We start from the raw sequence: 288,358 nt of genomic DNA on the forward strand, positions 1-288,358 counted from the left end.
AACAACAACTACAGAGTCCACCGAATAAATGAAACGCTGTCAGATGGCAATCTCAATAAGACCACCATCAGAGGAGCACGAAAACAAATTCGCATTTTTGACATTCTGTGGCTGTTTCTCTTGTATGATAAGTCGACTGATGATGAGATACAAAAGTCAAATCGATCTCCGGGCCTCATTCAGAAATTCAGCAATTACTGAGACTACTTGGGGTCTACAAAATACCCAGAGAGTGCTGTCAGTCTTACGTCTGCCTGTGCTACCTCGAAAAATATGAGTTAGGTGTGGGTGCTCTGGAAAACGGTTAGAACAAAAAACTGGACGAGACTTATGTTATGGCGTTTCATACCCTATTTCACCCCCCTTAGTAGCGGATTTTCGGACAATCTCTTCTTAAACCACGGCTACAGTATGAGATCCACACCGTCTCCAAATTCCCCAAATTACAAGTTTCTATCCTTAAAGGTTTGGGCTGGGCTGTGATGAGTCAGTGAATCAGTCTGACCCTATTTCACCTCCTTAGAGCGTGAACTTCCAAAAACAGTGAAACATGTATTTTTTCAACTGTAACCGAGAAGCCAACGCAAATTTTCAAAGATTTTGCTTGAAAATGATTTGGCAATGAAATACTTTCATAAAAAGTTTCACTTCCTATTTCACCCTCTTAGGGGTTGAATTTCCAAAAACAGTGACTTGCGTGTGTTTTAGACAGAGAAACCAAATTCAATATTTCCATAAAAACATTCGTCCCCCGTTTGACCCACATAGGGGTTAGATCCAAAGGAATACGTATTTTTTATTTCTAACTGATAAGGCAGAGTTAAATTTTCATAGATTTAGGTTTCATAATAAAATAGTTTTACGAAAAATATGATCCTCTACTTCAGCCCCTTAGGGGTTCAGTTTCCAAAAAGCACAGAAACACGTATTTTTGTTTGTAGCTGAGAAGTCAAATAACAATCTTCATAGATTTAGCTTTAGAAATACTTTAGTAGTTCTTTAATAACGATATATTAAAGAAAAAGCTTTCACCCGCTATTTCACCCCCATAGAATTAAATTTCTAAAAGTTCTGACAGACGTATTTCTTTATTTCTGACTCAGAAGCCAAACACCAATTTTCGTAGGTCTCGCTTCTAAATTGCCTTAATTGCGACATTTTCCAAAATAAACCTTCATCCCCTGTTTCACCCTCGTACGCTTGGAATTTCGAAAAATCCCTTCTTAAGCGACGCCTACAGTGTAAGATCCACACCCCCAGATTTCATGTTTCTAGCCTTAGCGGTTTGGACAGATAGTCAGTCGGTCAGGGCATTGCCTTTTATGTATTGAGATGACACAGAGGAGGTCCGCATCCTTGATGGACGAGGCTGTAGGAGTGGGACTGCCTGAAGAGCAGATACGGAATGGAAGGCGCAGTTGCACGGTCCCTGCGGAGCGCTTTCGTCGCCATGGCAACCGTCGCCCGCGAGGCTAGGTGGCGTACATCGCACCGCGGCGGACTGCGTGGAATTGCGAGCAATCAACGGCAGGTGTTCCGTAACAGCTGTGGCGTAACTCCGCCTCAGCGTTCCCAAACGCGAACCGCTGCACCACCAACCAGCCCGCCTGTTGCAAACCGGCACAGTGTGAGCGGAGGTGCGGGTAGTTGGCCGCTGCATTCATCTTTACGGCTGCTTCGCAGACTCCCTTCCACCAGCAATAGAAAGATGTCGACCACTGCCCACTGCGACACTGAATGCCGCCTGGTGGCTTTAGGGCACGTGTCGCAGCAGGGAAAGTACACTCCTCTGAAAACTTAACGAATTAGCTACTCGGTGGAAATGAATCAAAGTGCAGGAGCATGTCGCACAGAAAGTTGGACGTCCATGGCCTGAGCGTGACTATAACGCTAAACGGGGGTGGCCACGCAACATGAGGCAGTTGAAGGAACTGGAAAAACTATGTGTGCCAGTCAACGAGCAGTTACGGTGACTATGGTAGTGCTTCTTCGCCATAAAACAGTCCGGACAACATATGGATTACTTCAAAGAGGGAAACATGGAAGATCATTGGGAAGCTCGAGGAAGGAAGAAATGTGACGACTGTACCCGAGGAGATTGGTACCGCTAATGGCATTGTTTTGCGTTCAGGGGGACCTCTCCGAGAGAAAGACACTGCTGGCCGAAGGAGAGGAGGTCAACATCAGCTGCAGATGACCGCTGCATTGTGCAACAGGCATGAAGTGACCTACGTCAAAAAGCGTGTGCGATCGCATCCACATTTAACAGGACTGCAAGGCACGCAATCTCACACTGCAGAGCGGCACGGCGATTTCATGCGGGTTGTCTCTTTGCCCGATGACCAGTTTGTCGTGTTCCATTGACGCCCGCACCCCGGCGGCAGGTTTTCGATGGTGCCAACAGCATACGGGCTGGACTAACGAGGAGTGGGGTATAGTGCACCCAGGCACATTGTCGAAAACGGTTGTTTCGGTAATCTACACTACTGGCCATTAAAATTGCTACACCACGAAGATGACGTGCTACAGACGCGACATTTAACCGACAGGAAGAAGATGCTGTGATATGCAAATGATTAGCTTTTCAGAGCATTCACACAAAGTTGGCGAAGGTGGCGACACCTACAAAGTGCTGACATGAGGAAAGTTTCCAACCGATTTCTCATACACAAACAGCAGTTGACCGGCGTTGCCTGGTGAAACGTTGTTGTGATGCCTCGTGTGAGGAGGAGAAATGCGTACAATCACGTTTCCGACTTTGATAAAGGTCGGATTGTAGCCCATCGCGATTGAGGTTTATCGTATCGCGACATTGCTGCTCGCGTTGATCGAGATCGAATGACTGTTAGCAGAATATGGAATCAGTGGGTTCAGGAGCGTAATACGGAACGTCGTGCTGGATCCCAACGGCCTCGTATCACTAGCAGTCGAGATGACAGGCATCTTATCCGCATGGCTGTAACGGATCGTGCAGCCACGTCTCGATCCCCGAGTCAACAGATGGGGACGTCTGCAAGACAACAACCATCTACACGAACAGTTCGACGACGTTTGCAGTAGCATGGACTATCAGCTCGGAGACCATGGCTGTGGTTACCCTTGACGCTGAATCACAGACAAGGAGAGACTGCGATGGTGTACTCAACGACGAACCTGGGTGCACGAATGGCAAAACGTCATTTTTTCGGATAATTCACGTTTTGATTACATGACGGTCGCATCCGTGTTTGGCGACATCGCGGTGAACCCACATAGGAAGCGTGTATTCGTCATTGCCATACTGGAATATCACCCGGCGTGATGGTATAGGGTGCCATTGGTTACACGTCTCGATCACCTCTTGTTCGCATTCACGGCACTTTGAACAGTGGAAGTTACATTTCAGATGTGTTACGACCCGTGGCTCTACCCTTCATTCGATCCCTGCGAAACCCTACATTTCAGCAGGATAATGCACGACCGCATTTGCGGGTCCTGTACGGGCCTTTCTGGATACAGAAAATGTTCGACTGCTGCCCTGGCCAGCACATTCCCCAGATCTCTCACCAATTGAAAACGTATGGTCAGTGGTGGTCGAGCAACTGGCTCGTCACAATACGCCAGTCACGACTCCTGATGAACTGTGGTATCGTGTTGAAGCTGCTTGGGCAGCTGTACCTGTACACGCCATCCAAGCTCTATTTGACTCAATGCCCAGGCGTATCAAGGCCGTTATTACGGCCAGAGGTGGTTGTTCTGGGTACTGATTTCTCAGGATCTGTGCGCCCAAATTGCGTGAAAATGTAATCACATGTCAGTTCTAGTACAATATATTTGTCCAATTTGTATATCATCTGCATTTCTCCTTGGTGTAGCAGTTTTAATGGCCAGTAGTGTACATGTTATGGCTATATTGAGCCTAGTGGGTGACTGACAAATTTTTACTACTGTTATGAATTTTTAAATCTATGGAATAGTCACCCACACTATCAGCTCATTTTTTATAATTTTATTATTTTAAGTAATTAAATGATGGGTAAAATTAAAGAAAAGTAAAGCAAATTTAATCTTTGATATTTATTTGAAAATACATCATTGTTCAATAAAACGTATAACACATGCTAATTCTGCCTCAAAGGTTGTGCCTTATTTACTGTTGCGAATTAATTAAGAAAAGTGTTACTCAGAGGCGGTTTAATTAGCATAAAACGTGATTTTCAAAGAATAGGGAACAAAGAATAGGAAACAGGATGGGATACCGCATTCAAACACGCACACAAAGAAGTTCAAGGGTACACAAAAAAAAAGAAACAATCATGACCAACCCATTCCACTTCTGGCGTAGTCGTGTTCCCAATGGGTAATCACAGACTGATATTGGAAGTTAAGACAAAGATCACATGTTTCGATATATCGACGATCTTACCAAAATCTTTCTAGAAATTGTGAAATTGGAAAACTGCTCGCGACAGCGATTAAGTTTCAATACGTGAAATATTATGCAAAAGAGTAGCTGGGGGCTAGTTTTGTTAATACAGCACATGTTCCACGTGCACAAGTACATTTACAGAAAATACGTTCAAATGCTCAAATGTGTGTGAATTCTTAAGGGACCAAACTGTTGTGGTCATCAGTCCCTAGACTTACACACTACTTAAACTAACTTTAACATATGCTAAGAGCAACACACACACCCATGCCCGAGGGAGGACTCGAACCTCCGGCGGGAGGGGCCGCGCAGTCCGTGACAAGGCGCCTCAAACCACGCGGCCACTCCGCGTGGCAGAAAATGTGCAATTCTACAATGATTTTAATGACGAAATCAAATCCAAACATATTAGTTACAAAAGAAACTTCCGAACTGCGTTAATAACGGCTTAGTATTGACCAGATGACTCAAACAATGTTACGAGCACGTGATACTGCTATTACAAAGCACACACCACGTGGGTTGAACAGAAAGGGAAATTATTAATTTCAAGAATTTCAACGAGAGAAAACACTTATACGCACATTCACACTAAAGAGCGATGATTTTAATCAGAATTGCGCCTCATGACAACGTGCTTCCACTTTCCTTTATTGGAGTGGAAACAAAGCAACTATCGCAATACACTCCGAAACCAGCACTGAAATCCCAGTGCATCCCGATTTAAAATAATGTATAAAACATTTTCGATGTAGATCTGTAAGAAAAGTAATTAATATTTCAGTTAGGCTGAAAACTTAAGAAATTCATTGTCCTTCGGACTGAACAATCACGCGATAACTCGGAGATGTTACCATTTAAGAAACTGGCCGCAGACTGACTAGCTTGGAACCCCGTCCGACGGTGTCCCACAGATACAACAGGAAGTGGCCAGAGAGTAGCTTCCTTTACCAACTTGGCAAGGGACGGACAGAACCACACCAAGGAGTCAAACTTCTTTGCCTTAGAAATCATATCTACCTACTCAGTCGTTGATCCTACTGTTCTCTAGCAGACAGAACTTCTCTGCTACTACCGAGCATGCAACTACAAATACTCACACTTATTCATCCTTTCAAACCAGAAGGGATGACAATATCTTAAGAACATCAAATACACTACGTAAAGTAGGCGGATATGGGTTTCATAGGAAACTGTATGACAAGAATTACATATAAAATTGTGTTTGAAAATGTTGTATGACAAGTTGTTCCTGTTTATATGTCAATATAACATTTTCCAGTGCTCAGTCTCCTCCCAGATAAACTCAGAAATTCCAGAGTAAATTGAGAGGTGCAAATGTATGACCTAAACAACAATAAATCGAGGAAAATAGCATGAAAGGAACCTAACAGAGACCTTCCATGGTGTGAGGAGGCAAAATGTTGGATGGGTTAAAGCTTGGTAGAAATTTGCACTGCCTGTACAGGGGGATCTGATACCACCTTAACCGCTTCAGCTATCCAAACACACTTCCTGTCCAAACCGAATTTCGGCCGTCAAAGATTTTTTTCCGCGCGGATGCACTGCGTGCAGTGAGTATGGTGGCCAGGGGGCGCTGGGTCAGTAGTACGCGATAACTCGGGAGTTTGGGTTCGACGGAAGTGTGCTCGGATAGCCGAAGCTGTTAAACTGTCTGCTCGCTTAAAGCCAGCCTCCGGTCCGGCACATACGTTCACTTGTCGCCATAGAATTCATTTCACTACCCGACTGCAGCCGCTGTCAGAATTTCTGTTTTATTTCATCAAGTATGATTTGCCTGTAACCACTACAGACAAAAATAAGTTTTTAAAAAAAATTGAAAAATCTCAGGCCCAACGCTGGCGCTGTAACACTTCTGTTGGCTGCGTCCGCCTGCATCATTCGTTACCTCTCCGCTCAGCACTCCTCTGAGTTTCGTTGACTATAGGTTGAAAAGCGTCAAAAAAGCTTTTCATGTTTGTAATTAAAGGAGATAATTGTTTTTAAAATCAGTCATTAGTTTATTGCAATTTATGAAGTGTGATGGGGGTGAATTATTGTGTCATTTAGCATCGGTAAAGACTTATGATTCTTCTCTTTGCAAATTTGGTACACTTTGTGCGTGAAAGGAATTCTTCTGATGCGTTCCTAGCTGGGAAGCCCGGCGACCAGGTGGACACAGGTAGTGCCCATAGGGGAGCGGCGGTCGCGCGCCCATGTCGGCACGCTTCACAGAGGGCAGGGCCCCAGAGGATTAGCGACAGGCGAAGATGCTGCATACATCAACACGCTGCCGAGGGAAGCCGTGGACATTCGCACGTGTGCCCGACTCAGCGGAAACTACAAACTTAGAGCGAAAAACAGCTTTGTCACGATTCTAGGTAACGCGGACAGAGCGGCGAGTTGAATAGCAACAGCACGACTAGGGTGTCCAAGAATCTCAACTGACCCGGGGAATTTTGGCCGTTTCCCGCGAGCAGAACACCTGGGAACGTAGCGGCAATATTCAAAGGGAGAAGTCTTGGTTTATTTGTATACTCTGTCTCACCCAGAGTGTCGCTACCTCTTCCTCGCAGAATGCGACGGCAAGGAGGGAGGAAATTTTGAAAGAGACCTTTTCATTGGCAAGAATCTAATGTTCGCTTTGAAAAATAGTACGAGCTACGTAATTTGCGGCAGGGAGGAGACAAGACGCTGGAGAGGAGCGGTTCTCTCTCTCTCTCCAGGTGCGAGGAGCGCACTAGTATTGGGCATTCCGAATATTGCTTCTGAAGAGGCAGGAGTTCACTCTTGACTGCTTCCGATAAGTCGCAACGATTCTCTTATCGCTTGTCATGAGACAGTGCAGTTTGCATTCGTCGCAAACAGCGTAGAGTCTAAAGTTTGTTAGATCCAAGTAGGCGAGCTTCACTCACAGCGCGCGTTATCAAGAGCTTAACTCAGGATCATTTTGATTTACTACATGTCCGATGACGATAGTACTGTCAGACCAGTTTTGAGCTTTGTTTAATGCAGTTTCACGTAGGTTTGCACTTGCAGATGGACGCATACCGTCGTCCAGTAATGATAACATGATAACTTCCAGTAGCAGGTTTCGGTCACTGCTAGCTGCGCATTCTTCTTTCGCTTTCTTCCATTTCTTTGCAATGTGTTAGATGCTCATAAAGACGCAAGGCACAGTATTCACCATTTGCCGGTTAAGAAAGTCATATGTTCAGTTTTTTTTATTCCTTCCTCATTTATTACACCAGGTCAACCCGTCTCGTGTAATTTATTTATGTTAAATTAGAAAGAAGTCATACAATGCTCATGTTAAAAGACAAATACCAGGGCAGGCACCTTATATAATTCACTTGTTGTGAGCTCTTGGTGCCAATTCAATTCTGTTTGATGTCTTTTTTTTTATATACCTTCTACAGTAAGGGACCGGTTAGTAGGACATGTTCTGAGGCATCAAGGGATCACAAAATTAGCATTGGAGGGCAGCGTGGAGGGTAAAAACCGTAGAGGGAGACCAAGAGATGAATACACTATGCAGATTCAGAAGGATGTGGGTTACAGTAAGTACTGGGAGATGAAGAAGCTTGCACAGGATAGAGTAGCATGGAGAGCTGCATCAAACTAGTCTCAGGACTGAAGACCACAACAACAACAACTTTCTACAGTATCTGGCAACCCAAATTTTTTTTATTTTTGTTTATCATTATTTGAATAATTTGTGAGTGATTGTTTAATGAATTTGGTAAAATTTCAATAATTATTGCATATGCAGTTTAATGCAGTTTCACTGAATGTTGTTGTCGTTGTGGTCTTCAGTCCTGAGACTGGTTTGATGCAGCTCTCCATGCTATTCTATCCTGTGCAAGCTTCTTCATCTCCCAGTACCTACTGCAGCCTAAATCCTTCTGAATCTGCTTGGTGTACTCATCTCTTGGTCTCCCTCTACGATTTTTACCCTCCCCGCTGCCCTCCAGTACTAAATTGGTGATCCCTTGATGCCTCAGAACATGTCCTACCAATCGATCCCTTCTTCTAGTCAAGTTGTGCCACAAACTCCTCCCCAATTCTATTCAATATCTCCTCATTAGTTATGTGATCTACCCATCTAACCTTCAGCATTCTTCTGTAACACCACATTTCGAAAGCTTCTATTCTCTTCTTGTCTAAACTATTTATCGTCCATGTTTGACTTCCATACATGGCTACACTCCATACAAATGCTTTCAGAAACGACTTTCTGACACTTAAATCAATACTCGATGTTAACAAATTTCTCTTCTTCAGAAACGCTTTCCTTGCTATTGCCCGTCTACATTTTGTATCCTCTCTACTTCGACCATCGTCAGTTATTTTGCTCCCCAAATAGCAAAACTCCTTTACTACTTTAAGTGTCTCATTTCCTAATCTAATTCCCGCAGCATCACCCGACTTAATTCGACTACATTCCATTATCCTCGTTTTGGTTTTGTTGATGTTCATCTTATATCCTCCTTTCATGACACTGTCCATTCCGTTCAACTGCTCTTCCAAGTCCTTTGCTGTCTCTGACAGAATTACAATGTCATCGGCGAACCTCAAAGTTTTTATTTCTTCTCCATGGTTTTTAATACCTGCTCCGAACTTTTCTTTTGTTTCCTTTACTGCTTGCTGAATATACAGATTGAATAGCATCGGGGAGAGGCTACAACCCTGTCTCAATCCCTTCCGAACCACTGCTTCCCTTTCATGCCCCTCGACTCTTATAACTGCCATCTGGTTTCTGTACAAATTGTAAATAGCCTTTCGCTCCCTGTATTTTACCCCTGCCACCTTCAGAATTTGAAGGAGAGTATTCCAGTCAACATTGTCAAAAGATTTCTCTAAGTCTATAAATGCTAGAAATGTAGGTTTGCCTTTCCTTAATCTTTCTTCTAAGATAAGTCGTAGGGTCAGTATTCCCTCATGTATTCCAACATTTCTACGGAATCCAAACTGATCTTCCCCGAGGTCGGCTTCTATCAGTTTTTCCATTCGTCTGTAAATAATTCGCGTTAGTATTTTGCAGCTGTGACTTATTAAATTGATAGTTCGGTAATTTTCACATCTGTCAACACCTGCTTTCTTTGGGATTGGAATTATTATATTCTTCTTGAAGTCTGAGGCAAATTCGCCTGTCCCATACATCTTGCTCACCAGATGGTAGAGTTTTGTCAGGACTGGCTCTCCCAAGGCCGCCAGTAGTTCTAATGGAATGTTGTCTTCTCCCGGGGCCTTGTTTCGACTTAGGTCTTTCAGTGCTCTGTGAAATTGTTCACGCAGTATCATATCTCCCATTTCATCTTCATCTACCTCCTCTTCCATTTCCATAATATTGTCCTCAAGAATATCGCCGCTGTATAGACCCTCTATATACTCCTTCCACCTTTCTGCTTTCCCTTCTTTGCTTAGAACTGGGTTTCCATCTGAGCTCTTGATATTCATGTAAGTGGTTCTCTTTTCTCCAAAGGTCTCTTTAATTTTCACTGAATAAACCACTTATATCATGAACAGCCCTCCTTGCATTTCATTTATAGAGTTTAAATAAAAATTCACTCCTCTTTCTCCCTCCCACACGAGGTATCTTGCAAGATGTCTGTTCTGAACAGTAGTGGCTACTTCAGTAATTAAAACTTCCGGGCTAAGAGGCCGTGGTCCAATGGAAAACTACTTCTCCCTGACGTTTCGTTGCCAGCTGCGGGCAACATCATCGTAGACTCACCTCAGATGATGCTGCCCGCAGCTGGCAACGAAACGTCAGGGAGAAGTATTTATACTATTGGACCACGGCCTCTTAGCCCGGAAGTTTTAATTACTGAAGACGCCGGCCGTGAAAGCCTACACGCTATGATTAGTAGTGGCTACTGTGCGCAGACGTGGGCCGCAGCCGCCGGTGCCAGGTTAGGCCTGTGTTCAGCGGGTGGAGACGTACCGCCTCGGCAGACAGAGCCGGCGGGCTGTCTCTCGCCGGAGTTCCCCTCCGCGCCGACTGGAGACAGCCGACGTGTGCGCCGGCACAGACGCAGCGGCGGCCGAGACGCGACGCGTGTAGCGCCGCTCGCCGGAGTGCCGCCTGTAAATATTTAACATGTGCGGCCATGAATAATTCAGCGGCGCGTAATCACGGCCTTCCTTGATGCACGGCGTCAACACGGCGCGGCCGCCGCCCCCCGCCCTGCCCACTGTTTGGTCTGGCCGGCACCCGGGACCTGCGAACGGGAGGGCGCGCGATTGGCACAGTGGCGTAGGGTGCAGGCTAGAGGGCGCTGTGCGACGCCTCGCGAAAATCATGTTCATCAGGACGATTACACAGAACGTGTGGTGTTTCTGTGTGACGGTGGGATGGCTTGGAAACACAGTCAGCTCAATGTTACTTATAATCCGTCTTCATTGCAAAATGTTTATTCATATGACCGGTTTCGGTTCCTTTAGAACCATCTTCAGACCCGATATTTCGGTTACAGGAGTAACCCGTCCACATACAGCAATCTTCACATGCTGCGTCACAAACAGTGGTTTTACAGTGTTACTTATAATCCGTCTTCATTGCAAAATGTTTATTCATATGACCGGTTTCGGTTCCTTTAGAACCATCTTCAGACCTGATTTTTCGGTTACAGGAGTAACCCGTCCAATCACAGCAACCTTCACATGCTGCGTCACAATCAGTGGTTTTACAATGTTAATTATAATCCGTCTTGACTGCAAAATGTTTATTCATATGACCGGTTTCGGTTCCTCTAGAACCATCTTCAGACCTGATATTTCGGATACAGAAGTAACCCGTCCACCCACAGCAACCTTCACATGCTGCATCACAATCAGTGGTTTTACAATGTTACTTACAATCCGTCTTGATTGCAAAATGTTTATTCATACGACCGGTTTCAGTTCCTCTAGAACCATCTTCAGACCTTTTATTTCGGTTACAGGAGTAACCCGTCCACACACAGCAATCTTCACATGCTCCGTCACAAACACTGGTTTTACAATGTTACTTATAATCAGTCTTGATTGCAAAATGTTTATTCATACGACCGGTTTCGATTCCTCTAGAACCATCTTCAGATCTGATATTTCGGTTACAGGAGTAGCCCGTCCACACACAGCAACCTTCACATGCTGCGTCACCCAAAGAGTTTATGTGACGCAGCATGTGAAGGTTGCTGTGTGTAGACGGGGTACTCCTGTAACCGTAGTATCAGACCTGAAGATGGTTCTAGAGGAAACGAAACCGGTCCTATGAATAAACATTTTGCAATCAAGACGGATTATAAGTAACATTGTAAAATCACTGATTGTGGTGATCCCTTCAGATATTATGTCTGTTTTTACAAACACTGAGCTCACTCATCGTGTTCTGAACGTAGCAGGGTAGTGCAGTAGTGTTGCTTAAGAGTGTGGGACCCTGACCAAGTTGCAGTAACAAAAGTGAGAGGGAAGTAGACCAACAATAATGGAAGCTCAAGAACGAAGTGTTCGGGCTGAAAAGGGAGAAAGACAGAGACAGTAGAGATAGAATACTGCCCGAGGCAATGAAAGTCTTAGGTCCAAATCCAACAGGCAGATCCGTTGAGGTAACAAAGTTACGACAAAAAAATTAGCTCTCAACATATACGTAACACCATTCTTGTACCTTTACCTGAAAAGTGCAACGTAAAAAAATGCAAAGAACATAGGACAGTTTTATCAGTCATTTTGTCCGGCCCGATAGCTGAGTGGTGAGCGTCACAGTTTGCCATCCTACGGGCCCGGGTTCGATTCCCGACTGGGTCGGCGATTTTCTCCGCTCAGAGACTGCGTGTTGTGTTGTCTTCATCATCATTTCATCCCCATCCAACGCGCAGGTCGCCCAATGTGGCGTCGAATGTAGGAAGACCTGCGCCAAGGCGGCCGGAATTGGCCCGCAATGGGCCTCCCAGCCAATGACGCCAAATGGTCATTTCCGTCAGTCATGCTACAAGTGCGGTAACGAGAGTCATCTTAGAGGGAACTATAAAGAAAATTGTGGAAAATTACTGTTAGTTTCAGTAAAGGTAAAGGAACAAGAGATGCTATAACATGTCTGAGAACGACTGCAAAAAAAAAAAAAAAAAAAAAAAAAAAGTAAACCCGGAGAAGTAAGTGTACATTTATATTGAAAATAAAGCAGTCAGTGTTGCAAAGTTATTTTAATTTCAAAATAACGCGTTTCGTCATGTTAGGCATCATGAAATTATCAAAAGGAAAAAGGAGGCTAGTTAAATTTATCCTACAAACATTGTAAGGCATGGCTCTAAGCTGCTCTAATAATTTAATTAAAACCGTAAACAACGCTCACGTAAAATTTCCAAATGATGTTCGTTGCGCCAGCTACCGAAGCTCTATGTCAATCATATGCACATAAAACCGTCTGGATGAAAATCCGGTCGTCAGAACAACGAAAACGAACTGGGGGAACCTAGTTGGAAAAATTTTGGAAATCGATAGTCACGACAGAAACGAGGTCTGACAAACTGACAAACGAGTGGAGTGGAATACTGCAAGGAAAATTAGGAAATGTGTGGTAAGGTCTTTTGGGACCAAACTACTGAGGTCAGCGGTCCCGAAGCTTACGCACTACTTAATCTAACTTAAACTAGCTTACTCTAAGGACAACACACACACCCATGCCCGAGGGAGGACTCGAACCTCCGACGAGGGGAGCCGCGCGGACCGTAACAAGGCGCCTGAGACCGCGCGGTACTGAAAGGAGATGTATATTTTTTTTATTAACTGGAAGAAGGCATTCGATAGAGTTTACTCCCGAGAATTTCTAAAGATGTTGGTATATACTGGAAAGATACGTTAATGAAGGACATGCGCGCGAAGAAAAAGTGATAGAGTAGGGATTGAGGAGAATGAATGTTGACCATTGTGATGCCTATAAGGTAAGGATGCTCATTGTCATCGAAGCTGTTCAACATACGAGGTGAAACACTGATAGGTCAGACCATAGAAGATGCAAGAGTCATTATAATTGAAGGACAAAAGGATAAAGGCTCTGTACGCACGGACAATCAAGGAGGACTGGCGCAACCAGAAGTGCCGCTGTAGCAGATGTTGAAGAGTATTGTAAGCAGGGGTGAGGAGTTGGGCTCGAAGATAAATATAGGTAAGACAAAAATGAAGAGAATAAAGAAGAAGAAGGAAGCAACAGCTAACATATTCTTAGAAGAGAAAAGACAGAGCAAGTAAAATCCGTTCTGCACTTAGGAACTTTAATGACGTGTATGGAAGGTGTACAGAAGAAGTAAGGAGGACGACATCTACGAGAAAGAGAACATTTGAAAAGGTGAAGCAGTTATTAGCAGCCAGGAGGTATGGATTCCACTAATGTCTGAAGTAGTACTGGAGGGAATTGATAACATGAATCCTGCAGGGCTGTCATAAATCCGTAAGATACGAGGGCTGGAGATCTCTTCTGAACAGCACCTTGCAAGACATCCCAGAAATGCTAAGTAATTTTCATGTCTGGAGAGTTTAATGGCCAGCGGAAGTGTTAAAACTCAGAAGAGTGCTCCTGGAGCCACTCTGTATCAATTCTGGACGAACGGGTTGTTGCATTGTCTTGCTGGAACTGCCCAAGTCCATCGGAATGCACAGTGGACACGAATGAATGCAGGTGATCAGACATGATGCTTATGTACGTGTCACGTGTCGTATCTAGGTGTATGGGGGGCTCCATATCACTCCGACTTCACACGACCCACGCCATTACAGAACCTTCACTAACTTGAACAGTCCCCTGCTCACCTGCTGACGTGCAGGATCCATGGGTCCTTGAGGTTGTCTCCATACGCGTACACATCCATGGGCTCTATACAATTTGAGGCAACATGTTTCCAGTCATCAACAGTCCAATGTCGGTGTTGACGGGCGTAAAGGTACGTGTCGTGCAGTCATCAAGGATACACGAGTGTGTCGTCGTCTCCGAAAGCCCATATCGATGATGTTTTGTTGAATGCTTCGCTCGCTGACACTTGTTGATGGCCCAGCATCGAAATCTGCAGCAATTTGCGGAAGGGTTGCCCTTCTGTCACGCTGAACGATTCTCTTCAATCGTCGTTGGTCCCGTTCTTGCAAGTTTTTTTTCCGGCAGCAGCGATGTCGCAGATTAGATGTTTTACCGGATCCCTGATACTCAAGGTACACTCGTGAAATGGTCGTATGGGAAAATTCCCACTTCATCGCTACCTCGGAGATGCTGCGTCCCGTCTCTAGTGCTCCGACTGCAACACCACGTCCATACTCTCTTAAATCTTGATAACCTGCCACTGTAGCAGCAGTAACAACTGAGCCAGACACTTGTTTATATAGATACCGTCGACCGCAGCGACTTATTCTGCCCGTTTACATATTTCTGTACTTGAATACGCATGCCTATTCCACTTTCTTTGGCGCTTCAGTGTATGTTTATCTGATCAAATGCTTCTAAATACCTCTGCGCAAAGGGGATTTGACTGTTGCATGACACGATAGCTAGATCCGTCAGTACAAAAGGAGGCAGGGAGTCTGGTGTTACCAGTGGAGAAACAGTGACAGCGGAATGGTTCCGTCAGGAGGCTTCAATGACTTCTGACGCAGATTAGTCACTGGATGTCACCAGAGTACGAAATCCATCGCAGACATTTCAACCCTTCTAAAGCTGCACTATTCGACTGTGGTGATGGAATTGCGATGTAGAAAAGCAAGGGAACGATCACAACTAAACCAAGGCTAGGTAGGTCTTATGTAGTTCCGGACACGGATATAGAGCGTTGCGGGGGTGGTTGTAAAAAATTTCATGAAATCAGCAGAAGGGATCACTCGTGATTTTCAGAGTGCTGCAAACAGTCCAATTAACATAATGATTGTGTAGAAGTAGTTAGTTACAAAGAACAGAATGCAATATTCGAGCAGCTCCTCATAAGCCAAACATTTTTGTAGTCTGTGCTAAGCGATGTTTGAGTTGGTCTAAAGTGGAAAAAAGTTGGAAAGTTGAGGCAAGCTCCTATGGGACCAAACTGGTGTGACCTTCAGTCCCTAGGCTTACTCACTTCTTAATCTAATTTAAACTAACTTGCGATAAGGACAACACACACACACAAGGGAGGACTCGAACCTCCGGCGGAGGCAGCCGCCCGAAACCTGGCAAGGCGCCTCAGTCAGCGCGGCTACCCCGCGCGCCCTCCAATGGAAAGTCTTAGGTCTGGCGAGTGCCTGGAGAATATTGCCAATAGTGAAGCTCAGAGGAGGTGTATGAAAGCGTTTTTCATGGCTGGCCTGTTGATCCCCACATTCCGCTTAAGAAAACGCTAAATAAGAAATGATATGAACACATTTTACATCATTGTGTGAGGCATGCAGTAGAGGAACAGTTTGGGTACGACGATTGTCTGAATGAGCGTGATAATGCACCCTGTCGAAAAGCAACATCTGTGAGGCATCTGTTTGTAGACAGTGACATTCTAGATTATACGCTCCTGGAAACTGAAATAAGAACACCGTGAATTCATTGTCCCAGGAAGGGGAAACTTTATTGACACATTCCTGGGGTCAGATACATCACATGATCACACTGACAGAACCACAGGCACATAGACACAGGCAACAGAGCATGCACAATGTCGGCACTAGTACAGTGTATATCCACCTTTCGCAGCAATGCAGGCTGCTATTCTCCCATGGAGACGATCGTAGAGATGCTGGATGTAGTCCTGTGGAACGGCTTGCCATGCCATTTCCACCTGGCGCCTCAGTTGGACCAGCGTTCGTGCTGGGCGTGCAGACCGCGTGAGACGACGCTTCATCCAGTCCCAAACATGCTCAATGGGGGACAGATCCGGAGATCTTGCTGGCCAGGGTAGTTGACTTACACCTTCTAGAGCACGTTGGGTGGCACGGGATACATGCGGACGTGCATTGTCCTGTTGGAACAGCAAGTTCCCTTGCCGGTCTAGGAATGGTAGAACGATGGGTTCGATGACGGTTTGGATGTACCGTGCACTATTCAGTGTCCCCTCGACGATCACCAGTGGTGTACGGCCAGTGTAGGAGATCGCTCCCCACACCATGATGCCGGGTGTTCGCCCTGTGTACCTCGGTCGTATGCAGTCCTGATTGTGGCGCTCACCTGCACGGCGCCAAACACGCATACGACCATCATTGGCACCAAGGCAGAAGCGACTCTCATCGCTGAAGACGACACGTCTCCATTCGTCCCTCCATTCACGCCTGTCGCGACACCACTGGAGGCGGGCTGCACGATGTTGGGGCGTGAGCGGAAGACGGCCTAACGGTGTGCGGGACCGAAGCCCAGCTTCATGGAGACGGTTGCGAATGGTCCTCGCCGATACCCCAGGAGCAACAGTGTCCCTAATTTGCTGGGAAGTGGCGGTGCGGTCCCCTACGGCACTGCGTAGGATCCTACGGTCTTGGCGTGCATCTGTGCGTCGCTGCGGTCCGGTCCCAGGTCGACGGGTACGTGCACCTTCCGCCGACCACTGGCGACAACATCGATGTACTGTGGAGACCTCACGCCCCACGTGTTGAGCAATTCGGCGGTACGTCCACCCGGCCTCCCGCATGCCCACTATACGCCCTCGCTCAAAGTCCGTCAACTGCACATACGGTTCACGTCCACGCTGTCGCGGCATGCTACCAGTGTTAAAGACTGCGATGGAGCTCCGTATGCCACGGCAAACTGGCTGACACTGACGGCGGCGGTGCACAAATGCTGCGCAGCTAGCGCCATTCGACGGCCAACACCGCGGTTCCTGGTGTGTCCGCTGTGCCGTGCGTGTGATCATTGCTTGTACAGCCCTCTCGCAGTGTCCGGAGCAAGTATGGTGGGTCTGACACACCGGTGTGAATGTGTTCTTTTTTCCATTTCCAGGAGTGTAATATCGCAGATTAGCGCAGTAGATTTAAGGTGAACAGATTTTATTAGAAAATGTCCAGAATCCCCACCAGTTTACCTCTACAATTATTTGCTAAATGTTTTCCAATTGCTGCCTTCCTCTACAAATTTTACCATCTACAGCACCCTCTGATACCATGGAACTTATTTCGTGAAGTCTTAACAGATATCCTATTATCCTGTCCCTTCTTCTTGTGAGTGTTTTCCATACATTCCTTTCCTCGTCGATTCTCCGGAAACCCCCCTCATTCCTTACATTGCCACACCACATAATTTTCAACATTCTTTTGTAGCACCACACGTCAAATGCTTCGATGCCCTTGTGTTCAGCTTCTCCCACAGTCTACGTTTCACTACCATAGAATGCTGTCCTCCAACTCTATATTCTCAGAAATTTCTTCCTCAAATTAAGACCTTTGTTTGACACAGGTAGACCCCTGTTGGCCAATAATGCCTTTTTTGCCAGTGCTAGTCTGCTTTTTATATCCTCCTTGCTCCGTCCGTCGTTGGTTATTTGGATGCCTAGGTAGCAGTATACCTTAACTTCATCTACTTCGTGACTACCAATTCTAATCTCAAGTTTCTCGCTGTTCTCATTTCTGCTACTTCTCATTAATTTCGTCTCTGCTCTCAAACCAAATTCTATGCTCTTTAGTCTATTTATTCCATACAGAAAATCCTGTTAATCAGGGGAATCTCAACATTGACACCCTTCCACTTTGAATTTTAATCCCACTCTTGAATCTTTCTTTTATTTCCGTTATTGCATCTTCGATGCATAGATTGAACGGTAGGGGCGAAATATTACATCTGTCGTACACCTTTTTTAATCCATGCACTTCGTTCTTGGTTTCCCTCTCTGTTTGTTCCCTCTTGCTTCTTGTACGTATATTACCCGTCTTTTCCTGTAGCTTACCCCTACTTTTCTAAGCATTTCGAACATCTTGCGCCATTTTACACTGTCGAACGCTTTTTCCAGGTCGACAGATCCTACGAAAATTGGTCGTCATGCAACACATCCTCAACTTTCTTTTCCATTCTTCTGGATATTCTGCAACTTCGATGCATGAGCTGCTAAAATGATTGATAATTCTTGCATTTGTTGGAATTGTATGGATGATGTTATTCCGAAAGTAAGATGGTATATCGCCAAATTCACACATTCTACACACCAACGTGAATAGTCATTTTGCTGCCCAGTTATTTTACAAGTTCTGATGGAATGTTATCTATCCCTTCTGCGGTATTTGCTTTTAAGTCTTACAACGCTGATTCTAATACTGAATCACGTATCCCTTGCCTACCGACTCCTGTTTCTTCTTCTATCACGCCACCGGACACGTCCTTTCTTTCATAGTCACCTTCAATGACTTTTTCCACCTATGCGCTCTCTCCTCTGCATTTAACAGTGGAATTCTCATTGAACTCTTAATGTTACCTTCCTTGCTTTTAGATTCACCGAATGCTGTTTTGACATTCCTATATTCTGAGTCAGTCCTTCCGACCATCATTTCTTTTTCGATTTTTTCACAGTTTTCATGCAACCATTTCTTCTTTGCTTCCCTGTACTTTCTATTTATTACATTCCTTAAGTGACCTGTATCTATGTATTCCTGAATTTCCCTGAACGTTTTTGTAATTCTTTTTTTCATCGGTCAACTGAAGTATTTCTTCTGTTACCCATGGTTTTTTCCCAGTTATCTTCCTCGTACCTACGGTTTTTTCTCCAACTTGTGTGCCTGACATTTTTAGAGATGTCTATTCCTCTTCAACTGAACTGCCTACTGAGCTATTCTGTCCCCCTTGGCAGTCCCCTCCCGGAGATCCGTATGGGAGACTAATCCGGAATCTTTTGCCAAGGAAATTATCATGAGACTTCTTCAAATACAGGCCACATGTCCTTTGGATACACATTATGTGTCTTTAATGCAGTAGTTTCCATCGCCTTCTGCATCCTCATGGCGTTGATTATCACAGTTTTCAACCCGAAGGGCAAGAGAGTGCCCTGAAGCTCTGAGCGCTGCTCCGTCCTCTTTGACAAGGCCATTGGTTGAAGAAGGGGTGACGTCTGATGCCGGAAGTCTTTGGACGCCAGTGCTGATGATTTTTATTCAAAACATAAGCGGTGGCCGGGTTTGAACCCGGGACCAAAGACGTTTAGATTACTAACCAAAGACGCTACACCTAGAGCACTATAACGTGTATGGGTACTTTTCATAAGATAAGATGATCAAGGAACACATTCCCGGTCGTATTAAGAAGAGCAAAGTCATTATATAACAACTTTCCACACAAATTGGCTAAAAAGTGGTGGCGTTTTTAATGCGTGAAATTACTGGTATTTTGGAAAACGGTTTCAACAATATTTTCTTTTGCAAGTATTAACGCTAAGTACATAGAAAGAAGGATCCTTTATTGTATGATTATATGATAGCGGAACAAACACTGGTAGCAGTCACTTCTGTAAAATATCTGGGAGTATGCGTGCGGAACGATTTGAAGTGGAATTATCATATAAAATTAATTATTGGTAAGGCGGGTACGAGGTTGAGATTCATTGGGAGAATCCTTAGAAAATGTAGTCCATCAACAAAGGAGGTGGCTTACAAAACACTCGTCCGACCTATACTTGAGTATTGCTCATCAGTGTGGGATCCGTACCAGATCGGGTTGACGGAGGAGATAGAGAAGATCCAAAGAAGAGTGGCGCGTTTCGTAACAGGGTTATTTGGTAAGCGTGATAGCGTTACGGGGATGTTTAGCAAACTCAAGTGTCAGACTCTGCAAGAGAGGCGCTCTGCATCGCGGTGTAGCTTGCTGTCCAGGTTTCGAGAGGGTGCGTTTCTGGATGAGGCTGGCGTTCTCCCGGGTGACCTCTTTTACATAAATATAGTCTTAAGCTGTACACAATGTTACTCTCGTTCGTGTAAGTTTTTGTCAGTAAATGTCATAACGTGTGTAAAGGTCAAGAAGGCGTTACCCTTTGGGAAGCGAAACCGGTTATCAGTAAATTATATTGCGAACTGCGGTTGAGCACTTACTCTTTCACATGTTTTTCTGTCGTTAGTGCTACAGTGCGATTGCAGAGCAGAAGTTGATGCCATTTTTACTGACTTTTGAAAACTCATTAGTGAAGTTCCAAATGGCCAGCTTGTAAATAAAATCTGTCAGAATGAAATATCTGACGAGATATGAAAGTGGGGTGATGATATCTTTAGGTGACTTTGTCAGTCAGGAGGTCTATATAGAAACGTTGTATGAATAAAACTTTTGCTCGAAATCCACTTAAATGTACAGGCAATGAGCGACTGATAAAAATACTGGAATTTGACTCTCTTTGTAACCAAATACTATTGTCTGTGTTTAAATTGATTAAAAAGTTGTTTGATTACTCTGTCGCCGATTACTCTCTGGAATTGGTCACAATCGACTGTTGTTGAAGTGCACACTTGAGATGGTTTGACTGCATAAATCCAGTCATAATTGTCAACCACACGGGTGAAGCCGCTCAGCTTGTGTAATGATCGTTTCAATTAATAATTGTCTACCAATGCTGTACAATCGCAAGAAAGTGATGAAATGTTCAATTGACTCTTTTATTAGAACAACCAGGCGTATACTCTCTGCTTCAAGAGCGCTTGTGTCGCAGTCATATGTCATTCGACGCTTTCTTTGAGTTGTCAAGGCTGTACTCCTGGTTGGTTAGGAAGGAATTGAAGTTTGTGATGTCTGAACATGGGTGTAATCCCGAAACGCGTAACATCTTCTAATAAAAGAGTCAATTGAACACCTCATGACTTTGTTGCGATTGTACAACATTGGTTGCCAATTATTAACATAAAAATGATCGCAGGCCTCAGACGGGATTTTATGTCCTGTATATCACGATCGCTTGTCCTATTAAAGATCTTATACCAATACGCTCGTATAACATGAGTCGTGCGTAACAGTAACGTACTATTATAATTTTGAGATTGGCTGCTTTGTGTTTCTTTCTCTGTGGTAGGCTCAGCTGGTAACTACACTTCCGCCAAATGAGACAGTTAACATACAGCATGATAAGAGAGGGTATCTAATTTCAGTATACATGTTCAGTTACTTCTGTACCTGTATAGGACTCTTTGTACGGTACTACTTGAGAAAGGTATTGCCCCGGTATTTATTTATTTCAATCTTCTATTAAGGCATCTTCTTGCTTCACCCGGCTGGACTGATCTCAGATCCCGAAACACAGTGACGAAATTATTAGCTCTCTGCAGTGCTCATTCTAGCGACGTGGTTGGCATACCGAACATCACAAATAAAGAAAAAATTACCCTTCACAATTTCAAAAGTATTCCAAGCCAACTAAATACAATAAATAAATATCAAATCATTTTTCGAATATCTTTACGTTACCACTTTTTACGACTGCCCCTGTCCCTAGTGGCAGTAGGGAATCTTCCCCCAGCACTATTTTTATACAAACAATAAGTAATGTACCTAACAAATTCGACTGAAATTGCTCCAAATGCTCGCGAGTTATACTTCAATGCCAACCCCTTTTCATCCCCTCCCCTGTGGCACGCAAGAGATTCTTAGCTTCGAAGTGCTTCTTTACAGATAGTAACCAGTAAACCTCAGATTCTTTAAAGAATGGAACTCCCATGTATAAAACAACTTCAAAAGTAAGTAAATGAGCAAATGTAAAAGGTTTGGAAATATGTTTAAAGCTTGTTAAAAGTCGCTAAGTTCTTTCATTATAAATCACTTGATGAGTGTATCTGGGGACTTTTGGCTCTGTTTTAAGGAAAGCTAGTTTTTCACGCAGCTTAATTTTTCAGTGTTTATGACGTCATATCACCCGAGCTATGTGTCGTACAGTGACGTAATTTTGCAGGTAAGCTCAGTGGTACATGTGAATACTGTCTGCGAAATGTGTTGAGAATATAGTAGTAAAGAAATAATAAATTGGAAGATCATGGCTGACGCGGCAGATTTTCACCCCTCCCACTAAGTATGACGTCACATATCCCGAACTACATGTCGTACAGTGACATAATTTTGCAAGTATATTCAATGCTAGATGTGGACACTGTCTCCAAATTGTGTTGTGAATAGAGTTAGTAGTAAAGAAATACTAAATTATAACGCTACTCCTGATGCGGTACTCTTACTGCACGAACAGCAAACATATAACAAGCGATAAACTTTTTTCGTTCAATCGTTTTTTGGGGATAATCAGCGAGAAAATGTCTTATAAGGATTTGAAGTTATGTGTAAAGTTTTTTCGTTCCAAGTGGTTAAGTACTCTCATTCTCAAATACTTCTTTTTCACTCACCCCCATCCCTTTGAGAAGTAGGTGGTACTCAGAACCCATAGTGGTTCTTTCCAGACAGCAAGTGATATTTGTATCTACACTCCTGGAAATGGAAAAAAGAACACTTTGAAACCGGTGTGTCAGACCCACCATACTTGCTCCGGACACTGCGAGAGGGCTGTACAAGCAATGATCACACGCACGGCACAGCGGACACACCAGGAACTGCGGTGTTGGCCGTCGAATGGCGCTAGCTGCGCAGCATTTGTGCACCGCCGCCGTCAGTGTCAGCCAGTTTGCCGTGGCATACGGAGCTCCATCGCAGTCTTTAACACTGGTAGCATGCCGAGACAGCGTGGACGTCAACCGTATGTGCAGTTGACGGACTTTGAGCGAGGGCGTATAGTGGGCATGCGGGAGGCCGGGTGGACGTACCGCCGAATTGCTCAACACGTGGGGCGTGAGGTCTCCACAGTACATCGATGTTGTCGCCAGTGGTCGGCGGAAGGTGCACGTGCCCGTCGACCTGGGACCGGACCGCAGCGACGCACGGATGCACGCCAAGACCGTAGGATCCTACGCAGTGCCGTAGGTTACCGCACCGCCACTTCCCAGCAAATTAGGGACACTGTTGCTCCTGGGGTATCGGCGAGGACCATTCGCAACCGTCTCCATGAAGCTGGGCTATGGTCCCGCACACCGTTAGGCCGTCTTCCGCTCACGCCCCAACATCGTGCAGCCCGCCTCCAGTGGTGTCGCGACAGGCGTGAATGGAGGGACGAATGGAGACGTGTCGTCTTCAGCGATGAGAGTCGCTTCTGCCTTGGTGCCAATGATGGTCGTATGCGTGTTTGGCGCCGTGCAGGTGAGCGCCACAATCAGGACTGCATACGACCGAGGCACACAGGGCCAACACCCGGCATCATGGTGTGGGGAGCGATCTCCTACACTGGCCGTACACCACTGGTGATCGTCGAGGGGACACTGAATAGTGCACGGTACATCCAAACCGACATCGAACCCATCGTTCTACCATTCCTAGACCGGCAAGGGAACTTGCTGTTCCAACAGGACAATGCACGTCCGCATGTATCCCGTGCCACCCAACGTGCTCTAGAAGGTGTAAGTCAACTACCCTGGCCAGCAAGATCTCCGGATCTGTCCCCCATTGAGCATGTTTGGGACTGGATGAAGCGTCGTCTCACGCGGTCTGCACGTCCAGCACGAACGCTGGTCCAACTGAGGCGCCAGGTGGAAATGGCATGGCAAGCCGTTCCACAGGACTACATCCAGCATCTCTACGATCGTCTCCATGGGAGAATAGCAGCCTGCATTGCTGCGAAAGGTGGATATACACTGTACTAGTGCCGACATTGTGCATGCTCTGTTGCCTGTGTCTATGTGCCTGTGGTTCTGTAAGTGTGATCATGTGATGTATCTGACCCCAGGAATGTGTCAATAAAGTTTCCCCTTCCTGGGACAATGAATTCACGGTGTTCTTATTTCAATTTCCAGGAGTGTAGTTTGGCTGAAACCGACCAAGCTGTTTAGAAGATGTTAACATACGTTTTTGTGATGTATAGAAATAATGTGTTCCATTCTTCATGTAAAAAGAGCTGTCCTAGGAATCTACAGAAAGTACTGAGCAAGAATACAGCAATTTATTGCATATTCTGCGAGTTCCGGTCACTGACCTACGTTCTTTTTTGTCTTGTGGTAGATAAGCAGCTGTCGGGCCTAGAGGGGCGATAACTCATCTCTGGCAGGTAGACACCTGTAAGAAAAAGCGACTCTGGGACAGAAGGTGGCGGGAGCGCTAATAATGCCCGACGGGGAACAGCACACTAGGGAGGTGGGGGAGGGAGGGGGGTGACGTAGCACGGCGAGTCGCTCCTCGGGGCCCATCACTCTTCCAGTACTCTCGCTGGAGACCCAGGCACAGTGCGGCCTTGGATTGTCCTCTGAATCTGCAGAAGGCGGCCGCGGTGCAGTCAGTCCTGCGCTTGCGAGAAGATCCTTAGCCCTGAGCATCGCCAGCGTTGCTGTAGCAGCGAAACTGTCTGGTACGTAGGTGGTACTGGCAACATTAATTACACAGAGCTGTCCGACTGTAAATGATGAATTATTCTACCCTTGTGACAGCATTCTTTATGTAAAAAATCTTACAGCTTTACTGTATAATTAAATGATGATGGCGTCCTCTTGGGTAAAGTATTCCGGAGATATAATAGTCTCCCATTCGGATCTCCGGGCGGGGACTACTCAAGAGGACGTCGTTATCAGGAGAAAGAAAACTGGCGTTCTACGGATCGGAGCGTGGAATGTCAGATCCTTTAATCGGGCAGGTAGGTTAGAAAATTTAAAAACGGAGATGGATAGGTTTAAGTTAGATGTAGTGGGAATTAGTGAAGTTCGGTGGCAGCCTCTCCCCGATGCTTTTCAATCTGTATAGTGAGCAAGCATTAAAGGGAACAAAATAAAAGTTCGGAATAGGAATTAAAATCCATGGAGAAGAAATAAAAACTTTGAGGTTCGCCGATGACATTGTAATTCTGCCAGAGACAGCAAACGACTTGGAAGAGCAGTTGAACGGAATGGACAGTGTCTTGAAAGGAGGGTACAAGATGAACATCAACGAAAGCAAAACAAGAATAACGGAATGTAGCCGAATTAAGTCAGGTGATGCTGAGGGAATTAGATTAGGAAATAAGACACTTAAAGTGGTAAAGGAGTTTTGCTATTTGGGGAGCAAAATAACTGACGATGGTCGAAGTAGAGACGGTATAAAATGGCAAGGAAAGCGTTCCTGTAGAAGAGAAATTTGTTAACATCGAGTATTGATTTAAGTGTCAGGAAGTCGTTTCTCAAAGTATTTGTATGGAGTGTAGTCATGTACGGAAGTGAAACATGGACGATAAATAGTTTAGACAAGAAGGGAATAGAAGCTTTTGAAATTTGGTGGTACAGAAGAATGTTGAAGATTAGATGGGTAGATCACATAACTAATGAGGAGGTATTGAATAGAATTGGGGAGGTGTTTGTGGCACAACTTGACTAGAAGAAGGGATCGGTTGGTAGGACATGTTCTGAGGCGTCAAGGGATCACCAATTTAATACTGGAGGCCAGCGTGGAAGGTAAAAATCGTAGAGGGAGACCACGAGATGAATACACTAAGCAGATTCAGAAGGATGTAGGCTGCAGCAGGTACTGGGAGATGAAGAAGCTTGCACAGGATAGAGTAGCATGGCGAGCTGCATCAAACCAGTCTCAGGACTGAAGACCACAACAACAACATGTGACAGCTATCCTTCCGTTAACTGTGTAGTCATTACATATTGTGTTATGAACAAGGCGTCTGGCCACAGATAGCTGGTGCTACCGTACGAAGCGAGCGTTGGCTACTTGTTTTCAATAATCAGGGAAACGTTACAGCAGAATTTGCCACAGAGTATATGTTATCCTAAAACAGGGATTTCACGTATATTATCAGAAAATGAACACGTGATACTGTGGGTTTTCAATAAGTAATGCAAAAGTGTTCTCTCCTCGGTCAATTTCGGTTGGAAAAATGCGGAGTTTGTTGTAGGACATCGTGGAATATCCCCGCTTCAGCCCCTATAGTTTCATGAACTTACGATATGTAGTAACTTGTAGTAAGTTACTACCTGCTTTCCGCATGGAACACGCCTATCTCACCACTGACTACTAGACACACACGGTTACTGTCAACTAGTATGGGCCTGAAGATGATGTTGTAACAACATCGAAACTAGTTGCCAATAAAACCAACACCTTATTACAGCTGGAGGAATTTCGTCATTTTTTAACATATATAATACTAGCTGACGTCCCAATTCGTCCGTTTCAATTATGGATATACGAAGAACTTCTGTGTAGGTTGGAAGTTAGGCACAGAATAGGAACCTCTGAGACGATTTCGTGAGACGTGCGCAAATAGCTCAGTCGGTAAGCGCATTTCCCCGCGCAAGGCACAATGTTACGGTATCCAAGCACGGTTCAGCAGGCAGGTTTAATCTGTTAGGAACTCTGAATAAGCACGTCATACGCCGAGTGGTTGAAGGTGATGATGCTGACTTGTGTGGTGCACGCACCGTAATGCCGCTTTCGTGCCGCTGGGTGAGTCGCCGCCTGCGGGGTGTAGCCTGCTCTGTGAGAGCTTCAGCGGTGGGGCAGCCGGCGCCCCGCGTCGGGCATATTAAATTTCCCGGCCAGCGAGGGCGGCGCGATAACAGGGAGACGGACCACACGGCGCGGCGCCGCCAGTGTGTGGAGCGCTCCCCATCCGGCCTGCACAGATACGCCGGCCGGAGCACGTACTCAGAAAAGGGCCGCCACACCACCACCCGCAAGTCCGGACACGCTGCAGAAGCGCAGGGCGCTACCGTGCTGCACAGCCGTCTCACGAGAAACCCGTGTGCTCATGTTTCACTGCACAGTCCCGCTAGGCCAAATCATACCAGCTCCTATCGGAGTACAAAAAGTGCGAATACGTTCCGGTGCAATTGAAAGACTCTACTTTGCCTCTGCACCTTTAAAAATGTTCCCATCATATTCACACTTTTCTTTACCTGCAACCCACCTAAAACTCTCACTAGTTCCCCTAACTGTAACTCGCTCACACCTACTAGTCCCACCCACTCCCACTTGCCCTTTCTCACTCGCTCAATCAGCCCAACTCACTGTCACTACCTCTTTGCGTCTCTCTGTAATTGTCTGCTGTGTCGTAGCCACAGTTCCCTTCGTGCCGTCCACCTACTACAGTATCCTCTCACTGTCGCTGTCTGCCTCTCGTTCCCTCTCACTGCTAATATCTCATTCCTTCCCTGCTACTGATGCTCTCTCTTCTTTGTTGTCAGTGTGAAATACTCTGTCTCTCATCACCACTGGCTGGATTTTTGAAAACGTGGATGTGGCTCTGGTAGATAAATTTCTAGATCATATACTGTTAAAATTTGAGCAATCTGCTGCAGTTATTTATAGTTCCGATTTCGCCTCATACCAGATTTTATGTAACTGGGGTAACTTTAAACCTCTGTATATTGGAAACGGATAAGGATATCAAGAAAATTTTCAAAGTTCTAAGTGGAATCTCAGGAGTATATGAGAGGTGGCACGCCTTTACGATGCACACAGTGACTTTCCCCCTCTCATATTTATATCTTACTCTGAGTAATTCGATTTGGGGAAGACTGGTGGAGTATTGTCATTACAACGCTAGCATTGGGAATTCAGAAGGTATGAATACTTTCCTCTCTAATTGCATGTGGTGAAAAGTTGCTATTGCCTCACATGCGGACTTCAAACGCAGCCTCTCTCGTGACCCGGGCGGCCCGGCGACAGGCGGGTTCTGCTGATCTTAACAGGGTTATGCCGACGGGTGTGAGGGAGTCGAGTGGATGCTCTCCAGACGCCGACATCGTCATAAGAGGGGGGAGGGGGGGGGGGGCGACACGCCCACAGGAGCCTGAAGGAGTGGCAGGGGTTAGAGATTCCGTTAGTTCGTACAAACGTAGTGAAAACGCGTTCTGACGGGCTACCAGTGAGGCGTGGGAATGACTTGTGTTCCCAGGCAGTCTTGTCGGGCAAATTCTGGCGTTTTCTGCAAAGCCATAACTGTGATTGGCTGGCTCATGGGATAGCTCCGTGACGTAGCAAAATCGGTGCAGAAATTGGCGCCAAGTATCTCCATTGGTGGAATAGTAGTGCTTCGGCAATAGAGTGGAATTTTCCACCGGTTTTCGAGTTGCTGATTGGCATATATTGTAAAAATTTCAGCCATTTGCTGTGCATATGCGTCTCGGCATCCTCGGCTGGTTTTCGGTCTGCTTTTGGTGGCGAAAGTATGCTGAAAAAACATTTTCTTGGAGTTTTCCGAGGAACCACCCACGAACTAATGGCGCCTCCACGTATTATCAAGCCCAGCGTAGACCACATCAACTGCAAAAAGAACCAATGGATTAGCTCTATTTGTCAAAGTAGGAGGAAGTGTGTAATATTCATACTTTGGCCCTATACTGTAGTACAGTGACACTAAAACGATCCCTCTGTTGGGTATACAACTGGTCCCTAGCCTGAGGGTTATCCAGAACACTTGACCCTACCTTTGTATCGCCTTTACAACCCAATGTATAAGCACCGGAAATCCTGTATTTATTCGCGGTGTTTTGAATTAGGCAAGTTTGCAGTAGCATGCATACTGATAGTCACGTTTCTCCTAGAGCATCTACGACGTCTAGTCAAAAAGTAGGGCTTCTTTTCTAAAAACAAAAAAGAAACTTTTTACTAACAAATCAACAATGTGCGATAACAACATTTCTGTGCATAATCCCTTCAACCTCTGTGCACTTCGACTGTGCACGTCTAGAGGTACACCTCTGAGGAGCCGTCAGGGCAGACTTTGTCGTGGCAAAGTAGACCCATAGTAATTGAAACGTAGGAAAGCGAAGATGTGGCACTGAAAGGGCTCGACGAAAAAAATTTATGACAAATGAACAATTTATTTTGTTTTTAAAAGCCAGTACTGCACCGAGAGATAAAAAAATGCACAAATTTAATGTCATGAGGCTTAACAATAAAAACGAGGAATTAGAGAATTATAACAGCGTGTTTTAAAATGTAGTCAGGAACCGACCTCTGTCAGAAAGACTCGACGCACCCTCTGCCTATCAGACTAGACCAGTCACCGCAGTAAAATGGCCGTATTTAGTAGTAAATACCATTAAAACATGGCAGTAAACAAAGGTATAGAATTAAAATATATGCAAATGACAACTTCAGCTTACATATAAAACAATTAAAACTACCAAATTTTCAGAAAATATTTACAAAAATTTAATAACATGAAATAAAAGAGCCTTTTACTTTAATAACATACAACAGGCAATAATCAATACCGATATTAGACCATTGTTAACGTAAGAGTAAGTCAACCCAGTCGGACAGGTTCGCAGTTTTAAAATTATACTATAAACACAACTAGAAATAAAAGCACTTTTTTCATTTCATTTATTGGATATTTAGAGACTTGTTGTCTAAAACATGTCATACATTTTACAGTTTTTCATGTGATAACATCAATTGTTCCTTATCTGAAGCAAATATTGTACTCGGTGCTAAAAATAGAAGTAACAGTGGCAAGTTACAAAGAAAAATGAACTTATGTAACGAAAATGGAGGTGTTAAATAATACTGTCCGTAATTTTTTGAAACCTAAGGATGTTTAAATACGACAGGAAAGATTAGAGATGAGTTGTAGATTCGCTCCAGCATAGGAGGGATATCTCAGAAAGACACGCACTCACCACTGTTTCTTGTTGTTAGTAAGCTGTGTGCCAATAACTACTATGCAAGTTTTACATGACTTTAGGTACAACAAACTGCCACGGCTTACGTACTATACTGAACTGCTCCAACACTGCAGAACACCATGACCTTGGCAACTCGAACAAATTTAGCTGAGGTTCATCTTATATCAGAACACGAGTCACTGCCTGGGAAACACCAAAACGCTGCAGCCCAGGGCTTCTCACTAAATTAGTCGTCCATGGTGGACTAAGGCGGTCAAGTGGCTGAGGTCGCCAACAGCTAGTTGCTCAGGTGCAGCCGGCCTCTCTCTGACGTCAGCTCGACGCTTCGACCTACAGCTCGTCTCCTCAAATGAAGTTGAGCGAGTGCGCCTGCTCCAGTGGGCCAGTGTGAACAGCCTCGGGCACCGCAGAGACTCGGCGGGCGCCATCTCCACTGTACAATCAACTTCTGTAATAATTTAAAATTTCGAAAAATAACCCGCCACCAGTAATTAATCTTAAGAAAGAAAAACTTCCGTTGCTACATAAATTAAAGAAGTTATGTTGTAAAGTAGGAAATAAAGATGCTTTCTGAAACAACATTTTCGGAAAGTGCTGTGCGCAGTGTACTGTCGGAGTATTTTTAGCATACCTAATTAAAACATCTAAACGTTCATCATTATTCTAATTACTTGTTCTACCTACTTTTCTTTTATGTTTTGTATTGCCTTTCACGTTTTAAATTCATGTTTTTCTTGCCTTTTTAGTTTACCATTTTACATGTGTGTGTTTTGATAATTGAAAATAGTAAGTATTATTATGACACCAAATCATTACAATAATGATTATTTGTAGAGAAATGCTTAAAACATAGCGTTCTTTTTACTCCATGCACAGCAAACGAATGAAATTTCTTCACATTGTGTACAAGAAAGAAAACGCAGTGTAAAATAAATTTCATCAGGATTTCAAATTTTGGCGAATGATGCTCCAAATATTCTGATTTGCACCAGGCATATTATAGTGGTACATTCGAAAACCTTGGCGGAGAGAAATGATTATGTACTGGTGCTTGTCGCTTGATTATATTGTCAGATCTAAGGCGCTGCAGTCATGGACTGTGCGGCTGGTCCCGGCGGAGGTTCGAGTCCTCCCTCGGGCATGGGCGTGTGTGTTTGTCCTTAGGATAATTTAGGTTAAGCAGTGTGTAAGCTTAGGGACCGATGACCTTAGCAGTCAAGTCCCATAAAATTTCACACACAGAAAAAAGATTACATTGCCAACAGTTCAACAGAACTAGATCTGAAAAGCTTCTTACAAAGTTCTTCCAACATCGAAAGCTGTAAATGTCCATAGGCGCTGTACTTGTCCCGTCGAACCTTTTGGGGTCACTCAGAACTGATTTTGCACACTGACCACCCACGTTTTCATTGTTTTAAAAGAGGCTAGTGGAGAGATTGGACCGAGAATTCGCGAATCTCTCTTTGTAGCCCCAAATGTTCTTGTGACAGCATCGCAGTCTGGTAAATTAACCTCTGACCACGTCAGAAGTTATTTGACAAAAGTTTTCTTTGCCAGTCCAGAAGAAATTACATATTACTGTCGGATTTTTGGGGTGGTTAATGTAAAAAAACCGTTTTGAGTATCGTAATTAGTGACAAGACTTCGTTCATCTGGCTATGTCGAAAGGCTCGACCGAACAGGGACAGCCATTGGACGTATGTGGCATTCGATGTAGGAAAAACTTTGGAGAAGATATGCAGATCTAGTTCTGCTGAATGATTACGATATCTTTGTCCACTTGAGAAACAATATAATCAATCTGCAGTCACAAGTTCATAATCTGTCTTCTTCGCCAGGGCTTACCAATGTACTGAGATATGCCTAATACCAATCAGGATATTTAGCGGATCGCCCGCCACAATTTGTAAGTCCTGCACAATTTTGTTTTGTATTGTGTTTTCTGTCCTGTGTATTATATGAAGACATTTCATTCATTCGATGTGCATGGTATAAAAAGTCCCGTTTTAAGCATTTCTTTACAGATGATCTTTCTGATAACGATTTTTTATCATAATAATGAGTTACTTATTATTTTCAGTTGACGAAATATCCATGTGTGAAATGGAAAATTAAAAAAGGAACAAAAAACATGAATTTAAAAAGGGTAAAATAGCAACTTAAAACATAAAACAAAATAAGCAGAAGAAAGAATTGTAATAGTAGTGTAAGTTTAGATATTTTACTTAGGTATGTTGAAAATACTCTGACAGCACATTGTACACAGTTAATTTTGCAAAACTGGTGGTTTAGAAACCAGCTTCATTAGACATGGGTGGATGACATGTGAAAGCTTCTTTAATTTATGCTATAATAAAAGTTTTCATTACTAAAACTTAATTAATTATGGTCGAGTATACAGCAAAATTTAACATTATTACAAAAGCTGACTATACAGTTTTCAGGAACGTTAATTATTTTGAACGTCTGTATGAAGCTCGTTTTTTGTATATCATGGTTTCGAAGATATTCCCTCTCGATCTAGTAGTGGTGTGTTTTACCCCTTAAAAGTGAAATTGGGCAAAAACGAAAAAATACATACTGCATTATTTTGACTCCTGTAACTATCCGCCCAGTTTTATCAATTTCGTTTATTTACAACTGGGAATCTTCTCTTGTCATTTGCAGATTTTTATACGCATATTGCTAGTTAAGGTGAAGATTGTGACTCGTCGATTTGTAAACATATTCAGCTGTCGAAATAAATAGGAAGCAGTTCAAAAAATTTACCTGATGGGAAGGCACAGCTAGTCCGGCAGTGACACTTTTTTATATATGCAGCATTTCGGCTACATAAACAATTGCTAAGCTCTTTTGGTGAGACACATTTAACAATCGACAAGCGAATCTTCAACTATTGATTGCGCCGAACAAGAAGTACATAGAATGAGCCCCCCCCCCGTATCCTCGGTAATAACTGGAGAGCATTTCGTCAGCCAGTAAATGTCCAAACACAATCTGCTAATGATGTTGTTAAAGCCTGCGTTATTCGTCATAGTTATGTTAGAGGTAGAGATGAATATATGGTTGAGGATACAACGTCAGTTATACGGCTGGAAGAGAGTCAAGGAGAGAACACTACAAGAATTGAAACTTCCTGGCAGATTAAAGCTGGGTGCCAGACCGAGACTCGAACTCGGGACCTTTGCCTTCCGCGGGCAAGTGCTCTACCACTGCAGAGTGAAAATCTCATTCTGTAAACATCACCCAGGCTGTGGCTAAGTCATGTCTCCGTCATATCCTTTCTTTCAGGAGTGCTAGTTCTGCAAGGTTCGCAGGAGAGCTTCTGTAAAGTTTGGAAGGTAGGAGACGAGGTATTGGCAGAAGTAAAGCTGTGAGGACGGGGCGTGAGTCGTGCTTGGGTAGCTCAGTTGGTAGAGCACTTGCCCGCGAAAGGCAAAGGTCCCGAGTTCGAATCTCGGCCTGGCACACAGTTTTAATCTGCCAGGAAGTTTCATATCAGCGCACACTCCGCTGCAGAGTGAAAATCTCATTCTGACTACAAGAGTTGATCTCAGAGCAAATAATGTGGGAAACATTCTGCGTAAATATTTTGTGTAGAGTGTAGGAAGCGTTTCCTGGCAGATATCGAAGATGTGACGGAATTGCGAACTGCATGACGACGACAACAGATAACTGTCAAATGAACCGATTTCATTTGAACATAGTACTTTTAATACAGAACATTTGATCTTCTATTATTAAAGCAACAGAAGTAAATTGCAACCAATAGTAAAAATGTGACTTTGTTACTTAATTTCCAACAACTTTTATGTCTCTACAAATAAAACATTTGTTAATAATATCCCACCATGGTTGTCACGATAATGAAAATAAAAAATAAATAAATAATTGAATCAGGTTACGTCTGCTATCTAAAAGTACTGTGCAGCTACAGAATTTTACCATTACCAGCTCTAGAATCTGTGAACCGCGTTTCTTCTACTGCAATATGGGAAAAAAAGGGTCTTTCTTGAATTAAAGTAAAATTTCGTTATTCATGTTTGCAACAGAAAAACCAGTTCCCAACTGTGTACACTCACGAAGGCTCAATTCGCACGGAACAAAACTATTACTGGAAATAGAAAACCGCTTTGTGTGCAAACGTGCATTTGGTCACGTACGCCGCGGCGGTGACGAAAAAAGCAGCTTTCGGCGCCAGTGGCAGCCGGCAGTCGCACAGCTACTGCCGACGCCAAATTTACCGCTGGTCTCATTTTCGCTTAAAGTGGAAGCCCTAATTTAATTCCGTGCAGTACTATTGGAATGGCGACGGTAAAATCCGCCATGTGTACAACCGGCCCTACTTTTAACACTATGTGGCAACGTCGCTCGTCATACCTGTTCAAGCGTCGATCGTCATTGGCTGGCTTCGTGCTGTCCCTTGGCAAAAGAAATGCCGCTACTGAGCTGAAGGTGCGAAGGACCCATATTGCAGACTACACAACGCACAGACGAGGGAAGTTGCATGCTCTGGCGCAGTGGTCCCGAACATGGGGGTAACTGTTCTCTGAGGGTTAAAATGAAATTTTCTAACGGCTTAAAGCAAATGGGTTCAATTGTGTTTCAGTCACGAAACTAAATTAAGATCACTATTCTGTAAGACTGTAATACAGAGAACATAAATTACGATAATTACATACTTCTCATTTCAAATACTACAATTAATGTGTAAGACAATGTGGTGGAGGTTGCAACATCTTAGGAAACGAATGACTGAAAGTCTCCGTGACATAGACCACCCGCTACACACACACACACACACACACACACACACATACACACACACACACACACACAATTCGTACCACGTACCTATGTCAGTAAAACTGGGACATATACGCTATGTGATCAAAAGTACTCGGACACCCCCAAAAACATACGTTTTTAATATTAGGTCCATTGTGCTGCCACCTAATGCCAGATTCTCCATATCAGCGACCTCAGTAGTCATTAGACATCGTGAGAGAGCAGAGTGGGGCGCTCCGCGGAACTCATGGACTTCGAATGTGGTCTGGTGATTGGGTGTCACTTGTGTCATACGTCTGTACGCGAGATTTCCACACCCCTAAACATCCCTAGGTCCACTGTTTCCGATGTGACAGTGAAGAGGAAACATGAAGGGACACGTACAGCACAAAAGCGTACAGACCGACCTCGTCTGTTGACTGGTAGAGGCTGCCGACTGTTGAAGAGGGGTCGAAATGTGTGATAGGCAGACATCTATCCAGACCCTCACACAGGAATTCCAAACTGCATCAGGATCCACTGCAAGTACTATGACAGTCAGGTGGGAGGTGAGAAAACTTGGAATTCGTGGTCGAGAGGTTGCTCAAGCCACACATCACGCCGGTAAATGCCAAACGACGCCTCGCTTGGTGTAAGGACCGTAAACATTGGACGATTTAACAGTGGAAAAACGTTGTGTGGAATCGCGGTACACAATGTGACGATCCTATGGCGCGGTGTGGCTATGGCGAATGCCGGGTGAACGTCATCTGCCAGCGAGTGTAATGCCGACAGTAAAATTCGGAGGCTGTGGTGTTATGGTGTGGTCGTGTTTTTCATGGAGGGTGCTTGCCCCCCTTGTTATTTTGCGTGACACTATCAGAGCACAGGCCTACACTGATGTTGTAAGGTCCGCAGCTCGTGGTCGTGCGGTTGCGTTCTCGCTTCCCGCGCCCGGGTTCCCGGGGTCGATTCCCGGCGGGGTCAGGGATTTTCTCTGCCTCGTGATGACTGGGTGTTGTGTGACGTCCTTAGGTTAGTTAGGTTTAAGTAGTTCTAAGTTCTAGGGGACTGATGACCATAGATGTTAAGTCCCATAGTGCTCAGAGCCATTTGAACCATTTGATGTTGTAAGCCCCTTCTTGCTTCCCACTGTTGAAGAGAAATTCGGGGATGGCGATTGCATCTATGAACACGATCGAGCACCTGTTAATAATGCACAGCCTGTGGAGGAGCGGTTACACAACAATAACATCGCTGTAATGGACTGGCCTGCATAGAACCCTGACGTGAATCCTATAGAACACCTTTGGGATGTTTTGGAACGCCGCTTTCGTGCCAGGCCTTACCGAACGACGTCGATACTTCTCCTCAGTGCAGCAATGCGTGAAGAATGGGCTGCCATTCCCCAAGTAATGTTCTAGCACCTGATTTAGCGAATGTCTGCGAGAGTGGAAGCTGTCATCAAAGCTAAGGGAGGGCCAAAACCATACTGAATTCCTGCATTACCGATGGAGGGCGCCACGAACTTGTAAGACTTTCGAGCCAGGTCTCCGGATACTTTTAATGACATAGTGTATGTCATACATGCTTAAATATCTCATGAAAATGCTTTCCCCGAGTTGTAGTTAGCTTCCACAAGACACCATAAATTGCTACATTATTCCCTTCACAACAATAAACGAACTATTTCACAAGGCAACACTAACTATCTTATGGATACTATACTGCTGGAGCACTTACACAATATTATTGTCATAATTATTAGTGTCAATGGTCAGACACAAAGAACCGACAGCCTGATGTCCTCCAATTTCTGTCAGATTAGAAATAAGGATTCCCACAATCAACTTATTTACCAACAGTAAGTATAGGGCACACATTTTAACCTTTGCTGAATTTAAATGCGTGCATGGTGTAGGCGAAGCATGTGTCCCTAGGGAGAGGAGTGGAGGGAAGGCAGCACGTTTAACAACATGTGTATATTCTCAATGTGGGTTGTTGAGCATCTTTCCTGAGGAAGAGTTGTACGTAGCACTCGCGATGCACTGAGAATTGTTTCACTATTCTGTAGAAAAAGTTCTTTAGATATAAGTAGTATGAATTGTCTAACAGACTCATTAATTCGTGGTTTAATAATACACTTACAAAAATTAAATGCCGTCTACCTTTTATTTATATCTTCAGATACCTTTTCATTCTGAAGCTTAGTTAGGTGCTAATGTTGATGACGTTTGGGGGGGACGGGGAGGGGGAGGTATATCTAATATCCTATTTCGTTCAGAGACAGTGGCACAGGCTGGTGCCCACTGCTCTGTCGGCTCATCGTAGTCAGGTCACCGTAGCACATGTTGCAACGTGACGAAGTCAAGATACGATATGGGAAAAACTCGTAATGATAGGAGCCGATACACGGCTAAGTAATTTTTTTCTGTCTTACTTTCTTCTAACCTATTTTGTTACGTAATGGAAATGTGTTACGAGTGTGTATCGTAAAATATTATAAAATTCTTAAATTATTATTTTTTTCCTTGATATGTAACTGCAAGGGCATGGATTGTTGAAAAGTGCTTTTCATCTACGTCTACATACATAATGCTCCCTAATCCGCAGGCCACCACTTGGTGCGTGGCAGTGAGTGGGTTTCACTTGTACTAGTCATTTTCCAACCTGTTCCACTCACAAACAGGGCTAGGGAAAACCCACTATCTATTCGCCTCCGTACGGGCCCTAATTTCGCTTATGTTTGTGGTCCTTACGTGAAATGTACGTGGTCGGCAGTAGGATCGTTCTGTTGTCAGCTTCAGACACCAGTTCTCTAAAGTTTCTCAATAGCATTCCTCGAAAGGAATGTCGCCTCCCCTCTGAGTTCCCGAAACATCTTCGTAATACCTGCATGTCGATCTAACCAACCGGTTACAAATCTAGCTGCCCGCCTCTGAACTGCTTCGATGTATTCCTTTAATTCGATATACAATATTAGAGATCCCCAATACTCGAGCAGTACTCGAGATGCGTGGCACTAGTGTTCTGTATGTGGTCTCTTTTAAAGATGAACCACACTATCTCAGCAAACCGAAGTAGACCATTCGCTTTCTCCACTACAGTCCTTACACGATCGTTCCATTTCATACCGTTTTGCATCGTTACGCCTAGATGTTTGAATAGACGATGCAGTTGCGTTCTATCAACATTGTGACGGAACACGTAAAGTGCAACAGAGAGAAGCAGCGGACTCACAGAAAATTAATCACGGTAGTGGTATTTTCGATTTTACGCAGATCAGCGAGTGGTCGGGGAATTCTTATAAAGGAGCGTCTCTGGTCTGTTTTCGGAGAAAAAAGGGCTTTGGAAATACAAATGTCCTTTAGAAAAAACTGAAAACATTACGTGAACTGTAACATGACTGGTACTGTGATGTAAAAGAGCGAAAGTGGTAGCCTAAATTTATTTTACTTACGTACATGCGAAAATTTTAAAAAGCTATTTCTAACCAGTAATGAATCTTAAATTACGTGCACTAATTTTTGTCTTCATTCAGGTCTATCTAGTAATTAATATATCAAGTAAACTAAAATAAATTTTACATATCTTTTCATTACGTCCGGAAACTTTGAAACAATTTTCACACCAATGCGCTATGGATCCGATGAATCTTCGTTAAGTATGGTCTAAGAACAGTCGCATGAAATACTACTTCCCCTCCACACACTACAGGTGGGTTGTGAATAAAGTGCGATCACCTCGCATCCTCTTGATCGAAAATTTTAAGCAGATTCTAGTGCAACCGTAATTTCATTCATCACATTGGCAATAGGGACAGTGTTGATGTGGTTTTAACTGCGAGAGAACGGAGCTCAGAGAAACTCAGAAGAGAGTTGCGTAGTTACTGTAACACTGGTTTCCTCAGTTCTGATGAATGGTCAACACTACGTAACGGATAGAGCTGTTACAAATTTATCATGATTTCGGCAGAGACATGACAGAGCATATGAAAATGTTTTTCTCCTTTTATTTTTTTATTCCGAATGCGAGTCCAGTGTGCTAACCACTGCGCCACCTCGCTCGGTATATAAATGTGTTAGTGTAACTTTGGTGGTTTCGACTACCAAAACTGAACAGTCGAGTGATAGCTTCGATGACGATAGAGCGGGTCGTGGTCGTGAGGGAACGACTGGTTGGGTAACTTCCGTGTATGAGAACACTGATAAAATCTTTAAATGAAAAAGTGGACAGCATCAGACTGAACTGCAGAAACACTGTGATTACCATTGAGTAAGCTGTAACCGGTGTGTTGTGCTTCTACTTCTGCTTATTGTTTTCTCTTTAAAACAAAATGCTGTTTCTGGCATAAGGCAGGGAGATGGATTGTCCCCACTGCTGTTCCGTTGTGTGCTACAAATGTACTGTCATTAAACCAGAATACCTTTATGCATCATAATGTTTTTCGTTTAATACAGTCAAACAATCAGGTAAAAGAGAAAAAAAACGAAAGGAAAATAATCAGGACAATTTTGGCACCAAAATACGAGTATCGCAAATGGAAATTAAGAAATAACAAGGAAGTTTATGAAAAAATAGCGCAAATGTCAGAGACGGCGAGGAAGAGAAGAGTTGCATTCCATGAACACCTAAAAAGACTAGATGAAAACATGATAGCAAAAAGAATTTTTAACTTCTTTGACAGAAATCACAAAACATCAGTGACATGGATAAAAGAAGTTAAAGCAGACCTGAGGGAAATGGAAATACTGGAAGAAGAAATACGAGGAAGAGAAAGGTTCAGAGCAAGCGTAAAAGGTTTCAAGGACTTCCAGGAGAAAACAAATACAGGTGAAATATGGACAGAAGAAAGCAGAACAAGCATTATAACGTTCTTGGACAACCAAAATCCTCAATAAAAATCAGCATGTATTCCACAAACAGAGATCCTGCGATACCCCGCTCGCTCTGTGCCTCCGTAGACAATGACGCTCAGGTTAATGCCGTGTTCCTTGACTTCAGGAAGGCATTTGACACCGCCTTGCTCCACCGTTTAGTGAAAAAAATACGAGCTTATAAAGTATCGGAACAGATATGCAACTTGATTCAAGACTTCCTTGCAGACGGAACTCAACACGTCGCTCTTAAGGGAAAAAGCTGGCAGATACAGAGGCAATTTCCGGACGACCCCAAGGAAGTGTGATAGGACGGTTAGTGTTTTCAGTGTATACGAATGATCCAATAGAAAGCATCGGGTGCTCTCTAAGGCTGTTCGCAGATGATGCGCTTATCTACAACAAAGTAGCAACGCCAGAAGATATTAACGACTTGCTGAATTATCTCCAGAGAATTGATGAATGGCGCAGGGTTCGGCAGTTGACCCTGAACGTAAAACAAACGTAACATACTGTGTGTACATAGGAAACGAAATACACTACTGTACATCTACACTATCGATGACAAACCGCTGGAAACAGTTTTGTGCCGTAAAATTTATCCAGAGCGATCTTAATCGGAATGGCAACATAAAACAAATAAGTGGGAAAAGCAGATGCTAGACTCAGATTCATAGGAATAATCTTAAGGAAATGTAAGTCATCCAAGAAGGAAGTGGCTTATAAGGCACTTGTTCGACTGATTCTTGAGTATTTTTGATCTATCTGGGATCCCTACCAGATAGGACTGATAGAAGATATAGAGAAGATCCAGCGAAGAGCGGCACGTTTCGTCACGGGATCGTTTGGTCGGCGTTACGGAGATGCTTAACAAACTACATTTGTAGACGTTACAAGAGAGGCGTTGTGTATCACGGAGAGATTTACTATTGAAATTTTGAGAGAGCGCTTTCCGCGAAGAGTCGGACAACATATTACTTCCCTCACGTAAGTATCGCGTAATGACCACGAGGAGAAAATTCGAGAAATTAGAGCCAATACAAAGGCTTACCGACAATCATTCTTCCCACGCGCTTTTCGATAGTGGAACAGGGTTTAGTGGTACAAAAAGTACCCTCCGCCACACACCATTTGGTGGCTTGCAGAGTATGATGTAGATGTGGATAGGGAAAGAACGAAAAATTACTGGAAGGAAAGAAAGGAGAAAAAAATAACATGTAAGTTCTATTATGTGGTTCTCAGTAGCTAAATCAATTTAAACCAAAATGTTGTTCCAGTTGCTGTGCTGTCTCAGATGGACAATATTGTCACGAAATGTAACAGCAGTACTAACAGGAAAATATGCTGTTTGCTGCACATCTATCTCTCTCCTTCTCTCTACAATATTTCTGTTAATTTGTAATAGTAAAATAGTAGTCACTCACGCGCCCAATCAATAAATTAATTTGCCATTTCCCGCACATTCTGATTTCGCACGTAATAAATGATTCAAATTCAGAAGTGGGCAGATTTGCTAACAGCACTCATTCAGCGTGTATTCGAACCTATCATAAATGTGCGTTGTCCTGACTGGTCAACAGCCGGAGCCCCCGAGGTACTCGAATTTCATAGCTGTTTAGCTACGATATTACGCTAACTGCGCGGGTTGCGCACGTCAGTGTATTTCGAGTGACTGAGTGCGTTTCTGGGTGCACACATATTATATGCTTGTGGTAATTATATTTAGTTCAGAGAACGATGCTTATTTAATTATCTTAATCCTGCTTTTAGCACGCTTGAGTAAAGGTACAGGGTGAGTATACAGTGCAGCATCATTTATTTTGAATTAGACAGTAAATATAATTTCATTCTTTTTATATCAAAATCCCACACGTGGAATTAATCATGTGAGGTCATTCAGAGTAAAATAACGAGATTAGGACACTTCTTGGCTACACCGTCACTCACACTATTTAATTTAGGTAGACTGTCCTTTTGTTTTATATCTTGCAAAGTTTCCTCATTCTCTCCTGGATGAAGCTTTGCGGTAACGTGCACAGTCACTATAGTGCCGCTTCCACTTATTTTAAATTGAACAATGCCTGCTGAGGTTAACAAACTAAAATTAGGATAAATGAGAAAGACAGTGGTGTTTTCTTCAGTATTATAGTGCAAGTAGTTTACGAGATATCGTATATTGAAAAGTTTCCAGGTCGACACTTGTTTGCGCCATTCAACTGCGTAATTACTAAGTATGATGTTATGTTTATATACAGTGTGCTGGTGTGTCCCTTGAGTGCACTGCGTCTTGCTAGTCTGTATGTGACCCAAGCAGTGGGTTGTGACTGGATGATGGGATTTACCCGTGCAGAAAAACCCTACACGCTCATGGGGTATGCACTGGCGGATACAGAAAAACCTCAGGGATGGCGCACTAAAGATATCTTGAGCTACATTTACTTTTACCGTAATAAAAAGCAATCAAGTAACAAATTCCTACTGTGAAAGCGACAGGCCAATATGTACCTTACGAAGGGCGATTTTCCAATGATGACGTCATCCGGCAATTTATGTGTGTGGAACTTTTATTGTCGATTCTGTTGCTTTCTAGTGCATTCGATAGAGGGGCTATATACACTCCTGGAAATTGAAATAAGAACACCGTGAATTCATTGTCCCAGGAAGGGGAAACTTTGTTGACACATTCCTGGGGTCAGATACATCACATGATCACACTGACAGAACCACAGGCACATAGACACAGGCAACAGAGCATGCACAATGTCGGCACTAGTACAGTGTGTATCCACCTTTCGCAGCAATGCAGGCTGCTATTCTCCCATGGAGACGATCGTAGAGATGCTGGACGTAGTCCTGTGGAACGGCTTGCCATGCCATTTCCACCTGGCGCCTCAGTTGGACCAGCGTTCGTGCTGGACGTGGTCCGTGCCCATTCCCAATGACCTGCTGGAGCGTTGCTGCTCCGTTTTCCGTCCGCTGCGGTTCTAGGTGTTCCCTCTGCGGTCCGCGCCCACCAAACCCGCTCCTGGGGGTTTCATCTACGGTCTGGGGTACCAGGCGTTCCCCCTGCGGTCCGCGCCCGCTCACCACGACCTGTTGGAGCGTTGCCGCTCCGTTTTTTGTCTGCTGCGGCTCTGGATGTTCCCTCTGCGGTCCGCGCCCACCAGTCCCACTTCTGGGTGTTCCATCTTCGGTCTGGTGTTCCTGGCAGTCCGTCAGGGGCTCGTTTACCATCTCCATGTCTCTGGTTCTTCTGTTTGTGTAGTGTGGCAGCTGGCCCCGTTGCTCCTTTAACAATTCCAGAGCCGGATCCCAGGCTCTGCTTAGCTGGTACCATGTGTCACGATTCATAAGATCGTCAGCCATTTTAATCTCAATCGATTCTCTTATAACACTGTCCCAAAATCTGGGTGTTTGTGCTAGAATCTTGGTATCCTCATACTTCATGGCATGATCTAGTTCTAGACAGTGTTTGGCAATGGCTGACTTAGTCACCTGTCTTAATCTAGTGTGCCTCTGATGTTCTTTGCACCTGATCTCCACAGTTCTTGTCGTCTGGCCAATGTAGGACATGCCACATTGACAAGGTATATTGTAAATCCCTGGTTTTCGTAACCCCAGGTCGTCTTTGACACTCCCCAGCAGTCCCCCGATCTTGTTGGATGGACAGAAAACACACTTGATATTGTGTTTACGCAGGATCCTACTGATTCTGGCAGAAATAGAGCCAGCATAGGGCAGATATGCCACCTTCCTTGCTTCATCTTGGTCTTCTTCAGGAACCTGTGGTATAGTGGCTGGTCGGAGTGCCCTCTCAATTTGTCTGTCCATGTATCCATTCTTGGAGAAAACTGTTTTGAGACGTTCTATCTCTATGGGTAGATTCTCTTGGTCTGATAGGGCACGTGCTCTGTGGACCAAAGTCTTCAGAACCCCATTCTTCTGTGCAGGGTGGTGACAACTGCTGACCTGCAGATATAAATCAGTGTGTGTACGTTTTCGGTACACACTGTGGCCAATTGATCCATCTGCTTTCCTGTGGACTAGTACATCCAGAAATGACAGCTGGCCATTCTTCTCCAGTTCCATGGTGAACTTGATATTAGGGTGGCATGAGTTAAGATGTTCAAGAAACTCATTGAGCCTGTCCATCCCATGTGGCCAGATCACGAAGGTGTCATCTACATACCTAAAGAAGCATGTGGGTTTAAATGGGCGCGGACCACAGAGGAAGCGCCTGCAGCCGTTGGTGGAGGGGGAAGGCCATAGGCATAAATACTGGACCAGGTCCACTCGAGGAGCAGTCTCAGGTCGCACCTGATGAAGGTCTCGAGCTACGTGACCGAAATATCGTGCAAGTACGACGCTGATATCCGGCAGAACACCCGACAACCCAAGATGTCATTAACAAACGTTTCTAACACGAGAGCCGACGAAGCAGGACTTGTAGCTGTAAGCTGCTTTCCCGATATTCGTTTGTGAATATCACAAATAGTTCCAGGCAATTGAAACTCGTCAATGATGCGTTTAATTATTAGGCAGGTCTGCGGTTGTCTTTCCTACTCTCGCCGCCACTGACGTTGCCCTTCGGGCATTATCAAACCTGAAAAACCACTTCACAATATATTTTCATTGCTCGAATGTCAAGCGTTCTCCAGCCATCTTGTTTTCTCAATACCGACATGAAAGTACTAACATCTGTTGGGCCAAAGACCATACCACAACACACTCTTAACTCAAAACGAACGACAGTATCGATATCTCGATAGAGCCTGAGAAAGAGTGTATACATTTTTCTGGCGGATTCTGTATGTACGGCACAAATTCCAGGACATGTTCCTCACACGTAGACGGAGAAATTATATATTATATAGACTTGGGTCTGGAAACGCTTTGTTTCCATTTTACAACTCGTTTTCTCCAACTCATCAATCGTGGGAAACACTCACGAGAAGAATGCACCAGAATACCATATGTAACTCTTTCTCTCTAGAGATGTTCAAATGCCTTTCGTGGGCTTTGAGACACGTGCCAACCCGCCTTCGTAGTCAATCTGGGATCCGCTGATGTATCCCAGGAGGCAATAACAGATTCGGTGACAGACGGATAGGTGGAGGTGGACCACTTGCCTGGCCTCCTCGCCGTCCGGACCTAAACCCACAGGACTTAAATTTGTGGGGGTATTTGGAGACTCCTGTGTATGGAACACAAGATGTTCAGTCTTCGTGTCCGCATTATGGAAGACTGCGAAATCATACGCGATGTTGTTGTTGTTGTGGTCTTCAGTCCTGAGACTGGTTTGATGCAGCTCTCCATGCTACTCTATCCTGTGCAAGCTTCTTCATCTCCCAGTACCTACTGCAACCTACATCCTTCTGAATATGCTAAGTGTATTCATCTCTTGGTCTCCCTCTACTGTTTTTACCCTCCACGCTGCCCTCCAATGCTAAATTTGTGATCCCTTGATGCATCAAAACATGTTCTACCAACCGATCCCTTCTTCTAGTCAAGTTGTGCCACAAACTTCTCTTCTCCCCAATCCTATTCAACACCTCCTCATTAGTTATGTGATCTACCCATCTAATCTTCAGCATTCTTCTGTAGCACCACATTTCAAAAGCTTCTATTCTTTTCTTGTCCAAACTAGTTATCGTCCATGTTTCACTTCCATACATGGCTACACTCCATACAAATACTTTCAGAAACGACTTCCTGACACTTAAGTCTATACTCGACGTTAACAAATTTCTCTTCTTCAGAAACGATTTCCTTGCCATTGCCAGTCTACATTTTATATCCTCTCTACTTCGACCATCATCAGTTATTTTACTCCCTAAATAGCAAAACTCCTTTACTACTTTAAGTGTCTCATTTCCTAATCTAATTCCCTCAGCATCACCCGATTTAATTTGACTACATTCCATTATCCTCGTTTTGCTTTTGTTGATGTTCATTTTATATCCTCCTTTCAAGACACTGCCCATTCCGTTCAACTGCTCTTCCAAGTCCTTTGCTGTCTCTGACAGAATTACAATGTCATCGGCGAACCTCAAAGTTTTTGCTGCTTCTCCATGAGTTTTAATACCTACTCCGAATTTTTCTTTTGCTTCCTTTACTGCTTGCTCAATATACAGATTGAATAACATCGGGAAGAGGCGATACTACAGGGATATATCAGCGCGTACGAGATTCATTGCGACGTCGGCGGGTTGATGCATGTATCAATAGCCACGTAGGGGCACATTCAGCATCTTGTGTGAGGAAGAGTTGCATGAGGTACGCTGGTGCGTTTTGTTCGTGTGTGTTTCCCATGACTAATAATTTAGAGAAAACGAGTCGTAACATGGAAACAAAACATTTCCAGACCCATGTTCATATAACACAATTTCTTCGTTTACGTGTGACGAAGGTATTCTGCAACTTGTGCCGTACGTTTTATTGTTGCTCCCTGTACTCATTGTGACTCCACATGCACTAGACACAACTGCACGTCTCACCAGTTCAAAAAGTGGATTAACAACACACAGAACATTCAACAATTTGAAAATGTGAGAGAGGTCCTTCTTTGGGATGTTACTCTACTCTCGCGTCGCATTGGCAGAACTGTCTGCGTTTTGCATTTAAACCAAGTCGCGGCAGACGTTCGTTCATACGTTGTCGTCTTTGTTCGGGCGTCAAAGTGTGCGGGACAAACTTTGCGCAAGCTTTCCTCTCCTTCAAATCGCTCTGCAGAATGTCTTGAAACGCTTGATTTACACACGTTGCTCCAGTGCGATTTGTGACACAACAATGTTGACACATCATGGCCGCATGTTTACTGCTGAACACCGGCTGCTCAGAGTTGACTGGCCGAATGCAAATTTTTTCTTGCTGGCACCGTAGTTATTCCGCTGACATCGTTTATACGCCAGGAATAAAATCAGTGTCAGATCATTTTGGACAGATTTAATTTTTGTTGAATTGTTCGTTTTAGATACAATGTAAATGCTATACATGTTCAAGAACTAACAAATAAGGAGGAATCATATTCACAACGAGTAGGGAGGTTAGGCTAATAGGCAAAAATCGACACACTGAAGTCTTCAGTATGATATTACACTAAACTGAAATTTTCTACGTAATCACAAATTGCGTCGTTATTTTCTATTATTTTCTTCAGTGATAAACTGATACTAAGATATTTATAGTTCAAGGCTGTAACAAAGTTAAAGTGGTTAACTTACCACAGCAACGGAAATTAAGCAGATTCGGAGGAAGGCACGGTACCTGCAAGCAGAATGACAGCGTATTTTAATGTAAGAAAACCAATAACACAATATTTGTTTCAATATTTTAATTGAACGTTGCACGAGAGGTTTTCAACGAATAATGCAACACATATTTTTCTGGAAGCAGACTGGTTTTATTCAGTATTCCTGTACACCTTATTACCCCAAACTCTTTTAGCCAATGTAATCTCTATTCTATGCGACGGCCTTACGCCACTGCACAGAGAAGGCCTGTATGCCCGCATGGTTACCACTCTATTAGTCTGCGTCGGTCACGTCTTGATGCATCAATAACTTCTCCATCATACACATACTGCGTCTTCCGAAGTGCACCCCTCATGGGATCAAACAGACAGAAGTCGGAGCCCGCCGCTGTGGCCGAGCGGTTCTAGGCGCTTCAGTCCGGAACCGCGCTGCTACTACGTTCGCAGATTCGAATCCTGCCTCGGGCATGGATGTGTGTGATGTCCTTAGGTTTTAGTACAGGGTGGCGCGCGAAATGTGTTACCAATTAATTGTTTCTTTCACAATTTACGACGCACATTAGATATCCCGCTGGGATCTCTAAGCAGTACCAGCAAAGCTTGTAAAAACAAATGATTTACGAAAAGACGTGTAATTCACGATGCTGCCGCTAGGGGACTAGTAACCAGCAATGGCTGACAATGGAAGACTCACGACACAGCAACGATCGGCAGTTGTGTTACTTTTTCATAAAACGAAAAGCCTTGTTGTGACTCAGAGGCGTTTTCGACAACAGTTTAACACACGATGGGTCCCTTCCAAGAAGACCATCCACTGGTTGTACGATAAATTTGTACAGGAAGGAACAGTATTGGAAGCGAAGCGACCTCGGCCTAAGCCTGTTTCTTCGCCGGGGAATATTGAAGCGGTACGAGTTGCTGTACAGAGAAGTCCCGGGAAATCGTGTAGAAAGGCAGCAGTGCAACTGGGAATATCCACACGCTCCGTTCAACGCATTCTTAAAACTGACCCCCATATTTACCCATACAAGATGACCTGTGCACAGAAGCTCACTGAAGAACACAAGCAGCAGAGACTACTGTTTGCTCAGTGGGCGGAGGATAGGGGAGGAAACTCTCAACAACGTTTGGTTTTCAGACGAGGCGCATTTTCATTTAGGCGGTGTGGTTAAAAAAAAAAATTTACGCTTTTGGGCCACTGAAAACCCACAAGTGCTACATGAACGACAACACAATGCTCCGAGGATTACAGCGTGGGCGGCAATTTCCAGTCACGGTCTTATTGGACCCTTTTTCTTTGAAGAAACTGTGAACAGCGAGCGTTATTTGAGCATGCTTCTCAATAGCTTCATTCCACAGCCTCTTGCTACTGCCTTGCCTTTCAACACAACACGCGGTGGTTCATGCAAGATGGAGCAAGGCCACATACTGCAAACACTGTGCTGGAGTTTTTACACGAGCATTTCGACATGCGGATCATTTCACTCAGGTTTCCAGGTTGCTTCAATGACGGACAAAATTGGCCCCTCAATAGTCCAGACCTCAATCCATGTGACTTTTTTTCTTTGGGGGTACCTAAAGTAAAACATTTTCCTGAAACGTCCACGTGATTTAATGGAGCTCATAAGACTTATTTTTCAAGCTTGCAGTGAAATTACGGAAGACATGTGCCATAGGGTAATCACTAACGTCAGTGTTCGTTTGAAGGAAGTTAGAAACGAAATGGTGGACATATTGCGCATGTGCTGATTTAGAACAAATCTCCATGGACGGCTCTTCATTGTAGTATATGTTCCTTTCAGATTGTATTGACAATAAAGTTTATATTCAAAAACAAAATGGTAACACATTTCGTGCGCTCTGTAGTTCTACGTCCAGGGGACTGATGACCTCAGATGTTAAGTCCCATAGTGCTCAGAGCCATTTGAACCATTTGAACAGAAGTCGGAAGGCGCGGGATCCGGGCTGTACGACTGGCGAGGAAGACCAGTCCTGTGGAGCTTTGCGAAATCCTCTCGGGTGTACAAACTGGTGTGAGGCCTCGCGTTGTCATACAGAAGGAAAAGTTCGTTTGCATTTTTGTGGCGATGGACACATTTCAGGAGCAATGTGCGGAAGATTGGACAGGTTTGCGCGACATTTTTGCGATGATGACAGACGCCTCGCCCAACGACTCACCGTGCTTTTGTTCAGTGCCAGGTCTCAGTAGACATTCTGCAAACGCCTGTGAATATCTGCGATGCTCTGCTGTCCCGCCAGAAGAACCTCAGTGACGGCTCTCTGTGTGGAACGCACATCCGCTACTGACGCCATTTTGAAGGCTCAGTACGCTATAGCGCCCGGAACTTATAGGAACTTCATGAAACTAAAGAGGCTGAAGCAGGAATGCCATATCATGTCTCACAACATATTCCATATTTGTTCAATCGAAACTGACCGAGAAAAAAAATGTGTTGCACTACTTACTGAAATCCTCTCTTAAAAAACAAGCTGCAGCAATACTTGCTTAGAAAAATATTAAATGTATTAAGTCTTTATATCCTGCCGAAGAATATTAAAATATTTCTTTCTTCGTTTATTAGTGTTGAGAAGAATTATAACTAGCGTTGATTCTAGCTGTTACGCAGAGTTATTTCTGACGCTCGCCTTACCCCTATTCCCTTTGGCCCATGTTTTACTTCCGTATACCACTATGATGCAGATGTTCACTTTCAAGAACCTCTTCCTCATTTCCCTATCAACATCTCATACAAGGAGAGCTATTTTCTCTGAGAAAACTTTTTCCGCCCATGCCAGTCGAGTTGAAAAATATTTCTTGCTTTGGCCATCCAGTGTAATCTTGCTTGATAGACAGGCTTCCTCTATCCTATCATCCCAAATTTCAAATTAAGCAAGTTCTTATTGAGCTTTCTAATAATTTGCATCAATGTCTTTGCTTTGTCTACTCTTGAGTTATATTATACGCCAAGATAGCTGTTCGTGTCTTTGAATAGGTGTTCTAAGCGCTACGTCGTTCTTCTTTGAAGATTCATTCCTCAACGGAAATTTTCTTTCACTTTGAAAGGTGTTTGTTGTGATAAAATGCTGTGAACTGCACCAATAATCAGGGACAGTTAAAATCTGAACCTTTTGTAAGTGGGCTGCTTCTGCGTTGGCAGCGCTGTGTAGCGCTTTGCATTGGATCTCTGACTGCGCTTTCTTTGTAATAGACTCTGTGGCTCGTTGGACTCGTTGTTGGAAGTTAATCGCCAGTAGTGTCGGGCAGTTGGAAGTTAGTCGCCAGCAGTGATGGAAGTACTGTTGGGCAGTTGGAGGTAGACAGCCAGCAGTGATGGATGTTAGATGTGAGTAGTTAGCACTGATGGGGGTAGAGGTCTGAAGTGTTAGCGTAGGCTAAAGATCTCGAAGTATCCGACTTGGAGCTTGAAAATTATTCATGATTATGTATCTTAGTACTGGATGTCAATGACGATTTATATTCGTGTTTGAACTGGATGTCACGTTGTTAAGCTTTGCAATAAAATCTTTCCTTAGCTAACCATATGCCTATTACTAGTTAGTGGCTTTAGTAGTTAGAATCTTTTATTGAGCTGGCAGTATTGACGCTCACTGTATTGCAGTAGTTCGCATAATGAAGATTTTTGTGAGGTAAGTGCTTAATGAAATGTATGGGTATTGGTTAAAAACAATCTTGGTTGTAATTTTAGTTTCTTTTCAAATTTTTCAACGACGCGTTTCGCCTTATTTAGGCATCTTCAGGTTATCTAAATAAGGCGAAACGCGTCGTTGAAAAATAAAAGAAACTGAAATTGCAACCAAGACTGTTATTAACCAATACTGTTAAGCACTGGTTTGCTGTTGTGCCACATATGGACGGGAAGAATTTCGAAATGTATAGGTTATTGTCAGGATTGTTTCTTATTCAGGGCCATTCTTTTGTATTAATTATTTAAAGTCAGGTTGCAATTTTTTGAGCTGTCAGACTGCGTTGCGCTAGAATATTGTGGGTCAGTGTCGACATGATAAGAAAAAGTAAAGAGAAAGCATGCTCAGTACGTTCAGTTTTACTCAGCTGTTTCAGAATCAAATAATGCAGACGCCTCATCTTCTCAGTAATTCAACAATTTAAGTACAGATTCACACATTTAAACAAAGAAGTTTCACTTTATGTTATACAATAATTCTAAAGCCTCAGAAAACAATTTGTAAACCTGCCCCATAATGTTCAATATAAAGAGACTCTCTCTCTCTCCCCCCCCCCCCCCCTCTCTCTCTCTCTCTCTCTCTCTCTCTCTCTCTCACACACACACACACACAGAAACGAACTCTTTCATGTACCAGCACATCTGAAAAATGGGTTTCCATAGCTACTAATTCAGTACTAAGCAGTGAATAATGATTCGTTAAGAAATGATTAAGAACGGAGATTTCCGCATTTTTACAATCATTAGCTTTAAGTTCAAAGGAACAAGTAAGCCGTCAGAACCAACATTAAATTTGTAAATATCATTGCTGTGTAATACAACAGTACATTTAGCAAGTAGCGATTATCGAATTAACATTCGTCGACTTAACTTGTCGGCGTCTGTGACTTGATAGCATGCAGAGAGAAATTACAAGTAACCAACGATGTGGTTGCCTATTCATTAGAATATTCATCGTCCGTAATAAATCTTTCACAAATTTGGAGAGGATGATAACTGTGAATTTATCGGACGACGACAAGTTGGTGGCCACGAAATGTGGCACAAGTACCAATGTATGACTTGGTTTGGTTCGAAATAATTCAGAAAGCACTTGGTTAACAAGTATGTACATTGGCGCCAAACGAAATGAATTAATTTACAAATCCATATGCGTCTTCAAAGCAGCAGACATAAAATTCAATTTTATATTGAGTAATCGGAATACTATGTTCTTTGTGCACGATTTTAAACAAAGTAATTATTCTTTCACAATTTAGAAAAGGATGGTAACGGTGAATTTATCGCACGACGAATTAAAAAGATAACCTTCGTCATTATATTCAGCTTTCATTTAAACAAGTTTGAGCAATCTACAACCTTCCAGTTCACTGGCTCGATAAATGCTGTACATGCCTAAACGTAGAGTAATCGCGACCAAATGATGCATAAATGATGTCATTTTTCCCCCAAAACAACCCGAACAATTCGCCTAAGCTTCACCAAAGCAAATAAATGGAATGATTTCACCCAAACCTTTAATCGTTGTAGAGTCTCTACACGAACAAAGATCGTCCGCAGACAAATCCAGTCTTCCTTCCAAGTCGGAATACAGAACAGCTATTTGAAACAAAGGCTACATCGTGGCTTCTAAACTGCACAGGCTTCTCTTTGGTCGAAACAAAAAACTGACTGCCTAAAGATGCGAATTCCCCTTAGTCCCATGAAAGACGTTGCTCAAAGGGCTTATATCGATTAACCGAATCTGAGTATATCAGACACGCGTAAATATTGCGAAGATAACTATAGCAATATTAAAAACAAAATATAATCAGAAGAAATGAAATGGACGAATGAACAGGCAGGCGTTCAACTTCTTCCATCGCCTCTTCTGTGCAAAAGTTGAGCAAGAGTGGTGATAAGCTTAACCCCAATCTTATATGCTACATCAGACGAAAATATCTTCCCTGATCTTTGGGTATAGTACTTGTTCTCGATTTTCAGCAGTCTTTGTACATTAATCCCAATCTTGCCAACTAGTTATTCCACCTTCAATAGCATAACGTTTTTTTTCTAAATCCACAAATGCTAGGAAGGTACCGTCGGTTTCCTTCAGTCTGCCTTCCATTACTAAGCGATATCTTGCCTCTCTGCTACCTTTACTCCATCATGAAACCAATCCGATTTTTGTCTAGTGCGACTTACGTATTTCATTCTGTTCTACTGTATATTAATCTCTTCATCAGTTAACAGGCATGAATTGTCAGACTAAAGGCGTCTGCAGGTTGTTGTACTGTGATTCAACATTCATCGAGTTTTATAGTTACAGAGAGAAGATGGACCCACAGGGTCCGAAATGCATCCTACACTAAATAAAACACGAAAAATTATGACTGAAGGCGTTTCTTAATTCATATCTCGAGTGTATTGAGTACAGTCACGTTTGAAGCTGCACAATATAGATAAAATTAAAAAGAAAACAGAAGAAATTTGTCACATTTAAAAGGACGTTTAAGGGGCAGATGTTCTAAAGTAAGGTGGTGAATAATGAAGTATAAAAGTGATATTATGTATAGTCTTATCAATAAATGATACGTGCTCGAATATAAAAATAAAAGAAAATCGTTGATGCAGCGAATGCTAATGAAGATAAATACTTTTTTAAAAAGATCTTGTTTTACCCTGGCTGTGGTTCAAAACCACATAAACGTTTTTGAATGACACCATCGAAGTCTTTGATCGTTAAAAATTAGTTATTAATAACATTCACAATTGCAACAACGACCACTCAGCCAGATTCAAGTGCAACACAAAAACACTTCGAAAACGGTATGTATATTCTGTTTTTGTTGTTTTGATATTTTCTGCTTGATAATATCTCAATGGCCGACACTCAATAGTGGATTTTTTTAAATAAATTATTTTGGTACTAAGAGATGATATAATTTAAGAAGTATCATCCTTTCGTAACTAACACTAAAGCTGCATGTAAAGTTCTAAGGTTTATCGGAAGTTTCGATGCACTACAAAACCGGAACTTTGAATTTAGATGCATACGAAGCAAATATAGCAAGCAGAAAGCATGGGTAGTCGGCGACACTACTTCATTCACCGCTATAGAATATAAGTTAAATATGAATGCTGTGTGATGCAGACATCTGATGTATCCCGTTTTCTTTTCATCTTTTTTTTTTCCTTCCTTTCGTGTCGTTTTCGATTGTCAAAATGCATCAAATGCTATGATGGCCACTTTTGTTCTCCGATGTCTTAACTGAGATTTGCTTACGGATCTGACAGCACAATGTATGCTACTATTTTGATTGGTGTTATAAGTTGCTTTAGACGTCGAGAAGAGCAAATTAATGATTTTCCGCGACTACCAGCGCTTCAGGTAAGCGGACGTGTAAGCTTATTCGATGGAAATGAACTGCTTTTGATGCAAAACTGAACTGCAAAGCTCATACTTGTCGTCCTGTGATGAAGTAGTTTTGCAGTAATTTCCGCTACGCGGCACGGCTTTCGAAACTTCTGAATCCGCCGTCGGGGGCAAACACACTAACTTGTGAAACGGGATTCTTCCAGCCGAGCGCACGGCTGATGTTATTGGGTGACGTCGGACGGAAAAACTGTGGTGGTGGCGGGGAGGGGGTGTAGGAGTAAGGCCAGGAGGGGGGGGACGGGCGGCCTTGGTACGCATCCGGGGTGGGGGAGGAGGACACACCGGAAGTGCGTAGCTGCTGCCGTGACGTCAGCAGAGGGGACGGATTTTACAGCAACCAAAATACACTCCCTCAGAGGCAGCGAGCGGAAAGCGGGAGGACATTCACAAATCTGATCAGGGGGCAAACGAACTGCTGTTGCAACGATAAGGGACGGCAGAGATGGAGGAGAAGGGTAGGGGGCCGAACTTCGCGCAAATTCGTATTGTGGTAGGTGCCTGGGGAGATGCAAGTTATTCCTCTGACACCGAGATAAACATTTCCCCAAGCAGACCGCACCAGCGCTGCTAGGAGTCCTAGGGTGATAGAGGAAGTCAGATCAGCGCCCTAGTAAATTTAGGCTGCTGCAGGAGTTCGACTAGTGTTTGAATATCAAATACACCGGGTGATCAAAAAGTCAGTATAAATTTGAAAACTGAATAAATCACGGAATAATGTAGATAGAGAGGTACAAATTGACACACATGGTTGGAATGACATGGGGTTTTATTAGAACCAAAAAAATACGAAAGTTCAAAATATGACCAACAGATGGCGCTTCATCTGATCAGAATGGCAATAATTAGCATAACAAATTAAGACTAAGCAGAGATGATGTTCTTTAAAGGAAATGCTCAATATGTCCACCATCATTCCTCAGCAATAGCTGTAGTCGAGGAATAATGTTGTGAAGAGCACTGTACAGCATGTCTGGAGTTATGGTGAGGCATAGGCGTCGGATGTTGTCTTTCAGCATCCCTAGAGATATCGGTCGATCAAGATACATTTGCGGCTTCAGGTAACCCCAAAGCCAATAATCGCACGGACTGAGGACTGGGGACCTAGGAGGCCAAGCATGACGAAAGTGGCGGCTGAGCACACGATCATCACCAAACGACGCGCGCAAGAGATCTTTCACGCGTCTAGCAATATGGGTCTTTTTTTTGGTTCTAACAAAACCCCATGTCATTCCAAGCATGTGTGTCAATTTTTACCTCTCTATCTACACGAGCAGTTCTAGGCGCTAGAGTCTGGAGCCGCGCGACCGCTACGGTCGCAGGTTCGAATCCTGCCTCGGGCATGGATGTGTGTGATGTCCTTAGGTTAGTTAGGTTTAAGTAGCTCTAAGTTCTAGGGGACTGATGACCTGAAGTTAAGTCCCATAGTGCTCAGAGCCATTTGAACCATTTTTTTGTTATATGCATGTTTCCTGGAATACAGAGATATGTAAACAGGTAGAATACGACGCTGCAGTCGGCAACATCTATATAAAACAACAAGTGTCTGGTGCAGTTGTTAGATCGGTGACGGCTGCTAAAATGGCAGGTTATCAAAATTTAGGTGAGTTTGAACGTGGTGTTATAGTCGGCGCACGAGCGATGGGACACACAGCATCTCCGAGGTAGGAATGAAGTGGGGATTTTCCCGTACCATCATTTCACTACTGTGCTGCGAATATCAGGAATCCGGTAAAACATCGAATCTCCGACATCGCTGCGGCTAGAAAGATCCTGCAAGAACGGGATCAACGACGACTGTAGAGAATCGTTCAACGTGACTGAAATGCAATCCTTTCGCAAACTGCAGTAGATTTCAATGCTGGCCCATCAACAGGCGTCAGCGTGCGAACCAGTCAATGAGATATCATCGATATGGGCTTTCTGAGCCGAAGCCCCACTCGTGTACCCTTCATGACTGCACGACACAAAGCTTTATGCCTCGCCTGGGCCCGTCAACGCCGACACTGGACTGTTGATGAGAACATGTTGCGTGGTCGGACAAGTCTCGTTTCAAACTGTATCGAGTAGATCGACGGGTATGAGTATGGAGACAACCTCACGAATCCGTGTCAGCGGGGGACTGTACAAGCTGGTTGAGGCTCTGTAATGGTGCGAGGCTCGTGCAGTTGGAGTGATATGGGACCCCTGATACGTCTAGAAACGAACCGGAAAGGTGACGCGTACGTAAGCATCCTGTCTGATCACCTGCATCCATTCATGTCCATTCTGCATTCCGACGGACAGCGAAAATCCCAGCGGGACAATGTGACACCCCACGCGTCCACAATTGCTACAGAGTGGCTCCAGGAACACTCTTCTGAGTTTAAACACTTCCACTGTCCACCAGACTGCCCAGACATGAACATTATTGAGCATATCTGGGATGCTTTGCACTGTGCTGTTCAGAAGAGATCTCCACCTGCTCGTACTCTTACGGATTTGTTGACAGTCCTGCAGGATTCATGGTGTCAGTTCCCTCCACCACTACTTTAGATGTTAGTCGAGTCCATTCCACGCCGTGTCGGCGCTTCTATGAGTTCGCGGGGGCCCTACACGCTATTAGGCAGGTGTGCCAGTTTCTTTTGTTCTTAAAGGTATAAGTATAAAGTGCAAATAGTGGTAGACAACTATATTTCAGTTACAAAATTATGCAATCAATTGCAGAGAACCGTCGAAGTTGAATATCACTTTCGTTTGTTACTTGATCACTAGTTTCGAGCCTATGCTTGTTAGCAGATCATGCGTTAAGCTATGCAAGAACATAATTTACGTCAGTTGCATGCCTGTGCATTGCAGCTAACACATCTCGTAAATTAGTACAAGGCTGAATTTCATTCACCTCAATGAATTAAGTTCAGCTCTGCACTAATTTACAAGATGCCTTTAACTGGTATCGTTAAGTAATAAAGGAAAGACGGTTCTCTGCACTTTATTGCATAATTTGTTAGACCATACAGTTACAGACGTCATGCCTTCCAGAATCCTCTTTAGAAGTATACATGAATTGGATGTTTATGGGGAAACAAAAACAGAGTTCGTTTTAGTGCGAGTAGACATCATCTTATTTTAATATCTTCACTTTCATTATGCACTTTAGACAATGGTGATCACTGCGCACTGAAGCCAGCGGTAGCACAGATTACAGAACTGAAGGTGGCAAATTTCGAAGCTTTGTTATATAGATTTCGATAGAAGACATTACAGTTTTGTTGAAGCTATTTTTCATCTCAGATTTTGTGATTACACAGAAACAGTTGGAGAAGACATAATTCGTGCTGTATCATTTGATTAACGCTTCCTTCCTACCTTGTTGCCGATTGTTCTTCACCTTGGACTGTAAAGAAAATTCTCAGTCAGAGAAGATGCAGATGCTGTACGGATGGTAACTTACCTAAATATTGGAAAAAGTTGTAATACTTTATGAACTCAGCAACACGTGGGTTGGTACATTATTATCTGCTAACCCGAAGTGGAAAGATTCATTTGGAAGTATGAAGAGGGAAACGCGTATATACGAGGGCTGACTGAAAAGTAATGCCTCCACCTTCGTAACTCTTCAACAATTGGCAGTATTGGTATGCAGCAGATACTGGCTTGTTCCGTAGCCTCTTGTCTACAGCTCCTTAGCATTGAACGGTTGTGTAATCCCAAAAGTAAGGTCTCCTATTTTTTATAAGTACATAGACCTGTTTACAATGAATTACATCAGTTTACAGCTTGAACATTTAGCTATTTTTCGACATAATAACCATTTCTGTCGATGCATTTATGTAGACGCTGTGGCAGTTTTTGTATGCCCATGTCATACCAGCTCGCCGCCATGCTGTTCAGAAAGTTATGAACCTCTTCTTTCACCTCGTTGTCAGACTTGAATCGCTTTCCGGTCAAATGTTCTTTTAATCTAGGGAACAGGTGCCGCCACACACTAATATCACTATTGCCAGGGTGGAGACTCACACAGGTTTTATGAGAAAAAATTGTTGTGTCCCACTGCTGCCTAGCCCACAACGAGTGATTTCGTTCCCAAGAGACACAAGCCCCCATCGGAACCCCTGGAGAGGTGTTGTGACACCTAATCCCTGCTCATGGAGCCTATTTGCTGTCATCTTTGTTGATATGTGCGCTCCTGCAGGTGTTCGCACTGCTTGCTGTTATACTGGCGGAATTAAAGCTGTGGTGAGGGGGCGTGAGTCGTGCTTGGGTAGCTCAGTTGGTAGACCACTTGCCCGCGAAAGGCAAAGGTCCCGAGTTCGAGTCTCGGTCCGGCACACTGTTTTAATCTGTCAGGAAGTTTCATATGGAGATATTAATTCTGCACACCTATTCTGTTTCTTCCGCTGCGACTTCTGTGACAATCTTCGGCTGCTCCCGTTCCTAGAAGCATGTTCAGTTTCCAGAGGAATCACTTTGACTCACAGCGACATTGGCTGCCATTTTCACCTGTCCCATTCTTTGCACCATTAAAGTGACTATACGGAGCCTCTGATCGTACGTTACTGCTGTACGAACTATTCTGAAGCAACGCAAGTCTCGTAATCACAAACCACAAGCACTGCAGTTTTTACAGGTGGTACGGTTCTCACAGACCGCACGTACCGCCCCCTAACAATAGAAACAAGTACTGTTTCCCATAATATTACATTATAAACAAACTAGTGTGTTGATATCATAACTTATTTCTGGGACACAACAATCAATATTAAACTTTCGGCAGTATGAAACATTTATTTTGACCACTTTGTAGCCGGCCGGGGTGGCCGAGTGGCTCTAGGCGCTTCATTCCGGAACCGCGCGACAGCTACGGTCGCAGATTCGAATCCTGCCTCGGGCATAGATGTGTGTGTGATGTCCTTAGGTTAGTTAGGTTTAAGTAGTTCTAAGTTCTAGGGGACTGATGACTTCAGATGTTAAGTCCCATAGTGCTCAGAGCCATTTTGAACCACTGTGTATACCATATCGGCCCCTCCCTTGTTGTTCGAAGGTAAATCCCTATTATTTTTATAAGTACAGAACTCTGTTGTATGGCAGTTGGTCACACTGTTATGAAGAGTGCTTCACGCGCTGTGTGTAAACATGCGCAAGCCGCTCTGAGGCGCTCAGTCTTGGCTTGGCAGCCGTTGAGAATGGAGCTTCCGTTGGATGTTACCACCAAGTGTCAATTGCGCGCAGTTATTCAGTTTTTGAACGCAAAGGGCACTGCGCCGATTGAAATCCATCGCCAATTGACGGAAGTGTATGGTGAGTCGTGCATGGATGTGAAATATGTTCGTAAGTGGAGAGTTTGCAGTTGGCCGGACCGAAATTCACGACGAACAGAAGAGCGTGAGACCGTCAATGTCGATGGAAACAGTGTTGAAGGTTGAGCAAAGCATGGGTGAAGATCGGCGGATCACCCTGGATGATCTCTGCACGTTGGTTCCTGAGGTTTCCCGAAGCACCGCTCACAGAATTTTAACGGAAACATAGAACTACCGGAAGGTGTGCGCAAGATGGATGCCACGCGTGCTGAATGAGGACCATATACAGCAACGAGTTGATGCTTCCCGCGCATTTCTTCACCGCCTTGCAGCCGAACAGGACAACTTCCTGGACTCAACTGTCACGGGTGACGAAACCTGGGCCTACCACTTTACACCTGAGACCAAGCAACAATCGCGGCAGTGGCGGCATCCGTCTTCGCCAAAGCCGCAGAAATTCAAACAAACACAGTCTGCACGTAAAGTCATGTCAACCGTTTTTTTTTTTTGGGATCGGAAAGGGGTATTGTTGGCCGACTTTATGCTCACTGGGACCACAATTAACGCTGACAGGTACTGTGAGACTCTGCCGGCCGCGGTGGTTTAGCGGTTCTAGACGCTCACTCTGGAACCGCGCGACAGCTACGGTCGCAGGTTCGAATCCTGCCTCGGGCATGGATGTGTGTGATGCCCCTTGGGTTATGTAGGCTCAAGTAGTTCTAAGTTCTAGGGGACTGATAACATAAGTCCCATAGTGCTCAGAGCCATTTGAACCATTTTTTACTGTGAGACTCTGAAAAAATTCAAACGGGCAATTCAGAACCGGAGAAGAGCAAAGGCGTACACTTTCTCCATGTCAACGCTGACCCACTCGGCAAACCGTTGCTCTCCTGCAACAGTTTCAGTGGAACATAATCACCCACCCACCCTATAGTCCTGACTTGGCGCCGCAGTGTCTATCACCTGTTCCCTAGGTTAAAAGATCGTTTGGCCTGAAAGCGATTCAGCTCCGACGACGAGGTTCATAACTTTCTACAAAGCATGACGGCAAGTTGGTATGACATGGGCAGACAAAAACTGCCACAACTTCTACAAAAACGCATCGACAGAAATGGTGATTATGTCGAAAAATAGCTAAATGTTCAAGCTGTAAACTGATGTACCCATTGTAGATATAAATAGGTGTATGTACTTATAAAAAATAGTAGACCTTACTTTTGGGGGCCGGGTGCGGTGGCCGAGCGGTTCTAGGCGCTTCATTCCGGAACCGCGCGACAGCTACTGTCGCAGGTTCGAATCCATCCTCGGGCATGGATGTGTGTGTGATGTCCTTAGCTTAGTTAGGTTTAAGTAGTTCTAAGTTCTAGGGGACTGATGACTTCAGATGTTAAGTTCCATAGTGCTCAGAGCCATTTGAACCATTTACTTTTGGGATTACTCTCGTAGAAGAGACATTCTGGTATCTTACTTTTTATTTTTATTTTCGATAATTTTGTACGATATTACAGTCCATAACTGTCTCGTTCTACAACGGTACTAACATGCTGCTTGGCATTTAAATCCTAATACCCCGGTAGCACATAACTTTTGGCCCCTGACATCCACAGAGTCACTCGTCACCCTCCAAGCAAAATGCGGCGGTGTGGGGCGAGTAAAAGCTGCGCGGCGCCGGCAACGCCGGTGCTGTTTCTGCAGCCAGCTGACGGCGGCTCCGCGCGCAACATTAATCTTGATGAACAAGTCTGGCGCGGGGCGCAACTTGTTAGTATCGGCAGGCGCGCTGTCGCAGCCACTGCTGCCAACTTGGCAAACTTGCAGCAGCAGCGCCTGCGCCTCGGTTGCCTGCCTGCTAGTTTCGGGCGGCCCGGGAGGCGAGGAGGAGGCAGACCTGTTGCCCGCTCACAACTTGGCTAAGTACGGCCGTCAATGCCGGCGGGCTTGTTTGCCTGTCGATTATAACGCGCCGGTGCCCACCTGCCCGCCCCCACGGCACAGCTGGGGGTGGCTCCGGGTCGTTGCCGAAACGCGCTGTCCGTTGCACGTGCGGCCTTTCCTACTCCTTGACAGGTGTGGAACTGCTAATGAACGGTTTTATACGCTGTCAATTGCTACTTGCTCAAACATCGAGCCACAGAGACACAACATTTAAAGTAAGATACACCTCTGCAAATACCATGTTTATCCAGTAACGAGAGTATATTGCGGACTGGTCGTCTTAGAAATTTTCATACTTATACGAGGTGCGTACAGTAAGTAATGCAACAGATTTCTTTTCTGAAAGCAGGTTTGTTTTGTTCAGGTTTCCAATACACCATATTATTCCCCACTTGTTTTGGCTACAAAACCCTATTTTTCAACTTAATCTCCGTTCAATGCGACGGCCTCACAACACCCTGCTGGGAGGATCTGTATGCCCTCATGGTACCACTCTTTTGGTCAACGTCGGAGCCAACGACCTGCTCCATCACTAACGTTCCCATCTTACAGGTTCTGCATCCCGCAAAGTGCATCCTTCACTGGACCAAGCAGATGGAAGTTTGAAGGTACGAGATTCGGGCTATAGGGTGGATGTCAGACAACAGGACCAATGACGTTTTTTGAGATCCTCTCAGGTACACAGACTAGTGTGAGGCACTGCAAGGGTTAGCTGCACGGTGTAAGGCACCTGGGTTAGCTGTGCTGTCTAAGGGGCCTGGGTTAGCTGTGCTGTCTGAGGCACCTGGATTAGCTGCGCTGTCTAAGGCGCCTGGGTTAGCCATGCAGTCTAAGGCGCCTGGGTTAGCTGTGCGGTCCAAGGTGCCTGGGTCAGCTGCGCTGTCTAAGGCACCTGGGTTAGCTGTGCTCTCTAAGGCACCTGGATTAGCTGCACAGTCTGAGATGCCAGGGTTAGACCTGCAGCCTAAGGAGCCTGGGTTAGCTGCGCAGTCTAAGGTGCCTGGGTCAGCTGCGCTGTCTAAGGCACCTGGGCTAGCCACACAGTCTAAGGTGCCTGGGTTAGCCACATGGTCTCAGGCACCTGGGTTACCTGCACTGTCAAAGGCACCTGGGTTATCCAGGCAGTTTAAGGTGCCTGGGTTACCCACGTGGTCTAAGGCACCTGGATTAGCTGCACTGTCTAAGGTTCCTGGGTTACCCATGCGGTCTAAGGCACCTGGGTTAGCCTCACTGTCTAAGGTGCCTGGGTTATCCAGGCAGTTTAAGGTGCCTGGGTTACCCACGTGGTCTGAGGCACCTGGATTAGCTGCACTGTCTAAGGTTCCTGGGTTACCCATGCGGTCTAAGGCACCTGGGTTAGCCTCACTGTCTAAGCTGCCTGGGTTATCCAGGCAGTTTAAGGTGCCTGGGTTACCCACGTGGTCTAAGGCACCTGGATTAGCTGCACTGTCTAAGGTTCCTGGGTTACCCATGCGGTCTAAGGCACCTGGGTTAGCCTCACTGTCTAAGGTGCCTGGGTTATCCAGGCAGTTTAAGGTGCCTGGGTTACCCACGTGGTCTAAGGCACCTGGATTAGCTGCACTGTCTAAGGTTCCTGGGTTACCCATGCGGTCTAAGGCACCTGGGTTAGCCTCACTGTCTAAGCTGCCTGGGTTATCCAGGCAGTTTAAGGTGCCTGGGTTACCCACGTGGTCTAAGGCACCTGGATTAGCTGCACTGTCTAAGGTTCCTGGGTTACCCATGCGGTCTAAGGCACCTGGGTTAGCCTCACTGTCTAAGGTGCCTGGGTTATCCAGGCAGTTTAATGTGCCTGGGTTACCCACGTGGTCTAAGGCACCTGGATTAGCTGCACTGTCTAAGGTTCCTGGGTTACCCATGCGGTCTAAGGCACCTGGGTTAGCCTCACTGTCTAAGGTGCCTGGATAATCCAGGCAGTTTAAGGTGCCTGGGTTACCCACGTGGTCTAAGGCACCTGGATTAGCTGCACTGTCTAAGGTTCCTGGGTTACCCATGCAGTCTAAGGCACCTGGGTTAGCCTCACTGTCTAAGGTGCCTGGGTTATCCAGGCAGTTTAAGGTGCCTGGGTTACCCACGTGGTCTAAGGCACCTGGATTAGCTGCACTGTCTAAGGTTCCTGGGTTACCCATGCGGTCTAAGGCACCTGGGTTAGCCTCACTGTCTAAGGTGCCTGGGTTATCCAGGCAGTTTAAGGTGCCTGGGTTACCCACGTTGTCTAAGGCACCTGGATTAGCTGCACTGTCTAAGGTTCCTGGGTTACCCATGCGGTCTAAGGCACCTGGGTTAGCCTCACTGTCTAAGGTGCCTGGGTTATCCAGGCAGTTTAAGGTGCCTGGGTTACCCACGTGGTCTAAGGCACCTGGATTAGCTGCACTGTCTAAGGTTCCTGGGTTACCCATGCGGTCTAAGGCACCTGGGTTAGCCTCACTGTCTAAGGTGCCTGGGTTATCCAGGCAGTTTAAGGTGCCTGGGTTACCCACGTGGTCTAAGGCACCTGGATTAGCTGCACTGTCTAAGGTTCCTGGGTTACCCATGCGGTCTAAGGCACCTGGGTTAGCCTCACTGTCTAAGGTGCCTGGGTTATCCAGGCAGTTTAAGGTGCCTGGGTTACCCACGTTGTCTAAGGCACCTGGATTAGCTGCACTGTCTAAGGTTCCTGGGTTACCCATGCAGTCTAAGGCACCTGGGTTAGCCTCACTGTCTAAGGCGCCTGGGTTAGCCGCACGGTCTAAGGTGTCTGGGTTAGCCACATGGTCTAAGGTGCTTGGGTTAGCTGCCCTGTCTGAGGTGCCTGGGTTAGCTGCACTGTCTAAGACGACTGGGTTACCCACGCAGACTAACGTGCCTGGGCTAGCTGCTCTGTCTAAGGTGCCTGGGTTAGCTGCACTGTCTAAGACGCCTGGGTTAGCTACGCAGTCTAAGGCGCCTGGGTTAGCCGCACGGTCTAATGCGCCTGGGTTAGCCGCACGGTCTAAGGCACCTGGGTTAGCCACACGGTCTAAGGCGCCTGGGTTAGTTGCCCTGTCTAAGGTGCCTGGGTTAGCTGCACTGTCTAAGACGACTGGGTTACCCACGCAGACTAACGTGCCTGGGCTAGCTGCTCTGTCTAAGGTGCCTGGGTTAGCTGCACTGTCTAAGGCGCCTGGGTTAGCTATGCAGTCTAAGGTGCCTGGGTTAGCCGCACGGTCTAATGCGCCTGGGTTAGCCGCACGGTCTAAGGCACCTGGGTTAGCCACACGGTCTAAGGCGCCTGGGTTAGGTGCCCTGTCTAAGGTGCCTGGGTTAGCTGCACTGTCTAAGACGACTGGGTTACCCACGCAGACTACGTGCCTGGGCTAGCTGCTCTGTCTAAGGTGCCTGGGTTAGCTGCACTGTCTAAGGCGCCTGGGTTAGCTACGCAGTCTAAGGCGCCTGGATTAGCCGCACGGTCTAATGCGCCTGCATTAGCCACACGGTCTAATGTGCCTGCGTTAGCCACACGGTCTAAGGCGCCTGGGTTAGCCACACGGTCTAAGGCGCCTGGGTTAGCTGCCCTGTCTAAGGTGCCTGGGTTAGCTGCACTGTCTAAGACGACTGGGTTACCCACGCAGACTAACGTGCCTGGGCTAGCTGCTCTGTCTAAGGTGCCTGGGTTAGCTGCACTGTCTAAGGTGCCTGGGTTAGCTACGCAGTCTAAGGCGCCTGGGTTAGCCGCACGGTCTAATGCGCCTAGGATAGCCGCACGGTATAAGGCGCCTGGGTTAGCCACACGGTCTAAGGCGCCTGGGTTAGCTGCCCTGTCTAAGGTGCCTGGGTTAGCTGCACTGTCTAAGACAACTGGGTTACCCACGCAGACTAACGTGCCTGGGCTAGCTGCTCTGTCTAAGGTGCCTGGGTTAGCTGCACTGTCTAAGGCGCCTGGGTTAGCTACGCAGTCTAAGGCGCCTGGGTTAGCCGCACGGTCTAATGCGCCTGGGTTATCCGCACGGTCTAAGGCGCCTGGGTTAGCCACACGGTCTAAGGCGCCTGGGTTAGCTGCCCTGTCTAAGGTGCCTGGGTTAGCTGCACTGTCTAAGACGACTGGGTTACCCACGCAGACTAACGTGCCTGGGCTAGCTGCTCTGTCTAAGGTGCCTGGGTTAGCTGCACTGTCTAAGGCGCCTGGGTTAGCTACGCAGTCTAAGGCGCCTGGGTTAGCCGCACGGTCTAACGCGCCTGGGTTAGCTGCGCGGTCTGCGGCGCCTGGGTTAGCCACATGGTCTGCGGCGCCTGGGTTAGCTGTGCTGTCTAAGGGGCCTGGGTTAGCTGCACGGTCTAAGGTACCTGAGTTAGCCGCGCGGTCTAAGGCACCTGGTATAGCCACAAGGTTTAAGGCACCTTGCCACCGTTCGCATGGCTGCCCCCGTCGGAGTCGGAGGTTCACCTCCCATGGGTACGGGTGTGTGTCTTGTCCTTAGCATAAGTCAGTTTTATGAAGTGGTGTACAAGCCTAGGGACCGATGGCCTCAGCAGTATGGTCTCATAGGAACTCATCACAAATTTGCTAGTGTGAGGCCTTGGGTTGTCGAGGAATCGGAAAAGTTCGTTGGCATTTTTGTGGCGACCAACATGTTGAAGAGGTTTCCTCAGTTTCCTGAGAGTAGCACAACATACTTCAGAGCTAGTCGTTGCACGATGAGGGAGGACATCAAACAGAATGACCCCTTCAGAGTCCCAGAAGACACCCGATAAGGCTGATGGTGCAATCTTGAACTTTTTCCCCGGAGGAGAGATGGTGTGATGTTCCACGGATAGTTGTTTCATTTCCGATTCGAAGTGATGAACCTAAGTTTCACCGTCTGTGACCTTGTTTTAGCAAAAATATTCACGGTCAGCCTCGCAACTCGCAAGAGATTCCCCACGGATGGTCCCTATGGTCTTGTACAATCGGCGTTCAAAACGTTTTGCACAGTCGTCTCTATTTTTTTATTTTTTGCAGGAGGAGAATGAAATTTTTTGTCAACATCCATAGAACATTTAGCTATAAGTTGTTATAAAAAGTATTTGCTCTTATTTACAGGTCAGCAATAATGGGCCGTAAAGTAGATAGATTGCGACAACGGTCAGTGATGGAGTTCCTTTTCAAGACCGGCGATGACTCTGCCACATCGATTCACAGGAAGTTGCTCCCTGTTTATGGGGAGGACACAGTGGATCGCAGTATCCAGCAGTCGTTGCAGAGGTTTAAAGAAGGTGATTTCTCTGTACTGGATAATCCACAATGCGGTAGACCATCGACGGCAGTGAGTGATGTGAATAAGGAGACCACTGATAAAATCATCCAAAATGATTGATGTGTGACGACACGACAGTTTGCTGAAATGACTCCTTCGTCATTGGGTAGTGTGGTATTACTGGTACAGTCACTAGGTTACAGAAAAATCTGTGCACGTTGGGAGTCTAGATTATTGACAAGAGAAATGAAAACGATGAGGAAGAATGCGTGCGAGGGTCTCATGAAGACCTTTACTGAAGAGTGGAAATAGTTTTGACGGCATCATTGCCCAGGATAAAACATGGTTGCTTTTGTCCGAATCTGAGAGCAAACCCCAATCCCTGGACTGGCGTCATCTGGGCTTCCCTCGAAAGAAGAAACCAAGACTTTCACGAACAGCAGACTGAAAGGTGATGGCCTCCTTCTTCTGGGATCAGTGAGGTGTCATTTTCATTGATTTTTTTTCGTACCTGGCTCCACAGTTAACCGGGACCGTTACTGTTTGTCATTGGGCAAGCTGCGACGTGCAGTCAACACCCACAGACCACAGCTTTAGGGTGAGCTCATCAGACTACACTATGACAACGCCATACCCAATACAGCGCTTATGACGCAGGAGAAAATGAGGAAACTGGGTTGGAAAATTGTTCCTCATCCTCCCTACAGCCCGGACTTAGCTCCGTCTGATTTTTACCTCTTTGGTCGTGTGAAGGCCCACCTGCGCTGTGAAACATTTTATAGAGGGAAACACCTTATTTCCTCTGTCAAGCGATGGTGTAAAAGTCAATCCCCAGAATTTTACCAAAGTGCATTTACATCATGGAAAGAATGTTGGGCTAGATGGGTCACAGCTGATGGAGGCTACGTTGAGTAGGCTCAATGTATAGCTAAATGTTCCAAGTATGTTCACAAACAATTTCGTTCTCCTCCTCGAAAAAATAAAAAAAATTAGAGACTACTGTGCGAAACTTTTTGAACGCCCTTTGTGTTATGTGGCGAGAAACTCAATGGGCACACATCTACTTTATGTATCCCAACTGGTGGACGAGTGTGTCGAGTCGTGCAGCAAGATGTTTAACTGAGATCCGTGATCACCTCGAATGAGAGAGTCCGCACGTTCCAACGTTGCAGCAATCAGAGATGTGCCCGCGGACGGCCGGCTTGGGGGGGGGGGGGGGTGTATCGTACAGGCCTGCGCGACTTTGTTGCGGTGATGACTGGCGCCTCGCCCAACGACTCAGCGTGCTTTAGTTCACTACCAGGTCTCCGTGGGCATTCTGCAAGGCCCTGTTAATGTCTGCGACGGTCTTGTTTCCGGCCAACAGACACTCAGCGACTGCTCTCTGCTCAAAGTGCACATCCGTGACAGACGTCATTTTGAAGCTCGCGTTCATTGCTGCCACCTATCAGATCCTCGTGAAACTGTACGGGCTGAAGCAGGAATATTTCACCACCTTCCACAACAAATTCGGCATTTTTTCAGACGAAACTGGAATAGAAAAAAAACGTGTTGCACTACGCCCCTCGGATAATTTGAAGTCCAATGCTTAGCCATCTAGTAAGTGCGATGTGCGCAATCGTGCATGGAAGTACAGTAATTACGGGTTAACGTTAGTTTCGCATTTTCTGCTAGAAAGCTTCACTGTACAGGGTGTTTATAAATTTGTTTTTCAAATTTGTGAAAATGACAGATAACTTACAAAAATCCAGAACGTAATTTTCACTCTACAGCAGAGCGTTGTCTGTTATGAAATTTCCTGGCTGATTAAAACTGTGAGCCGGATCGAGACTCGAAATGCCTTTCGCATTCAAGTGCTCTACCGACTTTGTTTATCTCATTTTGTTGGTTATTGTTCGTTGCATATGTTAAGGGCGGACATCCATGACACCTGTTCAGGTTCATCGTTGATCACGCAGTTTTTTTTTATATTTTTTTTAATTTTTTTTTATTGCAGAGAGCAGCTAACCCTCTGACCGAACACGTTGAGCTACCGTGCCGGCTTCCGACTGAGCCACCCACGCATGACTGACGACGCGTCCTCACCACTTAATTTCCACCAGTACTTCGTCTCCTACCTTCCAAACTTCACAGAAGATCTCCTGCGAATCTTGTAGAGCTAGCACTCCTGGAAGGAAGGATATTGCGGAGACATGTCTCATCCACAACATGCAAGATGTTGGCAGAATGCAATTTTCACTCTGCAGCGGAGCGTGCGCTGTTATGAAACTTCCTCGCAGATTAAACTGCTTGTCGGCCGAGACTCGAACTCGGGACCTTTGCCTTTCGCAGGCATGTGCGTTACTACGCAAGCACATCACACGACCGTTCGCACAGCTTTAACTCCGCCAGTACGTTGTTGGATGGTAGGAAACGAGGTACTGGCGGAAGTGAAGCTGTGAGAACGTGTCCTGTGTTGTGCTTGCGTAGTTCAATCGGTAAAGCACTTGCCTTCAAAAGGCAAAGGTCTGGAGTTCGAGTCTTGGACCGGCACACAGTTTTAATATGCCAGGAAGTTTCAACTTACAGAAATGTTTGATACAGCACTGAATGCGGTATATCATCTAGTTTTATTCTCACCTAACATTTTTAGTTCCCGACGGAGCTAGGCGGCATAGAGTCGAGCAACGATGCAGAACGTGCGCAATGTTGTTTGTGGTTTCATGAATCCAGATCCGCTACTACAGTCAGAGACAATGCAGGACTAACACCTCAAAGACAAACCATTATTAACTGTTTATGTATCACATAGGACACCGGTTCAGTGTCGGCCAGCAATCTCAGCAACTGAACAAGTTCGGCAGACTTACATTTGTAGTCCGAATAAATCGACAAGCCGTACCAGCTTACAATTAATTGAATATACCTAGCGTTGTAGTGCAGAGCCGGCTGGTGTGGCTGAGCGGTTCTAGGCGCTTCAGTCTGGAACCGCGCGATCGCTACGGACGGAGGTTCGAATCCTGCCTTGGGCATGGATGTGTGTGATGTCCTTGGGTTAGTTAGGTTTAAGTAGTTCTAAGTTCTAGGAGACTGATGGCCTCAGATGTTAAGTCCCATAGTGCTCAGAGCCATTTGAACCATTTTGTAGTGTGGAAGGTATTACAGACACGCCTGTCATTGAAGCTATTCAAATTGGAACTGTTGAAAGCTTTTAAGAGAAAGTGACAAAGAAGCACGAGCTGAGTTTTACGTAGAAATATTTAACAAAATGGTGCCAGCGGTAAAGTGAATCGGCATAATGTTCGGATATGGGGTGAGCAGAAATCACGTCACGTAATCGCATATGTACGTGCCTCGCCTAAGATAAATTTTTGCTCTGTAAGCTGTAATAAGATTTACGGCCCTTCCTTCTTTGCTGAGTCAACTGTAATTGGCATACCGTAGCTGGACATGGTTGAATGTTATCTAATGCCTCAATTACAGTAGTAAATGGGCACAGACTTATTTTCCAGCGAGATGGAGCGCCACCACATTATCGTGGTGAAATTGTCCGCGTCTCCGTAGGAATGTGCCGACTTGGAGGTGATGGAACAATGTTCTGACTACCATGATCACCAGATTTAATTGGAATGGACTTCTGTGTATGGGGCTGCTTTAACTCTTCCGGGAAACGTCAACGAGCTGCCACATCGGATAACACTTGCATTTGACACCATACATCAAGAGTTTGCAGGAAATCGATTACACAAGTCGTGTTAAAAAGGCAGCGGCATTGAATATTTGTAAATAAAACTTATAGGTGTACTGCATTCAGTGCTGTATCAAACATTTCTGCAAATTCCTTACCTTTCTCTCAATCAAAGGTTAATGTTGTGGAACTAATTTATAAACACACTGTATTAAGGCAAGCAGTGGCTACCTCAAACGGATCTATGAAATTGTGTGAATGGAACTATGATGCGAATAAGAGTTCTACATCGTGGGGGGGCGTTTTGTCTGAATTTCAGTCATAATATATTCACGCTTCCCTATCAACTGTTTCTCATTTCAGGGGAACTATTCATAAGAAATAATAATAGAAATCCTTCCTAATACCAGTTATTGTCCACAATAAGAAAAGTCTTTTATGAAAAATTTCAGGCGAGTGAAGATTACAATAAACTTTCTAGTTTATTAGATCTTTGTGCAAAGTTGGCTCTAGTTCTTCTTGTCTAGCGGCCTAATTCTTGAAGATAAAATTCTCACATTTTAGGTCCACATGGTTGAAATGATCTAAATAAGTTTGAAGATTGTTGTTGCAGAATTTTTGTAGTTACATTAATATATTTTGTCACATTTTAGTATATCATGCATTCTTTTGAAGTTTCACATTAACAAACCCGAAATTACATTGTTAGCCCAAAAAACAAAAATATATCCGATCATATCAGAGGCATGTTTTCTACCACTTCACTCTACGATAATAACCATATTCGAAAGGGTTTACAATTTTTCTTGACAAATGAATTTCCTTTAATTTCGATTATTGTTTCATAAATGAATCCAGAAATAAACATAGTAAACAGTACTAAACTGCGTAATTAATAATAAAAATTTTATGTGCCAAATAATTCGTAGTTTCAAATAATTTAAAAAAAAATTTTTAACTGTACATTCAATGTTAGTACTTATCGATTGTAACATCGAAAATAAAGTAATTTCTTTTCATAAATTTTAGCTTGAAATGTAACATATTGAGTGTGAAATTATGTGAAGGTTTTCACTAAAGCGGCTCAGATAGTACTGACTTGTCTAAAATTCGAAAAATAATACTGCTATCGACAACTACTGTTGAGGAAAAGTAATGCTAAAGAAGGTTGTCCCGTTACAAGTTCGATGGGGCACGTGTCACTTAGGGACAAGGTTAGAATTTTATAAATGTGATATCTGTACCTTGGGAGTAAGTCTGTTCAGAGGTGCTGTCCAAATACTCCAAGTCTGATACCAAAAAAATAAGGCGGGTAGCTATTCAGAACCAACTTACAACAACAAATATGGGAGGGCGGCATATACATTTGAAAAAATTACTTTTCACTCCTTGTTGGACAGCTGATCAGTTGAACTGAAATATTAAACGAGGTAGCTAAAGGAAGGGATAGCATAGGTGAAGAAAGCCGTCTTCAGTAAAATACGAGGGACTGCTGAAAAGTAACACCATTGATTTTTTTTGTGAAAACTCGTAAAGATTTTTAAATGGAACAAACGTTATTGACATTATACATCTTCACTGTTCTTGTCAACATATTCGCATCCCTCTGGCTCTAGAGGGCTCGGAATTGTAGCGTGTAATACGGCGGTGTGTAACGTAACTACGTCAGTACCTGAGAAACAGCATGCTTAATCGAGTTTCGAAGTGTAGTATCGTAGAACATCACCCCGAGCGGCTTCTTACAGTTGCCAAAGTAAACCAACTTTCCCGACAGACGCCGATAGCGGTAGCACGGTGAGCCCTGGTAAAAATTGCTCTTTTGAAGAGCGCGCCGCAGCGCGTAGCGTGACGCAGTCGCCCTCCGTTTCTGGCGGTGGCGCCGCTGTGGCAATCGCAGCTTTGGTGTCTCCTTCTGGTGGGAAAGGGGAAAGGTTGCCTGTTCACGTGCATTTAAGGGGCGCTATGAGCTTGCCAGTCAGACAGTCTGGGGTCAGTCTGGGTTAGTCTCTCGTCCCCTCAGCTTGCTAGACTGTCTCTCGTCCGCATTTGTTAGGCAGTTAGTGTCTGTCTGTCTGTCCGGAATGCTAGTATGTCTTTCGTTCGGATCAATCTTTAAAGCCAGATAAATGAGGGTCTTTCCACTCCGCCAGTAAGAGACCTCAGCGAGTGGTCGCCCGGTCGGGGCTTAGTTCCTGCATCTGCGCGTTAGACCGCCAGTCTGCTCGAGTTGCTCAGGCAATGGTCATTGGCGGTTGGTCGGTCGCGCACTGAGACACAAGATGACTTGTCCGCCTTGAGCGTCGCGCATGTGAGGTCGCCACGTGAGTCCAGTGGGCCGCGGCGTACAGCGAGGGGTAGTGGCTTCGCGGTCGACACGAAAGCAACAAGAGTCAACACACGACATCAGTCTGGCCGGTGCGAGCTGTGACGTCATGAGACGGAAGATCGGTGCGCCTTCCTGCGTCCGTTGAAGCGGCTGGCAGCGGACGGTTCAGGAGAGCGATTTGTGGGTGCTGCGTCAGGTCTTCTAGAGAAATCGCAGTTTATTAGAAGTGATAGGTGATATGTTGTGTGGTTTACTCCTGTTAAATTCTACTTGTTTTCTTGGTCAGTCCCTCGTCCCCAGCTTGCTCGTGTGTCTCTTGTCCGCATTTGTTAGGCAGTTAGTGTTTGTCTGTCGTTCGGAGCTTCCTCTGTCATGTTTGTCGGATTTGGTGCGTTAACGAATTTATTGCTTGGAGTGTAACGGCCTAATTCCTGAAATATGTTTTGGTCTTGCCTATCATCTTGAGAGGCGGTATCTGTGTACTGTAGAGCATCTTAACTTGTTTGGCCAACCTTGTAGAATTTTATATAAGATTGCATTTGATGGGCTTTTATTTAAATGATCATTTTAGTATATAAAGTTGCCACCCTTTCAACGTAAGACGTTTCTTAGAAGTTAAAATCAAGTTGCAACTTCAGTGGCAAAGTTAATATTTTAATTTTTAGTGTTTTGTACCATTTCCATCCCTCCTACAGGGGAATGCATAGTTTGCGTGTTTGTGTCAATTGTTAAAACTTTTAGTTTAAATTATTCTGGTACGTTGCAGATTTGCACTATCGCAGTCATTCAGATGCTGTTGTGAGCGGTCGTGACTACGGCCGTGTCAGAAGGGGGCGGCAAGGTTCTCTGGCCGAAATCTCATACAGTCAAAAGTTGTTTCTTTCTGCCTCTGAATAAATTGTAACTTGATATTTGGAGGGTGCTTTCTGATTATAATTTTAAATCTGCTTCTTTTAAAAAATGCTTTTAGGCACCATTAAAGTGAATAAAATCACCATTTGTTAAAAAGGAATTTGCTTATGATTTACTCTCTGGCAACTACTTCCACACTCACATAGTGTGATTAAATGTGTTAATGTTCTTGATGAATCGCTAGTAAGTAGAATAAATTCTTACCAATATTTTTTGAAAATAAATCACGGTACACACGGATCCAATGACGCCCGCCCACTTAATCACAGCTTAAGCGGCTCGGACCATTAGCGTCCTAGTCGCCGAGAAATAGGATCGCTGTCGGCAGCTACACGGCCCAGTATCAGCCGCATGCTTCGACAGTCTTCAGTGTCAGCAAGCCTTCCAGAGTTCACTCGTGCATTAGTAGCGTGAGCCTCACACTCGTCAGTTTGCTTCTTGTAGCAGCTCGACTTTATTGCTACCTGTTCTTTTGTAAAGTTTCTTCGCGATGCTTGGAGAAAGCTACAAGTTAAATACAATTTCTGTTTACTGTATTTTCGTGTTCGATAATCATTTCTATTCCTGTGCAGCTTTCCTAGAAGAGCAGGTGCTACACTGCTCTGCAAACCACCCCTCCTTAGTTGTGTACAGAGCAGTACACACACGGAGCACGCTCTTGCTCGGCATGAAAATGCTAGATCAGACTTGAACACTGTAAGCTATGTAACAATGTGGTGCCTCGGGTTCACTGTCATTGCTCATCCTACAAACAGTTCCGACTTGGTCCCATCCGATTTTCATCTGTTACCATGCACTCAAGAACACCTTCGAGTACTTTAGTTTGATAGTAATGAAGCAGTGAAAGCAGAGATGAGGTTGTGGTTTTGCCAACGAAGTCAAAGATTCCACAGTGATAGTATTAACTAACTGATCTCTCGCTGAGAGCAATGTTTTCGTAGCCACAGTGACTATGTTGGGAAATAAGTGTGGAGACAATCTCCCTCGTCCTTCCTTGTTGCACCTATTCTCCACATTATTCTGTTATGAAGATTTGAGGGGAGGGTAGATTACAGTAAACTTTCTAGTTTACTTAGCTCGTCATGTAGTGTTGGCTCCAGTTCTTCTTGTCTAGTGGTCTGATCCTTTAAGCTGAAAATGTCACATTTCATGTGCTCACTGTTGCAATGATCTAAATAAATTTGAAGATTGTTTCTGCAGAGTTTTTGTTTTTACGTAATTACGTTTTCTCACATTTTAGTATATCATACCGTCTTTTGATTTTTCTCATCAACAAAGGCGAACTTACAATGTTCGCACAAAATACAAAACTACGTCCGATCACATCAGAGGCATGCTTACGACTCTGACACTCTACGGAGATAGCCATATTGCAAAGGGTTGATAATTTTTCTTAACAAATGAATGTCTACTAGTTCCTCTTACATTATTACTTCCGATAATTATTACATAAATGAATCCAGAAATAAACATATTAATCAGTACAGTATTGCGCAATTAATAATATAAATTATAAGTGTGCCAATAGTTCCTAATTTCAAATTTTTCCAAAAAAATAATTTTAACTGTACATTCAGAACTAGTACTTATCGATTATACCATCGAGACTAAAATTTTTTATTAAGTAATTCATTTTCATAAATTTTAGCTTGGAATATAACACACTGTGTATAAAATTATACGAAAGTTTTCAGAAAAGCAAACGAGATAGTGCTGACCGGTTAAAAATTCGAAAGATAGTACTGGTGTGGACAACCACTGTTGCGGAAAAGCAGTGCTAGAGGAGGATGTTCAGTTACAATGAATAAAGATGTAGAACGTTAGTAAAGTTCATTACAGTTAAAAATCTTCAAGAGTTTTCACTTAAAAAATCGGTAGAATTACTTTTCAGCACGCCTTCCTAATTCTGCTGATATCATCATGGTCCTGCTGTTTATCTTCCGTTTCTGTCCCATCTGTTCGGTTGTCTTCCACTTAGTCTTTTTTGGTGACCTAGGCTTCAATACGGTACTTAATTTGACCAACTTCTATCTTTCCTTCGAGCCACATGGCCGGCTCTCTGACATCTGAAGGTATTCACTCTTTCCATGACGTCACTACCTTTGTTGAATATCTATATCAAATGCTTTCTTTCCGCGTTTCTTTGTGTAGCCCAATATTGGTCTTTCCATTCCTCTTTGGGCTACTATTAGTTTCCCTACAATGAACTCATTTAATGTGCGCATCTAATAGCGATAATCTGTATACACTAGTCAAAAACTCTTTTCTCCAGCTTGGCCGAGATCTTGTACTTCAAAACTGAAGAGTATCTTCCACAGCCTTATTAAATACGTCGAAATATTTCTGATTTTATGTCTCCTTCTATATTTATCAGCTGACCCAGATAGACATATTCTGTGGCTGTTTACAGTTACATACTTCCAACATATATTTGCCTCCGGTGTCCGTTTATTCATCATGGTCTTGGTTTATAAAAGTTCATTTTAGGTCAACTTCAGAGCAGACCGACTCAAGTTCAGTAAACAATATTTGAAATTCTTCTATGTTGTTGTTGTTGTTGTTGTGGTCTTCAGTCCTGAGACTGGTTTGATGCAGCTCTCCATGCTACTCTATCCAATGCAAGTTTCTTCATCTCCCAGTACCTACTGCAGCCTACATCCTTCTGAATCTGCTTAGTGTATTCATCTCTTGGTCTCCCTCTACGGTTTTTACCCTCCACGCTGCCCTCCAATGCTGAATTTGTGATCCCTTTATGCCTCAAAACATGCCCTACCAACTGGTTCTTTCTTCTTGTCAAGTTGTGGCACAAACTCCTCTTCTCCCCAATTCTATTCAATACCTCGTCATTAGTTACGTGATCTATCCATCTAATCTTCAGCATTCTTCTGTAGCACCACATTTGGAAAGCTTCTATTCTCTTCTTGTCCAAACTATTTATCGTCCATGTTTCACTTCCATACATGGCTACACTCCATAGAAATACTTTCAGAAACGACTTCCTGACACTTAAATCTATACTCGATGCTAACAAATTTCTCTTCTTCAGAAACGCTTTCCTTGCCATTTCCAGTCTACATTTTATATCCTCTCTACTTCGACCATCATCATTTATTTTGCTCCCCAAACAGCAAAACTCCTTTGCTACTTCTTCTATACTGTTTGCAAATACTACAATATCATCAGTGAATCTCACGTTATTTAATCTCTTTTCTATAATCTGGATTCCCTTTTTTTCTATCTAATTTAGACATTGCTTTTTTGAGGGCTGATGAAAGTAGTTTTGGAGACATACAGTCAACTTATTTTACGTATTTTTCGATGCGACATTCATTGGTTTATTCGACTTCATTCGCAAGCGCTGTGGAGGTCTTGCATATGTTGTATAAAACTTTAATATAGGTCTCTTCTATTTTGTTAGAGCTTTAAAGACAGCTGAGTCACTGCACGAATCGAACGCGTTTTCAGGATATATGCAGGCAAGTTAGAGAGAGAGATGACACTTATTTAACTTCCTCTCGTAGAGGGTTGTCCAGAAAGTAAGTTCCGATCTGTCTTTATATGGAAACCACAGTGAAAATCAGAAACATTTTATTTGCAAGAGTTAGCTACACTTTCCAGATACTTCTCTACATAGTCGCCTCTCCGACTTAGACATCTGTCACAGCGTTATACCAAATTTCCAGGACCATTGTCATAGAAGGCAGCCGCCTGTGCTTTCCGATAATTGTCTACGCTGGTCTATAGCGCGTACCCTGTGCCCAAATGTTATCTTCGTATCCAGTGTTTCTTGTGAACAGAGATAATACTCAGGACGAGCCAGGTAGGGCTGTGTTGTGGGTGATCGAACACTTCCCATCGAAAAGGCTGCAGGAGCGTCTTCACTGCCCATGCAGACTACGGCTGAGAACTGCCATGAAGAAGGAAGTGCGTGGCAGTTGTGTTAGGTGGGCTTCATTCATTAAGGCGAAGCCTCTCAGCGGGCCCTCCTACTTGGCGGGAGACATCGTTGTTCTAGGCACCTTTACTCGCTCACACTGCGCTCACAACTGAAAACAGCGTCTTGATGCGATCGTCGGTCGTACTAGAGACACTACCCAACACATCTGTGCAAAGCTTCATCGGGTTTTCACCGTGGTGTCCACTTCGCGACCGATCGGAACTTACTTTCTGGACAACCCTCGTATGATCGAACATGCTGTAGACAAGATGAAAAAAGCAACCGCCCCACGTAATTGATGACCTCTCGGTTTATATTTTGAAGCTGACGATGACGAATCTTCAAAACATTTAGCTAAAAAATTTCATATTGTTTTCACAGTGGAAAGATACGAAGAGACTAGAATAAAGCCAAAATAATTCTAATATGCCAGGTGATCAAAAAGTCAGTATAAATTTGAAAACTGAATAAATCACAGAATAATGTAGATAGAGAGGTACATATTGACACACATGCTTGGAATGACATGCGGTTTTATTAGAACCAAAAAAATTCAAAAGTTCAAAAATGTCCGACAGATGGCACTTCATCTGATCAGAATAGCAATAACAAAGTAAGATAAAGAAAAGATGATGTTCTTTACAGGAAATGCTCAACATGTCCACCATCATTCCTCAACAATAGCTGCAGTCGAGGAATAATGTTGTGAACAGCACTGTAAAGCATGTCCGGAGTTATGGTGAGGCATTGTCGTCGGATGTTGTCTTTCAGCATCCCTAGAGATGTCGGTCGATCACGATACACTTGCGACTTCATGTAACCCCAAAGCCAATAATCGCACGGACTGAGGTCTGGGGACCTGGGAGGCCAAGCATGACGAAAGTGGCGGCTGAGCACACGATCATCACCAAACGACGCGCGCAAGAGATCTGTCACGCATCTAGCAATACTTTATTATTTTTTTCGGTTCTAATAAAACCCCTTATCATTCTATGCATGTGTGTCAATTTTTACCTCTCTATCTACATTATTCCGTGGTTTATTGTTTTCAAATTTATATTGATTTTTTGATCACCTGGTATAATAAAGGTAGTACCAAAGCTATAAACAACTATTTCCCTACCAGTCTTCTGTCCATACTGTACTACGTTTTTACTAGAATTTTGACTAGCACATTAAGTACTATACTTGACCTGGTCCAGTCACTGTGCGGCTGGTCCCGGCGGAGGTTCGAGTCCTCCCTCGGGCATGGGTGTGTGTGTGTGTGTGTGTGTGTGTGTGTGTGTGTGTGTGTGTGTGTGTCCTTAGCATAATTTAGGTTAGATAGTGTGTAAGCTTAGGGACTGATGACCTTAGCAGTTAAGTTCCATAAGATTTCACACTCACGTTGGTCCAGCCCACTGTGCAAGTTGGTTTCCGTACAGGAGTTAGTGAAGTTGATCATATCGTCATTCTGTGCTGATATGTAAATGAGAAAGAAGTTGCTGAAAGGGTACATCTGGAGCACATACCAGAAATACGGAGAAAAATGAAATTGGAACCATTTATGATGCGGTGCTATTGAAGAATATTAAAAGTTGGTGGTTAGGTTAAGTGTAGTGAAAAGATGAAGTGAAGAGAAGAATCTATGGGAAGATCCTTACCAGAAGAAAAAAACAGGTTAGTCGGATATGTGCTGAGCTGTCAAGGTTAGATAATGTGGTGATGGAAGGAACAGTAGGGGAAGACAAGGACTAGACGAGTGAAAAAAAAAAACGAGATGTGTGAGGGTTAATTAAAGACAGGAAAAAATCAGTATCAAAGCAGCCACAAGACTAAAACAGAAAAAATTATACAAGAAGAGTGAAAAACACGTACGATCGTTACGTAGTCGTTTACTAATCAATAAATGTTGACTGAAATAAGGAAATTAAATTTCGAAGCAACTGCTCCGTTGGAGTCAGTGAGAGAGGAACGTGCCACGTGATGTGTACACAATTTTCTGAGACGCGACGAGTTTAATCCCGTACGTGGTAGAAAGGAAATTCGGTCGCGACCGGAGATGAAGAGGCGGCGGCAAAGCAGGAAAGAAGCACAATGCGGTAAAGAACTGGCACGCTAGTCCCTCCGGAATAAAGAATAAAGGCCCGCCTCGGCAGGAAGAGGAACGGGAAGTTGCGCGCGCGGAGCAGAAATACCGCCCCGGCTGCGGCCGTTTCTTTCTCTGGCCGCCGCGCGCGGAACCGGCGTGACGCCGCGGAAGCGACGCCGTCTTTGTTGCATGTGTGCGCGGGGCGGGGTCACGTCGTCAGATATGCAAATTAATGTCATTACGGGTGTCGCCATTCAGCTCCCGCGGTCACGGAAGACAGTGCTCGGCGAGAGGGGAGGTGGGGGGTGGTGTAAGTAGGAGCACCCCCTATCCTCTGAGTGGTGCAAGCTGCCAGAGTGAGGGAGGAGGAAGCGAGGAAAAAGTCGTGAGCGGCAGTCGTCGCCCGGAATTAAGTTTGGGCTTGTTTAATGCCGGCCCGCGCACCCTGAATAACTTATTTCTCCGCCGCCACAGACGGTATGGAGCTAGGAGTCGCCGCCTTCATTGCCCCTTTAAGAATGGCACCAGTAAGGAACCCTGTGGAGCGTTTACTAAGTAAATGGTTTTACTTCCATATCGTTCTTAATCAACGTCTAATATTGGTATCTGTTTCGATAGCTTAAATAAACTTACATTCGATAATCTAACCATGCCGGCTCATAAAAGCCATACAGTTTGCGCAAAAATTTCTTAGATCGTCGCTGAGCAGCGACCACCTGATATTTCAAAGAATATCTTACGCGCCACGGCGCAGAATACGAATTGTTCATAAACTGTATAGATAGCGATATTTTGTGTTTCTTATTTTTTGACAGCTGAAGAATTGCAATCCTCTTCTGTTACCACTGTCCTGATATATTTTTTAAAGACGGCGGACGCTTATTTCTCACGGTCTTCAATAACTAATTAGTTATTATAATATATTACTATTGTTCAGTGCTATGTAAGAATTTATGTGTGCATCTAACAAGGAGACGGCACAACCGTGGGCTCCGGGATTTTTACGAAATTTTGTGTGGTGAAAGAGGACCCCTAACACGTCACGTGGTTAAAATATTAGGAAGCACTACTCGGAAAATGTGGAGAAAAATCGATCCAAAGTTTCTTAGGTGCCTTATGAGTATAAACTGTTAGTCCACTGCTGAGCCGCCGTCTGGCCTACATGGTTAGCGGTCGGACCCTTGCGCCAGAGGTCTCGGGTTCGATTCCTCCTCTGGCACTTTTTTATTCTTCTGTTGCTTGCAAAATTGCAGCGCATTGTTACAGGAGAATCGTGAAATTAATTCCCGGGAAGAGTGTATAAAAAATCATTCTATAATTCACCACCAGTTATCGTCACCAATATTCCGCGACATGATTCAATATGCCTGGTTTGCCTCAAAATTATCATAAACTCAAAACATTTTCGTAAATGTTAGTGGGGCATATTTTTGTACAGATTTATTGCAAACGCCCTGTGATTGTAAAACATCCGCTTTTATATGTTGCCCAAGATGTCGCAAAAATTATTGCTTTGCTTGTTTTTAGGATAATTACCACCGCGGTTCTTGTTTATAGTTATTATATGTATAGAAATTGAATGTTTCCCAATCGAATTTGTTATTCTGATTAAAAACCCAATGATTCTCCTTATATACTTTACAATGAAAAATGGAAAACCCACCGCCATGAATTGTGTTGTTCAAAAATGGTTCAAATGGCTCTGAGCACTATGGGACTCAACTGCTGAGGTCATTAGTCCCCTAGAACTTAGAACTACTTAAACCTAACTAACCTAAGGACATCACAAACATCCATGCCCGAGGCAGGATTCGAATCTGCGACCGTAGCGGTCTTGCGGTTCCAGACTGCAGCGCCTTTAACCGCACGGCCACTTCGGCCGGCAATTGTGTTGTTGGACAAGAAAAAAATAATTTTTATTCAATAATGTAACTAATTTGTTAAAGATAATGTAGGTTTGGGAAACTTTCTGAATAATTGGTGGAATAACAAAAGAAAATGAAACAGAAGAAAAAAAATGTGCCAGACGAGGAATAGAACCCGAGACCTCTGGCGTAACAGTAAGAGCCCGAAACATCTAGGCCAGACGGCGGCTCGGCAATGGATTAACATGCTATAGTCATAAGGCATCTAAGAAACTTTGGATCGATTTTTCCCGGGACTTTCCGGGTAGTGAGTCCTAATATTTTAACCACGTGAGGTGTTAGGGGTCCTCTTTCACCACACAAAATTTCGGACAAATCCCCGACCCCACGCTCGTGCCGTCTCCTTGTAAGGTGAAATATCGAAGATGTTAAAGGAATTTATTTAAAGAAACAGCCAGCAAGATACAAAACTGAAATTGTATGGAGTCTGTTGTTAGCAATACTGACTAAAGTTATTAAATTGGTTATTGTGTTCTCAAATGCTGTAGTGCCTGCTTATTACTTAAAGTATTTCCATGCTATCCATCTCCTAGTAATGGCAACAGAAATAACGGTGTTTTTATAGTTTTCATACAGCTACCAGGGACCGACTGCATGTCGGCAAATGTCGTAGTTAAGGCAGAAGGCGCATTGCCATTTACCTTGTTTGTGATTTAAATCCAATTTCTTTTAACGTGTGGTGTAGTATAGAAAAGAAAATTTCCAGCTCTGTCTGGTCCCTTAGGTTTCTCTGTTCGTAGTTGCTATGTCTCATATCCGGTAGTGATCGAACATGATCACGACACAACTAAATTAAGTGGCAATGCGAACTCTGTTCTTAATCTTGAGAACGCTACGCCTTCTGCAAACGATTTCAGGTGACATATAAACTGTCACATACAATACCTAAGTTTTTGAAAAGTCTTTTCTCTTCCAGCCAAGAAGTGGTGCAAAACTGGCAGCAGATTTCTGAATCTTCACAAGAGAATAATAATTTAATCAAAACATAAATATTAAAAAACGCTCCAAAACGTAGGAGCTATATCGTGCACTGGCTGTGTACTTACCATTACACAACTAAAAGACAATGAATTTTATTGGTTTAATTGATTATGAACAATATTGAAGAAAGCAGAAAGTGTCTTTTCGCATGTACCACAAGGGTATAGCGAAAACCTCAACCATGTGAGAAAAAGGCAATAATTTAAAAGAATGACACAGATGTCGATTTCGAGTACATAGGAGATCGAGTATCAGAGCCGAGTTTGACTGAATTTTGGACTAATTGTCATCGAAAAAAGGCGGAAGGAATACATAACATTACTGAGGAGTTTAATAAAATAATTGGTGGAAGTGTCAACCGAACCGCTATGCAAGTCTGTAGAATCAATAAGACTGCAGACGTGCTATCTGTTCTTTATAAGACTATTATCCACGCTATAACGAAGAAAGCAGGAAGAGATAACTGCAAAAAGTATTGCACAATCAGTTTCACAACTGAAGCATCCGATTTAATGGCCAGAATAATATAAAATGGAAAAAAACAATCGAAAATCTTTTGAGTGACTATCAATTTGGTTTTACGAAACACAGAGCCAGTTAAAGCGTTACACGTTATTACAAATGCAACAGTCACGAAAATATCGAGACACGTTGATAGGATTTGTCGGCTTCGAAAAACCATTCGTCAATATAGTGGTGCAACATATTTGGGAACCTCATAAAGCAAGTATACACTATACTGAAAAGCGGACAATATTCAGTCTTTTCAAGGACCAAAAGAAGAAAAAATTGAAAACCGAGTGATCTATCGGTGTAAGTCAGTTAACTTAGTCTCCTTTTATGTGAAGTATATACGTTTCAGTGGTACTGTTTGCATATTACCGTTTTATTTATTTGATGAAGCAGAAATTGCCAATGATTTTGACTGCATCATAACATGTAATAGCATGATATGTGTACTGCAACACGTTTCTACTCACGTCTAAAAATGGTCATTACCGGCCGAAATAAATGACCTGATTACAAATAAACGTTGTAATTCATGACTGGAATTATAACAAAGCAAATATTTCCCTGGACAACTGGAAACTTTTACGTAGTTATGTTACAACTTATAAACTTGTTCGCCGGTTATTGTTGTCCAGCACTGATTTGTCGACAGATTTCCTCCACTCTAGCTCATCTTCACGCTGCTGCAATCTGTGGTTGTCAACAGCAGGGTCAGTCGTCGAGATGTGTCGCACTCGGCCATTGGATGTTGTGGTTTCCCCTACGTCAAGGTACCTACGAGACACACTGGCCATCGAGACAGATGTGCTAGTATTATGATGGCGATTAAGTATCGCAAGCAGTGAGTACCCCTATCAGGCAGCTACCAGGTACGACTGACTGTACTCTGACTGGAGTGTAGACACGTGACGCTCTCAGATATTGCAGTCACCGTGACAACAAGAATGCGCCCCCTCCATCACATGCCTATGAAGATCTGTGATTCCACTGCTCCTCAGTATGTTCATTTGCCCACGTGAGTCAATTGCCTGGAACTTATTTTATATAGAATCAGTTGATAGACTGGTTGGAGAAAGTGGCTGGACCTGTCAAAAACGTGTACCTGAATCAGTCTCTACAATGGTCTGAAACATACTGCTGCAGCTCCATCGCCTACACGCTGACATCATGGCGCCTAAGGTTGGAGAAACAGCTGTTGAGCGGACAAAGGAAGGAAAGGTTTAACGTCCCATCGACATAGACGTCATCGAAAGACGGTATGAACAGGCATCAAGCAGCCAGTCTGGATCCTAAACGACCGTAGTGCTCTGTTTGAGCGCGCGTGATCACGGGTAACCAAGTGGCCCACGTATGAGCAGAATGAGTAGAACGGTGCTGACTGGCGGGTAGCCTACACCCCATGCTCCTGCCCGAGGGCAAGTTGATTATCGCCTAGGGGGCGCCTGCGCTCCACGCGATGCCGTTGGGACAGCCTGGTCCATCGCAAGCGACTATGTTTAAGCTGCGAGTACTTCGTTTATCGCCTGCAGCATGGACATTGGGCAAGTATGAATGAGGGTAGGTTGAGAAAGGCAGTGTCATCTGTCGTTGGGAATGACTCGTTCTAGACATAAGCTGATCTACACCTCTTTTTATATCCATATTCTACAGACAACTGTGAAGTGCATGAAACAGGGTATTGTAGGCCTGGATACTACTTCGTCGTTTTGTGAGATGCACAATTTACATTCGTAAGTATTCAAAGTTAATTATCAATTCTGGCACCAGTCTGAAATCTTATCAAAATATATTTGAATATATGGGTTCTTTTTCAAACAGTACTTCATTAAAGATTACTGAAACACGCGTAAAAATTCTGAGGTTGCCATTATCATTGTCTCCCTGGTTAATAAACTGAAGCGCCAAAGAAACTAATATAGGCATGCGTATTCAAATACAGAGATATGTAAACAGACAGAATACGGCCCTGCGGTCGCCATCGCCTGTATAAGACAGCAAGTGTCTGGCGCAGTTGTTAGATCGGTTACTGCTGCTAAAATGGCAGGTTATCAAGATTTAAGTGAGTTTCAATATGGTGTTATAGTCGGCGCACGATCGATGGGACACAGCATCTCCGAGGTACCGATGAAGTGGGGATTTTCCCGTACGACCATTTCACGAGTGCACTGTCAACATCAAGAATGCAGTAAAACATCAGATCTTCGACATCGCTGCGGCCGGAAAGAGAGCCTGCAAGAAGCGGACCAACGACGACTGAAGAGAACCGTTCAACGTGACAGAAGTGCAACTCTTCCCCAAATTGCTCCAGATTTCAATGATGGGCTGTAAACAAGTGTCAGCGAGGGAACCATTCAACGAAACATCATTGATATGGGCTTTCGGAGACGAACGCCCACTTGTGTACACTTGATGACTGCCTGACACAAATTTTTAAGATTCACCTGTGCCAACATTGGGCTGTTAATGACTGGAAACATGTTGCCTGATCTTCGTTGATCCATTATGGATCGTGGGACGACGCCTGGCATGAACTTCTTGATGCAATAATTTACCAACAGCTTACGACTATGATGAGTGGGGCCTGAAGATGGCATCAATGTAATGCTGAAACTGGTTGCACATAGAAGTTCACAAAATAAAATAAATTTCTACAATACATACGGCTGTTGGTAAATTATTGCATCAAGAAGAGCATGTTGCCTGGTCGGACGAGTCTCGTTTCAAATTGCATCGAGCGGATGGACGTGTACGGGTATGGAGCAAACCTCATGAATCCATGGACCCTGCATGTCAGCAAGGGACTGTTCAAGTTGGTGGAGACTCTGTAATGGTGTGAGGCATGTGCAGCTGGAGTGATATACACTCCTGGAAATTGAAATAAGAACACCGTGAATTCATTGTCCCAGGAAGGGGAAACTTTATTGACACATTCCTGGGGTCAGATACATCACATGATCACACTGACAGAACCACAGGCACATAGACACAGGCAACAGAGCATGCACAATGTCGGCACTAGTACAGTGTATATCCACCTTTCGCAGCAATGCAGGCTGCTATTCTCCCATGGAGACGATCGTAGAGATGCTGGATGTAGTCCTGTGGAACGGCTTGCCATGCCATTTCCACCTGGCACCTCAGTTGGACCAGCGTTCGTGCTGGACATGCAGACCGCATGAGACGACGCTTCATCCAGTCCCAAACATGCTCAAGGGGGGGACAGATCCGGAGATCTTGCTGGTCAGGGTAGTTGACTTACACCTTCCAGAGCACGTTGGGTGGCACGGGATACATGCGGACGTGCATTGTCCTGTTGGAACAGCAAGTTCCCTTGCCGGTCTAGGAATGGTAGAACGATGGGTTCGATGACGGTTTGGATGTACCGTGCACTATTCAGTGTCCCCTCGACGATCACCAGTGGTGTACGGCCAGTGTAGGAGATCGCTCCCCACACCACGATGCCGGGTGTTGCCCCTGTGTGCCTCGGTCGTATGCAGTCCTGATTGTGGCGCTCACCTGCACGGCGCCAAACACGCATACGACCATCATTGGCACCAAGGCAGAAGCGACTCTCATCGCTGAAGACGACACGTCTCCATTCGTCCCTCCATTCACGCCTGTCGCGACACCACTGGAGGCGGGCTGCACGATGTTGGGGCGTGAGCGGAAGACGGCCTAACGGTGTGCGGGACCGTAGCCCAGCTTCATGGAGACGGTTGCGAATGGTCCTCGCCGATACCCCAGGAGAAACGGTGTCCCTAATTTGCTGGGAAGTGGCGGTGCGGTCCCCTACGGCACTGCGTAGGATCCTACGGTCTTGGCGTGCATCCGTGCGTCGCTGCAGCCCGGTCCCAGGTCGACGGGCACGTGCACCTTCAGCCGACCACTGGCGACAACATCGATGTACTGTGGAGACCTCACGCCCCACGTGGTGAGCAATTCGGCGGTACGTCCACCCGGCCTCCCTCATGCCCACTATATGCCCTCGCTCAAAGTCCGTCAACTGCACATACGGTTCACGTCCACGCTGTCGCGGCATGCTACCAGTGTTAAAGACTGCGATGGAGCTCCGTATGCCACGGCAAACTGGCTGACACCGACGGCGGCGGTGCACAAATGCTGCGCAGCTAGCGCCATTCGACGGCCAACACCGCGGTTCCTGGTGTGTCCGCTGTGCCGTGCGTGTGATCATTGCTTGTACAGCCCTCTCGCAGTGTCCGGAGCAAGTATGGTGGGTCTGACACACCGGTGTCAATGTGTTCTTTTTTCCATTTCCAGGAGTGTAGAATCCCTGATACGTCTTCATACGACGACGACACTCATTCAGTGTTTGATAACGACAGCAATTAGAAATTTTAATAATAATTTCAAATCTTTCCTAAACTTTTTCTCAATTACACAATTCACGTCAAATATTTAAAACATTGATTCATTTGTAAAATAAACAGATGTCTGAAGCTCTTTCACACACTGGAGTTTGATTCTTTAAAGAATCAGGGGTGAGGGATTTACTACTCTTTAGTAACATTTAAACAAATTACTATGTAAATTGAAACTGGATGGGGGGGGGGGGGGGGGAGAAGCGAAAGGAAGCGAAAAGGAAAGAACTAATGATATCAGCTGTATCAAGACATCATATGGAATCAGCCGTGAAGAGTGAAAATTTGTACCAGACTGGACCTGAAACTCGGGATCTCCTGCATAGCAAGCAGTCGCGTTAACCACTGCACCACCCAGACACAGTCTTTATTGCATATGCGTAGACTGTCTGGGCACGCTCCCCAGCTGAGGGACACTTCCACCTAGAGCCACCTATGCTCAGTCCCCGTTCATGTCCTCCTTGCTCGCTGATTTTAGATTCCCGCTGGAGGTCGAACGTAAATGTGCATCCACACTAAAGGTTGTGGAATCAATGGCCATGGAGGTGAATCAATTATATTAATACGTGGTGTCCATTCTTTCGGACTTTTCCGAAAGAACAAACACCACAGTTGTTTTACATATTACGAGGGTCACTCCAAAAGAAATGCACACTATTTTTTTTAATCCATCTTTAATTGTACATGTTTGAAAGTTTTACAGTGTGTAGATACATCCTGTAGGAACAATATTTTCATTTCTCCGCATCATTTCCATCCCTCAGAACTGCCTTACGCCATCATGGAACCCGCACGGTAAAATTCTGGACCAACCTTTTGGAGGCACTATTTGGCAGCGTGCACAAGGGAGTCATCATCTTCAAACCTTGTTCCACGAAGAGAGTCAGTTTCCCAAAGAGATGATAGTCACATGGAGCTAGGTCAGGACTGTAAGGCTGGTGTTTCAGTGTTGTCCATCCGAGTTTTGTGATCACTTCCGTGGTTTTTTGACTGACATGTGGCCGTGCATTGTCATGCAACAGCAAAACATCCTGCTTTTGCCGATGTGGTCAAACACGACTCAGTCGAGCTTGAAGCTTCTTCACTGTCGTCACATATGCATCAGGTGGTTTCCACTTGGCATGATGTCCACAAGCAAGGGTCCTTCAGAATCGAAAAACACCGTAGCCATAACTTTTCCAGCAGAAGGTGTGGTTTTGAATTTTTTTTTCTTGAGTGAATTTGCATGATGCCACTCCATCGATTGCCTCTTCGTCTCTGCTGAAAAATGATGGAGCCTTGTTTCATCACCTGTCACAATTCTTCCAAGAAATTAATGTTCACAATTCTCGCACTGTTCCAAAAGTTCACTGTTTTTTCTTGCTTCTTTCTGAGCCCCTGTCGACATCCTGGAAACCCGCTTGGCACAAACCTTTTTTAACGCCAACACTTTCACTATTCTGCAAACACTTCCTTCCCCTATCCCAATGTAGCGTGACAATTCGTTCACTGTGATGCGTCTCTCTGCAGTCACCAATTATTTAGCTCTCTGCACATTGTCTGGAGTGTGTGCAGTACGAGGCCTGCCGCTGCGAGAACAATCCTCAATATTGCCGTGCCCGCTTTCATCCCGTAACCTGTTTGCCCACCGACTAACTGTACTGCAGTCGACAGCAGCATCTCCATACACCTTTTTCAACCTCTTGTGGATGTTTCCCACTGTCTCGTTTCCACAGCACAGGAATTCTATGACAGCACGTTGCTTCTGACGAACGTCAAGTGTGGCAGCCATCTTGAAGACATGCTGTGACGGCACCCCTCACGGGAACAAGTTGAGCTAAGTTTGAAGGATGTATATACACTGTAAAACTTTCACACATGCAGGATGAAAACTGTATTTTTACATAAATAGTGTGCATTTCTTTTGGAGTGACCCTCGTATGTAAATTGCACATTACACTGCACAATATCGTGCCGCGGTTGTCCACGAATTTGCGATAAACACTGTGTTCGGGTGGCGCAGCGGTTAATGTAACTGTCTACTAAGCTGGAGATACTGGGTTCGAGTCCCGGTCCAGAGCACATTTTCACTCGTCCCCGCTGATTCCTCATAAAGTCCCTGTGCAGATGATATCATCAGTGCCCTGCTTTTCCATTCTTTCCCCTCCCCCGTCCACCTTCAGTTTACGTAATATGTATCTCAGCTGCGGGTTTCGCTCGGTGTATGTTCTTTCAGACATGCTCGAAAGAACAGACATCATGCAGTCGTATGACTTCAGTGTCCGCCCCCGGTAGCTGCGTGGTCAGCGCGACACACTGTCAATCCTAAGGGCTCGGGTTCGATTCCCGGCTGTGCGGAGATTTTCTCCGCTCAGGGACTGGGTGTTGTTTTGTCCTAATCATCATCATTTCATCCCCATTGACACGCAAGTCGCCGAAGTGGCGTCAAATCGAAAGACTTGCACCCGACGAACTTTCTATCCCACGGGAGGCCCTAGTCACATGACATTTATTTATTTTTATGACTTTAGTTATGATTTGAAGAACGAGAACCGCACAAATTGATGGGACAGCCGCTCCGGGCTCCGGACAGAGTTTAGAGGTGGACCACACGGGGTGACTGACACCATAGGCGGCCGTGATTAGCGCCTTGCGGCACGTGCGGTGGCCCGCACCACAGCACACGTGTGTAATTCCCGAGATCACGGTACGTGGGCGGCCGTCGCCTCGGCTAATAACCCGCCCCCACCCCTACCTCCACCTGCACCACGTCCCCAGGGAGGTACTGGCCACTGGCCGAAGGCCCAGGGCGCCCTATCCGATTCCCGGTTCACTGCTGCCGTCCGCACAAGTGGCGCGCCGCCTTCAGATACACGCAGCCACTATGGGAATGTCTACATTCTCTCTGTTCTACACTGCAGGCGATTAAAATCAAACATAACGAAGGCTAGCCAAAAACGAAATTTTACATATCGTGATTATGCAATATAATAAAAGGTATCTATAACTGTATTTGTAATGGATCTGATGGCATACATCTGCATCTACTTCCATACTCCGCAAGCCACCTGACGGTGTGTGGCGGAGGGTACCTTGAGTACCTCTATCGGTTCTCCCTTCTATTCCAGTCCCGTATTGTCCGTGGAAAGAAATATTGTCGGTATGCCTCTGTGTGGGCTCTAATCTCTCTGATTTTATCCTCCTGGTCTCTTCGCGAGATACACGTAGGAGGGAGCAATACAGGGTGTTACAAAAAGGTACGGCCAAACTTTCAGGAAACATTCCTCACACACAAATAAAGAAAAGATGTTATGTGGACATGTGTCCGGAAACGCTTAATTTCCATGTTAGAGCTCATTTAAGTTTCGTCAATATGTACTGTACTTCCTCGATTCACCGCCAGTTGGCCCAATTGAAGGAATGTAATGTTGACTTCGGTGCTTGTGTTGAGATGCGACTCATTGCTCTACAGTACGTAGCATCAACAGGTTAGTGTTCATCACGAACGTGGTTTTGCAGTCAGTGCAATGTTTACAAATGCGGAGTTGGCAGATGCCCATTTGATGTATGGATTAGCACGGGGCAATAGCCGTGGCACGGTACGTTTGTATTGAGACAGATTTCCAGAACGAATGTGTTCCAACAGGAAGACGTTCGAAGCAATTGATCGGCGTCTTAGGGAGCACGGAACATTCCAGTCTATGACTCGCGATTGGGGAAGACCTAGAACGACGAGGACACCTGAAATGGACGAGGCAATTCTTCGTGCAGTTGACGATAACCCTAATGTCAGCGTCAGAGAAGTTGCTGCTGTACAAGGTAACGTTGACCACGTCACTGTATGAAGAGTGCTACGGGAGAACCAGTTGTTTCCATACCATGTACAGCGTGTGCAGGCACTATCAGCAGCTGATTGGCCTCCACGGGTACACTTCTGCGAATGGTTCATCCAACAATGTGTCAATCCTCATTTCAGTGCAAATGTTCTCTTTACGGATGAGGCTTCATGCCAACGTGATCAGATTGTAAATTTTCACAATCAACATGTGTGGGCTGACGAGAATCAGCACGCAATTGTGCAATCACGTCATCAACACAGAGTTTCTGTGAACGTTTGGTCAGGCATTGTTGGTGATGTCTTGATTGGGCCCCATGTTCTTCCACCTACGCTCAATGGAGCACGTTATCATGATTTCATACGGGATACTCTACCTGTGCTGCTAGAACATGTGCCTTTACAAGTACGACACAACATGTGGTTCATGCACGATGGAGCTCCTGCGCATTTCAGTCGAAGTGTTCGTACGCTTCTCAACAACGGATTCGGTGGCCGACGGCTTGGTAGAGGCGGACCAATTCCATGGCCTCCACGCTCTCCTCACCTCAACCCTCTTGACTTTCATTTATGGGGGCATTTGAAAGCTCTTGTCTACGCAAGCCCGGTACCAAATGTAGAGACTCTTCGTGCTCGTATTGTGGACGGCTGTGATACAATACGCCATTCTCCAGGGCTGCATCAGCGCATCTGAGATTCCATGCGACGGAGGGTGGATGCATGTATCCTCGCTAACGGAGGACGTTTTGAACATTTCCTGTAACAAAGTGTTTGAAGTCACGCTGGTACGTTCTGTTGTTGTGTGTTTCCATTCCATGATTAATGTGATTTGAAGAGAAGTAATAAAATGAGCTCTAACATGGAAAGTAAGCGTTTCCGGTCACATGTCCACATAACATCTTTTCTTTCTTTGTGTGTGAGGAATGTTTCCTGAAAGTTTGGCCGTACCTTTTTGTAACACCCTGTATACTGCTTGACTCCTCGGTGAAGGTATGTTCTCGAACCTTCAACAAAAGCCCGTGCCGAGCTACTGAGCGTCTGTCTTGCAGAGTCTTCCACTGGAGTTTATCTACCATCTCCGTAACTTTTTCGCCATTACTAAATTATCCTGTAACGAAGCGCGCTGCTCTCCGTTGGATCTTCTCTACACTTCTATCAACCCTATCTGGTACGGATGCCATACCGGTGAGCAGTATCAAGCAGTGGGAGAACAAGTGTACTGTAACCTACTTCCTTTGTTTTCGGATTACATTTCCTTAGGATTCTTCCAATGTATTTCAGTCTGGCATCTGCTTTACTGGCGATTAATTTCATACGGTCATTCCATTTTAGATCACTCCTAATGCCTACGCGCAGATAATTTATGGAATTAACTGCTTCCAGTTGCTGACGTGTTATGTTGTAGTTAAATGATAGTAGATCTTTTTTTCTATGTATTCGCACCACATTACACTTGTCTACATTGAGATTCAGTTACCATTCCCTGCACCATGCGTCAATTCGTTACAGATCCTCCTGCATTTCAGTACAATTTTCCATTGTTATAACCTCTCGATATACTACAGCATCATCCGCAAACAGCCTCAGTGAACTTCCGATGTTATCCACAAGGTCATTTATATATATTGTGAATAGCAACGGCCCTACGACACTACTGTGTGTGAAATGTAGTTTGCTGCAGAGTTATAAAGCATGTTCTTAGATTAAATATAATACATTTTCTAGAGGCCGAAAAACTCATGTCCCCGAACCAGCACGGCTTTAGAAAGCAGTGCTCTTGCGAAACCCGCCTTGCTCTTTTCTCATATAATATACTGCGAAATATAGGTGAAGGACGAGAGACAGATTCCATATTTCTAGATCTCCGAAAAGCACTCGACACTGCAGATTTCAGATTGTTGACGGACTTACATGCATACGGAATAGGCTCCCAAAATGTGACTGGCTCGAAGACTTCGTAAGTAACAGAACAAAGTATGTTGTCCTCGATGGCGAGTATTCATCGGAGACAGGGGTAACATCAGGAGTGCTCCAGGGAAGTGTGATAGGATCATTGCTATTTCCTGTATACATAAATGATCTGGCAGTCACGGTGGGCAGCAATCTACAGTTATTCACTGATGATGCTATGGTGTACAGGAAGGCGTCGAAGATGAGTGACTGTAGGTTGATACAAGATGACCTAGACAAAAGATCTAGTTGGTGTGATGAATGACAACTGGCTCTTAATGTAGAAAAGTGTAACTTAATGCTGATGAGTAGGAAAAAAACGTTATTTTCGGTTACAGTATTAGTAGTGCCTGCTTGACACAGTGATGTCGTTTAAAGTTCTGCGCGCGACGTTGCGAAGCGATATGAAAAGCAACGAGCGCGTGAGGATTGCTGCGAATACATACGACAGCTACGAGGGAAGAAGACAATGGAAGACCAGTAACAAAGTGCTTGGATTAGAAAGAGTATAAGACAGAGATGCAATCTTTCTCCTCTACTGTTAAATTGGTACATCGAAGACGTAACGTTGTAACTAAAAGACTGGTTTAGGTGTGGAATTAAAATTCATGGTAAAATGATAGGAATGTTTTAAGATTTGTCGACGACAGTGCCATCATCAGTGACAGGAAGAACTGCAGAAACTGTTAGATGGTATGAACAGCTTATAGAGCACAAATTATGGATTGGGAATGAACTGAAGAGACATGAGATAAACGAGGAGCAGCAAAAATGAGATTAGCGATCAATTTAACATCAGAACTGGGCACCACGAAGTAGACGAAGTGAAGACGTTCTGATACCTTGGAAGTAATATAATTCATGGGAGATGGAGCAATGACATAAAAAGAAGTATAGCGCAGACAAGAAGTCTACCGGTATCACACATCAGCGTTCATTGGGGGAATAAACTTCTGGGAAAGCACAGTCGAAGCACAGCATTGTACAGAAGTAAATCATGGAGCGTCAGAACATCAGACACGGACAGAATCGAAGCGTTTGAGATGTGGTGTTACTGGAGGAGGGGAGAGGAACATATAGAAAACGTTGAGAAATGGGAGGAACAAGATGATAAGACGTGTGTTAAGTTTTCAAACTCCAATGGATACTGAGGGAGCTGTAGAGGGTAAATACTGTAGGAGAAGACGAATACTGAAATCTGTACAGTAAATAATTGACGTCACAGCGTGCAAGTGCTATTCTGAGGTGGGAAGATTCGCACAGAAGAAAGATTCGTGGTGGGCCGCAGCAAACTAGTCAAATAACAGTGATCAAATTACGTAGCTAATAAATCTACTGTGCAATAGCACCATATGAAAGAGAAAACCGAGGCGGCGAAGTACATTTAAAGAGCCGCTCTGTGAGTGAAGAAATACCTTAGCTGCAGACGATGGAAGACGTAGATATACCTGTTATCTTTGAAAATTAATAACCTTGAAACGCATCAAGCGATTGGAAGAACCAAAATGTCTGCTCATAATGCTTGAAGAATACTATTGAAATTGAATATCAATTGTTTAATAAAACAATTTGTTTTTACTAAACAGTACAATTTGAATATTAAGCTTCAGTGTTGATTGTACTAAAAAAAAGGAATTTAAGTTTCAAATAATTTGGAGAAATGAAATATATAGAACCATCATGGGATAATAAATCAAAATAGCTGTACGTTGATGCATATTCTCCATGGCTTTGAATAGCTAATTTTGGCGTCTTCATCATAATGGGACGCAACCAACTCCCAGATTAAGCACCTCACAAAAAAAAAAAAAAAAATTCCCTCATGTAAAAGCTGATGAATTTCTAGTGCTCTTTATTGTATAACTCTTGAGATGGCGTTTCGTTTAACGGAGTTTTTATTCGTTAAAAATTATGCAGGTAGCAAGCTAGAGACTTCATTCAAGATTTACCTATAAATTGCCGTCCAGCTGACATATTTCAGCTTGTCAAACGTATCATTGCGTAACTACTACTTACTTAAAAGTTTAAATGTATAGCTTTAATAATACTTTGTACAGTTAATGTATTTTTGCGAGTTTTGTAAAGATAACTGGAAGACTAATGCTGGCGGCCATATCGGTCATAGGCATTTAATTATACGATTTCGTCGAGGCACGACCTGTATGGATATGTTGCGTAACACTTTCAATCAAACGTGTTTGTAATTTTCATGAATCGGATGAACAAACTTGTAAAATTGCTACATTTGTTTGTGGACTCTGGAAAAGTTTTCCAAATTCGATTTGGTGCACTCTGAGCAGCAGCGTGGTGTTCAGGATTTTACGAATTTTTGATCGACCTCGCGGACCCACCTGTCGTTGCACTCTCAGTAGTTAAGGAAGTGTGCAAAAGCATAGTTCATTTACTAAACAGTACCCACATAGTGTTAGGCACATTTTTACTCCTGCAACCTTATGCTGCCTGCATTTTAGTCAGTCCAGAAAGTCAAGAAAGCAGTAATGGGGAAATGTGACAACTCTGTGGCATCCATCGAACTTTAAAATTTCTTAAATTGTTGTAATTTTTAAAGTGTTTTCTGATTATAAATAAAATTATGTTTTATTCTATTATGTACGTATTACTGACACGAGGCTGTTTTACCTTGGACACACAATAGAACAAGGGGTGGAAAGATAGGACATGCGTGATGAAGTCTTACACGATTCTAGAAAAACACAATACAAGGCAGAAACTTAGAGGAAGACACTGATTATAATACATAAAACAAATAAGACATGACCTTTGGTATCAGTGCTACTCTATGATGAATGAAGAGATCGGCCTCAAACGGGTCAGGAAACTAATGACCCTAAAGAAAAAAAATCCCAATATTTACCTATGATTTTTAATGGTAAATAATAAGCGAAAGGCTTATGTGACAGAAACTGACATTGCTCTTCAGTGACAGTCTATAGGCAGAATTGACACGAAATTAGTTTAACAATGCAAAAGTGCACGCACGCTAGGTGTAGTATTTGTGCCAAGTTATAACTATAATCTCGGCAAGGAGCCTAATCCGATCATCTGCCTTCGCGATCAGATGCCCCACGCTGTTTTGAAGGGTTATCATTGGAAAGATTACACCTTTGTCGCTGTTTTGAAACGTTATTTACTTTCTCTTGTCGCTTCTCCCACGAAAAGCTTACAAAAAAGTGTCGACAAACTAGTGCCTTTTCCCAAACGCGTCTTAATATCTCGCTTACCGTCGCCGTGTCTTTGAGTCGAATTCTACAAAATAGAACAAAAAGCAAGGTCTTGTACTTGCTCGGCCATTTTCCCAGTGAAAAAGCGAACGCTGAAGCGCCTTTGAATAGATTTTACGCGCACAATTTAACAACAAACAAGTTTCGTGCTCTGTCGCGTTGTAATAGAGTCTCTGTTCAGCAGACACAGACCGTGAAGAAGTAAAAGGGGAAGTTACTGCAACTCCCCTAATGCTTTGGACAAGGAAAATAAAGAATGAAAGTCCTCCTAACCGCCGAGCTGCGGGTGTCATATGAGTTAGAGTTGAACGTGCATCATTCGAAAAATTCCACATTCTTTTTATCGTGAACACTCAGCAGTTTCTTTACAGTCTCCAAACAATTCATCAAATTTTATACTAAATGAAAAATGAAACTCTATAGCTGTAGAAGGTTGCTGGTCAATTGCCATTGAAAGGTCTCTGTTGGATTCCTTTCATGTTAATTTTTTAAAACTGTTGTCATTTACGGCATACATTCCACTTCTAAATTTACTGCGGTGTTTCTGACTATCTGGGAGGAGACTGAGCAGTGGAACGTGTTACTTTTACACATAATCAAGAACGATCTGTCACACTACTACACTTTAAAACACAGTTTATACGTAATTCATGTCACACAGTCTCATACGGAACCTACATCCGCTTTCTTTTATATACTGTATATAATAAGATACTGTCATCCCCCTTGCCTTCTGTGTGTAAGGGTGAATGAGCAAATGTATTTCTAGTTGCATGCTTGATGGCAGCAGACAAGCCTGTCTGCTAGAGAACAGTAGGACCAACGTCGGAACAGGTAGCTACGCTTTCTAAAAGCAAAGAGGTTTCTATCCTTAGTATGGTCCTGTCCGTCCCTTGTCATGTTGCTATAGGAAGTTGCCTCTCTGGTCACTTCCGTTTTGTATCTGGAAGCACCCTTGTTAGGGACCCACGGCAGTCGGTCCGCGTCGAGCGTCTGAAGTGGTAAGATCTCCGGCTAAGCGCGTCTCTGCTAAGTCCGTAGCACAATGGATTTCTTAAGTTCAGCCTAACTGGAAATTTAATCACCTTTGTTTCAGGTTTAGATCTAAAATATGTTATCTTAAATTGCAACGAAGTGTAATTCGAGTGTTAAGTTCAGAATATCTTCCAGTAGTAGCTTTGTCACTACTTTGTGAGTAAAGTGGAACCACGTGTTGAGGATCCGTAACTCTAATTAAGATCATCAATCTTAAATGCGAATGTGCGTGAGATTATAACGTCTCGTCTTGACAATATTTTTCAATATAGCAACTTTTCTTTATGTTCAACCCACGTGGGTGTACTTTGTGAGACCAGTACCACGTGCTTATACAATTGTTTGACCCATCAGGTTAATAGTAAGACGATAGTAAACAGTTCGAGAATTTTCTTTTGTAATTTGTGTTCGACGTAATTTATTTTAATTATCAAAATTATTGTTGAGTTACACTCTTTGTGCAAACCAAGTTGACCACGTGAAGCATGTGGTGTTATCATCAACTAAGCCCTCAGCTATTCTTTTCGGGAAAATTTCACAGAGAGTTAGTATGAATTTAGTATACCAGTGTGTGGTAATTTCATGACGGACAGGATTGCGCTACGAACGTAACTTCTTTGGGTGAAAATTGAATCGGTTGGTTGTGGTTAATTTCCTCTTGCATATGTTTCAACGTTCTTCGTGTGTTATTTTATGAATGCAGTGTTATATGCAGTCTCCCAATCTTGGCTCCATATTTGATGTGTTCCGTAAGATTAAAAACTCACATTTTCACAATCCTAAATAAGGCACCAGTTAAGTTATGAATCAAGTTTAATATGCTGAAATTTTAACAGAACAATGATCAATGTTAAAATAAATGTCCAAATGAAAACTGATTTATTTCTTTTTATTTAAATTCTATTATATATATATATATATATTATATATATATATATATATATATATATATATATATATATATATATATCACCGGTTATCGTAAGATGACTGCTAAAAGATTATAATTAATGTTAGTGTGGTTGGGAATTTGGTAAGCTAGACTGGATACCTGGTGAAACAGTTGCTGAGTAATGCAAGGTTAACTTTCCCAGATAGCTCACAGCTTTTAACCCGCTTTTATTGTCTTGAATATCAGCACCGCTTTCAGAACAAATTAATGCATCAACATTACACCGTATACCGTAGTAAAAATTATCGTTTCTTTCTGTTGCACAATCCACTGCGAACTGTCATTTTCGATCAAGAATTATGTGAGAATCAACGCTTTAGTGAAATACATTGTTTCATTGACGCTCTTTCTGCCACCTCCTGCGACCTTTTCGTGTCGATTCTGCGCGGTGGTAAGTCTGCAATGTTTTCCTCGCCTACTGATAAGGAAGCAGCGCGATTTAACCGCTGGGCGTCACTGTTCTGACGTCGAAAGCACAGGCGAAATATGGGTAAGAGAGGGTGCGACGACCTTTCGATCACGTGACTCGTCTACGGTGGCACTAGGCGCAGTTGTGACGAAATGTGGTGCCAATGTGATATAATTAACCCACCTTACACCTCACATGAACTTCTGAGGTGTGGGAATTTTCCGCAAATTTGAAGCGCCATCGAGCCCGAGGATGACGTCACGGGGTGCCATGCTTTCGCACCGTAACACGGAAAGTTTGTAGGTACCTTTGAGCAAATTTAAAACTCATACGTCACAGTAGGTGGCTGTTACCGAGTAATCCTTTAATTCTGTTGTGCGGTGTAGATCAGACGGCTCCATACGTTTCCTTGTAATTTTTTTCAAATTTTTCTTATCATACACTATAAACACATTTACTCGTTCAGAATGAATCGAACATCCAAGTCCAGTTCTATGTTTTGTCTACACCCCAAATTGTGCTAACATTTAATGAAAAACAGGGGTGCACATAGTTTATAGTGACAAGCTTTTTAAGGGACTGCTTCAGTAAAGTGACCAGTCATACCTCATATGTGGATATTTCCATAGACCGTATTGTACAGTTTGATTACATCATGTAGAATGATTATCATACTATTGCATATCACGAAAAATATTGCTTATACAAGTCTTATGAGTTTTTTTCTATACGGTAGTGCCTATTATCAAATATACCTCATAATTCAGCGTTGTTAGTGTATGCTCTTGTGCTGTGTTGCAGAAAATAACAGCTAGTCTTTTCGTTAGTCGTTGAATCCCTTCTAAAAAGGTTAAAGTGTGTTGGGCACCTGTTTATGGAAGATGGGGCTTGAAAAAAAAAAGTCGTTCTAACAATTCGAGTTGCATCAGTTGCACGTAACACTCCTGTTTCCATATCATAAAGAGGTAACTTGAAATGAATTTCTGGTGTGGGATGTGGAGGGAGGTAGAGTTTCGTTACTGTAGTAATCGATACCAATGTTTATAAAATGTCTCTATACAAACTTATATCTGAATTACGTAACAGATGTGATCACATATAAGTAATTATTTCTTTCAGTATATGCTGCAACTAATAAAAGCATTGCTTTTGAGAGGTGATCAATTACAACACGTATGTTTAACATATAATGATGAAGGTTTTTTCATCACATCATTTACCTTAAGTTAAGGAAATAATTAAAAACAGAGGGAAGAACTAACGATCCAAATAATACCTTATATTTCTATTATTCCGTCTATTAAATACATCATGTGTAATTAATATATTCCATAAATTGCTGAAATTTTATTAAAACTTTTTCGCATCAAATTTCATTGGTTAGTATTTACTTATCAAGCTCCTGCTGGTAAGAGCGCAGTTAATTTTATTAAAAACGTTTTACTTAAGGGAATTTGATAAAATTACAATACCTACAAAGTATATATTACCTAAAATTTCTACACAGGTGAAAGTTATTTGTATTAATCTTGACCTACCTGATTTGAAACAACCTTTTCTCCACTTTTGAAAGAACAATTTTATTTTTCCAAAAATTGTTTGTTTGAAAAGTTATTCATTAAAAATCTCGCATTCTAGAATATTCTTTTGTAAAATTGAGCAAAATTTGAATGACAAATAGTATATTTTTGTAACCTTAATTCATAGGTTTCTAAGATATATATACACTTATTACAATTAACGCGCTAATTATATAGTTCCTGAAACTAAATCGTTTCTGTTTAGAGAAAAATATCTCAGGAAATGTTATATTATGAGTTTAGGTGCTATGAATTCTAGTTCTACAATAATGTGTTTGGCTTTTGACCTGAAAAGATACTGTATCAGTCGTTCTGTTATGCACTTACTGTATGAAAGATACTATGCCACTCGTCTGAAGGTGTTTGTCAATTGTCTCACTTGTTTGTTGTGAATAGCTCTTCTGATATTAGGAAGTGACGAAAAACGTGAACAGATGTGTCTGGATCCTGACGTAACAAATTCGAACAGACAATGAGCAGCAAGCAAGAGAGGAAGACAAGGAAAACATATTTCGTTTGTAACTATTTCCTTCCAGTAATAATTAAGTGGTGCAAGAATGGTGGATACTTATAACCACAACTAACTGTAAACTCGGCACTGCCTCGGTGTTCATTATGGTAATTTTCTGTTAGAAACGAATCCTTTTACGTACTCCTGTAGTAGACTCGGTGTGAGATCATCCCATTCAGTCGCTTGACTGTAACGCGGTGCGTAAACGTCTCCATGGAAACGCCTCTTCGTAGCTCTACAGAAGGTACTCTTTTCGCTTAAAGCCATTCGCACTTCGCAATTGAAAGCTGTCGAAAGCGTTGCCAGGTGTCAGGGATTTCCTTCAGTTGACACAACTGTAGGAGTGTCTTAGTAATGAAGAATAAATTTGTCAAAACTTCGTGCATGATGTGTGGTTTTCTCACGCGTCTCAGTGTTTATGACGTCATATCTCTTGGACTATATGTCATACAATGGTGTATTTGTATACATACATTGAGCGGTATACGTAGATATCGCATGCGAAATATGTTGCGAATAGAGTTAGTAGTAAAGAAGTAATAAATATACATATACGTATCATGCATGATACGGCAGTTTTTCACTCATAACAGTGTTTATGATGTCATATCTCATGAACTATGTATCACACAATGATAAAATTTTGTAGGCACATTCAGCAGGATATGTGGATATTGTCCGAAAAATGTGAATAATGTTAGTAGCAGAAAAGTAATAAATTCAAACGTCATGCATGATGCGACAGTTTCTCATGCATCTCATTGTTTGTGACGTCACATCTCCTGAACTATGATAGGTAGATGGTTCTTAACTCCACAGCGATTGTTGCCTGCCAGAAAAGGATATGTGGTACCAAGTTTGGTTGAAACCGGTCCAGTGATTTAGGCGGAGATGTGGAGCAGACACACTCACTCCCACTTACACACACACACACACACACACACACGCACACACACACACATCCATCCATTATCATAGGATGTGTGGGTGCACTTACTTTCTTGCATCTTTAAATCTGTCGCATACTGACTGAGATGGATTATTACAAACTGATGAAAAATTTTCATAACTCCAGCGTTGTTTGGTGAGGTTACGTACCCCAGTAAATTCAGTCGTGGTTCATCGGAACAAGAAGTTTTAGGACGTACTGATGTCGAGCAATAGTGTCTGAGTTAGCTAGTCGATGCACTACGCTTACTTTGCATGGTTTCAATCTGAGTTTGTGCCGTCAGTAAATGCCACTGAGACACAAGTCTGCACTGGTAAATGGTGCAAATATTTTCGCACAATTCTTCCCAAGTTCACTCACAAAACGCTTAGGTTTTTCTCGGCAAAAAGCGATAACCCACCTGCCGCAAAATCCGAACAACGTGCCGGAGCGCCATTTGTTGATCGGCGCCTGCCTAAAGATGTACTGGTTCCCACGTAAAGCCGGAAATAGTGCTTACATGAAACATCTGTGCGTCAGAGAAGATAGTCGAATGTGCATCAAAGACTATATTTCAATTAATATTGAAATGGTTAATACAGTACATTAACACATTCATCACTTCTCGAGTATTCATAATAGGAAGGTTTTGCTGCCATAAATACACAAAATGCAACTGAGTGGTGTGCACCAGGAAATAATTTTGTTTAGGTGAAACTACTAATTTTCATTTTTGTCACTCACATTTCTTTGTCGTGCAAAAGCAGTTTAGTAACATAGTTATGACTGGTGATTCCGTACTGAAAGAGCTTGCATTCTTTAATGAATGTGATTTACTTATCTTAAAATCTGTTCTTCATCCAGCAGGGGCGGGCACAAAATAAAACACCGTAAGATAGACATTACAACGTATATTATCCACTCCCATGGCAGACGACGTAAGCTAAATCGATTATTTTAAGGTTATAAAATATTTTCCGGTACAGTTTTATTTTTCCCATCATGTTTTGCTCTTTGAGACATGACCTGATTCATAAATGGGGGCGTCGTTAGTGCCGTTTTTAAGTGGAATTGCTTCAGTCGGAAATGAATGATGGTATATACGAGACATGAGTTTGCTATCGGCATCTGAAAGATTTTTGTTGGATTGTGTTCTACTTGATGGAAATAGTATGTACTCAAACAAAAATAAAACTAAGGTAATGACGTATACAGCAGGTGGACCCAAGAGCTGTCAGCAGTTACACGAGCGTCGAGGGTCGACAGAACTCGTCTGGCAGTGTACATCCACCGGTCTGGGTATAATTTATTACTATTTATCTTATTTTTATATATTTGCTATATATTTTTATATGCTTATTATAATGTCTACACTACTGTGGCAATATACACTACTGGCCATTAAAATTGCTACACCAAGAAGAAATGCAGATGATAAACGGGTATTTATTGGACAAATATATTATACTAGAACTGAAATGTTATTACATTTTTCACGCAATATGGGTGCATAGATCCTGAGAAATCAGTAACCATAACAACCACCTCTGCCCGTAATAACGACCTTGATACGTCTGGGCATTGAGTCAAACAGAGCTTGGATGGCGTGTACAGGTACAGCTGCCCATGCAGCTTCAACACGATACCACAGTTCATCAAGAGTAGTGACTGGCGTATTGTGACGATCCAGTTGCTCTTCCACCATTGACCAGACGTTTTCAATTGGTGAGAGATCTGGAGAATGTGCTGGCCAGGGCAGCAGTCGAACATTTTCTGTGTCCAGAAAGGCCCGTACAGGACCTTCTACATGCGGTCGTGCATTATCCTGCTGAAATATAGGGTTTCGCAGGGATCGAATTAAGGGTAGAGCCACGGGTAGTAACACACCTAAAATTTAACGTGCACTGTTCAAAGTGCCGTCAATGTGAACAAGAGGTGACCGAGACGTGTAACCAATGGCACCCCATACCATCACGCCGGGTGATACGCCAGTATGGCGATGACGAATACACGCTTCCAATATGCGCTCACCGCTATGTCGCCAGACACGGATCAAACCATCATGATGCTGTAAACAGAACCTGGATTTATCCGAAAAAATGACGTTTTGCCATTCGTGCTCCCAGGTTCGTCGTTGAGTACACCATCGCAGTCGCTCCTGTCTGTGATGCAGCGTCACGGGTAACCGCAGCCATGGTCTCCGAGCTGATAGTCCATGCTGCTGCAAACGTCGTCGAACTGTTCCTGCAGATGGTTATTGGCAAACGTCCCCATCTGTTGACTCAGGGATCGAGACGTGGCTGCACGATCCGTTACAGCCATGCGGATGAGATGCCTGTCATCTGTACTGGTAGCGATACGAGGCCGTTGGCATCCAGCATGGCGTTCCGTATTACCCACCTGAACCCACCGATTCCATATTCTGTTAACAGTCATTGGATCTCGACCAACGCGAGCGGCAATGTCGCGATACGATAAACCGCAATCGCGATGGGCTACAATCCGACCTTTATCAAAGTCGGAAACGTGATGGTACGCATTTCTCCTCCTTACACGAGGCATCACAACAACGTTTCACCAGGCAACGCCGGTCAACTGCTGTTTGTGTAGGAGAAATCGGTTGGAAACTTTCCTCGTGTCAGCACGTTGTAGGTGTCGCCACCGGCGCCAACCTTGTGTGAATGCTCTGAATAGCCAATCATTTGCATATCACAGCATCTTATTCCTGTCGGTTAAATTTCGCGTCTGTAGCACGCTATCTTCGTGGCGTAGCAATTTTAATGGCCAGTAGTGTATCTTTACAGTCTGAAGATGATTCTATGAAAGAGTCGAAACCGGTCACTCACTCCAATCAAAAAGTATTTTTTTCCGATCAAGACTGTTTTAAATTTTAATTTTAACAAATTTTAAGAGTCCATTCCAGATGTGGGGACACTGGAGCAGTGCATTTTTGCTGCCTTTGGCGCTGTTCGGATGCAGCCTGTTCGATGTGAACGTTTGAGACAGACCACGCTACGGCGCGTACACGAATGCGTTGACCCACATGAAAACCATGGAACATATGGTACAGCGGCTATTAGACCGCAGTCTCTGAAACAATGTATGATTGAATAAATGGTCTCTAGCGTGAAAACCATGCATTTCCGGACGTAATTTCAGTTGATCTTTTTTGTTCTGTATCCTCTCATCGATCGATCCCTAGACTCTGTACACGGTGGAAAAAATCACCTTGTATATCTTTGGCTTTGTAATTTACTTTGACAACGAGTATTCAGAAAAGGAATAATGTTTTGTTTCAGAGACAGGAAAGCGACGCAAAACCGTTGACAAAAAGTTTACACTCAGATTATTGGCAAATAGTCCTACGGTATATTAATGTTGAAAAACTTAAAGTATACCTGCTAGAGCAGAAACCAACGATTAATCGGCTGTTTTCGATGCGTGTTAAACCAATAGAGTTTTACATTGAGTAAGGAAGACAATTTTCCTTTCTTTACCATTCTCTCCTAGAAACGAGGTGAACTTTGAGATACTTAGCGGTACAAAGAAAACTACTTTTGTGTTTTTCTAAAAACAAAACAGCGTATTGTGTTAAAAGCAGTAATATGTGTCAATTTTTTTGTACGAGTATTGAAGAGTATCTGGGCATAATTCATCAACACCAGTGACCCACAGTTCACGGACCCTCCTGAGCCCTCTATGCTGACACGGAGATCCATATGATACACCTTCGCCGTCTCTTCCCGCTATTTAAATTTCCTGCTGCCGAGGGATACAGAGTTCATCACTTTCAATTAAACTTTAATATGCTTCACTGCCTTTTTTAGTGTATGAATGTATGACAGATGAGAGGTTTAGCGCTGGCACGATTTCACAATCGCGCAGCTGCTCTTGGGATGAAACGAATGAGCGCAATTGTTTCGAGATATAAGCTTCTACGTCAATACATTTGACATTCTGTTGATATTTTCCATAATGCGAGCTGTTACAGTTCCTTTTTTTCCCTTTTCATATTCTCTTTCTCTTTGATGAAGCAGTCTATTAGGCGTGGAATGCAGGAACACTGCGTGTGATTATAATAGTTATCTACGGTTATTTTGGTTGCTTTTATGAGTGTGACTGACAATGAATATTACTTTGAACTTAACGATAAAGAGCTACAGCCACTAATGATGTGTTTATTTAATTTATATTCAAAAAAGTAACGTACACTTATTTTTATTTCTTTTAGGTAAAATCACGAAAACCATTTACCGGTTAGAATGTTGTCCTTATTATCCTTTTATTATACGAGCAACTAGCTATTTTCGGACTGCACTATCATTATCGAGCGTTTTTGCCATAGTGACATTACGTATGTAAAATATACCTAATGTCACAATATTAAGGCGTCAAAAAAACGAAAGGGTCTGGTAATATATTCTTATGTTTCAGACTATGTGTATATGTCCGTGTACGGGTGTGTGTCTAGGAATTACTCTGGAGCGTACACATACGACTTGTTACACTTACAAGTCAATGTTACATCGACTGGTATGATAATATAAATTATGTTTTACGATACTGTGCGAGTGTTTACATGTCAATGTCGTAAATACTTCACCAAAAATCGCGTAAAACCTGCTACGGTTATCTTCCACTGCCTCTTCCAGCACCAAGTTAACAGTTTCTGGACGTCGCAAAAAATCTAAATTGCCTCTTCTACTGTCAAGAGAGTAGAGTGCTGGGGAACAACATTCAAAAAAAGATATCACACGTGGAGCGTGAGATGCAAAACGAGCGCATAATTTAAAAAAATTCAGATCAACAGCAGAGAAACTTGAAGGGAACGTTCCATAAAATATTAAGACTAAACCTTGGAAAAACAACAGTGTGTGTGTGTGTGTGTGTGTGTGTGTGTGTGTGTGTATGCGCGCGCGCGCGCGCGTCTCCAGGGGTGTCAAACCATTATTACCACATCAGAATTTTCGAACTAACAAGCCTTTGAGGCTAGCAACGATATTAGCGTGTGCATTAATTCATGATTTTATGCGTGTTTCGAGGGCGGACGAGAGACACTAAATAGGCAGTATTAATACCCATTACAGAGCTAATGTCCATACTTTTTGCTGGTCGTAGTTGAAATTAATTCTGAAGTTAATAATTTTACAAAGATCGTGTTTCCTGTTGTGAAGGGGCCCTTTTAGTAACCTTTTATGATCCTTCGTAACGAATACAGGTGAGAGGTGCCAGAGAAGCGTTTCTGGCCGAGAGGTCAGTTTCCGGCAACCAAATGAGACTAAGCAATCTGCCCCAAAACAGTCCAAATTAGAACAGCTTAGCTATGAAGCATTCAACATTAAACTTCTGCGGAGTTGGCTGTTTTCTTCCAAAGCTGATATTTTAAACAGCGCCCACAGGAAAAGCTCTGCCTCGCTGTGTCCCGACTTGTTCTGTCGCCAAGACTCGTTTTCTGTGGCTAAGGCAGTCAGTGACCAGTCCACATGATCCTACCGTGAGTTAGCAGACTTGTGCGATGTCGAGAAGACGTTATACACTACTGGCCATTAAAATTGCTACACCAAGAAGTAATGCAGATGATAAGCTGGTATTCATTGGGCAAATGTATTATACTACAACTGACATGTGATTACATTTTCACGCAATTTGGGTGCATAGATCCTGAGAAATCAGTACCCAGAACAACCACCTCTGCCCGTAATAACGGCCTTGATACGCCTGGGCATTGAGTCAAACAGAGCTTGGATGGCGTGTACAGGTACAGTTACCCATGCAACTTCAACACGATACCACAGTTCGTCAAGAGTAGTATTGTGACGAGCCAGTTGTTCGGCCACCATTGACCAGACGTTTTCAGTTGGTGAGAGATCTGGAGATTGTGCTGGCCAGGGCAGCAGTCGAACATTTTCCGTATCCAGAAAGGCCCGTACAAGACCTGCAACATGCGGTCGTGCATTATCCTGCTGAAATGTAGGGCTTGGCAGGTATCGAATGTAGGGTAGAGCCAAGGGGCGTAACACATCTGAAATGTAACGTCCACTGTTCAAAGTGCCGTCAATGCGAACAAGAGATGACCGAGACGTGTAACCAATGGCACCCCATACCGTCACGCCGGGCGATACGCCAGTATGGTGATGACGAATACACGCTTCCAATGTGCGATGTGCGTCCACCGCGATGTCGCCAGACGCGGATGCGACCATCATGATGCTGTAAACAGAATCTGGATTCATCCGAAAAATGACGTTTTGCCATTCGTGCACCCACGTTCGTCGTCCAGTACACCATCGCAGGCGCTCCTGTCTGTGATGCAGCGTCAAGGGTAACCGCAAACATGGTCTCCGAGCTGATAGCCCATGCTGCCGCAAACGTCGTCGAACTGTTCGTACAGATTGTTGTTGTCTTGCAAACGGCCCCACCGGTTGACTCAGGGATCGAGATGTGGCTGCACGATCCGTTACAGCCATGCGGGTAATATGCTTGTCATCTCGACTGGTAGTGGTACGAGGCCGTTACGATCCAGCACGGCGTTCCGTATTACCATCCTGTACCCAGCGATTCCATATTCTGCGAACAGCCATTGGATCTCAACCAACGCGAGCAGCAATGTCGCGATACGATAAACCGCAATCGCGATAGGCTACAATCCGACCTTTATTAAAGTCGGAAACGCGATAATACTCATTTCTCCTCCTTACACGAGGCATCACAACAACGTTTCACCAGGCAACGCCGGTCAACTGCTGTTTGTGTATGAGAAATCGGTTGGAAACCTTCCTCATGTCAGCACGGCGCGACCTTGTGTGAATGCTCTGAAAAGCTAATCATTTGCATATCACAGCATCCTGTGGTTAAATTTCGCGTCTGTAGCACGTCATCTTCGTGGTGTAGCAATTTTAATGGCCAGTAGTGTAGAAGACGTCGATCGTATTTTCCTGTTGACTGGAACGTAAGATAATTTACAACCGAAGTTCGACAAAAATTAATTGAGGTCCTAACAAATTCAAAGTATGTCATTCTGTTTTGTTCTGTACTTCAAATTTAATACTTTGGGGAAGTACTTGGAAGTCTGTAGCAGTAGTGGCAGGTAGTCATTCAGATTAAGGAGGTGTAGAAGCATTTGCAGGCAGAGATCTCAGACTAACTGAATGTTACGGTTACCGTAATGTAGATAAAAGATTGACAGTTAGCCAGGAGGAACAGTCATTGAATTTGTTGTTTGCTAATTGTGACAATAAGATCATTGCGATCGCACCAGGAGCATCGACGCTTCTGCGCCTCCGATAAGCAAATTTCCACGTTTTTAGTTTGCCACGTTCTGCTGGCACGTGCTGTCATTTGACAGTCTATCTCTCGCAAGATCTCATGATGATTCTAGTAATATAATACAACCTCCCCCACGTATCGATCCCTTAGGCATCGCGAAGGCAAGATTAGACTAATTGAGCACAGCAATAATTCTTTCGTGAATGAAACGAGAAGAACCCCTAATGACTGGTACACTGTGAGGTAAACTTTGTCGTGCCGTTAACACCGGTCTGAATTTCTATGTAGATGGAGAATCAGTATGAGCTCATGCAGTTTCGCAAAACTGCGGTTTTCTAATTGTCCTAATTGACTAGTTAACTGCATAAATGTAGTCAGAAAAATTTATTTTTCGAGCTACCGATAGTTCTTTAGTTACTATCCGTTTCGATCATCACATTTTCTTCAACTATCATAAAATTATGTACAACAGCCTACAGCGCAACTTTTTACTGTGGCATCAAATAAAGAGTAACCACCCTGCGTCAGCCATGTAGGCTGTTGTAAAAAAAAATTACAGTTTATTTAAAACAGTTTATGTGGCAGCATGTTTACTGTTTCAGCAAATAAAATGAAAGCCATCCAGCATCAACCATGTAGGCTGCTTTAATTAATTTTATGGTACCTGAACTATAGAACCAAACCAGTGGAAAGAGGTTTCTTATCAACAATTCTTGGTCGTGTGAAATATTTCTTTTTGGGATATTTGTGAGCTTTGTCTCCCACCTGCACAAAATATAATGATCTTTATCTTTCTCCATACTTGAAAGGAACAGGGCAGACACTAAAAACTGTTGGTATGTAGTGCGCTCCATCGTTCATGACACAACTGCTTATGTAGCCCATGAGTAGCTACACTATCGGTGTATTATAGCGGTGCAAGGCATTAAGTACAGATATAAGTGCATGTAACAAGTGTAAAATCGGGTAACATAAATTCAGTGCCAGTCCTTTTGTGAAGGCTGCCATTTCTGAGATCTTGTATAGAATTAGAGAGTCTTTATGAAGAATGAGGCGATTCAAGGTAAATATTTCTCATTAAGTTGTAACCTGATATATCATCCAGGAGCAGCGATGTTTAAACCTCTATGTGGCACATGTTTGCTCACAATAAACAACTAACTGACTGCCTAGCATTGCGGCGTTATCTATTTATTTCAGTCCTGTGAAAGACCGAGTAACTAATGAAAAATGTCTATAGTGCAAAGAGAAACTTAGTCCATTTACATGTTTTAAAAAGAATAAATACAGTATACAAAATACGAACTAAAATCATTTACAAAACACTGGAATATTTGTTAAATACTAAACTTTACTATATACAATAGTTTAGTTTTCTCTCCAGGTGGAAGGATAAATAATATTTAATTGAAGAATTACACCATGTAATACTTTCGCTCAAAAATCCCTAAAAGAATTAATTCCACTTGCAGATGCGTTTTACAGACAATCGGATGGCCTAGCTATGGAGCCCATTCTTTGTGAGGTTTTCATAGCAAATTCTGAACATTTTTCGTGCGTACAGAACCTCTGAGTTGAAAATTAAATATTGGATCAGATAAGCCTGTGATTAGCTTTGGACTGGAACAACTCGACAATCAAACACATTCTTTCAACATTGGAACTCAAAACATAATTCAATTCAATTCACAATGGACTTTAATATAGACGTTAGTGAAGAAGAAATGTTCAGCTGCTATTTACAGAAGAAACAACGTCCCAGTACCAAAAAGTCTCAAATAATAGCTATCCAATCCAATGTGCGTTGCTTCATGTCCTTTCAACCGTCTGACTTTGCCTTTCAAACAGAATCGAACAAGCTCGCTTTCAGTTATGCTTATAACTCTGAATGATACCAAAAACGAAGAAACAAAAAAAAAAATGTATACAGTATTATATAAATCCTGTGTGCTTGCCAGAAGGTGACAAAAGAATTATGCTGTACCGTATACGTTGAAAAATTTCAGATACTAATGAAAAAAACTCCAACTCTCGTAATTAAGGACCTGCTTGGCACAATAACAATAATACAGCCCTGATTCTTTCAATAACAAAGACACAGTCAAATTCGGGCTCACGGTGAAATGTGCAAGATCAGCTACAAGCACTGTAGGTGAGTGTGAGTTGTCCTGAGCTGTGACAATTATGTTATTGAGAGCTGGCAGAGTGTAGAGCCTAGGAAAGATCGATTGAGCCTCAGGGCAATATGTTTGAACAAAAAAAACCATCCATTTGCTTAATACACTGACGTTCTACATACGTATAAAAATCAGAATGATAATACTACTAGAAATATTTACCGTTAATAAACATAGTAGATATAAATTAGCAGGCCCAGTTTCATTTTCAAATAAAGTTTCAGTATGTGTGCGTGAGAAAACCATATTAAAATAGGAAAATAACATTTATTATTCATCTTTCATCGTAATTTTTGAAATGAAATTCTGACCTTTGTAAGAACTCTACATCCCTGATATCTGAGTAAGCCGCACATCTTTCATCTGTGGTTGCGACATTCAGTTGTCTCTTGTCTCTTGACTATGGCTTAAGATGAAGAAAATCCGTTTGTGAATAAATAAATAACAGTTGCACGTTTCCCATAATCTTATTGTTCTCTAAAAGGAAGTAAACTGTTACACGTTTATGTATTTCGTTGCGTGTATTGCATGAGAAAAGGTAATGGACCGAACCCCCTTTGGAAACCGATTAAGACCCCTAATAATGTGGGCAAGAGTGTTTCAAACTGACTGAAAAATTTATTGAGTATTAAATTGTCCCGCCGTAATGCTGCAGACGAGGAAAATTTGTTCCAGATAATGGTTGACCCTGCTTTTACGAGACGGATGGCCGAGGCACTTCCCTCGTTGTGTGTTATGTTGCGTGCTGACTAATGCGTTCCTGATCCTTGACCTTCCATTATCTGTGACCCCATATACGTCACTACCACCCGTTTTTGTTACTAACGGATACCGAATTTCCATTCGTATTGCCTTAATCCTTTTGGGGGTTTTCAGATGCGTCAGATATTTCACCCAAATTTATAAGCGGATTAAGCGATACTGGAGTAACGAATAAATTGTTCGCACAACTTAGCGTAGATCCCTTGTGTGCTCTATTTGTCTGAAGCGTAGAACAACAAGAAATGAGAATGATGGCCGTGCTTTTTCAGCTGCCGTGTGCAGCTTTGGACTAATTGAACCCCTGTTGGCTCTTGCGGGCTGGGGTGACGATGTCACAGTATTTTCAATTTACTTAATGCAACTTCTTGTCATAGAAGTGAACAAAGATACAAAATTTATGGGGAACTCCTAAAGGCGCAATGATTGTGAAACATCAAACAGTGAAATCTTGTATTTTATAATCACGCTACGGTCTCAGAAATTTTAAAACAATTCACTTACTCTTATCAAAGGCTGTTGGCTGTGGTGCTGATTTACAATGGGAGGGAGATCACATATTACGACAGGTTTTTTCCTGCAGATACTTCTTAACTGACAAAATTCAGCTACTGTCAATAAGTCATGATCATTTTAACACTAGTACTTTAAAGTGATTCCATCTGGCTGTCAGACCAGTTTTTCAAAGAATCTCATAAGTATGAATAATAGTAAGTTTATTTCATTGTTGTTGTACTGGAGAAAAGAAAAACATCGAATTTCGGAGGATGATGAAAACGAACGAAAACTTTTTTATTTGCACAGTACGAATTCAAACAGCCTGCATGTGCGTAATAAAAAAGTCAGAAACCACAAAAGATATGAGCAGCAAACAGGATTGAGTTAAAGAACACACAATAATTTACACACTGAATTATCCATTCAACAAATTCATACACTCTAATTCATCATCATCTGCTTGTGACGTCAACATGCATACTTGAACTATAGTCGTTGGCGTTGGTTTGGTTTCGGTTTCGATGAGAATAATCCTGCTTCTGAACTGTTCACAGTATCTCAACCTTTGTCGTATCTTTTTTTTGGTCATCAGTCTACTGACTGCTTTGATGCGGCCCGCCACGAATTCCTTTCCTGTGCTAACCTCTTCATCTCAGAGTAGCACTTGCAACCTACGTCCTCAATTATTTGCTTGACGTATTCCAATCGCTGTCTTCCTCTACAGTTTTTGCCCTCTACAGCTCCCTCAAGTACCATGGAAGTCATTCCCTCATGTCTTAGCAGATGTCCTATCATCCTGTCCCTTCTCCTTATCAGTGTTTTCCACATATTCCTTTCCTCTCCGATTCTGCGTAGAACCTCCTCATTCCTTACCTTATCAGTCCACCTAATTTTCAACATTCATCTATAGCACCACATCTCAAATGCTTCGATTCTCTTCTGTTCCGGTTTTCCCACAGTCCATGTTTCACTACCACACAATGCTGTACTCCAGTCGTACATCCTCAGAAATTTCTTCCTCAAATTAAGGCCGGTATTTGATATTAGTAGACTTCTCTTGGCCAGAAATGCCTTTTATGCCATAGCGAGTCTGCTTTTGATGTCCTCCTTGCTCCGCCCGTCATTGGTTATTTTACTGCCTAGGTAGCAGAATTCCTTAACTTCATTGACTTCGTGACCATCAATCCTGATGTTAAGTTTCTCGCTGTTCTCATTTCTACTACTTCTCATTACCTTCGTATTTCTCCGATTTACTCTCAAACCATACTGTGTACTCATTAGACTGTTCATTCCATTCAGCAGATCATTTAATTCTTCTTCACTTTCACTCAGGATAGCAATGTCATCAGCGAATCGTATCATTGATATTCTTTCACCTTGTATTTTAATTCCACTCCTGAACCTTTCTTTTATTTCCATCATTGCTTCCTCGATGTACAGATTGAAGAGTAGGGGCGAAAGGCTACAGCCTTGTCTTACACCCTTCTTAATACGAGCACTTCGTTCTTGATCGTCCACTCTTATTATTCCCTCTTCGTTGTTGTACATATTGTATATGACCCGTCTCTCCCTATAGCCTACCCCTACTTTTTTCAGAATCTCGAACAGCTTGCACCATTTTATATTGTCGAACGCTTTTTCCAGGTCGACAAATCCTATGAAAGTGTCTTGATTTTTCTTTAGCCTTGCTTCAATTATTAGCCGTAACGTCAGAATTGCTTCTCTCGTCCCTTTACTTTTCCTAAAGCCAAATTGATCGTCACCTAGCGCATTCTCAATTTTCTTTTCCATTCTTCTGTATATTATTCTTGTAAGCAGCTTCGATGCATGAGCTGTTAAGCTGATTGTGCGATAATTCTCGCACTTGTCAGCCCTTGCCGTCTTCGGAATTGTGTGGATGATGCTTTTCCGAAAGTCAGATGGTATATCTCCAGACTCATATATTCTACACACCAACGTGAATAGTCGTTTTGTTGCCACTTCCCCCAATGATACTGATAATGAATCTACTCTCATTACACAATTCTTATCTGCCGTTAATGTTACTCTAAATTCATCTGACTGAAAATCGTCATCTTCTTTTCACTTGATCCCTACCATACTGACGGCAAAACAATCACAATACAAAGAAGGAGCTGTGCAACATAAACGAAAGTTGGCAGGCGTGTTTCTACATCTGAAAGATGATGTATATTCAGATTTCACGTCATTCGCATAAGAGTGGCCACTAAGAGAATGCAAATCAGGTTTGCTTTAAATACACGCCACGAAGGTCGTGAGTGTTAGTTGTCTCCGAGGTTGGACGTTGCGAGTTCATGTCACTCAAGAATGCCTTCGCGACGACAAAGACGCCACAAGCAACCCCTCACACGAATGGGGTCGTATTGTAGGGCTACGTGAAGATGGATGTTCATTCTACGATACGGCATAAAGACTTGACAGGAACGTAGCCACTGTACTTGACTGCTGGCAGCGGTGGTGACGAGAATGTACGGTTGTGAGAAGACCGATCTTCGGACTCCCATGTGGCACTGCCGGGAGGGAAGACCATTGTGTTCGGCGTATGGCTCTGGCACATCGTACTGTATCTGCAGCAGCAGTCTGAGCAGCAGTTGGCACCATAGTGACACCCTGAACTCTTACAAATCGGCTACTTGAAGGACAGCTCTGAGCCAGATGCTCTATAGCGTACATTCCACTGACCCCATACCACCGCCATTTGTGACGTCATTGGTGTCAAGCTGAAGCTCACTGGAACGCCGTGTAAAGGTTATGCCCGCACACCCACCGTAGTCACGACTACACAGATATCGATTCGCCCCGGCTAGTTAAGAACCATTCCCTACCGTGTGCGTCGGGCATAAAACATCTCTGAACTAGCAGTTGAAAATTGATCGCGTATTTCCAGAGAGATTTCATACACTTTCAACCACGACAGACCCAAAGAGTTTTTTTTATTACTCTGGAGTAAGATATCGATTGCGTTCCAGTCTATTTTTACTAATTTGTTTCCCTGAGTAATTTGATTTAGTTACTTTAGCAGTCTGTATGCATTCGTTGAATCCTATTAAATCTGTTTATAAAAAGGTTTGTCAGCTTCCTTCAATAACAATTGAATGTTCACAGATATTATTGTATATGTATTAGCTGATTAGGTAATTTATTAAATACTGGAAATGTCTCGTTTATTTCTGTTTTATTGACACAATTAAATTAATTAGAGATGGCACTGGGGGACGAATGAAAGGAGAGTTGATCCTAGTGTGTATTGTTCGGTATGATAACAGTCAGTCAGTACTACATTCCTTCGTATACTTATCACCAAAGATATGCCTTCCCATGAAATTGTCCTTTGCCATGAATGTCCGATAAATTATAAATATGCCTCTGGGCCTTACAATGTCTAAGCTTCTCAGTTCTTACAACACGATATTAATTATGGGTTCGAATCCTTTCAATATCTGTTCAGCACCTGTTTAGTCTTTTAACGGGCACTATTTTTCACTTCTGGTTTATTAGCGGAATCACCTTGACAACGAGTGGCAAAGATACTAGGGTGATAAGGTCCCAGCTATTTTCGGTCCCATACTCTTTAATAATTCGCATACACCGAATAAAGTCCTAATTCAACATAATAGTTTCCATATTGTCAATAAATCTCTTCACAATCCTAAGTAAACGATCGTAGCGTTTCGTTTAACACGTACAATCACCATTCACTTGAATATCCTTTTTCGTACACCAATTCACCTCAAATTGACACGGTCTCTGAATTTATCCCAAAATAATCTATTCTCCACCACTCCAACGTCTAATCCAGTTCTAAGAATGCAATTTAATTAGGCTTCTAATCCCAAAATTCCGACTACCACGGAAGAACTCCGAACACGCCACCGCTGAAAACAAAAACTCAAGAGACCTAATAATGCTGCGCATTGGTTTGTATATTACATTCAAAACAAAACGCAGCTATGTTATGTCTTCTTTTGAGTCCCTTTGTACTACTTTGCGTCACTCTATTTCGAATGTGTACTGTTTGTAAAATTTTAGCTAACTATTACTTCGAAATACTACAACCGTTTTTTGGCTCTTAGGTCATTTCGCATTACAGAATTTAATCTAATACTCGTTTCTGTGTAATCACTCTCTAAAGAGCAGTCTCTGAATTTATCCCAAAATAATCTATTCTCCACCACTCCAATGTCTAATCCACCTCTAAGGATGCAATTTAATTAGGCTTCTAATCCCAAAATTCCGACTACCACGGAAGAACTGCGAACGCACTCGCCACCGCTGAAAACAAAAACTCAAAAGACCTAACAATGCTGCACGTTGGTTTATATATTACAGTCAAAACAAAACGCAGCTCTGTTATGTCTTCTTTGGATTCCTTTCGTACTACTTTGCGTTACTCTATTTCGAATATCTACTCTTAGTAAAATTTTAACTAAATATTACTTCGAAATACACTCCTGGAAATGGAAAAAAGAACACATTGACACCGGTGTGTCAGACCCACCATACTTGCTCCGGACACTGCGAGAGGGCTGTACAAGCAATGATCACACGCACGGCACAGCGGACACACCAGGAACCGCGGTGTTGGCCGTCGAATGGCGCTAGCTGCGCAGCATTTGTGCACCGCCGCCGTCAGTGTCAGCCAGTTTGCCGTGGCATACGGAGCTCCATCGCAGTCTTTAACACTGGTAGCATGCCGCAACAGCGTGGACGTGAACCGTATGTGCAGTTGGCGCACTTTGAGCGAGGGCGTATAGTGGGCATGCGGGAGGCCGGGTGGACGTACCGCCGAATTGCTCAACACGTGGGGCGTGAGGTCTCCACAGTACATCGATGTTGTCGCCAGTGGTCGGCGGAAGGTGCACGTGCCCGTCGACCTGGGACCGGACCGCAGCGACGCACGGATGCACACCAAGACCGTAGGATCCTACGCAGTGCCGTAGGGGACCGCACCGCCACTTCCCATCAAATTAGGGACACTGTTGCTCCTGGGGTATCGGCGAGGACCATTCGCAACCGTCTCCATGAAGCTGGGCTACGGTCCCGCACACCGTTAGGCCGTCTTCCGCTCACGCCCCAACATCGTGCAGCCCGCCTCCAGTGATGTCGCGACAGGCGTGAATGGAGGGACGAATGGAGACGTGTCGTCTTCAGCGATGAGAGTCGCTTCTGCCTTGGTGCCAATGATGGTCGTATGCGTGTTTGGTGCCGTGCAGGTGAGCGCCACAATCAGGACTGCATACGACCGAGGCACACAGGGCCAACACCCGGCATCATGGTGTGGGGAGCGATCTCCTACACTGGCCGTACACCACTGGTGATCGTCGAGGGGACACTGAATAGTGCACGGTACATCCAAACCGTCATCGAACCCATCGTTCTACCATTCCTAGACCGGCAAGGGAACTTGCTGTTCCAACAGGACAATGCACGTCCGCATGTATCCCGTGCCACCCAACGTGCTCTAGAAGGTGTAAGTCAACTACCCTGGCCCCCATTGAGCATGTTTGGGACTGGATGAAGCGTCGTCTCACGCGGTCTGCACGTCCAGCACGAACGCTGGTCCAACTGAGGCGCCAGGTGGAAATGGCATGGCAAGCCGTTCCACAGGACTACATCCAGCATCTCTACGATCGTCTCCATGGGAGAATAGCAGCCTGCATTGCTGCGAAAGGTGGATATACACTGTACTAGTGCCGACATTGTGCATGCCCTGTTGCCTGTGTCTATGTGCCTGTGGTTCTGTCAGTGTGATCATGTGATGTATCTGAACCCAGGAATGTGTCAATAAAGTTTCCCCTTCCTGGGACAATGAATTCACGGTGTTCTTATTTCAATTTCCAGGAGTGTACTACTACTGGTTTTTGGCTCTTAGGTGATTTCTTATTAAGGAATGTAATCTAATACTCGTTTCTGTATAACCACTCTCTAAAGAGCGGTTACAAGGTCAGTTGTGTTTTCTAATGAAAGCTGGTTCTGCCTCGGTGCCAGTTGTAGGGAAGCGGCCTACTCACGCCTTATAAAATTCACATCAGTCTTTCCATTGTGTGCCAGCCAGTCCGCTGTCATAAATGTTGCGCAATACTTTAAAAATCAAGTAAATAACCTGAAACGTTTCTAGCATGTCAGGAGTAATACTAAATCAATATGTGTTGAATATCAGTTCAATAACTTTAAACCATTTTCGAAATTTGGACGTTTTTCTGTAAAAATCATTGGCGCAACAGAAAAGAGCTAGAAACTTAAAAATTTAAATTTAGATTCCTTTTTCATAATAATTTAGTAGAAACAGTATTTTGGATCTCACAGCATAAATAATAGGAACATTTTATATAACAATTAATTCCACCAGCCACCCCACATGTGGTTAATCGGCCGGGAAATGCATCTATTCTACATTACATTCTACATTATATATATTCTCCAATAATACCACAGCCGCCCCACACAGTGACGATCGTATGTTTTCTAGCAGGGCTGCTTGCTAGACACACTGCGCCTACACCTGGACTTATGGTCTGGTGTGTGAGTTCCTACGACAGCGGGAGCCCTCTCGCGTTTACGTCACGGCCTCCGAGTGCAAATTCGTATGTCAGTCTGGTGATTCAACCTGTTATCAAGCCATTCATGAACAGCACTATAGGGGATGTTTTCTAACGGGATAACGCTCGCCCACGCACAGCTGTTGTAACCCAACATGTTGTACAGAGTGTCGACATGTTGCCAGATCTGTCTCCAATCGAGCACATATGGGACATCATGAGACGACAACCAGCGTCATACAGGGTGTTCAAAAATTCCCGTTACAAACTTCTACGATTTGTAGAGGGGAGTGAGTGCATCGTATTTTGAATAGGAACCCATGTCCGGAAACGTTATCCAACGAGACTACAGACCGTCAAAGTTATAGGTGCGGGCGTCTGTAAATGTACGTATACACGGGGTGATTCCGTGATGATGTTACAGACTTTCTTGGATGATGAAGAAGGCTAAATGTATTAACTTGAAATAAGGATCCCTGTACCGGAAACGAGCGAGTCGAAAGTTATAAACGAAAACCGTCCCGATACCTCTGACAGTTGAATACATGTACCGGTTCCCGTGTTGCGAAGAGTGAAGGGTTGGTAACTTTCAGTGGTGGTAGTGTGGACAAAAACGAGAAAAAAATGTCCAATAAACGTGGGCTCTAATGTGCGTACCTTAACAGCTATGACACTTGTTCAGTAGAGGAGATGTGTTTCACATTAGCGAAGATGAACGAATGGTCATAGCTCCTCAGGTACTGAATTTGGAGCCCACTTTATTGTACATTTCTTTTCTTGTTTTTGTTCACACTACCACGAGTGAAAGTTATCAACCCTACACTCTTCGCAACATAAGAACCGGTACATGTATTCAAATGTAAGAGGTATCAGAACGGTTTTCGTTTATAACTTTCGACTCGCTCGTTCCCGGTAGAGGGATCCTTACTTCAAATTAATACATTTATCGTTCTCCATCATCCTAGAAAGCCTGTAACATCATCACGGAATCACCCCGTGTATACGTACATTTACAGACGGCCGCGCCTATAACTTTGACGGTCTGTAGTCTCGTTGGATAACGTTTCCGGACATGGGTTCCTATTCAAAATACGATGTACTCACTCCCCTCTACAAGTTGTAGAAGTCTGTAACGGGAATTTCCGACCACCCTGTATTTTGAGAATGAGAGCACATAGACTAGTACTCTGTAGCCGGAATAACAGACCCACGGTTCCTAATTCGTGACTGCGTGAATATTAATGACAACAGGTGTACCAACTGTATTTGCGCTTCGACATCGGACGTCGTAATGAAATAACGACTGCAGGATCTGAAAATGTTTGAAATCGTTAGCAGCGATCCGTATGAGAGGTAGAAAATGCCTGGTAATCGTTCATCGTCAAGCCGTTATTCCGCAAAGCATTACGAGAACTTACAAGAAGTCGAACATCTGACCTGTCAAGTGTGCAACTGGTGGTAATTATTCTCACAATAAATTCAGTTGCATCATTTCTAAATAATGCAGTAATCATTATCTGATTAGTTATATCCAATCAAGCACATATGGGATATCATCAGATGACAACGCCTACGTCACCCACAAACTGCATTAAACCTCCCTGTAGTGACCGGCCGAATGCAACAGACGTGCAACTCCAACTCCACAAACTGACATCGGGCACCTGTACAACACAATGCATGCACGTTTGAAGGCCTGCACTCAACTTTCTGCCGGTAACACCGGTCATTAATGTACCAGCGTTTCACGTCTGCCATTGATTATCTCGCACTTACATTAACCTATGATCTTGTAGTGTTCTGTATGTTACCTAGACATACGTATTCCCGAAATTTTATTGCTGTACATTAATTAATTAATTAATATTTGTGTTGTGGTTTTTTACCATCAGTGTATATACGGGTGCAGCTTTTCTATTTCACATATCACGTTTTATAGCTTCCATCGTACATTCAGAATTTGCGATATGCCGTACTCTGTCCTATAGAATGTTATCCATTCTTTTACATTTCAGTGTTTCTTTCTCGTGGTCGTTTCCTTCGTTGCAGACCCCTCCCGGAGATGAGGGAAAGAGGGATCAACCCGGATCTTTTTCCAAAATAAAAGAAAGAGCACGATGACGCTTTTCAGTTTCAGGCCACATTTACCCGGGACATGTATTATGCGTCTTCAGCGTAGTCATCCCTATTGTCTTCTGCATATATGTGTGCGTGTGTGTGTGTGTGTGTGTGTGTGTGTGTGTGTGTGTGTGTGTGTGTAAAGCCTACTGACTTGTTCATGAGTGCCGCCGCACTTCCTTGCAACATAATAATTGGTGTTAAATGCTCTTAAAGCATTTTATTAATTAACAATCAAGTTTTACTGTGCCACTCGGTAAAAGTCTCATAATAAGACATCAATAGATACGTTGCTCCATTGTCCGGATTGCCGTCCGTTGTGGCCGAGCGGTTCTAGGCGCTTCACTCCGGAACCGCGCTCTTGCTACCGTCGCAGGTTCGAATCCTGCCTCGGGCTTAGCTGTATGTGATGTCCTTAGGTTAGTTAGGTTTAAGTAGTTCTAAGTCTAGGGGACTGATGACCTCAAGTCTTAAATTCCATAGTGCTTAGAGCCATTTGAATCATATGAACTGTCCGGATTTGGACATGCAGGTCATTCGAATTTTCTTTCATTCATTTCTAAGTCTAGTGGCACCATTTTGGTCAACAGTTAGTGTCTTTATACTACATTCTAGCATCACCAGTTGCCTTGTAACAAGGTTATAATTTATTCCCACACTGACAAGTTGTGTGAGGAAAGTAAAGCGGCTCAAATAGTAGAGGAGTATGTCTGTTACAGCCGTTACAGACAATCTGGAGACCCTTGCATAGTTTAGGCATTTACCTTAACTGGTGAAATTAAATATGGTACTACACTACTGGCCATTAAAATTGCTACACCACGAAGATCACGTGCTACAGATGCGAAATTTAGCTGACAGGAAGAAGATGCTGTGATATGCAAATGATTAGCTTTTCAGAGCATTCACACAAGGTTGGCGCCGGTGGCGACACCTATAACGTGCTGAAAAGTTTCCAACCAATTTCTCATACACAAACAGCAGTTGACCGGCGTTGCCTGGTGAAACGTCGTTGTGATGCCTCGTGTAAGGAAGAGAAATGTGTGCAAACACGTTTCCGACTTCGATAAAGGTCGGATTGTAGCCTATCGCGCTTGCGGTTCATCGTATCGCAACATTGCTGCTCCCGTTGGTCGAGATCCAATTCCTGTTAGCAGAATATGGAATCGGAGGGTTCAGGAGGGTAATACGGAACACCGTGCTGGATCCCAACTGCCTCGTATCACTAGCAGTCGAGACGACAGGGATTTTATCCGCATGGTTGTAACGGATCGTGCAGCCACGTCTCCATCCCTGAGTCAACAGATGGGGACGTTTGCAAGACAACAACCACCTGCACGAACAGTTCGACGACGTTTGCAGCAGCATGGACTATCAGCTCGGAGACCATGGCTGCGGTTACCCTTGTTGCCGCATCACAAACTGGAGCGCCTGCGATGGTGTACTCAACGACAAATCTGGGTGCACGAATGGCAAAACATCATTTTTTCGGATGAATCCAGGTTCTGTTTACAGCATCATGATGGTCGCATCCGTGTTTGGCGACATCGCGGTGAACGCACATTGGAAGCGTGTATTCGTCATCGCCATACTGGCGTATCACCTTGCGTGATGGTATGGGGTGCCATTGGTTTACCGTCTCGGTCACCTCTTGTTAGCATTGACGGCACGTTGAACAGTGGACGTTACATTTCAGATGCGTTACGACCCGTGGCTCCACCCTTCATCAGATCCCTGCGAAACCCCAACATTTCAGCAGGATACTGCACGACCGCATATTTCAGGTCCTGTACGGGCCTTTCTGGATACAGAAAATGTTCGACTGCTGCCCCGGCGAGCACATTCTCCAGATCTGTCACCAACTGAAAAAGTCTGGTCAATGGTGGCCGAGCAACTGACTTGTCTCAATACGCCAGTGACTACTCTTGATGAACTGTGGTATCGTGTTGAAGCTGCATGGGCAGCTGTACCTGTACACGCCATCCAAGCTATGTTTGACTCAATGCCCAGGCGTATGAAGGCCGTTATTACGGCCAGAGGTGGTTGTTCTGGGTACTGATTTCTCAGGATATATGCAACCAAATTGCATGAAAATGTAATCACATGTCTGTTCTAGTATAAACAGGGTGTCCCAGCTATCTTGTCCACCCAAAATATCTCTGGAACAATAACAGCTATTGGAAAACGACTTTCACCGGTATCAATGTAGGGCTGGGGCCCATGAATGTACGTATTTGGAAACATTCTAAAACGAAAGCATATGTGTTTTTTAACACAAACGTATGTTTTTTTAAATGGACCACCTATATTTTTTCTTCAGCAATCCATACCATGACAAAGCACATACACAGTGGCGTTGAATGCATCGCAATATTCCCATTACATCCCGAGATATTGAGACGCGAAGTTGACGCTTGAAACACCCGACATGCGCTGCTAGCGCACGTCCTGAGGCTCAGGCGTGAACCCCATCCTGCCCGTAATCGCGCAGCAGACCGTATTATTCGTTTCGGACCTCTTGATAAGTATGGAGGTGTGATTACACATGTCAGTCACATCGCGATTACAGGCAGCATGGGGTTCACGCCACCATTTTTTATTACATATTCGTGTATGTAATAAAAAAATAGGGGTTCCTATTTAAAAAAACGCAATTGATATCCGTTTGACCTATGGCAGCGCCATCTAGCGGGCCAACCATAGCGCCATCTGGTTTCCCCCTTCAAGCTAGACGAGTTTCGTTCTTTGTAGTATTTCGTTTGATGCTTATTTCGTGAGATATTTTGCCCGATCACTATCAATGGACCACCCTGTATAACCATGTTGTACCTTGGAACAGTTTTTCACCTTAGGTGAAATCTTACTTTCTGGAGTAATTTTTGTCATTTCAGAAATAGACTGCACCACACATAAAATGAATGCTACTTTTTCATAACGCAGTAAGTTGATATAGTAGAGTTAGTGTCACAGGGGTGGCTAGTGGCGGAAATCTGAAAAGTGTTTGAAGGTAGAACATTCTTCCCTAATCAGTAATGGATCACATTCCCTTGGGTTAGGCAGCCGTTGTGACCGAGCGGTTCTAGGCGCTTCAGTCCGGAACCGCGCTGCTGCTACGGTCGCAGGTTCGAATCCAGCCCCGGGCATGGATGCGTGTGATGTCCTTAGGTTAGTTAGGTTCAAGTAGTTAGAAGTCTAGGGGACTGATGACCTTAGATGTTAAGTCCCATAGTGCCTAGAGCCATTTGAACCATCCCTTGGGTTACTACTGAAAGTACCCCTACCTCAGTCGTTTTTCTTCTGCGTTAAGTTCCGTGTGCAAGCAAGTCCGATTACAGTCACAAAACTGGTCGATGTATTCAGCGCTCCGGATCTCGTGTACAAACGCAATCAGTTGAGTTTCGCAAAATAGGTACTTGCCGAATCCCTGTTGATTCTTAAAAATGGTTCAAATGGCTCTGAGCACTATGGGACTTAACATCTGATGTCATCAGTCCCTTAGAACTTATAACTACTTAAACCAAACTGACCTAAAGACATCACACACATTCACGCCTGAGGCAGAATTCGAGCCTGCGACCGTAGTGGCCGCGCGGTTCCAGACTGAAGCACTTACAACTGCTCGGCCACAGCGGCCTGCTGATTTGTATAGAAAGGATTTTCGTTCTCGAGAACGGTCAAAATTCGTGAGCTTAAATCGCGTTCCATAATTTTGTAACAGACTGACGTCAGCGTTTAAAGCTAGCTGGGTAACATACACTGACAAGCCGAAACAACATGACCACTGTCGACCGCGACGTTGGATGCTTCCTGGTGGCGTTGTGGGCAAGTGAGGTGGTAACAAAAGTATGTAAGCGGAACAGCCACGAACGGCGAATTACTCTAGCGAGAGTATGGGCTACAAGTGGAGAACTCCATTGAGAAAGGGCAGATTATTATTACCCCGGGCGTGTGTGAACGGGTTTCTCGAAAACGGCGAAGCTGGTCTAATGTTCATGTGCCACTGTCGTGAGCATCAACGGAAAGACCTAGAAGGAGAGTGAAACTGCCGGCCGTTGTGGCCGAGCGGTTCTAGACGCTTCAGTCCGGAACCGCGCGACCGCTACGGTCGCAGGTTCGAATCCTGCCTCGGGCATGGATGTGTGTGATGTCCTTAGGTTAGTTAGGTTTAAGTAGTTCTAAGTTCTAGGGGACTGATGACCTCAGATGTTAAGTCCCATAGTGCTCAGAGCCATTTGAACCATTTGAGAGTGAAACTACCACTAGGCGCTAAATGGTTTGATGTCAACGACTCTTCACAGAACGTGGGATTCGGAGGCTTGTCTGCTCTGTAAAGCATAATAGCTGGTGGTCTGTGTCATCTCTGCCGAAAGAGCACAATGCTGATGCACGCACAAGTGTTTCGGAGCACACCTTTCGTCGTGTAATTTTTAAAAAATCTTTATTTAATATTTATTGTTATACAAGATAAACCACTACCTTATGTATTTAGTGGTTCTTACTGATGTTACAATGATTCTTTAATTATCGCATCTATTCTACAATCTACAAGTAGTGTTTAACTGGATTGTTGAACATAGAGCTCTGTAGCAGACCACCCCTACATGTTCCCATGTTGACCTAACGACATCGTCGATTGCGATTGCAATTTTTGCGGGACCGTCGGGATTTGACCGACAATCAGTGGAAACGTATCGAATCTTCCGGTGAATCGCATTTTTGCTAGACTAGATCGATGATAGTCTCCACAAACGCCGCCATCGAGGTGGACGGCGGCTCATAACGCGCAGCGCGTCACGGATGCAGGCTGGAGGGAGCAGTATTATGCTATGGGAGGCATTCTCCTACGCTTGCGTGGGACCTGTGCTAGCAGGCAAAGACACGCTAACAGCTGCGAACCACCTGCATCCTATCATGCTTGATGTCTTCTCCGACGGCGATGTCGTATTTTAGCAGCATAACTGTCCGTATCTCAGATCCAGAACCGTGCTACAGTGGTTTCAGAAGCATTATAGTGAACCGACGTTCATGTCTCGGCGACCAAATTCACCTAATCTAAATCCCATGGAGCCTCTCTGGATCGCAATCGGGCGCCGTCACTGCGGACGTAAATCAGCGGCCCGCTATGTACCCCAATTACGTGACCTGTACGGCGACGTCTAATGCCACGTATCTCCACAAACTTACCAACAAATCTCTGTATGTAAGTCGGCAGGCTTTCGTGGCCGTTGTCACTGAAGTTAAAATGTTCTGGGTTATTAGGCTGCGTCATGTTTCTTCTAAATGTTCGACGTTTCGACCCCTCTGCTGGGATCTTCCTCGGGATCTTTTGGTGTCCACTACAGCTAGAACGCTGTCAGAGGCGAGTGTCGCGGCCACTTATAAAGGGGGAGTTTTCTGGCGTTCGTGCTGGAGAAGTGATAGTATTGGTTAAAAATCATGTGGCTACCATTGGTGGGCCTTAGTCGTAGGCTAATACAGCAGAAGGGGCGTTGGTAGCTCATCTCCTGTGGATACCATTGGCGGTCATCGTCATTAGATAGAAAGGCACTGTTCCACACTTATGCTGGAGAAGGGTTATTAGTTGAAATGCCTGCTACCGCTATTGGTTGGTCGTCATCAGTGGCTAGATTCGAAACGGACAGAGCAACAGAGGAGGAATGTTTACCCAAAATATTATTGTCTGCCGAGGTGACTTGCAGCGCGTTGTTTATACCGTTCACACACTGCGGCCACGTATTTACTTCCTTGATGGCGGGGAGCCACGATGCCGGAAGCCTATAGCCGTCCTCTCTACTGAAATTAGATGTATTCTTAGAAATTTCCACCGCTTCTCGGACCTTTCTTCTATAAATGTTCGTTTCTTTAGCCAGTACACGTACTTTATTAAAATCGATGTCAGAGCCACAGTTCTCGTGATGATCCACTACTGCCGATTTTGCACTTTGTTTTAGCCTCATGGGCCGTTCGTGTTCCTTAATGCGTTGTTTAACAGTTCTTCTCGTTTCGCCTATATACACTTTGCCGCAGCAACATGACACGTGGTAGGCGCCTGCACTGTGGAGGTAATCAGGTGCATGCGTTTTCCGTCGGAAAAAGTCTTTTATTTTGTTTCGACTAAAGAAAGATGTCTGAATACCATTTTTCTTTAAAATTCTGCTTATGCGGTCAGTGATCCCAGAAACGAACGGTAACCTGACGGAGTGAGAAGGCGGCTCCTCGTCATTCTTATTAGCGGTATAAATATTCCACCTACAAGCCCTGTCGATTGTATAGCTATCATACTCATTTGCCTTCAATGTCCTCTTTTAAAAAATTCAACTCCAATTGTCGTCATCGCTGATACCGAAGGCACGTGAAGACAGAGTGTTGAGTGCTGCTTGCTTCTGGGCTGGGTGGTGGTGCGAAGTGGCATCTAAATACCTTTTTGTGTTTGTCGGCTTTCTGTACACTCTGTGACCTAGAAGCCGGCCGGTGTGACCGAGCGGTTCTAGGCGCTTCAGTCTGGAACCGCGCGACCGCTACGGTCGCAGGTTCGAATCCTGCCTCGGGCATGGATGTGTGTGATGTCCTTAGGTCAGTAAGGTTTAAGTAGTTCTAAGTTCTAGGGGACTAATGACCTCAGCTGTTAAGTCCCATAGTGCTCAGAGCCATCTGTGACCTAGAGTGTTATCAGATCTTCTGTATATCAACACATCTAGGAACGGGAGACCGACCTCACTCTCAACCTCCAAGGTGAATTTTATTTTCGGGTGAATTCAATTTAAAGAAATTGTGGAACGCGTGAAGTTCTTCTTCGATGTGTAGCCATATAACAAATGTATCGTCCACGTAGCGGAGCCTGCAAGAAGGCTTCAAAGGAGCACTACTTAACGCCTGTTGCTCAAAATGTTCCATAAAAACGTCAGCCGCAACTGGCGAAATGGGTGAACCCATAGCAAGGCCGTCAGCCTGTTCATAGAATTCACCATTGTACTTAAAATAGCTCGAGCGAAGACATAATTCAATTAAGTCACAAACATCTGGAACAACATTCTCTCTTATGATCTCCATTGTATCTGATACTGGGACGTTAGTAAATAACGATGTCACATCGAAGCTAACAAGAATGTCACTCGCAGATATCCTTAGTGTGCCTGTAACATCTAAAAAAAATTCCGAATCTTTTATAAAAGTATTTGTTTTACCAACGAGATGTCTCAGTTTGCCAGATAAATGACGTGTTAAAAAATAAGTCGGCGAATTAATCCCACTGACTATAGGCCTCAAAGGAACCGATTCTTTATGTAATTTCGGTAGTCCGTACACTCTGGGTGAGGCAGGTATTCGAGGTGTTAGATTCTTTGCAATAGAGCTATCCAGTCCGGAGTCTGATATCAGGTTTTTCACTTTCCGAACGATTCTGTTCGACGGATCGCTTTTTAACTCGCGATACACAGCATCAGCTAGTAGTTGTTCCATCTTCCTGTGATAATCCACAGCGTCCAAAACAACAGTAGCATTCCCCTTATTCGATTTTGTTAGAGCGATGCTTTTGTTTCTCATGAGCCTAATAAGAGATTTCTTTTACTGCGCCGATATGTTGCTTTTCGGAGGTTTCGATTTCTGTAGAACTCTCGACAAATCTTGTCTTACTTCTTCGGCCTGCACCTTCGGAAGGATGCTTCGACGGCACTTACGATTTATTCAACAGGTAGTTGCGAAATTCAGACCTTTGCCCAGAACTGAAACAGCTGCTTCATCGAGTACTTCTGACGAGAGATTCACCACTACTCGCTTCGGATCCACAGTAGCGACTTCCTTGTTAACTCTAACCGTTAGTTTCTCGAACTTCTGTTTTTGTTTCACAGCACTGAAACCCGAGAACCTTGTTGAATGATCAAACGTTATTCTGTTCACTTTATCCCAGTCCTGGGGTGAGAGAGTTGCCGCCAGTGAAAAATGCACATCAATTAAAATGGAGCTAACATAATTCAAGTATCTGCGTATTTTACGATGGTTGCGGGACTTGGCTGTTCGATAGAGGATGTCAAATTAAACGTCTTTCAGCAGTCAATTTTAAACCTTATTTTACTGGGCAACCAGTTTCAGCGTTTTACTACGTCATCTTCAGGCCCCTGACCGACGTGTAGGAATAATCTAAACCAAAATTCGGGAGGTGATCGTCGAAGTGGTCACTGCAACAAATATCTACTAATACCAGTATTTCTGGCCCCTATTTTGATTACAAGCGAGGTAGATTATTCCTACACGTCCGTCAGGGGCCTGAAAATGGCGCTGAAACTGGTTGCCCAATAAAATAAGGTTAAAAATTGACGGCTGAAAGGCATTTAGTTTGACATCCTCTACCAACAAACTGTTGGATCCCTGATATGCACAACCAGTGATATATTGCGTTCCAAAGACGAGCAAACAAGGTATTAAGTAGGTGGGCATAATCTTTCGGCTCATCAATGTAGATACCGTGATAAAATTCTAACAAAGGTGGAAGAGGAGGCCGTGTCGATGTCCGCTATATATAGGCGTGGTGCCCTTGCCGGAATGCAGGGAGCGGCTGGCGCAGTCAGAGGCCAGCTACCTGTTACCTGCTGCCGGCACAGTACACGAGGTAGTGTCCACCTGCTAATTAGCACCGGCGAGGTCGCGCCTCTGTGTGGACAGTCGGCCCCTGGCTGGCTGGCTACACGCGTAACACGCCGGTCGAGCCGCGCCTACCGTTACCTTAGAACCTCCACTGGCTGCGGTCACTGCACATCAGCACCTTTCTGGTTTCCCGATACGCCGAGACCGCATATCGTGCATTTCAGATCTGTAGAGAAACGATGCTTTATTTGAGTTAATTGATTATGATGTGGTTCTCAAATACATTGGCGTCCATCGGTCTAACGCACTGAAGAACGAGTAGACGTAGCTGAACGCCCGTACACGTACAAGATTTTACAGGCAAGGCGAGGGCGCTTACTCGTCGTTACCGATTTCGTCTAAATTTATTGTACACAGTGCTTGGCCAGAGACGAAAGTGACAGGAGTGGGAACTCGAGATGGCCAAGCGTTTAGAAAAAATAACAATTCTGGCGCGAGCCGAAAGAGGAATGAGCCATTTTCGTTAGCGTAGTTTCAGGGCAACACTTGGTGCAATTTGAAGATCACAGGACGGTAATTTGAGGACCATCGGTTCAAGTTCTTATTTCAAAACTTTTTTAGTTTCTTATTTTAAATTTTTAGCTTATTTACATTGTAAATAAACCACAACAATGCTCAGTATATTCTATTCAGTAATATTTTCATGAAAGGCATGAAAAGGGGAGGGAAAGGAAAATTTCGGTTCGCAAATAATTTGCAGGAATAGATTTTACTTGCAGCATCCATGAGGATTCTGCAAACGACAAAGAATGAATTTTAATTAAAGCATGTAGGACTTTGTATTCCGTTAGTCTCGTTTCTCACCTTGGAGAAGACTGCATCAAAATATATTGCATTGCGCATCACCAGATGTTGCCGAAATGATGCGTTGTGTTTGGCTTACTGCCTTATTGTGCAACGGGAGAGAACCTTTCATGAATCTAAACCAGGTTTGTTTTTCAATAGAAACCTTAAAACGACCATGTATTTGCAAAAATGTGGCTTTTATAACGTGTGTAAGAAGCCGAGAAAATTACTGCTTCTATTGTTTTTACTATGAAACGCCCCAGTACGTGCAAATAATGAACTTTGAAATCACAACGGTACATAATTTTATAGACGACGTTCTCGTGCAGGCTCTATAATCCACTCCTGGAAATTATCTACAGTCGAGAATTTTCCTTTCCCTTTCATTTTCGTGCCCTTAATGAAAATATAAACAAATACATTAAACTGAGCATTATTGTGGTCGATTTGCAGTGTAATTAACTTAAAACCTGAAAAAAAATTCCGATTAAGGACTTGATCCCACGACCTTCGCATAACTCTTATGCAATCTTTCAGCTGCGCCACTCATTGTCTAGAAACCAAGCTAACATAAATACTAGGGCTGTCCAGAAAGTAAGCTCCGATCGGTCGCGAAATGGACACCACAGTGAAAACCCGATGAAGCTTTCTTTTGATCTTTTGGTGTGAATTGATAAGGGACTACTTAAACTAACATAGACTAACTTACGCTAAGGACTACACAACACCCACGCCTCCGGAAGGACTCGAACCTCCGACGGGGGCAGCCGCATGCACTGTGGCAGGACGCCCAAGACCTTGTTGGGTAGTGTCTGTAGTATGACCGTCGATCGCATCAAGACGCTCTTTTCAGTTGTGAGCGCGCTGTGAGCGAGTAAAGGTTCCTCGAACAACGATGTCTCCCGCAAAGTAGGAGGGCCGGCTGAGAGGCTTCGCCTTAATGATTGCAGCCAACACAAATACCACGCATTTCCTTCTTCATGGCAATTCTCAGCCGCACTCTGCAGGGACAGCGGAGACGCTCCTGCAGCCTTTGCGATGGGAAGTGTTCGATCACCCACAACACAGCCCTAATTGACTTGTCCTCAGTATCATCTTCACATGAAACGCTAGATACGAAGACACTTGGGCTCAGGCTACGCGCTATAGACCAGCGTAGAGAATGATCGGAAAGCACTGGCGTCTGCCTTCTGTGACGATGGTGTTCGAAATTTGGTATAACCTTCCGACAAAAGTCTAAGTCGGATCGGCGCCTGTGTAGAGAAGTATATGGAAAGTGTAGGTAACTCTTGCAAATAAAATGTTTCTCATTTTAACTACGGTTTCCACTTAGTGACCGATCGGAACTTATTTTCTGGACAACCCTCGTATCTCATGCCTCACCCAACCCGCGCTAAAAATGCTATTTTTTTAAACTGTTGGCCATCTGGAGCTCCCATGACTCTTACTTTCATTTCTGATCAAACCCTGCGTACCCAATAAATTTGGACGAAATCGTCAATGCTGAGTCGGTCGTGATCTCCTTGTGAATGTACATCAGATCTCAGAAAGAATGTAATAATTCCAGTTCCAAAGAAAGCAGGTGCTGACTCGTTTGTACATTAGCGAACTGTCAGTTTAATAAGTCATGGCTGCAAAATTCTAATTCTAATTATTTACGAAAGAATCGAAAGCTGATGGAAGCCGACCTCGGGGAAGATCCGTTTTGGTTTCGAAAAAATTTGACAAAACGCGAGGCAATACTGACACTATGACTCAGCTTATGAGATACTTTAAAGAAAGGCTATCCTACGTTTGTCATTGAAGATTGGAAATGACTATGGAGTGATAACAGCTAGGAAAGCGTTTCTGAAAGAGAGGGGTTCGTTAACATCTATTATTAAGTTCTAGCGAGCCTTTCCTAACGTATTCGTCTGCAGTGTAGACTTCTACGAAAGTAAAACGTGAACGATAAGCAGTTCAGACGAAAAGAGAATAGAAACTTTTGAAATGTGATTCCTCAGAAGAATAATGAAGGTGAGCAGGTCGCGTAATTAATGAGAAGGTACTGACTCGAATTGGAGAGAAAATAAATTATTGTATAACTCGACTAAAGGAAGCCAAACGTTGACAGGACCCTTGAGGCGCCAAGAAAACGTCATTTTGGTACTGGAGGAAGTGGTGGTGGGGCGGGGGCGGAGGTAAAAACGGTAGAGAGACACCTAAGCATTAATACGCGAAGCAGGTTCAAATGGATGTAGGTTGCAGTAGTTATTTGGGAAGGAAGAGGCTTGCACAGGGTAGAATAACGTGGAAAGCAGCATCACACGTCTTCGGACTGAAGACAACAACAATTACAACAACAACAACGAACAGCCGTGGTTACAGCACAGACGCACGACTACAGAAGCGTACATGACTAGGGAGAAGATTATGTTCTTACCATTCTTCCAATGAATCTTAGTCTGACATCTGCTTTTCCTACAACTTGTTTTATATACTTATATTTACTTTACACTCGAAGGTTTCAAACAGATGACATAATGGTATGACAGACATCTTGAAACCGAATTTAACATTAAAAAACATTTTCAGGGGTAGATGTGGACTCTGACCAGTATTTATTGAACTGTAGATTAAAACTTGAGAAATTACAGAATGGCAAGAAATTACGGAAATGGATCTGCACAGACAGAGAGAGTTTTAAGGGAAGCATTAGGCGGTGATTGACTGAAACGTGAAAATAATACAACAGAAGACGAACGGATAGCACTGAGAGATAAAATAAGAATCAAATAGGCAATAAGACTAGGCCCAGTAGAAATCCTTCGATAACACATAAATTACCTAACTTAATTCAGAAAGGAGAAAATATAAAAATGTATCAAGTTAAGCAGGCGAAAGTGCATACATACTTCTAAAATATGAGATCGGCTAAAAAGGCAAAATGGCTTTGCAGGAATGACTAGTTGACATACGCAAAGCTACAGAAGTCTAGGAACGCTAGACGCCGTCTATAGGAAAATTAAAGAAACCTTTGCAGGAAAGAGGAGCAGATGTATGAAGTATCAAAAGCTCTGATGGCAAGCTAGTACCAGGAAAAGAAGGGAAAACTGAAATGTGGATAGAATATATAGAACATGCACATGAAGGCAATAATATAGAAAGGGAAGAGGAACCATTCGACAGAGCACTGAAGCAAGACTCCTGGAGTTGGAGAATTCTTGGGAGAACCAGCCACGACAAAACTGTTCCACCTCACGTGCAAAACTCGTACGTGAGAGAGGCGAAATATCCAGAGATTACAAGAAAAATGCAATAATTCCAAACTCTAAAAAAAGATTCTTATGGTGTGCATATTTCCGAACCATCAGGTTAATAAATTGTAGTTGCACAATACTGACATGATTTATTCTCGGAAGAATTGAATAAATAGACCCCAGTCAGATCCAAAACTCTTCCTTGTTTGCACTCCTTCCTTGCACTCCCTACTTTCCCTAATCACATAACGTTCCAATTTTTGCAGAAGTATTGTATGGCCCTGTACAGGACGGCCAGCCTGTCTGAGGACATTTTTTAAAAATTTTTATTCCAAATCTTGTTTTTCCACAGTAACAGTGCCAGTCTGCATAGTCCATACGTGCCTAGGAACCGCAGCGAACATCACGCCACGCTATCCAGAATCGTGCTGATGTAACTAGCTATACGCGTCCATGGACAACCATTAGAGAACATGCGGAATGAGTCATGTGTGGAGTTATTGGGGGTCTTAGAGAGGAGGACGCAGTTGCGTCTCTCTCTTGTGATTCTGCCTTCAAACAGAATGGATGGTTTCTGCCATCTGCCTCTCGCTCTGTATTTCAAGAGCGGGCACCATCCTCACAGCACTCTGACTGACTGTTATCCTTCATTCCCGGCTCTGGTGTCTGTCTGCCAATTCAGGTTTCTGAACATTTCCGCGAGGCACGCTAGTGCTTTCAGATAATTTAGATTCACGTACGAGAAACCCATAACGATATTAATGACGTAAACTGTTTGTCAGTAAAGCATGTAATGTGTATAAAGGATTTTTGTGGCCCATGATGCCATTTTTCAAAGATAGGTAGATTTTCGCAAACGTGAATTATAAGAGCGGTTCATCAACGTTATTTAATAACGAAACAAGCACTGTTTCTCGCCTTGTATTGCAAATTTTATTATTTGGGTTAATGCGCAACCTAGATTTCGGGTTATAAACCTGGGCTGTGCAGTAACATTGAAAGATCTCTGTCGGATTCCTTTCATGTTAACTTCTTAAATCTGTTGTCTTTTACGGCATACATTCCACTTCTGGTGTGGAACGTGTTACTTTTACACATAATCAAAAACGATCTGTCACACTACTACACTTTAAAACACGGTTTATACGTAATTCATGTCACTTTCTTTTATATACTGTATATGATAAGATACTGTCATCCCCCTTCCCTTCTGTGTGAAAGGATGAATGAGCAAATGTATTTCTAGTTGCATGCTTGATGGTAGCAGACAAGCCTACCTGCTAGAGCAGTAGGACCATCATCGGAAAAGGTAGCTACGCTTTCTACAAGCAAAGAGGTTTCTATTCTTGGTATGGTCCTGTCTGTCCCTTGTCATGTTGGTATAGGAAGCTGCCTCTCTGGTCACTTCCGTTTTGTAACTGTGAAGCACCCTTGGTAGGGGCCCACGCCAGTCAGTCTGCGGCAAGCGTCTAAAGTGGTAAGATCTCCGGCTAAGCGCGTCTCTGCTAAGTCTGTAGGACAATGGATTTCTTAAGTTCAGCCTAACTGAAAATTTAATCACCTTTATTTCAGATTTAGATCTAAAATATCTAATGTTATCTTAAATTGCAACGCAGTGTAATTCGAGTGTGAAGTTCAGAATATCTTCCAGTAGTTGCTTTGTCACTAGTTTGTGAGTAAAGTGGAACCATGTGTGGATGATCCGTAACTCTAAGATCATCAATCTTAAATGCGAATGTGCATGAGATTATAACGTCTCGTCTTGACAATATTTTTCAATATAGCAACTTTTCTTTATGTTCAACCCACGTGGGGTGTACTTTGTGAGACCAGTACCACGTGCTTATACTATTGTTTGACCCAACAGGTTAATAGTAAGACGGTAGTAACCAGTTTGAGGTTTTCTCTTTTGTAATTTGTGTTTCGATGTATTTTATTTTAATTATCAAAATTATTGTTGAGTTACACTCTTTGTGTAAACCAAGTTGACCACGTGAAGCATGTAGTGTAATCATCAAAGTAGACCTCAGCTATTCTTTTCGGGAAGATTTCACAGAGAGTTAATATGAATTTAGTATACCAGTGTGTGGTAATTTCATGACGGACAGGATTGCGCTACGAACGGTTGGTTGTGGTTAATTTCCTCTTTCATATGTTTCAACATTCTTCGTGTGTTATTTTATGAAAGCAGTGTTGTATGCAGTCTCCCAATCTTGGCTCCATATTTGATGTGTTCCGCAAGATTATAAACTCACATTTTCACAATCCTAAATAAGGCACCAGTTTAGTTATGAATCAAGTTTAATATGCTGAAATTTTAACGGAACAATGATCAATGTTAAAATAAATGTCCAAATATAAACTGATTTATTTCTTTTTATTTAAATTGTCTTTTTATATACAGGGTGTTACAAAAAGGTACGGCCAAACTTTCAGGAAACATTCCTCACACACAAAGAAAGAAAATATGTTATGTGAACATGTGTCCGGAAACGCTTACTTGCCATGTTAGAGCTCATTTTATTACTTCTCTTCAAATCACATTAATCATGGAATGTAAACACACAGCAACAGAACGTACCAGCGTGACTTCAAACACTTTGTTACAGGAAATGTTCAAAATGTCCTCCGTTAGCGAGGATACATGCATCCACCCTCCGTCGCATGGAATCCCTGATGCGCTGATGCAGCCCTGGAGAATGGCGTATTGTATCACAGCCGTCCACAATACGAGCACGAATAGTCTCTACATTTGGTACCGGGGTTGCGTAGACAAGAGCTTTCAAATGCCCCCATAAATGAAAGTCAAGAGGGTTGAGGTCAGGAGAGCGTGGAGGCCATGGAATTGGTCCGCCTCTACCAATCCATCGGTCACCGAGTCTGTTGTTGAGAAGCGTACGAGCAGTTCGACTGAAATGTGCAGGAGCTCCATCGTGCATGAACCACATGTTGTGTCGTACTTGTAAAGGCACATGTTCTAGCAGCACAGGTAGAGTATCCCGTATGAAATCATGGCGGTGAATCGAGGAAGTACAGTACATACTGACGAAACTAAAATGAGCTCTAACATGGAAATTAAGCGTTTCCGGTCACATATCCACATAACATCTTTTCTTTATTTGTGTGTGAGGAATGTTTCCTGAAAGTTTGGCCGTACCTTCTTGTAACACCCTGTATATATCACCTGTTATTGTATGATGACTACTAAAATATTATAATTAATGTTAGTCTGGTTGGGAATTTGGTAAGCTAGACTGGATACCTGGTGAAACAGTTGCTCAGTAATGCAAGATTAACTTCTTCAGATAGCTCACATCTTTTAACCCGCTTTTATTGTCTTGAATATCTGCACCGCTTTCAGAACAAATTAATGCATCAACATTACAACATTAATAATAACATTTGTGAAACTAAGTAAAAAATAGGGTTTGTTTAGTTAGTTTACAATGTTTCGCCAAGAACCCACAGTTGATTCAATTAAAACCATTCAACAATTTTCGTACATGGTGCTTTTCGACATCGGCGTTTTCCGAACAGTCGTATACCAAGGAACACGAAGATAATACGTACATTATCATGTTGTATACAAGCAACTACTTTATAACACCGCACCTGAATTACTGAGCGGGGAAGTTTTACTCAATAAAAACGCATCAATCGTCGTCTGAAGGAGATTACGCCTACGCGATGGCGCCACATGCAGCCCGTTGTGCAGGGAAGACAGAATGGCAGCCTAACCGCCAGGGGCGTTGCTGGCGCGCGCGTGCTCCCGAACTTTATTCATTTGCTGGTCGGCTGGCTGTGTAGCACAGACAGTAAACCGTAATGTCCTTTGTGCAGGCGGCTCCTTATCTCGGCACTGCTTTATGTGCCCCTCCCTAGTCTCCTCTGTCTGTGCTCTACAGCGCGGAGCAACGGGTCTGCCTTGCAACGCCACATCGACGACATCTCCTTGTGTCCCTGTCTCGCCGCATCCCCCTGTGTCCGTGTCTCTCCACCAAGCGGCGTTCCCGAGGACGATAACTCTTTCAGCATAGAGTCTGTATGTAGTACATCGCAAGACAAGAAACTAGTTTCAATAACTTTATTGGCAATCGATTATTCGTAAAAATGCATTCAACACGGATTAGTATACAAATCCACAAAGTTAAATCAATATCAGATTGTACAGTTATTAAATAGCAGGTATACATAAATATAAATGATATGGCATCAATGAGAAGGATAACACTTAGAGATTACTACCGAGTAAGTTCAAAATCTTTATTCCTTTTCAGAGGGATAGATACGGAAGAAAACTGTTTGCAAACAGACGTCACAAAGCCCTTAATGTAGCTTCTGTAGCCTAACCAATTAAAGTACCGTATATTTATTTCACTATAAACAACATCTGACACAGCATGGATTCTTTACCATTACATCAAAAGTAAATTACATGAATTAGCCAAATAATACTTAGGAGAAAAAGTGAAAACATGCAAACCACTCACTATGTCCATAAAATGAGAAAATTGATAAGGGAGTGACATTTAAAAATTGTTAAAATACCCTTGCGCTAGAAACGCTGTTAAGGACAAGACCGAGCTTAATGAACAACAAGCAAAGACCCCGCTGCAGAAGCGAACAACAGTAGCATTTTTTGAAAGTACTTCTACTGCTGCATTTTTTTGTACAACTGACTTCTTGCATAAATACCTCCGTACGTGCCATATATCTTCGGATTGAGTATAAGATTGTAACCATTTGGTAAAAAGGGCAACTGTCACAGAAAAAACAAGTTCAGAGACTTTATTAAGTGTCTACTATAATATAACTCCGTGTTTATGTTAAGAAATGCAGTATTTCGTCCCTCCTTTTCAATGTATACACCGTAGATACAATGACAGGTGTAAAAGAGTGAAATTAAAGTTTAGAATGAAAGTATATCAATGATAATATTCGCTGATGGCACTGCTATCCTTACTGAAAGAGAGGAGGAATCAGAGGACCTCTTCAATGGAAAAGTGTAGGGAGTAGAGAATACTGTTTGAGAGCAGAAATAAGAAAAACTAAAGTAATGAAGAATGGCGATAAACATAACATCAAAATTACTGACCACGAATTAGACGACGTTGAGGAATTATGCTCTGTTGGAAGCACTAGCGTAGGAAAAGGGAGTGTTCCTGGCCAAAAGAAGTATGCTGGTATCTCGATCTCAATTTACGGAAAAAATTTTGAGAATGTACGTCTGGAACACAGCGTTTCGTGGCAGTGAATCATGGTCGGTGGTAAAACCGGGAAAGAAGATAATCGAAGCATTTGGGATGTCGTGCTACAGAAGGGTGCTGAAGATGAGGAGCATGATATGATAAGAAATGAGGTTCGCCGCATAGTCGGCGAAGAAAGGAACATGTGGGAGACACTGATAAGAAGAACGGGCATGATGATAAGATGTACGTTAAGACATTACGGGATACATTTAGTGGCACTAGAAGAAGCAATAGAGAGTAAGATCTGTGGGGCATGATGTCTGAGAGTGACATAGTGGAATGTGTGCGTATCAGAAAGAGAAGAAGGATAGCATTTCTTTGTTGTGTCTGCATGGTTCACAGGAACGTTATATTTTCATTTCGCCTGAGATAAAAAAAATAACTACATACGAACATTCAACATTAGTTAAATGTTATCACATTTTGTGCAAACTTACTAAATTTAAATTAACATTCAACATAGATATTGTTTACATAAGTCCAACCTGCATACCCAATCAGAAACTTGTGACGGACCGCTTACATCGACCGCCTTTAAGGGGCTCCGGAAAGGCTCAAAATCATGAAAAGTTCAATTTTTACTTTTTTGCGTTTTCTGAATCTGCAGACTATTACCTTTTAATAGATATATAATTTATTCAATTTCGAAGACTACAAATATTTTTAAATTTTTTTTGAAATGTGTTCTACATGGGCGTGACCCACTGTGGCGCTGTTAAACTGCTGTCAAATGGTGTTATTATTAACGTCCGTGTTCATCAGATACATTTTAGTGATGTGAGATAAAGTATGTGTTGTGGATAACCTGTGATGGTTCAATATATATCGCTGGTGTGATTGTCGATTGTTTCATGTTTATTTACTCTGTCGTTATCTCGAAAATATTCGTAATTAATTATGTTTCTTGAGTCTCTGTTTTGTTGAAGTATAATAATGAGTAAAAGTAAAGTTATTAGAAATCCTCTGAAGGCTTTTAAGAAAAGGAGAAATGTTGGAAAGCCAAAGGTATGTGTTATTACTGTAAACAATAAAGACGATAACCAAGTGAGTGAACCTAACCTCTCAAGTACACCTGCCCATAGCAGTCAAAGTGGGAAAGAAAATACTTCACAGAAGAAGCTTGGTTCAATGAGTGAAAACTATGAATGTTTTGTGGGCGAATCGGATGTGAATGAAATATTTGATATGTCGGTTCTCAAAGGAATTTTTTCAAACTGTGTAAGATGTATTCATCGTAGTGAAGTTGGTCAGGAACTCTCCATAATAAAGCACGTAGGACTTGCTAGTGAAATACAACTGAAATGTGATAAGTGTTCATACATGACCACCTTTTGGAACAGTGTTGCAGTAACTGCAACTGAAGAAAATGGTAGCAAAATCTACGAACACAACAACGAGCGATGCTTGCTTTAGACAAGGAACGCCTTCGGGCTGCAGACAGGGCTGTAAAGAGTCTAGAAATACAAGCAAGAGTAAACAGGAGGAGGAACAAGAGGAAGCTGGAGGAGGAGTTTGTAGAGGATGAAGATAATCCATCCTATGGACCTGGAATGCACTAAAAAGTTAATCCAATCTTTGTCGCTCGATTCCCAAAACTTTTATTTTCTCATACTAATTACATGCTTTCTAAGGATCTTCCAAACATATTTGTTTCAAACTTTCAGTAAATGTTACACAGTACCTTCTGCATAATTTAACACAGCCTTTTTCCAAAAAACTGTATATTTTTGAATATATAAATAAAAAATTGCAAAAAAATGTTGTGAATTTTCATTACAATTGAAAAAAAATCATCTTTAATAACTGAACTAAAATTTTGTAAAATCCCTGTGTTAAGTTGTAGCCCATATTCCAATAAATAATCTGTAAAAAGTTCAACTTCCTACCTCAAATAGTTTGTGAGGAAAGATGTAATTTATAAGCGTTATTTTAACATTGCAAGTATAGGGTGTTCCGGAGCCCCTTAACTTACTACGCCCAGAGATTGCGCGATGTAGGCACGTCGTGATGGAAAGTTACATAGACAGCTGTGAAGGTCAATCACTGTGCAGACAAGGGGAACTTTCAATGTGTTAATAGAAATTTATAAACGTTGCAGAAAGCTCTACGCAAGTTGTGGGGCGCCGCTGCTGGTAAAACCGTCAGTGGACCGAGTAGTTCGTCCCATAGCAGCATGCAGCCGATAGAAGGACTACCGCCAAAGAGTCCATAACGTCGCCGGCGTATACAGAAGTTATGAGAAATGTTGAAAAACAAAGTCCTGTTTCGATTTGTACGTTACTTTGCAATGAACTGTACCGCGCCAAGCAGGATATTGCATTTGTTGTTGAATGTATGACTTCAAAGGCTAATTAAAGATTCTAAACGGCGCCTGACTGCATACAGTATATTAGGCGAAAATACAGCGGCGTTGATTTTAATTTCAGCTGAAAGAGATTTTCGGTTTGACTACTGATGTTTTATTCTGTTGAACTTTAGAGATGTCCTACGACTGAATTTAAAAGTAGGTTTACTTACAGCCAGTCTGGATAGAGATTACAAGGCATTTGTTCTGTACAAGTGGTGCTAAATTTATAAAGTTGCAGGTGCCGGAACGCATCGCTTCCAGTGTACAACACCACCCGCTTCCTCCGTCGGCCATAAAATACCACAAGTTTCGATTACACACACACAGACACACACACACACACACACACACACACACACACACACACACACACGCAGTTCGTCGCCCCGTGGCCCTGCCCATCGCATCATATTGGTCACCAGATATCACCTTCACTGGTACCACCGCAGTGGCGAAATATAATTACAATGCGATTTAATACACGTGTACTATTTTATATATCCGGGGCCGAATTGTTCCAGCACGTTCAGAAAAAACTCCGTGGGAAACGCCATAACACCTTTCGGCGAATTCTGGCCAAAATTAAGCCCTGCGTGCTAGTGAATTAATCTTAGAAAGTGGTGATTTTTACTCAGGAATCGTAATACTCTCGTACGCCCTCAGCAATTTGTCAATTGTCAGATAAAATTATTTATCCAGGACTGGGTTACTATCATTACATGGTAAATATTATGGGGATAATTATAAATACTCTATATTCGTGTGGTGTCTCCCTACGCTGATAGATCGTACTCGGTGCGCATGGGTTCCTACGGGTCAATTGGTCGACAAACCATCTCCTCCCAAGAACAATAACGGCCCGAAGGATATAAGAGAACGCCACAAGCTTAAGTGCTATGACTTAATGGAAGTCATTACAAAACACTGCTTTGCAGCTGAAGCGCAAAATCCGTAAATACACTGCTTAAAATTGCAACACCACGATGGCATCATGCAACAATCGTCAAATTGCCATGAAGCGTTGAGAGGTGGCCATTGTCTTCAGCAATGGCAACTCTCAATTATATTTCTAATATTTAATGCAAATGATCGTCATGTTCTTCTGAGAACACGAGTTTGATTGTAATAATATTATTAGTTTACTTAGTACAGACTTAGTACAGCTGCAAACCAACGCCAAGTTATCAAAGAATGACCAGAGGAATCGAACTGTTTTGTTTATTGGATAAGTTAAGAATGCCCTGTGTTTCCTATATTTCCTTATCCTATTGAGTCCAGAGCAGGAGGGAGAAAGAAATGAATGAAAACAATTGCAGGAAGAATGTTTTGGGAGAGAATAAGGATCGAACGACATTTAGCGATTGTGGGTGTACGATAGGGAACAACTAGTCGGTAGGCAGCGATTATGGAAGCTCTGAAACTTCAGCCATTGGTTGTAACGAGGTGTAGGAAGTTGGATAGTCTGCGAAACTTACGTTTCAGTCTTTGGGAGGTAAAGCGCGGGATCTTTCCCATTGTGTAGAAGGGAGGTTTGACCGGCAACTTTAAACCGGCGAATTTCTGAACAGATGATTGGGTGGGAGCCGCCCCAGCCATGAGCGATCAGGCGAGCAGAACTTTAGCGTGGGTCCGAGTGGAGGACTGCTGCTGAAGACTTGGACGAGAGAGGACGTTTCTCTGTGATGGGTCGAGCGATGCTCGATTTAAGTGTGGGAAATGTGCTATATTTATGATTAATGGTCTTGCATTAGGTGAACAACCCTCTTTTTGCAGCTAGACGTAAAGTAATATCAATATTTTGGGGGAACGAAATTTACTTAGGTAGTAAGTGTAATAGTAGGTGATGTAGAAATGTTGCTTTGCTTTGTGTAAGTAATTCGCAATTTTGGGGTTTTATAACAATTTCGCGGTGAATAATTTAATCTTAATTTGTTGAGCAAGCAAGTTCATTAGAAAAAATGAAATATTTAAGTGCGTATGACAATTTACTTAGTTTTACACCTGGCACTCACAGCGTGGGGCTGATCAAGAATTGTATAACTAGTTGAGGCACGAGCGCTAGGGACCTATAGCATGTAAGTAGGAAGTGTGCTATTACATGAAATATGCGTGTGCAATTAAGCACTGTTATAATTTTTCAATTTTGTTACATATCTGCAATCTTGAAAGATTTAGTAACGTGGATCCTTTGTCAAGGACACGTGGTGTCTCGTGTGGAAGCGTGTGTCGAATTTTAGCATACCAAGTGAAGATAATCCTTGCTTTTCATGCTTAATGGAATGTAGAGTCACGTGGGGTAATTTTCTGAATAATTAATATTGAAAAGCGGGGAAAGTGGTTAGTAAACTGATCACGTAGCCGTGAACTTTGGCTGCAACAAAGTAAGTAGTTCAGCTTGAGTGTGTGTATTTTGTATGTGTAATTTTGGAAGGGTTTTCATATTTCAGTGGGTGAATTTGTGTCGAGAGTAGGCAGCAGTGCAGTAGTGGCTATTAAAGTGAATGATCAAATAGGTGCGGAATTTATATGTGATAATTGTGGTTTTGGGTGGGATAATTTTGAGTAGAGATAATTACTGAATGGTGAATATGGGAACTGCTAAGGGGTCGATCCTTACGTTTCTCCTGTGCATATGTTGGTGCAGTAATTGTGTGTGCATCTTTATTAATGGATACAGTTGTGGAATATCCTTTTCTTCCGATCCAAAAGTGGACATTTGTGGTAATGAGAGATATCATTCTGAAGGAGACCATAGTTTTAATTAAAAAAAAGTTCAGATGCGTTAGCAATAAATTTAAATACAAAGTCAGATGAGTTAAATTTTACAGTGTTAACAAGAAGGTCAGATGTATTTAATTTACATTGTGGAATCTGATGCAAATTTCATGCTGTGTAAAGATCAGATGCGTTAAGATTTGTTTAAAGAAGGGAATTTTTTTATTCTTATAAATATCTGAAGTGTTTAATGAATAAATCAATTTGTTATATAAAATTCAGATTTGAGTCCAACATGCTTTCTGTAAGAGTAGACAAACCTTTCATTATTTTATTTTATTATCTGTTAAAAAAGAAATTTTATTTAATGATTTTCCTACATGTATGAATGTCAGTCATTGGGCCAAGTAGAATTGACATAGCTTTCAAGTTAGGGCATTTGTGCAAAGCTCCCGCAAATAAATCCGTAGCGCTTAGTGTTAAACTGAAGTAGTAGAGGGAACATTTCAAGTGTGTTGCATGCTTTGATATTCATCTGACTGCAACCGCACGAAGTAGGTTAGCAGAGACGCCATCTACATTCTGTATATACAGATAAAGAAAAGGCTTTTAAATGCTGTCTGTTCGTGAGAAGCTGGTGTTACGCCTCTTATAACAAGGAGAAAACCCTACCAGCACGTATTCTGATTAAATGGCAGTTTGAAATATTTCTAACTTTACAGCCACAAAACTCGGCTACAATAAGCTCATCTTAGAGCAGTTGAGAAGGCAGCTGTGGGAAGGTGACGTCAGGTGGCGTGAGGTACCGGTGACAGATGGTTGGTTCCGCACGTATACCGTGAGGAACACGGCCTAAATCGTAGTCCTTCTCCACGATTGGCTGCAGGTTTCGGAAGAATTCCTCCAAAATGATAAACTTCTGTTACTAGTATTAGAAAAACTAAGTAGTGAATGTACTTGCCTTTCACATAAAAGCATCTCTTTACAGCAAGCTATCATTCCATTATTTCAAAGACGTTAATTATCAGCAGAATAATAAATAATTGCTAAACGAAAAAACGGACGATGCACTTCGGAGATCATCGGGTCGCGCCTAACTTGAAATGCGGGCGAGGGGGTACGGAGATCTCGGAGGACAAACATGCTGTGTGGCGCGGTAGGCATCAGTTAGCACTTAATTACACTACTGGCCATTAAAACTGCTACACCACGAAGATGATTAGTTTTTCAGAGCATTCACACAAGGTTGGCGCCGGTGTCGACACCTACAACGTGCTGACATGAGGAGAGTTTCCAACCGATTTCTCATACACAAACAGCAGTTGACCGGCGATGCCTGGTGAAACGTTGTTGTGATGCCTCGGGTAAGGAGGAGAATGCGTACCATCACGTTTCCGACTTTGATAAAGGTTGTATTAATCTTGCGCTGTACACTCTTATTTTCATGTGGGATTCTGCTAGTGAATAAGCCAGGATTTCAAGAAGTTGGCACGGGTACAGCTCGACTAAAATACTGCTGTCTAAGGTGGTGGTAACAAGGACACAATCAAAACAACTCATATGCCAAAGTCAGTCTCTTCTTTTAGTTGAGTCACTGGGGCAATGTTCTTCACACACACACCTACAACCCCTTTTGACAAGCTGTAAAATTAATATTCTCTACATATGAGACGTGGAAATTATTTAAGTAATGACATATGTGATGTAGTGGTCTAAACTGTTTTAACCCTAATCCGTAAACATGGTCTGTGACTAAAACCGGTCGATATTTGGGTTTTAAATAAAAAAGCGGCTCATGGTCAAACATGCATTTTATACATTACTTACCGGCTGTTAATAGTCGCCCTCCAAACATTTTTACAATAGTTTCCGGTTTTGCTTATATTGTGTTTACCTGGCCTTCATCATGCATAGCAGAGAGTAATATCACATTTTTCGGTGTTTCATTGAAAGCAATTATCGTCTTGTCGGGCTGAAACAGGAACTTTGAGCCGGCTGTGGTGGCCGAGCGGTTCTAGGTGCTACAGTCTGGATCCGCGCGACCGCTACGGTCGCAGGTTCGAATCCTGCTTCGGGCATGGATGTGTGTGATGTCCTTAGGTTAGTTAGGTTTAAGTAGTTCTAAGTTCTAGGGGACTGATGACCTCAGAAGTTAAGTCCCATAGTGCTCAGAGCCATTGGAACCAGGAACTTTGAACTCTCCAGTGTTATGTCCTTAGCTGAGATGTAGAATGCGTTGCTACCAGTGTTAGTTTCTCTCTTTGCAGCTTTTCTGCTAATTTATGTGAGAAGAACCAGTTACCGACTGTGATGTTGCGAAGACTGTCACGCAACTTTTACGTTAGCTTCAGCACATACTGGATTGACACTAACAAATTTTTCTTTTGTTCTATGGTTCCCTTGCCAGTGTGTGAGATCCCGTCGTAGGAATGAAACGTTCTTGCGCCACAACGAGATGTATGTTTTAAACCGTATTTGTCTGGTTTTGCTGGCAAGTACATTTTGAAATCACACCGTTCTCTAAGCCTAAGGAGCGTTTTATCAACTGTGAGGTATTCAGAAGGCTAATAGTTTCGCTGGCAATTTTCGTAGAAGGTGGCCCACAGTTCTCGGAAAGAAACAAATTTATCCTTTAGTCTTCGTTCTTAATGGATGGCTTTTAAATCAAATCTCAATACTCGCAACAAAAATTTCAGTCTCATGTCTGACATCACAGAACGGGAGGAGGGGGGTGGAACATTGGAGGACTGTACATGTCATCAAGACTTACATTTAAACCATTCACCACTCCTGAGAAGTACAAGATACCTATCAAAGCCTTCAGTTCAATCGCATTTGTGAGGCCCGTGAACGATTGTCCAGGTTCATAAGTGGCCGGCCGCGGTGGTCTCGCGGTTCTAGGCGCGCAGTCCGGAACCGTGCGACTGCTACGGTCGCAGGTTCGAATCCTGCCTCGGGCATGGATGTGTGTGATGTCCTTAGGTTAGTTAGGTTTAAGTATTTCTAAGTTCTAGGGGACTGATGACCACAGCTGTTAAGTCCCATAGTGTTCAGAGCCATTTGAACCATTTTTGAACCAGGTTCATATGTGGATGGCATTTGGGTTATTTCTCCGTCTCAACAACCGCGTCAGTTATAAACAGTGAAAATAAGTCCGCCTAGGTAATAACAAATTTAACATATTCTTTAGCTTCTGGGAGATGGACAATAATGTTCCTAGCAGGTACTCTGGCACGTAATTGGCACAATAGGGTCGTACCTGCCCAAATAGTTTTTTGGTGAAGAAAACGGGTTCGCCTGTTGATTTGCTGCTGCTACAAAAACAAAGAAATTGGTGTAGTTGTTGCTCTCGTAATCTGAACACGAAAACCAGGAATATTTGTCACTTTTGCAAAAACCCAATTTGTGAAAGTTTTGTACGTGATGTACATGTTTGTAGACCTCGTCATGAAGTGTAAAAATAGTGTATATACTTACAAGTACTTTGTATTTTTATCACATTTTATCATTTTATTGTGGAGGCTACCCAATGTTTTGTTATGAGACTGGACAATTAGGTATAAATTGTAACACTACAGTGAAAACGGAGATTCGTTTCATTTATTTATAATGGATGACATATTTGTGTTTTATTTTAGTATTTTTTATTTATTTTTTCAATGAAGCTACTAAGGACACAAATATTTTATTCATTGTAGTGTTTTCATGGCTGTGACAGAGCTGTCAGTATTTTATTTTGTACATGTGTAGGAATATTTTCTGTAGCATGTTGCAAATTTTTATGTAACCTGAAGAATATTATTATGTTACTGTTTTATATTACTGATTTATTTATTTCTCTTAAGCATGTCACCATGCCCCCACAGCAGTTTTTACGCACTGTACCATCGAAGGGTTAACATTCACTCATCTGCTACGCAGCAAAGAAAATTCACGTGTTCAGTGGAGACACCGATACTGCTGGTCTCGTCTGTTGGTAACCCTGCCTTCCCGCCCGCTATGTGCGCTGAGGATCGGCGCCACAGCAGCGCCGCCAGCGGCCGCATCGTAAGCGCTCTTGCCGGCTGCGCAAACAGCCGCCCAGGAAGCCCGGGGATCCCCCGTGCCGTGCAAACCCGCGCCAGGCAGCTGCGCCCCCGCCCAGCCCGGGAATCCCCCACCGTCTGCTGCGTCTCATATCCCTCCCCACATCGGCTGACTGTGGTCCGGTTTTCATGCCAATATAGGTCACCAACAAAATACGATGGCTGTCCTGCATATAAACGGACTGTTACCAGGCAATACGACTCGGAAGACCTACAGCAAAGAGTGCACACCATACTCATATTCTGATTTAAAGCAACAGTCACGTGACGTTTAAGGCCCAAATAAGTGGCGCAGGCGCGCCAAACGCTTTCTGTAGGCAGCCACCACGGCGCTCAGCTCTGCGAGGCGGTTAAAGGCGCTGCAGTCTGGAACCGCAAGACCGCTACGGTCGCAGGTTCGAATCCTGCCTCGGGCATGGATGTTTGTGATGTCCTTAGGTTAGTTAGGTTTAACTAGTTCTAAGTTCTAGGGGACTAATGACCTCAGCAGTTGAGTCCCATAGTGCTCAGAGCCATTTTTTTCTACGAGGCGACAGAAAATCACTTTAAGGTCTGTCTCCTACAAAAGTCTGAAATTAATGTGTGCTATTGATCTCTATAGTGCCTAAAAGTATGTCAGAAGCTGTTCTTAGCTTTTATTAGTGCCATAGTTGTGTTGTGTGAGACATATGACATTCTCCAGTCCGCATAACAACTTCAAATCAATCGCATCGTATCTCTAAACTACTGAATTCATTTAATCAGTTTTTTACGTTTAATTCTTAGAAGTAGATAGCTTAGGGGTTGCGAAGCAATACAGATCGCTTGACACGGGCAAGTCTTCAGGTCCAGATTGTATACCGATTAGGTTCCTTTCAGAATACGCTGATACAATAGCTCCCTACTTAGCAATCATATACAACCGCTCGCTCACCGATAGATCTGTACCTACAGACTGGAAAATTGCACAGGTCGCACCAGTGTTTAAGAAGGGTAGTAAGGGTAGTAGGAGTAATCCATCGAACTACAGACCTGTATCATTGGCGTCGGTTTGCAGTAGGGTTTTGGAGCAAATACTGTATTCAAACATTATGAATCACCTCGAAGGGAACGATCTATTGATACGTAATCAGCATGGTTTCAGAAAACATCGTTCTTCTGCAACGCAGGTAGCTCTTTATTCGCACGAAGTAATGGCCGCTATCGACAGGGGATCTCAAGTTGATTCCGTATTTCTAGATTTCCGGAAAGCTTTTGACACCGTTCCTCACAAGCGACTTCTAATCAAGCTACGGGCCTATGGGGTATCGTCTCAGTTGTGCGACTGGATTCGTGATTTCCAGTCAGGAAGGTCGCAGTTCGTAGTATAGACGGCAAATCATCGAGTAAAAGTGAAGTGATATCAGGTGTTCCCCAGGGAAGCGTCCTGCGATCCCTGCTGTTCCTGATCTATATAAATGACCTGGGTGACAATCTGAGCAGTTCTCTTAGGTTGTTCGCAGATGATGCTGTAATTTACCATCTAGTAAGGTCATCCGAAGACCAGTATCTGTTGCAAAGCGATTTAGAAAAGATTGCTGTATGGTGTGGCAGGTGGCAGTTGACGCTAAATAACGAAAAGTGTGAAGTGATCCATGTGAGTTCCAAAAGAAATCCGTTGGAATTCGATTACTCGATAAACAGTACAATTCTCGAGGCTGTCAATTCAACTAAGTACATGGGTGTTAAAATTACGAACAACTTCAGTTGGAATGCCCACATAGATAATATTGTGAGGAAGGCGAGCCAAAGGTTTCATTGGCAGGGCACTTAAAAGATGCAACAAGTCCACTAAAGAGACAGATTACACTGCACTCGTTCGTCCTCTGTTAGAATATTGCTGCGCAGTGTGGGATCCTTATCAGGTGGGATTGACGGAGGACATCGAAAGGGTGCAAAAAAAGGCAGCTCGTTTTGTATTATCACGTAATAGGGGAGAGAGTGTGGCAGATATGATACGCGAGTTGGGATGGAAATCATTAAAGCAAAGAAGTTTTTCGTCGCGGCGAGATCTATTTACGAAATTTCAGTCACCAACTTCCTCTTCCGAATGCGAAAATATTTTGTTGAGCCCAACCTACATAGGTAGGAATGATCATCAAAATAAAATAAGAGAAATCAGAGCTCGAGCAGAAAGATTTTGGTGTTCGTTTTTCCCGCGCGCTGTTTGGGAGTGGAATGGTAGAGAGATAGTATGATTGTGGTTCGATGAATCCTCTGCCAAGCACTTAAAAGTGAATTGCAGAGTAATCATGTAGATGCAGATGTAGATGTGATTCCAAACAGCCTCGCTCAGCAATGGGCCCTTCCATGTTGCGTATTGCATTCCATTTGCTTTAGTCACAAAATTTCTTTAAAAAAGAATACATGGAAAGCAAGCCACTATGGGCTGCTCGACATACACTACTGGCAAGTAAAATTGCTACACCACGAAGATGACGTGCTACAGACGCGAAATTTAACCGACAGGAAGAAGATACTGTGATATGCAAATGATTAGCTTTCCAGAGCATTTAAACAAGGTTGGCGCCGGTGGCGACGTATACAACGTGCTGACATGAGGAACGTTTCCAACCGATTTCTCATACACAAACAACAGCTGACCGGCGTTGGCTGGTGAAACGTTGTTGTGATGCCTCGTGTAAGGAGGAGATATGCGTACCATCACGTTTCCGACTTTGATAAAGGTCGGATTGTAGCCTATCGCGATTTCGGTTTATCGTATCATGACATTGCTGCTCGCGGTGGTCGAGATCCAATGACTGTTAGCAGAATGTGGAATCGGTGGGCACGGGTGGGTAATACGGAACACCGTGCTGGAGCCCAACGGCCTCGTATCACTAGCAGTCGAGATGACAGGCATCTTATCCGCATGGCTGTAACGGATCGTGCAGCCACGTCTCGATCCCTGAGTCAACAGATGGGGACGTTTGCAAGACAACAACCATCTGCACGAACAGTTCGACGACGTTTGCAGCAGCATGGACTATCAGCTCGGAGACCATGGCTGCGGTTACCCTTGACGCTGCATCACAAACAGGGGCGCCTGCGATGGTGTACTCAACGACGAACCTGGGTGCTCGAATGGCAAAACGTTGTTTTTTCGGATGAATCCAGGTTCTGTTTACAGCATCATGATGGTCGCATCCGTGTTTGGCGACATCGCGGTGAACGCACATTGGAAGCGTGTATTCGTCATCGCGATACTGGCGTATCACCCTGCGTGATGGTATGGGGTGCCATTGGTTACACGACTCGGTCACCTCTTGTTCGCACTGACGCGCCTTGAACAGTGGACGTTACATTTCAGATGTGTTACGACCCGTGGCTCTACCCTTCATTCGACCCCTGCGAAACCCTACATTTCAGCAGGACAATGCAAGACCGCATGTTGCAGGTCCTGTGCGGGCCTTTCTGGATACAGAAAATGTTCGACTGCTGTCCTGGCCAGCACATTCACCAGATCCCTCACCAATTGAAAACGTCTGGTCAATGGTGGCCGAGCACCTGGCTCGTCCCAATGTGGCAGACACTACTCTTGATGAACTGTGGTATCGTGGGCAGCTGTACCTGTACGCGCCATCCAAGCTCTGTTTGATTCAATGCCCAGGCGTATCAAGGCCGTTATTACGGCCAGAGGTGGTTGTTCTGGGTACTGATTTCTCAGGATCTATGCAGCAAAATTGCGTGAAAATGTAATCACATGTCAGTTCTAGTATAATATATTTGTCCAATGAATACCCGTTTATCATCTGCTTTTCTTCTTGGTGTAGCAATTTTAATGTGCAGTAGTGTATGTGAGCAGCATATAGTGGCTTGCCTTCCATGTATTCTACTTTAAAAAGTTCGTGACTAAAGCATTATCGCTTGATATTTATTTCATACGTGACGTGTAAGTACTGTTTCTTTCCTGTACTGTTAGTCAGTACCTACACATGTATATAAAAAAAAATTTCACCAATAATTTTTGTACTTATGTCATAGGCCAGTTTGAATATTTCATTTCTGATGAAGGCACTCACAGAAGTGCCGAAAACAGGTCAAAAGACTTAATTTTGCGACCGAGGGCTGCAATTGCTTTAATTTTAATTTGTAAACGGTCGCTGACCACGCAGGCAAGTTTAAAACTTTATTGATTTATTATTACATATTCTGTACGTCAACAAGTTAGCAGCCTTCTTGTCCCCATCAGAGCAAGAACTGAAACGATGCATATTCACGTTCGGCGACAACCACCTTGCTAACATTGGTAACTGCATGTAAGTGGCACAATAAAAGGTGTCAGATTCGTCCGTCGTTCGGTTTCGTCACGTGTCGGATTTATCAGGAACACTTCATGTCGACTTCCCAGTTTCTACATTTCCGCAAACGCCACCTAGCAGGTGGAGTGTCAAAATTGCTTGGTGAAGTTAAACGTTACAATTTCTGTTGGTAGCGCCGAGCATCTACTACGTCACAATTTCTCCTCATAAGTCTCTGTCCACCGCAAAGACCAACTCGTCATTTAGATTTTTGTTCATCATTTTCAGCAATTGTTTTTGAAGAATGCAGATGTCAAGAAAAAACACACTAGTTTCGTTAAAAAATGTGTTTTGACGCATCTGGTGTGCTGTTTCTTCACATTGGGAGTCTGGTTATTCTATTCACACCGCCACCCTCCAGTTTAATTGGACTTCTTTGTACCAGCTATACGTACTTTACATAGAGAAAATAGTTGCTTTTCACAGTCAAAATAGAAAGACTGGACATTATGAAAGCTGAAAAGGCTCTTCACACAGCGGAGTAAAATTACCGAAAACTGCGAAGAAAATATAAAATAAAAATATCGGCACTCGCTATTGCTATTACTGTATAGGAATATCGGTGAAAAAATATCGCCGATATATATATCGATATTTTATTGAGAAGACGTCGACATATCGATATTTTGCAATCAGCCCTAGTAGCTACGTAATTACCACACCCGCCCCCACCCCGCTGCCTTGCTCCCGCGATCGATAACTCATGGGTTCAGCACTCTCCCTCTAGCATGACAGGTCCTATTCATGCATTCCTTCCCTACTATACTCTGATTAAAATTATTTGACAGTTGACACTTCACGCGTTGGAGCTGTCTTCCCCCTCAGAGCGCTCAACGTCACGCCCGAACTGTTTCCCTCTGCCAAATTGCCACAACTAACGGCCAGTAAACTTCCCATTCCTTGTCTGGGTTTTGTACTTGCTGTTTTTTTAACCTCTCCAAAAAACAAAACACACATAAAACGATGGTAACAAAATACGCACGTTTCGTACACAGTCAAACTTCACTGGGTCCTTTCGCACAAGAAGCGATTCAGCGTGACGTATTCAGTTGATATCAACATAGAGACTGACCTGCAATAGAAAAGCCTCATGAGACACTGCATGAGGTCAAACGTTTTGACGGCAGCTAATGAAAGTGGGAAGATGCAATTCACTTTTAGTGTAGAAACTGAAATTTTTCTCAGCACAACTAAAAACCAGCCAACGATGCAAAAACCGGGTCAAAAATGTGCGCACCAACAGTTACAGCGTATCTGTATGCGCTGTACCTGTTCGGTTGTACGTTTTGGCCATGTTTGTTTCCATTTTCGGAAATAACATTTGAAAATGGGTCTCGGCCCGAAACTAGTGGTCGAGTGAATAAGAATGTTAAAATTGCAACTTCGGCTCGTTTTTCATTGTACTGATTAACAGAAGTTGCTGACCAGCATGCTGGAAGTTCGTGTTTGCTCATAGAGGTCTGTTTCAAACAATTGTCGCGGAGAGAGCGAGCGTGATTAACAGTTCTGCCGCAGGTTGTTGAGCGCCGTTTCCTCGGATACACTGCACGTCATAAGGCTGTGGTTCAGCAATTGTGCACTTAAAAATCAGCTGTCGGCATACTTTCTCGCTTTCCCGCCGTACCCGCCGACAGTCACTCCCAACACTGTAGCACGTTACATGAACAGCACCTTCACACTTGTGACGTGACCCGCCATGTTCGCGTGTCGCCATTAACCGAGCGGCGGCCGGTGTGGCAACTCTGCAACGGTAATTGACAGACGTAAACTGTCAAGTAATTTTAATCGGACTCTAGTGCTGGTTTGCTTTAACTTTATATCTTTTACGTAAATCTAATCTCAAACTACGATCTCTACCAACGTTCCTTGTGTTTCTATCTGGGTTTTCTCATTGTCAATCTTTAATCTTATTTTAAATTCGAGTCACCTAATTAATTAAACCCCCCCCCAAAAGTAGGTACGAAGCCTATGCATTTCACTACTCTCGCAAAGCAAGAAATTAATTTAAATCCCAACGGTATGTTATTTTTACCTCTCCTGTAGACGCCGGCCGCTGTGGCCGAGCGGCCCTAGGTTCTTCAGTCCGGAACCACGCGGCTGCTACGGTCGCAGGTTCGAATCCTGCCTCGGACATCGATGTGTGTGATGTCCTTAGGTTAGTTGGGTTTAAGTAGTTCCACATCTAGGGGACTGATGACCTCAGATGTTAAGTCCCACAGTGTTCAGAGCCATATGAACCATTTTCAACCCCTGTAGATGGGTTAAGCGCCTTAAAAGCTGCGCATTGGGGTAACCGCAAACTGCGGAAGGGTATACACACTGAAGGGCCACCTGAATCACCCGAGATCCGAAAACTTGTGCTCTCTCTCATATGAAGCGGAGGTGTAGACATCCAATCTGCAAGTACACATGTTATCTGAAGACAGCCTTCAAGACTCAAGTTTTTTTGCCGCATTGCTCCAACATAATTTGGTCGGAGACATGTGTCCTATCAAATGATGCCATCTAGCTTCGAAATCGATGATAAGTAAAACCAATGCCAGTGAACAAAGTTGTAGCAAAAGATGAACGTGGAAATATGGGAAAATGTAAGTTAATGAGAATGAGTAGGAAGGACAAACCTGTAATGTCTAACACAGTATTACTATGTCCTGCTTGATACAGTCGCGTCGTTTAAATATTTGGGCGTAACGTCGCATTGCGATATGAAATGGAACGAGCGTGTGAGAAATGTGGTAGGGAAGGCGAAAGCTCGACTTCGGTTTATTGGGGGAAATTTAGGAAACTGTGGTTTATCTGTAAAGGAGACCCCTTAGAGGATACTGGTGCGATCTGTTCTGGAGTACTGCTCGAGTGTTTGGGAGCCGTACAAGGTTGGACTGAAGGAATACATCGAAGCAATTCAGAGACGGGCTGCTACATTTGTTACCGGTAGGTTCGGACAACACATAAGCGTTTGGGAGATGCTTCGGGAATTCAAATAGGAATGCCTGCGGGAAGGGCGCCGTTCTTTGCGACGAACACTATTGAGAAAATTTAGAGTACCGGGATTTGAAGCTGACTGCCGAACGATTCTACTAGCGGCAACGTATACTGCGCCTAAGGAACACGAAGATACGAGAAATTGGGGCTCATAGGGAGGCATACAGAGATGTGTTTTTCCCGCGTTCTATTTGCGAGTGGAACAGGAAAGTAATTGACTAGTTGTGGCACAGGGTACCCTCCACCTCGCACCGTGCAGTGGTTTGCAGAATGTCTGCGCAGATGTAGGTGTAGATGTAGATAAACATTTTGGGCAATGTAGAGCACGTGACGTCCTTGCACGTCCGTCAATGTGGAAAAAGGAAAAGCAGATAAGACTCGAGGGTAATTTCCAAGAATGATTGCTTATCGAAGTTGGAGCGCTCCAAGCGATACATATCGAAGTTGCGATAGTAAATCGATTATGGAGGTCTCGTGGCGCGCGCTATAATAAATTACTTGTGATCGTCATTTGCATCAGTTTTGCGTTGTTTCTTCAGTTTCAGTAAAATACATTCCGGCCATAATTGTTTGTGATATTTTTCCTTCATAGCGAGTGTAATGAGTGGTGCTTCTCAAGTTTCGTCTGCGGATTGCGTCACATGGAGAACTCTCATTCTATGCATAAGCAGTGTAGACAAATGTTTGACTTTTCCCGGAAATATGGACTTCTGCCCGACAAAGTCACGAGAGGCTGTATTTACTGTGGTGGTGCCAAGTCCGTGAAACTGCGTGAGAGGAGTGCGGACACAGAGATTCCATTCCAATTTCATTGCGGGCTTTGTGGAAAGCGAACCAGCATCAGGAAAAATACGTGCTTCGAGTCCTCTAAATTATTAACTGAGTCGTGCTGGATTCGTGATTACACTCTGCAAGCCACTGCATCAGAAACTGGGCTATCGGCGAATACCGTCTGTGATTACTTCGGATTTTGCTGAGAAGTGTGCTACGTCATAGTGACAAACGACAGTGTGCCAATTGGTGGAAGTAGATGAGTCTCACATTGCTAGGCGAAAGAATCAGAGAGGGCGGCCTACTAAAACTGAAGTAGATCATATTTGGGTTTTTGGTGGCATAGAAAGGGAGTCACGCAAGTGTTTCGTTGGCAGGGTATTGTCGCGAGACAAGGCGACTCTAGTGGGTTTTATAAAGCATTTCATACTGCCAAGAACAAAAGTCATCATCGACGGGTTTCAGTCATACAAGAGTCTCAAAGCTGAAGCGTTCGAGCACGAATTTGTGAACCACTCTGTCGAGTTTGTCTCCTCAGATGACGCCAGTGTCCATAACCAGAACATAGAACGCCTGTGGAAGTCTGTCAAGTCAACCATAAAAAGTGAAGGGCGTCCAGGACAGATGGACGAGCTCTATTTATTCCAGTACCTATATTTTCACAACTTGCGTCTCCACGGGAAAGTCGACGCTTGCGACGCTCTGCCTATATTCCTACGCGATATTGGCAGAGTATACCCCGGGTATGGCAAAAGAGGACTTGTCCCTGCAGCTTATACATCGAGCTGACACTCACAAGACGATAACACCGACGGCGACTAAGGTAAGTCGTCTCCTTTCAATTTACCAGTGCTTCTCTAACGCTTTTCTTTTGTCGTTCTCTAGTGACAACTTGAAACGTAACGCTCGCCACGTGTCCTCCATAATCGATTTACTATCGCAACTTCGATATGTATCGTTTGGAGCGTTCCAACTTCGATAGGCATTCTTGGAAATTACCGACTCGAGAATAAAATGAAATATAAACAGAAAAGAAGTATCACAATGAAAGATGTACGTATTACAGAGAATCTCATGAGGTGATGAGTGGTACTTTGTAGCTAATGTCCAAGTCTAAGCCGTACTAAGGAGGCTGTAAATTCGCTTCCCGCGCAGCGAGTCAAGTACGCGATTTCCGCCGCTTGTTTATGTCGGACTCTGGGGAGGAAAAAATTTCTTGGGCGCGCCTGTAAATTTCCCAGCGGTCACCACACCAGCAGGAGGAACGGCAGCGGCGGCTTTGCAGATTTCATTTGCGTGCCAGTTTCTGGGATGCCTGCGGCCCGCCAAGCACGGTGAGAGAGGGGCAACAAATTTGGGAGAATGTGGGCCCCTACCAGAGAGACAGACAGGGTAGAGCAAGGGAGAAGAAAGGAGAGGAGAGAGGGCTGCCGAGCGGAGAGAAAGGGAAAGGGACGGCGTTTCTTTCTTTTCCGGGACCGTTCCCGCGGCGGCGCGGCGGAACAACGACCCAAAACAAAAGCCTGTACCGGAGAACAATGCGGCCGCGCGACCACTGAAGGACGGCGCATAGCGGGACTAGGCAGCGCCGCTCCGCTCGATACCTCGCCGCTCGGCAGCTCCGCGAAATACGCGAGCCGCAATAGACAGGAGGCCCCCGCTGGCTGGCCTAAATGTTTTCAGATGCGTGTGGCAGCGTCAGCGGCTGCGTTCGGCGCTAACGAGCACGCGGCCGACTCCCGCCGCCACGGCCCGCGGCGCGGGGAATACCCCAGCCGGCACCTGCCGCAATTCCCCTGTAACGCGGGGAATTCCCCAGCAACGCGGGGAACCCCCCCCCCCCCCCCCCCCCACTCCGGTGGCTGCGAGTAGCGCGACGAGAGTTTGATATTAACGCGCCGATAAATGCGTCTCGAGAGAGGGAGAGCGGCTCGGAGCGAGATTAGCATGGGCAGGGGAATCGGTGAACCTGGGTACGTGTATATGTGTTTGTACCGGTGATGCACTGTGAGCGAAGTTTGCAAGAAACGCCTGTACCATGGGGCTTCTGGTATAAATTCTAGAACACGAATACAACATATGTAAAGTGGCTATCATTAACGGGGCAAAGTGTCAAAAAACTGATTCCGGTCTATGAACTTTTTTTGACAAAAACATTTTACGAAGAAACCTCAACAGTTTTTAGTATTATTTATTTTAATTCTAGCTTTTTTATTCATCAACTACGCGTTTCACCTTATGTAGACATCTTCAGGCTGATCTTAATTTGGTATTTCTTAGGACGATTCTTTAGAGATTGTAGCTAAAGGGCATCGTCGAGTACACCAGGCCAACATCGCCTTCGTTAACCTCAGTAAATACTTTCTAGATGGACGTGAGTGACTCCAATACCTGCATAAGCCGTACACGTTCACAGGAGCAAATAATTGAACAAGGTGGGGCTTAAGCAGTTAGCACAATGCATCACAGCTCCTGTGAACGTGTACGCGTTATGCAGGTCTAGAAGTCACTCACATCCATCTAGCAAGTATTTAATGAGGTTAATGAAGGCGATGTTGGCGCGAAGTACTCGACGACGTTCTTTAGCTACACTGTCTAAAGGATCGTCCTAAGAAATACCAAATTAAGATCAGCATGCAGATGCCTAAATAAGGTGAAACGCGTAGTTGATAAATAAAAAACCTAAAATTGCAACCAAAACTGTTTTAAAGTATACTATTAAACACTGGTTTGCTGATTCATGCCACAGATGGACTGGAAGTATTTCAACAATTTTTTATATGTTGTTTACAGTAAGGATCATACAAGTATCGCAAATTTTTAACAATTCTCTTCCGTTTATCAATGAAAATAAGGATTTTATTCTGAAAATCCGGGAACGTGCTAAATGCCACAAAGGTATCGTCAAAAAAGAGGTAAGTGCCGTGTGAGAACAATCTGACATTTTATCCACATTCGTTTCTCTTAATATGTGTAAGGACGCTGATAATATCGACGTTGAGCTCCACATACACGCACACACACACACGAGCGCGCTAAGTAAGCGCCAGTGTAAGAAATCTCAAGCATTCATAATTTTTTTAATAATAAACATTTTACGGATGTGTTTTACAGATACAATATACTGTGATTAATTCTTCTTTTAATTTTGTAGAGCACAAAGCAATTTTAAGTGATTAACTGTTCGAGAAATGTTCTATTAGCCACTGTCAAATACGGCAGCATCTGTTGTGGATCCTTTTTCATTTCACCTGATAAGATGTTTTTACAGTGTTGTGACGGTAAAATAAAGTTCTTTATTATGTCAGTAGTAATCCCTTTACTGAAAATCTTGTAAGTGCACCAGTCTTCAAGATCGTTAAACATGGTTATCGTTTTGACGACACCGGGTGCAATTTTTTTTTTTTACTCTAATCCAGCTACATTTGGAAATACTTATTTTTATTGCGTTAATACGTTTGCCGGCAATTTTTTGTAAAATACAGTACTCAGGCTGACGCATTGTAACCGCAAATGGATTGCTAGGTGTCGCATTCACTATAAGTTTTACAACGTCCTAAAGTAATTGACACACTGATACTCTTCCATTCTTCCATCTTCCTACGTTTTTCAATCTGGGCAAAATCTCTGTGACATGCTGGAAACAATTACAAAGCTTTGTGGCACTTAGCTCGATTTTTTGTCATCAGTTATCTTTTAGGGCTTATATGCACTGCTGGAAATGATTGTATCGATTAACTCGATTTTCGTGTGGTTGACAACGTCACTTAGGTTGGTTTTTCGGGTCTACCTCAAAAAAGTCCGCTTGCTTAGCTGAGCGGTAACGTGTCTGCCTCTCACGCAGCGGGCCCGGGTTCGATTCCCGGCCGTATTTGAGGTGTTGTCCTCTTGTTTACTGGGTGTTGTGCTGTCGTCCTCATCGTTATCTCATTATCGCCGACGCGCAAGTCGCCCATGTGGCGTCACCTGAAATAAGATTTGAAACCTGGCGGTCGAACTTCCCCGAAAGGGGCCTCCCGGCCGCCTATGCGACACTTATCTTTTTTTTTACCTCAAAAAAGTTTTTTGGTGCTTAGCCTGTTTTTGAATTCCACTCTACATATATTTGTGAGTATGTATTTTCCTCCTTCCTAACTACCTCTGCATGACATAACGTGGGAATGTCTCGTCCGCCTTAGACAATGTTCTTGATCAGCTATTACGTGTTTTTGTGTCGAATTATGATTTTTGTAGCATGGAACTGCAACCTTATTTCAAAAATGTAGGCAACTCGTGATACGAGCCTGTGATCGACATCTGCAGCTATGCCGTATCGTACGGAGCATCTTTGTATGTATCGGACTGGGTCGATGAGTATTTAATAGAACCCAGTACTTTGAATTGGACGGCGAACACTTAACAGAAGGGAAAGTAAGATCAGACGTGCTCTAAGGAAGCGTAACAGTACCTCCATTGTTTCCAGTATTCATGAACGATGAATCAGGATCAGCAGTATCCGAACGTTCTTCGCTGACGATTCTCTACAGACTCTACAGGAAAGTGTAACCTCCCTCCCGCTATGCTTTGGAGTTTCTTAATCAAAACAGTGTTCCTAGTAGCAAACCGACATGGCTAAAGGATGGTTAAGGGAGAGGACACGCTTCGTACGAAGCCTGACCGTACAGACAAACGATATTAAAGGATATTAAAGCCATCAGTTCGTTTAAGTGAAAAACATAACGGTTCATGCCGTGTACTTCGTTCGCCGTAGAATAATAATATGATTAGTTGAACCTCCTCCTTGTTACTACAGATTTTTTTTTAATGATCCCATTTGTTCTGTGAATGTATTACACGTGAGAGACCTAGATAGTTTCACCGTCTCGATTGAAATGCATAGACTTCTGTTAATTTTGATCAACCTTCTAAAGATGTTCCCTGCGCAGACTGTGGCACTTCGGTCGTAGATCCGTTGTCTTGAAGCTGTAATGATCCTTTAGTGAGAAACTGATGTTACGTAAATGATTCGTTTATACACTGTTTAGGAACACCACTGGTATCTATTTAAGCAGAACGCGAGAAATTGCAAGTTACAAACTTTATCCAGTGTTTTTGGAGTATGTCACGGTGTTAACACATTTACAAACTTTTTTTGCCATGGCAGTAACGGTTTCTTAAAATGTTCTAGTCCATTAATCTTGCCCAAAATTAAGATTTGACAGAAGGTGTCAGACAGTGCGTCTGTCCATCAGGACTACGCCTTCCGATGTGGTTAACACTTTACTGAATTTGCATAAAACTGAAATGTCAGACAAACGTCTTTCTCCCACGCCTTTCTATGTGATTTTCATCTTTACTAAATTTGCATAAAAACTGTAGTGTAACTGTCTCACCATACCAGTTTTGCATCCAATGACTGCCCCCTCCAATCTGATTAGGCTGTACAGCCACTTCGTTTGGGAGCCCGGTATAGGCGTACGTCCGAAGACATTCGGCGACCTTCGTCTGCCTTTTCGTTTAGCTTTTGTGTTTAGATTTACATTTAACTCTGACTTTCGAAATAAGTGGGCCATAGCTTTCTATTCAGAGATACCTATTCCAGAATGTGAAGATAGTTTAATGCACTGTTACTGAAATATAAATGAAAAAAAGTTAGCATTTTGGGGTACAGTCTCCGAAGTATCAGCCAGTCACGTTGATAGATTACAATTACGGCGGTCTGCCCCACGAGAAAGGTACCATCTGCTACAGGCATGTCACGTCACGTATTACGCCATATGCATAATGCTGCAGCCCCTGCTGCTCTGAGGAAAGAATCTTGGAACTAGATATGACGGCTGCTAAAGCCAAAAATATTACAATGAAAAACAATGGTTAGACTCGACCAAGTTCAATTGGCAGTTAAATTCAGGTCCACTTTCACAATGAGATTTGCCATTGCTGTATTTCTTTTCCAAATTAAATTAGCACACTATAAAAGATAAGCAGCGTTAATAAGTGTTCATTAATAATATTGTCCGTCAACTGAAGCTACTGACTGAAAATGTGATACCTCTGGGTCAACTGTTTTCGCGTGTAATTACCCGTACCCGCCACGAATAAACTGATTAACTACCCGCTGTTTCCCTACCACTACTAACGCCTAAAGGCGTGCGAATGGTGGCGCTTGGGGGGTAGGGGAGAGGGGGGGGGGGTTTAGCTGAACGAGGCAGCGAGACAGTGGATACTGCTGGAAAAGACATGTTCAGCTCCGAATGTTCCAGAGAATCAACCATGCGTAAGGAGTACGATTGACTACGTCATACCACTATCGATAGTAGTGCCCGTCACGGAAGTATCGGCGTTGCACATCGTAATAAAATGCACAAAGCTTCCAATTGCTGCCACGAGTGGCCACACACTGTAACCATGGGTAAGTCCATCATAATGGCTGCAGCAAAAAGTATCCAATTATAAAATATCTGGTGAATATCTGGAGCACATCAAATCGTTTCAGTATCTGAAGTGGCACGAAAATACACTCCTGCAAATTGAAATAAGAACACCGTGAATTCATTGTCCCAGGAAGGGGAAACTTTATTGACACATTCCTGGGGTCAGATACATCACATGATCACACTGACAGAACCACAGGCACATAGACACAGGCAACAGAGCATGCACAATGTCGGCACTAGTACAGTGTATATCCACCTTTCGCAGCAATGCAGGCTGCTATTCTGCCATGGAGACGATCGTAGAGATGCTGGATGTAGTCCTGTGGAACGGCTTGCCATGCCATTTCCACCTGGCACCTCAGTTGGACCAGCGTTCGTACTGGACGTGCAGACCGCGTGAGACGACGCTTCATCCAGTCCCAAACATGCTCAATGGGGGACAGATCCGGAGATCTTGCTGGCCAGGGTAGTTGACTTACACCTTCTAGAGCACGTTAGGTGGCATGGGATACATGCGGACGTGCATTGTCCTGTTGGAACAGCAAGTTCCCTTGCCGGTCTAGGAATGGTAGAACGATGGGTTCGATGACGGTTTGGATGTACCGTGCACTATTCAGTGTCCCCTCGACGATCACCAGTGGTGTACGGCCAGTGTAGGAGATCGCTCCCCACACCAGGATGCCGGGTGTTGGCCCTGTGTGCCTCGGTCGTATGCAGTCCTGATTGTGGCGCTCACCTGCACGGCGCCAAACACGCATACGACCATCATTGGCACCAAGGCAGAAGCGACTCTCATCGCTGAAGACGACACGTCTCCATTCGTCCCACCATTCACGCCTGTCGCGACACCACTGGAGGCGGGCTGCACGATGTTGGGGCGTGAGCGGAAGACGGCCTAACGGTGTGCGGGACCGTAGCCCAGCTTCATGGAGACGGTTGCGAAAGGTCCTCGCCGATACCCCAGGAGCAACAGTGTCCCTAATTTGCTGGGAAGTGGCGGTGCGGTCCCCTACGGCACTGCGTAGGATCCTACGGTCTTGGCGTGCATCCGTGCGTCGCTGCGGTCCGGTCCCAGGTCGACGGGCACGTGCACCTTCCGCCGACCACTGGCGACAACATCGATGTACTGTGGAGACCTCACGCCCCACGTGTTGAGCAATTCGGCGGTACGTCCACCCGGCCTCCCGCATGCCCACTATACGCCCTCGCTCAAAGTCCGTCAACTGCACATACGGTTCACGTCCACGCTGTCGCGGCATGCTACCAGTGTTAAAGACTGCGATGGAGCTCCGTATGCCACGGCAAACTGGCTGACACTGACGGCGGCGGTGCACAAATGCTGCGCAGCTAGCGCCATTCGACGGCCAACACCGCGGTTCCTGGTGTGTCCGCTGTGCCGTGCGTGTGATCATTGCTTGTACAGCCCTCTCGCAGTGTCCGGAGCAAGTATGGTGGGTCTGACACACCGGTGTCAATGTGTTCTTTTTTCCATTTCCAGGAGTGTATATTCCTAACAGCACGAAATCCGTAGCACGAAATCTCAAATCCTTCCGTTCTTTTCTTATTCCTGACTTTTTTACGTCTGTGACTGTTTGCTATACAGTGCTGTGCTCCACATTCTCGGAGATTTCCACAAACTGAGGTCTATGTTTGATGCTAAAACACTTCTTTTGGCGAGAAATCCCCTCTTTGCGGGTGTATTCTATTGTGCTTTTTATTTTCTCCTTGCATGGACCACCAAGCATTATTTTGCCTGCAAGGTGGAAGAATTCCTTCATTTCGTCTACTTCGTGGTGCTCCATTTGAAACGTTACGTTTATCACTAACCGCACTTCTACCACTGCTACTTACTCTCGTCTTTCTTCGGTTTATTCTCGGTGCAAATCCTGTGCTCGTTAGACCATTCCGTTAAACAGCCTGTGATACAACATTTTAGGGAATTAAGTTATACGTTAAAATGGAAACAAAATTTTCTGTGTGTCTCTAAGGCGGAATTACAAAAAATCATTCCATCTGCACAGGAGTAATTTTGAGCTTGAGTGATTTTAATGTGCCGCCTTTCGAAATGTAATTATTGGTGGTCAGGAAGATGGTGATGATCGTTAGGTAGGCTCCTTGGTTTTAATAAGAGTACCAGGAAGCAGCTGGCGTCTGGAACTAGCCCATATAAAGGAAACCTAGCAGCTTTGGAGAGTTCCCTCAGCGCTTTCAAGACGGACATACACTGAAGAGCCAAAGAAAATGGTACACCTGCCTAATATCGTGAGGACCCCCGCAATCATTCAGAAGTGCCGCAACACGACGTGGTATCGACTCGACTAATGTCTGAAGTAGTGCTGAAAAGAACTGACACCATTTATCCTGCAAGGCTATCCATAAATCCGTAAGAGCGCGAGGAGATGGAGATCTCCTGTGACAGCACGTTCAAGGCATCCCAGATATGCTCAATAATGTTCATCTTTGGGAAGTTTGATGGAAGTGTTTATACGCCGAAGCGTTTTCCTGGAGCCACTCTGTAGCAATTCTGGAGGTGCGGGGTGTCGCATTGTCCTGCTAGAATTGCACAATGGACATGAATGGATGCAGATGATCAGACAGGATGCTTACTTACGTGTCACCCGTCAGAGTCGTACCTAGACGTTCCAGAGGTCCCATGTCACACAAACTACACACTCCCATTACAGACCCTCCACCAACTTGAACAATCCCCAGTTGATACGCAGAGTCCACGTCTTCATGAGGTTGTGTCCATACCCGTAAACGTTCACCCTCTCGATACAATGTGAAACCAGATTCATACGGCCAAGTAAAATGCCGGTCTCGACTGGCCCAGGCGAAACGTAAAGCTCTGTGTCTTGCAGTCATCAAGGGTACAAGAGTAGGTCTTCGGCTCCGATAGCCCACATCGATGCTGTTTCATTGCATGGTTCGCACGCTGACACTTGTTGATAGCCCAGCATTGAAATCTGCAGCAATTTGCGGAAGGGTTGCACTTCTGCAACGTTGAACGATTCTCTTCAGTCTTCGTTCGATCTTGCAGCATCTATTTCCGGCCGCAGCGATGTCGAAGATTTGATGTTTTATCGGATTCCTGATATTCACGGTACACTCGTGAAATGGTGTGGGAAAATCCCCACTTCATCGGCACCTCGAAGATGCTATGTCCCATAGCTCGTGCGCCGACTATAACACCACGTTGAAACTGACTTAAATATTGATAACCTGCCATCGTAGCAGCAGTAACCGATGTAACAACTAAGCAGACACCTGCTGTCTTATACAGGCGCTGCCGACCGCAGCGCCGTATTCTGGCTGTTTACATATCTCTGTATTTGAATACGCCTGCCCATACCAATTTCTTTGGCGCTTCAGTGTATGAAGCTACAGCATCTCTCTCCATATCGTTACTTGGGCTGGGCAGTGAATCTGAATCGCTGGCAGCTGCCAAAGATAGCAATCTCATTGGGAAATCTTATCTCTGATGTCCTTTCATCTTGAATTTAATCAAACTACTGGAACTTTATTACCTAGGCGTGTAGTGCATCTGGTGCTCGTGCCTGGCAATGGTGACGATGTAAACAACGCACTTGAATGGATTGACGTGTACAGTGTGGCTTCCGGCAGCTGTCTCAAAGTTACCAAATCTGTCCGCAGCGGATGTCGACCCCTTGCGGCTAGTGGTACTATCAATTGCTTCGGAGTAATGTTTCACGACGACATAGCACTGCGGCCCTTAGCTACCGCCGCGTGTCACAAGTTGGGGTCAAGATCACCAACGTTTTCTACAGACTCTCGACATCCTTCGGAGGATGCACTTTGTCAATATTTACTTAACCTCACACATTCCACACCTAGCGCATATTCTTCCAGAACCGTTACTGGTGGGTCGACGTGTATTAGCGACATTTGGAGGCTACGTCAGTATCGGCATGTTCTTCAGAATCAGTCACGAGTCGCTTACCCTTCCCCGGACAGAGGTAGTCTTGGCCTCGTCCACGTCCTCGACAAAGTGGTGGCCCTGTTTGTCAGTTTGTACATCAAGCTGTGGCGAACCGCGCGGGAAGTTTGACGGATTTACTTCTGGAGTCTGTGGCTCCGCCCACCCTTACACCCTTACTGACAACGCGAGACGTACCCCCGCCTTTCTACGTCTTCGGTCACTTCTATCTCGAACACAGTTATGTCCACATTGCACTACCAACGGCGAAACAATGGACGGCACGGGAATTACACGCGTGCTACAATGGAGGCGTCCACCAATGTCGTGGCGGAAAAGAACCCTCATGTTAGGTGGAAGGTTGTGTAGCAGTCGATACATGCGCTTACACAGGCGTCTGATCAATATGATGTCACAGTCAACAGTAACCACCTCCTGTCGCCTTTAAAATGGTTCAAATGGTTCTGAGCACTATGGGACTCAACTTCTGAGGTCATTAGTCCCCTAGAACTTAGAACTAGTTAAACCTAACTAACCTAAGGACATCACAAACATCCATGCCCGAGGCAGGATTCGAACCTGCGACCGTAGCGGTCTTGCGGTTCCAGACTGCAGCGCCTTTAACCGCACGGCCACTTCGGCCGGCTGTCGCCTTTAAGCACGGAATTTGGAGTACCAGACATGCATGAACACCGTCCCATACGTGGTGCGGTAGAATACGTATGGCGCTTGGTGAAACAGAACCAACGCAGTTACATGGGTCCATTGGAACGCGGTGAAGTATTTCACGGTGGACCTAAAGATGTATTGGACTTTTAGAATTACAAGACCGTCATAATAAGATTATCCGTAACAAGAAGTACAGACAATTTTTCTAATTACTTAGGAAATATCCTACGCAGTACTCCAAGGAGCTGGATCGTGAGCACGACTCTTCATGCAGTTGGATCATCAGCATATAGTAGAAGATAGACATTGACTGAGCTGATGAAAATACGACCGGCTACAGGTGGAATGCCGGCCGGAGTGGCCGAGCGGTTAAAGGCGCTACAGTCTGGAACCGCACGACCGCTACGGTCGCAGGTTCGAATCCTGCCTCGGGCATGGATGTGTGTGATGTCCTTAGGTTAGTTAGGTTTAAGTAGTTCTAAGTTCTAGGGGACTGATGACCTGAGCAGTTAAGTCCCATAGTGCTCAGAGCCATTTGAACCATTTTTTTAAAGTGATTTTGATGGTGGTTTGGAGGCTGAAGTGATTTTTTAAAATGGGAACCCTAATATTTAAGATTTCATAAGAGATGCAAATTTTATGCATAAAATGATACATTATTCCAGGCCATGTCAAGGTTCAATGAAGGTCAAATAAGCGAATATGTTTTTAGTTCTAGTAGGTTCAAATGGCTCTGAGCACTATGGGACTTAACATCTTAGGTCATCAGTCCCCTAGAACTTAGAACTACTTAAACCTAACTAACCTAAGGACATCACACGCATCCATGCCCGAGGCAGGATTCGAACCTGCGACCGTAGCAGTCTCGCGGTTCCGGACGGCAGCGCCTAGAACCGCTCGGCCACCGCGGCCGGCAATTCTAGTAGGGATTAGCTCGGAATAGAGAAGGGATACACAAAATGCAATGTTGGATACAAGTGGGAAGGGGCATAAGAAGATAACGTATACCAATAACCGTAAATTTAAAGGCCTTTCGAAGTTCGAGTTTTGGACGTCGGATTAGAAAAGAGCGAACAGAGATTTCTACATTAAGTTTTAATTAACGTATTTATTGCCAAAAATAAATACATCACAAAATATAAATGATACTGTGGCATTTACAAGACGAAAGAAACATAAATAAAACGTAGAACATTTATTCACAAGTGGCTGAATGAGTCCCCTCACCTCTCATTCCCCGGGAAGCACCTTCCAGTTTGTATCCAACATTCTACTTTGCTGTATCCTTCCTCTATACTACGTGAATCCCTACTAGAACTAAAAGCATATTTTCTAGTTTGACCTTCACTGGACCTATTCGTGACCTTAAATAACGTATCATTTTACATGTAAAATGCGCCGCACTTTTCAAATCTTATATCAAATATTAGGGTTCCCATTTAAAATATCACTTTAACCTTCAAATCACTTTGAAAATCACATTCAAGGTGACGTCCATTAGTACCAGTGCGTCACCCTCTTTGCCACCTACAACTTTAACAGAAAATATTTTGCTGTATCTCATCTCTACCCCGAACTATTCCACATTATAAATTAAAATGGTCCACCTTGTGTATTGCCCCGGCATGGGATAGTCCGGGGGTAACTTGTTTCTGTACTTAAGGCGCGGTACTCTGCTAGTAGGACATATTCTAGGTGTGGTATTAAGCCACCAGTGGTAATTCCTTGACGGCGAGGGGGACACCATAGCCAAGCCTCGAACTACGAACCCTGCCCACTCTGCCTCCCACTACCACACACTACGGCCTCCTACCTATGAAAAAAAAATACAAAAATACAAAAAGGCGGCTCAGTGGTTAGCACACTAGACTCGCTTTCTGGAGAACAATAGTTCAGGCCCCCGTCGGACAATCCAGATTTAGGTTTCCTGCCATCCCCTAAATTGTTGCAGGCAAATGCTGAAAGAGTATAGCCGATTTCTTTCCCCCTTCTCAGTTCGAGCTTGTGCTCCGTTTGTAATGACTTCGTCGTCGACGGGACATTAAACCCCAATGTTTTTATTTTATTGCTGTCATTGCTTCTTCGACGTATAGATTGAGCAGCAGGTGAGAAGAGTGCAGAAGCAGTCTACAGAGGGGTCCAAAAATTGTATCCACTGTTCAAAAGTCCATAACTTGAAAACTAATTGACGGAGTTGTCTCATTTTTGGTGAAAATGTAGCTTAACGTCCAATTTGAAGATATCACTGTAGGTGCTCGAAATGGTCACCATTAACATCCACACACAAACGATGCCACCGAACTGCAGCACGAACTACTGACTGCAACGTGTTCAGTTTGATATTTGCACATGAATGTACGATGGATTCTCGACGTTCATCCAATGTGCGTGGCTTTTGTCGATAAACGACGTCCTTTGGTGTTCCCCACAGGTAAAATTCCAGAGGAGATAGGCCTGGGGAACGTGGTGGATACTCCACAGCACCTCTACGGCCTATCCATCTTCCTGGTAGATTTTCGTCGAGATACGCCCTAACCCGATTTTGGTAGTGGGCTGGGGCACCATCTTGTTGAAAGTATACTCTTACGTCTCCATAAAAGTCTCGTATGGCAGGTAAAATGGATGTCTGAAGCTTCTGAAGGTACACCTCACCGGTAACTGTGCCATCAAAGAAGAATGGCCCAATCAAGCCCCAGTAAGACAATCCACACCACACATTTACTCCTGGCAAATTCACGGCTTTGTCTACATGGACGTTCGGATTTTCGGCGGCCCAGTAGATGCAATTGTAGCGATTTACTGTACCATTGAGTGTGAACTGTGCCTCATCAGACCACACAATCATCTCTGCAAACTCTTCATCGTTGCGCACCATGTTAGTAAACCACTCGCAGTACTCCATTCCACGATCTGGGTCGTCCTCGTTCATTGCATGTAGCAATCGTGGGATATAGCACTTCCACTTTTCTGTCTTCAAAATTCGCCGAATACTTGAGCGACTCATTCCAGTTTCACGGGCACACTGTCTCACAGACTTCTGTGGTGAGCTAGTGAATTGTAACACACGACGGGAGTTAGCTGGACTTGTTACTGTTACAGGTCGTCCAGATCGTTGTTTGTGTACATCTTTAACACAGCCTTCTGCTTCAAATTTGTCTCGAATGCGACGAATCGTTAAACGTGTCAGTGGCTCTGTTTGATACTCATTTCGCCATCGCCGTTGAACCTCATTAATGTTTTCGTACTTAAAATACCACTTCAAAAATGACCTCCTTTCATCGAATGTAAGCCTTGCGCCAGCCATGTTTACTCGAGTAACTAGGTGCAACTAAGAACAAAACACTGACTATCTGGCGACTGGCATCTGACAAAACAAAACAACGCAATACAACGCTTCTGTGGCGATTGCTGGAACTTGTTACGCCCCAACGACCACATTAAAGTCAATTTAAAAGAAACATGAAGTAGGGAAAGTTATCTTGGCAGCTACATCTTTGCCGATGAGCTAACACGAAAGAGTTTTGTCAACAACTACATTGTACATCACTGAGCATATTTGTTAGAGAAAGAGAAAGAAGAAACATCGTATTTCAGCAATGGACAAATATCCATGTGACAAATGTGAAATTAATATCTTAAAAGTTAAGTCCAAAGTAATGTTATCAGAGATAACTTTTATGTGGAAGAGAGTTGTAAGCGCAACGAAGAAATTCAATGCGCCTACAATGCTCTTCCACAGAAGAAGTCGCTTGCTAGAACTCATCCAGTGCAGACGTACGAAAGCAGTTCTGATCTGAATTATTGAGACTGCGAATCGTGACAAGATTGTTTTCGAGTTTAGAAGTGTTTGTTGCGTGACGGGATTCACGGCTTAAGAAACTGATTTTATGAACTGAGACAGGAACAGGTAGACTCATTTAACCGTGCACTTCGGGTTAACTGAAATCTAATAACAGAATTAGTGAACATTGGACTTGACTTTGAATTAGTTGTACCTTAAGGAGAAGTGAACATTCTATGAAAGAATACACGCAATTAGTCCTGAGTAGGACCCAAGTACACGACATCATGAAGATAAAACAATTACGCTAAAGTGTTGAGTTGTGGTAATTGCCAAGGAACTATAACTCAATCGGACTGACTTAACTAAACTATTCCGTGTGCATGTGGTGCGGGGGTTATAAGTATTTAGTGACAAAATAACAATAAACTGTTCGTTACCAGTTAAATACCCGGTGTGGACTACATTATTAAATAGTTTGATAAATGACTAAATCAACGACTACTCATGAAAGACTATTTCATTGAAGTGCAAATATTCACGTCATTAGTAGAGAAGTGAACTTTTAAATATTTTCGTATTACGACGCAATCTTACAAAGACTGAATCAAAGAGTATCTCTGGATCTCGCTGCATACCAGCACAACAATTCCATAGCAACGAGGCAACAACGTAAGAAAAAACTGTTAACTAAAATATTTCCTCGCAATCAGTGGTGTGTGCTATGCGAACGAGAGAAGAATTAATAACTACTGCAAATCCGGGCAATTAACAATACAATATTAACAACAAAAAGCATCAATTATACGAGTTCGCATAAGTGGAAACGCTGCGGATTGAGATACAACTACTACGCGAGGAACGCCTTTTCGGAAGTTTTTCAGGTTTTTTCTCCCGGTAATCTACGGGACTGACGTTATATCGCATCATGTCTCTACTCTGCCGCGAGAGCTGTGGCAGTAGCAGCTCTACGGCGTCGACTACATCAGCACGCGGTTGGAGTCCGGGGGCACGCGCCACAAACTACAAACTATTACGCTACCAAAGATGAGACAACTTCTAACATTCTGCGTGGTGTCTGTTTGTTCTAAGTCGTGTCTCTCTACCACTTTCGCGCAACGACGCTCTGAGCGTGTTTTTTAGGGAACTGACTAGTTTGAACCTGGGACCTGTTGCTGGTAAGGAGACGCCAGACCACACATGACATGTAGAGTTCAGAAGAGTTCAGTGAGACTAGCGATGATATAATCAAATACTTAATGATTTCAGCGTTAGCTCCACTGCACTCCCTGTAAAAGAATCTAAATAATAACTAAATTTAGTGGAAGGGGTTCAAGGCTTTCCTATTTTTAGTTAGCTGGTAAAATAACCTCGAAAAAGCAGTTAAGTTTACCGTTGGAAATTTTATTCTACACACAAAACATTGTTTATAAATTGCACTATTGATAAAAGGAAATGTTTTAATACAGGATGATAAAAACCAACTGCGTTCGACAAAAATGTGAACGAATATTTCCTGAATGGGTTTGCAAGTTCTACGATGGATCGAAGGATGACCTATGACATATCACATCTATAATCTAGATTTAAGTTAAGTTTCATAAAAGAGAAAACTGTAAAAATGGTCTACAGTGACCCTCAATTATCTTTAATTACTTATCTAACTTGTCATAAATTACAGTGGCTGATGTGGCTTCTCAATAATTATATAACAGAAAAATCATCGCGTTTCAAATTTTAACTTCACGTAGCAAATGTGAATACCATGAGCTTTAATTGACGATCGACACTAGTATTACGTAAAAAGGGGGTGTAACAGATGAGACTTCTGCAGTTCTGAGTGAAGCGTTATGCGCTGTTATACGGCATCACGTGCGTTCATTACCTTGTCGTTGGTTAGGCAGCGTCAGGGGGCGGCGGGCGGCCTAGCTCGATACAGCTCGCCGTCTCGGAAGCAACTCTCTCCTAACTTCTCCTTACTACAATTTACCGAAGCTGGTTTAAAAAAAGCTATCTGGCTGTGTTTTCAACTGACCAATCAGGGTCTCAATGTTAACCTTAAGCTCCCCTACAAAATTCTGCCTATCCAATGAGAAACGTTATACTTTTCGTGGTGGGGCAATGTTTTTAACGTTTGCAACGTAACAGAGACGCGAAAAAGTCTCACGCTAAAGCTTGCAGCTGGTGCGTCCGTTTTAGTGTTATCGTAAGATCCATACTGTTCTTCTGGAGGGCTCTATCTTTTAACATGAGCTGGGGGGGGGGGGGGGGGGGGGTGCTCCTGGCGGTTGGCTGGCGACGTGGGTGTCCGTCCCTTATCGTAGGGCCTTCTGGCTTAACACGGTTCTGCTCTCGCCTTCTGTTCTCGTTTCTCCCCTCGGAAATGCGTCTGTTTCACGATGGGAAGGTATGACATGCATTTAGGCATTCTTGTGTTAGTCTGTGGTATTCCATTTGCTCACTCGTTAATCGTATTACTTTGGTTAATTTAATGTCATGATTTATTCGGAGCTATGTGACAAACTGCTGGATTTGGTTATCATGTCAGGGTTTTCATGGATGGTGTTGGTCCGCAGCTCGTGGTCGTGCGGTAGCGTTCTCGCTTCCCACGCTCGTGTTCCCGGGTTTGATTCCCGGCGGGGTCAGGGATTTTCTCTGCCTCGTGATGACTGGGTGTTGTGTGATGTCCTTAGGTTAGTTAGGTTTAAGTAGTTCTAAGTTCTAGGGGACTGATGACCATAGATGTTAAATCCCATAGTGCTCAGAGCCATTTTGAAGGTGTTGGATTTGCCTGACACCTTACAACCCCTCTGTATTTAAATGTTAAGTTTCAGAAGTTCATATACGTTAATCTGTTACGACAAACGACTGTTTATTATGAGGAAGGGACGAGAAACGTGTAATTTCTTTCCTTTGGGCACAGCCTATTGCTGGAACTGCAGCTTATTACTGTAACTCGACACTTTTATGCGGCTAAGCGTGCGGGAAGAATTATTACTGTGGGACGGCAGCGTACAAGTCGGAGCACGAGTTAAATGAATACGGCGCTCGAATTACGCCCTCGGGCGCCGGAGAGGGACCGCCGCAATCGCCACAGCGCACAGCCCTCGCCGTGTCGCGCCGCATTTGTTCTCATTAAGCGCTAACCGCAGGCTAACCCACTGGACGGCACTCAGCGCTGGCCTAACCTCGCCCACGCACACCTCCCCCTCCCCCCTCCTCCTCTTCCATCCCCACTCCTCCGCGTCGGCTCTCTCCGGCCACTTTCCCCTCTCCGAGAAACCGCGCCAGTCGATAAATCTACATAAGAAGCGAAATTAAACTAGTGCGCCCGCTGCTGCCGCCAGGGTTAGCCCCGGCTGCTAATCCATCAACGTTATGGCGTGGGATGGCGGCGCGCCCTCGAATTAAACTTTTCGCCCCCGCGGTGTCGCCTCTGTTCCCCCGGACGCCGTCTGTCGCGCTCTTTCCTCCTCCCCCTCCACAGTAATTAAGTTTACGTTCCAGCGCAGCATCCGTCTTCCCGCGGTGTTGACGCGGTGACCACTGGCTGGCTTATCTCTCACAGCCCGCGAGAGCGCGGCTCAGCAAAGTGATGGCCGCGGGAACCACGTCCGCGGAAAGGCCAGATAGCTTTTTGCGCCGTCCTGCTGGACGCGAGAGTCGCCGGGTTTACGTCGGTCCTGGCTCCGTTTCAAGGGTTCTCGACAGTCAAGAATCGTTAGGACAGACTTCTTTCTATGCGCTATACATCCACGTTATAACGACACAGTAACCTTAGCGGCAAGTGAAATAGGTTCTCAAACACGTTTCGTAAGGCTAGACGTTGAGAAATTAGTTACATTCAAATAAACTTAACATTGTCAAAACTGAAACTTCCTGGCAGATTAAAACTGTGTGCCGGACAGAGACTCGAACTCGAGACCTTTGCCTTTCGCGGGCAAGTGCTCTACCATCTTTTTTTCTTTTTTTGATCTCATTTTGCTCTACAGTATATTGTTCGTTGAATTTGTTCATGGCGGACATCCGAGGACACCCGTTCAGGTTTTTTTGTTGATCCGATCACTCAGGTTTTTTTGTTGTTTTTTTTTTTTGTTTTTTGTTTTTTGTTACAGACGGTAGCTAACCCTCTGACCGAGCACGCTGAGCTATCGTGCCGGCAATCAATTGAGCTACCCAAGCACAACTCACACCCCGTCCTCACAGCTTTACTTCCACCAGTACCTCGTCTCCCTCCTGCCTTTCATATCAGCGCACACTCCGCTGCGGAGTGAAAATGTCATTCTGGAGTTGTCAAAACTGACATACAATCTTCGGAGGAATTCCACAATCACTTGATGGAAAACAGACTGTTTTAGTTTAGTTATTATACTGCCCGAGAAAAAAACATGAAACACATACACAATGTGATCAAAAGTATCCGGACACCCCTAAAAAACATGTTTTTCATATTAGATGCATAGTGCTGCCACCTACTGCCAGGTACTACATATCAGCGACGTCAGTGGTGATTAGAAGTCGTGAGAGAGCAGATTGGGGAGCTCCGCGGAACTCATGGGCTTCCAACGTTCAAATGGTTCAAATGGCTATGAGCACTGTGGGACTTAACATCTGAGGTCATCAGTCCCCTAGGCTTAGAACTATTTAAACCTAACTAACAGGATTCGAACCTTCGACCGTAGCAGCAGCGCCGTTCCTGACCGAAGTGCCGAGAACCGCTCGTCCACAACGGCACGCTGCTTCGAACGTGGTCAGGTGATTGGGTGTCACTTGTCTCATACGTCAGTACGCGAGATTTCTACACTCCTGAACATCCCTAGGTCCACTGTTTCCGATGTGATAGTGAAGTGGGAACGTAACGGGACACGTACAGCACAAAAGAGCACAGGCCGGCCTCGTCTGTTGACTGACAGAGACAGGCCGACTGTTAAAGAGGGTCGTAATGAGTAATAGGCAGACATCTATCCAGATTATCACACAGAAATTCCAAACTGCATCATGATCCACTGCAAGTACTATGACAGTTAGGTGGGAGGTGAGAAAACTTGGATTTCATTGTCGAACGGTTGCTCATAAGCGACACATCACGCTGGTAAATGCCGAACGATGCTTCGCTCAGTGTAAGGAGCGTAAACAGTGGACGATTGAACAGTGAGAAAACGTTGTGTGGAATAACGAATCACGGTACACAATATGGGGATCCGATGGCAGGGTGTGCGTATGACGAATACCCAGTGAACGTCATCTGTCAGCCTGTGTAGTGCTAACAGTGGTGTTATGGTGTTGTGGCGTTTTTCATGGAGGGGGCTTGCACCCCTTGTTGTTTTGCGTGGCACTATCACAGCACAGGCCTACACTGATGTTTTAAGCGCCTTCTTGCTTCCCATTGTTGAAGAGCAATACGTGGATGGCGATTGCATCTTTCAACTCGGTGGAGCACCTGTTCATAATGCACGGCCTATGGCGGTGTGGTTACACGACAATAACATCCATGTAATGGAGTGGAGTGCACAGCGTACTGACCTGAATCCTGTAGAACACCAGGCCTCACCGACCAACATCGATTCCCCTCCTCAGTGCAGCTCTCCGTGAATAATGGGCTGCCATTCCCCAAGAAACCTTCCTGCACCTGATTGAACCTATGCATGCGAGAATGGAAGCTGTAATGTAGGTTAAGAGTGGGCCAAAACGATATTGAATTCCAGCATTATCTTTGGATTGCGCCACGTTCTTGTAAGTTATTTTCAGCCAGGTGTCCAGATACTTTTGATAACATAGTGTAAAAGGAGGAGAAAACTATATGAAACTTCACCGATTTAGAGCGAAATGGTTCAAATGGCTCTGAGCACTATAGATTTAACATCTGTAATCAGTCCCCTAGAACTTAGGACTACTTAAACCTAACTAACCTAAGGACATCACACACATACATGCCCGAGGCAGGAGTGCCGTAGAACCTAGAACTACTTAAACCTAACTAACCTAAGGACATCACACACACACATGCCCGAGGAAGGATTCGAGCCTGCGACCGTAGCGGTCGCGCGGTTCCAGACTGAAGCACCTAGAACCCCTCGGCCACTCCGGCCGGCGATTTAGAGCGCATGAAATATTGTTTCAGTGATTACAAAACAGTGTCAAATTTATCATGGACTTAGTAGTATGTGTCCACTTATCAGAATGACGTCGCATCTCTTCTGAACTGGATGCATGCACCGACACGGTTGGGAAGCGCGTCATAAAGTCGTTGTATCCTCTCATGTGACATCATGGCCTTGACATCCTGGATACTGCCACTAGGACGGTGTTGTCGTCCCAGATCATCCCACACATGGTTTGTTGGGGACATATATGGGGACTTCCCTGGCCACGGAAATACTCAGCGTCGCGCAAACAGTTCATAGAGACACGTGCTATGTATGGACAAACATCCTCCTGTTCCAAAGTGACACCGGGATATTGTCGCATGAGAGGTAACGCATGAACATTCAGGATGGCCGTTGCACCGTCCTACTTTTTCGGGTATTACCATATCTGACCTGAACTCATACCCCATGGCTCCCCACACCATGACCAGGACCGTGAATAACAGCGCTGTGCCTCTCCTAAACACTGAAGGACGGAACCTCTCCCGAGGTGCTTGCCGACATTGGTCATCCCAGGTAGCACAAAACCACGAGACATAACATAATGCGACGCAGTGCATGCCTCTCTGTGAGGGCACTACAAACGTAGCACTTTGCGTTGTGGTGCTTACGACGGCCTGCACATGCTCTGGTATATCACTAGTCGGCTGCTGACAGTCTGCAACCAATCGTGTGGGACGACACAGATTGTTGCTCGGGAACCTTGTTGTCGGATGCAAGGAGCGCATGTGAAGGCGTTACGATGTCCTTGACGCACAAGACGGCGATCCTCCATCCCGGTGGTCAGACGTAGTCTATCGTAGGGCCACTGTCACAGCTGAATGCACCAATATGGATATTGCACAGATGGTCAAGTGGAGACCCAATGGAGGCCCCTTTCAAAATCTTTCAGGTGCTGATAAAGCTGCCTCAAACGATTACGCGGCATCTCCGCGTCCTTCACTGTCATCACTCAGCTTCTGACACTGTTCACGACCATTATATGCCTTACCAAGCGTAGTAACAAAACAAAACACGAGCAACGCTAACTGGCCATTTTATCTGTCAAAGAGAATTGCAACGCTAATAATTTACATACCAAAGCGTACGAAGTTACATTGCCATCCGAACATGTCTTCTGCGTGTTTCACTTCTTGTTAGTCAGTGTAAACTGATCGGTTTCTGTTCACTAGAACCATCGTCAAGTTCGATTCTATCGACTTCGAAAGTAACCAGTGTGACACCGAAGGAAAGACAAATACAGTACATCAGCCCCTAAATAGCCTTTTATATCTCTTTGATTTACTGAGTAAATCTATACTCACAGAGAACTTGTTACCTTCCACGAATCGCCCTCATAACACGACTCACTATCAGCTTTTCTTAATCAAATGAAACGTTGCACTCACGACGTTCCAGCTGTACCTAAGCACCTATTTACATTCCAGGCTGATGTCTGTATCGATGCTCATTAACTGAAATACAGTATGCATGGGCACACACTTCGAACTTGTTTGTGACCCCAGCTAAATAACTATACTGGGGGACACAGTATAAACACGCATGCACTTAAAATCTAATTACATCCACAGCGCGCTGTTGGGTCATTTGCTGACATTTTTCCTACCGTATACATAGGCACAATTTCTCAATCTATTCACTTCTCCAGATGATGAACTATATCGAGGAATTTTATCTGACATACAGTACAGAGGGACAAGCACGTCACACCTATTTACGTTTGCGGCTGATTAACTATTTTGAAGAAACTGACATACTGTATTCATGGGCAATTGCCTCAAACGTATTTATGGCGCCCCTTGAAGCACAGCATGGAGACACGGTAATTGGTACACATTAACTAACAAATGTGCCTCAATAGATTTCTTCAGCTTCCGAAAATTCGTTTGAATTACTTGCCCTGTAGATCGAGATTTGTATGAATGCAAGTTGCGCCTTAGTCAAGCAGGTATCTGGTAAATGCCTTGGAAACCGAATGACTGTAATACTGTTATATCAGTAAATGCAGCTGAAGGAGAGGCAGCTATAGATTCTACTCCTTTCACCACCATGGTAGAAATGACACGTATTTGTGCACCAGTACACCCGAATACATCCAGCAAATAAATGAGGACGTAGGTTGCAAGTGCTACTCTGAGACGAAAAGGTTGGCACAGGAGAGGAATTCGTGGCAGGCCGCATTAAACCAGTCAGAAGACTGAAGACTCAAAAAAAAAAAACTCCCGAATGACAGACCACTTCACTCAGTAACTCAGGTATAAGTTTTCCACCATGTTTTAAAAATGTCAGTCGGGGTGCTTTACAGTTGAAGTCGCGTGGTATTCACCAACACCCATGGTATTGTCTTAATTTTGGTTGGGCGGCTTAGGTTTCAGTTCCGGCCACCAAATTATTCGTTTCTCATAGGTAATAGTCTTCTCACATACACTTGTCAAAAAATATTTCCTCTAAAATAATGCTAGAGGGAAACTTAACTTCACCGTTATCATTTCGTAATATCCGTTCTCGCGCTGAACTCCATGTACCACAGGATCATAAAGTTTCATGATACATGAAGGTCTACTGCACACTGTCCGTCTCCACCGTGAAACAATTATCGTCCAATACCAGTCTCTGTTACAATGGAACCCTAAAGGATTCTCGGAGCGCTTAGTGTTTGCTAAGTCGCATTATGCTGGAGTGCTTTTAGACGAGATGTATTTTGAGTTTTTTTTATCGTGCGAAACAAGTGTATTACTCACGGGCAAGGAAAGTTGTTGAGAAATAATTTGAAAGTCCAGACAAATAATCAGACGTATGTACAGGCTCAGGGCGAATTTTGAGGAACTTTATGGGATATAGGTGACATAGAGATACGTATTTATTCCTAGTGGGAGACCCTTTGCTGCTGTGTCTGAGGTCAGGACTCTGATTGTGACTGTAAGCGGTGACAAACAGTCAGGGTCAGTGTTATTAAACGTCTGGTACAGTCCGAGTAAGTTGCTGCCATATATGCAGATACAGACAATACCAAGCTGCTGTCTCTCACGTGCAGTGTGAAGCTCACATGTTGCTTGATGCCATCACACCTGCCTCACATTGTCTTGTAATCCAACTCCTGAATTTCTGTTGATTATGAAATTTGAGGACTCTTCTTATTTTTCTAGACTTAGCATCGCAAGTGTGAAGAATAGGTGGATCGTCACCTGACTGTTCAACATTTTCGCGTTTTCGTTTCTTGGGGAGCTCCAACACTATATTTGGAAGCTGAGAAGACACGGAGAGAAGCACCGAATGGTCTACGTTCCCACGAGAGCGCTGGACAGAATTTCTGGGAACACGAAACAATACGCCGATATGTACGTCGATCAGTCACAAACCGTCTATGATAATCGCAACAGTCACTTGTTCTTGATGAAGACGATGAATGATTTCATCGGAAGTTCGAAATAATAGCCACATTTGACGCGGCAAGTAAACCGAGAATATTTTATACAATATGTTTTTCTTTCGTCATTTAAGTAAAAACTTTAACTACGATGGCTTGTTGTACAGATTACATGAAATGCGTTTGACAGCTGCTTGCAGCGACGTGATCTCTTCCAGTGCAAGAGAAGTGACAGTTCCGCGAGGACAGTAAAAAATAAAGGAAGCAATACCAGTGGCTTTGCCTCTGTTTTGTTTGGGACGTTTCTGGCGCTGTTACTGCGGGCGAATCGAGTTGTGCAAAATATTCCGCAGAAGTCGGCCCTTTGGTGCGCCCTTTGCTCTCTGAAAGGGAATCGCCCGAGGGCGTGCCCTCGCCGAGCAAGAGTGCAGGTCGCGGCCAAAGGGATCGGCGTGTAACTGACGTAATTTGCAAAACGTCGAGAAGTCGGCAGCGGCGGCTAACGAGGCGGCACCGTCCCAACTTCCCAGAAGTGATCTCATTTGAGTCTCCACTCAGCCCAGAGGAGTTAAAAAAAAAAAGAAAAGAACGATGAATAGAGTTTCTTCAAGTGCTCAAATCAAAAGTTCTTTCGCCCGTCCCGTGTAGCGGCGCTAACTCCTGTGTGGCCGCCCGTTGCGAGAGATGCGCCCTACTCCTCGTTCTGCTGCTGACGGCCGGGAATGAATTTATGTAGCAGTGCCGCAGCCGCCACTGGTCTTTATGCGTGATGTACGCGGTTATCGCTTTATTGGTTCCCCTTCCTGCAACTAAGCGATGTAAAACTGTTCAGTCGAGTCTGGAGTGGATATAAAACCGTTTTTTTTTCTTTTTTCCCTAACCTTTCTGTTTTCTTCTGACTCTAAGAGTATCTTCTTATATTCGTAGGAAAAACCAATTCAGCTCATCGGAGCGGAACGTTAACTTTCCAGACGTGTTTTATTCTGCGTTCAGTCGCTCTATTACTGGTGCCATTTTTCGCATTTCCCGTAACATTCACACAATACATATTGCAAAATGTACGCATATCAGTAGTTAAGCCGGATAGGTCGCATTAACTGATACAGCAGGTGACGAATGACTTCATTGATCACAAAGTATGGATGAAGAGTTTCGGATTCCTTCCAGCCGCGTAAATCCCAGTGCAATGGTAACACAAGGACAAGAGCGTTACCAGTTGTGTGCGCGACATGAGATGACACAGACTGTCATCTCATTTTACGTACACTACTGATAACACTCTTTTCCTTGCACTCGGATGTATGCAGCTGGAAATAATTCCGAAGCTCGTCATCCATACTTTGTGATCAATAAAGTCATTCCTCTCCTTCAGTATGATTTTTTATACGACCTAGCCAGCGTAACTACAGATCTACGCATATTTGGTAGAATGGTCGTTAGTCTCAAAACGTGACTTTATGTCAGGTATTTATTGTATATGACTGAGATCAGCAGCAGAATTTAAGAGAGCTTTGGGGTACTTAAGATCAAATAAGGCAGAAAATTATTTTCAGCTGTTTAAGTGTTGTGAGCTTGTTTGCATAACGTTACACATGCATAATCGTTCGACAATTTATGAGTTGTTTTGGTAGTTGTTACATTATTTTGTAAACAGGTGTGCAGTGCATTATTTCGACAGTTTATGATTAGCAAATCGTGTTTTCAGAGCCTTTTACATGCTTTATTTTGACAATTTACAAGTTGCTTGCCTCTCTGCACATCAATGTACTGCATTATTTCGGTGATTTACGAGTAGTTTGCAGATCTGTAGACTATTTACTGCGACCTCAAGCACGCCAGGGTGAGTGTTTTGTATCAGTGTGATAAGTAAAGTAAGTGAAATCCGTTCCTAAATAAACTGTATGCATTATTTCGATAGTTTATATATAGTGAGCGAGTCTGCACATTAGTGAACTGCATTATTTCAGTGATTTACGAGTAGTTTGCAATTCTGTGGGCTGTGCAATGCATTATTTCGACAGTTTACATTTAGTGAGCGTGCCTGGACAGCATATACATGCATTATTTCGGTGACCTACAAGTAGTTTGCAGCTCTGTAGGGTGTGCAATGCATTATTTCGGTAATTTACGAGTTGTTTACTTGTCTGTACGTCAGTGTTCAGCATTATTTCGGTGAGTCACAAGTAGTTTGCAGCTCTGTGTGCTGTGTAGTGTGGCCACAAACACATCAGAGCGAGTGGTTGCATCAGTGTAATAAATATACTATGCCAAATACATCCATAAATAAATTGTTCCAAAATACATAAAGTACACTCCTTCCTCTCTACAACAGTCCAGCACAAGCTGAGTCCTTTTCTCGCCATTTTGCCCCCCAGATCGCCATGTTGGATTATGTCACTGAAGGGATGACAGCACCCTCTGGTGGCGGTACTGTGTACTAGGTCAGTTGGACTCCAAACCTCATGGGAACACACTGGATAGAGCTACTGCCTTCAAATTGTTTAAATAAAGACTGAAAATAAAGACTTACATCCATCCTATCCAGCAGCCCAGCAGAGGTTGAGTCTTTTCCCAGCCGATTCCTAGGAAGAGGTGGTGGTCAGATGACTTAGGTTAGTGTAGGTAACCCAAGTGACCTATTTCCCCGCCATTTTCTTAGGTTAGTGGAGGTAGCTGTTGTGTGTTTCATTGTCCTACTGGAATTTGGACTTCCCAACATTTTCTGGGGATGGGATGGGATGGGGGGAGGGGAGAGGATTAGGTTAGTGGAAGTAGCCCAGTTGACCTATCTTCCAGCCAAAATTTGAACTTCCCACCATGATGTCATTGCGATGTTGCCATATCTATCACCGCCATCTTGGATCCACCATCTTGAATAAATTTGGCAACAATGGAGAGTGGGGTGAGTGCATGTTGTTCCACTACTAACAGCGGCTCCAAACGTGCAGTGAACTATGGATGCAGGCTGGTGGGAGCATTGTTATGCTCTGGGAGACGTTTTCCTGCGCTTGCGTTGGACCTGGGGAGGTAATCAAAGACACACTGACACTACGAACCAACTGCATCACTTCACGCTTAGTGTCTTTCCCGACGACGATGTCATCTTTCAGCAGTATAATTGTCCGCGTCTCGGAGCCAGAACCGCGCTATAGTGATTTGAGGAGCTTTATAGTGAACTGACATTGATGTCTTTGCGACTAAATTCGCCTGATGTAAATTCCTTGGAACTCATCTAGGTTGCTGTCGTTAGCCATCTCCGCATTCGCAAATGAGACGCCCGTTCTTTACGCGAATTGCGTGATCTGTGCGTAGAAATCTAACACGACATACCTCCACAAACCTACCGACAAACTGTCGAATCCTCGATTCGCTCGCCGCGCGGGGTAGCCGTGCGGTCTCAGGCGCCTTGTCACGGCCCGCACGGCTCGCTCCGTCGCAGTTTCCAGTCCTGCCTCGGGCATGGGTGTGTGTGTTGTCCTTAGTGTAACTTAGTGTAAGTTAGACTAAATAGTGTGTAAGCTTAGGGACCGATGACCTCAGCATAAGGTCATAACACAAATTTCGAAATTTCCTTGATTCGCGGAACCAGTGATGTATTTCGTTCGAAGGAAAAACAGTCAAGCTATTAATCAGGTGGTCATAATGTTTTGGCCAATGAGTGTAGTTGCGCGCATCTCTTCGACGATCATTCTGGAAAATGAGATTGAAATTGATACATTTATGACTTTTCATCATCCCTGAAAGCTTATAACACCGCCATGGAGTCACCCTGTTCACAGTTTCTATCTGTAATATCTGTCTTTCTGTGTTAAATGCTTAACATAAAATTATAGATCTTAAAGTAGAGTGCGACAACATTAACAATTTTTAAACTGGGTCAATAACTATATGAAATGTTGAAAATCAAATTTTTGTTGCCACTGGAAACCGCTAGAAAGATAACTTTCAATTGAGTGTGCACCGTGCACCGGGTTAGCTGTTGAATAATTACAATGTGTGTGTCACAATTAACGACGTAATACCAGCCACCACTGATGTGATTCTGTGTAAAAACCTCGTGCTGGTCTGTGGTGTGGTCTTTGTTTACATTTTCAAAACGAGAAGTTTTCAATAGAATGGATTCGACAGCACCGTATGCAGTCAGAGTGCAGCTCATTTCACTTATTTTTAGAGACCCAGTTGTATCACAGGCGTGCATGAACGCCTCTGAGAAAGTGGGAACTTTGCACATGCTGTAGGAGCGGGTAGACCTACACGAATTACACCCATATTGGAGGACATGGTGCTGGAAATAGTCGGACGCTCACCAGGAATCTCGACAAGCGGGCTTGCCACGCAAATTACTGGAATGAGTCACAGTAGTGGTTGGAGTATAATCCATCGCAATGCAATGTAGACCTCCGACGAGTTCAGTGTAATAGTGAGGCGCACTTAGGTCCAGGACTAATGTTCAGTCAGTGGATGCAACGACAAGGTGTAGGCAACCCTACATTTGACGATAACATTTTATTTACAGTTGAAGCAGAGTTCACTGGCGATGGTGTCTTTAATTATCGAAATTCTCAAGTTTGGATTCATCTAGGCTCCAGCCCACATGGTGTGCATGAGTCTCGAAATCAGCGACGTTTCTAGTTGAATCCGTGGTTAGGGATACTAGGTCACCGTCTTATTAGAGAAACACGGGAGGACGAGGTACATGCATGGCAGAATACCGGTACAGACTGATGCTATAGTGAGACGAAATCTAACGCGCCGATATGGCCAAAGAATCGGGGAAAGAGGACCGGTACGGTGGTCTCCAAGATCACCTGATGTGAACCCCATGGATTTTTGTGTTTAGGGCCGACTTTAAGTTGAATGACTGGAGAAGAAACTTGTGAATGTTTGTCAAGAATTTCGAAATGATCCAGGCCTGTCTGAAAGGATTCGAAACCCATTGCGGTGATGGATAGAGTCTTGCACGCACGTACAGGAACGACCCTTGAAAACTTCTTTTAATTACTAGTACTGCCATGTCACAAACGACACTACACAAACAACATGAGTAGCACTCGGGCTGCGTACTGTACTGTCATATCCATTGTGTTTACAACTCCACCCCTCGAAAATGTAAACAAAGACAAAACCACGGAGCGGCATGAGGTGTTTACAGGAACACGCAGTAGGGGCTGGTATCAGCAAAGTCGCAGTTATCTCGCAAACGGTTCGTTTGCAGATCTACACTCCTGGCCATTAAAATTGCTACACCACGAAGATGACGTGCTACAAACGCGAAATTTAACCGACAGGAAGAAGATGCTCTAATATTCAAATAATTAGCTTTTCAGAGCATTCACACACGGTTGGCGCCGGTGGCGACACCTACAACGAGCTGATATGGCCGGCCGCAGTGACCAAGCGGTTCTAGGCACTGCAGTCTGGAACCGCACGACCGTTAAGGTCGAAGGTTCGAATCCAGCCTCGGGCATGGGTGTGTGTGATGTCCTTATGTTAGTTAGGTTTAAGTAGTTCTAAGTTCTAGGGGACTGATGATCACAGCAGTTAAGCCCCTTGGTGCTCAGAACCATTTGAACATTTCGTGCTGACATGAGGAAAGTTTCCAACCGATTTGTCATACACAAACTGCAGTTGACCGCCGTTGCCTGGTGAAACGTTGTTGTGATGCCTCGTGTAAGGAGGAGAAATGCTTACCATCACGTTTCCGACTTTGATAAAGGTCCGATTGTAGTCTATCGCGATTGCGGTTTATCGTATCGCGACGTTGCTGCTCGCGTTGATCGAAACCCAATGACTGTTAGCAGAATATGGATTCGGTGGGTACGGGAGGGTAATACGGAACGCCGTGCTGGATCGCAACGGCGAGATGAGAGGCATCTTATGCGCATGGCTGTAACGGATCGTGCAGTCACGTCTCAATCCCTGAGCCAACAGGTGGGGACGTTTGCAAGACGACAACCAACTGCATGATCAGTTCGACGACGTTTGCAGCACCATGGACTATCAGCTCGGAGACCATGGCTGCGGTTACCCTTGACGATGCATCACAGGCAGGAGCGCCTGCGATGGTGTACTCAACGACGAACTTGGGTGCACGAATGGCAAAACATTATTTTTTCGAATGAATGCGGGTTCTGTTTAGAGCATAATGATGGTCGCATCTGTGTTTGGCGGTGAATGCACATTGGAAGTGTGTATTCGTCATCGCCATACTGGCGTATTACCCGGCGTGATGGTATGGGGTGTCATTGGTTACACGTCTCGGCTACCTCTTGTTCGCATTGACGGCACTTTGAACAGTGGACGTTACATTTCAGACGTGTTACGACCCGTGGCTCTACTCTCATTCGATCCCTGCGAAACCCTACATTTCAGCAGGATAATACACGACCGGAAGTTGCAGGTCCTATACGGGCCTTTCTGGCTACAGAAAATGTTCGACTGCTGGCCTGGCCAGCACATTCTCCAGATCTCTCACCAATTGAAAACGTCTGGTCAATGGTGGCCGAGCAACTGTCTCGTCACAATACGCCAGTCACTACTCTTGATGAACTGTGGTATCGTGTTGAAGCTGTGTAGGCAGCTGTACCTGTACACGCCATCCAAGCTCTGTTTGACTCAATGCCCAGGCGTATCAAGGTCGTTATTACGGCCAGAGGTGGTTGTTCTGGGTACTGATTTCTGAAGATCTGTGCACCCAAATTGCGTGAAAATGTAATTACATGTCCGTTCTAGTATAATATATTTGTCCAATGAATACCCATTTATCATTTGCATTTCTTCTTGGTATAGCAATTTTAATGGCCTGTAGTGTATGTTTACTGAGACTTTTTTGCTTCTCGTATCGCATACTTTCAACTGTATGCCTTTACGCCGTTTGTTATGATACTGCCTGTAGGTTGAAACGTCTTCCTAGGTGCTTCAGTCCGTGTGCACGGCCCACGGCTGGTGGCTTCGCTATTGCTGTAACGAAAGTGTGGCAAACTTTCGTGGCCGTGCCCCGTGGGATCGCAGCTTAACAGGTACGGAGCACCCGTGCTGTGTCGCCAGGTGGCTCCTGGCACGCGAATCGAACGCGCACGGTGTGGGCAGTAAAGCGGGCCTGGCAGATAACGAGCTATCGCCTGCTCGCTATGGCTCGGCCGGGTCGCTACTTTTAATGGCCCGCTGGGAAGCTTCGCCGCCACTGTGCTAACTCGCGGGGCTTCGCGCCATAAAAAGCGGCCGCCGCTGCGTCAGCCAAGACCCAGTCACACACCGGCGCTCACTTTTAACGGCTCCTGGCGGAAACGTGCCGACAGCCGCCCTATTACGGAAGAAGAGCAGAGTTTATCCGTGATACGAAGACAAAGGCGCTGCTGTAGTCTGAAGTTTCTGTTAGTGTCGCTAGACTTCAGCTGGTTTGTTTAAAATTGATGCTAAACTAGCCATTGTGTGTTTTCGTGCTTTTCTGAGATTACAGCCCGAAAACCTTGGATTAAGGTAGTCAAGTAGATGCTGTGTTTCACGACTTCCGAAATGCGTTTGATTCATAAACAGTTATTGTAGAAAGTACGATTGTGTGGAGTATCAAGTGAAATTTGTGACCGAATTCAAGATTTAATTGTAAGGAGGACACAGCATGTTATCTAGAATGGAGAATTATCGACAGATTTGTAAGTAACTACGGTTATATCTCACGGAACTGGCCTGAGACATTGCTGTTCATGGGTAAACTAATGGCCTTGCGGATAATACACTACTGGCCATTAAAATTGCTATACCAAGAAGAAATGCAGATGATAAACGGGTATTCATTGGAAAAATAGAACTGACATGTGATTACATCTTCACGCAATTTGGGTGCATAGATCCTGATAAATCAGTACCCAGAACAACCACCTCTGGCCGTAATAACGGTCTTGATGTGCCTGGGCATTGAGTCAAACAGAGCTTGGATGGCGTGTACAGGTACAGATGCCCATGCAGCTTCAACACGGTACCATAGTTCAAGAGTAGTGACTGGCGTATCGTGACGCGCCAGTTGCTCGGCCACCATTGACCAGACGTTTTCAATTGGTGAGAGGTCTGGAGAATGTGCTGGCCAGGGCAGCAGTCGAACATTTTCTGTATCCAGAAAGGCCCGTATAGGACCTGCAACTTCCGGTCGTGTATTATACTGCAGAAATGTAGGGTTTCGCAGGGATCGAACGAAGGGTAGAGCCACGGGTCGTAACACGTCTGAAATGTAACGTCCACTGTTCAAAGTGACGGCAATGCGAACATGAGGTGACCGAGACGTGTAACGAATGGCACCCCATACCACACGCTGGGTGATACTCCAGTACGGCGATTGACGAATACACGCTTCCAATGTGCGTTCACCGCGATATCGCCAAACACGGATGCGACCATCATGATGCTGTAAACAGAACTTGGATTCATCCGAAAAAATGACGTTTTGCCATTCGTGCACACAAGTTCGTCGTTGAGTACACCATCGCAGGCGCCCCTGCCTGTGATGCTGCGTCAAGGGTAACCGCAGCCATGGTCTCCGAACTGATAGTCCGTGCTGCTGCAAACGTCGTCGAACTGTTGTCTTGCAAACGTTCCCATCTGTTGACTCTGGGATCGGAGAAGATGCCTGTCATCTTGACTGCTGGTGATACTAGGCCGTTGGTATCCAGCACGGCGTTCCTTATTACCCTCCTGTACCCACCGATTCCATATTCTGCTAACAGTCATTGGATCTCGACCAACGCGAGCAGCAATGTCGTGATACGATAAACCACAATCGCGATAGGGTACAATCCGACCTTTATCAAAGTCGGAAACGTGATTGTACGCATTTCTCCTCCTTACACGAGGCATCACAGTAACGTTTCACCAGGCAACGCCGGTCAACTGCTGTTTGTGTATGAGAAATCGGTTGGAAACTTTCCTGATGTCAGCACGTTGTAGGTGTCGCCACCGGCGCCAACCTTGTGTCAATGCTCTGAAAAGCTAATCATTTGCCTATCACAGCATGTTCCTCCTGTCGGTTAAAATTCGCGTCCGTAGCACGTTATCTTCGTGGAGTAGCAATTTTAATGGCCAGTAGTGTATTAATGTTAACATCGATTTTTCGCCGGTGATGCCTTTATCTGTAATGTGTTAGAACTGACTGAATAGAGATCCACAGACATTCAGTCAGATCTTGATAAAATTTCATAGCCATGCCCAGGATTGCCAACTTGCTCTGCATGTTCAGAAATTTATAGCTGAGGGCTTCACAGAGTGAAAAACCTATTCCTGTCACTTCAATATCAAACAGTCATAGTTGGAATTGGTCAACTCAAGAAAAGACTTGGGTGTAGCATATCGTAGCAGTATAGAATGGAACGATCAGATACTCCCAGTCGTAGGAGGAATGGGTGGCAGTCTTCGGTTCTTTGGTACTAGAGAAATCTAGCCAGCCTACTAAGGAGACTAATTACGAAACACTCATGGGACGTGTCCTAGAATATTTCCAAAATGAATGGGAACTGTACCAAATAAGACTAACAAGGGAAAAAATGTTCAAATGTGTGTGAATTTCTAAGGGACCGAACTGTTGAGGTCATCGGTCCCTAGACTTGCACTCTACTTAAACTAACTTAACGCTAAGGACAACACACACATCCACGCCCGAGAGAGGACTCGTGAACCTCCGGCGGAAGGGGCCGCTCTATTCGGGACATGGCGCCTCTAGAAGCTCGGCCACTTCGTGCGGCACTAACAAGAGATATTGATTGTATACAAAGAACGCCAGCAGGAACTATCCCTAGTTTTTCTGACCCATAGGTAAGCGTCGTGGACATGCTGAAAGAAAACTGGCAAACGCTTTAAAATAAATGCAAACTATCTCATGAAAGCGTGCCTAATAAATATCGAGAACCAACTACAAGTAGCGAATCTCGGAATATACTACAGCCTTCTACGAATTGCTCCCATGTGGAGCACGGGAACTAAATTAGAGTAACGCATGGAGGCACTGAAACAGTCATACCACCCAGGCTCCATACGTGAATGGAATGGAAAATTGCTCCAGCAGCTGGCACAGTTCGAAGTGCTCTGTGACTTGCACATCACAGTGGTTTGCACAGCATAGATGTAGATACAAGGCTTGTTTTTTTTAAAAGTAAGTACCGTTTTGAAAGTAGAAAAAGACGTGCTAAGATATCTCAATAATTTTCTTTTTACATGAAAGCCTGTACCTTCATCTACTTTTCTACATAATTTCCGTAAATATTGCGGCAATTGTCATAACGTTGTACTCCTCATAGAAGTCTGCCGCTTGAGTTGTTAACCACAGATTTGACTTCGTCATCGTCTTGAAGACGCTGACCGCCCAGGTGTTTCTTCAAGTGCAGGAACAGATGGTAGTCACTGGGCGCAAGATCGGGGCTGTACGGAGGATGATCTAGACTTTTCCATCGAAAAGATGTGATGAGAGCTTTGGTCTGATTCGCTACATGCGGACGGACATTGTCTTGCAGCAAAAAGATGCCCTTGCTCAACTTGCCACGACTTTTGTTCTGAACTGAACGGCGCAGATTGTGCAATGTCTTAGAGTAAGCTGCTGCATTGATTGTCTGATTATGAGCAATACTCCTTTTCTATCCCTATGCACATGATTTTCCAGGCAGAAATTGTTTGCTTAAACTTCACTTTTCTGGGTGAATCTGAATGCCACCATTCCATGGACTGTTGCTTTGATTCTGGTGTGACGTAGCCCACCCATACCCATGTTTCATCGCCCGTAACAATTTGGCTTAACAAATCATCACCGTCGTTGTGGTACCGCTCAATGAAAGTAAATGCAATGTCTAAACGTTTGGTTTTGTGCACATCCGTCAACATTTTCGGTACCCAACGTGCAAAAAATTTTCGGTATTTCAAGTGCTCGGCCACAATTCCATACAAAACACTGTGTAAAACATTAGGAAAGTCATCCCGCAAGGAGGAAATCGTAAAGCGTCTGTTTTCTCTCACCTTATTGTCCACTTCCCGCACCAAACTTACATTAACGACCGAAGGAAGCCCACTCCGTTGTTCATCATGCACATTTGTGCGACCATCTTTAAATGCTCTCACCCACTTTCTTACCATTCCATCACTCATAATGTTATCTCTGTAAACTGCACAGATCTCACGATGAATATCGATCGCTTTTAGGCCTTTAGCACTAAGAAATCTAATAACAGCCCGTACTTCGCAGTCGGCGGGACTCACGATTATCGGAGGCATCTTAAACACTCAGTACACAACGTAAATAAGGAAGAATCAGACTTTAATGGCATCAGTACACAGACAACAGATGTAGGTACCCAGTGCGCATGCGCAGAACGCCGACCGCAGTGCTGCGGCCGCGGTGTGGCAAAACGGTACTTACTTAAAAAAACACGCCTCGTACTTGTGGAGCATTTAGTATGGTTCCTCAATCGCTACTTATACGCAGGATAATGTTGAGCTCTGAGGGAATGAGAATTCCCCCTCCTCGCTGCTGGCTAGCTGACATCGACTGCAATATATCATGTCACTAAAATCGCAGTAATTAACCTATGTCAGAATGTTCCATTGTATGTAAAGGTAATATATACTGGGTGAGCCGTGGAGCCTTTAATTTTGGCAGGCTTGGCACTCCTGTGGCGCCACTAACTACTTGGGCTGCCGATTTTTATCCTGGTCGTATATCGGGGCAAGAGTCTTTGGTCGAGACGTGTGTTGTTGGGTTTTGGCGGGCCCTGGTGCTGACAGATAGCGGGAGGCCACGGGGCTGGCAAGATGTTGGTTTTGGGGACTCCTGCTGTCCAATACGGGCCTCGAGAACGACTGAGAGGTTAAATCGGACGGAGCCAAGTTTGCCGGCTGGATTTAGGATCCTCCTTGGGACTTTAAATCTCGCAGTTCATATTTGATAGTTCTAGTGTGTTTTAAGTTTCAAAAGCTTTTACTTATGATTATGAAATGTTGAGGTTTTTTTTTTGTCCGTAGTCATTAGCTAACTTCATTCATTGTAAAACTTGCGTGGTTGCTGCCAGTTTGCTGTGATAACTGGTTGCTGTAATCTGTCACCTTTCTTGTATGTTGAGGGACTGTATATTTATTTAAGTGGCATTATTAATGTTTCTGCTGGTGTGTACCAATTGTGAGTCACATTTAAAATTTATGCTTTTCTCCAGCTTTTCTTGTATTTTGGAGGATTGTGTATTTTATTGCTTAAGGGATTTTATTAAGGTTTATAAATTGTTAAGGGCTTCCCAACAATCACAATCAGTGGCGTGACTTGTATCCTTTCTGTATTTGGAGTGGGCGCTGTCTATTTGTTTAACGTTTTCTCAGTGCTGTGGAATTGTTAGTAATTTTAGTGGCAGTCATTTGTAATTTATTTTACTGGTGAAACTCAGTTTGTTGAACCAGCCTGCAGACACTCTTAATTGGTGTGATGTCTTACTGGAAGTTGCGTACTTACGCATATTCTCTGGTTTTAAGATCTGCGTTTAATTGTATAAACTGTTAAAGCTTTGCACTAATCGATTGATCCTGTTGAAGTCCTTTAAATTATTATGAGTGTTGTTACTAATTTTTGACAAGGTTTTTAAATCCCAATCATAAAAATTGTTCTTACGCAATTCCATGGAATGACAAATTTGGGGTTCCACCTCCCACGTGCTTTTCTAAGTTCTAGGCGACTGGTGACCTCAGAAGTTAAGTCACATATTGCTCAGAGCCATTTGAACCATTCTGAAGTGGGGATGTGCCCGTACCACCATTTCGCGATTATACGGTGAATATCAGGGATCCGGTAAAACATCAGATCTCCGACATCGCTGCGGCCGGAGAAAGATCCTGCAAGAACGGGACCCGACGACTGAAGAGAATCGTTCAACGTGACAGAAGAGCAACCCTTCCGCAAATTGCTGCAGATTTCAATGCTGGGCCATCAGCAAGAGGCAGCGTGCGAACCATTCAGCGAAGCACATCGATTGGGCTTTCGGAGCCGAAGGCCCATTCGTGTACCCTTGATGACTGCACGACACAAAGCTTTACGCCTCGCCTGTGCCCGCCAACACCGACTTTGGGCTCTCGATGGCTGGAAACATGTTGCCTAGTCAGACGAGTCTCGTTTCAAATTGCATGGAGCGGATGGACGTGTACGGGTATGGAGACAACGTCATGAACTCACGGACCCTGCATGTCAGCAGGGGCTGTTCAAGCTGGTGGAGGCTGTGGAATGGTGTGGGGCGTGAGCAGTTGGAGTGATACGGGACCCCTAATATGTCTAGATACGACTCTGACAGCATCCTGTCTAATCACCTGCATCCATTTGTGTCCATTGTGCATTGCGATGGACTTGGACAATTGCAGCAGGACAATGCGACGCCCCACACGTCCAGAACTGCTACAGAGTGGCTCCAGAAACACTCACATAGCTTAAATACTTCTGCTGGACACCAAACTCCCCAGACATGAACATTATTGACCGTGTCTGGTATGCCTTGAAACGTGCTGCTCAGAACAGATCTCCACCCCCTCGTACTCTTGCGGATTTATGGACAGCCCTGCAGTATTCATGGTGTTAGTTCCTTCCAGCACTACTTCAGACATTAGTCGAGTGCATGCCACGTCGTGTTGCCGCAGCTGTGTGTGCCCGCAGGGGCCCTACACGATATTAGGCAGGCGTACCAGTTTCTTTGGCTCTTCAGTGTACACAAATGTACTTTATAGATTCGCTAGTTTCAAATAATGAAGCGAAAGCAGACTACCAAAAGAAAACTGCTACAAACTCCGAAAACATTTGCATGTCAGAAAAATGTCCTCCCATATAACAGTTTCACGCGTAAAAAAAAAAAAAAAAAAAAAAAAAAAAAAAAAAAAAAAAAAAAAACCTGTCATCAGTGAGGCTTCAACGTGGACCTCAGGTACGACGACCTCACTTTCTACCAATTCACTCACGCGAGATCTACGAACAACTGCTCACAGACACGGTTTTCCTGTACTCTGTAGTTCTGGTGTTACTTTTACTTACCGTTTATGCGTGTTCTATTGGACGACAGCGCACAGCACGAATTAAATCGATGTTTTGGTTGGTACTCCATCGACACACAACATTTGGTACAGATGTGAGTGTCTGACATCTGGATGTTTGAGTTTCAACACTCTCGAAGGCAGGCCATCCGGCACTCAAGTGGAGGCTGCTGTCTGTGGTCCAGGATGCTGTCGTAAGGACTAGCCCCTGGTTAGCTATCATGGATCGACCAAGATTACAGCACACGTGTACAAGACGGCCAGCAGGCTGTACAAACGTACCACGTATGGTCGGTGTCGATATGGCAGCTTACAGGTCGTCCGCATTCACCCGTAGTGGAGAAGGGCCGGCTGCACTTAAGTCTTCCCATTTGCGATGACTCATAGTGTAGAAGGACTGGCGACACGCCAGTCACCCCAACCGGTAGGCAGCTATGGCAGACCACTGCTGAGGTATGGACCATGTTGGCTGCACCTCGATGTTGAAGCAAGCAAGTAGGCCCCGCCCGGTTAGCCGTGCGGTCTAACGCACTGCTTTCCGGGCGGAAAGACGTGCCGGTCCCCGGCACGAATCCGCCCGGCGGATTCGTGCTGAGGTCCAGTGTGCCGGCAAGTCTGTGGGTGGTTTTTAAGGCGATTGTCCATCTGCCTCGGCGAATGCGGGCTGGTTCCCCTTACTCTGTTTCAATCACACTATGTCGGTGACTGTTGCGCAAACACTTTCTCCATGTACACGTACGCCATAATTACTCTACAACGCAAACATTTGTGGTTACGCTCGTCTCGAATGAGATGTACCCGGGGGGGGGGGGGGGGGGGGGAGGAGCACTGAGGGTCGAACCGCACAATAACCCTGGGTTGGGTGTGGGGCGGTGGTGGGGTGAGTGGACTGCTGTGGGGTTGTGAACCAGTGAGGGCTACGGTGGGGACGAAGCCTCTCCGTCGTTTCTAGGTCCCCAGTTCAATACAATACAAAGCAATTAGAGCAATTTGAGCTCCAAAAGACTCACTATTTAATGTACCTAGCATGCACCTGTGACACAGTGGCTGTGGATGTCTGAGGGCGTTTGTCCTCCTTTATCATACCCGTCAGCGCTTATTGCCTCGTTTGGTAATTCACTTTTTTCTGCGTTTCATTTTGCTGCAGTTCTCTGGTGAGGATGCTGCATAGCTTTACCTCGCCATGGCTTCTTACTTAGCACGGCAACGTTTGCGTCTCCGCCTGCCACCCTCTGAGACTGTGTGGCAATGCTTGCCCTTTGCTCTGACGTCCGTTACGTTGGCGGTATGCCTTGCTGACACGGCAGTTGTCACAGCGACCCAGGGCTGTACTTGCCTGTTCTGAGCTTGCCTGGTGGAACTTTAAAAAGCTTAAACGTGTACGACGAAAGTGTTATGTTGCGCAACATTGCTATATTTTTCAACTTACCGATGTGGAGCAGCATCATCCGCGTACAGATTGTCCATATAATGTATGTCAACAGTGATACACTTACTGCAGTGATACACTCTCTGTTTCGGCGTAATCTGAAGCGCTGGGACACCAATTGGGAACGAAAGAGAATATCCGGACAAATGGCTGAAAATGCCTTACAAGTTCGTGGCGCTCTCCATCGGTAATGCTTAACCTTGATGACAGCTTCCACTTTCGCAGGCATACGTTCAATCAGGCGCTGGAAGGTTTCTTGGGGAATGGAAGCCCATTCTTCGCGGAGTGCTACACTGAGGAGAGGTATCGATGTCGGTCAGTGAGGCCTGGCACGAATTCGGCGTTCCAAAACATCCCAAAGGTGTTCTTTACGATTCAGGCCAGGACTCTGTGCAGGCCAGTCCATTACAGGGATGTTATTGTGTCAGCACTCGGCCACAGGCAGTGAATTATGAACAGGTGCTCGATCGCGTTGAAAGATGCAATCGCCATCTCCGAACTGCTCTTCAACAGTGGGAAGCAAGAAGGTGCTTAAAACATCCATGTGCTGTGATAGTGTCACGCAAAACAAGGGGTGCAAGCATCCTCCATGAAAAACACGACCACACCATAACACCACCGCCTCCGAATTTGCTGTTGGCACTACACACGACTGGCACATGACGTTCACCGGACATTCGCCATACAGACACCCTGCCATCGGAATGCCACATTGAATACAGTGATTCGTCATTCCACACAACGTTTTTCCACTGTTCAATCGTCTTATGTTTACGCTCCTTACGCCACGCGAGGTGTCGTTTGGCATTTACCGGCGTGATGTGTGGCTTATGATCAGCCGCTCGACCATGAAATCCAAGTTTTCTCACCTCTCTCCTAACTGTCATAGTACTTGCAGTGGATCCTGATGCAGTTTGGAATTCCTGTGTGATGGTCTGGATAGATGTCTGCCTATTACACATTACGACCGTCTTCAACGGTCGGCGGTCTCTTGTCAGTCAACAGACGAGGTCGGCCTGTATGGTTTTGTGCTGTACGTGTCTCTTCAAGTTTCCATTTCGCTACCATATCGGAAACAGTGGATGTAGGGATGTTTAGGAGAATCTCGCGTACAGACGTATGACACAAGCGACACCCAATCACCTGACCACGTTCGAAGTCCGTGAGTTCCGCGAAGCGCCCCATTCTGCTCTCTCACGATACCTAATGACTACTGAGGTCGCTGATATGGATTACATGGCAGTGGGTGCCAGCACAGTGCACCTAATATGAAAAACGTGTGTTTTTGGGGGTGTTCGGATACATTTGATCGCAGTGTAAGTCAGCCAATCGCACGGTGACCGGACCTCCCTCCAGGACGACAATGCGACGGCTGCGGCCCCTATGTGAAGAGGAGTTAAGCGTCGCTACCGACTGGTGGTGGCCCATTTCATTACCCCACTTGGATAGCGACTTCTATGTCAGCGACTGTGATAGCAGCGTACTGTTAGGCACTTCAATAGCAGTTCACGACAGACTTTTGTCGGAGACCAGCAGTCACTACAAAGACTGATTATTTCGTATGTCGCCCTTTTGCTTGCGACACATCTCTGTAATTGCCAAAGTTAAGTACTGTATTTGATTAGTTGTAATTAAACTCATTAATACGAGTAGTTTGATCGTATCTCTAGCGAAACGAGTACACAGGATTCCTAGACACTGCACTTACAACTCTGCCTTGAGTTTTTCGATTAACTATCATCATTCTTTCATTATCTACAATGAAAGCACTTTAAAAAATACGGAAAGCATATTAAATACGAGACACAAAGTTAGCAACTCAGAGCATTTTCACTTCCATTGCCAAACAAATATCATGTAATATGCATTATCTTGATGTACCATAATTTTCTAAAGTTCTTGCAACGCCAGCAAAAGGGAAAAGGGTACAAAGGTGAATTAGAAACAAAAGTATATGATGCTATATCTTATCGGATAAAAATTCATCACTACTAAACACATAGAACCGTACTCGTCACTTTGCATTTTGTACATGTTGAATATCGACGTCTGACTGTTGGAATCACTTCAGAGATTGATCCTATCCTTGTTCGTGGAGATTGTGTGTTTTGCCGTTTTTAGCTCATTGTAATTGTGAAAGAGAGCTGACTTCCCTTTGCCTGCTATACACAGCGATCAACATTTCGTATTCTGTTTGTCCACTTCATCAGGCAATATTAAAATTATTTCGCTTTCTTGTTTACCTGGTTTTCTCACAGCTGATATTAATGCTTTCATACTTAGCGAGACACAAAGCAGAGACAGTCACAGATCTAGTTTTAATTTCAGGCAAATCTTTTTCACCAACGGAGTTCTTTCACTGAATAACCCCTGCTTTGCCCTTACCTGTATACAGCTCATTCCTACGGCGTTCAGAAAAATATTGCTTCTTGCGCAGCATCTTTAATATTCGCCGTATTTTGCTCGCGTTTCTCATCATTTCGTTCATTCCTAAATTACAAAAATGTGCTATTTCGTTTATAACGCGAGTTTCTTCATAATGACTTTCTATTTTAGTTGCTTCTCCTTGATTTCCTGGAGTATACTGCTCTTGTCTGCATTCATATTCATACCTGTATTCCCTTTTATTTTCTCACATTTTTTAGATAACCCAGTACCAAGTTTTAATTTTTCTTCTTTTAAATTTACGTGAATTCCAACTTTGACTCAGCGTTTGCTTTTATAAATATTAATACGCTTATTCATAATTACTTGTGATTTATTATAAAACATGTTGAGGGATTCACAATTATGTCTACTTTGCTTAGTTATAACATGGCAGAATGTGCAATATGTTGCGTCTAGTTCACCAAACAATGATGGCGAATACCGCCAGTAGCCATTCTAACTCGGACACGTTTGAAAAGCACAATTTGAACGGATGGTGATTACTCCCTGTACAGAAAAATAATCAAAAGGAAGGCGCACCAAAAGAAAATGCATTAGCGTAATTCGCGAACGGCGCACAATAAATTACTTGCGCGTGCACACACTGCTGGGAAATTTGTGGAATTCTACAGCGAACATGCCGAATTTTTCGTCCCGACCGAGGCTGCTTTTTGTTTAAAGACAATTCCCGATGCGAGATTGAGGCGACTCTTTGCAGAAAGTTGGCCGCGGGGCCGCCGGAGCAAATTACTGCCAAAAGCAAAGCTTGCAGTCCTCAAACAATCCGTAAAAGTAGGGCGTACCACAGAGCAAACGCTGCCTGCTCCGCGAGTACCGAAATAAATAGTGGGTCTTTGATGTGTGCGGCTGGCGAGCCGAGAGCAGGGCCAGTAGACTGCGTCGCTACGACAGATTACCCTCCATTGTTTAAACTCTCCCAACTGCGGCGTACTTCACATGTCTATCCCGTTTTCAGATCGCGGGGACCATCCGCCATCTTTCGGACCTATTGTCTGGACACTATTTACCGCTTTCAAAAGCAAAGATGTGCAAAAGCAGTGTTCCAAAACAAGTCATTTCAGCATTGTCTGGCTGATAAATGAACTCCATCATGTACCAGTATTCTGCCAGGTAATAAGTTCTAAACTCTAGTGGCCTTTTTGCAATTTTTTTGCGTGGAACATGTCGAAATACTGAGGTAGAATCCCTCATGGTATCGCATGTATTTGTGATATGTGGCTGTTATGACAATACACTATGTGATCAAAAGTATCCGGACGCCCACAAAAACACACGTTTTCATATTAGGTGCATTGTGCTGCCACCTACTGCCAGCTACTCTACAGGGCGTTACAAAAAGGTACGGCCAAACTTTCAGGAAACATTCCTCACACACAAAGAAAGAAAATATGTTATGTGGACCTGTGTCCGGAAACGCTTACTTTCCATGTTAGAGCTCATTTTGTTACTTCTCTTTAAATCACATTAATCATGGAATGGAAACACACAGCAACAGAACGTACCAGCGTGACTTCAAACACTTTCTTACAGGAAATGTTCAAAATGTCCTCCGTTAGCGAGGATACATGCATCCACCCTCCGTCGCATGGAATCCCTGATGCGCTGATGCAGCCCTGGAGAATGGCGTATTGTATCACAGCCGTTCACAATACGAGCACGAAGAGTCTCTACATTTCGTACCGGGGTTGCGTAGACAAGAGCTTTCAAATGCCCCCATAAATGAAAGTCAAGAGGGTTGAGGTCAGGAGAGCGTGGAGGCCATGGAATTGGTCCGCCTCTACCAATCCATCGGTCACCGAATCTGTTGTTGAGAAGCATACGAACATTTCGAGTGAAATGTGCAGGAGCTCCATCGTGCATGAACCACATGTTGTGTCGTACTTGTAAAGGAACATGTTCTAGCAGCACAGGTGGAGTATCCCGTATGAAATCATGATAACGTGCTCCATTGAGCATAGATGGAAGCGTAGGTGACGAAACTAAAATGAGCTCTAACATGGAAATTAAGCGTTTCCGGACACGTGTCCACATAACATCTTTTCTTTATTTGTGTGTTAGGAATGTTTCCTGAAAGTTTTGCCGTACCTTTTTGTAACACCCTGTATATCAGCGACCTCCGTAGCCATTAGACATCGTGAGAGAGCAGAATGAGACGCTCCGCGGAACTCATGGACTTCGAACGTGGTCAGGTGATTGCGTGTCATCTGTGTCATACGTATGTACGCGAGATTTCCACACTCCTAAACATTAGCAGGTGCACTGTTTCCGATCGTATAGTGAAGTGGAAACATGAAGGGTCTCGTACAGGCCGACCTCGTCTGTTGACTGGCAGGGACCGCCGACCGTTGAAGACGGTCGTAATGTGTCATAGGCAGACATCTGTATAGACCATCATACAGGAATTGCAAACTGCATCAGGATCCAGTGCAAGTGCTACGACAGTCAGGCAGGAAGCGAGAAAACTTCGATTTCATGGTCGAGCGGCTGATCATAAGCCACACATCACATTGGTAAATGGCAAACGACGCCTGGCTTGGTGTAAGGTGCGTAAACATTGGACGATTGAACAGTGAAAAAACGTTGTGTAGAATAACGAATCACGGTACACAATACGGCCATCCGATGGCAGTGTGTGGGTATGGCGAATACCCGGTGATCATCATCTGCCAGCGTGTGTAGTGGTAACAGTAAAATTCGGAGGCGGTGGTGTTAAGCTGAGCTCATGTTTTTCTTCAAGGGGGCTTGCACTCCTTGTTGCTTTGCGTGGCACTATCACAGTACAGGCGTACATTGATGTTTTAAGCACCTTCTTGTTTCCCGCTGTTGAAGAGCAATTCGGGGATGACGACTGCATCTTTCAACACGATCGCGCACCTGTTCATAATGCACGGCCTGTGTCGGAGTGGTTACACGGCAATGACATCCCTGTAATGAACTGGCCTGCACAGAGTCCTGATCTGAATCCTATAGAATACCTTTGGGATATTTTGGAGCGCCGACTTCGTGCCAAACGTCACCGACCGACAGCGATACTTCTCCTCAGTGCAGCACTCCGTGAAGAATGGGCTACTATTCCCCCAGAGACCTCCCAGCACTTGATTGAACGTATGCCTGCGAGAGTGGAGGCCGTCATCAAGGCTAAGGGTGGGCCAACACCGTGTTGAATTCCAGAATTACTGATGGAGGCGCCACGAACTTGTAAGCCATTTTAGTCAGGTGTACGGATACTTTTGATCACATAGTGTATGTGTGCCATTTACGGGGCTTTTCTAAATAGCATTATTCTTGAATATTTCTTCTATAGAGGGTATTTAGAGGGCTGCGACTGTTGATAGATATCAATAAAACACTTTAATGCGTCGTGTCTTACATTTTTTGCCACTGTGCGTTTCGGTGTTCGTTCAACAATCATCTTCAGGTCGAGAACTGTTCGTGAAAAGCACAGACATCTTTTCACAATTGCAGACCAACGGAATGCGAGTTCAATTGATGACATAAATGTTTTTTTGGAGAAAAGTCACATTTAAAGTTAAAAAACGTGAATTTATGACATTAAATTGGTCTTACAGGGGCAGGAGAGTCATAGTAAGTCTGCCTTCTGGTACTGGTTGTATGTCGTCACTGCTCTGCAGTATGTTCACGCTGTCACTTCAAACCTGCTGTAGATGTTAAAGGTATCCTTGGTTACAATGGATACAAAGATGAAAGAGCGGTGCAATACCTGGAGCGTGGTTATTCTTTACTCTATACCACAATATTACATTAAATTATTATATACATAAATATTTTTATTATATGAATGGGCAGCAACACACCATACTCATCTGCAGTAGCTTCCCATTTAAAAGATACAAGACATCCATTTGATAGTGTACAAAGCAACCTTAAGATGCTATATATACTGAACAAAGGACGAAATACATCTCTGTCTGAAGAACTAGAGATCTATATCTATGTCTATATCTAGGGGAAGATCAGTTTGGATTCCGTAGAAATATTGGAACACGTGAGGCAATACTGACCCTACGACTTATCTTAGAAGCTAGAATAAGGAAAGGCAAACCTACGTTTCTAGCATTTGTAGACTTAGAGAAAGCTTTTGACAATGTTGACTGGAATACTCTCTTTCAAATTCTGAAGGTGGCAGGGGTAAAATATAGGGAGCGAAAGGCTATTTACAATTTGTATAGAAACCAAATGGCAGTTATAAGAGTTGAGGGGCATGGAAGGGAAGCAGTGGTTGGGAAGGGAGTGAGACAGGGTTGTAGCCTATCCCCGATGTTATTCAATCTGTATATTGAGCAAGCAGTAAAGGAAACAAAAGAAAAATTCGGATTTGGAATTAAAATCCATGGAGAAGAAATAAAAACATTGAGGTTCGCCGATGACATTGTAATTCTGTCAGAGACAGCAAAGGACCTGGAAGAACAGTTGAATGGAATGGATAGTGTCTTGAAAGGAGGATATGAGATGAACATCAACAAAAGCAAAACGAGGATAATGGAATGTAGTCGAATTAAGTGATGCTGAGGGTATTAGATTAGGAAATGAGACAAAGTAGTAAGGGAGTTTAGCTATTTGGGGAGCAAAATAAATGATGATGGTCGAAGTAGAGAGGATATAAAATGTAGACTGGCAATGGCAAGGAAAGCGTTTCTGAAGAAGAGAAATTTGTTAACATCGAGTATAGATTTAAGTGTCAGGAAGTCATTTCTGAAAGTATTTGTATGGAGTGTTGCCATGTATGGAAGTGAAACATGGGCGATAAATAGTTTAGACAAGAAGAGAATAGAAGCTTTCGAAATGTGGTGCTCCAGAAGAATGCTGAAGATTAGAAAGAAACCTAATTTCAAGTTGAAATTTCGTGACAGCGATTGTGTTAGATGGTCAGGGATATTGTTTGATTATATCGGCTTGTAGACAAATCAGAGATGCTATAAGGTTATACTGAGTAAAAATTTGTGGTGTTGTGTCAATAACATTTTGTCTCTGGTTGAATCATGATCTATCCAGGATCTTGGTGGGTAATGTCAACAAACTTTTTGCTGAAGTACTTATATTTTAAGTCAATTTGTTTGTTGAGTGTCAAATGTGGATAATTTCTTGTGTGTAAATACTGTATTCTCAATTTCCTCCAACATATTCACTACCGACCCTTTTGATGTTACGTGTAAAATATCGATAACATTTCCCAGTCGGTCTGTTGGGTGTGTTATTCATTTGTAATGTAGTAGAAAAAGATGGATGGATGGATTGTTGTCATGTAGTTGAAATCATACTATCCGTAAGAAACTCAAATGTCATACAACAGATGTACCAAAATTTATAAAATGCTCTATTACGGATAACCTGATGAAGGCTGTATATCTAAAATAGGCCTGTAGTTCATATAAAAAAATAATACCCATAGCAGCGTAACTGGCGATACAAACTTTTTTTATTTCCAGAATGAGATTTTCACTCTGCAGCGGAGTGTGCGCTAATATGAAACTTCCTGGCAGATTAAAACTGTGTGCCGTACCGGGACTCGAACTCGGGACCTTTGCCTTTCGCGGGCAAGTGCTCTACCACAGTTTCAATTTGCCAGGAAGTTTCATTTTTTATTTCCTTGAAAGACATTTATTTCGCAGCAGACTCAGATTACAGATTCGGCCAAGAAGTTGAAATGGTATTATAGGACTGACAGGAATTTAATAAGACTAAACGAGGAGAACTATTGAATCGTATGCAGTAGAGAATTTGGGGTAGGTACAAACAAACTGCAGAAAAGCAAGCTTCACCGTCACCAAGCAATTTGAGCGATATTTCAACGCGCCTCGTGATTGTAACACCGAAACTTCAGTCTTGCCCCCCCCCCCAAAAAAAAGAGAGAGAGAGAGAGAGAGAGAGAACATCGACCAAGTGAACAAAAGCCAAAAACAGCGCAGCGAAAGTGTATAAATTTTCCTCCTCTTCAAACCATAAGAGATTATAATGAAATCAGATCTAGAACAGTGAAAGCAGCATCGAAAATAACGACTAGTACCAACAGCTAGAGCATAGACGCATAGTAAACCCAGACCATACCCCCTGTGTGACTATTTAGTCAGTAATATACAGCAGACGACGTAAATTTAGGTCTTCGAAGACGATGTAGAAATTGGTATTTGACTGCCCCCAAAAGAGAAGCCAGTGAAGTACTTCGAGGCAACGGTAATAAGTAAAATAAGCAATACGCACCTCAGCTGAGGTTTCCACTTGTGGTTTTCCGTAGCTGTAAGCACCAAGATCTGGAAGTTCACCAGGTAAAGAAACATAAAATAAAATATGAAAAAAAAGTATTAGGCATGGAATTTCCACAAATGAAAATAAACTGTGCTACAACAGAATAAAGTTCTTAAAACCTAAAACTGTGCTACAACAGAATAAAATTCCACAATCCTAAACAGCCGCCGCCACCACCTAAAAGGCGTGGCACAACAATGACAATAAAAAAGAAATGGAGCGAACTTGTAGCCGAGAATAGAGCCGGGAGGTGATGTAATACCCACTCACTAAACTGTATATAGCATAGCACATATTTTCTTTATACCAGTGAGCAGATTATCTGTTGAAATGGTTCAAATGGCTCTGAGCACTATGGGACTCAACTGCTGAGGTCATTAGTCCCCTAGAACTTAGAACTAGTTAAACCTAACTAACCTAAGGACATCACAAACATCCATGCCCGAGGCAGGATTCGAATCTGCGACCGTAGCGGTCTTGCGGTTCCAGACTGCAGCGCCTTTAACCGCACGGCCACTTCGGCCGGCAGATTATCTGTATAACGTATGCAACACATGTTATTTTCCTAAGTCAGATGTATATTTTTCTTGTCATACACTCTTGATCAAAGGTTTTAGTGCTATTCACAATAAAAAATACAAAAAATCAGATTTTCCTAGGATGTGAACGTTATTGGGTAAATACATCCCTGAAACCGGTTTTAAATGTCGTTAATCATTCGGAAGTTACTTGAATTGCACAGTTTTCCACCATTAATCAATGAAAGTATGATAAGTAATATATTTTTAAATTTGATGAAAATGTTGAGTTTGTGAATTTTTTAGAATAATACTCTCACCATAGAAATTTGCGTGTATTCATGCTTCATTTCCCAAGTTACTGCGAAACGGGTTTGAAAATACCTAAATTTTATTACAAAATGTTGGTTGATACTGTATTCGGGCGCCTCTATGCAAGGATAATCAATAAAACAATAGTCTGAAGTAACAAGGCTGGATCGGAGCCTAGAGTGAGCAGTCTTAATAGAGCTGAAGTTTGATTTTAGCGTGCATGGTTGTTTCATAGACGTGGGACAAGGCGGCACAGGTGTAGAACAATAGGTCGGGATGGCACTGGAGGGTATCAGATTCGTGCGTTGGTAGACGTTTGAAATATGTGGAACTAACAAAAAATGTTTTTCAGACAAATGTGTTGAATAGAATTTGCTTTCTGGCCTGCCATGTCATTGTATTATTAATAATTTGTAGAAAAGAGCACTATCCAACTTAACAATTGTTTGGCCATTAGAACATCAGAAAATCACATCATCTTTACATGGAGTGTTGCCTCACGGATCAAAAACGCCGTTTTATGTGTGTGTAGTGTGGTGTAAACTTAAGTTATCGCGTGACAAGTGATTTTCGGTAATTTCAGTGCCGGATATTCGCTGTCATGCATCCACTTTTGGGGAGTATGAATGAACTGAAGTGGCTGGGTGGGTACGTTATACCGCGTTTTTTAATTTCCTTTCAGCTAGAAAGGACTCACAAGCAACTGATTCTGCGACGTATCTCAGTTAACAACCCGTTTATTGCAGGCTCTGTTGCGGTCTCTTTCTTTTTCTGAAGTTGCACGACTGTAAAATTGCGTTTTTTGTGATATTTAGGAGTATATCGAAAGTTCTCAAAGGCAACAAAATCAGTTGAAACCGGTGGTCTAGCGCCACGTAAGGCGGGCGACGTCGATTTCATGACGGAACAAGGAGCAGCCAAGCTAAGAGACTGGTTCACATACCTATCCGGCCACCTATATTTAGGTTTTTCGTTGTTTCCCTAAATCGCTTAACGCAAATGCCGGGAGGGGGGGGGGGGGGGACGGATGGCTTCAAAAAAGACCGCTAACTTCCTTTGCTGTCAGTTTCCGTTTCAATATTGTGCTCCGACTATAGTTAACTCGCCGTTGATCACACGCGAAAATATTAATCTTCATTTGGTTTTTCCGAATGTAAAACTGATTCTTCTCCACAAAGAAAAATCTGTCGGACACTATTTTACAGCAGCTAGACGGCAAAAGTTGTGGGAAGCTTGAACTTAAAAAAAAAAAATGAGAAAAAATCACTACTATAACGCAAATGCCCGCACCCACAAAATCATCGGGAAACAGTAGGGTTTGAAGTACAAAGTGTTTGAATATCAGTAAGTGTTGGCTTCCACCGTCTTCTGCAATAAATTTTTGACTGGATAATTTTTTACATTATCACTGGAAAAATGTTGGACATAGTGCATCCGTCTACAAAGCGATTATATAAAAAATAAATGCTATTTTAGACTAAAGAGATACAGTTTATCTTAAGAAATTTTCACCTTGCTCTCATATTATTATAAACAAGACAAACATTTTTTTGGTAAAATGTGCTCCACAGAAATGGATGTATCACCACGAGTTGCTTTTAGTGGACGACTAGTGTCCGTAGACACTACGATTTCCAAATCGACCTTGTATACTAATCTCTGCTTTAACAGGTCGCTGAAATCAACAGATGTCGTTAAAAATTGTACACACATCAGAAAAAGTTTTGCATCAAGCCAGTTCCTAGAACGCCTGAAGACAGGCATTAACTGTGGATCTTGTATCACAGACACAGTCCGTTTGACCGTTCACAGATGTCACTAAACCCGCCCAAAGATCTAAACAACCATACATGAGCAGCGCCTATTAGACGGAGGGGGTCCGACAGCCGATCAGTTCCAGTCATTCCACCAGGAAGGAGATACACGGCTCTTGTTGTCTGTAGTCCAACCGTGCCTAGACGGTCAATACCGCTGTTTGATCGCGTTCACATTGTTACTTTGTGCCAAGAAGGGCTCTCAACAAGGGAAGTGTCCAGGTGTCTTGAAGTGAACCAAAGTGATGTTTTTCGGACATGGAAGAGACATAGACAGGAACTGTTGATGACATGCCTCGCTCAGGCCGCCCAAGGGCTACTACTGCAGTGGATGGCCGCTACCTACGGATTATGGCTGGCAGGAATCCAGACAGCAACGCCAGCATGTTGAAAATTCTTTTCAGCCTAAGGACATCGTGTTACGACTAAAACTGTGCGCAATAGGCTGCATGATGCGCAACTTCACTTCCAGCGTCCATGACGAGGTCCATCTCTGCAACCATGACACCATGCAGCGCGGTACAGATGGGCCCAACAACATGCCGAAAGAATCACACAGGATTGGCGTCAGGTTCTCTTCACCGATGAGTGTTCCATATGCATTCAACCAGACAATCATCGGAGACGTGTTTGGAGGCAACCCAGTCAGGCTGAATTCCTTAGATACACTGTCCAGTGAGTGCAGCAAGGTGGAGGTTCCATGATGTTTTGGGGTGGCATTATGTGGGGCAGACGTACGCCGCTGGTGGCCGTGAAAGGTACCATAATGGCTGTACGATATGTGAATGCCATCCCCCGACTGATAGTGCAACCATATCGGCAGCATACTGGCGAGGCATTCGTCTTCATGGATGACAATTCACGCCCCCATCGTGCATATCTAGTGAATGACTTCCTTCAGGATAACGACATCGCTCGACTAGAGTGGCCTGCATGTTCTCCAGATCTGAACCCTATCGAAAATGTCTGGAATAGATTGAAAAGGGCCGTTTATAGACGACGCGACCCACGAACCACTCTGAGGGGTCTAAGTCAAATCGACATTGAGGAGTGGGACAATCTGGAGCAACAGTGCCTTGATGAACTTGTGGATAGTATGCCGCAACCAATAAAGGCACGCATCAGTGCAAGAGGACGTGCTACTGGTATTAGAGGTAGCGGTGTGTACAGCAATCTGGACCACCACCTCTAAAGGTCTCGCTGTATGGTGGTACAACATGCAATGTGTGGTTTTCATGAGCAATAAAAAAGGTAGAAATGATGTTTATGTTGATCTCTATTCAAATTTTCTGTACATGTTCCTTAACTCTTGCAACCAAGGTCATGCAAAACTTGTATTGATGTGTGTATTTGCTGACAAACGTTTCGAACGTAGCCTATCATCACAACATTTGTCAAGTGAAGTATAATTGCCATGAAAGTGCAAGCACAACGTATATATGACATTAAAAGCGAAAATATTTAAAAACGTTTACAGTTAGGTCTACACACCATATAAAATGCTTTAACACATACATTACATCGATTCTCAACTGGTGGCGGTCTGCTCTTCCAAAAATACGAGTACATTCCTCTAGGCGGCACAGATGAGTGGTTGCAGTAGCGTTAAAAGTGCACGTAAAACTTAAGCAGGCGAATTAATAAAAGTAGTATTACAAAAATGTAAAGAAAAAAGAGTAAACGCCGAAAAGGAAACAAAAAAAAAAACAAGTCATTTGCAAACGTTTATAAATATTCTCATTCTTGTCATGTATGCGTTGTGCTTGTTAGAGCCGTTTTGCCACACAGCAGCGCCGAAGTCGGCGTTCTGCGCATGCGCACTGGGTACCTACATCTGTTGTCTACGCACTGAGGCCATTACAGTCTGATTCTTCCATGTTTACGTTGGGTACCGAGTGTTTAAGATGCCTCCGATAATCGTGAGTCCCACGGACTGTGAATTACGGGCTGTTATAAGATTTCTTAGTCCTAAAGGCCTAAAAGCGATCGATATTCATCGTAAGATCTGTGCAGTTTATGGGGAAAACATTATGAGTGATGGAATGGTAAGAAAGTGGGTGATAGTATTTTAATATGGTCGCACAAATGTGCGTGATGAACAACGGAGTGGGCATCCTTCAGTTGTTAATGAAAGTTTGGTACAGGAAGTGGACAATAAGGTGAGAGGAAACAGACGCTTTACGATTTCCTCCTTGCGGGATGACTTCCCCAATGTTTCTCGTAGTGTTTTGCACGGCATTGTGACCGACGAGCACTTAAATTACCGAAAATTGTGCGCACGTTGGGTACCGAAAATGTTGACGGATCTGCACAAAACCAAACGTTTAGACAGTGCATTGACTTACCTTGAGCGCTACCACAACGACGATGATGATTTCTTAAGCCAAATTGGTACGGGCGATGAAACATGGGTGGCCTACGTCACACCAGAATCAAAGCAACAGTCCATGGAATTGCGGCATTCAGATTCACCCAGAAAAGTGAAGTGTAAGCAAACAATTTCTGCTGGGAAAATCATGTGCGCAGTTTTTTGTGACAGAAAAGGAGTATTGCTAGTGGAATTTCTGCCTCGTAATGAGACAATCAATGCAGCGGCTTACTGTAAGACATTGCACAATCTGCGCCGTTCAGTTCAGAACAAAAGACGTGGCAAGTTGAGCAAGGGCATCGTTTTGCTGCAAGACAATGCCCGTCCGCATGTGGCGAATCAGACCAAAGATCACATCACATCTTTTCGATGGGAAACTCTAGATCATCCTCCGTACAGCCTCGATCTTGCGCCCAGTGACTACCATCCGTTCCTGCACTTGAAGAAACACCTGGGCGGTCAGTGTCTTCAAGACGATGACCAAGTCGTAACAGTGGTGATGCAGTGGTTAACAAGTCAGGCGAGAGACTTCTATGAGGAGGGTATTCAAAAACTGGTACAACGTTATGACAAGTGCCTCAATATTGCCGTAAATGATGTAGAAAAGTAGATTAAGGTACAGGCTTTCATGTAAAAATAAAATTATTGAGATATCTTAACATGTCTTTTTTAAAGACTTAAAAACCACGCCTCGTATTTTCACAACATTTATGTTCCAGTTGGCAGATGTTCTGATGATTGGCTGCACCCTGCACGCGTCAGCATACATAATTTTTAGCGACAACTGATGTGTTGATTTTAGCGATCTAATAAAGCAATGATATACGCGCAGAACGTGCTCAAAGTTTACATTATCGGCGCAGACCTCCTATACCACTTCACGGTGCTTCTTAAGCTGCTGTATTGCTGTCATATGTTTTTCGCATCATCTAATAACGCAATTGTGTCACACTTGTACATAAATATGTCTAACCTTTGCGTGTTTCGTGTACTGTACGTCTGCTTTTAGAACAGAAACGATAAAGTGCGATTTAGGCCGATCGAGATCTCTAAACGTGTGGAACAGTGAGTTACACGTGTTGGCGGAGTCCCGCTGCCGCCTGGCAAAGCTGTCAGCCGCACGCGACACGCAGACACACAGCGGGTCTCCTGGACACAATGGGAAACAGAGGCGCGCCGGCCCTCTGCGGAATTGCGGCGGCGAACTTCGTTTGCGGCGGCGGAAGCTCGCAGAGTTCGTCGCCTGGCCGCCTGGGGCGCTGGCAGCCCCCGCGCCGTGCCGTGTCGCGAGAAAAGAAGCAAACACAATAAGGTGCTGGAGGGGGGGGGGGGGGGGTGGAAACAGGCGGCTCGTTGCTGCCAATGCGGTTACAGCCGAGGTCTGCGGTTCTGGTCGAGCGGCTGCAGGGCGAGGTCACTGTCTTCTTCCTTTGTTTCCTCTGTTGCTGCCAACTGGCGATGTAGACGACAACGTCTACATCTGCATTTGTACTCATCTCATCCCGCCAGCTCAGCAACCTAAAATAGTTGAAATTTGTATTTCTTACCAAAAAAAAAGCTAATCACTGTATATGGCTTTCCGGTCTCCTCTTCGAACCTTCACATCTATCCTTTACCAATTAATTACGGCTGCCTTATACATCGTTCCTAATCAATCACCCATTTGTTGTTACCAAAAATAACACAGATTCCCTTACCTTCCATCCTAACACGTGTTCTGTTGTGTACATAGTTCCGCGTAGTCAGCGTGTACACAACTTTCCCACTAGAGCGCGCCCCACTAAGCACAACAGCGCAGGTGCAGCGCACGTCCGTCTCCGCACTACGAGATGGCGCTGCCATAGAGTCAGACCAAATTCTGCTTCCGCCGATCCGCGTATTAATATGTAACGCAGCCAATGAGATTGCTGCTAACGTAGAACCTTTTCTCCTCGCAGATCACACTCGGGCAGTGATATATGAATGTGCGAGGTAGTATAACAAGTGTACAGATCTCCGATTAGTCAGTCTGCATTTGTCTGCACCAGTCTGTACCGGTCTACATTAGTCTGTACCAGTGTATAGTCATGTTTCAGTCTGCGCCTAATAAGATTACCATATTCCTGTACATAGCCATGAAGATTAATGTATAAACATTTTTGTCAAATATTAGAGATATATGTGAGAATAAAATTAACTTACCAGTACCAAAGGAACTTCAGATTGTCCATTGCAAATAGCATCTAGAACCAAGTTAAGTAATTTTTACGCTTGTTATTACTTTAACAAATGTGTGTGAAAATTAATCAAGTTCTGTTTAAAGTTGGTCACCGTCAATCTGCTACTCTAAGCGTGCAAGTGGCATTTCTATCGTCTGACCTAACGGCAGAAGATAAACATGCCACGATAAGACCACGAGACATATTGCTGACACTCGCCTACTTCGTTAGAGTGACAAGTCAAATAATCTGATGGTGTGTGTACCGAAGGTCTTACAGTACGCACACCACATGTTCTGTCTGTCCTCTCTTAACACAGACATCCCATACCCTGTTGACATACCCTAGCCACCCCATCTGTCGATCTCTTCCAGCTTCCCAGTAACACTGCCATTACGCTAAACTCAATCATTCGCTTCATCTTCCTCAAAATGAAACCAAAATGTAGACAATAATCAACTACAGGATGAACCAATCACATCTTACGTTCCCATAACTTTTTCCTGGCCTCTTTAAAGCTACTACGAGTGTTAGAACTTAAATAGTGGCAACTATTCATTCACAACCGATACAAAAGAGTTACATGTTCGCACCTGTTACTGTTCTTCAAACTAGTCACCAGTGTTGTGCAGGACCCGTTGCCAGCGATGTGGAAGTCGTAGTCTACCGTTAGCAGAGCCTGTTCTATTGATGGTGTGAATGGAGCGGTCTAAAGTTATGGTATATGAAGATGGTATCTGTTGTTTCGGACATGTCTGTAGGTTTGTAGCATTTATCCTATAATCGAAATTTACGGATTCCGTTAAGTGGTCATGTCGATGCCTTTACACTTTGTAAGTAGGCTGTTCAGGTTTTTATGTTGGTAACGCCACGTAGCGCTCTATATAAAAATAACTGACTGTGCTGTGTGAAGGCTGTGGTTGGTTTTCATTGTTGGAGTATATGCTATTGCAGTGTTGGGCTGTTGGCTGTTAACAGCGCGTAGCGTTGCGCAGTTGGAGGTGAGCCGCCAGCAGTGGTGGAAGTGAGGAGAGAGATGGCGGATTTTGAGAGCGGATGATCTGGACGTGTGTCCATCAGAGGGTGAATTTGTAAGACTGGATATCATGAACTGATATATATACTATGACTTTTGAATATTATTAAGGTAAATACATTGTTTGTCCTCTATCAAAATCTTTCATTTGCTAACTATGCCTATCAGTACTTAGTGACTTCAGTAGTTAGAATCTTTTATTTAGCTGGCAGTATTGGCGCTCGCTGTATTGCAGTAGTTCGAGTAATGAAGATTTTTGTGATGTAAGTGATTCATGAGAGGTATAGGTTATTGTTAGTCAGGGCCATCTTTAGTAGCGATTATTGAAAGTCAGATTGCGTTGCACTAAAAATATTGTATGTCAGGTTAGTGATGATCAGAATAAGTAAAGAGAGAAATGTCTGAGTACGTTCGGTTTTGATCAGCTGTTTGAAATTCAAATAATGTAAGAGGTTTATCATCACAGTAATTCATTAATTTTTTTAAGGGGACGTTTCAACTTTTCATTATTTATTGACAGAAGCCACTTTTCGCATCATGCAGACATCTTGTCTAAATCATTTTGCAATAGGTTTTCGATCTTCTGATGATTTGACTAGACGATAAATGACAATATCGTTTGCAAACAGTCTAAGAGAGCGTCTCAGAATGTCACCTAAAAGAGAGCGGCTCAGAATGTCACCTAAATCCCTTATTATATTAGGAACGGAGACTACAACACTTCCTTGGGGAACGCCTGATACCACTTCTGTTTACTCCATGACTTTCCGTCAGCTACTACGAACCGACAGGAAATCACGAATCTAATCGCGCCACTGAGACGATACTCCATAGACACGCAATCTGATTAGAAGCCGCTGGAAATCTACAAATCTGGAATCAATTTGAGATCCCCTGTCGAAAAGAAAGAGCTGCTCGTGTTGCACACGAGTGGTACTTTCTGAATCCTTGCTGACTGTGTGTCACTAAATCGAATAATGAGGTAATTCGTAATGTTCGCACATAGCCTATGTTACAGAATCCTGCTGCATGTCAACGTCTGTGATACAAATGCCTTGAAACCAATTCACCCTTAGCAGCTTACACTGACGTGACAAAAGTCGTGGGATAAATCCTAATACCCATGTCAGACCGACTTTTGGTCGGTATAGTGCAGCAGTTCGACGTGGAATGGACTCAACAAGTCGTTCTAAGTCTCCCGCAGAAATATTGAGCCACGCTGCCTCTATTGCCGTCCATAACTGCAAAAGTTGCAGGCGCACGTTTCGTTCACGAACTGACCTCTCGGTTACTTCTCATAAATGATCGATGGGATTCATCCTTCCTTCTCTAGATTGTCGCACAGATGACAAAAGTGGGTATCGAATAGATGACAGAGGGATAGAAAAACAATTAAAATCGCTCAAAAGAGGAAAGGCCGCTGGACCTGATGGGGTACCAGTTCGATTTTACACAGAGTATTCGCTTGCCCCCCCTTCTTGCAGCGGTGTACAGTAGGTCTCTAGGAGAGCGTAGCGTTCCAAAAGATTGGAAAAGGGCACAGGTCATCCCCGTTTTCAAGGAGGGAATCAGTTGTAGAATTTTGGAACACGTATTATGTTCGAGTATAATGAATTTTCTGGAGGCTAGAAATCTACTCTGTAGGAATCAGCATGGGTTTCGAAAAAGACGATTGTGTGAAACCCAGCAAGCGCTATTAGTCCATGAGACTCAGAGGGCCATAGACACGGGTTCCCAGGTAGATGCCGTGTTTCTTGACTTCCGCACGGCGTTTGACACAGTTCCCCACAGTCGTTTAATGAACAACGTAAGAGCATATGGACTATCAGACCAATTGTGTGGTTGGATTGAAGAGTTCCTAGATAACAGAACGCAGCATGTCATTCTCAGTGGAGAGAAGTCTTCCGAAATAAGAGTGATTTAAGGTGTGCCGCAAGGGAGTGTCGTAGGACCGTTGCTATTCGCAATATATATAAATGACCTTGTGGATAACATCGGAAGTTCCCTGAGGCTTTTTGCGGATGAGGCTGTAGTATATAGAGAGGTTGTAACAATGGAGAATTGTACTGAAATGCAGGAGGATCTGCAACGAATTGACGCATGGTGCAGGGAATGGCAATTGAGTCTCATTGTAGACAAGTGTAATGTGCTGAGAATACACAGACAGAAAGATATCATTTAGCTACATTATAGCAGGTCAGCAACTGGAAGCAGTTAATTCAATAAATTGTCCGGGAGTAAGCATTAGGAGTGATTTAAAATGGAATGACCATATAAAATTAATCGTCGGTAAAGCGGACGTCAGACTGAGAGTCATTGGAAGAATCCTAAGGAAATGCAGTCCGAAAACAAAGGAAGTGGGTTACAGTGCACTTGTTCGCCCACTGCTTGAATACTGCTCACCGGTGTGGGATACGTGCCAGATAGGGTTGATAGAAGAGATAGAGAAGATCCAACGGAGAGCAGCGCTCTTCGTTACAGGATCATTTAGTAATAGCGAAAGCGTTACGGAGATGGTAGATAAACTCCAGTGAAGACTCTGCAAGAGAGACGCTCAGTAGCTCGGTACGGGCTTTTGTTGAAGTTTCGATAACATACCTTCACCGAGGAGTCAAGCAGTGAATTGCTCCCTCTTACGTATATCTCGCGAAGAGACCACGAGGATAAAATCAGAGATATTAGAGCCCGCACAGAGGCATACCGACAATCTTTCTTTCCACGAACAATACGATACTGGAATAGAAGCGAGAACCAATAGAGGTACTCAAGGTACCCTCCACCACACACCGTCAGTTGGCTTGCGGAGCATAGATGTAGATATCGGGCGATCTGGATAGCCACATCATAAGCTCGGACGGTCCAGAACGTTCTCCAAACCAATGGCGAACAGTTGTGGCCTGGTGACATGGTGCACTGTCATCTATAAAAGTACAATAGTTGTCTGGGAACATGAAGTCCATGAATGGCTGTAAACGGTTTCCAAGTAGCCGAATATAACCGAGGACCCGTCCACTCCATGTAAAAACACCCGCCGCGCCGGATTAGCCGAGCGGTCTAGGGCGCTGCAGTCACGGACTGTGTGGCTGTGTAGAATGAAGGCTTTCACGACCGGGTGACATGGCTGTTTATATACTTTCCGGGATGTGAGGTCGTGGTCCAAGAACTTTTCTGCTCCTTACGTTTCGTCCAGGACTGCGCTGGACTTCCTCAGAGGCGCTGCTCCGCTGAGTATTGCCGACTGACTGGTCGGGTGTCTGAGAGCGACTTATATATTGTGAGAAAGGAGGGCATGGTTCAGGTGACACGTGATGAGCAGTGATAATCCATAGCAAAGATAAGGTTGACTATCGATTACCACCTTGTCAAAGATAAAAATTGTTAGCAGTTTTGTAGAGCTACTGTCCATATATCGCTAAGTTTCATAGCCTCCTCTTTCCTATTAAAATTATCGTGATGTTTATAATTTCAACAGCTTCTCTACATAGCCGTGGATAGTAATTTAACGTTGTAGATAAAACTTTGGTATCCGAAAACTTCACCTGGTGGTTGAACCTTTCATCGTCAGGACAGTATAAAAAACTTGCGAGGGATCCTACAGCCAGTGTACTTAGGTTCAAAATGGTTCAAATGGCTCTGAGCACTATGGGACTCAACTGCTGAGGTCATAAGTCCCCTAGAACCTAGAACTACTTAAACCTAACTAACCTAAGGACATCACACACATCCATGCCCGAGGCAGGATTCGAACCTGCGACCGTAGCGGTCGCGCGGTTCCAGACTGTAGCGCCTACAACCGCTCGGCCACTCCGGCCGGCTGTACTTAGGAAAACAAATAATTTGATTAAGTCATCTACCTCTATCCGAAAAGAAGATAAAAGAACTTTGTTGAAAAGTGAAGCTATGTGTCCTCGATTGTATGGTGTACCTAAAATTCATAAAATAGATTTTCCTTTAAGACCCGTAGTCAGTGCCATCAATCCTCCCACTTATGAAATAGCAAGATATTTAACAACTTGTTTACAACCATTTATTGGAAAAACTGACTCATATATAAAAGACCGCGTCATTTTATTGAAAAACTAGAGGGACTAACTCTGGCCCCTGAAGATATTCTTGTAAGTTTTGACATTGTGTCCTTATTCACAATGATTCCTGTTAACGAAGTTATGACTTTCATAGCGGATATTTTCCCAGAAGATTTGACTGGTCTTTTTAGACATTGTCTTACATCAAGTCAGTTCCAGTGGGATAATGAATTTTATGAACAACTTGATGGAGTAGCAATGGGTAATCCATTAGGCCCTGCGATTGCCAATCTTTACATGGAGAAATTTGAACAATCAGCCCTAGACAACGCTAATAACAAACCATCTCGTTGGTATCGATATGTAGATGACACATTTGTGGTTTGGTCCCATGGCAGAAAGGCCTTGGACGATTTCTTTGATTATCTAAATAAAATTCACCCAAGAATACAGTTTACCATGGAAATAGAAAAGGATAACAGAATATCTTTCTTGGATGTCTTAGTTATGAGACGGTCCGATAGAAGCTTGGAATATAAAGTTTTTCGGAGGGCAACACATACGGACAGATATTTACATAAAAATTCTAATCATCATCCACAACAAAAAAGGGGTGTCATAAAAAGTCTTGTCGATCGAGCGGAACGGATATGTACACCTGAACATTTGGATGCTGAAGTGAAACATCTGAAGCAGGCTTTTGAAAAAAACGGCTACTCAAGAAAAGGGATAAATAGAATTTTGCGTCCAAGAAACAGAAGACCAAAAGATAAGAATGAACCACAACGACAGAAAAATACAGTAGTTCTCCCTTTTATTAAAAAAGTAACAGATCGAAGCGGTAAGATTTTACGAAAACATGACATAAAACCGGTCTTTAAACCAACAAAGAAAATAAGTACTACGATCTGTGAAGGATAAACGCCCTCCCCTGTCGACATGTGGTGTGTAAAAAATTCCATGTACCTGTGGTAAAGTTTATATTGGTACTACCAAACGAAGCGTAAACACGCGACTGATAGAGCATAAAAGTCTTTGTCGACTTGGAAAAATAGAAAAATCAGCTGTAGCGGAACATGCTCTTCAACCAGGCAACCACCAGTGAAGTTTTCGGATACCGAAGTTTTATCTACAACGTTAAATTACTATCCACGGCTATATAGAGAAGCTATTGAAATTTATAAACATCACGATAATTTTAATAGGAAAGAGGAGGCTATGAAACTTAGCGATATATGGACAGTGGCTCTACAAAATTGCTAACAATTTTTATCTTTGACAAGGTGGTAATCGATAGTCAACCTTATCTTTGCTATGGATTATCACTGCTCATCACGTGTCACCTGAACCACGCCCCCCTTTCTCACAATGTATAAGTCGCTCTCAGACACCCGACCAGTCAGTCGGCAAGACTCAGCGGAGCAGCGCCTCTGAGGAAGTCCAGCGCAGTCCTGGACGAAACGTAAGGGGGAGAAAAGTTCTTGGACCACGACCTCACATCTCGGAAAGTATATCAACAGCCATGGATGTGCGTGTTTGTCCTTAGGATAATTTAGGTTAAGTAGTGTGTAAGCTTAGGGACGGATGGCCTTAGCAGTTAAGTCCCTTAACATTTCACACAAATTTGAATTTAAACACAGCTCACACCGTAATGGATCCACCACCAGCTTGCACACCCTTGTTGACAACCTGGGTCCTTGGCATCGTGGGGTCTGCACCACACTCTAAACCTACCGTAAGTGCTTACCAGCTGATACTGGGACTCATCTGAGCAGGCTACCATTTCCTTGTCATCTAGGGTCCAACAGATGTGGTCACGAGAGCAGGAGATTCGTTGCAGGCGATGTCGCGCTGTTAGCAAAGGCGCTCGCATCGGTCACCTACTGCCGTAGCCCATTAACGCCAGATTTCGCCGCACTGTCCTAGCGGATACGTTCCTCGTCCCACATTTGCGGTTATTTCACGCAATGCTGCTTGTCTGTCAGCACTGATAATTCTGCGCAAATGACGCTGCTGTCGGTCGTTAAGTGAAAGCTGTCGGTCACTGCGTTGTCCGTGGTGAGAGGTAATGCCTAAAACCTGCTATTCTCTGCGTACTCTTGACATTGTGGATTCTTGGAATATTCCCTAACGATTTTCAAAATAGAGTGTCTCATGCTTCTAGCTCCAACTGCCATTCCGCACTGGAAATCTGTTCATTTCCGTCGTGCGGCCATAATCACGTCGGAAATGTTTCGCATGAATCACTTAAGTAGAAATAACAGCTCCGCCAATGCATTGCCCTTTTATGTTCAAATGGTTCAAATGGCTTTAAGCACTGCGTGATTTAACATCTGAGGTCATCAGTCCCCTAGAACTTAGATCCACTTAAACCTAACTAATCTACAGACATCACACACATCCATGCACGAGGTAGGATTCGAACCTGCGACTGTAGCAGCAGGGCGGTTCCAGACTAAGACGCCTAGAACCACTCGGCCACAGCGGCCGGTCCCTTCTATGTCTTGTGTGCGTGATATTACTGCCATCTGTGTATGTGCATATCGCTATTCCATGACTTTTGTCACTTCAGTGTTTATTTGCACCAGCAGACGTGAGCGCTTTTGGTATCAGGAAAAAGATCAAGTTTGTGCCGATGTTACGTTCGAGAAACGCCAATCGATCGTGACATAACGCAGCCTGTCGGCACGGTATGGCAGCAACTAATGACCCTGACCAGAGCCCCATGTCTTTCCCCGTCCGTGAGTTCCGAACAAGCCGCGAGTGAATCGGCTTAATCAGAAAATTTATCAACCGGGAACAGACCGCAGCGGCAATTAGCCAGGATTAGCGAGCCGCCCGTAAATCTGTCCTGGCGACAGGGGGCAGTCAGCGCGCAGATCGAAAGCTATTCGTTCTGTTAACTGCCGCTACGGCGGGGCCTAGAGGTGCTGTCCCGGAAAGGGATTTTTTATCGCAATATTTGCAGCCCGCGCCGCCGATGTAATGTGTTGCGGAGGAGACAACGTAGCAACAGGCGGCGCGAATGGGGTGCTGCGGGGGTGCGGAGGGGGGGGGGGGGGGGGGGAAGGGTGGTGGTGAGGGTGCGGGGGTGGAGGGTGCGGCAGGGCTGCAGACAGATTGAGGCAATCTGGGGGCGCAGCGAGCAATACACGGCTCGGAGCGCCGCAATAGCGTAGCGCCTCCCGGAAATCACTGTGCCTGCCGTAGCAGTGGCAGCACTGCCGCTGTCGTCGCAAATTCGCCGCCACGGCCGTAACCAACTGTAAGCAGCCAGCGGGCTGTGCCAGGGCTGCCAACTGCTGGCCTACACGGAACATGCGTAGACCACAGACCACGGTGATCTCTGATGCACACTGCTGCTATCTCAGTTCGTGGCATCGCCACACTCATCAAAGCACACACTCAATTAAACTATATGATAAAAGTCTTTACTGTATAATGTAACATACATGGAGTTAAAAACTCGAATCACTGTACAGTGTGTGACGAAGAGCTTTGTTTTCGTGCGTTACCAAACACGGGATACTAAGAACGAAGTGCTCGGACTACAAAGGGTGTAGGACTAGGATGTAGTCCTACAGAGCCACAAATCTTACTCGTTTGTCTCCATACAGGACGTACGTAACTCACACATAGCTTCTTGCCCCATCGCGAGATCCCATATGTTTGTAGTGTATAGAGCGTACACATTTCTGTGCCTTATACCGGGTGATCAAAAAGTCAGTATAAATTTGAAAACTTAAGAAACCACGGAATAATGTAGATAGAGAGGTGAAAACTGACACACATGCTTGGAATGACATGGGGTTTTATTAGAACAAAAAAAAAGTGTGATAGATCTCTTGCGCTCGTCATTTGGTGATAATCGTGTGCTCAGCCGCCACTTTCGTCATGCTTGGCCTCTCACGTCACCAGAACTCAGTCCGTGCGATTATTGGCTTTGGGGTTACCTGAAGTCATAAGTGTATCGTGATCGACCGACATCTCTAGGGATGCTGAAAGACAAGATCCGACGCCGGCCATAACTCCGGACATGCTTTAGAGTGCTGTTCACAACAATATTCCTCGCCTACAGCTATAGTTGAGGAATGATGGGGACATATTGAGCATTTCCTGTAAAGAACGTCATCATTGCTTTGTCTTACTTTGTTATGCTAATTATTACTATTCCGATCAGATGAAGCGCCATCTGTCGGACATTTTTCTGAACGTTTGTATTTTTTTGGTTCTAATAAAACCCCATGTCATTCCAAGCATGTGTGTCAATTTGTACCTCTCTACCTACATTATTCCGTGATTTATTCAGATTTCAAATTTATACTGACTTTTTGATCACCTGGTATTTTAATGGAGAGATGGCAGCAGTACATTTAGGTGCGCAATTGCTCTCAGTCTTGGTTCACGACGAGACGAGTATCGAACTGTATTAATATTTTGTGGATCATTCAGACTCAACCTTGGTATTTTTGGTGTTTTGCAGATTAATTTGTCCATTAGTTCTTAAATCAGTGGCGAGACAGTCACACTTTTCTCCAATCCTGTCTTACTTCTTTCACTGCGTTATTCTTATTTTAATTGTAAGTTTTAGGAATGACGACTGAATTGATCGTAGCGATTTGTAGATACATTCATGGAGTCCTAAGAATGTTCAGGCTCATTTTCTCTGGTGTTGCAGCGGATATTTGCAATTTCGTACTTGCAGTGTGTAGCCAGCGTCAGCCGAAATACATACTGCTCATCACGTTTCGCATGTGAAGCCCATTTTCGATGGAAAGCGTCGGTTTCTTTGCCGTTACAAACAAAATGATTTTTAAAGTGGAATTTCGCATGCCCATTATTCGATAGAGCGGCCTAAATTAACATAGTCCGTTATTGGTTTTACCAATATTTATTGACAGTGACTGTAAAACACGAAGAATAATCAGTACACCAGCAGTGACAGCACCACCCTACTGTGCACCGAATACGCTGGCCGAAGTGGCCGTGCGGTTAAAGGCGCTGCAGTCTGGAGCCGCAAGACCGCTAAGGTCGCAGGTTCGAATCCTGCCTCGGGCATGGATGTTTGTGATGTCCTTAGGTTAGTTAGGTTTAACTAGTTCTAAGTTCTAGGGGACTAATGACTTCAGCAGTTGAGTCCCATAGTTCTCAGAGCCATTTGAACCATTTTGTGCACCGAATGCTACACTCATGAAGCACCAGTGTTCAGTCGTTGCTGGAATACTGCTTATCGTTCACGTTTTACTGTTCCTCTTAACACATATCAACAACACAGATATCGTACTAGACTAATATAGGACCGTATTATCGTATGGGCACATAAAACTCCGTTAAAATTTTTTCTTGTTTCAAACAGAAACAAACTGACATTTTACATCGACACTAAGAAGTGACTGGAAGATGTGATCAGCATTATTTGGTTGGGATGACACTAGCTACCCACTGCAGAAACGAAATTGCCACTTTCTGCTGAAACATCAGAATTGCAGCAGTTGACTCTTAAAAGGGACACGCTGTACACATATTTTTATGTATGAGGCAGAGTGTATGTTCGTATGCCTGGGATCTCCTCCCAAACCCTTGGATCGATTTCAATCAAGATTACCATGGAAACAGCATACATCATGAGTATCAGCCCTGTGAGGTTTATTACCTCCTAGATCCAATAGGAGTGGAGATACGGAAAGAAACGTGTTTTTCCCAGCCTCTGGCATACGGACTGCCCTACACAGCAAGTATATTGTGTACAAATAACATCGGCATGTCTGATTAGGCTGCTTTGCAGTGTAGCCTATACATCAGGGGTAAATAAGAGTTTTCCAGGCCCTGTTGAAGCTGCCGTCCATAACAGGGTATCGCATTGGAACAGTATTTTCCTGCTTCATTGACACACTTTGTATGGTTGCCTGTACATCAGGGGCAAATAAATGTTATGAAGCCCCTGAATTGTAGCCTTCAACACATCGCAGACACGTTTTGGGGGCAGTATCGGCCCATTTCATTGAACTGTGTTGCAAGGGTCACATGTGTTGATGAGCATAGCTGGAGGCAGGTTGAGATGCTGAAAGATGGAATGGATTGAGTGAGATGGTAGTAATGGGCAGTTTGAGGCGAGAATTGTGACATGCATGAGAGAGGTTCAAGATGTCGACATGTCATGAGCTGGTGAAAAAGAAAGAGGGGAAGTTGAAGATGGAAAAAGATAGGGCAAATTATGATGTGGTCAGAGGGAGGGGAAGGAGGTATTGTCAGAGAGAGAGGGTGGAGAAAATGGACAAAGAGAGGAGGAGGAGGAGGAGGTGGAGAAGATGATGAGACAGTGAGAATGGGGAGGAAGAGATAGACAGAAGTGGGATGATAATAAACAGAAGGAGGAAGAAGTGGGCACAGAGAGGGGAAGATGAGTGTGTTAAATACATATGTCATATGCAGTCATGGGTGTAGCTACAAGGAAAAGCCTAATATAAATTTATACAATGTGCCCAGAAGGAGTGGTCAAGATTTAGTGATATCACAGGAATGATTGTTGAAACGAGGGCTCTGTAATGCATACCTTAAGAGTTATGACTATTTCTTCATCTTCAACTCTGTGAAATAAATTTCTCCTACAGAAGCTCATTTCTTTCCCTATTTTGAGAAGAATGAGAAGAAATAAGAAAAAATGTCTAGCAAACACGGGCTCTTAAGTCCGTACTATGAGAGCTATGAGCACAGGTTCGGCTTAGCTACTGTGAAACATTTCCCTTCTGCTGAATAAGTGCTCACAGGTCAGGTTCTGCACGTTGGAGTCCATGTTCATGCAACTTTTTGTTGTTGTTTGGGTTCATCTTCCTACTTGTCAAAATATGGAAAGCAAAGAGTTTACAATAGAAGAAATTCGTTCCACGATTTCGAAAATGAAGATGTTTGACAGCTCACAAGACAGGCATTTTAGGGCCCATGTTTTGAATCAAATGATGGTGCCTGTCATATCCCTGGATATTGACTGTTCCTCCTTACAAACTCTTACCCCATCCAAACAGGACTTAAATGCCCACCGGTACCGACTGCTGTATCATACTCACTGCCTAGGCACCAGTTGATGTGGATATGAAAAGGGGAGGTCGTCAGTATGCCACTCTGAGGGCCGTTGGCAGTTTTTGTGATCTGAGCTATTACTCCTCAATCGAGTAGCTCCTCATTTGAATTCAGATGGGATGAATGCATCCTGTTCACCAACAGCACTTGGCACATAAGGGTGGTCACCAACCCATCTGCTAGCCAGGCCGGAGAACATCGAACTTCGGTGATCTGCTGGGAACAGGTGTGACCACAGTGCCAAGGCTGTTGGCTTTTGGACATCCTCCACTTACCATATATATATATGACCTCATATATATATATATATATATATATATATATATATATATATATATGACAAACGGAGTGCACTCAGCGCTTGTGAGGTCAAATGAGGAGGTACTTGATTGAGAAATAAATGGTGAATCACCTAAAATTTACACCTCAAATTCTGCGGAAGTGTAATTAATTGACATTAATTAGAATGTTGCTGTTGTTTCTTGTTACTTGCAGGATTCTAGTGACAGTCGTTTACGAGATATCATACATTGAATAGCTCCCACACTGATACTTGTAGAACAACTACAGCACTACAGCACTACAGAAGTGCATACACTGGTTATGTTGCTTCTGACCAGTAACAAGACAACCGACCATCTTAGGTTCTGTTCGAAATGATCATTGGCAGCAGCAATACACTCTTATAGGCTGGTATGGAACGACTGCTGCACACATGCTAGCATTTTAGTGGAGATGTCCGAGCAGGCTGCAGTAATACATCGTCGCATCATCTGTGTAGTTGGTATATCCCTGTAGACAGTGTCTTTGAGCTGTCCCCATAGAAAAAAGTCTACAGGTGTCAAATCCAGGTAATGAACTGGCCAAGATACAGGTCCTCTGTGTCCAAACCAAGGATGTGGAAACAATTCGTGAACACATTGCGTAGTATGTTATGCAGTATGAGCTGGACAGCCATCATGTTGATACCACAGGCTCTTCCTAGTCTAGAGAAGAACGTCAACTAGTGAAACGTCCCCTTAAAAAAATTAATGAATTACTGTGCTGGTAAACCCCTTACGTTATTTGATTTTCAAACAGCTGAGCAAAACTGAACATACACAGACATTTCTCTCTTTACTTATTCAGATCGTCAATAAACTGACACACAATATTTTTAGTACAACGCAATCTGACTTTCAATAATCCCTACAAAAGAATGGCCCTGACTAACAATAACCTATACCTTTCATGACTCACTTACCTCACAAAAATCTTCGTTACTCGAACTACAGCAATACAGCGAGCGCCAATACTGCCAGCTAAATAAAATATTCTAACTACTGAAGTCACTAGCTACTGATAGGCACAGTAAGCAAATGAAAGATTTTGATAGAGAACAAACAATGTATTTACCTTAATAGTGTTCAAGAGTCATTATATATATATATATATATATATATATATATATATATATATATATATATATCAGTTCATAACATCCAGTTTTACAAATTTACTCTCTCTGATGGACACACGTCCAGATCATCCACTCTCAAAACTCCTCCATCTCTCTCCCCACATCCACCACTGCTGGCGGCTCACTCCAACTGAACAACGCTACGTGCTGTTCGCACCCAACTACCCAACACTACAATAGCGAATATTCCAACAATGCCAACCAGCTGCAGATTGCACACAGCACAGTCAGTGATTTTCATACAGAGCGCTACGTGACGTTACCAACCTAAAAACATAAACAGCCTACTTACATAGCCCCCATGCTCCCCACAAAAAAATTTACAAATTGTTTTGGGCAGTGGCCAATACAGATTTGAAAAAAAATTTCATAATTACAATAACAAAGAATCAAATGCACATAATTATTGATACACTGTTGGTCAAAAGCAAAGATTTTATCACCGTCCATAAAGACAGTCCTGATCGTACATCACAGTAAAATAGCAGTGTTTTTCTCAAAGTTTGAGCAGGAAAAGAAAATCCACACGGAAGTAGTGGATTTCCATGCAGTGTTGAAGAAGTAGTGTTGTCCTTCCAACGGAAAGACAACGCTGATTCTTGACATGCAAACAGGTAATGGGCCACAACAGAGCAAACCCACAGCAGAGTCAGTCGAAGTTTTGAAAAATATTGATAGGTAGGTCACCACAGAACAGACCACTGTAGTCCTGTTAGAGATTACGGTATTGGTGAGCCACCAGAGGTGCAGCCCCACTGCAGTCCTTGTAGAAATAATGGTATTGGTGGGCCATCAAAGATGCAGACCCACTGTAGTCCTTGTAGAGATAGCCAGCAGCCATCTGTTGCGACTGTGCCAACCAGCCACAGACTGCACACAGCACAGTCAGTGATTTTCATACAGAGCGCTACGTGACGTTACCAACATAAAAACCTAAACAGCCTACTTACACTAGCATCTATAGAAGCTGGTCTGAAAGGAGGCTGCGCTACTTGTTCATGCTCAGCGTTCTATCTATCAAAAACAAGCCTGTGAACTGATAATTCACTATCTCACACTACACGTTTACACTTCATGGACACTGACGTTCCACCTGACGAGGCCAACGTGAATTGTCAACAGATCAATAGCACATTTTTCGGCGTTTTTTTGTGGCAGGATTGATACACTACTGGCCATTAGAATTCCTACACCAAGAAGAAATGCAGATGATAAACGAGTATTCATTGGACAAATATATTATACTAGAACTGACACGTTATTACATTTTCATGCAATTTTGGTGCATAGATCCTTAGAAATCAGAACCCAGGACAACCACCTCTGGCCGTAATAACGGCCTTGATAAGCCTGGGCATTGAGTTAAACAGAGCTCGGATGGCGCGTACAGGTACAGCTGCCCATGCAGCTTCAACACGATACCACAGTTCATCAAGAGTAGTGACTGGTGTGTTGTGGCGAGTCAGTTGCTCGGCCACCATTGACCAGACGTTTTCAATTGGTGAGAGATCTGGAAAATGTGCTAGCCAGGGCAACAGTCGAACATTTTTTGTTTCTAGAAAGACCCGTACAGGACCTCCAATATGAGGTCGTGCAGTATCCTGCTGAAATGTAGGGTTTCTTAGGGATCGAATGAAGGGTAGAGCCACGGATCGTAACATATCTGAAATGTAACGCCCACAGTTCAAAGTGCCGTCAATGCGAACAAGAGGTGACCGAGACTTGTAACCAATGGCACCCCATATCATCACGCTGAGTGATACGCCAGTATAGCGATGACGAATACACGCTTCCAATGTGTGTTCACCACGATGTCGCCAAACACAGATGCGACCATCATGATGCTGTAAACAGAACATGGATTGTTACTTTAAATCCGTCTTGATTGCAAATTTTTTTATTATTCATATGACCGGTTTCGGTTCATTCAGAACCATCTTCAGATCTGTAAAAATAATTGTACTAATTTACTATTTCACGAAAGCAAATCTTTTTCATCCTATCTTATCAACATCAAATGCACCAGAACGTACCTGATATTTAAGTTACAGGAGTAACCCGTCCAATTCAGCAACTTTCACATGCTACGTCACATAAAATTGGTTAGCAGAGTGCACATCATTTATATTAATTATGACACTATTACCGACAGGTGGCGTCTGGTACATTTGTTACATTCCATTTGCACATACTGTATTCAGTAGATCTTTTTTATATTAAAAATATTTAATTAAAATATGTAGATGTCAAAGCTAAAATCTGTACTTGTCAGGATTAAAAAACAGTAAAATTATCATTTTTATACGATCTAACAGGCATAGGGCGATTTATATATCTATGGTGCTGGTGTGAACTTGTTTTCTTCTACGGTCTGCTTCCGTGGTTCCCGCCACTTTGGTGTTGTGCCGCGGCCGCTCAGTCGTCTGCTGTCCATCGCCGCGGGCAAGAGGGCCGCACAGGAGGGCCCCGTCAACGACGCCAGGCGTTGCACGCGTCTTCCGGCTTCTCCACCGCGCACCATCTCTCATCCCTCGGCCTGGATCTCCATACGCAACAGTTGTCATCTTAGTAGGTCGTCATAAATGCTAAAATAGGCGTTATGATTGAATTCGCTTTGTTCGTTGAGGATTAAATCCGGGTCTTTATTTTTATGGGTGTATATTTCGATCTCTTCTAAAATGTTAAGGAACCGTCCCTTGTGAGCTCTATGCAGGATGTCTAAGTTGTTTTCAATATTCGTGACTGAGTGCTTTGTCGCAGCCATATGCGCCCCAAAAGCTGTTTTGTTTTGAGAGTAGGTGTGCTCCCTGAATCTGGTTTCAAAGTTCCTACCAGTCTGCCCTATATATTGTTTACAGCAGTCATTACATTTGATTTTATATACACCTGAATCCTGAAATTTATTCCTACTATTACATATTCTATGCCGGAGCTTCAATTTTAACGTGTTATTTGTTCGGAACCCTATTTTAACGTCGGATTTACGAAAGCATCTTTCAATTTTGTCTGCAATTCTTCCATTGTAAGTGAGAGCTACATATTGGAACAAACATGAGGAAGGCAAGTAGCAGTTAAGAGGAACAACAAGAAAAAATATGTAGCTCTCACTTACAATGGAAGAATTGCAGACAAAATTGAAAGATGCTTTCGTAAATCCGACGTTAAAATAGGGTTCCGAACAAATAACACGTTAAAATTGAAGCTCCGGCATAGAATATGTAATAGTAGGAATAAATTTCAGGATTCAGGTGTATATAAAATCAAATGTAATGACTGCTGTAAACAATATATAGGGCAGACTGGTAGGAACTTTGAAACCAGATTCAGGGAACACACCTACTCTCAAAACAAAACAGCTTTTGGGGCGCATATGGCTGCGACAAAGCACTCAGTCACGAATATTGAAAACAACTTAGACATCCTGCATAGAGCTCACAAGGGACGGTTCCTTAACATTTTAGAAGAGATCGAAATATACACCCATAAAAATAAAGACCCGGATTTAATCCTCAACGAACAAAGCGAATTCAATCATAACGCCTATTTTAGCATTTATGACGACCTACTAAGATGACAACTGTTGCGTATGGAGATCCAGGCCGAGGGATGAGAGATGGTGCGCGGTGGAGAAGCCGGAAGACGCGTGCAACGCCTGGCGTCGTTGACGGGGCCCTCCTGTGCGGCCCTCTTGCCCGCGGCGATGGACAGCAGACGACTGAGAGGCCGCGGCACAACACCAAAGTGGCGGGAACCACGGAAGCAGACCGTAGAAGAAAACAAGTTCACACCAGCACCATAGATATATAAATCGCCCTATGCCTGTTAGATCGTATAAAAATGATAATTTTACTGTTTTTTAATCCTGACAAGTACAGATTTTAGCTTTGACATCTACATATTTTAATTAAATATTTTTAATATAAAAAAGATCTACTGAATACAGTATGTGCAAATGGAATGTAACAAATGTACCAGACGCCACCTGTCGGTAATAGTGTCATAATTAATATAAATGATGTGCACTCTGCCAACCAATTTTATGTGACGTAGCATGTGAAAGTTGCTGAATTGGACGGGTTACTCCTGTAACTTAAATATCAGGTACGTTCTGGTGCATTTGATGTTGATAAGATAGGATGAAAAAGATTTGCTTTCGTGAAATAGTAAATTAGTATAATTATTTTTACAGATCTGAAGATGGTTCTGAATGAACCGAAACCGGTCATATGAATAATAAAAAAATTTTCAATCAAGACGGATTTAAAGTAACATAAAATCACTGATTGCTGTTATCCCATAAGACATTATGTCTGTTTTTGCAAAGAACATGGATTCATCCGGAAAAATTGCGTTTTGCCATTCATGCACCCAGGTTCGTCGTTGAGTACGCCGTCGCAGGCGCTCCTGTCTGTGATGCAGCCATGGTCTCCGAGCTGATGGGCCACGCTGCTGCAAACGTCGTCGAACTATTCGTGCAGATGGTTGTTCTCTTGCAAACGTCCGCATCTGTTGACTCAGGGATCGAGACGTGGCTGCACGATCCGCTACAGCCGTGCGGATAAGATGCCTGTCATCTCGACTGTTAGTGATACGAGGCCGTTGGGATCCAGCACGGCGTTCCGTACTACCCCCCTGAACCCACTGATTCCATATTCTGCTAACAGTCATTGGATCTCGACCAACGCGAGCAGCAATGTCGCGATACGATAAACCGCAATCGCGATAGGCTACAATCCGACCTTTATCAAAGTCGGAAACGTGATGGTACGCATTTCTCCTCCTTAGACGAGGCATCACAACAACGTTTCACCAGGCAAGGCCAGTCAACTGCTGTTTGCGTATGAGAAATCGGTTGGAAGCTTTCCTCATGTCAGCACGTTGTAGGTGTCGCCACCGGCGCCAACCTTGTGTGAATCACTCTGAAAAGCTAATCATTTGCATATCACAGCATCTTCTTCCTGCCGGTTAAATTTCGCGTCTGTAGCACTTCATCTTCGTGGTGTAGCAATTTTAATGGCCAGTAGTGTAAATGTGGCTTTGCCATTGAACAAGATTCTCATAATCCTCTCCATACCACTCTTGGTGGAGAGAGATGTGATAAGGATGGAACCTATGCCGATGGAGACCCCCTCACCCCCTGGTGTCTCCCTTCCTCTCCACTCCCAACCAGTTGCCGCGCCTTTACCGTTGTGTCCCTCCCTCTCTCCATCTCCACACCCTCCATCTCCTTTCCCAACACAACTTCCACCGTCTACCACTCCCGGATGATGAGCTTCACCCTGACCTCTACCCTTCCTACCAACTCTAGCCCCCTCTTCCTGCCTCCTCCTCAGGGCTCCCTCTCCTCGCCCTCCCTCCTTCTGAGCGGATTTCCCCTCCTACTCCCCGTCCATCTCTTGTGCCTTCTTTCAGTGTCTCTGCGCTCCCTCCTGCCCTGTCTTCCCTTTTCCTCTCCTGCCCCATGTGTCTCCCGCCTCTTCATGAACCCACGGTTGCCCTTCCTCTCTTCATCCCACCGCTTCCCCAGCTGCCCCATGCTCTCCCCTCGTTTTCCATCCTCTCTGACCTTTCCCTCGGCAGGTCCCGCCTGGTAGTTTTATTCTTCGTCGTGTGTGCTCCAAGTGGGTTTTAAGTGTGTTGTTTCGGAGTGTTTTTAATACTGTGGCCAACTTTTAACCTGTGCATGCGCATCCAGTGTCTTCTCTTCAACACTGCATGGAAATCCACTACTTCCGTGTGGATCGCCAACTGTGTTTTTTAACTTTCTGGTGACTTTTTTTACTGTTCCCAATGAACTTCTACATGACAGTGTATTTTTACCTCCATTTTCTCCCCTTACTCTGTTTTATGTTCCCCTTTTTTATCTCCTTATGTATGTATTAATTTATTCTTGTTTTAGTTATCATGTCACTCGGCTGAAGAGCGGCGGATTGTGCTGCTGTCAGCCCTCCCCTGCCCATATGGGGCAGGGGCATGAAATCGCAATAAAGAAAAAAAAAAAAAAAAAGCCGATGGAGAATGCGTCGTACACTTGACTGACTCATGCCACTTCCTCGTATGATTGCGCGGGAGATAGCTTGTGGACTAACTCCAACAGTAGCAAGAACATTAATTTCGCCTTCCTCTTACGTCACTTGTTTCTGTTACGTTGTCTGTTACGTTGTCCAAGTATTACACTACTACTTTACGTAACTGGTCAAAAATATTGATAAATAATTGCCGAGATGGTTGACGTCTATTGTGTTACCTTGAACTTACACCGTACAAGAACGACTGCATTCTTCCTACACTTTCCATACGCCACGAACATGTTGGCTTTTTCTACATTGGTAAATCCCATCGACCACTCACGACCTTCTGCTTGGACAGCCATACACTGACTGACTACCAAGTCGCAGTGCACTCAAGGAATACACAAAACACACTGTAAGCAAACGTAACAACATCGTACCTGGCAACTATGCAGGTCGAATAGCGCAAACAAGTGTCGTGCGGAAACTTTTCAAAACACGGTATATCGTAAACAACTTTCTCTAGAAACCTGCAACAAACACAACTGACAGTCTAATGTACCCTACATTTAGTCTGTTAATATGAATAGGCATTGTTCCATACAAAAAGGTGTATGTTTCCACAAGAAATACTCTTTCTAAGTCTTATTAGACTCTGTTTATTCGGTAACGATACGAGGCCCTGACGACCAATTCATTCTGTGAAAACCGCACATTAATAGCACTTTCCATTTTGGCGATATCTGCGGTGCAAGTTTTAGGTAATTCAAGCTGTATGTGTGTGTGTGTGTGAGTGTGTGTGTGTGTGTGTGTGTGTGTGTGTGTGTGTGTGCGCGCGTATGGTTGTGATAATGATTTTAAGGGAGCCAGTAAATTTTAATTTATGTTGAAAGCGTTATTATTTTCTGTTAGACACACTCTTAAGCAGGAGAATTTAGCACAGACAATAAAGACCAGGATGTTGTGTGGCCAACCACTGTAAATTTTGTGCAGATAGTGCTCCAAAACTTACAAGTATTTATAAAAGGAAGATGTGGTCGCCAGAGAACACGATCACGATGTGAGTTTACTTTATTCAACGACTGGTATTAAACATCTGCCTCAGATGAGAATGAAGTTATTGAGTATACGCATTTGGAGCACATCATCTTACGGCAGGGAATCATGCTGTGGAAACCAGGAGGTTCAAAATTAGGTTGTCTTACAAAATAAGAAATGGGGAACCAACGAGGAGAGGAACACACGGAAAACGCTGACAAGAGGAAGGGAGAGGAAGATAGGAAACGTGTTAAATCAGGGAATAACTTCTGTGGTACTAGTCGGAGATGAATATGTCCGAAAAACAATTGAGGACTTATACTGCAAGTGTTGCTGCCAGATGAAGACGTTAGCACAGATGAGAAAGTTGTTGCGGGCCGCATCACACCAGTCACAAGATTTATGCCTGACTTAAAAAAGAAAAACTTGGATAGAATTATCACCACCTGATTTGCACAAGTTGAACTATTCCGGCTATGGCAAATAAATATCGTCATGTGGCGTGTTTATTTGTGCATGGTGCATGATGACAGTGGCTCGCCATATTCAATCAGAATGACTCAATTGCATCAACAAGATGATGGTAATTCTGTCGATATTATTCGTCGAAAAACGGCATATTACTGCTTCACAACGGCTATAGCTTCCTCTTTCAAACGTATCACCACCACCATCACCTTCCGCTAAAGAGCTGACTGACTAATTCCGGACACCCACTTCACGCGCTCGTGTTGCAGGCCGGCAGGAACTAAAAGTGACGCAACAGTTCGCGTCGCGGCTCTGATTAGGCTTGCTCGGCCAGTGGCACGCGCCCGACTGCCTCATCTCATCTCATCTCATCTCATCTCATTAGTCACACCCCCACCCGCCGTCCAATTAAGTCCGCACAAAGCTGCGCCCGTTTTGAGTGCAATTAGTATGCGCCTTCCGCCGTATGCGGGTTGCGTGCTGGACGCAAGCGCCACCTCTGCCCTCTCACTCTGAATTACGCATGTCGAAAACAAAAGGGAAAAAAAGGTGAGCAGCTGACACCTGTGACTTCCTGTTTGCAATTAGTGCCGCAGTTCCTCATTCACATCCGTCTCTGGTTCGATGATAAAATAAATGTTTCGCTATGTACATACCGCACGGAATGAAACCGAAATGCTAATTTCGCAGCTCCAACGAGGCGGTGCGCGCTCTGTTTACTCGTGACGTACGGTCCAGCGCGACCCTGGTTCTCGCTCGCCGTAATGGAAGCGCTTTTCGCGGGACACGTGCGCCAGTGGCACGCCGACAAGTCGCAGATTTATAAAACACTAAAGAGCATTATTAAATCCTGTTCTGTAAGTCGTATAACTGGCTGAGGGTTGTTGTTGTTGCTGTAGTCTTCAGTCCAGAGATTGGTTTGATGCAGCACTACCGTGCGGTTCTAGGCGCTTCAGTTTGGAGCCGCGGGACCGCTACGGTCGCAGGTTCGAATCCTGCCTCGGGCATAGATGTGTGCGATGTCCTTAGCTTAGTTAGGTTTAAGTAGTTCTAAGATCTATGGGACTGATGACCTCAGAAGTTAAGTCCCATAGTGTTCAGAGCTATTTGATGCATCTCTCCGTGCTACTCTATCCTGTGCAAGCTTCTTCATCTCCCAGTACCTACTGCAACCTACATCCTTCTGAATCTGTTTAGTGTATTCATCTCTTGGTCTCCCTCTACGATTTTTACCCTCCACGCTGCCCTCAAATACTAAATTGGTGATCCCTTGATGCCTCAGCACATGTCCTACCAACCGATCCCTTCTTCTAGTCAAGGTGTGACACAAATTTGCCTTCTCCCTAATTCAATTCAATACCTCCTTATTAGTTATATGATCTACCCATCTAATCTTCAGCATTCTTCTGTAGCACCACAATTCGAAAGCTTCTATTCTCTTCTTGTCCAAACTATTTATCGTCCACGTTTCACTTCCATACATGGCCACACTCCATACAAATACTTTCAGAAACGACTTCCTGACACTTAACTCTATACTCGATGTTAACAAATTTCTTTTCTTCAGAAACGCTTTCGCCGCCCAGGGTGGCCGAGTGGTTCTAGCCGCTACAGTCTGGAACCGCGCGACCGCTACGGTCGCAGGTTCGAATCCTGCCTCGGGCATGGATGGGTGTGATGTCCTAAGGTTAGTTAGGTTTAAGTAGTTCTAAGTTCTAGGGGATTGATGACCTCCGATGTTAACTCCCATAGTGCTCTCAGCCATTTGAACCATTTTTTTTTTAAACACTTTCCTTGCCATTGCCAGTATACATTTTATATTCTCTCTACTTCGAGCATCATCCGTTATTTTCCTCCCCAAATATCAATACTCATTTACTATTTTAAGTGTTACATTTCTTAATCGAATAGCCTCAGTGTCACCCGATTTAATTCGACTCCAGTCCATTATCCTTGTTTTGCTTTTGTTGATGTTCATCTTATTTCCTCCTTTCAAGACGCTGCCCAGTCCGTTCAGCTGCTCTTCCAGGTCCTTTGCTGTCTCTGGCACAATAACAATGTCATCGGCGAACCTCAAAGTTTTTATTTCTTCTCCGTGGATTTTAATTCCTACTCCGAATTTTTCTTTTCTTTTACTGCTTCCTCAATATACAAATTGAATAACATCTGGTTATAAATCCCAATCACATTTTCAGCTTACTGAAAGATTCATGCGTTTAGTTAAGCCTATTTTTGTCCCAAACTTTCAATTCGATGCATGTATCAACCTTGAAGATGCATAGTGTGTATAAAGGTATCATCCAGATCGGAACGTGACTGATAAACCTACACCTAGATTCGTTAGTAAGGAAACGAGCTTTGGTTCGTTGGTTGGTTGGTTGATTTGGGGGAGGCGACCAAACAGCGAGGTCATTAGTCCCATCGGGTTTGGGAAGGATGGGGAAGGAAGTCCACCGTACCCTTTTAAAGGATCCAGCCTGGCATTTGCCTGAGCGATTTAGGGAAACCACGGAAAACCTAAATCACGATGGCCAAACGCGGGTTTTTAACCGTCATCCTTCCGAACGCGAGTCCAGTGTGCTAATCACTGTGTCACCTCGCCCGGTAAACAAGCTTTGATGAGATGACTTTTGACCATGAACGTGCGTAAATATTTAACTCAAAACCGTGTCAGAACAGCGAGCAAGGTGGCGCTGTGGCTATCACACTGGACTCGCATTCGGAAGGACAACGGTTCGGTCCCGCGTCCGACCATCCTGATTTAGGTTTCCCGTCATTTCCCTAAATCGCTCCAGGCAAATGCCAGGATGGTTGCTTTGTAAAGGACACGACCAACTTCCTTCCCCGTCCTTCCCTAATTCGATGTCTGGTCTCTTACCCCAAACAACCCAATCCAAGCCATATCAGAACAACATATACTCACTCAAGAGGTTATAAAAATCATTTTTGATCAGTCAAACTCAAAATCCGTCTGCTGTGTCCCCTTGATGTATGCTTAATTCGTTTGACGACGATAAAATTCTTGAATCGAGTCCTGCTAGAGATGGGCTGGTAGGAAGCAACTGCTATTGTAGTTTATGGACTTCCGTACTTAAACTACGATAACATTTTTACCGCATGGGTGCGCATAATCACATGTACGAGGAATGTGAAACGTGCGTTTTTGCCACACTTGTGACGCACCCGAACTCACAGTATGATGGACATCTTTCACATATAGAACACTGTTTAACTGACCTGAATTTTAAAATTTGCCCGGCGAATTGAATGTTCAAAAAGATTTCGGACTTGTAGCCCTTCGTCGTTTAATCCTTTGCACGATACTTCCATTGGTCATCTGCCAGTCTTCTTCAGGTCAGCCACTGAAGACTGAAAAAGACTCTCTCTGTTACGCAATATTCAGCGCACGGCGAGTACTCCGCATATGCGTCAAAGTCAAGCTGACAGACAGACCACACTTCCCGGTGGCAGCGCACTTGCTGGTGGAACCGCGGAACTGAGATAGCCTCTGTGTTACCGCTCTCCCCAGCCGTTGGGGCACGCTGTCGTTTTCGATTACATCAAATCGTGGAGATGATGGGATTGCACCAGGTTAACAGGGCACTGATAATTAAAATCAAGAATCAGGAAGTTGATATAGAGGAGAACACGCCAGCAAAATCTTTAGCTTTTCTACCACCTGACACACTGACGGTCACACCACGTTGGCGCCAAACACTGATACAACCGACCACCAAGTGGACGAACGACTGGGTACTATTTCGTCTATACCATCTCGTCGGCAACAGATTGGCACGCATTGTCAGGTCGAGATTTTGCCTGGTGGTTTTGGTGAGGACGCTGGCAAATTTGTTCGAATCCCTGATGGTCAAGGTAGAACAGACGTCTAAAATTCAGGTCAGTTAAACAGTGTTCTATATGTGAAGTTATCCATCACAATGTCGTTTGCGCTGTTGATTAACTAACCATAATAAACCAGAAGGCAATGGAGGCTTCTACTTCCGTTGTATCTAGGGCTTTAAGTCCACTGGATGACCTGCCTCCCATACTGTACGAACAGAAAATCCAAACGAACCGTTGCCTCAAGTGGTGGAAGCAGCTTCATGACCCTTGGGATAAGCATCGCATGAGGTGTCTCCAATGTGAATAGCGCCGCCTCCTGACCGATTGGAAAACAGAACAGTGGGAAGACAAGTGTCCGCCTTTCTTCTCCGACGTAAGTGTGAATGGGTTGATGTCCAAACCCTGAGGCTCTCCACAGTAAGGACCCACCATCCCATCTGCACGGTGGATGGCTTATCTTAGGATGTGCCCCGTGTGGTGGAAACTCTGGCCGATGCATCTGAGGCCCAAAATCAGCTGTTCGTCCAGGACTTTATGCCTGATGAACTCTAGGATGAACACGACATTCTGGTGTCCGTTAACGTTTTCAGACAAAGACCACCTCCTACTGTCTCACACATTATTTCCCATGGATCCTTTGGCTAAGTGTGGGCGGTCAGTTCCCGGTTCGGATGGCATTTTAAACAATTACTCCCATTGGCATCCACGCAAGCCACTGGTCTTATTCACCAACATTTGGAACCACTTTCTCACAACTGGCCTCCCTCTCCTGTCCCCCGCCCCCCGCCCCCCGCCCCACAGCGGAAGCAAGCTAAACAGGCCTGTTAGCCTTCCGAAAAACATGGCCCTAGAATCTTTGATCCTGCACCGAATTTTCAAGCCTGACGGTGGCTGGACGATCCATCCGGAATAGTTCGGTTTCGCTTCCTCCTTGTCGGCCGAAGTTCGTAGGATCACAGAACACGTCAGAAAGGACTTTAACTCCTCCGTGACAACGCCAGCGGTTTTCCTTGACCTGCAAAACAGTTACGACAGGATCTGGCAGGACAATCTCGTGTACAAAATGATGGCACAGGCCATCATCCTGGACATCGAGATCGTAGATGATTTCCTCTGCGATAGAACCTCCCTGGCTACTCAGCAAGCAAAACACTAGAGCGTGCGTCACATGTCAATGGGTACCCCTCACGGCTCTGTGTTGTCTCCCATCATTTTTAATATTCATGTTAATGATATATCAGTTATCCCTCAGTGCCACCTGGCGCAATACGCCTACGGTAAGGCACTCTATACGACCAGCTGCAACACTGACCAGCTCCGGAGACAGGTGCATGCAACAATCACCTGGTGTCGTTCAAACAAAATTGCTCTCAATACCGCCAAAACTGCGGAGGTCTACTTCACCAAACGGCCTCCTATCGTCCGCCACAACACACTACGGCAGGTGTCCGGGTCCCATGGTCCACAGATACCGAGTATGTACAGTGTGTTTCCGTAAGAGCGAGCATAAATTTAACAGGATATAGAAGATGCTCCACTGAAAAATTTCAGTTAAGCGACCTGGGGTCGGAGAAGACAACTTGAGGAGAAAACAGGAATAACATCATTTTACTGCGTACTTCCTTATTTACATTAGCCGGCCGGAGTGGCCGAGCGGTTCTAGGCGCTTCAGTGTGAAACCGCGCGACCGCCACGGTTGCAGGTTCGAATCGTGCCTCGGGCATGGATGTAAATGATGTCCTTAGGTTAGTTAGGTTTAAGTAGTTCTAAGTTCTAGGGGACTGATGACCTCCGATGTTAAGTCCGATAGTGCATAGTGCTCAGAGCCATTTGAACCATTTTATTTAGATTAGTTACAGTTAATTGCGAATACCATCATTGACGCAACGAACGTACCAAATGTGCTGAAACTTACGGCCATCAACCTCAGTGCAAGCATGAAATCGGCGAACAAGATTCTGATGCACCCTCGGTGTCGTCCTCATGTTCCCAGGTCCCTTCTTTTTTCTTTCCAAAGAACCAATCTCCCGCATTCGTCTATCGACAGAAATAACCAGGTGCCGTGATAGACGATGCCTGTTAGGAAGTCATTCTCTGCAGAATCTCTCAGCAGCAAGAGAATTGCAGCGTACTTCCCCATACACAAGGTGCATGTCAGTGAGTTCTGCGAAAGTGTAACGGTACTGCTCCAACGTATTGCACTGTACGTCTCTGAATAGCACTAAGTAATAAGTGGGTCTGCGTTGATTTATAGCACGCTCTGTTATGGAACAATGTAAACACAATGCAACAGAACCACCTCATGGACAGGTAAAATAAAGTAAACCTTCCCAGTAATCAGGCTCGTCCCCCTTGTGTTCTTGCAGGAACTAAAGAATGTACACATAAATAAACTGCAAAGTACGTTGTATGCATGTTAGTTGTAAATAAGCCGGAAAACAGCAATGCTGGACAATGCGGTAGACAAGTTTACTTCCGTATGTCCTTAAGCTGGCCTCTCTGACCCCAGGTTTCCTGCCTCAAAATATTCAGTGGAACATTCTCTATGTCCTGTTACATTTTTGCGGGCTCTTACGGAAACATCCTGTAAGCATCCGGATGGATAAAAAACTGTTCCAGCCACCAGCATATGGAATACGCCACCCAAAAGGGGCAAGAATTGATAAAAGCATTGTGTCCGCTCTTCAACAGCAAGGAACTGACCTTAGAAACCAAGCTCCTGCGTACCAGAGGATTGTTCACCCTTCCCTCACCTATGTCTCCTTTGCGTGGGCCACGGTTAATGCCTCCCGGACGCAGACCCTCCAGCGCCTGCAGAATAGAATGCGTCAGTGGAGCCTGCATGCGCCTCCACCTACGAAGATTGTTATCCTACACGAGGAGACTAACATGGTCCCTCTCTAAAGACGTCCATATGAGAGAAGACAAGGCGCCCCTACGATAAGTGGACGCCCTCCGCGACACACTCAGTGGACTGCAACACATTGGTACCGCCACCGTGTTCCTTTTACCTTTCTCCAGGACTCGGATTAGGGATTTGGCTAACGATAGCCCTGGTACGGCCACTAATAATGTGTGTCTTCAAGCGGTCACTCATTCTGTGCAATTTTTGGTGCGAGCACCACTCTAACTGCCTCTGTGGTTTTCTCACATCTTACCGGCAACCTTGAACTTACGCGGCACTTCGAGTCCCACCGCCACTCCTTCAACGTGCTATACAATGATGTCATTGTGATGCCGTAATTGTCAGAAAAACATTACTCCGCCATCGAGACAGTTAGACCGCTCTGCGCTTGTGACGCTGCACCGAAAAAAAAAAAAAAAAAAAAAAAAAAAAAAAAGGGAAAAGAAAAAGTTTTCGTCAATCTTCGATGACTCACCTGAAGATGACTGGCATACGCCCAGTCGAAATATGGTGGAATGAATTAAACGAGTACCGGATGCAAGCCCGAAATTTGTCTGAACACTGTTTAAAAATGGTTCAAATGGCTTTGAGCACTATGGGACTCAACTGCTGAGGTCATTAGTCCCCTAGAACTTAGAACTAGTTAAACCTAACTAACCTAAGGACATCACAAACATCCATGCCCGAGGCAGGATTCGAACCTGCGACCGTAGCGGTCTTGCAGTTCCAGACTGCAGCGCCTTTAACCGCACGGCCACTTAGGCCGGCAGAACACTGTTTAACTGTTTTTCTTATAAATTACTGTAGCAATGCGCTCGAAATCGCATTAGGCTGGAAGTGAAAAATATAAAACGCATCAGCTTTTGCACGTCAGTTCACAACAACAAATTCAGTCCAGCCAAGCAACAATCACAACTTCCCCCGTGTATACATCGCGAATGTAGTCTGTGACGCTTCACGAGACCCGATCTATTTGAATTAACTTGATACGTTCCTTCAACAGAGTTCGTGACAATATTAATTGTTTACTACATTCGGAATGTCAGTGTTCGGCAGTACTTGGGGCGTACTTTGTTCCAACACGACACCGACCTGCTACTGCTTCCGTATTGCATGCGAACTTCCACATGCACACTTTCACTGTCCCATATTCCACTTGTTCTTTCCGTTTCGTATGGCAGTTCTATCTTGTGTACAGTTATTAAAGGAAAAAAAAAAACATGAAACAGAAGTACTGCTTCTCGCAAACTCAATGTTAATAATGGAAACATAGCATAAAATAATAATAATAACTCACGAGCAACAAAACACATAACCAGGAACGACATATATATATACCTGAACTACTTCAATGGGTCATAATTTCCGTACGAAAGCTCTTAAAAACGGAAAAGTTGTTTTAATGACCTCAGTAGCTCTGAGAGAATCAGAAGTACCTCCCATTGTTGGCAAGTTGATTCTTGTTACGGCGCAAGAGGTCTTTTGTCCGGTATAATGCCGCACTTCCTCGGCTCGTGTTAGTTCGTCCGTAGCCTCGTCGGTTACGGTTTGTGAAGTCTGTGAGCGAGTAGTTCGGGTCGTGTGACAGTAACGAACAAATTAGTGATTCTTTCGCAGCCTTTAGCTGGCAGAAACACGCAGTACACACTTCGAGAGCGGGTTTTGTTGTGAAAAAATAATGGAAGTAGACTCACTGGTTACAACACAAAGACCATTTCGGGGAGAATTCAGTGTGTGCTATGCTGTAGCAAAGGCAACAATTTTATTTATTGTAAGGAAGCTGGAGGTAACGGATATGCTGAAGAATGACAGTGGTAAACATAGACCAACACTGAATGCACAGGTTTCTGATAATGTTCGAAGTCGCTTGGACAACTCTCTAAAGAAATCGTTGTGTCTGTTGAGCCAGGAGATAGGCATATCATATGGCACAAGTCGAGAGCTGCGAGTAAATCGGCATTGCGACCATACAGTGTGCACACGATGCAAGTATTGCAAGAAGCAGATCATGAGAAAAGAATGCGTTACTGTCGATGGTTTCGGGGGTTTCCTATTCAAGCTCAGGACATTCTCTCCATAACTTGGCTTACAGGTAAAGCATGGTTCCATCTGTCAGGTTGCATCAGCACAGAAAACAACATGCTGCATATGTGTAAGCCCCCATATGATCCACGAAACACCATGGCATGATGAAAAGGTTGGAGTGTTGTGTATGGTGTGAGCTTCCAGGATTGATGGCCTCATTTGCTTTGGGACGACCTTAGACACTGCAGACACTACACAGAAACATATCTGCATGTGATTGGTAAAAGTAATTTACACTACATGTATACAAAAATTCTTGACTTTTGTAGACTAAGAAGAGTAGTGGAAGCTACAGTAATACGAAGCACTCACAACCGATTGTCGTACTAAATTTATTGCCTGTATCTTGCGATAGTGTGAGAACCGTTTGTGAGAAGAGTTTGAAGTTGAGTTGTGTTCCCTGCCTATTGTGTCACTTTTTATCCAGCAGTATGTCGAGTTATTTGTACACATCGTTTCTGCATAATGACTTATTTATCAAAACGAAACAATGCGTGTAGGTCACAAGTTGTATGTTTGAAATTTTGCAGCAAGAAGGCTTTGATAGCCACTAGAATGCGGTTGAAGTAGTTGCCAAGTTGTGAAATGGTCTTTTTGGTCCCAGGTCTGAGTTTCAACTTTGCTTCAGCCCTGGGCTGAGATTTTTTATTGGTATAGCTCTGCCGATGTTTAGCTAGGGCTGTTCGCAGTGACCATACTGAGAATCTAGAGTATGAGTTAAATACTTGAAGATGAAACTTCCTGGCAGATTAAACCTGTGTGCCGGACCGAGACTTGAACTTGGGACCTTTGCCTTTCGCGGGCAAGTGCTCTACCAACTGAGCTACCCAAGCACGACTCACGCCCCGTCCTCACAGCTTTACTTCAGCCAGTACCTTGTTTCCTACCTTAATTCTGTAAAGTTTGGAAGGTAGGAGACAAGGTAGTGGCTGAAGTAAAGCTGTGAGGACGGGGCGTGAATCGTGCTTGGGTAGCTCAGTCCGTAAAGCATTTGCCTGCGAAAGGCTAAGGTCCTGAGTTGGAGTCTCGGTCCAGCACACAGTTTTAATTCGCCAGAAAGTTTCATATCAGTGCACATTCCGCTGCAGAGTGAAAGTCTTATTCTAGGTACTTGAAGATATTATATCCCTTAATATCTGCGTATTTTCAGTATGTGTTGTAGTTTTCACCCAATCGTCTGAAACCCTGAAGGTAGATACGGCTAATCCTGTAGTCTTCCATTATCACACGTGTCTGTCACAGAAGATGTTTTTGTGCTCAGACTTGTTCGCGACTGAGGTCAGCCATCCGTCGTTAAACTCAGGCGGCGGCCCACACGAGATTAACGAGAATAACCGCACGAATACCAGTAAGTTAGCCTTTTGTTTTGTGAACAAATGAATTTTGCATGAACCAAACGCCATTTCACCCGCACTTTATTTTCCGAATTGCAAATGACCCACCGCGGGGCGAGCACAATTGTGCGTTTGTAAAACTGGACGAATTTGCATGGCCGCGGTTATAACTAAGCTGTGCCCTCGGTCGGGACTCGCGGCCGCTTCGCCCCAGAACCGTAAAATCTATTTAGCTCCAATTTGCCCCTCGCCGCCTCTGAATGAGCCAAATGGCACGACGCTAATTGCACGCCCGTGCGGAAACTGCTGGAGCCGAGCGCCGGCCGACGGGCGACGAGTGTGCCGCGAGTCGCGAATGCTCGCCTCACAAGTGCCTCGCACTGCGTTTAATACGGCTGGGTCTGCGTTCATTAGCTGACGTACCGACTTAAAAATCTTGATTCTTGGATTTCTTGCTTGGGTAAGTCATGAAGTCTATAAGAGCGGTTCACTGCATAACGAAGTTTCATGTCTCGTCAGCGGCACCAATGTGGTATAACACACAGCCTTACTTTTCAACGTGTGCCGATAATCACGTACTGTTGAGGCGAAGTGAAATGTTATGTGCAGTTTTTCACCCAAACCGAGGTGCATGAAACGTTTCAGTCGTGAACCAACTAATAGAGGTTCCATACTTTCGGGCTTCAAAAGCTACTTTGCCATTGATGAAAAAAAAAAAAAAAAAAAATCATCTGCGTTCGTAGCCGTGAAGAGAAATGGAAGGACGTAGTATAAAGGCTCCTTGGAAAAAAAAAATTGTTTACTACTGGAATGAGATTTTTCACTCTGCAGCGGAGTGTGCGCTGATATGAAACTCCCTGGCAGATTAAAACTGTGTGCCCGACCGAGACTCAGATGCAGTTGCCCGCGAAAGGCAAAGGTCCCCAGTTCGAGTCTCGGTCGGGCACACAGTTTTAATCTGCCAGGAAGTTTCATATCAGTGCACACTCCACTGCAGAGTGAAAATCTCATTCTGGAAACATCCCCCAGGCTGTGGCTAACCCATGTCTCCGCAATATCCTTTCTTTCAGGAGTGCTAGTTCTGCGAGGCTCGCAGGAGAGCTTCTGTAAAGTTTGGAAGGTAAAGGCAAAGGTCAAAATGGTTCAAATGGCTCTGAGCACTATGGGACTTAACTTCTCAGGTCATCAGTCCCCTAGAACTTAGAACTACTTAAACCTAAATAACCTAAGGACATCACACACATCCATGCCCGAGGCAGGATTCGAACCTGCGACCGTAGCGACCGCGCGGTTCCAGACTGTAGCTGAGCACTATGGGATTTAACATCGGAGGTCATCAGTCCCCTAGATCTTAGAACTACTGAAACCTAACTAACCTAAAGACATCACACACATCTATGCCCGAGGCAGGATTCGAACCTGCGACCGTAGCGACCGCGCGGTTCCAGACTGTAGCTGAGCACTATGGGATTTAACATCGGAGGTCATCAGTCCCCTAGAACTTAGAACTACTGAAACCTAACTAACCTAAAGACATCACACACATCTATGCCCGAGGCAGGATTTGAACCTGCGACCGTAGCGGTCGTGCAGTTCCAGACTGAAGCGCCTAGAACCGCTCGCCCACACCGGCCGGCTGAATAGAAACCCTGAAAGTTTTTTTTTTTCGTGTATACCGCCACAGCGTATTTTGGTAATTTGCCAATAGTAAGCGCTAGTCGCAAACATGGCGAGTTCAGCTGCGGAGCGAGCTTTCTGTGTGTTGGAGTGTGCTACAAGTGTGCTACAGCTGTCCAACGGATGTTTAGATCGAAGTACGGTAAGAAGCCACCAAAAAGGAAGGCCATTTACCACTGGCACAACAAATTCGTTACCACGGGCTGCTTGTACCCGACAAAGAGAAGCGGACGTACCAGTGTGAGTGAAGTGAATGTGGTGCGCGTACGAGAGACATCCATAAAGAGTCCAAAGAAATCGGAAAACTGGCGTTACGGCAACAACGTTAACAAGAGTACGCAAGAGTCATAACTCACACATTGGAGAAAGAAACGGAGCGGTAATCCAACAACCTCAGATCGAAAAGATCAAAATATGCCAAGCACATGCTTTACTTATATGTGCTTACGACACCGAGCAAAAGGTACAGTAACCCAGTGGTTCACCGACTACTGCTCCACAACTCAGAGAAATGATTGTAATACAAGGACTCAAAATTAACGTTAATCTAATACAAAAATGCATCACAGCAAGGCAGTCTACATCCATACTCCGTAATATACGTGACGCTGTGTGGCGGAGGGTACCCTGATTACCTCTATCGGTTCTCTCTTCTATTCCAGTCTCGTATTGCTCGTGGAAAGAAAGATTGTCGGTATGCCTCTGTGCGGACTCTAATCTCTCTGATTTTATCCCCATGGTCTCTTCGCGAGATATACGTAGGAGGGATCATTATACTGCTGGACTCCTCGGTGAAAGTATGTTCTCGAAACTTCAACAAAAGCCCGTACCGAGCTACTGAGCGTCTCTCTTGCAGAGTCTTCCACTGGAGTTTATCTATCACCTCAGTAACGCTTTCGCGATTACTAAATGATCCTGTAACGAAGCGCGCTGCTCTCCGTTGTATCTTCTCTATCCTATCAACCCTATCTGGTACGGATCCCACACCGGTGAGCAGTATTCAAGCAGTGGGCGAACAAGTGTACTGTAACCTACTTCCTTTGTTTTCGGACTGAATTTCTTTATGATTCTTCCTTTGAATCTCAGTCTGCATCTGCTTTACCGACGATTAATTTTATATGGTCACTCCATTTTAAATCACTCCTAATGCTTATTCCCAGGTAATTTATGGAATTAACTGCTTACAGTTGCTGACCTGCTATATTGTAGCTAAATGACAAAGGATCTTTCTTTCTGTGTATTCTCAGCACATTACACTTGTCTACAATGAGACTCAATTGCCATTCCCTGCACCATGCGTCAATTCGTTGCAGATCCTCCTGCATTTCAGTGCAATTTTCCATTGTTACAACCTCTCGATATACTACAGCACCATCCGCAAAAAGCCTCAGTGAACTTCCGATGTTATCCACAAGGTCATTAATACACTCCTGGAAATTGAAATAAGAACACCGTGAATTCATTGTCCCAGGAAGGGGAAACTTTATTGACACATTCCTGGGGTCAGATACATCACATGATCACACTGACAGAACCACAGGCACATAGACACAGGCAACAGAGCATGCACAATGTCGGCACTAGTACAGTGTATATCCACCTTTCGCAGCAATGCAGGCTGCTATTCTCCCATGGAGACGATCGTAGAGATGCTGGATGTAGTCCTGTGGAACGGCTTGCCATGCCATTTCCACCTGGCGCCTCAGTTGGACCAGGGTTCGTGCTGGACGTGCAGACCGCGTGAGACGACGCTTCATCCAGTCCCAAACATGCTCAATGGGGGACAGATCCGGAGATCTTGCTGGCCAGGGTAGTTGACTTACACCTTCTAGAGCACGTTGGGTGGCACGGGATACATGCGGACGTGCATTGTCCTGTTGGAACAGCAAGTTCCCTTGCCGGTCTAGGAATGGTAGAACGATGGGTTCGATGACGGTTTGGATGTACCGTGCACTATTCAGTGTCCCCTCGACGATCACCAGTGGTGTACGGGCAGTGTAGGAGATCGCTCCCCACACCATGATGCCGGGTGTTGGCCCTGTGTGCCTCGGTCGTATGCAGTCCTGATTGTGGCGCTCACCTGCACGGCGCCAAACACGCATACGACCATCATTGGCACCAAGGCAGAAGCGACTCTCATCGCTGAAGACGACACGTCTCCATTCGTCCCTCCATTCACGCCTGTCGCGACACCACTGGAGGTGGGCTGCACGATGTTGGGGCGTGAGCGGAAGACGGCCGAACGGTGTGCGGGACCGTAGCCCAGCTTCATGGAGACGGTTGCGAATGGTCCTCGCCGATACCCCAGGAGCAACAGTGTCCCTAATTTGCTGGGAAGTGGCGGTACGGTCCCCTACGGCACTGCGTAGGATCCTACGGTCTTGGCGTGCATCCGTGCGTCGCTGCGGTCCGGTCCCAGGTCGACGGGCACGTGCGCCTTCCGCCGACCACTGGCGACAACATCGATGTACTGTGGAGACCTCACGCCCCACGTGTTGAGCAATTCGGCGGTACGTCCACCCGGTCTCCCGCATGCCCACTATACGCCCTCGCTCAAAGTCCGTCAACTGCACATACGGTTCACGTCCACGCTGTCGCGGCATGCTACCAGTGTTAAAGACTGCGATGGAGCTCCGTATGCCACGGCAAACTGGCTGACACCGACGGCGGCGGTGCACAAATGCTGCGCAGCTAGCGCCATTCGACGGCCAACACCGCGGTTCCTGGTGTGTCCGCTGTGCCGTGCGTGTGATCATTGCTTATACAGCCCTCTCGCAGTGTCCGGAGCAAGTATGGTGGGTCTGACACACCGGTGTCAATGTCTTCTTTTTTCCATTTCCAGGAGTGTATATATGGTGAATAGCAACGGTCCTACGACACTCCCCTGCGGCACACCTGAAATCACTCTCACTTCGAAAGACTTCTCACCATGAACAGTCACCCCTAAGCAGACTAAGAGTCGCTGTACACGCAAATGGCACTGCCTACTCTTTGCTACAGGCTCGGCACGGGTCGTGTAAGACAGGGACAGTGAACGAAAACTTGCGCTGTATAACAACACGTACACAAAGCTCAAGACGCTGCTCCAGTTCGTGTCTTCCAGGAACCGCAAGGAACAGACTGCTATGGAGCAAATAGCACTACACATGCCACACTTTCACTGTTCACAGACGTTTTGAAGTATTAGACCTCGACTATTTCTGGCAAGTGTTAACTTTATTTCATCTTGCATGACTGGCCGATTTCAGACAACACGTCGAAACCTACTACGCTTGAAAGTAGCCTGTAAGGCCGAAATTGGCCAATTGTGCAAGTCATAATAAAGTGAATAGGGTAAACCTACCTTACTCCTGGACGAACTTTATTTCTTAATCGCAGACACATTCTTTGTCCTTAAGTAAGGCAGGCCTTGTACACACAGTTCCAACCGTACTCCACAAGTGGCAGGAGTGTCTTCATATGGGAAGGACATTCCGGTCGGAAATGAACGCTGTGTACGGAACAGGCATTTGTTATGTGAAGGGTAACACGTCGTTTGCTGCTCTAATCCTGTAATACATGTTCATTAAGATAAGTTGTTCAAGTGATTAGTCAGTCACTTATGTGCAACAGTGTTACCAGTGGAACATACTCATAATCTTAGTCATCATAGTTGGATTTAGGTGTCTCAGACTGAATCATTCGCTTAGGAAAACGACAAAAGTCTTAAGTTTTGCGTCCATTTCAGAAACAATGGTTCCATTTCTAAGGAAACGAACGAAGAAGGGCAAGCTAAAAAAAGTGAGCAAGAGAAGACAGTCCTGTTCAACTGATGACCTTCGTGGAGCACTTCAGAAGTTTTGGAAGAAAAGTGGTCGATATACAAAACTGCTAAACATTTCTCCACTCTATGCAGTGCTTTGTGAGACTATTTAGATGGTGTCAAAGACAGTGTGACCATTGGATAAATGGGTAGACCGTTGCCCTTAGCAGTGAACTGCATCTTAAGTTAGTTAATTTCTGTATACAAATGCGGGAGATGGGGTCTGGTCCTAACGTTAACAGCACACTAAACTAACCACTGTAGCACAGTGAAGTCAGTGTCCAAGGGCAAAACGGAAGTCAAAGAATAAAAGAAATGGTGACGCCTGCGCCACTTGCAAAGAAAGTGATTGCTGCGAAAAGAATAAAAATGCTTGGATTAAGTGTTGTTTTTGTTTGCAATGGGTTCATGACAGTTGATAGTCCCTAGACTCACGTGATGCTACGGCTGTTATGTGCAAAATTTGGCTAAATGTCAGTGGCAGTGACACCGATGCTGAAAATGAATGAAATGCGCGTTAAACGAACTTTATCAATCCAAAAGGAAATTATTAGAGAATTATTTCATGTCGAGGGACATGAAAGGGAAGCAGTTGTTGGGAAGGGAGTGAGACAGGGTTGTACCCTCTCCCCAATGTTATTCAATCTGTATATTGAGCAAGCAGTAAAGGAAACAAAAGAAAAATTCGGAGTAGGTATTAAAATCCATGGAGAAGAAATAAAAACTTTGAGGTTCGCCGATGACATTGTAATTCTGTCAGAGACAGCAAAGGACTTGGAAGAGCAGTTGAATGGAATGGATAGCGTCTTGAAAGGAAGATATAAGATGAACATCAACAAAAGCAAAACGAGGATAATTGAATGTAGTCGAATTAAGTCGGGTGATGCTGAGGGAATTAGATTAGGAAATGAGACACTTAAAGTAGTAAAGGAGTTTTGCTATTTGGGGAGCAAAATAACTGATGATGGTCGAAGTAGAGAGGATATCAAATGTAGACTGGTAATGGCAAGGAAAGCGTTTCTGAAGAAGAGAAATTTGTTAACCTCGAGTATAGATTTAAGTGTCACGAAGTCATTTCTGAAAGTATTTGTATGGAGTGTAGCCATGTATGGAAGTGAAACATGGACGATAAATAGTTTGGACAAGAAGAGAATAGAAGCTTTCGAAATGTGGTGCTACAGAAGAATGCTGAAGATTAGAAGGGTAGATCACATAACTAATGAGGAAGTATTGAACAGGATTGGGGAGAAGAGAAGTTTGTGGCACAAATTGACCAGAAGAAGGGATCGGTTGGTAGGACATGTTCTGAGGCATCAAGGGATCACCAATTTAGTATTAGAGGGCAGCGTGGAGGGTAAAAATCGTAGAGGGAGACCAAGAGATGAATACACTAAGCATATTCAGAAGGATGTAGGTTGCAGTTGGTACTGGGAGATGAAGAAGCTTGCATAGGATTAGGTGAAGGGTAACAGGCCGTTTGCTGCTCTAATCTTGTAATACATCTTCATCAAGATAACTTGTTCAAGTAATTAGAGAGACTGTTATGTGCAGCTGAGTAACACATTCAGCAAATAATTGAGGACGTAGGCTGCAAGTGCTATTTTGCGCTGAAGAGGATGCCGCAGCAGAGGAATGCGTGGCGGTCAGCATCAAACCAGTCAGAAGACCGATGAATAAAATAAAAAAAAAAAAGTATGTGCTGTCAAAGAATGAGGTCTGCCCATTTTTTTACTACATTTTATAACTCTTAATAGTTTTTCGTTAGTTAAATGTTCTTCAACATGGGTTAGTAGAGAAATGCGCTGGCCTCTTACATGTGAAATATAAAGTTTCTAGATTGAATATTCGTTTTACTTTTTCATTTACAATCCTTAAAAGCACGAAATTAGGTAGGTGTAGCCTACTTGTAAAAAACAGCCGTTGTGGAATACTTCAAAATGCGTTTCAACAAAGATACGGCTGTGGTAACAAACACGAACAAAATGTTCCTCTATTCAGACAGCGCTCTCTTCTTGTAGGCTGCAGACTACACCACAGTTACCCAGGCGTCCGGTCGAATTTGTCGTCATGGGTTGTTCAGTCGTACTCCAGAGTTCCTTCTCATATTACTCGATCGTGATACGTGGTACTTACTGGAATTAAGGAAAACGTGGAAGGGAGGACAGACCAATATAACATTTTTTCACACAACTTGTTTATTTAGCAATACATAAACTGTGTTTTACAGATAATCGAAGGATTTAACCGTAAAATTTTCTTTAACAAAATGAACAAATTTGGAAAATTCTTTTGACCTTAAACCTTAAGTTTAATAAGCTTTTAATCTCTGCAAAAGAAATCTGAAGTGCTGTATTGCAAAACAGCAGACAATATAACAATGGTTACAATACGACCGGACCTGCAGCCCTCCCATTATCGGGTGCACAGCAGTGTTTACTACCACGCTGGCGACAGTCTATCTTATTAAATTCCATTCTGCAACACATGAAAACTATATAAGCACCATTGGTGACATGATTCAATCACTCAAAACTAATGACGTAACTTTTAATTTGAAAGCTGTATGTCGATAGGTTCGGGGTTAAGATGCGCACCTGTGATTAAAGGTTAAACAGATTAGGAAATAAGATGACAATGATAAGGTTTACTTCAAAGCAACCAGCTTCTTAATTTCAATCGTCAACCAAGGTGCGACTGGATCCCAACCTGTCCCTTCTGACAGTTTTATTTTGACTAAAGCCCTGGTCTTAGATGGCTGTTAATATTTTCGAAGTTAAACTGATTGTCAGTTATTAAGATCACTGAAGGAACGTCTTAAAACATTACTTCTGAACAATTATTACAAGATCCAGCTAAAATACGCCAATAATGACCGGGACCTTCAAATACAGAAACGAACAGCTTAGTACAACAGGTTGTTCAGATTATAACTAATGACTGAGAAATTCAATTAGAGTCAACGAATTGAACCGGTTAACAGCTAAATCTAACCACAATGTCCCTCTTTTGTTTAACGGCAACCTGTGTCATAGTACAATTGTTCCGGCTGTATTTACGACCAGGAGCTGATTAAGTAGAACATTAATGACAGGGAACAAACCACAAAGGAATGGCAATATAATAGCGGGAAAAATTTTCAAACGACATGTAAGGTGTCAGGCAAATTCAACACCTTCCATGAAAACCCTGACATGATAAGCAAATCCAGTAGTATGTCACATAGCTCCGAATAAATCGTGACATTAAATTAACCAAAGTAATACGAGTGACGAGTGAGCAAATGGAATACCACAGACTAACACAAGAATGCCTAAATGCATGTCATACCTTCACACCGTGAGACAGACGCAGTCCGAGGGGAGAAACGAGAACAGAAGCCGAGAGCAGAACCGTGTTAAGCTAGAAGACCCCACGTCGCCAGCTAACCACCAGGACCACCGCCCAGGCCATGTTAAAAGCTAGAGCCCTCCAGAAGAACAGTATAGATCTTACGATAACACTAAAAGGGCCACACCACCCGCAAGTGTTAGCGTGAGACTTTTTCGCGTCTCTGTTACGTTGCAAACCTAAAAAACATTGTCCCACCACGAAAAGTAACCGCTAGGACCACCCCCCAGCCCGTGTTAAAAGCTAGAGCCCTCCAGAAGAACAGTATAGATCTTACGATAACACAAAAAGGGCCACACCAGCCGCAAGTTTTAGCGAGAGACTTTTTCGCGTCTCTGTTACGTTACAAACGTTAAAAACATTTCCCGACCATGAAAAGTAATCGCCAGGACTACCCCCCAGCCCATGTTAAAAGATAGTGCCCTCCAGAAGAACAGTATAGATCTTACGATAACACTAAAAGGGCCACATCAGCTGCAAGTTTTAGCGTGAGACTTTTTCGCGTCTCTGTTACGTTGCAAACTTTAAAAACATTGCCCCACCACGAAAAGTATAACGTTTCTCATTGGATAGACAGAATTTTTGTAGGCAGAGCTTAAGGTTAACATTGAGACCCTGACTGGTCAGATGAAAACACAGCCAGATAGTTTTTTTTTAAACCAACTTCGGTAAATGGTAGTAAGGAGAAGTTAGAAGAGAGTTGCTTCCGAGACGGCGAGCTGGATGGAGCTGCGCTGGCCGCCGCCCCCTGACGAACACCGACAAGGTAATGAATGCATGCGATGCCGCATTTTTGAGCGCATAAGGCTTCAGTCAGAACTGCAGAAGTCTCATCTGTTACATCCCCTTTTTGCGTAATACTAGTGTCGATCGTCAATTAAAGCTCATGGTATTCACATTTGCTACGCAAGTTGAAATCTGAAACGCGATGATTTTTCTGTTATATAATTATTGAGAAGCCACATCAGCCACTGTAATTTACAACAAATTAGATAAGTAATTAAAGATAATTGAGGGTCACTGTAGACCATTTTGAAAGTTTTCTCTTTTATGATACATAACTTAAATCTAGATTATAGATGTGATATGGCATAGGTCATCCTTCGATCCATTGTAGAACTTGGAACCCCATTCAGGGAATATTCGTTCACATTTTTGTTGAACGCTTAACTGATTTTTCGGCGTTATTTTACCAGCTAACCAAAAATAGGAAAGCCTTGAACCCCTTCCACTAAATTTAGTTAGTATTAAGATTCTTTTACAGGGAGTGCTGTGGAGCTGACGCTGAAATCATTAAGTATTTGATTATATCATCGCTAGTGTCACTGAACTCTTCTGAACTCTACATGTCATGTGTGGTCTGGCGTCTCCTTACCAGCAACAGGTCCCAGGTTCAAACCAGTCAATTCTCTACAAAACACGCTCAGACCGTCGTTGCGCGAAAGTGGTATGGAGACACGACATAGAACAACAGACACCACGCAGAATATTAGAGAATGGCGACCCTGCCAGGATGGTAAATTACATGTCTAACTAGGTCAGAAAAATATCCTGTTGAAAAATTTTCTTAATAAATTTTTTTTTGAAAGGCATAAATAGTTGAAAACAGTAGCTGCAGTGATAGATAGTAAGAAAGTATTCAATAGAAAGTGAGATTCTAGCAGAGACAATAGCATAATTAAGTTATGAATTTTCATATTGTTAGAATTAAGTTTTCTCTCCAATGCAAGCGCACAGGTGGCGGCTACATCGTTGACAAGTTGGTTCTGAACCAACAAGTAAGTGAATTGATTGTCAAGTCGTGTGTGCAAAAAGTTTATGAAACGCGTGAGATCGTATGGCCGCATGTTGACGTGAAGTAGGGTGCGTGAATTGCTTTTAAAACAGAAAATAAGGGATTCGGAAAGATTAGCAATGGCAGATCGAGACCTTGGCCGAATTGAGGTAGAGACCCAACATGAAGACGGACAGAGAATAGGGGACAGTACAACAGACGATGCAGTATCGCGAGAAATAGGACAGATAACGCACCATAACGAGGATAATGTACGTCAAGTCATAGAAAACATAAGTCAGCATACGACAGAGGAGCAGGAAAGTAGAGAGACAGCCGATGAAGATTCTAACTTGCGTCTTGAATACGTAGAACCCATAGTACAAGTAATCAGAGCTCCCTCACCACAGAGTACAAGGAATGCGAGCAGAAACGTGTCACCGCACAGTTCAATGCAATCGGTTGCAAACCAACAATTGGACGAAAACACAGAGCGTAGGACGTCGGAAGAAAACGCAATAGGACCCACCAATCTGGCAGAATTATTACAATTAATGACGGAAACCATGACAAGACAAAATAAAGAAATTGCGAACCAAATTAAAATTCAGAATGCAGAAACGACGAAACAAATTGCAGAAACCACTAGACAAATGCGTGAGATTAAAGAACAAAACAAAAAAATTCAGTTACACCTAAGTCATATTGAAGACGAGGCAAAAGAATCTCAAGAAGTGATAGGAAACATAATAACAGGTCACAATCAATTGAGAACAGACATTGACAAAGTACAAGCGGACGTACAAACATTGCGTAATGACATTCAGGACGAGATCAAAACATTACGTAACAACATCCAGGGAGAAGTCAAGAAACTAGAGAAACAAATAAACGAAATTACTAGACAAGCAGCAGGTACAGCGCGTGAAGTTGTTGAAAACAGTGTGTTACACAAACGTATCACAAAAGCAGCGCTGAAAAGATATGATAACCGCATAGTCAAAATAGAAGCGCAAACGAAGCGACAATTTCAGAAATTGCGAACAGAGTTGTTGCAAACCATTGAAGAGCGTAGTGAACAGGATCGAACAAGCACTGAGTCTGCAACCACATCCGTATCTGTAACAGCACCGGAAAAACAAGCAATTGACGAAGATATTACACATTTGCGATTCCAATCACAGGCGGAAAGCAACATACGTGAAATCAGACAGCCTGCACAGCAACAAACACGTTTCGAAATTCTTGAAGAACAAACGGCATCACAAACACATGCGGAACCACAAATGTATGTTTCAAGACAGTTTGGATCGTGCAATGAAGCAGCAAGGTTAGCCAGACAAGATACCGAACCAATACCTGGCAATGGAAAGCCAGGTCGCGAAGAGTACAGTGCAATGCATTCAGCTACACGTTCACAACCGATGGAAGAAAATTATTGAGTACCACTCCAACGATACTACGCAAGGGTAGGCGAAAGTTACAGTGGACAATATCCAATGGTTCCAGAATGAGATTTTCACTCTGCAGCGGAGTGTGCGCTGATATGAAACTTCCTGGCAGATTAAAACTGTGTGCCCGACCGAGACTCGAACTCGGGACCTTTGCCTTTCGCGGGCAAGTGCTCTACCAACTGAGCTACCGAAGCACGACTCACGCCCGGTACTCACAGCTTTACTTCTGCCAGTACCTCGTCTCCTACCTTCCAAACTTTACAGAAGCTCTCCTGCGAACCTTGCAGAACTAGCACTCCTGAAAGAAAGGATATTGCGGAGACATGGCTTAGCCACAGCCTGGGGGATGTTTCCAGAATGAGATTTTCACTCTGCAGCGGAGTGTGCGCTGATATGAAACTTCCTGGCAGATTAAAACTGTGTGCCCGACCGAGACTCGAACTCGGGACCTTTGCCTTTCGCGGGCAAGTGCTCTACCAACTGAGCTACCGAAGCACGACTCACGCCCGGTATAATATCCAATGGATCTATCGCAACCTGAAAGAACGACGGGAGAAATGACCAGAAACAAAAGTGGCGAAGAATCGCGAATTTCATATGGAACTATGACGAAGTACGACAACGATCATTTCCTCACAGTCAGAAAATTTCAACACTTTCGAGAAGGAAACTCATTACATCCACGAACTTTTATTGATCAATTCCGAGTAGGATTACCAGAACACTGGACGCTAGCACACAAATTAGACTTTATATGTGCACACATGTCAGGAACAGTCGCAGAAACCATGCAGAATGTTGCAGCGACATGCCGATCGTACGAAGATTTCAGAGAGAATTTTCTCTCACGATATTGGTCCAGCGAAGCACAGAACAGAGTGAAGTACGAATTATTACAGAACCCATATTTTGAAAATTCAGGAGAGAAGAGTCCCGTGAAATTTTTCGAATTAATGGCAAAGAAAAATCAATGCTTAGATGTACCATACAGTGACGGAGAGTTGATTAAATTACGCGCGATGAAGTTACCATTGAAATACCAGAAATCATTAGTAGGGCGCGGAGGCAATGACGTCGAAGCATTTAAAGGTATCCTAAGTGAACTAGAGTTCATATTTTCGGAAGATGACGCAAGAAAAATACGAAGCGCACGTGAAAACGAAAGCAAAAAGCAGTGGAATCCACAAGACACAGTACGAAGAAACAATAATTACGAAACACGTGATAACTTCGCACCAAGAAACGACAATAGATTTCAACAAAGAACCGGTTATGGATTTAGAAGAGAATATGGTAATAACTATAATTCACCCAGGAACGGCAACAACTATTACAGAGGGAATAACGACAACCGGAACGGGTACTGGAGAACCAATAGACCGACAAATTATCAACAAAGACACCACTATCAACAAGCTGAACAAGAAAAGAGAATACAGAGAGAAGAGGTGGAGGTAAGACCACCAAACCCCGAAAAACGTTCGAATTGACAGCTAAGCGCCCATGCCAAAGGGAATGACGCACCGACCCAGGACAATTGCAGCACCTTGAACAGAGAAGTAAATACCTTATCACGAGAAGAGAAGAAGGAAGAAACAAAACCGCAGGGACCAGATGAAAACGAAGACAGGAATATAACAATATCGTGTTGGGACGAAATTAATTGGGAGAATACTGACGAGGAAGATGAATTACCAAAAGCATGCACAACGAATGTAGGAGGAAAGGACGAAGTAATGAGTATTGCAGAGCTATTTGAGATGGAAACCAGGGAAAGCGAATTCAATGAGGATAATGCGCAGTCGACAGAAGTTGAAAATAAGTTACTAGTGGGCACACAACCCAACGTATATAATGAAGGAAGTTATGAAGCGATAATTAGAGCATTTCGATGCGATTATGTGGAAGCAGCGACGAAGAAGGAGAAGGTAGACGAGGATGAGGAAAAAGTAGAGGATGTTGAAGAAGGCGTAAATGAAGGAAGAAATAGAGAAGAGGAAATAAAAGAGAGAGAAGTAGCAGTCGAAACGTATCCTACAGAAAGTTCGAATTCACAAGGGAAATTACTGAAAAGACTCATGTATGATTCAGTGGAGGATTCGTTGATGCAAGAAGAAGAAGAACAGAACCAACCCTTTCAAATTCAACCAATTGTGAAGGCCATGGTAAAGCATATCCCAGTCAATATTGTAATTGATAGTGGAGGTGAACTGACTGCGATCTCAGAAAATTTATTCATGCAGTGTAATGCCAATGAGGAATTGCCAGTTCTGAAAATACGTAAGATTAAAGTAAGAGGTCCTATTAGAAACAATGCTGTAGAAGTTACGAGACAAACAAGGTTAACTCTTTCGTGTCAAGGTCAAAAGATCAAAGCCAACTTCGTGATTATACCTCAACTACCTGTAGATTTGATTATAGGTGCAGATTTTTTAAATGAGAGACGAGTGATAATAGATATGGGGAAAGGTAGCGTTACATTCGGGAATGCCACACTTCTCTTTGAGCAAAAGCTAAAATTAGAAGAAATACCAGTTATAAACAAACAATTAAGAATGACGCGAGATAAAGAGGATGAAGAATTAGAATGGTATACACAAAAGGGGGAATCGCCTCAACTCATGTTAGAAGTCCATAAAGAACTGACGAAAAATTGCAAGAAGTTCAAGGTATTTCGGAACACAGTAAAAGAGAGGGTATTTTACCAGATAAAGCAGAGGTATTTTTGCCTAAGACTGGCAGTATTAAACACTTTCAGTACAAGTTTGAAGTAAAACAGCACAAACCATTTAGAGTGCCACCCTATACAATCCCATTAAGCTACAGGAATAAAGTATTCCAGGAGATATCTAAAATGTTAGATGATGATATTATTGAACCAGCTACCTCCACATATAACAGCCCGCTCCATATTGTACAAAAACGAGATGGGAGCATCAGGTTAGTGCTTGATTCCAGACAGATCAACACAATCATAGTCACTGAGACAGATCGCCCAGAAAAATTTGAGGAATTGATACAAAGCTTCCACGGTGCTAAGATATTTTCATCAATTGATTTATGGAGTGGTTTCTGGCAAATAGAATTGGCCCCAGAATGTAGAAAATTTACAGCATTTATCGTATTCGGTAGATGTTACTAGTTTAAACGATTGCCATTTGGTTTAAACATATCATCAGCAGCGCTTATTAGGGGATTTAATACTATATTCAGTCCTGAAATTTTACAAAAAATTACTTGTTATGTTGATGATGTGATTATAGCAGAACCCTCTTGGGAACATCACAACGACACATTAAATCAGTTTTTACATATCATGAAAGAGCATGGGGTCACAGTAAATATAACAAAATCCAAATTTGGGAGGCGAGAGGTCAAATTTCTAGGACACAAAATTTCCGAGAAAGGGGTAATGCCCGACCCAGAAAAACTAACGGCAATCAAAGAATTCTGTACTCCATATAATAAGAAAACTCTCAGAGGATTTCTAGGTCTCACCGGATTCTATAAAAAATTTATTTCGATCGACTCTCTCGCAACACCACGCCTATGTGCACTGACTGGAAAAAACACGCCAAGGGTATGGGATCAACAAGCCAATGACGAATTTTTAAAAGTGAAAACGCACTAACAACAGCACCGATTTTAGCGCATCCTGATGTAACACAAAAATTTTGTATGGCCACTGATAGCGCGAAAATAGGTTTAGGAGTTGTTTTATTCCAAGAATACGAACAGGCAGGGCTAAGGTCATATAGAACAATTGCATTTGCCAGTCGGCTACTCACAAAAAGCGAGAAAAACTATTCAGTCACGGAGCTGGAAGCATTGGCCATTGTATGGGGCTTCCAACGTTTTCGATACTTCCTATTCGGAAGAAAAACAAAAGTATACACTGACCACTGACCACTGACCGCCAAACTAACTCATGGGAGGTTATCCAGATGGATGTTAATACTACAAGAATTTGACTTCACTATTACACACATACCAGGACCAGCGAATGTATTAGCAGATGCTTTATCACGATGTCCACAGGGTACATCCAATAACATAGGTTTGGAAGCAGCAGAAGACCAGTTTACAATGTACTATATGAAACAAGTACCTTTCGAAAACTACATTACGACAGCATTGAAAAACATAGACAAAGAACAGGACAAGGATCCCGAAATACTAGGAATCAAACACAAGTGGAGAAGTAAGGATTTTCCAGACATTCGACAGCACTATCTCGTAAAAAACAATGTTTTATTTTTTAGACGAAATGTTGCAACGAATGAATGGTTAATTTATATCCCAGATGAACTAATTAATAAGTACATATGGTATACACATTTAAGTAATGGCCACTTTGGGCCAAAGAAATGCTTTTTAAAAATAAAACAAACAAGCCATTTTCCTAATATGGAAAGACGAATTAGAACAGTATTAGTCAAATGCAAAAAATGTATGAGGGCTAAACACGTCACTTTCCAAACCAAACCACCTATGTTTCCAATAATCCCTAAAAAATTAAAACAAATAGCTGCAACAGATTTGATGGGGCCCCTCCCACGCACAAAAATGGATATATTTTCATATTTGTCGTTTTGGAACTTACTTCTAAATATGTTACCTTGACACCATTAAAACGGGCAACAGGTCTTACTATAAGTAAAGCTTTTAGACAAGATTTTCTCAGACAAGTAGGTCGAGTGGAACGAATAATTTCGGATAATGGCCCACGATACAAATCAGTGCAATGGCAGAACACGTTAAAACAACACAAAATAAAACCCATCTAAGTGCAAACCTAGCGTAAATCCAGCAGTTCGATCTATGAAGGACATAGGCAGTTTATGCCGATTATATGCGGGCAAAAGACACAACACTTGGGATATATACCTTAAAGATTTTCAAGAAGAAATAAATGAAATGCCACATAGCACTACACTACTACCTCCAGTTACTGTACTTAAAAATATTGAACCCCCAAACATAACCAGGGAAAATGTTAGATTTCCTATTGTACTACATAGATAGCACAAACAAGTCATAGCAACAGCACTCTCCAACATCTGAAAGGCAGCCATTAAAAGAAAAGAAAGAGGAAATAGAACAGCAATTAAAAGAACTTTCTCAGTAGGCCAGAAAGTATTTGTAAAAACACATCATCTCTCCAGCAAACAGAAACACAAAATACATAAGTTTTACACTGCATACAAAGGACCTGTCATAATTAGCCGAATTGCTCATGATAATGCTGTGGAACTAATGAACCCAAAAACAGGCAAAACCTTAGCACTTCACCATGTGAGCCATATCAAAAAGTTTGAAGATTAATTTTATTACTGGTAAATAATCAGCAGAATATTTCAAGATTATGTTGCAGATAAGATCGTCAGAAGAAAGAAGAATGAAGAGAGAGGAAGGTGGGAAAAAGAAAGTAGTTTCAATAAAAACAAAAACAAAAATAACACCAATAGTACCATAGATTAAGGTGAAGGGATAAAACATAGATAGTCTAACAGCATGAAATACTAAAATGCTATACACCATGACACTACACAAAAATAAAAAACGAATTTGAGGATTCTTGTAGAAGTTAAGACTCAAAATATCTTAGAATTGTAACATGGAAAGGGCACCAAAATTTGTAAAGCTTTTTAAGAAGGCGTAAAACAATGTAGGTACTAGACATATGTTAGATGATTATAAGTAAAACTTTTTGTAAGAACCATTGTAAAAACTCCAGTAAGGACCAGATACAATGACCCACAAGTTGCAAAGTGAGAAGTATCAAGAAAGAAAAGGACGTAATTAGCAAGACACGATTCCAACAAGGCAGAAGCGTCGAGATAAGGGAAAGGACAGTGACCGGTGCAGGGAGAGACAAGCAAACACCGGACTTTCACCGATCGTAAACCCTGGGATGCCTCCACTCAGTAGGGCGAGCAAAAAACGGCCCAACGAGAAGACCGCTTGGGCAAGCCACCACTGGCAAAAAAATGTGTGTATAAGTCACAATACTGCAGCACAAAACAGCACGCTGATGCACAAAACTGAAGAAAACTTCCACAAAGTAAAAATGACATGCCCAAACAATTTATCAAACTGTTACTAAGAGGAGAACTACAAAGCGACTAGTTATCAATAAATATTTCTATATCCTCCCAAGAGAAGAACCAAGAAGCAAGTAAGAAGCAGAGAAAAAGCAGGAAGAACAGAAGTTGAAGATTCGCAAGATTGAGACCAAGAAAGAAGATGGATGAAGAATAGACGACATACCTTCACAAACCCCTATCCTATTGTAAACTAGTCATCTGCGAAGTATTACAACGAAAAACGACCGCTTTTAGCGACACATAACGATGACTTTCACGTATACAAAGCTAGTAAACCACGAGATTCTGCACTCACAGCTCCATTCCATTATGGGACCTCCACAACAGCAACCCACACTTGCAAAGCCAACAAGGAACGACGAATGAAGCTGTACATCAAATACTTCCCCACATCCATCTCACTCAAGTTAATCACCTTCGTGCAAAAACATTCGCCAACCTCATGCTTAAACATTCATAGGATTGTGTGAATGTGTGAAATCAAATTATGTGATGTAGGAATTGTGCAAAAGAAACATGTGAAAAACTAAATAAGTTAAGCACATCAGACAGCTAATAAACTACAAAATAACAGTCATTGACTATGGACTTAAGTAAAAAATAGACTATCGATAAAAATAAGTCATTAGTTCTGAAATGGACAGTATATAAAGAGCAAAAGTAAGGCATAATAAACACTAAAACTATATGCCACTTATTTTCTCCTCATAAAAGTAAAAGAATAACTATATTTTACTTACTTTCTCCTTATAAAAACAAAGAATAAAAAATTATCTTGTTGGATGTTTTCCCTTTTTTTTAAACATTTGTACCATTTGTTAGGATAATATCTCAATACTTGTGTATGTATATTTCTTTGTCAAAGCAATTCTTGGAAATAATTCTTATTTGTTAGTGTAACAATGTTGAAATGAGTGTCTAGAAACAAAACATTTTTACTTGTACATGATATTTATAAAATGTGTTAGGAATAGATTTTACTTAATTACTACATTCATAAAAAAATATTTCTAAGAAAATCGATGTGAAAGACTCCTCACTTTCGATAAAAAACTTCTTAAAAAACAAACTTCACACTTAAAGAAAGAAAATAACTAAAAATAAATAATAATAATAATAGCATAAAAATATTCTTCTCTTGGCAATATAAACATATTTTTGAGAATAATGTGGAATAATATAAAAATATAAATTAGTAATACAAACTAGCATAGAACCAGACTAACGTGGCTGAACAGTAGGCAACAAAATTTAGATAAAGGAATAATTTTTGACTGACATAGACAACGATTGAATCATTGCCTAACTTCAGTGCAAAAATTAAGTTCGAAGGGTGGTGATATGTAAGGTGTCAGGCAAATCCAACACCTTCCATGAAAACCCTGACATGATAAGCAAATCCAGCAGTATCTTACATAGCTCCGAATAAATCGTGACATTAAATTAACCAAAGTAATACGATTAACGAGTGAGCAAATGGAATACCACAGACTAACACAAGAATGCCTAAATGCATGTCATACCTTCCCACCGTGAAACAGACGCAGTTCCGAGGGGAGAAATGAGAACAGAAGCCGAGAGCAGAACCGTGAAGCTAGAAGGCCCTACGATAAGGGACGGACACCCACGTGCCAGCGAACCGCCAGGACAGCCCCCCCAGCCCATGTTAAAAGATAGAGCCCTCCAGAAGAACAGTATAGATTTTACGATAACACAAAAAGGGCCACACCAGCCGCAAGTTTTAGCATGAGACTTTTTCGCGTCTGTTACGTTGCAAACGTTAAAAACATTGCCCCACCACGAAAAGTAATCGCCAGGAATACCCCCCAGCCCATGTTAAAAGATAGAGCCCTCCAGAAGAACAGTATAGATCTTACGATAACACTAAAAGGGCCACACCAGCTGCAAGTTTTAGTGTGAGACTTTTTCGCGCCTCTGTTACGTTGCAAAAATTTAAAACCATTGCCCCACCACGAAAAGTATAACGTTTCTCATTGGATAGACAGAATTTTTGTAGGCAGAGCTTAAGGTTAATATTGAGACCCTGATTGGTCAGATGAAAACACAGCCAGATAGTTTTTTTTAAAACCAACTTCGGTAAATGGTAGTAAGGAGAAATTAGAAGAGAGTTGCTTCCGAGATGGCGAGCTGGATGGAGCTGCGCCGGCCGCCGCCCCCTGACGAACACTGACAAGGTAATGAATGCATGCGATGCCGCATTTTTGAACACATAAGGCTTCACTCAGAACTGCAGAAGTCCCATCTGTTACATCCCCTTTTTGCGTAATACTGGTGTCGATCGTCAATTAAAGCTCATAGTATTCACATTTGCTATGTAAGTTAAAATCTGAAACGCGATGATTTTTCTGTTATATAATTATTGAGAAGCCACATCAGCCACTGTAATTTACAACAAGTTAGATAAGTAATTAAAGATAATTGAGGGTCACTGTAGACCATTTTGAAAGTTTTCTCTTTTATGATACATAACTTAAATCTAGATTATAGATGTGATATGGCATAGGTCATCCTTCGATTCATTGTAGAACTTGGAAACCCATTCAGGGAATATTCGTTCACATTTTTGTTGATCGCAGTTGGTTTTTATCATCCGGTATTAAAACATTTCCTTTTATCAATAGCGCAATTTATAAACAATGTTTTGTGGGTAGAATAAATTTCCAATGGTAACCTTAACTGCTTTTTCGACGTTATTTTACCAGCTAACTAAAAATAGGAAAGCCTTGAACCCCTTCCACTAAATTTAATTAGTATTAAGATTCTTTTACAGGAAGTGCAGTGGAGCGGACGCTGAAATCGTTAAGTATTTGGTTGGAACTCTTCTGAACTCTACATGTCATGTGTGGTCTGGCGTCTCCTTACCAGCAACAGGTCCCAGGTTCAAACCAGTCAATTCCCTAAAAAACACGCTCAGAGCGTCGTTGCGCGAAAGTGGTAGGGAGACACGACATAGAACAACAGACACCACGCAGAATGTTAGAGACAACTAGTGTCTTAGTACAATACTATTGACTATATTTACGACCAAAGAGCCGCCCGAGTAAAACTCTGAGTGTCGGGTACATGCCAGGAAATCATAAAGAGGGCAGGTAGACAAGGAAACGAATCACCACGAGGATTACAGAATGTTGGTCCCCTTTATCAGCAAGCAGCTCCATGGATCAACGGTGTGTCGCAGCGGTTACTGAGTAGTGCCAATGAAATACAGGTAGAACAGGGCAGACAGGCCACGAGCGGTCGTCCGACACGAATGCTGCCAACCAGCCGACGGGATGTTGGGCCTGCTGCTTGTAGTCGACGATGACCCCGGTGAAGTCCTCCGTTACCTTCGCTCTGCGCAGCTCGTGGATTCTGCCGCTCAGGACCTCTTGACCATGTCTTGTCGCGACGCTACCGCCAATCCCCAAACTTCGTGCCTTCCTCTCGGGCCAGCGAACCCCTCATATATACCGGAAAGCAAAGGCCTTCGACACAATCCACAGATACAACTCTTCCTCATAGATGTCGGCAATGGGGCCGCAAGAGGGATAGTCGATACTCCACCTGAGCCAGTGGCGCCAGAAAGATCTACCAACTCAATGGCGCCACGGCTCAGATCGGCATCCCAGTTCTGCGCTATATGTCTAGCCGGCCTTGCACACCGACTCGCACCAGCACTGGTGTCGTCGTCCCCTCGCTCACAGCGCCATCGTGGAGTCGAGCTGCCACAGCATCAGATTTGTTCCTGTCGCTTTTCTTACTCTCGCCCCCACGCCTCACTTGATATAGGAGCCCTGCAACGGACTTGTGACGTCACACTAGTCGGCTTGTCCGCCACGCTTCGCGAACGATCGGCTCTGTTCAGGGCACACAGTACATCAATATGTAATGGAACTGGTGGCTACTGAAGGTCTCAGCTTACTCGTGCGCTATTAAGAACTTGCAGGCATTTAAAAGTGCATTCGAATTATTAAACTTGTCTGAAATAGTTATCCGCTGACTTCGCTTACGCCCCCCCCCCTCCCCTCCCCCACCCCCCCCCCACCCCCCCCCCCCCCCCCCCCGGAAACGGCTGCCGGCTCTCGTAAGACCTGCAGTGTCACGTGCTGTGACGTACGCGTCGCGGCCTGTCTTTCTCGTGGGGCCCACTTGCGGCTGAGTGACGTCTTGTGACGGCACAGTATTCTTCATGTGAGAATCTAAAGCATGTGGCTAAAGCATAAACTCACATGAGCCTTCTGGACACGAAAGATCTAAACAGTTTACAGCATTGTAATAAAGTATTTTTAAAAGTTATTCTGGCTGCTTGGATTCTTCACCACAATAACATATACAGGCTGGGGACAGTCATGTTAACGCATGTGCCCAAGCCCACTAGTCGCTGATTGGATGACATTTTATGGCTCTAATTCCACGTTTCCGAACTGTAATTAATTGGAAAATTTTGGTCAATTTGATATCCTCTATTCTTATTATAAGTTGTTATTTCTCCAGTCTGTAATAAAACTATAGCTACAAACATAGAGGGATTATCGAGGGTGTCTTGAAGAACAAATACACTGACGGAGAAGAAAACCGCTACACCAAAAAATGAGTAATGAAATCTCGGGAATACATTTGTCTAGGTAATATATTTAAGTGATTAACATTACAAGATCGCAAAAAAATGGTTCAAGGGACTCTGAGCACTATGGGACTTAGTGACCTTAGGTCATCCGTCCCCTAGAACTTAGAACTACTTAAACCTAACTAACCTAAGGACAGCACACACATCCATGTCCGAGGCAGGATTCGAACTTGCGAGCGTAGCGGTCGTGCGGTTCCAGGCTGTAGCGCCTAGAACCGCTCGGCCACCCCGGCCGGCTGCAAGATCACAGATTAATGTAGGCACGAGATATGCACTGAAAATGTTGAACATAAGCATGTAAATATTGTGACGTACAAGTGACGGATGTCAGTTTTTGTGTTGGAGCTTCACTCATACAGGTACAATTAATGCTGGTTGTGAATAACACTGGAGCTGTCATCCAATGATGTACCATCCGTGATCGATTTGAGACAGAGCTGGTGACTGAGCAACCTAAGACAACATGTCGATGCTATGCAGAGCACATGAGATTACAACAGTCGTATGTATGCGAGAGTTATCCTGTCGAAAACACTCCCTGAAATGGTCTTCACGAATGGCAGCAGAACAGGTCGTGTGTGGGATAACCACGACAATGGTCCTGCTGTTATGCGAAATCGTACCATAGACCATAACACCAGGTCTCTAGCACGAAGAGCCGCGTAGTTTGAGGCGTCATGCCACAGACTGCGCAGCCACTCCCGACGGAGGTTCGAGTCCTCCCTTGGGCATGGGTGTGTGTGTTGTTCTTAGCATAAGTTATTTTAAGGAGTACAGTCTAGGGACCGATGACCTAAGCAGTTTGGTCCCTTAGAAACTCACACACATCTGGAAATTCTAGCACGAAGACAGGTCGGTTGTAAGCCCTCAACTGGGCTCCTTCTAACCAACACATGAGCATCAATGGTACCTGGCTAGAAACAGCTTTCATCAGAAAACATAACAGACTTCACCACTGCCATTCAATGAACTCTCGCTTGACACCACTGAAGCCGGAAATGTCGGTGGTTTGGGTTTGGTGCAATGCACGTTATAGGCCGTCTTTCTGGGAGCTGTGCTTGACGTAACCGATTCGTAACAGCTTGTTGTGCCACTGTGGTGCCAACTGCTGCTCAGATTGGTGCCGCAGATGGAGTACAATGCGCCATGCCGTAAGCTTGCCTCCCGGAAGTGTCACGTGGCCGTCGGGAGCCCGGTCTTCGTGCGACCGAACGTTCTCGCGACCACCTCTGCCCAGCAGTCGTGTGCAGGAACTACATTCCAGTTAAGTCTTTCACTAGTATCGCAGAAGGAGCATCCAGCTTCTCGTAGCCCTGTTATACGACCCCGTTCAAACTCAGAGACGTGCTGATAATGACACGTTGTGGCCTTAAAGGTATTCTTGGGTAATATCAACTCACCACGTCCGATCTCAAAGGTTTAACTTACGCTCTCGACCTTTACAGAGTTTAAAGCAAACGCGATTTCCATCCACATTGTGGTGCTACTAACGCCACACTCAGCGACTGGTCCGAAATTCCAATAGACTTGATATACACTACCGGCCATTAAAATTGCTACACCACGAAGATGACGTGCTACAGACGCGAAATTAAACCGACAGGAAGAAGATGCTGTGATATGCAAATGATTAGCTTTTCAGAACATTCACACTAGGTTGGCGCCGGTGGCGACACCTACAACGTGCTGACTTGGGGAAGTTTCTAACCGATTTCTCATACACAAACAGCAGTTGATCGGCGTTGCCCGATGAACCAATGTTGTGGTGCCTCGTGTAAGGAGGGGAAATGCGTACCATCACGTTTTCGACTTTGATAAAGGTCGAATTGTAGCCTGTCGCGATTGCGGTTTATCGTATCGCGACATTGCTGCTCGCGTTCGTCGAGATCCAATGACTGTTAGCAGAATATGGAATCGGTGGGTTCAGGAGGGTAATACGGAACGCCGTGATGGATACCAACGGCCTCGTATCACTAGCAGTCGAGATGACAGGCATCTTATCCGCATGGCTGTAAAGGATGTAGCAGCCAAGTTTCGATCCCTGAGTCAACAGATGGGGACGTTTGCACGACAACAACTGTGGTGTCACCGCCAGACACCACACTTGCTAGGTGGTAGCTTAAATCGGCCGCGGTCCATTTAGTACATGTCGGACCCGCGTGTCGCCACTGTGTGATCGCAGACCCAGCGCCACCACAAGGCAGGTCTCGAGATACGGGATAGCACTCGCCCCAGTTGTACGACGACATTGCTAGCGACTACACTGACGAGCCTTTCTCTCATTTGCCGAGAGACAGTTAGAATAGCCTTCAGCTAAGTCCATGGCTACGACCTAGCAAGGCGCCATTAACCGTATCTGAAGATAGTCTTATTTGTATTATCAAGAGCGATGTACCAAAGAACTATATAAAAGTTAAGTATTCGAGGAGCTGCATACTTTTCTTATTAGAATTCACTACTTATTCTGTTCCAGAATTCACACCCGTCTGCGTTAGATAGCGTGCATTTAGGCCGCCTCTATCTACAAGGTGTTGGCACATTTACCAATACATCAACAACCATCTGCACGAACAGTTCGACGACGTTTGCAGCAGCATGGACTACCAGCTCGGAGGCCATGGCTGCGGTTACCCTTGACACTGCATCAGACAGGAGCGCCTGCGATGGTGTACTCGACGACGAACCTGGGTGCACGAATGGAAAAACGTCATTTTTTCGGATGAAACCAGGTTCTGTTTACAGCATCATGATGGTCGCGTCCATGTTTGGCGTCATCGTGATGAAAGCACATTGGAAGCGTGTATTCGTCATCGCCATACTGGCGTATCACCCGGCGTGACGGTATGGGGTGCCATTGGTTACACGTATCGGTCACCTCTTGTTCGCATTGACGGGACTTTGAACAGTGGACGTTTTATTTCAGATGTGTTACGACCCGTGGCAGTACTCTTCATTCGATCCCTGCGAAACCCTATACTTCAGAAGGATAATACACAATTGCATATTGCAGGTCCTGTACGGGCCTTTCTGGATACAGAAAATGTTCGACTGCTGCCCTGGCCAGCACATTCTCCAGATCTCTCACAAACTGCAAAGTCTGGTCAATGGAGGCCGAGCAACACTACTCTTGATGAACTGTGGTATCGTGTTGAAGCTGCATGGGCAGCTGTACCTGCACACGCCATCCAAGCTCTGTTTGGCTCAATGCCCAGGCGTATCAAGGCCATTATTACGACCAGAGGTGGTTGTTCTGGGTACTGATTTCTCAGGGTCTGTGCACCCAAATTGCGTGAAAATGTAATCATATGTCAGTTCTAGTATAATATATTTGCCCAATGTATACCCGTTTATCAACTGCATTTCTTCTTGGTGTAGCAATTTTAATGGCCGGTAGTGTACATTCCACTTAAGTCTTTCGCCAGTATCCCAGGAGGACCATGCAGCATCTCATAGCCCCGCTACACGATCCCGTTCAAACTCTTTGCTAATGAGAGGTGCTGATAATGGCATGTTGTCGCCTTAAAGGCATTCTTGAGTAATATCCACTCACCACGTCCGATCTCAAAGGTTTAACTTACGCTCTCGACCTTTACAGAGTTTCTTTAAAGCAAACGTGATTTCCATCCTCATTGTGGTGCTACTAAAGCCACTCTCACACGACTGGCCCGAAATTCCAATAGACGTGATGTAGAAGCAAGCGTATCAACTTTCGTTAATGTCACACAAATCCTTCTCTTTGTTGTGATAGTTTTCTGTCTGTGTACGTAATCGGGGCTGTCTGGAAAAGTCAAGTAGTGGCACTACAGAATTCAAAGCAAAAGGGGCCCGCGGCTGCCACTTTGTAAATAGTTCTGCGGGAAGCTTGACTTTACACGCTGACGCCTCTGGCGGTGCAACACTGAAAGACTCCTACAGTGTTGTCGCAGAAGGCGTGAACGCGTTCCGTGTCGTGGGTAACACATGATGATTCATTACCAAAAAAAATTCCGATCAAGTAGCACTATATCGAAATCGTTGTAACGAGCGACGTGCGGGTTTTCCGAAAGGAAGAAAGCGCTTGCACGGCAGGTATGTGAAGCTCGTAACAAAGGGGTTGGGCAGAACACAACACGCTCGTATTCATGCCCGGCTCCAGAGGGGACGGGAGCGGACGGCCATCGACCGTGGACCGTGTCGCCGGTTGCTGTTGTTGGCGCTTCCGCCGTTGTTGTTGTTGCCGCCTGATTAATTGGACACTCGCGTGCATAATTAATGCACTTACTGCCCGACTAATTCGGCGAGCGCCGGCCGCCCGGGGCGCGTCCCGCTCCGCTGCCGGAGTTTTGGCCTCAGCCGCCGTTCGCCGCCTCCCGCCCCCCGTGCCGCGCTTCTGCCCACAGTTGCTGCGCCTCCCGCCCCCGTCACCCGGCAGTGTGCTGTCGTGTCCGCTGTCACCCTCATTAGCTGCAATGTTCATCTGGAGAGAGGGCTGACGAAATAGTGCAAACGAGGCAACTCGTGTGGAATGAAACTGGAATGTAAAGCCGCGTGACATTCATTAAAACCTTCTCCAGCGTTTCCATGCTGCCGTCCGTGTCTTTTTCAGGTCCATGAAGCACGACGGAGACATTGCGAGAGGGAGAGGCAGTACTGGGTTTTCTAAGTTTTGGTTGCTCTGCTGTGCTCCCAAGAGCTGTAGGCAGGCATGTATGCAGGTAGGTGCAGAAAAGAGAGTTGGACCACTGACATACATGAATAATGGTAACAAAACCAGCAGTTGTTTTTGAATTTGAAAAGCGTCAAAGCTTTTCATGTTCATAATTAAAGGAGATACTTGCTTTTAAAATCAGTCATTAGTTTATTGCAATATATGAAGTGTGATGGAGGTGAATTATTGTGTCATTAAGCATCGGTAAAGGGCTATGATTCTTCTCTTTGCAAACTTGGTACACTTTGTGCATGAAAAGAACTTTTCTGATGCGTTCCTAGCTGGGAAGCCCGGCGACCAGGTGGACACAGGTAGTGCCCATAGGGGAGCGGCGGTCGCGCGCCCATGTCGGCACACTTCACAGAAGGCAGGCCCCCAGAGGATTAGGGACAGGCGGAGACGCTGCATACATCAACACGCTGCCAAGGGAAGCCGTGGACATTCGCACGTGTGCCCGAGGCAGCGGAAACTACAAACTTAGAGCGAAAAACAGCTTTGTCACGATTCTAGGTAACGCAGACAGAGCGGCGAGTTGAATAGCAACAGCACGACTTGGGTGTCCAAGAATCTCAAGTGGCCCGGGGAATTTTGGCCGTTTCCCGCGAGCAGAACACCCGGGAACGTAGCGGCAATACTCAAAGGGAGAAGTCTTGGTTTATTTGTATACTCTGTCTCACACAGAGTGTCGCTACCTTTTCATCGCAGAATGCGACGGCAAGGAGGGAGGAAATTTTGAAACGGATCTCTTCATTGGCAATAATCTAATGTTCGCTTTGAAAAATAGTACGAGCTACGTAATTTGCGGCAGGGAGGAGACAAGACGCTGGAGAGGAGCGGTTCTCTCTCTCTCTCCAGGTGCGGGGAGCGCATTCCGAATTTTGCTTCTGAGGAGGCAGGAGTTCACTCTTGACTGCTTCCGATAAGTCACAAGGATTCTCTTATCGCTTGCCATGTGACAATGCACTTTGCATTCGTCGCAAACAGCGTAGAGAGCAAAGTTTGTTGGATACAAGTAGGCGAGCTTCACTCACTGTGTGCGTTATCAAGAGCTTAACTCAGGATCACGTTTTTTTTTTTTTTACTACATGTCCGATGACGGTAGTACTGTTAGAACAGTTTTGAGCCTTGTTTAATGCAGTTTCACGTAGGTTTGAACTTGCAGATGGACGCATACCGTCGTCCAGTAATGATAACTTCCAGTAGCAGGTTTCGGTCACTATTTTAGCGTAGGGCATGTTAGACGCTATCAACCACGTCGCCGGCAGAGTCTTGATGCAGCCCACGCTATGAACATGGTAATACAGAAAACGCCCGCTTTCCTAGCTGCGCATTCTTCTTTCGCTTTCTTCAATTTCCTTGCAATATGTTAGACGCTCATAAAGACGCAAGGCACAGTATTCACCGTTTGCCCGCTAAGAGAGTCATATGTTCAGCTGTTTTTTTTTTCTTCATTCCTTCCTCATTTATTACACCATGTCCACCCGTGGTGGTGGTGGTTAGTGTTTAACGTCCCGTCGACAACGAGGTCATTAGAGACGAAGCGCAAGCTCGGGTTAGGAAAGGATTGGTAAGGAAATCGGCCGTGCCCTTTGAAAGGAACCATCTCGGCATTCGCCTGAAACGATTTAGGGAAATCATGGAAAACCTAAATCAGGATAGCCGGAGACGGGATTGAACCGTCGTCCTCCCGAATGCGAGTCCAGTGTGCTAACCACTGCGCCACCTCGCTCGGTTGTCCACCCGTCTAGTGTAATTTATTTATATGTTAAATTAGAAAGAAGTTACAATGCTCACGTTAAAAGGCAAATACCAGGGCAGCCACCTTGTATAATTCGTTTGTTGTGAGCTCTTGGTGTCAAATCAATTCTATTTCTTTCTTTTTTTTTTTTTGTACTTTCTACAGTATCTGGTGACCCAATTTTTTTTATTTTTGTTTATCATTGTTTGAATAATTTGTGAGTGAATGTTTAATGAATCTGAGAAAATTTCAATAATTATTGCACATGCAGTTTAATGCAGTTTCACTGAATAAATCACTTATATGTGTAACAGCACTCTTTGTATTTTATTTATACAGGGTGTTACAAAAAGGTACGGCCAAACTTTCAGGAAACATTCCTCACACACAAATAAAGAAAAGATGTTATGTGGACATGTGTCCGGAAACGCTTAATTTCCATGTTAGAGCTCATTTTAGTTTCGTCAGTATGTACTGTACTTCCTCGATTCACCGCCTGTTGGCCCAATTGAAGGAAGATAATTTTGACTTCGGTGGTTGTGTTGACATGCGACTCATTGCTCTACAGTACTAGCATCAAGCACATCAGTACGTAGCATCAACAGGTTAGTGTTCATCACGAACGTGGTTTTGCAGTCAGTGCAATGTTTACAAATGCAGAGTTGGCAGATGCCCATTTGATGTATGGATTAGCACGGGACAATAGCCGTGGCGCGGTACGTTTGTATCGAGACAGATTTCCAGAACGAAGGTGTCCCGACAGGAAGACGTTCGAAGCAATTGATCGGGGTCTTAGGGAGCACCGAACATTCGAGCCTATGCCTCGCGACTGGGAAAGATCTAGAACGACGAGGACAACTGCAATGGACGAGGCAATTCTTCGTGCAGTTGACGGTAACCCTAATGTCAGTGTCAGAGAAGTTGCTGCTGTACAAGGTAACGTTGACCACGTCACTGTATGGAAAGTGCTACGGGAGAACCAGTTGTTTCCGTACCACGTACAGCGTGTGCAGGCACTATCAGCAGCTGATTGGCCTCCACGGGTACACTTGTGCGAATGGTTCATCCAACAATGTGTCAATCCTCATTTCAGTGCAAATGTTCTCTTTACGGATGAGGCTTCATTCCAACGTGACCAAATTGTAAATTTTCACAATCAACATGTGTGGGCTGACGAGAATCCGCACGCAATTGTGCAATCACGTCATCAACACAGAGTTTCTGTGAACGTTTGGGCAGGCATTGTTGGTGATGTCTTGATTGGGCCCCATGTTCTTCCACCTACGCTCAATGGAGCACGTTATCATGAATTCATACGGGATACTCTACCTGTGCTGCTAGAACATGTGCCTGTACAAGTACGACACAACATGTGGTTCATGCACGATGGAGCTCCTGCACATTTCAGTCGAAGTGTTCGTATGCTTCTCAACAACAGATTCGGTGACCGATGGATTGGTAGAGGCGGACCAATTCCATGGCCTCCACGCTCTTCTGACCTCAACCCTCTTGACTTTCATTTATGGTGGCATTTGAAAGCTCTTGTCTACGCAACCCCGATACTTTTGGTGCTCGTATTGTGGACGGCTGTGATACAATACACCGGTCTCCAGGGCTGAATCAGCGCATCAGGGATTCCATGCGACGGAGGGTGGATGCATGTATCCTCGCTAACGGAGGACATTTTGAACATTTCCTGTAACAAAGTGTTTGAAGTCACGCTGGTACGTTCTGTTGCTGTGTGTTTCCATTCCATGATTAATGTGATTTGAAGAGAAGTAATAAAACGAGCTCTAACATGGAAAGTAAGCGTTTCCGGACACATGTCCACATAACATATTATCTTTCATTGTGTGTGAGGAATGTTTCCTGAAACTTTGGCCGTACCTTTTTGTAACACCCTGTAGAATCTAAATAAAATTCACAACTCTTTCTCTCTCCCACATGAGGTATCTTGCAAACTGAACATCGTTTATTCTTTTTAATACATGCTACCAGTTTCGACACCATATGGTGTCATCTTCAAGCCTCTAACACAGCCTGCCATCCGCAACCGTTTCCACGTGCGATGAAGAGACTCCTGTGCAGCGAGCCAAAATGAACAGGATTCCTTGGCAACAACGAGCCCAGCATGTGAAGACGACAGCTCAGTCCCACTTTCCTCGATGGCTGATCAGAGACCGACGCAAATGGCTCTTGGCGCCTCATCATTGCCTACAACACACTCACCGCGTAATGAAGATACTAGAAAAGTATCTGTCATTGGACGGAGTTCCATCGAATAGACGAGATTATGTTCTCTCTCTCTTCTTCGCTTTTTTCCCATTTGGCTTCATAACTCTTCTACATCTACATCTACTCACATACTCCACAAAACACTATTCGGTGCAAAGCGGAGAGTATCTTGTGGCAGCCGGCCGAAGTGGCCGTGCGGTTAAAGGCGCTGCAGTCTGGAACCGCAAGATCGCTACGGTCGCAGGTTCGAATCCTGCCTCGGGCATGGATGTTTGTGATGTCCTTAGGTTAGTTAGGTTTAACTAGTTCTAAGTTCTAGGGGACTAATGACCTCAGCAGTTGAGTCCCATAGTGCTCAGAGCCATTTGAACCATATCTTGTGCCAGTACTAGTCATTCCATTTTCTGTGCCAGTCGCAAATGGAGCAAGGGAAAAAAATGACTGTCTATTCGCCTCTGTATGTGCCCTAATTTCTTTTATGTTCCCTTCGCGATCCTTAAACCATACGAACGTTGGCGGTAGTAGTCTTGTTCCGAAGTGAGCCACAAATGCCGCTTCTCTAAATTTTCTCAACAGTGTATCGCGAAAAGAATGTCATCTTCTCTCCTAGGATTCCCACTTGAGTTCACGAAGCAAGTCCGTAATACTTGCGCTTTGATCAAAACTGCTGGTATCCATTTCAGCAACCAGAAACGGAGTTCCTTCGATGTCTTCCGTTAATCCGACCTCATGCGGATCCCAAATAGTCGATCAGTACTGAATAATGTGTCGAACTAGTTTCCTACATGCGCTCACCTTTATAAATGAGCTACGTTTCCCTAGAATACTCCCAATAAACCAAAGTCAACAATTTGCCTTCCATACTGCTAACCTTCTTACTGTTTTGTTTGATGCGACCCTCCACAACATCCTCTCCTATGCCAACTTCTTCATCTCAGCTTCTCTCTTCCACCCAGCACCTCAGTTACTATCTGGATATGTTCTACACTTTTGACCTTTCTATACGTCCCTCCAGTACTATGCGTGTTATTGGACGATATCTTGAAACATATGCTGTCCTTTCGCTTCTTCCAGTCAGCGATTTTGCCCGTATTAATTTCTCTGCCGATAATGTGGAGAACCTTGACGTTTTGTATCTACTCAATTTACCACATTTTACTAAAGCACCGCATCTCAAATGCTTTGACAGTCTTCTTTTCCGGTTTCCCACTGATTACTGCGATCCACATTCACACAATGCTGTTCTGTAAATGTACGTTCTCAGAAGTTTCTCCCTTATAGTACTCGCATTGAAACTTCCTGGCACATTAAAGCTGTGTGCCGGACCGAGACTCGAATGCCTTTCGTGGGCAAGTGCTCTACCAACTTAGCTACCCAAGCACGACTCACGACCCGTCCTCACAGTTCCATTTCCGCCAATACCTCGTCCCCTACCTTCCAGACTTCACATAAGCTCTCCTGCGAAACTTGCAGAACCAGCACTCCTGCAAGAACGGATATTGCGGAGACATGGCTTTGCCACGGCCTGGGGGATGTTTCCAGAATGAAATTTCCCTTCTGCAGCGAGGTATGCGCTGATATTAAACTTCCTTTCTTCCAGGAGTGGTTCTGCAGGAGAGCTTCTGTGAAGTTTGGAAGGTAGGAGACGAGATCCTGGCAGAAACGTAAATCTGTGAGGACGGGGCGTCAGTCGTGCTTGGGTAGCTCAGATGGTAGAGCACCTGTCCACGAAATGCAAAGGTCCCGAGTTCGAGTCTCGGTCCGGCACACAGTTTTAATCTGCCAGGAAGTTTCATATCAGCGCATACTCCGCTGCAGAGTGAAAATCTCATTCTGCAAACGTCCCCCAGGCTGTGGCTAAGCCATGTCTCCGAAAATCCTTTCTCCCAGGAGTGCTAGTTCTGCAAGGTTCGCAAGAGAGCTTCTGTGAAGTTTGGAAGGTAGGAGACGAGATATTGGCACTCTCTCTGTGACCATCAACTTGCTTGATACCATGAACACATTCTGACACTACCTGCACAACATGCTGGTCATACAGGGCGGCCGAGATGTGAGTAGTTACCAACCTTTCGCGGCCCCACTTGCACCAAACAGATCAACAAGAAGGGAAGTTACTGCTGCATCTTCACCCAGTTGTGGGTTATGGTTAATGTTTCAGGTCTCTAACTCGCAGGGAACTTAATTTAAAATGAATTGCAAAATCTATACCGGAAAATTGGATAGACAAGAAAGTGGCCTAGAAAAAAAGTGTTACAATGTGATGATAGACTAGAATACAAGAATCATATTTCTGCACCTTCCGCTTTACTGTTTTATTCTCGACTACGTCGCAGCCTGTGAAACACTTCGCAAACACATGGAGCTAGCTGCCGTGGTGGAGGGACTGCTCACATCCATGCTGCTGCCGCCGGGCCATACCGCTGGCTATAGTGTGCGTCACTACCGCTTCTTCAGCCGACGGTGTGACGTGCGGAGCGGCCCGAGGTGGGATGGGTACAATTTCCTTGAGACAGATAAGTTGCTGTCCACACATCAGCACAGCTTTAGAAAGCATCACTCCTGCGAAACGCAACTCGCCCTTTTGGATGAAGGGTATCAGACGGATGCTATATTCCTTGACTTCCGGAAAGCGTTTGACTCAGTGCCCCACAGCAGACTCCCAACTAAGGTAGGAGCATATGGGATTGGTCCCCAAATATATGAGTGGCTTGAAGACTTCTTAAGTAATAGAACCCAGTACGTTGTCCTCAATGGTGTGTGTTCATCGGAGGTGAGGGTATCATCTGGAGTGCCCCAGGGAAGTGTGGTAGGTCCGCTGTTGTTTTCTATCTACATAAATGATCTTTTGGATAGGGTGGATAGCAATGTGCGGATGTTTGCTGATGATGCTGTGGTGTACGGGAAGGTGTCTTCGTTGAGTGACTGTAGGAGGAAACAAGATGACTTGGACTGGATTTGTGATTGGTGTAAAGAATGGAAGCTAACTCTAAATATAGATAAATGTAAATTAATGCAGATGAATAAGAACAAGAATCCCATAATGTTTGAATACTCCATTATTAGTGTAGCGCTCGACACAGTCACGTCGATTAAATATTTGGGCGTAACATTGCAGAGTGGTATGAAGTGGGACAAGCATGTAAAGGCAGTTTTGAGGAAGGCGGATAGTCGTCTTCGGTTCATTGGTAGAATTTTGGGAAGATGTGGTTCATCTGTAAAGGAGACCGCTTATAAAACACTGATACGACGTATTCCTGAGTATTGCTCGAGCGTTTGGGATCTCTATCAGGTCGGATTGAGGGAGGACATAGAAGCAATTCAGAGGCGGGCTGCTAGATTTGTTACTGGTAGGTTTGATCATCTTGCGAGTGCTATGGAAATGCTTCAGGAACTCGGTTGGGTGTCTCTGGAGGAAAGGTGGCGTTCTTTTCGTGAATCGCTACTGAGGAAATTTAGAGAACCAGCATTTGAGGCTGACTGCAGTATAATTTTACTGCCGCCAATTTATATTTCGCGGAAGATCATAAAGATTAGATAAGAGAGATTAGGGCTCGTACAGAGGCATATTAGGCAGTCATTTTTCCCTCGTTCTGTTTGGGAGTGGAACAGGGAGAGAAGACGCTAGTTGTGGTACGAGGTACCCTCCGCCATGCACCGTATGGTGGATTGCGGAGTTTGTATGTAGATGTAGATGTAGAAGTTCGCCAGCAAATAGCACCTGACGACGGAAGCACTTCTGATCGCGAAAATACTGCACTCGCTTAACACTATGAACTTCCAGTACGCATGTGGGCAGTTCGATCAACATGCAGCGATATGAGTCGGCATCCGCGCAAGTTTTTGTTAATCATCGCTTAACAACGCAGGTTCAATATTTCTGGTAGTGCTCATTATTTCATATCTTTCCATCATTACTGATTTCACCCTCATCCATTCATTTCAGAGAATGTAATTGAATCGGTTATTATGAAAAGGTCGTAAGTCCATAGAACATGATTTTGAGATATTCAAAGAGAACTGTTTTATGCTTCAGTGCTAGAAGGTATGAAGTACTTGGACTTCTATACTCTGGCGTACCTGGAAACCATTAAATCTACATCTTCAAATCATCAATTTTTTTCACATGCTCCAAATTAATTTTTTTGTCTTGCACTCATGACCTTTTTGAATTAAATTAAAATATATAATAGTACAACTATAGAATTTTGGGAATTTATTTACAAATACAAATTACAAATGGTATTTTAACATAACCATCATAAGAGATAAGCATTGTTGCAACATTTTCTGTGGGTTTCATACATTTTCATCTTCTTCAGCTCTTGTAGACCGAGTGAATAAATCAATATAGTAGTTTTTGTGCTCCTCTGGGATGTACTGTTCCAGTTTTTTACATCGTTTATCTTAACTTTGTTTATAGGACATTTCAGTCTGTGTGCTAAGGTGGTTGGGAGTCTGATATTTGCTAGGAGTTTTATAAGTCTGAAAGAGATTTTAGTTGGTCCATCAATGAATGATTGGGCTACTAATACCCCTGGGTTGTGACTGTCATACTCAAACATATTGTACTGTGAAACACTGATGCTGTTGGCTTTCATTGAACTGTCTTTTCCCATTGTTTCTAAACTCTGCAATTGCATTTAAAAACATTCGGCCACCAGTCCTTATGGTTCTTAACAATGTTATTATCCTCAAGGTAGTTGACAATGAATGAATTTTTTTATTGGCAGAAAGAAGAATAATTTCAATATATTCTTTCACAGTGTAAACTCTATCAGTTTGTCGTAACTTTCTTCTTATACCTCCAAACACCCTATCACAAGGTAGGAAAGAGTGCCCCCGAATAGGAAAGCATCGAAAAATTTTTTCAAACATACCAGCTGCAGGAATGTTTTGTCCTTTGTAGTTAATGTACGCTTCTCCTCGTAATCTAGCCTTCTTTATTATGATGACTTTGTATTTATAATAATGCCATATGCCTTTCGTCTTGTTATGGTTGTTAGCTTCTTCCTATGAGTACATGCTCTCTTTTCTGATTAAATTGTCACTACTAATGAAAGATTTGACAACAACCACACAAGATTTCTCTTACAATGTGGTGCTACAATAGATCATGAAATCGCTAATGGTAAAATTTGATTGGTGTTAATGTACGTACATAAACCGTAGGCTACTTCCGGTGATTTAAAAAATATTATATCAAACTAAAGAGAAGATGTGATATGAAAACGTCATGAGTCCTGAACTCATGACATTTTAATACCAACTAAAAATTTTGGCAATGATTTTCTTGGCTTTAAAGACAGAAACTCATGACGTTCTCAACACAGATACATGCGTCTACAAATGGAGAATGCAAAAGTACTGACATCTGAATTTGTGAAAAGTTGAACTCATGACCTTTTCATAATAACTGATTCATTCATTTGATATATACAGGTAGTTTCAGATAAGGTGTTTTTCTCTGTGAATTACAAACTTATAGTAGAAAGACATAATTACTTACATAGTTAAACACAAAAAAACATTAATATTTTCACAGTTATGAAAGTAGTTTATTTATTTTGCGGAAAGTTACAGCAGTGAGCTATAATTCTACAAGGTGTTTCAGTAAGTGTGTGCAAAAGTTTGCAAAAATTTAACAGGACAACATGAGGAACCTGGAGTTGGAGAAGTCAGCTTATGGAGATAATACAAATAAAATCACATTACTGCATACTTCATTATTTAAATCAGTTACAGTTAACTGCAGATACCATCACTGACACAATGAACGTACCATTTGTACTCCATCCTTAAAAAAAAAGTGCTGAAACTGACGACCATGAACCTCAGTGGAAGCATGACATCGGCGAACTAGGTTCTGACGCAACCTGACAAATATCCCTGTCATGTTTCGAATCACAACACAGGCAGCTACGATTCTGGGAACTGATTCCAACGCCGTATCCACTGGGGCCTCATACACAACTGACTTTAGACACCCCATAGAAAATAATCAGGGCGATTCTGGTCAGGTGATCGCGCAGGCCCTGGAATAGGACCTCTCCTTCCAACCCAGCTACCAGCAAATACAGCATTGTTGTGGACAAGGTCACTGAAGTGAGGCTATGCACCGTCATTTTGTATCCAGATCCTCTCATGAACAGTCAAGGGTACATTCTTCAACAACTCCGGTAGAACTCTTAGCGCGAACCTCAAGTACAGGTGGACTTTCAGATTTCCTAGTCATCAGACTCGTCCTCCCAGTTTCCTTGCAGGAAATAAAGAATTTACACATAAATAAACGGCATAGTACGTGTAAACTTGTACGGATGTTAGCTGTAAATAATCTGGAAAACAGTAATGCCAGACAAAGCGGTAGACAAGTTTACTTCCATATCTCCTTAAGCTAGCATCACCGACCCCAGGTTCCCCAACTCAAATTGGTCCGTGGAGCATCCTCTCTGTCCTCTTAAATTTCTGCACTCTCTTATGGAAACACCCTGTATAAATAGAACATCTTTTCTATCCTGCAGCTATGAAGAAACTGTGAACAAATCAACTGAAACCAAATTTTAATCCACTTCAGTTAGTGAGCTATAAATGTTCAGAGTTCTAGGGCAGATGCATCTTGTTGTTCTTAGCTGGCTGTGTTCACATGGATGTTCTGACTGTTTTCAAACAAATACCTATTTTCCTGGCTACGCAACTCTATGCACCTTGTTGCTGATTCACCTTCGGAAGCCAACACAACATCGATTATGCGCGGCATGGATCTACAAGTCCTTTGTAGGTTTATGGAGGTATGCTGCACCAGACGTCTACGCACAGGACACGTAATTCCCGTAAATTATGGGACAGTGGTTTGCGAGCGTGGAGATGGTGCCAAATAAAGTCCAATATATGTCCCATTTGGTTCAGGTCAGGCGAGTTGCATGGCCGAGACTTTCATGTTGTAAGACGTCGTGGTCTCCTGACCTTTATTGCTTACACATTCCGCCCTCACAATCATATTCCGCACATCAAGACGCTTCATTCGAACCCAAACTCGATAAGATGAAGTCAATGTTGTACGAATTCATGTAAACGATATGCAAATAACTAATAAATCGCAAATGCGCACCGAGATTGAAATACTCGAGGCTGGCGTACACACACTCATTCAAGGCACGACGGTCACAGGGGCTTTTAGTTCGGGTGACGCAATCCACACGCCGGGGGGCCGGTCCCTTCAGAGAACGACTCAGCCTATCTATGTCAGCCGGTGACCGCCCGTAGAGCAGACAGCGTTTGCCCGAGTGAAAGGGAGAACGACCCCATGTTCGGCTTAAAAGCAAATTCCGCTACATTGTGTGGGAGCCCCCAGCCTACGCATTCTTTACAACGTAGCACGCAGTTTCAGAGATTTTCACAGGGAGACAGCAAACGCCAAACGCCGATGCTACAGATTTCCGGATTGGTCGCCTTAAACGAAACGTCATTCTCCCGTTTTAGAAGAGCAATGCTGATTGGCAGACGATATTTCTGACGCCTTGAGCTGAACGAGTAATGGAAGAGACCGAAAGTTATACCCCTTCATGTCTGGCGTGGAGAGGGGCCGTTCCGTTGTCGCTCTTGGAGCGAGAATACGTAACGAGGGCGTGTGCGCTCGTACGTGTACTCAAAGAGCGAGGAACAAGTCTCTCCTCAGTACTTCACTGGGAGAGCACCTCGGTCGAGAGTGAATCAGAGTGTGACTCTATATTGAGTCCTTGCGATTAAGCGTTGTTCTCTGTGTTGGCCGCCACACTTATTGTGCAGTGTGAACGGACAGAGTTATAGTTAAACGCCTGCGAGCGAATTTTTGAGTGGCATTGCAGTGGACTGGTTACCTGACGGGTGTATGGCGCCAATAGTTAGACTAGGGGCGAATAGGAGTCCTTGACTTCATCAAGGTGTACGGAGAGTTTGATTGGCGAAGGTCAATCCAGATAGAACGAGAGTTATCTTATTTGTCAGCAGCAAGTGGCGGAGACAGCAGTCATCGCAGCTTACGGTATTTTACGCTACAGCTCTTGTGAGCCCCATATTTCCTCCACAACAGTACACTTCACTGTATTTCACACGCGACAGCCACGACGATCCTAGCAACATTCTAATGGATAATTATTCAAGCTGACTAGGCGCGGCTCTCAGCCATTCTGCCAAGTCAATTACAATCTTAAACTTTGTATAGAAATTTCATTAGCGAATCCTATCCTTGAGAGGTAACTTCGCATTCCGAAAAGAACCCGAAATAACTTGTTCAGTTCATAACTAAAAGTGCCATTGTGATTTCTTAGAATTTTTGCAAAATAAATAATAATTTTCGTTAGTTTCATGTTTTTATTACTAGTTATGAATTTTTGTGTCATTTCCTTACAGCAGACGACTCCAGAAGATATTTATTGCTGAAAGTTTTTCAGAATGTTAGGAGCGTCTGTCTGACTTCTGTAGTAGCGTGGGGGTGGAAATTGCATCTTGCAGGAGCCACAGGGTAAAGGGTACATCTCAGATTAATCCGTCATGCAGAATGACAGAATAGCAACCGCCGCTCACAACGTGAGTTAACCACTGTAGATCGAATCTGTTCTTGTGTGCTGGTAGATGCCGTAGCCATCACGGAAGAAATGTCATGAAGGGGTGCAGGCTGCCCACAATAATCTGCGCGTAGGCTTGGTGTCTTCCATTACTACCACAGGTCTCATTGGCGACCAGGTGAAAGCTCCCCATACCATAAAACTGCCCCCATTTGCCGATTTTTTTGAGTGTTTATAAAAGTTCTTGGCTGTTTGCGCGATGGAGAAAATCAGTTAGTGTATTTTACTGTAGTTTCTTATAGTGACTACAGAAAATAATTTTCCTTCATTCACCGTATTGTTCCTCATATGAGGCGAACATGCAGTCAAGCTCGAAATTGGTGACATACATATTGTTGTTAATGCCAGAAGAAGTTTTGCTTTGTCAAGGGACGGCACACTTTCGGAAAACTATAAAGCCAAAGTTAAGAGGAACCTATCTCGCCACATGTCACAACGCCGCTAATTCCTGCTAAAATGTAGGCCACGTAAACATTGGCGGCACTAGCGTATTTCCCCTTCCTCCACCACAGCCGCCCGCGGCGTCAGCGTAACACCTACATTTCGCGAAATCATAGCCGGCGGTATCGCTTCCGTATTGGCATTGCGTTTCCCGCTGCCACGGTCTATTATGTAAGCAGATGCGTTACGGCTGATTCAGATCTGTCGCAGTGCGGACACGATAAACGCTTCCGATAGTCAATCACCGCACCCGCCCCCCTCCCGTACTGTATCGGCGATCGCAGCGCCGCGCGCTGGCCGGATTAAACACCAAACACCGCGTCATACTTTGTTGGCGGAGCAAATATCGGACCGTGTACTTTTGCGAGCCAATCGAGAGCGCGAAATGACTGCGATTGCTGGCACACAGCCACTGAATGCGGTCAAAACACGCCGCCCATTCCGGGAAGAGGGGTGGGACGCACGCGTTAGTCTGGTGCCGTCGCAATACGGGTATTTGCGGGGGTGCTCGCTTTTTCACCCCTCTCGGTGATGGACGTTTAATGTCGGCGGTCGCAGTGGCACTTAGGCGCCGTTTCTGCTTTCAGGAATCGATTTATCACGGTTCATTGCGAACCAGACCCCAAATGCAACAGAGAGGTACTGTTGTGTGTGGGTTGGGATTTGCACTGTGCACCATTAAAATTACAACACCAAGTAGGACAGAAAATCACCAGATTTTGCTCACTGTACGCGAACAGTGTAGTGGCAAAATAAATTTGTAGATCATTTCGGGAGCTGGGTGACCAACGCTCGCGTTTTACCCTGGGTCTCCCGTACTGCTATGTTCTTGTGTTCTTCAGTCCTGAGATGGGTTGATGGAGCTCTCCATGCTACTCTATTCTGTACAAGCTTCTTCATCTCTAACTACTGCAACCTACATCCTTCTGAATCCGCTTCGTATATTCAGCTATTGGTCTCCCTCTACGATTTTTACCCTCCACGCTGCTCTCAAATACTAAATTGGTGATCCCTTGATGACTCAGAACATGTCCTACCAACCGATCCCTTCTTCTTGTCAAGTTGTGCCACAAACTCCTCCCCAATTCTGTTTCGATACCTTCTCATTAGTTATGTGATCTACCCAGCTAATCTTCAGCATTCTTCTGTAGCACCACATTTCGAAAGCTTCTATTCTCTTCTTGTCCAAAACTATTTACCGTCCATGTTTCACTTCCATACATGGCTACACTCCATACAAATACTTTCAGAAAGGACTTCCTGACACTTAAATCTATAGTCGATGTTAACAAATTTCTCTCCTTCAGAAACGCTATCTTTGCCATTGCCAGTCTACATTTTATATCCTCTCTACTTCGACCATCATCAGTTACTTTGCTCCCCAAATAGCAAAACTCATTTACTACTTTAAGCGTCTCATTTCCTAATCTAGTTCCCTCAGCATCACCAGACTTAATTCGACTACATTCCATTACCCTCGTTTTGCTTTTGTTGATGTTCATTCTCCCTTTCGCTCCATGTATTTTACCCCTGCCACCTTCAGAATTTGAAACAGACTATTCCAGTAAACATTGTCAAAAGCTTTCTCTAAGTCTACAAATGCTAGGTTTGCCTTTCCTTAATCTATTTTCTAAGATAAGCCGTAAGGTCAGTATTGCCTCACGTGTTCCAACATTTCTAAAGAATCCAAACTGATCTTCCCCGAGGTCGGCTTATACCAGTTTTTCCATTCGTCTGTCAAGAATTCGCGTTAGTATTTTGCACCTGTGACTTACTAAACTGATAGTTCGGTAATTTTCACATCTGTCAACACCTGCTTTCTTTGGGATCGGAATTTTTATATTCTTCTTGAAGTCTGAGGGTATTTCGCATGTCTCATACATCTTGCTCACCAGATGGTAGAGTTCTGTCAGGACTGGCTCTCCCAAGGCTGTCAGTAGTTCTAACGCAATGTTGTCTACTCCCGGGGCCTTGTTTCGACTTAGGTCTTTCAGTGCTCTGTCAAACTCTTCACGCAGTATCATATCTCCCATTTCATCATCATCTAAATCCTCTTCCATTTCCATAATATTGTCCTTAAGAACGTCTCCCTTGTATAGACCCTCTTATACTCCTTCCACCTTTCCGCTTTCCCTTCTTTGCTTAGAACTGGGTACCATCTGAGCTCTTAATATTCATGCAAGTGGTTCTCTTTTCTCCAAAGGTCTCTTTAATTTTCCTGTAGGCAGTATCTATCTTACCCCTAGCGACATGCGTCTCTACATCCTTACATTTGTCCTCTAGCCGTCCGTGCTTAGCCATTTTACACTTCCTGTCGATCTCATTTTTGAGTCGTTTGTATTCCCTTTTGCCTGCTTCGTTTACTGCATTTCTATATTTTCTCCTTTCATCAATTAAATTCAATAACTCTTCTGTTACCCGAAGATTTATATTAGCCCTTGTCTTTTTACCTATTTGATCCTCTGCTGCCTTCACTATTTCATCTCCTAAAGCTACGCATTCTTCTTCTAATGTATTTCTTTCCACCATTCTTGTCAGTCGTTCCCTAATGCTCTCCCTGAAACTCTACAACCTCTGGTTCTGTCAGTTTATCCAGGTCCCATCTTCTTGAATTCTCACCTTTTTGCAGTTTCTTCAGTTTTAATGTACAGTGCACAATCAATAGATTGTGGTCAGAGTCCATATCCGCCCCTGGAAATGTCTTACAATTTAAAACCTGGTTCCTAAATCTCTGTCTTACCATTATATAATCTATCTGAAACCTTACAGTATCTCCAGGCTTCTTCCATGTGTACAACCTTCTTTTATGACTCTTGAACCAAGTGCTAGCTATGATGAAGTTATGCTCTATGCAAAATTTTACCAGGCGGCTTCCTCTTTCATTCCTTAACGCCATTCCATATTCTCCTACTACGTTTCCTGCTCTTCCTTTTCCTACTATCGAATTCCAGTCACCCATGACTATTTAATTTTCGTCTCCACTATCTGAATCATTTCTTTTATCTCATCATACATTTCATCAATCTCTTCGTCATCTGCGGAGCTAGTTGGCAGATAAACTTGTACTACTGCGGTAGACGTGGGCTTCCTATCTATCTTGGCCAAAATAGGCGTTCACTAGGCTGTTTGTAGTAGCTTACCCACAATCCTATTTTTTTTATTCATTATTAAACCTACTCCTCCATTAACCCTATTTGATTTTGTATTTATAACGCAGTATTCACCTGACCAGAAGTCTTGTTCCTCCTGCCGACGAACTTCACTAATTCCCACTATATGTAACTTTAACCTATCCATTTCCCTTTTTAAATTTTCTAACCTACCTGCCCGATTAAGGGATCTGACATTCCACACTCCGATCCGTAGAACGCCAGTTTTCTTTCTCCTGATAACAACGTCCTCCTGAGTAGTTCCCGCCCGGAAATCCGAATGGGGGATTATTTTATCTCCGGAATATTTTACCCAAGAGGACGCCATCATCATTTAACCATACAGTAAAGCTGCATGCCCTCGGGAATAATTACGGCTGTAGGCTCCCCTTGCTTTCAGCCGTTCGCAGTACCAGCACAGCAAGGGCTTTTTGGTTAGTGTTACTAGGCCAGATCAGTCAATCATCCAGACTGTTGCCCCTGCAACTACTGAAAAGGAACCACAGGTTTGTCTGGGCTCTCAACAGATACCCCTCCGTTGTGGTTCCACCGCCGGCCGGTGTGGCCGTGCGGTTCTAAGCGCTTCAGTTTGGAACCGCGTGACGGCTACTGTCGCAGGTTCGAATCCTGCCTCGGGCATGGATGTGTGTGATGTCCTTAGGTTAGTTAGGTTTAAGTAGTTCTAAGTTCTAGGGGACTGATGACCTGAGAAGTTAAGTCCCATAGTGCTCAGAGCCATTTGAACCATTTTTGTGGTTCCACCTACAGTATGTGTGTGTGTCGCTGAGGCACGTAAGCTTCCCTCCAGCGGAAAGGTCCATGGTTAATGGGGGGGAGGGGGGGGGACGGACGGACGTGAATAGTGGCAAAATATATTAAATTTGTAGATCATTTCGGGAGCAGGGTGACCAACGCTCGCGTTTTTCCATGGGTCTCCCGTATTACTATAATTTCCTTTAATCCTCCCGGGTCCCTTACTGACAGGTCGTGTAATTGCGCTACGAGAAGCTGTATGTACCTTCTGCGATATTGCAGAAGGACTTTGCATAAATTTAGCCACTGTACATGACTGCTGGCTGCGGTGGTCACGAGAACGTACGGTCGTAAGAAGGCTGGGCTCTATGGGCCATGTGGCACTGCCGAGAGGAAGTCCGTCCCGTTCGCCGCACGGCTACGGTGTATCGTACTGCGTCTGCACAGCAATTTGAGCCTCAGTTGACGCCACAGTCTCACCACGAACTGTTGCCAATCGGTTTCTTCAAGGACAGCTCGGAACCAGATGCCCTGTAGCGTGCACTCTGTTATGATGACGACGAACGAGTCGTTGCCAATGCTGGCTGGTGGCCAATGCTAAATAGAAACATATAAATCACAGCAGGTTTGTCAGTATCGTCGATTAGGTGCTGCCTGCATGGTCGGATCTGCAACGACGAAATAATTAGAAGTCGTTGGTAAAAAAAATTATACCGGGTGATCAAAAAGTCAGTATAAATTTGAAAACTGAATAAATCACGAAATAATGTAGATAGAGAGGTACAAATTGACACACATGCTTGGAATGACTTGGGGTTTTATTAGAACCAAAAAATACAAACGTTAAAAAAATGTCCGACAGATGGCACTTCATCTGATAGGAATAGAAATAATTAGCATAACA

At 43.9% G+C, this 288,358-nt stretch overlaps 1 protein-coding gene and 1 non-coding gene across 2 annotated transcripts; one reads left to right on the forward strand and one right to left on the reverse strand.

The window, feature by feature from the left end:
* The first annotated feature begins 33,365 nt into the window (after positions 1-33,365).
* Trnas-cga (transfer RNA serine (anticodon CGA)) lies at positions 33,366-33,440 on the forward strand. The gene has a single exon. It is a non-coding gene; the product is annotated as a tRNA-Ser (tRNA).
* Positions 33,441-62,273: 28,833 nt separating this feature from the next.
* On the reverse strand, positions 62,274-63,887 carry LOC126474818 (collagen alpha-3(IV) chain-like). The gene has a single exon (XM_050102292.1). It carries the CDS (start codon positions 63,885-63,887, stop codon positions 62,274-62,276), a length of 1,614 nt encoding a protein of 537 aa, XP_049958249.1.
* Positions 63,888-288,358: the final 224,471 nt, after the last annotated feature.

This window comes from Schistocerca serialis, chromosome 4 (assembly GCF_023864345.2).
Source record: "Schistocerca serialis cubense isolate TAMUIC-IGC-003099 chromosome 4, iqSchSeri2.2, whole genome shotgun sequence".
NCBI lineage: Eukaryota > Metazoa > Arthropoda > Insecta > Orthoptera > Acrididae > Schistocerca > Schistocerca serialis.

Coding starts and splice junctions, on each gene's coding strand:
- LOC126474818 (XM_050102292.1), bottom strand. CDS start 63,887: ATGGGTAACCCAGGAACCTTAGACAGTGCAGCTAATCCAGGTGCCTTA.